Consider the following 236384-nt stretch of genomic DNA (forward strand, 5'->3'; position numbering starts at 1 on the left):
GCAAGGTTCAGTAGAAGCATTAATAGCAAACTAAACTATTCATTTCAAAACCCTATTATTTAATTCAATTTATTTAATTTCAACTACATCCAGCAGCGAAAAATGGCAAATTATAGGATGCCTTAAAAATGTTTAGATATAAATATAATACATAAAAACACAGAAAATAGCTTTAAAAACTGTCCAAAAAAAAGTTTGGTTCCCGCCCCATTTGGTATCCTGAATACACATATAACGTTATACCTTGTCTGTGTATATAAACCTACTGACAGAGATATCTAGATGACTTGCGATAGTCGCTAGAGTTGAATCCAGTTTAACTCTAGCGATTTCGAAACGTTAAAAGGCAAGAACTGACCAATAATATTTGCGATACAGTACATGACGTCGCATCGCGGCATGGTCAAAGCTAGAAAAGACTATAACATAACATGATGATTCAGGAAAGTAAGCCTGGTGTTTGGTAGGGCTAAGTCTTCAACCTAGTCCAATATTCTATTTGGACTAAGCTAGGCCTACGAAGAATAAAGAACCATCAGTATAATAAAGAGATGGTAGATTAGCCCTAGGCTACGTCTCCTACAATTCTGTGAGCCTACTAGGAAGGGATTTCAACATCATATAAACAAAGGCTATGCTGCAAGATATATTTTACATTTTACCATTTTGTTTGTTAAATGTTTTTTGTTTATTTAAAATGTTGGCCTATAATTGGTAGAAGACCTCTCTAAAATAGTTTTTTTAACAAGTTTCAATAGGTATTTTTATCTGAGATCCAACAAAAGAAGTTATTTTTTCTCTTTCATCTGTTCGCATTACGACGACGTCGAGGAAGGAGACAGGCGAATTTCAACTTTAATGTTCAACACTAGAAATCAAATGTTTGTGCTATCGTTATTCGTATCCGGATATTCACCCCCTGGACATTTACCACCCGGAAAACTACCCCCCGGACAACCACCACCTGGACCACTACCCCCTTAGGACAACTACCCCTTTAGGACAACTACCCCCCGGACAAATACCCCCCGGACAACTACCCCCTTAGGACAACAACCCCCTTAGGACAACTACCCCCCGGACAACTACCCCCCGGACAATTACCCCCTAGGAACAATTACCCCCCGGACAATTACCTCCCGGACAATTACCCCCCGGACAATTACCCCCGGACAACTACCTCTGACACAATACTCCCCGTAGGACAACTACTTCCTGGACAATACTCCGAGGGCAAATAATCTTTTAGGACAACTACCTCCGTAGGACAACTAACCCCTGGACAACTAACCCCCGGACAATTACCCCCTAGGAACAATTACCCCCGGACAATTACCCCCTAGGAACAATTACCCCCTGACAACCCCCCCCCCCCCCCCGGGTAATTACCCCGCGGACAACTACCTCTGACACAATACTCCCCGTAGGACAACTACCTCCTGGACCTGGACAATACTCCGAGGGCAAATAATATTTTAGGACAACTACCTCCGTAGGACAACTAACCCCTGGACAACTACCACCCAGAAAACTATCCCTTTAGAACAACTACCCCCCCGGACGGACAACTACCACCCAGACCATTCAACAACCTGACTCTGCAACAGTGCATAATAGGAATTAATAACTATATTTTAATTCGTTACTTTGACGAATTACTATTCATTATTGTAAACAAAAGTAAAAGATTGAACATAAATATAGCCTGGTTTAAACTGAAGATTGTCACACATGATCATAGGATAGTCGAACGTATTATATAGTACTCCCTGTATTTACTGTAAAGACTGGGTTCGCTAATAATAATAATAATGTTTGCGTCAGGACAATGCTTCGATAACCACTGGTCTTAAAAGAATTAATTTTTGTCTCAAATTTGTCATATAGGCCTATGTATTTTTGTACACTTGAAGAATAATATCACTTTTGATATTTGACCTCAATGTTCACTCACCGAATAAACGGCGATCTTTAAATAAATTCCCCTCAAATAAACGGTGATCATGTCACTCCCATGAAACATCATATGGAATTAATAATCGGCGTCTATTTCCATTAGATTATACCCCCTCCCATTGAATAAACAACTTTCTTCCAATAAATGTCCACCTAAAAACCACCTAAACAATAAACAGCCCAGGCCGTTTTGTCAATAAATACGGTACTTTAAATCTAGCACATCTAGGGTCTAGCGTGCTGTTAAACAGAATAATCGGTTAAAAACGGGTGTTTCGAAACTAGAGACCCGAGACCCAATACGAAAAGGGAGACCTAAATATACGAAAAGAGAGACCCACGTACGAAAAGGGAGACCCCACTATACGAAAAGAGAGACCCTAATATACGAAAAGGGAGACCTAAATATACGAAAAGGGAGACCCAAATATACGAAAAGGGAGACCCCACTATACGAAAAGAGAGACCACACTATACGAAAAGGGAGACCCTAATATACGAAAAGGGAGACCCAAATATAGGTCTCCCTTTTCGTATTGGGTCTCGTGTCAGGTCTCTGGTCTCGGGTCTCTAGTTTCGAAACACCCGTTAAAAACAGATGATTTCATTTTTACAGAAACCGTTTGTCTACTTTTGGATTGGGGGGGGGGGGGGTAGTTGACCGGGGGTAGTTGACCGGGGGGTAGTTATCCGGGGGGTAGTTATCCTAAGGGGGTAGTTGTCCTAAGGGGGTAGTTGTCCGGGGGGTAGTTGTCCGGGGGGTTGTTGTCCTAAGGGGGTAGTTGTCCTAAGGGGGTAGTTGTCCGGGGGGTAGTTGTCCGGGGGGTAGTTGTCCTAAGGGGGTAGTTGTCCGGGTGGTAAATATCCGGGGGGTAACTGTCTAGGGGGTAGGTGTCCTAGAACCCAATTATTAACTTGATCATTTTCAAACGATCGTCGTTGAATTGTTAACGATCAATGACGATGCTGGACATTTTTAGAGATGGGTTATTCCATTTTCTTGTAATGGAATGTTCCTCTGCATTTCACATTTATGTTGATACAATACATGATTATGATTACGTTATTATTTTAAATCCAAATAAGGAGCAAATATGAAATTGGAGAAGTAACAAGTTTGCACTTTTAAAGAATATATTATATGCATATTAAAATATCTTAATTTTATATTTTCCAAAAAAAAGATATGTTGCTATTTGGATATGTTTCGGATTTAAAGATGTTCATTTTAGGACCCCATTGCGCATTTAAAAATAAAATGTAAAGCACAATACTTACCGGTCAAGTTCATATAGAATAATTGGAAAATTCTTCAAAAGCGAAAGTTCTATCGTCGTGACCACTTCAACAATAAATAAATATAAAAAATACGGTATTATTAAATTATAAATACAGTCATATTGTACATTTGATAATATTTGATAAATATCACAATAAGATAAATTTAATATAATAGAAATGCCTTGATTTGTAATCCTGTACCCGGGATGCATAAATACAGGCAAAAAATACCCGGGTAAGTATTATGCGGAATACATGTATAGCGTTAATATCGTACAGTATCCGAGAAGGACATGTCATCAGCTTCCATGACCTACCTTAGTATATGAGGGTTCCTGTGTTTATAATGATATCACTTGAATCAACAGGATAGATAGAAAATATAGATAAATATGACTACATCACGTGGTGCTGTGTTTATATTAAATTTAACTTTGGGAATTGAATGATAATACAACAATAATCAAGAATATATAATATAAAAAGTCATCAAACAATCAGTAAATATATCCAGGTGTGAATGTGCCATCTGAATGATGTTGTAAAATTAAGCTGTACAATCATTTAAATTGGACATGTTTTATCGACAGTTGAAGTGAAATAGATCGATACACACTCTCTTCTAAACGGTCAGTCGATCATTTCAATGACTTTTATTCAACATACTCAGAGTGTCAACAACATTAACACGATATGTTTGTTCATATCCTATGGCGTACACTTCAAGATTTCTTTAAAAATGTGTTACGTTGTGACAGAGTTCTCGGTAAAGTCTGGTTAACATTTCTTTTGAAACGTATACGATTTATAGGTTAACGAATGTAATTGATTGATTTATTGGCCAAGATTTTTTTATTTGAACTTTCTGTAAAAAGAATTACCTTAGACACAGATATGGAATATATTTTTAAACATGGATATGTGGCCTAAATCTGAAATATATGTAGTATTGTATACGCAAAAAAATATATTGTTGTACACACGAACGATTTTTGTTACTGTTTCAGAAGTAAGATTACCAATATAGGCCTATTTGGTAAGAAGAATCAATGAATATGCTTAAATTTCCTAGTTATCTGTTCACGAAAAAAACGACAGATTCCAACTTTGGTATTACTCAAAGAGGGTTTAAAAGAATAATAGTAAAAGTAGAGTGTGTTAAAATAATAAGAAGAACCAGTGCATGTTCTAAGAGTTTAAACATCGCATCAACGTGTTTAACCCATCATAACTGCTATTGATAAGGGTCCATAGATCATTATATCAACGTTGACAGATGATGTTAAGTTATGTTTCTACCACTTCAATAAAGATAACATCAGCTACAAAAAAGCGTGTTTTGTTTGGGCCTATCTATTATCAATCTTATGTATTATTCAGCGGTAAGAGCGTGACGACAACGATACAGTTTAAGCGGGTGGACTATAATGAAATACGACGACGAAGACACAATACTCACGCGCATTGGGATATTTGGCTGTATTATGCTAAGCCCGAGCCAGCATTGTAACTATATTTTCAGCTAATAGGACCAAATGCTCTGCTAATGTCTATTCGACCTTGTAACTGTCTGAACTTATATGATTAAATTGATTATTCGGAAAATGTAAAGCCAAATTCCCTAAGATTCGCGTTGTTTATTCTGAATAACAGCTAAAACATTAGATATGTTTCATGATGTCATCTGATTGGTCAAAGTCGGTGCTGAGTCGCGGCAGTTGATTCTTCATGCTCTTTGCAAATCTCCGCCAAGCTTTAATATTTCAGCAGACTGCCCCCATCGTCAGAACGACTGTTAGGCTTACCTAACTATCTTTGCTACTATCAACAAAATACATACTGCAATCACAAACAAGACAACAACGGAATGATTATACATATTAATTTTAAAATACTTGTTTATGTAAAACAATATACATTTTAAATCATGTCTGTTTGCAGATTTATTTGATGGTAGATTTTAAGGAAAGAAGAACACGTTTTAGGAGATAAAAGCTACAGTGTGTTTAAATAAACATTATTTATGATTAAACAAAGACCTCACGAATCAGAGTTTGTGAACCATCACTAACGGTAATACTTTAGACTGTACAATACGTTCGTAGATCAATTAAAATATTATCAAGAAATGTGTTTATAATAAACGTTCATTCTTATGGGACGCCGTTTGGTTATTGACATTATGATAGCAGATGGTTAAGTTGTATTATATAGAAAATCAACCAACAAAAAAAACCCGGTTGTAACGCTCGTAGCGTCGTACGTTAAACGGTATACAACAAAAAAAAACTTCCAAGGTTTTGCACTTCACAATTGATTTATTGTGGTTCAAACTGAAAATGCAACAAAATAATACAATAAAGAACTACAATGTATCCAAGTTAAATTAGCAAAATGTAGAAATGGTATTAAGCCTAAACTAAACTAAAGAGAGTAATCAAAGGAAGCAAATAACGAACTTACATCACTGGCCTGTCTGGTGTAATACAAAGGATTACCGCTCACGAAATGAAAAAGAACGACAACGACAAGCGCAGCACAGTAAAAGGGAATAATAGAAACAAAAGAACGGGAAATTTACATATTATGTCAGGTGCAGATTAACATAGCAGAAATAAAGCGTTGCGTCATTAACACCGGTTCTCTTTTTAAAGGGGGATTCTGGGTTTAAAATTGCTTTTAAATATCGTTTATTTATTAAATAAAAAATATTATAACAATATAGACATGTCAGAATGAAGAAGTAATAACGAGAAATTTAAAAAATTAAATTTCATATACATTTTAGGGTAAATTCATGGAAAGTCTGTTTTTCAGCAGCTTAGGGAAGCTCATTAATATTCATGAGATATTCACAAAATCACGTCATCAGTGGATTCCAAACTCGCGACGTCAAGCTTGTACGTTGTGTTCTCTCTCCCCTGTCAAACGACGACCACCCGATCATTGTGAAATACATTTTTTGTAGATTTTCTAAGCTAGGCCTAAAGTGTAATAATAACAGTAGTAGCATATATTTATTTGACATTTAATGAAATACAAAATTTAGTACAGATTACGGAGTCATAAATTATACTATTTTTATACCTCGAATAGTACAGATCGTATATCGGCTTCACGTACTAGGCTAGGCCTAGCCTAAATCATTTTATTCATGGGTGAGAGCCATTTCTGACTAGGGATTCCATGCCACGATGGCTACGTTAAAACATTGGGGCCATCATTCATGGGCCTAGCTAGCTAGCCTATTACTAAACGATTGGCCCATAAATAACAAAACTCAGTGGATTCCAAACCCATCCTATCAACCAAACTCCTAAACAATCTAAACCTAAAACGTTCTACAAAAATCGGCTGTAAATATTGAGGCAAAACAAGGTCCGATCGCCGTCCGCACGTATGGTGTCCCGATCGTCTAATAAGTAGGCCTAAAATAGGCCTAGTTTACTCTCCAAAAAAGCGGATACTACATCAAGCAAGTAGACCGGTAGTAGGAAGGAGACCTAGCCGATCCGGCCCAGTTAAAAATTGAGCTAGCTAGTGTAGTAGACCCTATGCGAATTGATACTACCAGGCCTTTTACTATAAGCTACACTAAAATTAGCAATACTTATGTTTACAAATATTCCAACTTTCTCTCATTCGAGCTATATTATCTATACCATTCCGGTAGGTCAAGTCGACCTTCAATCAAATACTGTACATCGTTCATGTTGTGATTATAGACGGGGTATACTCGACCCGACCAGTTTGGTATTGTATACTGTATCTGCTTATCACGTGACGATGCCAGGCATGGGCAGAGAGAGCACGTGTATCGTCGTCTCGCTCTCCTCGCTCAGCAGGAATGTATACGTTACGCTTCATTGATTTTGAAGGCTTTCCCTAAGTCAGTGCGAAAATCGGCAAACGTAAAGTGCAAACTTATACTGTTTTGATGGATTTTCATAGAAAATTGACTTTATAAATGGGAAGACCGACTAAAATTACATCAGATAAGTATAATTTTACAAAAGTAATTGATATGGTTAATGATAACGAGTCGTCGGAAGATTGACCATTTCACGAATTTCCTATTCTGTAACCACAGTGTGATTTTGCCGTAGCTGCACTTGTAATCTAGCCTCATTTCACAGCCTTCGTTCTGCTTCACTGGGCGCTTATATAAATTTAAACTTTTACCGTTCGAGAGACAAATATATTTTACATTTTTTACTATTCATTCCTTTAAAACGTGAATTAATCATTTTTCAAAGTTATGCGATAATATAGTTTATTTTGTATTTCTGTTTGTATTGTTTGAGGGTTCCTAATGATCAGCTTTAGCCTGGGTGCAGTACAAATTTTGCGGGAAAAAAGTATAGGAAAATTTTTTTCTTTTTTTTCTGATAGAGTATACCATATAGAATGTCAGAAAAAATCCCCATCTCAGGGTCTTGGGGAAAATTTTTTACGGCACTTTTAAATGTTTACACTTTTAAAACAAATGCCTATTAACACACACAAATACCTATATATAGGGGATAGGGAAAACCAATTCACGTTTTTTTTTACTTGGAGTTGTGTTATGATGATTAAAAGTTGCTGAGGCTTACTTTAATAACTACTTCTCATAGTAGTTGATAAATCGAGTCGATAACAATGACATCATCATACCAGAATCCAATATGGCGTCCAATTTGGCGGAAAAAACAGGGTATTGCTAAACGCCGCAAACCCTTGCAAACCTACTAGTAAAAAAAACCTAGCAAACCCCACCGAACCAACACAAAAGTGATTGAATCATGTAGTGTACGACCCACTGGGTATATCCATGTAAAAAAAATTAAATTTCTACTGTTAACTACTTATTTTTGGTGTAAAACATCATTTTTTGGTCAAAAATGATTGCTAAACCCTGCAAACCTCCAAAAAAACATAGCAAACCCCACCGAACCAACATAATAAAAGTGATTGAATCATGTAGTGTACAGTCAAAAAAATTAAATTTCTACTACTGTTAACTACTTATTTTTGGGGTAAAACATCATTTTTTGGTAAAAAATGATTGCTAATTTTTAATCAAAAAATGATGTTTTATCCCAAAAATAAGTAGTTAACAGTAGAAATTTTAATTTTTTTTTACATTGACATACCCAGTATAGTACACTACATGATTCAATCACTTTTATGTCGGTTCGGTGGGGTTTTCTATGGTTTTTTTTTAGGTTTCCAGGGGTTTGCAGGGGTTTAGCAATACCCTGTTTTTCCCGCCAAATTGGACGTCATATTGGATTCTGGCATGATGATGTCATCGTATCGACTTGATTCATCAACTACTATGAGAAGTAGTTATTAAAGTAAGTCTCTACTAATTTTAATCATTAAAACACAACTGCAAGTAACAAAAACTGTTAATTGATTTTCCCTATCCCCTATATATAGGTATTTGTGTATGTTAATAGGAATTTGTGTGTGTTATATAGGCCAAACTTTAAAAGTGCCATGAAAAATTTTCCCCAAGACCCTGGGAAGGGGATTTTTTTTCTGACATTCCATATGGTATACTCTATTAGAAAAACCAAAAAAACATTTTCCTATTCTTTTTTCCCGCAAATGTGTATAATAATTGTTCTGCACCCAGGCTACTTATGCTGGATGAATCACCCTCATAAAATATTGTTCAAATAAATAAATAAATACATATAAGGTAGGATATTTTTCCTGATAGTTATTTTAGTATACATGAACACACACCAAACCAAATAACTATTTAGGCCTACAATAGTTTACAATACAAAAGAAGGTTTAGATTATGTCTAAAGTATTACATTTTGTTCTCAAATGTAAAAATGGCCAAATTATCGATGCATTCGAAAATTTGAAAATTGGAAGAAAAACTTCCAAAATGTGGAATGTTAAGGCTAAAATTAAGAATTATGTATCTATAGAAATTCTGGTTAGATTTCACAGACCTCTAGGTCTTTCATGCTGCTCAAACAAACATATTCTATTAAATGCTGCTCTTTTGCTTTCATGATTACAGCCAACTAATAATATTATAACCAATAGTATTTATCTATGTTGTTGCTACAAATGTTAAATGTAACTGTTTGTAAATTCCAATCGTATGCAATTCTGCTGCTTGGCTCGCTTCTTTCTGTAGCAACATCGGTAACAAATTATGCCACTGTACTTGCTTAACTACATACACTACAGTACCTTAGTACTCTTCCAGTTCAGCAGCAATAATAAATATCATTTACTATATTTACTGCAGACCACTCTAGCAATTTGTCTAGTACTATCCCCTACTTACACTGCTAAAATGTAGCTACTATGTGGCCTACATTACTACTGCTATGGCATACCTACATAACATATTTTGGTAGGCCTACTACATACGTACAAGTTTAATGATAAAATACTGATTTATAAGACTGATCAATATACATACCAACATTCTCACAGCAAGAATACCAATTCCAAAGTTCAAAATTATTAGGGTCAATCAACACAAATGATAAGTTTATGACAATAATCTCTTTACGTTTTTAAGTTAAGTAGTTACTAAACAAATTAAGGCGAAACCACAAGATACCACTCTAGTATTGATGTCGCCCTAAATATATATATTACGCCATTACAGGTAAATATATTGTTATATACCCAACTTTAGCTCTGTGTCATAGATATATTCCTTCTTTACCCAGTCAACATCAATTTACTGGGTTATGTTTCTTTATAATTATGTCTTCTTTACACAGTCGTCATCAGCTGACATGGTTCTGCTTCTCTACTGTTATTTCTTGAACTGGTTCCGTTGCAGTTGTTTCATTTCTTTCTTTCGTTCTTAAGTAAGATAATACCTAATGACTGCTGACTGGGTTCATGTTCTATACTGAAAGTGTTGCTAGTTATTCTCTTGAATGAATGTGTGGATCAAAATAAAAAGATTTTCATTTCACTTACAATGTCAATTATTGGAGAATAATAACAATAATGTTTATGCATCGTTTCTTTATTTTTCAATAAGTAAACCTGTAGATGGCAGCATATAAAAGATTGCGGTAAAGTTTCCAATATTTTGAGTGATCAGTTTCTGTCGAATTACAAATGATCCGAATTATAAAAAGCTTTATAATAACTTGGAACGTGTTTTAAAATGTTTTTACATATTTCTATTTTTCTAATGTACCAAAAAATGTACTTTAAAAAAAAAAAAAAATCTACTTTAATTAGTTTTAATAATAATTAGTTTGTTGTTTCCTTTTCTTTAAACTTAAATTTAGTTAAAATAGTGTTATCTTTACAAATGATTTTATTTACTCTATTTATTTATTTATTAACTCCTTTCAAAGAGGGCCACCATCATCCACTTATTTGTTTTCTATTTTGTTGTATTAAGGCCAACTCAGACAGCGTCGTACGACGAGGCCCGACGGTTCGTCTCGTCGGGATTTAACTCAGACAGCACCGACGAGTCAAAACGTTTCGTCGGGCCTCGTCGTACGATGCTGTCTGAGTTGGCCTTTAGGCCTACAGTATTGCAGTTTCACAAAACAAAATGGAATTATAGCTGCATCCGGGTTCAAACAGTACATAATATGTCTATCGTACTAATTACCTCCGAAATTTAAGCACACTTTTCCGTCAAAAATTTAAACATGTTATAGTTTTTTTTACTAAGGCAGGTGAAATCGTTGCCAACAGAAAGTTTGAAAATTGGTGAGAAAGCACAGTTATTCATAACAAAAGTTAAATATATGTTTCGATTATATAGGCCTACAATAAAATGAATACAATGAAAACAATATAATTTTGTTAAATTAGAAGTAGCAAGTACCTTTTGTATTAAAAGACAAAAAAAAACTTACCTGATTTTAAGTTATGGAAGATACTGTTTATCAGCTTTAATTCTTTTCAAACATTCATTTTGTCATTGTCAAAATTAATTTTTTTAAATAGAGTTATTGTTTAAGAATGTTGCTTATGAGACAAATTTTACTGTAGTATGTAGGTGTAAACTTAGAAAAGGGAATGAAAAAAAAAGATAAGCAGACAATCAGAATATCTTTTACATGAAATGTTCACTTAAATAGTAAATAATGATTAGATGGAGGTCAATACTGTAGGTTATTCCACACCTTCAATCGAGAGAAAGAAACTAAACTAAGAATGATTGACAAACTACATTTGCATAGATCCGGCTTTGGGTTATAAGTGATTTCAACATTCACCATCAGTACAGTTCGTATTATTGATCCAGGCACCGCAGTTCTTAATCAAGATGTATTTGCTACTGCTTTTAGTAAGTGTCTTGTTCTACACTCCTTGTGCAATGAGTCAATCGAGTTCTTCTAGAGTATACTTCTCAGGTAAGTAATAATGTCCAAACTATGTTTCAACCATAATTTTGTAAGAGTTCTATTTATAATAACCGTACATATAGAATGCGTATCAGGCGTTTCATAGTATGTAATTGAACAGACAGCTTGCTCGTTTAAAGTTAAATAAATGATTATGTAAAAGTACAAGAAATAAAAGTGTATAAGGGCTGCAAAAAGAAGTTAAAAATTAGAATTTGTATATTGTCGGTATCTTTATTCAACAATTTTCATAAAAATATTTGTATACAAAATGTATATATTATCGGAAAATTACAAGGACGATAACAAAAATAACATAAACATATTATTAAGTCAGAAAAAATAAAATTCTACAAAATCATTATTTTAAAAATGAATTACCACATTTGTTTCATCAGATGGATTTTCCAGTTCTCATAAAGGGTATTTCAATTGTTTTACTTTTACGAAGTTTCATTTAATAATTTGAGTATTTTGGATTTTGTAATCCACCAGTGAAAAAAATGTGTTAGTAGTTCAATATTGTAGTATTGGTTTTATGAAAAAATAATAAAAAATAATAAAACATGTATCATAGGCCTACATGTATTTCTATGTTTAGATTCGTGTAGGGAAGACGAGTTATTGTGTAACTCCACTAGTGAATGTGTATCCTTAACATTGGTGTGTGATGGTAATGAAGATTGTTCTGATGGATCAGATGAGTTCAACTGTAGGCCCACAGAAGAACCAATTGTTACTGAAATTTCGAAATTTATTACTGAATGTAAGCAGTTATATGATTTTATGTTCAAATATATAATAATATAACATGTTGATGAATGTTAATAAACGTAATAAAAAGGAGAGTTTCGACTAATAATTTAAAAGTGAATTAACTGGTTCCTACGTTTTACCATATTTAAAGGGGTGCTCCGGGTTTAATTAATCAAATCTTGCCAGAAGCATGTGGTGCAGTCCGACACACATTAATGGTGGCGCTATACAGAAGCTTAGTTTCGGAGGTGCAATAACTCATTATCTATTTCCTATTACTACAGATGTTTCATGTGAGGAAAACGAGTTTAAGTGCAAGAACGTTTATGAATGTGTACATTCATCATTGGTGTGTGATGGTAAAGAAGATTGTTCTGATGGATCAGACGAATTTGATTGTACTAAATCCACTGAATTACCGAGACAATCAACATTTCCATGTAAGTTAGTTTTCGGAATTCACGATAATACATACAATAAGTATTTAAAAAGTATCAACATTTAAATGAAGTTGGTTTACGTCGATACTTTATTATCTGAAATTTCAATGAAATACAATCTTTAGCCTAATCTTAATACTAGAATAACTGTGAATATTATTGTTGAAATGGGAAAAAAATATGCACGACACTGGTTACATTTTCAAGCAACTGATACACTTCACAACGTTAATTTAGAGATTTCTTGAAATAAAATGTTACTCTAAATATTCTTATTAAATTTTAAGTTACTATTATTAGCGTTTCTATTTTTAGATGTAACAACACCTACGTGTAAGGAAAATGAGTTTACGTGTTTAATCACTCGTGATTGTATAAATTTATCATTGGTGTGTGATGGTTATTATGATTGTACGTATCGTACAGATGAATTCAACTGTATTAGATCCACAGTTACTGAAGCGACCAAACAGTACACCCCATGTAAGTATATAGTTACAGTACAGTGTGTTTTTCTATGTTATATTGAATTCATAGATATTTTTTTTATTGTATTAAATCCACTGAATTACCGAGACAGTCAACCATTCAATGTAAGTTAGTTTTCGAAATTCACGATAATACATGCAATAAGTATTTAAAAAGTATCAGCATTTAAATGTAGTTGGTTTACGTCGATACTTTATTATCTGAAATTTAAATTAAATACAATCTTTAGCCTAATCTTAATACTAAAATAACTGTAAATATTATTGTTGAAATGGGACAAAAATATGCACGGCACTGGTTACATTTTCAAGAAACTGATAGGCCTACACTTCACAATGTTAATTAATAGATGTCTTAAAATAAAATGTTACTCTAAGTGTTCTTATTAAATTCATAAGTTACTATTATTAGCGTTTCTATTTTTTAGATGTGACACCTACGTGTAAGGAAAATGAGTTTACGTGTTTATTCACTCGTGATTGTATAAATTTATCATTGGTGTGTGATGGTTATTATGATTGCACGTTTGGTTCAGATGAACACAACTGCATTAGACCCTCAGTTACTGAAGCGACCAAACAGTACACCCCGTGTAAGTATATAGTTACAGTACAGTGTGTTTTTCTATGTTATATTGAATTCATAGATATGTTTTATTGTATTAAATCCACTGAATGACCGAGACAGTCAACCATTTATAATAAGTTAGTTTTCGAAATTCACGACAATACATGCAATAAGTATTTAAAAAGTATCAGCATTTAAATGTAGTTGGTTTACGTCGATACTTTATTATCTGAAATTTAAATAAAATACAATCTTTAGCCTAACCTTAATACTAAAATAACTGAATATTATTGTTGAAATTGGAAAAAAAATATGCACGACACTGGTTACATTTTCAAGAAACTGATAGGCCTACACTTCACAATGTTAATTTATAGATGTCTTAAAATAAAATTTTACTCTAAGTGTTCTTATTAAATTCATAAGTTACTATTATTAGCGTTTCTATTTTTAGATGCGACACCTACGTGTAAGGAAAATGAGTTTACGTGTTTATTCACTCGTGATTGTATAAATTTATCATTGGTGTGTGATGGTTATTATGATTGCACGTTTGGTTCAGATGAACACAACTGTATTAGACCCACAGTTACTGAAGCGACCAAACAGTACACCCCGTGTAAGTATATAGTTACAGTACAGTATGTTTTCTATGTTATATTGAATTCATAGATATGTTGTTTTATTGTATTAAATCCACTGAATTACCGAGACAGTCAACCATTCAATGTAAGTTAGTTTTCGGAATTCACGACAACACATGCAATAAGTATTTAAAAAGTATTAACATTTAAATGAAGTTGGTTTACGTCGATACTTTATTATCTGAAATTTAAATTAAATACAATCTTTAGCCTAACCTTAATACTAAAATAACTGTAAATATTATTGTTGAAATTGGAAAAAATATGCACGAGACTGGTTATATTTTCAAGAAACTGATAGGCCTACACTTCACAAAGTTAATTTAGAGATATCTTAAAATAAAATGTTACTCTAAGTATTTTATTAAATTCTGAGTTACTATTACTAGATGGTACGCTCGCGTACCATCTAGGTCGTGTCCAAAGATGGTTCTCGAATACACAGTAATTTCAGCGTAAAAAAAACTGGTGATTTCAAATGTACGTACTGCAGCACTATAAATACATTTTCGTTTTCAGAAACGAATAAATAGACACGATGATTATGTAGTCAACTAAAATTAGCACCCTTGGAATTAGGCCTACTTCCGAAGGAGAAACATGTCTTAAAAAATGAGTACAAATTGTTTATTTGAACTCATTTAAACAAACCCAATTTGTGTTTTGTATATAACATTACAGTTGAGGGATAGGGAAAAGGATGGGAAGAACAATTTTTAAATATATTCTTTATCCACTCAGTAACGAAATATTGTTTTAAACCTATCAATAATATACAGTAAAACATTTACGATCTAATACTTTTTTAAAACTGTCCCTGTTATAGTCGATTAAAATAGTAAAGTACATGTAACGATACACTACTACGACGTTTATATTTTTTTTAATTCTTAATTAATACAAACGTTGAGAAGCAACTGTCAGTAATAAAGTTTTTATTTGTATATTATGTGTTTATATATCAAGCAGTAGAGCCTACCCACAGTCACAGTAATAACTGTTCTTTGTATGTGTTAATCTACAGTAACCACATTCACAGTAACAACATTTCAATTCAAATGGCGACCAAAAATTGATAATACGTACAGTATTTACAATATTGTCAAAGTATTGCAATAATATATCTCAGTTTTAAGTTCATTCTCCACGGGCCCATAAATTTACCTACTTGTGTTAAACCAAGGGCTCATAAATTTACCTACAAACTGGCAGTCTGACAGATTGGAATGTTCCATTCATCGCAAATCAATACATTTGTATAAACGTATATTAAATCTATCAAAATAGTATTTTATTTTAAAGAAAATCGGCCTGTCTTCAACATTATGATACAGTACTCGAGCTGTTCAACCGGTTTTCAGGTATTAAAATCAATTATCGTAGGAGGAGATAGGAAAATGCAAAGCATCTTCGTATTATTGTGTGCTGGTATTTTTCAAGAGGACATCCATTAGACAGTGTATACCACGATCGGAAAACACCCTATTTTGAGGCAAATCGTTGAACCTAAATTCGTTTTAATTGTCAATAACTAATTATCTAACTCAATTTAATTAGTAAACAGGGTTACATCAAGTGGTTAAAATCAGTACCGAGATTCTTACCAACTTTATATACCATCGAGTAAAAATTATAGAAATAACGCGCGATTTACTGAATTTTGCCATTACGTAAATTTATATATAGATTGGCGTTTCTATTTTTAGATGTAACGGTTACTGAAGCGACCAAACAGTACACCCAAAGTAAGTATAGGCTTACAGTACGTTTTTCTATGTTATATTGAATTCAGAGAAATGTTTTATTATAAACGTTACATTACGTATGGTTATACGTTTAATTCTAATATCTATTATAAGATACAATGCCTACGTGTGGGTTTATTTGTTCATTTACTGGTGATTGTATACCTGCATCATGGGTGTGTGACGGTTATGACGATTGTGCTTCTTGGTCAGATGAATTCAACTGTAGGATTACTGACTCTCCTCCGTATACACCACGTAAATAGTTCCCTCTGTTTTCATATTCTACGTGTTATCTGTCTGTTTTAACGTGTTCGTGATATCATCACAACGATTTGTGTTGCCCAATGTGATTTACGGTAATTAGTGAATAGTATACACTTACCTTGTAATTTCTTGAAAATGAATATACAATTATACAAATTGATAGGATTGTATATATTTCATTTTCTTCCATTATTGGAGCTTTACTTCTAGTGTACAAATAAAAATAAACAAAATTTCCTAACATTTTGTATAATGTCCGTAATATAGATAACTGCGCAAACGATCCGTTCCAATACGTATGTCCAGATGGAAAGTGCATCGACATTGAATCTGTATGTAATGGTGTCAGAGATTGCGACGATGGGTCTGATGAATTCAGTTGCCCAACACCCATCGGAGGCGATTATACTACTGGTCAGTATACATCTTCTTTTTTTTGTATGTAAAAGATTCGTAAAATATCATTACTTAGGCCTACTGATTTGTAATTTTGTTTAGGCCTAAATCTACTAAATACTTATTTCCAATTTGAATTTTTTACAATAAGTGCAACTAAAACAATATTATTTTATTGCATATTATTATTATTATATTATAAGACTATAATAAATTAAAAATGCTTTTGATTTTAACTTTGACTTCATAAAGTTACTTATCAATATCATGGGTAACTAGAAAGCCACTCCGAGAGTGCATACCTCCGCCTACTGTAAAATTCTATTTCTCCGGTAAAAGAAAAATATATATATATATATATTTGTGTGTGTCTTAATGCTGTTTGTGATTTAGGGTAATTTCACTACAAGCATGTGTATGCGAGTTGGGTGTAATGGTTATGTAACAAGCCTTTCAATTAACAATAGCTTCAGTTGACTAACAATAGAACAGCAACGCGAAAATCAAACGAGTGAATTTGAAAAGAAAATAGGTTTTTTAAACTACTGGCATCAAAATACGTGCACATTAAATCAAATTATGTTTTAAAATTACAAATCAAAAATTATAATTCTTGCCTCTTGTACAAAAATGAAGTTTTTTGGACTAGTAGTTCTCGAGAAAATGCAATTTCAGTATACTTGTTACTTTAAGACTGCTCGCCGGCTTTTGAAAAATTCTGTCCTATCTTTTAACACTAGCAGGTCTGAAAAGTATACTAAAAAGTGGTCCAGAATTGGGACAATGGTCCCAAAATTTAATGGAATGGTCCTTGACCACATATCTATCTGTATATTCATTTTGGTAAAGATCTTGTAATTACTTTTTGAGTAATCCTACTAACAAACAAACAAACAAACAAATGAAAGCACTCAGAAACTTAGTGAAGTACTTGGCAAAATATATCCACTGACTGGGAGCATGTTGAAAGATACTATTTTTGCTTTAGGTATTAGCTTTACATGGTTAAAATACTACTAAGGATAATAATTTGTTTAAATAATTTTTAACACAAACAATTCCGACATTGCAACAATGACCTTTCTAAAATCAAGATTGACCAGAATAATGGTCGAGGAGTGTCTTGAAGCTGTGCCGATTTGCGGCGCCTCTGCCTTAACCCATGTAGTAAGTTTAACCGCGTGACCAGTCGACTAATATTTTGGTCAATTCATTTTTGGAATGCGTGCTATTTAATATATCGTACGGAAGATAAGCTTTTGAGACATGACCAATATATCAGTTTTCCTGAAAATCAATAGGCATGTTCTGTAAGTATATACCTATGTACAGAATGAAATAAGGAAGGACACACGCCGGTACTAACAAAATTAATTATCAACTAACAATAGTTTATTTTGAATAACAATAGAACAGCAACGCCAAAACCAAACGGGTGAATTTGAAAAGAAACAGGTTTTTTAAAACTACTCCTATGAAAAAGCAGGTACATTAAACCAATTTTTGTTTTAAAATTACAAATCACAAATTATAACCCTTGCCTCTTGTCCAAAAATGAGGTTTTTTGGACTAGTAGTTCTCGAGAAAATGTAATTTCAGTTTACGTGTTACTTTAAGACTGCTCACCGGCTTTTGAAAATAGTCTCCTATCTTTTAACACTAGCCGGTCTGGAAAAACTAATTATCAACTAACACTAAATTAATTTGAATAACAATAGAACAGCAACGCGAAAAACAAACGGGTGAATTTGGAAAGAAATATATTTTTTGAAACTACTCGCATGAAAAAGTCGGTACAATGAATCAACTTTTGTTTTGAAATTACAAATCCCAAATTATAACCCTTTTGGACAAGTAGTTCTCGAGAAAATGTAATTTTAGTTTACGCGTTACTTTAAAACTGCTCCCGGCTTTTGAAAATTGTCTCCTATCTTTTAACACTAGCCGGTCTGAAAATAATATCATTTTTGTTATTTGTGAAGTTATTAATTAACCAATTTTGTTGATTTTCAATAGGCTTGGTCTGAAAGTACATACCTATCTACACCCAAAAATTCAGAACGATAACTTGAAAACTGTAGGCGCTATCGTGCTAACAAACAAACAAACATACATACAAACACACATACAAACATACACACATACATACAAACAAAGTGAATACTATACTTGGCAAAATTCTTTTTGCCAAGTAACAAACACACGCTACCGATTACATATACCTCCTTGGCGGGGGTAAATTATACATTTTGAAATATGAAATTGAGCAGTAAAGGGTCTTCTACACCTGTTCCGGCACGGTTCCGTTCCAGCGAATCGAACATTAATGTTTTGCTTTCACGATGCTCCACCCGGCTATGCGCCAATCAATATGCGTGTAGCCGCGTGAAAACGAAACATTGACGTTCGATTGGATTTTCCGGCGCCGGACCGGAACCGTGCCGGAACAGGTGTGAAAGACCATTAACCCAAATTCATTGCAGTGTGATTTCACTCCGGACAGTTTCAAGGAAGCCGCTCTTTATACCAATTACTTAATAATAAATTTACCATATTCATTTATTAGTTGAACCAGGTCCGTGCAACCCAGACCCATGTGGACTTTGGGGAGTCTGCAGCTCTAACTTTCTTATCCAACTCTTCCATGAGGACGAGTTTAAATGTGATTGTTACGGTGGACATAAAGGAAAGTTTTGTGAAATTGGTATGTCATTATTTTCGAATTCATTAAAAATAAAAAATCATAGAAAATAAACTTGTATTTCTATCAGCAAAGATAGAAACATAACCAATAACAACAATGAAACCTAATAAGTTTTAAAAAGGCAAAAACGAAAATGTAAAATTAAGTACAAAACCAAACTTTCATTAAAGAATCATTAAAAGAATGTCAATATTCCTTATCACTAATGAAAGGTATACACATTTTAGATATAACCATATCAATGTATTGTTACTCAACCGATATGAAATAAATAGGCATATATATAATAATTTCATTTACATTGCTTTTATTTGCATTTTGCATTAACTGTAGACTTTTGCCAGCTTGGTTGTCAAAATAATGGAGATTGCAAAGTGTCATTTTGGTCAAATAAACCTTACTGCGACTGCGTAGAAGGGTATGGCGGTGACCATTGTGAAAAGGGTAAGACATAATAGAAACTTATATTATAATACTAGGTCGAATATATTGCAATGGACAATTTAATGTCAAGAACATTCAGCTTCATAATACTGTAAACAAAAAGTAATTCTTGTCATTAATAGATTCAAACAATTGATTAAAATTATTTTCTATCATTACCAAACGCCTATTGGTAGTCGAGCGTAAACTGTTTCCCATATTGACCAATTCCACTGATAACTTCACAATCTTAGTGTCTAGACCCATGTTTCCATGGGTATTTTCCATCTGCCCTTCTCAATAAAGGTATACAGAACACAAACGCTTATTTCAGGAAATTATTCATTTTTCGCCAAAAGGAGGAATTTTATTTGGTTATTTAAATTGGTTTGTGGAGAAGTTCATTCCTCGTTCAAATAAATAAAAGAAGAAGTTCATTCATTCATATTCAAGATTTGATCACAAACAGCTTAGTACCTTCTATAAGTGTTCGCAATATTTGTGGCATTAACTAATGACTAAACACATTTTTGTTACATGACTAAGACCTATGTGACCAGTTCTGTTTCAATAGTGGAGAATGTCTAATAAGTTCGTGGACACACAAGCCTTACTGCAATTGCCAGTCTGGGTATGACGGTGACCGTTGTGATGAGGGTAAGATAATAATAAAACGTAATACAATGTGAATAGGGTATGATTTACAGAGAAAAACAGTATATTACCCATGTCTCACATGTCACGCCATTCAAATTGGGCTAACATGGCATATGAATAAAATGAATTGAACGAACAAAGGTAAATTATATTTCGTAAAATTGTAATATTGTCCGACATCGTTTAATTATCTTAATTGAACATCGTTTAATTATATTGACTGAAAAAAGTTTATTTATACCGTCCGTGTATACTGACTGAAAACCGTTTAAATTGCCTGAACTAGAACTCCGTTTAATTAAATTTAAAATCGTTTTCTACAACATAGATTTGTGTGATTGCAGTAACAATGGAGAATGTAAATTTGGATTATTTGGAGCTTCTTGCGATTGTGACACGGGTTATAGTGGTAAACACTGTGAAAATGGTAAGTGCAAATAGGGAAGAGTCCCTGGTTCAAGTCAAAGTAATACTGCCAATCATCTAATCTTGCATTGGTCATAAAAAATGTATCATTTTTGAAAAAAAATAATCGACGTATTCTTGGATGGGAGATGGGGAGAGGGATTTTGAGCAAATTTCTGGAACTCTTGAAGAATTTAATATAGGTTAGGCCTATAAAATCTCAGAATACTATGAGTATCATTATTCGGTAATATTGTAATGACTATTGTAATGTCTTTTTCGGTTATTTAACACCATCACACAGTGGCCTAGATCTTAATTATCCCAGATTGTCTGATATTTTGTTTTCAATTGAATAATTCACATTACCTACTGTTTTCACATGTTATATTTTGTTACGTTTTCATATTTAATTTATCTGACAGTTGGTCGAATTAACTTATAAATTTAAATATCACTTCTGATTTCACTTAATAGATCTGTGCGCTCATCTCAACTGCCAAAACAATGGAGAATGTAAATCGGGATTCTTGAACATATTGTACTGTGATTGCCCGAGAGGTTACTATGGAAAACGGTGCCAACATAGTAAGAATCGATATGCTAGATAAATTGAAATTTTAAATAATATTAAAGTGTAGACCTGATGTACTGAATTGTAATCATCTAAAGGCCCACAATTGTGATAGTAGTACTATTATTATACACTCGTACGCCTTTCTTCAGATTTAAAGAAGGTGTTCAACTGCACTGAACTGATTTTCAACATTTACCTATAGTTTTAAAATAATAGGAAACGCATTGAAATAACTATGTAACGTAGCCGCTCTTATAATACAACATATAGATTTAACTAACGACTAACTTATTTTTTTTCCTCACTGTTACCGTAGTGTTTTAAATGGGTTGAATCATCATTCCAAGTAAACAACAGATATTTTCCTTTTTTTTTCTTAGGACATATTGTCATCCACGGTTAAATACAGACTTACTAAAGAAAGGATTTGTTGTGCGAGCATGACGAATTCAGTGCTGGTTTAAAGCATTTATCACGCTCTATGGATAATTAATTGTTTTTTAATATTTAACACATTTGATTAGTGAATTTTCTTAAATTGTAGGCTATTGTTTTGCTTTTTATTCTAAGCATGGAATATGCGAAAGTTACCTGAGATAGTAAAATATTCTGGGTGGCACTTACAGGCTGTGTATATAGGCCTATAAACAAACCAATAAAAACTGTCACATTTAGTGTATCGCTAGATGTCTACATATATTGTATAGATTTCTAACGAAACATTTTCTTGTTTCTTAGTTTTTAAACTATGATGATAAGCTATAATATAATTAAGAAAGCTTTCCAATTGGTAAGCATTATTATTGTTGTTATTTTCCATATATGGACATGATGATGTCATATCACTACCATATTTAAGCATATCACTACCATATATAAGCACATCAAACTTTGTTGACAAATAAAGTTTAATAGTGTAGACAAGGCTTTAGATTTGTTATTACATTTTAGTCATATCGTCCTTTTGAAAATAAATAAATATTCTATCCAGTTCGGTGTTTTGATCGATATATTTTTTTAGTCATTGACTCAAAAGAAATTCTAAAGATATTCTAAAGAATTTCTAAAGATATTCTAAAGATATTTTTAAGAATTTCTAATGCTATTTCTAACGTTTTTTCTAAAGTTGTTTCTATACAAAATCTAATAGTAGAATATATAGAATTTGTATATAATTTCTATAGATTTTTTTTCTTACGGAAGTGAACAAGTATATAATGCCCTTTGTGCAATCTGAATGATATACTTATATGATAATACTAATGCAGGTTAATACCGCATTACTCATTGAATGACTACACTAGCTAGATAAGTCATTAAAATAAAATTCAACTGGAACACAATGCAATTTTAATTCTCTAATTGTTTAAAAAGTCGTTGTTTTACATGACAAAATATTGAAATAATAATATAGCTGAGCACAAGGCCATAAGCATAATAAATATATTAATATTATTTTTGGTACAAAACAAACAGTTTCGAGATTCAATTAAAATAACAATAATAAATAACTCGATTGAAATGTCTGTGGAGTTCAAAGCAGTAAAATCTCGCAATAATAATTAATAATATTAAATTAGTTAACAATAGCCAGTGGCCTTTTAACACTGACTTGTTCTGCTTCACCGTTTATAAAAAAAAGCGAAATCGCGACGGGTATATCCTATTTTAACGGACCCACCCTTTAATATTGATCATTCAACGGTATTTCTTACCAACAATCAATTCAGTGTCATCTATATATTATTATCAATATGTATTCAATGTTGTTTTTGGCGAGCGTTTTTGTTCTCATTCATCATTCAAGCTCTATTACTATTAGCCCTCCTTTTGGTAAGTATTGTTTGTTATTAATTTACATATTACGAATATTTAAATTGGGTGTATTTGCAAAAGGACAAAATAACATATATAAATACACATTTTGAATCCACAATCTTCAGATCTAGATCTAGAATAGAATCAAATAAAATGTGTGCAAAACTCAAATTCAAACACACAACCAATCCGTATTAATTAACCCTTATCATAGTGGCCGCTTTTTAAGCGCAGTACATGAAATCGGACGTTTTCAATTCAACTTCTTTTTCAGACAATTGTCCATATGGTATAATACATTACACACAAAAAAGATGAAGGAGAGACTTGAGGGACAAAATTGTCATCTATTAGATGACAACGAAAATAGTAATATAATATAAGTAATATAATAGTAATATAATAGTAAGTAATATAATAGTAATATAATAGTGTTACTGACAAAACAAAAGAATGTTATTAACAAATTAATTACAGAAAATATTGACATTTGTATACGCGGATGCGACAAATGTGTAATTATTGCTAAAAATCCTTGAAGTTAGCTTTGACTTTTCTATTTATAGGAGTTCCGTGTGAAGATCCTGATAATGTGTTCTGTTTGTCGATTATGGCATGTATACCATCTTCAGATACGTGCAATTTTATTCAACGTAGCAGTGGTGGGCATTTAAATCAAGATGAGAACGACAGCTCTCCTGGTGATGCGAATGTTTCTCCTTAATACTGAATCATGTATTACATTTGTAAGTTACTATATGCTCTATGTATACACTGATAATGGTGGGCCATGACATTACAGTAAAACAACATGTTCAAATAAAGTTAATAATTTTGTGAATGTGTATGTGGTGAATCGAATGGTGCACCAAGCTAGCAGAAAGGAGCCTTGAACTGTGCCGATTTTATTGCTATCGTTATCATTATAAAACTAAATTGAAGAAATATGCATATACATCTACATATCTATAATTGCATCATGTTTATATTTATTGTTTGAAAAGAATTGGATTATCACCTTAAAAATTCAAATAAACAACAAATGTTGTTTTCTTTTTAGAAAACATTCGGCTGGCAAGCTGTGGAATGAATACTAAGTGTGTTTGGATGTTATCTGATCAACAACATACCTGATCAACAAGCATGATGTGGTGTAGTGTTTCTTAAATACATGTATATAGGCCTATAATACGAGGCGACAGTCAATTATTATTTTTAAAAACCTAACTAGAAATATTCCAGCGTCTTAATTGTGATTAAGAATTGTGTTGTAAAGTTAAACTAAAATAAATTATTATCTGAATATTTGTTTATTTTCTGTTTGAATGTATTCGTTCATTATTTATATTTGTTTGCAAACTTTCAGCGGAGATTGCTTTCAGATAAATAGTTATTCTTTTTTACACAAATGTTGGTAATAGAATAGAAAGGCCTTAATAAAATGAACAAGGCCATATATATATATATATTTAGTACCAAAGAAAGTTGTTTAGTTTCATCTACTATTAGTGATAAAAAAACACATTATTTATGTTCCGAGTCCAATAACAAAATAAGTCCTGAAGAAAATGTTTCAGTTTCGTCAAATAGAAGTGATAAAGAAAATAACTATTTATGTTCTGATTCTGATTCAAGAAATGATGTTATATTGGAAGACCATAATAGTTTCAATGATACTACAAGTTGATCGAGTGATGATACAGAATATATCTTACGAGCCAATAAAAAGGACCTCAATAGTAAAAAGAAACTATATTGTGTGTATACAAATATAGATGGTCTAATCAACAAAAAAGCAGAACAAGAGAGCTACTTAAGCAGCAAAACTGATGCACCGGATATTCTAGCAATTACAGAAGTATTTCCTAAGCGACGAAGTAGTGATATCTATACAACAGTCCTTCAGCTAAATGGGTATGACATGTTTATAACAGACCAGCAGGGCAGAGGAGTTTGTATATATACAAATAAGGCGCTAAAAGCAACAAGTGTAAACTTCGACACACAAGTAAACAACTTTAATGAAAGTGTCTGGTGCGAGATCAGACTTGAAAATGAAGAAAATATATTAGTGGGATGCATATATAGAAGTCCAAACTCTTCAAAAGAGAATAATGATGCATTGTTAGATTTGATATCAACAGATAGACTGGACATCGTAGATTTCGAGAGCTAGTGAGAATCATGGTAGCAGCAAGCTTGTTGATTGTCTTCAGGACAACTTCCTTTACCAAGTATCTAACCGAAATACAAGATATAGAGATGGTAATAGACCAAGTCTGTTAGATTTAATCATTGTGAACGATGAACTACTAATTGATGAAGTATCTGAATACAGCCCACTTGGAAAAAGTGATCATGTAATTCTTGAATTTTATTTAAACTGTTATTGTAAGATTGATGATTATCAACCAAGTAGATTTAAATTTTGTAATGGAAACTATCACAATTTAAGAAATGATTTAAAGGAAGTCAACTGGACTGAAATGAATGATAAAGATGTAAACACAGCATGGAGTTTTTTTATAGATGCAATACATGAGGCAACTTCAGCAAATATTCCCAAAACTAAACCGAAAGATGGAATCAAAAACAAAAGAAAATCAGCAGTATGGATGAACACGGAAGCTCTAGCTAAAATAAAGAAAAAGTACCATGCATGGAAGCGTTATACTGCCACAAAGCACTACAAAGATTATGAGAAATATACAAAATTAAGAAATGCAGCTTCAAAGGAGTCAAAGAAAGCTAAACGGATCTTTGAGAAAAAATTTGCAAAAGAAGTTAAGACTAACCCAAAATGCTTTTGGAACTATGTAAGGTCTAAAACAAGGATAAAGTGTGGAATTAGCCACCTGACTAAACCTGATGGGTCTAAAACAAAAAATGATGAAGAAAAAGCTTTTATCTTGAATAATTTCTTTTGTAGCACGTTTACATGTGAAGACATATCCGATGTACCAGAACTTACAAATATATATAATGGTGTACCATTGAGCACATTAGCATTTTCAAGAGAGCAAGTCCTAAAGAAGCTGATGAGTCTAAACCCTTCAAAATCTCCGGGCCCAGACAGCATACATCCACGTGTACTAAACGAAGCAGCAGAACTAATCGCTGATCCACTAACAAACATATTTAATAAATCCATAAAGGAAGGTATCATTCCTGACGACTGGAAGGTAGCTCATGTTTCCGCTATATTTAAGAAGGGCAACCCTACTAATCCAGGCAACTATAGGCCCATCAGTTTGACATCAGTGATATGTAAAGTAATGGAATCCTTAATCAGAGATGATCTAATGATGTTTCTGGAAGGCAACGATCTTATAAGTAACCATCAATATGGATTTAGAGCAGGCAGATCATGTGTAACACAACTGATAATGGTACTTGATAAATGGACAGCTATGATTGATGAAGAAGGTGGTGTAGACGTAGCATACCTGGATTTTAGCAAGGCCTTCGATACTGTCCCACACCAACGACTACTGAAAAAAATACAAGCATATGGAATTAATGGTAATCTTTTAAAATGGATAGAATGTTTCTTACTTGAAAGGAAGCAGCGTGTTGCAATTAAAGAAACCTTATCGTCTTGGTCCCATGTTAGAAGCGGGATACCCCAAGGAAGTGTCCTCGGACCTATACTATTCTTGATCTACATAAACGATCTACCCGATATATTAGAAACCCACACAGAGATGTTTGCTGATGATACCAAACTGTTCAATCACATTAATAGTCGGGCTGACTGTGAAGCCCTCCAACGTGATATTGATGCTGCTAACGATTGGGCAAAAACTTGGCAGTTGAAGTTTAACGTCAATAAGTGCTGCATTATGCATCTTGGCAGGAACCTTGAATTGTACAATTATACGATGTCAGCGGAGGCTTTGCAGGCAAAAGAGGAAGAAAAAGACTTGGGCGTTATATTTGACCAGACCCTCAAGTTCAGCAAACACGTTGGAATCGTCAGTAATAGAGCCAATAGAGTTGTTGGTCTGATCAGACATACATTTAACTACCTTGATGAGGAAATGTTTGTTTCACTTTTTAAATCATTAGTGAGACCTCACCTTGAATATGCTAACTGTGTATGGTCTCCGTTTCTTCGTAAAGATATAACATGCATTGAAAAAGTTCAAAGGAGGGCAACAAAAGCAATTCCATCATTAAAAGACCTGGATTATACAGAACGCCTAAAACGACTAAATCTACCAACATTGGCCTTTAGAAGATTACGAGGAGATATGACTCAAGTTTTTAAAATGGTGACAGGCCTAAGTGGTAGTGGAATGCGTAACTTCTTCCCTATGAAAACATACGAGAGAAACCTAAGAAGACATAGATACACCATATATAAGCGACGACCTAAACTGGATATCCGCAAGTACAATTTTTCTTACAGAATTGTTAACCTATGGAATAGTCTACCAGAGGAAGCCGTTAACACCACCACAGTAAACGCCTTTAAAAATAAACTTGATAAATTCATTGAAAGAAAATACAACAAATTTACTTTTATGGGATAAAGTGTATTGCAGAAGAATTTAAATCAAGGAAACGAATGAAAAAAACAAAAACAAAAAAAAAACCATGCAGTGATGACTTGATGAAATTGGGAGGGCATGACATGTACCATACATAAATGTATGGTCTACTTACGAGCCCGACAAGACAGGTGATTACAGGTGATTATAGGATGGCTGCAGTCGCGTGCTAAAGTTAGTGTTTACCGACCGACCGTCAAACCGACCGACTAAACGACCAACATAGTGAGCTGTAGAGTCGCGTTCAACGCGACTAATAAACGGTGTGGCAATGATTTCTATGAGATGAATAAAGTAGATATAGGGAAAATTGTACATGTTTTGGTGGTATTTTTATTCAACTTGAAAAAATGTTATCGACCATATACCAACTACCTAGACTTGCCTCAAGTCTATATTATTGTCTTTTTTTGTTATGTTAGTCCACCAGTCGGCGTTTCGATTTTTGTCTAAAATACTTTTTACTAACATTTAGTCAAAACTCCGTCTGGAACCCAGAACAACCAACCACTCTATAGCAACCATCGTTTTTAAAAGTTTTCTATTTTCCATGTTGATGTTCCACCAGCTAATTATGGTAAAATCAGGTTTTTCGTCATAGTGTCTGTCTTTACACTAGATAAAGAGATAACAAGGATTACTCCATTAGAAGAACACAAACAGAGATAGGCAAAACATAATAACTCTTGTAAAAGCAGAAATATACTGGTTCCAATTTCAACATTTTATTTTCTTACCAACAATACTCCAGTGTCATCTAATCTAATAGAATGACTCTTAAGGCCAATTTACATAGACGAACGGTGACGATAAGTGGTAATGGTAAGCGGAAAACAAACATATAGAATCTATGTTATTTCTATAACCATTCACATGGTTAACGAGGAGAACGAACGAAAAATCCGCTCATGGTAGAAATATTCTATTTTGTCAACATTTTCGATTCTGGCCAATCAACGACTGATGTGACGTCATATATATCAACAACTTTTTTTTGTGCGTTCGTCGAGTCCAAGAGGATAATAAATACAAGTTCCGTAATTAGCCTAGTTTCGGAATTTTTATTATCTAGAAAAAAAATACTATGACGTGACTGATTGTATTGAAGTAAGGATAATGTAAAGAAAAGAAACATTTGGGATTTTATTAGGCAACAAGTGTTGATGACTAGTATACTGACCCGCTAAAACCAGGTATATGCCTGGTGTAGACTTCTGTACTAGTCTGGAGACATTCAAATGAAACACCTAATTTCCGCGTGCTGTGTAAATTGGACAAGCCAGTCGGTTTCCGCTTATGATTACCGCATACCCACCACCGTTACTGCTCGTCTGTGTAAATTGGCCCTTTGCAACTCTCGTTGATGACATTAACTAATTATACACATTATAAAATGATATTTTTAAAACGTTTACTAGATTTCTATACCATTACTTTTTTTTTGTGAACAAGTGAATACACTTTGTATAATACTGAAAGATATAATTATAAATACAAAGGCAGGTTAAAAAGCCTACCTAATGACTACACTAGCTAGAAAGGTTATTACAATAAAATTCAACTGGAACACAATGCCTTTTTAATTTATAATTGGTGTTTTACATGACAAATATATTAAAACAATAGGCCTAATGCCCGTTTTTCTGAGCTCAATGCTACAGTATACAAGCCATAATAGGCCCACATAAATTATTAATATTTTGAAATACAAAACAAACAGTTTCGTGATTCAATTAAAATAATAAGTAACTGTGGAGTTCAAAACAGTGAAATCTTGCATATATCTACACAATTATAATTAGCCAGTTTTATTTTACGCTGACTCAAATCATATGGCAACAGTTTGAAAAGCGACACAGTTCAGGACGCTCGCTCTGCTTCAGAATAACCGATATCGCAACAAGTTCATGCTATTTTATAATAATAGAAGGTATTTTATAAACGGACCAGAGTATTTCTTACAATTCAGTGTCATCTATATATTATTATCAATATGTATTCAATGTTGTTCTTGGTGAGCGTTTTGGTTGTCATTCATCCATCAAATTCTTTTAGGATAACACCTTGGCCTAGTAAGTATTGTTTGTTACTATTTTACAAATAATATAAATATAGGTTTGTGTAAAATTACAAATTAAAATCTGGAATAAAATCATCTCAATGGGGGAAAAACTCGCACATTCAAACACACAACCAATCTGGCATACCGTATTTTATTAATAGTGTAAAAAATAATAAGGTTATTAATTGACTCATAACAGCAAATACTGAATTATTCCTACACAATCTAGAAGCTTTGACTTTTGTTTTTATAGAAGTTCCATGTAAATATCCTGATCATGTTTTCTGTGAAATGCTTTACTCATGCGTACCATCTTCAATACAGTGCTTTGTAGACATGGAGATTGTGCCTTTAACTTATGTTGACAACGACAGATCTCATAGTGATACCAATGTTGATCCTTAATTAACTGCATCATGTGTATTGAACAAATGTTTAACTTGTAAGTTACTATTGTGCTCTATGTATACTCTGATTATGTTGGGTCATGACATTAATCCCATATTTAAAATAAGGTTAGTTATAATATTTGCGCATGTGTATGCGGTAAATCGAATGGTGCACCAAGCGCTGTTCAATATGTTCGCAATTTATACAGAACTAGTCCTCCAATTTTAGGAAATATTTATTGTTACCTAAACATAACTAGCAAAAAAGAATCTTGAAACAGTGCCGATGTTATGGCTATTGGTTATTAATATAAGTGTTTAGGCCTACTAACTAGTTCATATTGTTTGAAAAGAATTGGATTATCATCTTAAAATTTCAAATAAACAACGGATTCTGTTTTCTTTTTTAGTCTAGGACCTGGGTCAGATTTGTATGCAATTAATTTAGGAGAGATTATCTCAACTGTTATAGGATAATTTGACCCCAAGGAACGACATGGGATATGTGCCAAATTTGCTATCCGAGGCGAACATGCCCAAAACCGGGGTCAAAGGTTAAAAATGTGTGGTTCTTATATCTCGACAACCACTTGTCGTACAGATTTGGTTTTGGTGTCAAATTGTTCAAAATATAAATATTTATATTCGGTCTAACACAGCTTTTAGCGAGAAAATGACCGGAAATGCTTTTACTGACCTTTGACCCAAAAATGACCAAAAAACACATTTTCAGGTTAAATTATTCTTTAAAATGCCAATGGACAAACTGTATGATATCAAATGAAAGCATACATAATGTATTACCCACTGCTACCCAACTTGTATTGAAAATATTTAATTATGAAGCTAATTGTATGGAAAATGTGCATATTTTGATTACTTTTATAGAACAAATAAAAAAAATAATATTAAAATGGATGTTATCTGATCAACGATATAATGTTATCAACAAGCATGATGTGGTGTAGTGTTTCTTAAATCAATGTATATAGGCCTATAATAATGTGATTGTATTTTGTATTATTATTATAGATGTTTACTAATTAGTTTATATTGAACAATGTCTATAAAAGTACTTTGACAAGAATTGCATTATCTTACATTCAATTCAATTCAAATAAACAACGGAGTTTTTGTTTTCTTTTTAGGAAACATTCTTTGGACAACTTTGGAATAAAGATTAAATTTGTTTGGATGTTATCTGATCAACAACACACATGTACGTTATCAAAAATCATGATGTGGTGTAGTCTTTCTTAAATGTATTTTTTGTTATCCTATCTTATTAAGTTTCTTATTTATGTAGGCCTATAATAATGTGTATTTTGCTTGTATTATTTAAAAACCTAATCTAAAATATTAATTTTCCAACGTCTTAATCGTGATTAAGAATTATTGATGTATTGATCTGTGGAAGATGAAATGAATACTTGGTGATTAACGCCATAAAAGAGAAAACAAAATAATTAGCTTATAATAAATTATTATTGTTTATTTTGTGTTTGAATGTTTATTATATTATTTATATAATATTTATTTGAGAAACTTAACAAGCCATATCGTGGTATGGTCAAAAACTATTAAGTTGATAAAATGTCATCATAAATATCGTTTAGCATAATACTAATTAATTATTGTACGGTGTATTTCCCCCTCAAAACATCAAAATTAATCAGAATTCGAATTGTTATTCCATAGAAAACCCGAATAAAACTAACTTTTTCGGGAATTTTTTTTTTCCATTACATTTTTGGTCAAAGATAATAAATATTTGGAAATCAGTGTCATTGTTTTCGACAGTATACACATTATTTATACATGTATTGTCTTTTATCCGATATGAACAAAATATATTAATTTCGCTTGCATTATGCACTAACTGCATACTTTTGAAATAATAATATTATTATTTTGGTCAAAAAACCCTTACCTGCGATTGCGTAGATGGGTATTGACCTTAGTGAAAAGAGTAGACAAAATCTACATTGTAAAATATTAGGCCTGAATACTTTTTAAAATACAATAAACAATTTAAATTTTAAAATTGTTGTTTTACATGACAGTTATTAAAATAATTTATTGCCTACTTGTTGTTGCTTTGAACTATAAATTGTAAATCTATATATAAATTATGGTTAATTCTGACATAGGCGAGCACAATGCAAAAACTTCGGTACAAATCTCCGCCTTGGATACCTACCTTATCTATCCGAGATGTACCGCGAAACGTAGATTTGATAACATTAGTGTGCACGCCGACGCTATTGTTCCATATTTATATCTTAGGAAGATATTATAAAGAGTTTTTTAACAACATTTATGATTTCAACATTAGATTTTCCTCTCAATTTCAATTCTTCCCGGTCAAAGTAATTTCCGGGTTTAAGATAAGTTCACCTTGAAACGACCTGGTTTCAAATATTTTCTCTCTTTTAAACAAAAGGGAGCAGTTAAAATAATAGATTTGACCCTAAAGGTGACTGGAAACAGGCACTTTCCATCAATCAATACAGTGTCCCTTTGGAAGACGAAAAAAAATCAGATAGTAGGAGTCATAGCCATTTCAGTTTTTTGTTTATTTTAAAACACCACGCGTGTGTGAAGGTACAGTAGTTAAATTATACTGCAAATTAATAAAGATCAAATTAAATATACGTCATAAAGAATCAGAATATATTGTGGGGAATAGTATTATAAAATTACATAGGGAGATTTGATGATAAGACATTTTTCGAGTGAAATCCCGATAGCTGAGTTTTATTGAGAAGCTTGCAGGAATAACTGTAGGCTATCTTCCTGTGTCCCGTTAGGACCGAGATGTCTGCCCATGTTGCAAGCTGTAATGTCTTCTTTCTTGGGCCCACTCTGTTACGGCAGTTTCAAAAGATGATTAAATTAAATAATGTATTAATAATTATTAGGATGGTATTCATTTGAATAAACGCCTCTCCAATAAAACATCACTTTGAATAATTACCCCCCCCCCCCAACCCAACTATCCAATAAACGTCCATCCACATATTTATAATAACACAATTATACTATTTGTAGTAGAATTCACCGCACTGTTATCTACAAAATTTACCAAGCATTTGTTATTCTTTTTTACCACTTTTCATATCTACTGTATTAGAGGATTTCATTTGATTATAAATGTTACCATATTATTAAAACTAAAAAATTTAACATATATCCCTCGAATAAGCACCTCCCTCAAATGACCTCCGCCTCTCCAAAGGGCCCTACCAAACAATAAAAACTATACTTTAAAATGTTATTAATCATCTAAAACACTGTGAAACAAAGTAGTTTAGTTTTACGAATGTCAAGCATTTTCAATAATGGTAACCGACAGAAAATGTATAAGGAGAACATTATCATTCCGAGAACCATCGTCTACACTTCCTAGAGGGGGAGCGAGCGAAGCGAGCTCACCCTCTAGTAATATAAATAATAGAAAACATGCATACTAATTTTGAATAGGCCTTTAATCGTATAATCGCAACGTAAAATACAATTTTACATATGCCGTTTTTCTCTTTTTCATTCGATTCTGCAGCTGTCACACACTAAATAGATTCTAACTGACTTCTAAAAATAATCTAGAAATGAGTCTAGCTGTATTAAATAATATCCGTTGCCGTTTTTTTTTAGTGTTGCATCAAATATATTTAATCATACTCCCATAATCGGTATATAGTTTCCCCTTTTTCATATTTTTTTTATCATCTTTATATTTATTTATTATTTCATTTTTCACTTTCTTATCAGTGGGAGATTCTTTCCATTTTTTCCAAACCCTATGTCAATTAAAATGTTTTTAACACAAATATTAATGTTTTACGCAAAAAAAATACCTTGTTTAAACGTTGAGTTGTTACACTACATGATTCCATCGCTTTTAAGCGTGGTTCCCACTAGCGACGCAACACAAGGACGTAACGCAACGAAAGTGAATTGACCAATCACAAGCGATGGCTTATTCGCTTGTGATTGCTAACTGTCTATAACTTCGCTTGTCATTGGTTAAAATGCTTGCGTTGCGTTTACGTCCTTGCGTTACGTTCTAGTGGGAACCAAGCTTTACGGTGATTCAAGTTGTTATTATGGCGTTGTTATTGCGTTTTATTTATAATTGACGGAATTAACAAGACTTTTAACTCGTCCTGACGTGATGACATGACATCTCTTACCACTAGGACGTTGCGCAACCCAAGCGAGTTGACCAATGACAAGCGACAGATTATCCATTGATGGAAAGTGCATTGATCAAATCACTTGAATTCTGTTCCTAGGAATCTAGCAAATCCCTTAATTATTTATGTAAATATTATGCATTAAACAAAACAACATAAACAGCTGGAAAGAACGATAAAATTCGCAGTGTTAGCGTTTGTATTGCATATTTCTACGAAATAAACTATTGCAGTGCCTCTTAAACATGTAGCAGCAGTTTGAATAAGACATAGTTCACACTACGATCGTTGTTCTGCTTCACTGTTTTTAAAAATAACCGATATCGCAACAGGGTATGTTCTATTTTTATATTGAAAATCCAACAGCTTGTCTTCTCACCAACACTTCAGTGGCATCCACTAAATACCAATATGTATTCAATTTTGTTCCTGACGAGAATTGTAGTTCTCGTTCATCATTTAAGCTCTAGTGTAACTGGTAAGTTTTTTTGTGTGTTTTGTTTACAAATAATATGAAAATGTTATGGCAGCCCCTGCATCTGTACGTATTGGCCAAAGTGTGCACTGGACGAGACAATGTAATATAGGACCAATTGACATTTTCGTTCGCGACAATCGTCGGCCAGAAATAGCCATTACTCAAATTTTTTTTTTATTTATTTTTTTTTAAATTGATATCTGTATACTCTGATGCCATACAGAAGCTATTACATTTTCCTACAGACTCTAGAAGCTTACTTTGACGTTTCTATTTTAGCACTTCCATGTGAAGCTGACCAATTTAGCTGTAAAACAAGTGGTGAATGTATACCGTCTACGCGTGTTTGTGATTGGATCCAAGACTGCCGCGATAATTCAGATGAGATCAAGTGTTCCCCCGGTAGTGCAAATTTCCTTGGGTAATACTTTGAATCACCAGTAATATAACATTGTAAGTTCTGTAGTGCGGCTCTATTTTTGCTATTCTAAATGGAGATGAATAATTTGGTCTAACAGTCCGCTGGACTGAATTGCGCACGAATGTAGACGCATAATTATATCAATCTGCTCGTGTACAATAGCTACCAAGCGGCAATTAATGAACGGCAGGGCTGGACAATTATTGTCCTACTAGGTCTATTCTTTATATTTTTTTGTTGCTAAAGATAGTTACTGTAGCGTACTGTATGTATATAATCTTATTATGTACAAATAATGGATATTTATGAGCGTGATGGTACAAATATTGCAAGAGGTGAAAGATGAAAGATTATATGACCTTTCATCTTTCATCTGTTTTACCGACAACTGATGGTATTTCACGGAGCATGCGCAAGATTGATAAGGCATTTGTGTTTTATAGTGGGACACACAATGGTCCAACCAAATGACATGAATGTTTTTACTGTAGGCATAGGCCTATACTTTATTGTATCAACAAAATTGATTAATTATCTTAAGAATCCAAATAAATAATTCTTTTCTTCCATATTAGAAAATATTCGCCAAGTCATCAAGTCAAGTTTGGCGCCATCGATAAGCTTCATTTTGTGCATTGTTTCTTAATTCTATATGTAGGCAAATAATGTGTTTGTATATGCTTGTGTTAATCTTTTAACATATTTTAAAGTAATAATTTTCCAAAATCAATGTCTCAATATTTATTTAAAATCATTTAATAACTTAAAGTCAGTAACATACCGTGTTTTGGTCATTATAGCATCTAAATAAATAAACAAAAACACTCTTAAATGAATAAAATGCAATCATAAGTAAAAGACTGTGATCTATTGTTTAACATAATTTAATTATTTAAAATATCAAGAAAAAACTCAACTTTGGAATGTGTATTATTTGCATAAGCCACTGTCACCAGTATTTTTATTCACGAAGCGGGATCTTCGGATAGATACTTTTATATATATAAACAAAACAGGCATGAAAATTATTTCTAAACCGCCCGGTGATATACTGAAATGTAATTAATTGATTTGAAACGATAAGATGAGGAAATCTGTGAGAATGAGAAAAAGTTTCTCCAACCGAGATTCAAACCCGGACCTTCTGCTTAATATGCAGATGTCCTAACTATTCGACCACTGGAATAAGCGCGCATTCATGAATAGTTTTCATCAATGGATTGCCTGCGAATCTTTCATCATGTTTAAGTCACGGTTGCCTACGGCTACTACTAATATAACTTGAATTATACTAAAGAATATTCGATTTCACTTGCTGAAAACAAAAAGAATGTAATGAAAATGTATTACCTTGAGCGTTGCTTAGATTAAAAGATAATATATAATATACTATAATAATATAATATTATTAGAACGATTAAAGACGGGAAGGACACACAAAGGGATAGGCAAATAAATAATCTCGAAGTTACCGGTATTACTATGACCGGTTCGTAATATACAGGCGTGTATATAGATGACAGAATTTTAACACTTGCGGTATTGAATTCTTATTTGTACACAATTCAGTTCTTCCATAATAGCGTATTCATCAATATGTATACATTGTTATTTTTGAGTGTGTTTGTTCTCCTTCCTTCAAGTTCAAGCTCTGCATCTGGTGGTAAGTTTTTAACAAACATTAGGAATTTGATTTTGCACATTCCTAATGTATAAATACCCGTATATAATAATAATAGTAATAACACCACCACTAATAATAACAATAATAATCAGTAGGGCAATCATAACCTAGGTGAACAGAATAGGGTGGGTTCTTGAATTTAATTTTCTTTTTTTACAAACGTTTTATAACTCAAACTTCTTGGTGTACATTGTATATAACATTCATAAAATATATTATATAACACCTATATAAATTCCTGTCATTTGATTGGACGAATGTGGGTCACATGGCGTGCAATAGTACGCACTATTCAACGATCGTTAAATAGTACTTTTTGAAACATTTTTGTTTGTTATTTAGATGTTATATAAAACAAATAATGAATGTTTTGTATTCGTGTAATGGTACAAATAATGGCACTTGGTGAATGATGAAAGGTTATATCAACTCGGCTTTGCCTCGTTGATATAACCGTTCATCATTCACCTCGTGCCATTATTTGTACCATTGCACTCATAAACATTCATTATTTGTATACTATTATATTAGAAATTTGATTTCTGTTGATATTTAAAAGGTGAATTCAAATAAACGTGATGCTAAATTGATTACATCTATAGTAATGTATGGAATAACAATCTGTGATCTGATATATTTAATTTCAATGTGGCTAGATTTATTTAATTTAATGTAATAAATTGTTCATAACCATTCTTTATTTTGAACTTGACAAAAGAAATGTTTGGCATTTTATAAGTGGATGTTATCTATTTTTGTTTTTTTTGTTTTGCCAATAAGTGATGCATACGATATTACTCACAAGTCTGGGTAAAACACAATCTTTTTTTAAATAAAAAATCATATTTATTAATTTTTATTTCAAATAATACTGGCTTTTCTATTTTAGATGGTCTATGTGGGGAAAATGAGTTTACGTGTTTAACTAGTCGTGACTGTATAGACTCGTTATTCGTGTGTGATAAGGACGAAGATTGCGCTGATGGGTCAGATGAATACAACTGCATGACTACTGCACGTACGTGTAAATGTGTGTGATGTGCCCAAATATGGTATTGATATGCCCAAGTATGGTCCATATATGGACACATCGCAATTTTTTTGGTCACATAATGTTTGATAGCGTAGACCACCACGTAAGGCCACAACCGCTTTTCCACTCCACTTCCCTCATTCACTCTCTCTCGCCTATAAGTTCAATAGTAGCCCCTTTCTGCCTTCCCGAATGATATTAAAGCTCAGATACAGGCATGAATTTTAAATATAAACTCTGGTTAATTGTACATAATCAAATATTTGTAACAGAAATCTAGACGAAAAAACATGAATTTCCCTTAATATGGTCAAATATAAAATTTGGCAAAATTCTGCCATAAAAACCAGGAAGACTTTTTTCAATATTTGGTTAAACCTAATGTAATAACATGTCTGGTGACTCCCTAAAAGGTGAAAAAAGATGGTGGATATACAGTGGATAATTTTTGCTATAGCATGAAAATAAAAATCTGAAATTGAATAAAATTACCAGAAATGTAAAATTCAAGTTTTATTACTTATATTTAGTCATCTAATAACATTTTTTACTACACCGTTTATTTTTCATAGCTTTTTAAAATGCCTCTCTATTTACAAAATATGTGTACAAAAGAATAGAGATTTTATTGTGTAATTTGAACTATCCCCCCACTGATAAGAAAGTGCTTATTTTTAACAAGCTCGTGTAACACAAATAAAATTCCTAAAATTATGAAACATAGGGGAAACTATAGATCGATAATTATTGGAATGTATGATCAATAGAAATGTTTTGCCTGTACCTGGCCTTTAAAACTACACTCAATTGTAAATGATTGTATTTCTTCTTCATATTATAGTCATATTGTATTTTCTGTTTATGTGGATATTTGCATTTGAATTTAATTTAATTAAAAACAGTTATATCACAATAGATTTCGGTCAGCAGGTTGGAGACTTTTTCTTTACGACACCGCCCGCCGGAGGAGATTACTCTACAACTGGTTAGTACACGATCTTATTGTTTAAATGTAACACTCGTTTTAAAAAGGTAGGCCTACTATTTAGCTAGAGTATTTATGTAGGCCTATGATTAACCGCTAGAAAATATAACGTTTTTAACTTCACAAACGTTGTTGATAGCCATATCATTCATTGGCGCTATTAAGACTTACAATATTAACATTATGTTCATTTATTAATTGAACCAGATCCGTGCAACCCAAACCCTTGTGGACCGTTTGGAGAATGTAACACTAACTTTCTTATTCGTCTGTTACACGGGGAGTTCAAATGCGACTGTTTTAAAGGACATAAAGGACAGTTTTGTGATATCGGTATGTCACTTTTTTTCTAATTCATTATTATATTAATGAAAGTATACACATTTGCGACAATATAACCGTTCATTCCATATACGTAACAAAATACAAATATGCAGAAAAATTATGTAAATTAAAACTATAAATTTTCTATCTATTATTTTAATATACAAACGTGCAATATTGAACGATAATAATTTATCTACAATATAGATCTTTGTGACTGTGGTAAAAATGGAGAATGTAAATTTGGATTCTTTAGAACTTATTGCGAATGTGAAGATGGTTATAGTGGTAAAAACTGTGAAAACGGTAGGTAAAAGTTTTTTAATGTAATTTTGCTACCATACACTCAACAAACCTAACAAATTCGCCTGAAAATACTACTGTGATTACATGATATGGTAAACGTTGTGAAAATTAGGGAAAGGTTGAAATATGAAAAATCACAAAAATAGTGTACTTGTAGGCCTACTTCTGCTACTAATTTGAACTGACAGTGTTGAAAATTAATTATTAACTGCGCATGATCCGGAATTATTTAACCGAGCATCAGATCAGACACACCTCGTCATTACTCGTCTTCAATCACTCACATGTACAATCTTATTTATCCAGAGTAGAAGGGCATCATGGATAATACAGGCTACTGTAGAAATGGTACCACATGTTTGAGAAATTGCGTCGATGATAACTAGATAAATGTGTATTTGTTTACATTATATGCCTTTGATGGAAATAATGTTTCCACACGTCTCATGCTTAGTAAGCGCAATAATAGATACAAACGATTTTATTGTCCTTATTGATCATGACGCCATTTAACTAAATTTAATTGCAACGATTGCTGGAAAGTTTTAATTTTGTGAAAATATGTCCAAATAATTTCCACCTCTCATCCATAATTCCGGTATAAAGTGGTCGATCAAAATTATTTATTTTGAATATTGAAACATTTATTTTTATTTACTGTAGCATACTGTTTTAACGGGATTTAATCACTATCTCATTTGTTGTTTTTTTTAGGAAACGACCATCCAGACACACGATAGAATCAAAGTTGAAAATGAAAGTTAGTTGGTTGGGAAAACGGCCGATGAAAAATGACTTTTTCGTGCTGAAATACTTTTTCAATATAGTTATCATCAGCTTTATTTTGTTGTTTAAAGATGTATTGAAACATTAGTAAATCATACTGCGAATATGCAACTTTGTAATTTTAATAAAGTCATTAATTTCCAAAGAAAACACAGACAGTTATTTTCACTTAAAAAAGGAAAAAAAAACCTATTTGAAAAAAAACAAACTATATGTTTTGCTTGCAGTTAAGGTTTTACAGGGAAATAATTGTACGTTTACCTGTAATATGTTCCAATAAAGCAATAGTTATCTCTGCATTATTTGTGTTTTGTATATTTTATTTGAAATCTAATCAAATTACATTGCATGCGGTCGTAAAGATTTAACAATAATGTTACATCAGCAGCAAGTAAAAAGAGGTTTGTCAGCTGGTTTACTTGGCAAGCTAACATAATGTTTAAGTTTGAGCCAGTCTGCAAACTAAAGTTTGCTAGTGAAAATTAAGTAGCAAAATAGCATTAATGAATAGTTTCATCAATGAAAGCTCATATCAGTACGATTATTCAATTTTATTTTTAGATCATTATGTAATAACAATACATTAGAGTTTTAAAGTAGAATACATTTAAATAAGCCCAGAGAAATTTAAGGCTAGTTTCACCAGTAAATGAAATGACTATACATTTTGAAGTAGTGTATCACTGCCGCCAGTACTACTTCGAATATCACTCTTCAATTATAAACATTCTATTTGCTCAAACTAAAAGAAAGTGCATTACCTTGAACCTTCCCTGGATTAAGAGATTACAATTATGCTGTTTTTAATTTCATCAAAACGATTTAAGAAGGGAAGGATACAAAAAGGGATAGGCCAAGTAATGATAAAAAGGTATCAATGATACCGTTTCATTTATTTAAACATTTTCGGTCAACTAATTCAGTTCTGTAGGCCACAAATACATTCATCAATATGTATTCATTGATGTTCTTGACCAGTGTTTTTGTTCTCATTTCTCCTGTGAGAACGTCGACAAGTTCAAGCTCTTGGTATTCAGGTGGTAAGTTTGTTTAACAATGAGGAATGTAATTTTGGTACAAACTAAGGTATAAATACACTGTATATAATCACATTTACGCTTCAATCGACAGAGAATCATCTCTCGACCACGCGGGTACTCACAGACCCGATCTATAGGTAAAACGATGTTTCAAAAATGTTATATTATATTATTTATTGCTATTCTGGCTTTTCTATTTGAGATGGTCCTTGTGGAGAAAATGAGTTTACGTGTTTAACTAGTCGTGACTGTATAGACTCGTTATTCGTGTGTGATAAGGACGAAGATTGCGCTGATGGGTCAGATGAACGCAACTGTACAGAACGTACGTATGACTTTGTTTATAATATATTATTGTGATGTTCTATTGATTATAAGCTGTCAATATCTCGATTATACTGTAGGAAAACATATCTGAGTTGTGGTATTCTCTTTTACGTCACTGATGATTGATATAAATTGAAATGTATGTAGGCCTACCTATGATGAAGAAAGAAAATTATTCTGATATTACTGCTAATGTTATGATTCCCATTTGCTATGTCACTCATTGCTAACAGGTACAAACAATACCAATTATATTATGATAGATTATGGCACGCAGGTTGGAGAATTTTACTCTACGACACCTGAAGTGACAGTAGATGATGCGCCGGTCAGAATAATTTACTCTACGACTAGTAAGTACTATAGTTAGTGGGCCTACATGTGTCATAAATGTGACAAAATGTGTTTGTATACTAAAGTATACTCATACTATATTTCCACATTTTATTTTGTTGCTTAACACATTAATGAATCATATTTATGTATTAGTTGCACCAGGTCCGTGCCACCCAGATCCTTGTGGAAGGTTTGGAGTCTGCAACACTAACTTTTTTATCCAATTGGTGTACGAGGAGCAGTTTAAATGCGATTGTTACAACGGACACAAAGGAAAATTGTGTGACATCGGTATGTCATCAATTTATAATTAAGCAATTATTATTATTATTTATTTGTATTGCATGTCTTTAGGCACATGTGGCCAATGATTACCAATAGTAAATTAATCACTATCCCCTCAGTATTTATTGAACAAGTTCACCGGGTAATTCCCAGCTACTCGTATTGAATGATAAATTACAAGATTCTTCAAAGTGCACACCGATTGTAACTGTGCTTATTTATTATCAATAATACCGTATCATACAATTTATGAAGTATGAAATTATTTTTTTTTTGTATACTGCCTTATTTATTTACTTATTTGTGTATTTACTGCTTTTATGTTTATTGTAATTATTATTATTGTCTAAGGTTGCTTATTAGCTTAAAGATCATGCTCTGCACAGATCTTAAAATATGCATCCTCCATGTACTGGGTTGTAGTAGTTGTAATAATTGAATTGAAATTATAATTGAAAATTACACTGGAACAAGGCCATATACATATACAGTCGCATGCGCACATTTGAGTTAGTCTATATACTGACCGACCGACTAAAACGTAAAGTTAAAAAAAAAAGCATGTATGCTATAATAAGTGTTCATTAATTTCAGAATTTTGTAAGCTTAAATGTCAAAATTATGGAGATTGTAGACTTTCGTTATGGTCAAATGAGCAATATTGCGACTGCGAAGATGGGTATGACGGTGACCTTTGTGAAAATGGTAAGATAAATTATTAATTAAATATCAATTTAGCATGTTACTGAACATTACATTCGTTTTAAAGGCAGCTTTGGTGTAAATAAAACACTTTCTTTCTATTTTTTACATTCGGAAAAATCCATTACGCCATGTAACATTGTAACAAAGCAGTCATGTCGATTAATACGATATTGTGTTTTATTTTGAGTGACAAAGCTACAATCTATATTCATTAGGACTTCAAGAAATAGTTGGTTACTTCTTTTGTGTGACAGAAAGTCGTGATTTTTAAAACATTTTTTTATTTTTAACCAACACTTTATAACGTCTATAAAACAATTCATTTCAATTTAGACCTGTGCTATCGGTTCTGTAACAATAGTGGAGAATGTCTAATCAACTCTTGGACAAAAAAGCCTTACTGCCGATGCGCACCTGGGTATGCCGGGCCCCGCTGTGATGATGGTAAGATCAAGTCAATCTAACAAAAGGATATTGAGCTCGCCTTGCCCAGATTGGAACTCGTAGCAGTCCTTTGATTGTATGTCTGGCTTGGACAAATACCTGCTGTAACAGTACAGTGCTATATACAACTCCGCGACGCGTGGTGTCTGTTAAGCGCAATGGAATGACGTAAGCGCAACGTAAGTAACTTGATAAGCGATGACTTATCCGAACTATCGCTTGTCATTGGTCAACTCGTTTGCGATTACGTTGCGCTGCGCTTACGTCCCATGAGTTGCGTCCTAGTGGGAACCAAGCTTTAAGGACCGTGTCGCAGCCACATAATAATTATTTTGATCTCCGGAGCTCAGCATCCTGTTATTAGATTGCCTTGGTAAGATCCATGAATGGATATTACTGTAACTGTATTTGTACATTTCATAGATTGCATGAATTATTGTAACATAAATTTGGTAATTAAAAACCTTCACCAGAATAGGCCAGGATTTAACATACTCAACCTGTTTCTGTAATTTTACAATCTATATATTCATTTTAAATCTTCAAACTTGACTTTCATTGTATTAGAAGTAATTATTGTTATTATGGACTTAATTAAATTAACAATCAAAGCGAACTCACTACTCTTTAGTTATATAAACTTTATCAATTTCAACGAATGTTCAACATTTTTGCTCGATGGTTTATTTAATTATATCAACTTATCATTTATCTACTGTACGACGGATAGATCTGTGCGACTGTGGTAACAATGGACGCTGTGAATATGGAGTATTTATAGGATTTCATTGTGAATGCGAAACGGGTTATGGTGGCAAAAACTGTGAAAAGGGTAGGATTACATTGAAGTTACTTTTTTTTCTTTCTTTTTTATATACTGTAATTAAACGAACCTATAACTAGGTCACCTGAAAATGGTTTTATTAATTTTAAAACGGCTGTAAAATGTCCACATGGTTATATTAATTATAAAATAGCTGTAAACATTTCAACAGATTTCTTTTTCAGTCAAAATTTCTTTATATTTTAAGAAAAGAAAGAAATATAATTTCTAGCCAATCAGAAGATATGTGTTGTTGGTTACAATTTTAGAACTGTGTCTATCCTTCTTTCAGTTATACATACCAGATATAGTTATCGATGATTTCCAGATTATTTTTTTCTTCAATCCATCGTTTATCCAATCATTTCCAACTAATCTTACAATTTGTGTTTCCATGTTTTATTTAATCTCAACACGTTTTATGATATTTAGTCATAAGGGAATCATACCTTTGGTGGGTGTAAATTACAGTATAGATATGAATATACGTTTGATACTAGATCTTTGTGATGATCTCGACTGCCAGAACAATGGAGAATGTAAATTGCGATACGGAAACAAATACTACTGTGATTGCCCGGATGGTTACTATGGTAAACGTTGTGAAAAGGGTAAGGTTAAACATGTGTAAAACAATAACAAATATTGTACAATAACGTACTGTATGTACTATACAGTTTTAACAGGCTAATTTATAATCCCAATTTTTTTTTCATTTTTTTAGGAAACGGTCATCCAAACACAAAATAGTAGCATGAGAAGAACAATTTGTTAGGTAGCACAACTACTAATGTCACTGTATGCCGAAACATTACAAAGTTTCTTCAATTTATACAAATTTAGTAATAGGCATAATAATTGAATTTGCAATCATTAAACGATAGTTTTTAATACATTTATGAACAATTTAACTTTTCAAGTCATAATTCTTTCAAGTGCTAATAAAGTGAACGTAATCTGCATAATTTTGTGTTCTGTATTTTGTATTCGAATTTCTATATTCATATTTGTGGAGAGATCGGACATTCACTAATGCTTAAAGAGGTTCTAAAACAATCCAAGTCTTTACACATTAGAATGCTGGCATCATTGGACAGTTTGAAGTCGCTTCTAAAAACTCCATTTTTGGCATTTGAAACGATTGATTGATTAATTGATTTATTTAGCTACATGTTAGTGCGGTCATAAACCAATACGAAAAGAAAAGAAGTAAATTAATGTAGTTTTTCTTTGCATTGTTAATTGTTTGGATATGGAATGCTGTACTATTTATTTTATAGGGGCCTAAATGTAGAGTGACTGCTGATAGTTTCTCCCTTGTAAATATAATGACCAATTTTTTTTTTTGTGATAGAATAGGCCTATCTGCCTAAGAATTAAATTGAATTATTGTGAAAACAAATACGACGAAAAGTACAAAATAGTAGCAAAGAATAATGGTAACATACAAAATCATTATTTTGTTATATAAAGATGAAGATAAAATACTGAAAGGTCACTGAAACTATTAAAAAAACTCAACAGACTACCCTTCATACTTTCGTTCAGTTACTTTCACTATTTTATTAGTAATAACAGGCAGTACAGTACCACAAATTATTTGAATGGAGTTGAATGAATATATCAATTAATTAATTACAACAAAAGTTATAATTTTGTTTGGCGGGTATCCAACCGCATGCCAGGGGAATACGAACCACGAGCCACAGTACTACGCATTATGAACTATGTTCATTGTTTTCGATAATGTTGTCATAGTTTTGCAAACAGTAATTCACAGATATAACTGTAGGTGTGTTGTATGCTTTGATACCGTTATATAGTTCACTCATTATTTTATTTCAGATAAAATATTCATTATAATTATAAAGAAAGAACTGTTGCAAATACCTATCCATCTGAACGATATCAGAAAAAAGGGTTTATCCCAATGAATTCCTACTTTACTATATTAAAAAAAACATCAGGCTAATACAGCATAAATTCGTTTCATAAAGTTATGCATCGTATCGTATCGACTAATAAACACTCATAAAAGTTACAAAGCGTATATTATTGAAAATACCTTAATTGAAGTTACTCCAGACTTACTACATAGAACACAGCAAGACCTAATAAAAGAACTTTATACATTATTAACTTTTCTTTTTTTCACAGATGTTCTACTCTTAAATCATATTGAAGAAGAAGAATATTTAATACAAATATTACCTTGAACCTAAAAGATGGATCAAGTGGTTGTTTAATTATTAGAACGATTACAGATAGGAAGGACACAACGAGGGATTGGCAAAAAATAATAAATCCAGTTAATCCATTATTTTAGAGGATACCAGTTTTTATTTCAACATTTACAGTATCATTTAGTAGTCAGTGGCATCCACCAAATACTATTATCAGAATGTATTCAATTTTGTTCTTGGTGGGTGTTTTTGGTCACATTAATTATGTTACCTGTGTAGGTTCGTCTTCAAGTTCTAGTGTGTATTTTTCTGGTAAGTTGTATTATTATTTTTCACATTTAAAGTAAGTTTGATGATTCTTACGGTATTCAAATACACTACGCAGAGTAACAGTGTATTATGAGAATACATTAATAGCAAAGTTAATTTCATGTGGTGGTTTTTGAAATCTTAAACTTTAGATCACTAGCCTATATCATAACAATCTCTCGTTTGAGTTTTAGAAAAAACTTTAGTGGCATAGTCTACTGTATGAGAAATGCTACAAAAAAAATTAGTCTCGCCCTTAAACTTCAAATCACGAACCTATAAACCACTTCTCATTGTGAGTGTTAGAATTTGCATAGTGTATGAGAGTATTTATAACAGAAAATGTTAATCTCACAAGATGATTTTGGAACCCTTTAACTTGAGATCACTAGCGTAGCCATCTCTCCTTTTGAGTTTTAGAAAAACATCATTGTCATAGTGTATACTAGAATAAAACATATAACTGAAAAATTAATTTCACAAGGTGATTTTGGAAACCTTTAACTTCAGATCACGAGCGTGTAATTTCCAAATTTATGGATGAATAAAGCGATGTCTATATCTATACTAATCTCTCCTTTTAGGTTTTTGGATCGAAACATTAAACTTACGTTTACTGCCTATAACCATCTCATTGAGTTTAAAACAAATTTGTATACCTGATCCGGAAAACACAACTATACAAAATATTACCATATTAATTTTATATAAGCCTAGTTATAAAACAATATTTAAGCATATGCTATAACATAAAACCTTTCTTTTGGCTTAAGTACAACCCTGTATAGACCTAAACTGTTGAAACTTGGTTATATTTTCTAGAACTTTCATGTGATGCAGATGAATATACATGTAGGTACAGTGGAGAATGCATACCGTCTTTATGGGTTTGCGATAGAGATGCTGATTGCTACGATAGTTCAGATGAGACCGAATGTCCTTTAGATACGAGTGAAACGACCACTGAATTACCTATGTATTACTTCACGGAAGAAATATGTAAGTATATACACTATACTATTATATACTAACAGTTTTATAAAGCAAATAATGACTACGGTATTCTTAAAACATTACAAGTGCAGACAACTCTCTTCACATTAATTACCAAATCAGAATCTAGATAAAATTCCTTTTAATGGTGGTAAATAATAGAAAGGAACAATTAACCAAAGTACTGGAATGCATTATAGAATTGAGGAAGACCAGGAAACATCCATGCAAAACTAATTAATAACACTACTTTAATTCTATCTATCGAGGGGTGATACAGATTTTCATATGTGCATAGATATAGCCTATTAAATAGAAAAGAAAATAATTTTGTTTAAACAGAACATTATAAAAAATAATGTATGGACGGTTATTGTTTTTAATGTAAAGAAAAACAACATAGTACAGTATGAATGGTTTAAAAATGATTTGTTTGTGTTTGTAACAAATTTCTTTCTAATTTCTTTTGTTTTCTCTAATACTAACAATTTTTAAACTTTCTGTGTTATTTTTTTATACACCTCATTTTTTTTTAAATATTATGTGAATTTTGAAAATAGGTAAACGATATTTCACATACTTTATGTAAAATATAATTGTAGACAAAAATTGAACCTATAAGATAAGACCTATATTTCCGGATGAGATTACGTTTTTCGAAATATGAAGAAACACTCCCTAACCTTGGTGATTAAGTCTTTCAATCAAATTATTAGGCCCTAAGTAAAAGTTCATTGGGTGTGTAAAATAAAATTGTTATTTATCACTAATGCAAATTTCCATTTTTTTCACTAAATTGCCTTGAATCATCATTTTTTTTCATGTCATTAACGTTTTAAAGTTGTTATTTCATTTTTTTTAAATCTTTATATTAATCTATTGTTTGTTTTGTCAATGTGTATAGGGCGTTCTTGTGAACCTGGGGAATTTACGTGTGATAGTGGACAGTGCATACTCTCTGGGCAGGCTTGTAACTATTGGGAAGACTGCGATGACGGGTCAGATGAACGTAACTGCTATAGAGGAGACATCACACCTAACCCAACAGGTCAGTATATAAGAAGTTGAAGCAAAATAAAATCGTGTAGGCCTAAATGAATGAATTACATGCTACCTGTTTGTTAAAATGTTTACCTCTTCGATTGACAATTAATAATAGTTCTAGAGCACAGAACAATTCTTAATAACTATTTTGTTTGAAGGTTTGCACGATGAAAATAAATAAGTTGATATAAAGTTTATTTTCTTTTCAATACTGAGGGACCTTTTCAGTAAAAGACTGTTCTCCAAGAGGGCACAGTATACAGAACAAGGCCATATACATGGCTGCAGTCGCGTGCTCAAATTTGAGTTAGTGTTTACCAACCGACCAACCAACCGACAAACCGACTGACATTATAGTTAGCTGTAGATTCGCGACTAAAAACAAACAGTTACAAAGTTTGGGGTACATGATGATGATCTAAGCAAATTGATTGAAACGTCGAGAAACTCAACAGTGCTTTCAGAACTGGGTATCTTTATATCAATTCTAAATAACAAGACCTAGATTTTTAAAAAATACCTTGTTGCTGAGTTCTTGAACTATACGATAAGAAACTGGCTGCTTGTAGTATTTTCCACATTGGCATGTCCGGCGTTTCTGGCATTTTAGTGGCTCTTTTGTCCAGGCTTCGAGTATCATCTTGTATTCCAAATAAAAACGTATATTCCTGGACGGTGGAGTTCTTGTGGTATCTCGGAAGGTCCTTCGATTGTAAAAATAACAACGTCAATGTATAGACATGTTTTAAATAAAACATAACCTCATGGAAAATAGGTGTCAAAGGTTATTGCCCAACATTACTAATATTTCCAACATCAAAGCAAAGACAAAAATTAAATGAAATTATTTAAAATATACAAATTAAATGAAAAGGCCGTTTCGTAACAATTGCCAAGGTATTATTTTTAGACAATCCTTGCTTCTGTTTTTTTTTATAACAAACATTATGAATGTAAAGAATGCGGTACTGCACAAACTTTAAAGATGAATTGTTCCTTAAAACACAAAAAAATTGTGAAAATATTCTAAATTTAAATTGGCCATATCAAAGAAATATTACAGTTATTCACTTTAAGTCGAAAATTTGAACCAAAAACAACAAGTTTACGTAATTTACAGGTAAATTAATTTGATTACATTTTATCTGGAAAATCGTGAGCGAAAGTAAACAAAGATTTCAAACCACAAGTATGCATTATGCATGATGCTAATTAGGATTGTTTACAACTCGTCACGGTTGAGAAGGTGTTTCACACAGATCGCGAGGAAGTTTTATGATTATTCATACAGGAGTCTTCCCAATAAAAAATATATTAAAAAAAGAAACATCATTGATAAAATAATTAATGTTTACGCCTCTGTTATTTGCCTCAATTATTCATGATTCAAGAGATCGCGTATGTCATGAATAAGGTACTATCTCGCTATCAGTTGTATCTTATCATTCAACTGAACCGTCAAAATATGTATGTATGTTTTGAAATGTCATTCGTTGACAAATTATACATTATACCATTCCAACAGAGGCCTACCAGTGTGCAAACAATGAATACAAGTGTCAAAGTTGGCCTACACATTGTATCCCAAAACACTGGATTTGTGATATTTACATCGACTGTTTAGATGGATCTGATGAAGTCGGATGTCCTTCCCAACCCCCTATACAGTATGGTACGCCGGTCGGAGGAGACTATTTTACAACTAGTTAGTATACCATTGTCTTATTCATTGTCTTATCCATAGATCATTGTTAGAAAGATCATCAAGTCGTTATCATAGTGGTAACGACTTGGCTTCACAAACTAGTAATAATTAGCTTTAGATTTTGTGACAATCAGATATCAAAGCATCCGAGTCTTATAGTAAGACACTCGGGTTACTTTACGTGAATTCGATGCATTGTCGACGTGATTTTATCTCAAATGTTCCTTGCTCAATTGTAGGTACACTAAAAAACGAAAAGGTTTTTATTTATGCGAAGCAACAATATACACCAGTTATCAAAATAATTATATGGATCATTATTTATGAAAACTGTGACATTGTAATTCAAAATATTACAGTAGTTACAAGTTATTAATCAAACCGTAATTATTTATTATTAGTCGAGCCAGGTCCTTGTTACCCAGACCCTTGTGGACAATGGGGAATCTGCAAAACCAATTATTTTATTTCTGCGTATGCCGATAGTGGATTTAAATGTGACTGTTTCAAAGGGCACACTGGACAGTTTTGTGAAATTGGTAGGTAATTCATTTTACTGTTTAAAAAACTGATTTGAGTCCAAAACGTTTTTAAAAGAGTGCAAGCAGTAGTAGGCGTCATTATCTCTTGCTTATTTCATGCAATAGTAAAAATTACTTAGTATTATTTTTTGTTATTATCTTAGACCTATGTGATCAACTTCGATGTCGTAACAATGGGTTATGTAAAATCTCCTGGTGGACCGGTGATGCCTACTGCGATTGTCTAGATAGGTATAGTGGCGAACGTTGTGAAGAAGGTAAGATCACATTGCACATTGAAGAAAACATGTTATAAGAAATGTTTTAAAAATAACCTAACTCAGGTTTAATCAAATTTATTTAGTAAATGCATAAAACCATGAATGATATAATGTAATGTAATAAAAATGTAAATACAATCAAATAATGACGTCACCAGTCAATCAACTACCACATAATAAAACATCAAGATTAGGATTTCGCGTAACAAAATCAAGCGTGCAACTCTGAGATTCTCCCTAGCCTACTAGCTATCAATCATATAATAATACTAATAGAGAGGCCTAGACCTAACCTATGCTAGACGGCTGGCATCAAACTTTAATTTTAACAAATTAACATAAATTATCGATCTTAATAAAAATAATATCTGACCTGGTACTACATTACCAATATGTGTTATTATTAATTTATCAAGTGGACATTTGCAGAATGTTTGTGTGCAACAGAACATTTATTCAGCAGCAACAAAAGATACATTCAACAATACAAGCTTGTTTCATTAACAATAAACGTAACCAGGTAAACAAATGCACGTTTCCAATCTGTACACCATGCGCGCGGTTTCATTAACAATAAACGTAACCAGGTAAACAAATGCACGTTTCCAATCTGTACACCATGCGCGCGCTATCAACTATACTAATGCCGGTGGTTTCATCTAGACTAATTGTTTGCCTTGTTCATGGAAATAAATAAAGGAGGAATATTTTTACCTGCGACGTTTTAAATCTTGAACATAAAGGACTATAGATAGTCATTGGAAGTTATTCTATATAATTACTAATCAAGGCTAGGCTAGCCCCTAGGCCTACTACTTTTGAATTAAATATCAAAGATATATATTTTTAGCCTAGGCCTAGGCCCTCTAGGCCTAGCTCTAGTGCGTGCCACATATATTAAAAACAGAGCGCCACACATAACAACGTGCAAGCAGTTATTTGTTTCTGTTTGACTAGCCTAGGCCTAGCCTAGGCCTCCAAAACCAGTTTCAATTTACAAAAAAAAGGTTTTGAGCGAACCAAGTTGATCGCGTAACGAATGAGCGCGACGGGGTTTTTGCTTGAGCGCAGCAGCAATGCTCTCGTCGCTCCCCACCACACACCACCCACCGCCGTCGTGCGCGCTGGGCCCCGTGGACCTCATCGAGGCTAGAATCACACTTTTCTTTTAACGACAAAATACCGTTAATTATCGAATATATAAATAGTAGTGTCTGATCTGGAAAACAAAAATTGTGACTTGTATTGTAACTTACCACGTGAACGTGGAATCTTCAGAATCTTTAGAATGCATAATTTTAGAGGGATATACAATAACGCCGTGGTTAGGATTCCGGCACCGGAACTCAACTGCCCACCGTTAGGGAATCCGACACGCTATTGCGCATGCCCAGAGCTCTGGGAAGTGAATTATAGCTTGCACCAAAGTGCCACACCACGGCGTATTAATAAAGCTTGTTCATCAAATAAAACGACGAAAATAAAATGTGAAGGAGGAGCATACGCCGCGCACACAGTAAACATACCGTAACCAAGTAACCACGTACAATCTTGCGCGCCTTTTCATCAGCACATGGATGCGCACAAGCTAACTTTTATAAAGCGCGATTACGTAACTTCAACTATGGGTACGCATGACAACCTGAACTTGTTGAAATGAAATAATTATTATTTGTTTAAAAAAAGTATTATACTCTATCTATCAATAAATAAAAAAAATGAAAATTACTTTTCGTTTTAAGATGAAATGACGTCATGTAAAAAAAATAAGACTATCATAGATATTTTTTTCCCCAAACCAATAGAAATTATCCTGGTTTAGGCCCGTTGCCACCTGGCCTTTTGCCACCCAGCCCTGACTTTTTATCAATTGATATAAATTAAATTGTCATAAAAGGGCGTTATACAATTGTTGATGAAAAATGATGAGTAAATATCCATCATTTTAATAATTCTAGACCGATGTAATGACGTAAGTTGCCAAAACAATGGACAATGTAAAGTGGCATGGATTACTAAAAGGCCTTACTGTGATTGTTCTCCGGGCTACAGTGGAACATACTGTGAAACGGGTAAGGTGTAAATATTATGCAAATATTTTATTTATTTTAAACGATGACCTAGGGCCTATACACACCTTAACCCCGAGCACTATTGAGAAATAAATGTAGACAATGTGGATAATCATGTACTGTCTTGTAGCGTAACTTGGTTGAATTGCGCACGGTGTTGTTAGTAGACGACGAATATGTTCGTATCGCTAAAGGACCACTTTGTGTCGAGCAGCCACCAAACGGCGCACATTCGTCTGCCCACAAACTGACAGGGTCTATAGAACCATTGAATTGTTGGGGTTTTTTTTCGGTTTTTTTTTCCAAATTTATCAATTGTATTTAGCTTTAAGGTTAATTTGTTTCATGGTTTTTCACAAACGCCTTGAGCTCTTTAGTGGATATGTGCGCTGTATAAATCTTATTATTATTATTGAATTGCGCACCAGCCAGATTTGTACACTACACCTGCATCCAAGAAGATGTGTTCTTTCACCAGAAATGATCGGCGGAGAGAGCCTCGAACATGTGCCGATTGTATGGCTATTACCGCTCAGCCACCCAAATCAACTAGTCTAACATTTGTTGTAGGAATACATTTTTTTAATAGGCCTATTCCTCAATGTAGTATACTGATAATGTATATTTATTAAGAACATTTATTTCCGATAGACGCATGCGCTTCAGTTACCTGTCGCAATGGAGGAGAATGTAAAGTAGCATGGCCCTGGACAGACGAACCCTACTGTGATTGCTCAGAAGGCTATGGGGGTAAAGAATGCGAGAAAGGTATTTTGCTACTCGGAGACTGCGGCAATTAACAAACTCATAATTATTTTCATCTATTACTAAAAATAATGTTAATAATGTGTGTAACCCACCATTACGGCTGACTAAAATTGTATATTATTTGTTACAGAATTATGTACTAATTTGCAATGTCAGAACAATGGTAAATGTGAGATATCTTGGTGGAGTCGAAGACCGTATTGTGATTGTGAAGGCGGATACATTGGTAAACACTGTGAGATTGGTAAGCCTAAAAAATGTTAGCCTGCTAGTCTGCATTACAGTAGCAAACTTGACTGAACTGTTCAACTGTCACTACAACTAGAAAGGTTTGATCAAATTGACTAGTGGAGTCTACCAAAGTTTACCAAACATTGTCGAGTTTGCTACTTTTTATAGCTAAAACTACAGTCCATGTTCAAATGTTATGTTATCCACCTGTAGAATCACATGACTGTCAAAGACTTAACTTGATTAGATGAGTTGACAAATATCAGCAAACGAACTTCTGCAAATTAGTTTTTTGCAGTTTTTTCTTTTCTTCATCAGAGTTTACAAGCAGAAGAAAAAGCGTATGGTAATCAAATAATAAATACAATCTAAAAATTAAACTGTGTTTATCTTTTTCTCAACCTTAGATCTATGTAGCTCTATAAACTGTCAGAATAACGGATTATGTGAACTAACATGGTTGAGAAAAAAACCCTACTGCGACTGTACTGATGGATACAGCGGTGAATATTGTGAAATAGGTAAGAAGGAACAGTTCTGAGTTTTAGCATTGTGTCTCAACGATATTAGCCCTAAAGCTTGGTTCCAACTACTAGCGACGCAACGCAACGCAACGTAAAAAAATGCCCTTTCAATAAATGTATTTTCCCCCGCACCCTGCGTGAAATCAAATCAAACGATTTTTGCAGCACCGTTGCATCGTCGATTCCCATTGTGATTACGCAATACCTTTGCGTCAATACGTCGCTGTGTTGCGACCGTGGGAACCACGCTCAAGCTCTGTGTGTGGAATAGGGTATCAAGCTAATTAGGAGATTTGGTTTAGATCCATCTCATGAAAACAACTTGCTCTTTTTCCGTACGTATGTTACCGCTATTCGTTATGTTGATGTTGGTTTTATGGGAAAAAATCACTCCGTACAACATCCAACTATAGAATGTTGTTATATGAGGTAAAAAAATCAACAATTTTTATTTTGATTTTTAACAGAAAACTCGTGTGGATCTTTGAACTGTCAGAATAATGGTGTGTGTGAAGTATCTTGGTTGAATAACGCATACTGCGATTGCACGAAAGGATACTCTGGTGAAAACTGCGAAAAGGGTAAACTAAACTTGTTTCATAACATGAGCTATAAATGATATAAAGTGCAAGCATAAAAGCCTAGGTGAATATGTTTTAAACAGGGGTGGCGCCAGGATCTTCCCGACGCGGGGGCTACATTCCCCGACGAGGGGGCTATGCGAGCGAAGCGAGCATCACTAGGCTGGGGGCCAGGGGGCCGCCAAGGGCCCCCGGTGGGGGTCGAGGGGGCGAAGCCCCCGGAAGCAACGCGTTCTAGCGTCATTTGAGGACATTTGAATCAGATTTAGGGTAGCCATTTTTTCCAATTTTTATAATGCATAAATACAATACTGCGTGCAAAAAAACGATGCGCGATGACTGTTTTAATCCATATTTTTCAATTTAAAAAATAAAAGTTCAAAGAAAATTTAGAAAAATAGAGTTGGAGGTCCCGGAAATTGGACTTATTATACTTCAAAACATGAAACAAAATATATAAGTCCCTATCAAGGTTGTGACTGAGCTAAGAAATGTTTGAAAAATAGAGATGTTACGTCCCGGAAAATGCACTTCTTGTACTTCGAAATATGACCAGCTTTATTGTTGGGGCTGAACTAAGAAACTGTTTAAAACTAGAGCTAGCTGCAGGTCTTCAAAAAATTGCATTTTATACTTCGGAAACATCAGGCCTAGAGGCTTAAAAAACGCAAGCGTAGACCTTTTTAAGTCGGGGAAATAAGTTTATTCCTCCCAAGTGTATGCGTGCGTACCATCTGGACTTCCGAGTGGTGAGAAATTCATGACATACAGGACATTGAAAATGTAATAACTTAGCTATAATAAGATGTTGGCTAAGCGAAAATGGCATGTTTTTTTGTTTAGTAATGGATGAAAAATTTATTTTAGGTGCCCCACGGTACAGAATGTTACTTGTAAATTAAAAAAATAGGTGAACATACGAACAATTAACATAATTCGTTTTTGCTGTAGTGTTACGTGTAGCGTACGTCGACGCAGTACACGACGTAACCGTCAGTAAACTTCGCCTGGAAAATAACTACAGTACACATTTTGGTCCCTGGATGGAACTTGATATCACGCGTCTCGACCCACCCAACGTTGAACGATTCGTACAAAGGGATACCGCCAGACAAGTGCGAACCTAGCTATTGTTTAGTAGTAAGTTAGATCGCTGGCAATAATGAATGCATATAAAGTGCATAATATCACTCTGACGTACTCTCACGGTCAATGAAACGTCGCGGTTTTCTAGGCGCTGAAGCTAGCTACGAAGTGAACGCGAACGCTTTTTACTGTATATTATATTCCCCGACAAAAAGTACCCGTGTTCCCTTCGGTAACCGTCGGTAAACTTCGCCTGGAAAATAACTACATTACACATTTTGGTCCCTGGATGGAACTTGATATCACGCGTGTCGACCCAACGTTGAACGATTCGTACAAAGGGATACCGCCAGACAAGTGCGAACCTAGCTAATGTTTAGTAGTAAGTTAGATCGCTGGCAATAAATGAATGCATAAAAGTGCATAATAGCCCTCTGACGTACTCTCACGGTCAATGGAACGTCGTGGTTTTCTAGGCGCTGAAGCTATATGAAGTGAACGCGAACGTTTTTTACTGTATATTATATTCCCCGACAAAAAGTACCCGTGTTCCCCGACGGGGGGGCTAGGCTCCCCGACGAGGGGGCTAGAGCCCCCGTAGCCCCCCCGCTGGCGCCACCACTGGTTTTAAATTATGCGACTTCAACTTTCCTCCTCTTGGCTGTGCATGCTAAACAGCTCAGATTGGTTTCGCATGACAAACATTGTTTCATTTTTAGATTTCACAATACCACCATTTCTTTGATTATACTACTACAAGAAAAATTGTTTTTAAATTATTATGATTCATTTCGATTATCGATGATGTATCTTCATTCTATGTCAATTCATAATGATCGACATCAACATCGTCACTAACGTTTTTCAATCCTAACAAAATATTCATTTCGATCCTAACAAAATATTCTTTTCGATCCTAACACAATATTCTTTTCGATCCATAGACTTATGTGGCGATCTACAATGTTACAACAATGGTACATGTGAATTACCATGGTTAAGAAACACACCTTATTGCGACTGTTCCGACGGATATACCGGTGATAACTGTGAACATGGTACGTATTTTCGCTAAAGCGTGGTTCCCACTAGAACGCAACGTAGCAACGTATGTCGACGCAAAGTGTTGTATTGCGTAAACACAAGTGGGAACCGACGACGCAATAGTGCTGTAAGCATGTTTGATTCCACGCAGGCAAATACAATTATTAGAAGGGCATTTGATTACGTTGCGTAGATTGCGTTACATTGCGTCGCTAGTGGGAACCAAGCTTAATTGTAAATCTTCTCGGCTATGACAAAACCCAAGGACGTACCCGCAAAGCAAGCGAGTTGACCAATGACATGATCGTCCGTTGCGTCGCTAGTGGGAACCATGCATTTTAATTGGTTTAGAGCTCGTTTGTACGCAACTTATGGACGTAATAGCAAGTCATTTAACCAACTCACTTATGAAAATCATACCTTTGCTTTTGCTATAGCCTACAAAAAAATAATAATTTGGGTTTTTAATAGAAACAGAATGTGAATAAAGCTGGTGTTTCTTGGCAAAGATGCCTAACGATGTGTATTCCCGCGTGTCAATAAATCGGGTGGAGTGTATGACATTGTTGGGAACAGTGCATTCGTATTATTTTACTGCATCTTTCATGTGAATTATTACAATATAAAACGAGGACTCAAAAAGCCAAAACTCCCGTCGGGTATACTGTATTCTATTTTTATTCTTTCAGATTGCAGCACATCGTGGAAGCGTGGCTGTAAACTGTTGGGCTAAAAACAGCCAACAACTAATCCTAGATTTCATCTCTCATACTCACATTATTGCCATACAGATTATAAATGAAGACAAAAACAAAATATATGGTCTATTATAACATTAATATAGCGTGTAAATTTATAACGTGTTAAAAATCAATGGAATGGTGAGATTATATTATACTTTTTAGCTATCGCATAGATTATAGGCCAAGCATCCGTTATATAGGCCTACATGGTTTTTCTTATCAAACTTTACTTTATTTTTCAAGGTACTTTCTCTTTGTTTGATATTATATTTACTTGTATACTTATAGAGAAATAACAAATAAATGAAATGTTGATTTAACGTATCAATTGTAATAATATTTGTCAACTGATTTACATTTGTTCGGTAAGTAGGCCTACAGTACAATACGAGGCAATATCCTGTAGCCATTCAATAGAGTTCTGTATTTAACAAGTTATTACCATGCATTTCGTAAACCACTACCGCCCTTCCTAGATCATACATTATAACAAAACCGTGCTGACAACATATTACCGATAGTTAATAATAGAAAAATAAAAAGGAATAAGACAGAATTCAATAAATAATCCAGAATTCAATACATAATCGTAATTATAATAGGAAATTGTAGGAAAGATCAGAAATGTCTCTGGAATTATAGAGATAACAGGGAGGTTTCGCAACCTTACGAATACGAAAACAAAAACGAATACGTGTGCGTGACGTATCCGTTTTCGTTATCGTATTTGCAAGATTGAGAAACCTCTTTACTCTTTAATTATTATCGGTTATGTGGGCATTCCCAAACACGGCGACCGAAAAGAAAATATGAGCCTATAGCCTTATAGTAACCGACCATTGACCGATTCAAATTCCGGTTGTGTGTTTGTGAACATGATAAATAACATGGGAAGTCCCTTCCTAAATCATCAACAAACAAAAAAAAACATTGTGACAACAACAATCTGTGTAATTAAAATATAAAAATTAACCGATGTTGAATTTAATTATTTTTTTAGATTTCACAATACAATCATTTCTTTGATTATAATACGAAACAAAAAATATAAAAACTGTTTTAATACATATATTTGATTTATTAAATTACTCAACATAAAAATAAAGATACATTACTTAACATACAACATAATAATAATTGTCTGGCTATCATAATATTAAATAAATTTCATTTTTTTACACTTCAAATAGTATGATGATTAATGATTAATACAAAGATACAAATGTAAAGTTAACATAGGGATTTGAAACATGTTTTTGAAGACAATAACATAAAACAAATATGAACTGCTTATTCGTATACTATTAGTGGTGGCAGCTCGTAGACAAATGATGGCTGCAGCTCATAGACAACTTGTTTATGCAGCTCATAGACAAATGATGGCTGCAGCTCATAGACAACTGTGGTTTATGCAGCTCATAGACAAATGGTTGCTGTACCTTTTAACCATACAGGTGATTGCAGCTCATATATATTGGGTAGTTGCAGACTATACACATGTACATGGTGGTTGCAGCTTGAGAACAACTATGCGGTTGCAGCTTGTCCACCACTGTGTGATTGCAGCTTTTCCTCAACTGGGTGGTTAAATGCTTGTCCGCAACTGGGTGGTTAAATGCTTGTCCGCAACTGTGTGGTGACAGCTAGTTCACACTTGGGTGGTAACAGTTTGTACACTACTGTGTGGTTGCAGCTTGTCCACAACTGGGTGGTTAAATGCTTGTGCGCAACTGGGTGGTTAAATGCTTGTCCGCAACTGTGTGGTGGCAGCTAGTTCACACCTGGGTGGTAACAGCTTGTACACTACTGTGTGGTTGCAGCTTGTCCACAACTGTGGTTGCCGGTTGTCCACTACTGTGTGGTAATACAGCTTGTCCACAACTGTGTGGTTCCAGCTTGTCTACGCCTGGGTGGTTACAGCTTGTCCACGCCTGGGTGGTTACAGCTTGTCCACAACTGTGTGGTTCCAGCTTGTCCACAACTGTGTGGTTCTAGCTTGTTCAAAACTGTGTGGTTCCAACTTGTCCACCACTGTGTGGTTCCAGCTTGTCCACAACTGTGTGGTTCCAGATTGTCCACAACTGTGTGGTTCCAACTTGTCCACCACTGTGTGGTTCTAGCTTGTCCACAACTGTGTGGTTCCAGCTTGTCCACAACTGTGTGGTTCCAGCTTGTCCACGCCTGGGTGGTTACAGTTTGTTCAAAACTGAGTTATTGCAGCTTGTTCACAAATTGATGGTTGCAGCTTGTCCATAACTGTGCGGATGAAGGTTGTTCACAACTGTGCAGTTGCAGCTTGTCTAATACTGTGTGGTTGCAGTTCGTCCACTACTGTGTGGTTGTAGCTAAACACACAGGTGGTTGCAGCTTGTTTAACTACTGGGTAGTTGCATCTTGTCAACAACTTTGGGTTGTAGCTTTTCACAACTGGGTGATTTCAGCTTGTAAACTACTGGGTGGTTGCAGCTTGTCCACAACTGCACAACTAGGTGGTTGCAGTTCATAAAAGAAAGGGTTAAACATACAAAAGCCCATGTTATAATAGTATGGTAGACAATGATAATATGTAATGTATTAAATTATATCCTCCATCTTCAACAAAAAGAAAATTCAATCCCTTGGCATAGCATACAATCTCTTCTTAAAGCTTCAGTACCAATTCAATGATTTCATTGGTCAATTCTTTGATTCATTACAAGTCTTTACTGGTAACCTCTCTTATACCATGAACTAAAACCGTAGGTGGAAGTTGATCTGTTAGAATATCTAACAAGTGTAAATATTGTAAATGTTGTGCAGTATCAGCAGGGGGTAAGGGCAAATAACAGAACGTCATAGCTGTATTCTCAACTTCTTGTTTGATTAACTGATTGATTCCTTTAAGATAGTCTGTTGAAATGTCTGTGATATGTGTTACAGGTAACTCATCCTCATTTGACTCGGTTTCCGAATGTGTATTTAAACTTAACACGTGATCCCATTGTCGTGCATGAATGGTTGCTTTTATACGCAAATCTTCCAAGAATGATTTCAACTTTTTTTCCATCCTAATTTGCATTTCGATGTTTTGAGAATCAACACAAATAAATACACGCAATTCTGTGTGTTTATTCCACACAGGTACCATGTGGAGAACGCACGAAAGTTGAAGAAGGAAAATACATGCTGTGTCCAAATATCCTGCTGTTTCCGGTTTAAAGAAATTAATTGGCCAAACATCTATTGTTTTCTTTTCGTTCAAATGAAGAAGAGAATCACGATCAAAGTTTGCAATATGTCGGACGACACAAACACTCTTCTGTAACCGTATCGCGTCACTGATTATCATAACATATTCGCTGGCCGATAGCAGTTTGTTTTCGTTTTCTCTACGCAGAGGAGAGAATACTGGGCGGGCGTTTTCTTCTTCATCGGAGAAGTGAACTTTTTGAAAGTTCCCGAGTGCTAGACTATCCTCTTGTGGGTAATCGTCATAGAATCCAAGCACAATAGTGTTTACCTTCATTCCTACAGAAAAATTAGTTATCAATAACAATACTGAGTACTGATTATTTGAAAATTGCTAATAATATATTAGTTCAAAAACAAACAGAATATGTATAAATTATATCACTATTATTGCAATACTATGAAGGTAATGTTAACACTCAGCATAAATTGAACATTTAAAATCAGTTATGTTTTATGGGAGGATTAACCAAGATCATTTGGAGGAGGAAGAGGGATGTACGCCCCCTTAAAATCTGCCTTTAAAGCCATTGAGAGAAGACAGCCTTGAGTGATTGAAATCGTATGCTAATAGACTACAGGGACATTTATGATATACGATCAAGAGTGAGATACACAAATCAGATATCAAATTATTATGACCTCATTGATTCCGTTTCAATGACATTTTAAAAGCAATAATATAAACTTGTATATTACCTCCAAGTCCTGCAATTCGCATTAAGTGTTGTGCCCCTTCACGGATAGTCTGAGCCAGTGTAAGCTCAACGAAAGCCTTCACATGAAGACGATCTATCAACTCTAACCACTGCCTATCCTCTCTGGTCACTGGATCCTCTGGAAAGTCATCCATTTTACCAATTTTGACATGGCCGAGTACGTACAATCCACTTTTTTTCATGTCATTCACAAACCGAATCATATTACAACTAGATCGGGGGTTTGAGACTAGCAGTAACATTTGTGGTCGCCAATATTTGACATGCTCTTTGCGAATATCAAGACGGAGAAGATATTTCCTCACCTGTAATATAAATAAATAAACAACATTTTTTGATGAATGAGATTTTTAATTAATTAATTAATGCCTTGTTTTGTTTTAGATAAATTAAATAGTAATACTTACAAAGCTCTGTCTACACTATCATACTTTATGTAACAAAAAAAATGTGATGTGCCCATATATGGATAGGATGATGTCATATTATAACAACCATATTTAGGCACATCACTTTTTTTTTGTCAAGTGTAGAGAGAACTTTAGATATAAAGTATCATCCTTTACTGCAGAACAATTACTTAAGATACTAACTATACTAAAAAAAATATAATTTCATACTTGATGAAATATAAGAGCTTGACTGATGTAACCCCAGCTTGACTCGGACACTCTGAAGTGAATGTAAAGGAACAGGACAGCAAAGATGAGGATGCTCATCAGTGCCCAGACATAGTTAATAAAGAACATCATGACAATGGTGCCTAAGAAGCCAACCAATGCTGTGTGCCAGGAAAAATACTTGAAGGTTGGCCTGAATAAGATAAAAAAACTAACTTTAAGAATAAACAGTGGCATAATGCATGGAAAATATGGCCTCCCAATGGGTAGTTGCATTAAGGCTGCTCATGCACCTAGGTTTAACCACTTAACACTGTTTCTATTTAAAACAATTTAAAGTTATTGGGTAGAGAATTTTTTGCATGTAAAATGTTTTGTTCTATTAATTGCAGTAAAAGACGGAGAAGTATTTAAAAAAATGTTGTTTAGATTCTGAACTCGGAAGTTACCATGCTGGGCAGTCTTCGAAGTTTTCCATAGCCACTTATAGAATAATCAAAGATAACTTTATTATAAATAAACGATTTCTTATTAAAAAAATCACCTGAAGTTTGGAGCTGAAGCGATGTCCAGGGCCATGCATGCTAGGTTGGTACAAGCATAAACGAGCATGAAAAGAACAGAGACAATTGGTGCAATGGCATTCAACTCACCAATAAAAAGAACACACTAAAATGAAAAACAATAAATAAATACTGAATGTTAATATTCATATATATCTATGCAAAAATATTCAAATAATTCAATTGAATATTAGATGTCAACAACATTGGTGCAATAATAAAACCATTTCACTATTAAAAAAAAATATTTTTAGTATCATGGAGTATTGGCAACTTTGTTTTCTGATGTTGAAATAAAATAAAAAATAAACTAAAAAAAAGAAAAAAGATCATGTTATTTTTGTTCAATTTATAATGGAATACAGTGTAAAGGATCATATTACATGTATACAGTACAACATAAGCCTGGACTTGAATGGACTGGAAAATGGTAAATTTAAACAATGTCATTTTAAGCAAGTGTGTCGGCAAAATTTTCTGCACTTTGGTTGGTAAAATTAAGTGTTGGTCTCTGAGAGATTGTAATCAGCTTTCGGATTGAACTTTACTTGGTCAGTAGAGTCAGTATTCAGTAATATAGTCGATAAAATTGAATAAAACAAGGCTTTTGATGCCAAGTCTCTCAGCTTATCTTTCACTCTCTAATGCAACAAAGATTAAAAGTCTATGAAGACTAGACATTGTAAATAATAAAGTATTTTAAGAGCAATACAGAATTCCTGTATAATATGAACAGACAATAATCATGATGTTGTTTGCAATCAATTTAAGTGCTTTTTATAGGACATTCTCATGACTTTCACTTTTGCTGTTTTCTAATTAGTTCACAATGCCATTATGTATAAAGGTTAAACTAAACAATAAACTGAATCACTGTTACATTATATACAAATATTTTGCTTAATAAATTGAATTAAATTGAAATCAAAATTTGAGTTGATTTTTATGAGAGAGGTCATAACAACAATATGATACAATGTGGCAATAAACTTACAATTTACACTTGTTCTTCTTTCTTTTTAATTAACTTTATCACATAGGCTATGTTTCTAAAATGTATTTGTCTTGTATCTTACCTGAACAAGAAACCAAGACACGATAACTGCAACATATGGGTTATCATTGGCGGAAACACCAAGCTGAACTGGTTTCAAGATAATGCCTAAAATGAATTAATGGTTAAAATGATTACAATTACAAATTTATCATTAACAAAATTAAATGAAATATAAAACAATTTCGTTTACAATCTACAGTATCTACAGTATTTGAATGAATTTGGGTTAAACATAATGATTTAAAATAACAATGTTGCGCATTTTATTTGTTTAAAGAGTATTGTCCCCCAAAACATGAAAAAAACGAAGATTAATAAAATCAGATTTTGAATAGGCCATTTTGTAGTTTTAATAAAGTTAATCACTTCTGCAGAAAAAAAAATGTAAACAAATAATATTTTCCCTTATAGAAGGACAAAAAAAATGGTTAAATTCAACCATAAACCCTGAGTTTATTTTGGCAGCAAATTACAGTTTTTCAGGTAAATATTTTTTTTTTTTAATCCAATATTTTGTCAAAGTGAGTAACTAAAAATGTTTTTTCAAGGGGACAATATATATCTTTAAAACAAATGAAAATGTATTAAAAGTTACATTAATGAGCTGAAAGCATTTTTAAAAATAAAAGATGTGCTGAAAACATTGATTGAGTAAAGCCTGATAAAGATTCCACTGGGCATATATTCCACACTACAATCAACTGTCCACAAAACTAGACATTTTGTAATGTTCAAATCTATTTCAATGCATTTTTAAAATCCAGATTATTTGGAATCAGGCTTTTTAAGCAAGCAAAATATTGTTCGGTTTTGAAAAGTTGATTGCAAAAAAAAGTTTGAATTGAAATAGACACAAAATGGTAACATTGAAGCTTTGGAAAAAGATTATTTATTTTTTAAATATGATTAAAAACTCATGCACATGTACATACCAAAAATTTGATCCTTAGCTAGAGCCGATAAGATGCGTGAGCCACCGATTAACGTACTGAGAGCTGCGGACAGAGTAGCCGCAATTAGGCCGACAACGACCAAAGGCGGGAAGAAATTGATATTCTGCATAAATCCATAACTGAACAACAGCAATTCTCTGCAAATATCATTATAACCACTCAGGGTCAGAATACTCAACATTTTGTAAGAAAAGCATGCAAATCTACAACTATATTCGACCCAATAAATTTTTTCAAAAGAAACCGAAACTGACCCTTTAATTAGATTGGCATAATGGATTTCTTCCCTCCACTGACAGCTGCAGAGCTCAGAATCGCGATTTACGTTTCAATATTTGTACTATACTTTTGAGCATTTTCAGGTTTTCAAAAGTCTATTTGTATTTAGCAAATAATTTTGGACTTGTCTATGTGCATACAAGTTTTGTTTTTGTTTTTCTTGGTTGCTTTGTGATGATGATTATGACAATGATGCTGATTTTTATTTGGATGTTTTATGAAAGACAGATGTACTTGAAATGCTAGATGGCTGAATGTTGTTAAGCTTTCTTTTTTCTTTTTTCTTTCTATCTATTACAGTATATATATTATATAGTCTGTTTAAGAATACTGTATATATCACTGAATTAACATATCATTTAAATAAAACTTTTCTTTGAAACAGAAGTTGCTTGTTTTTTTTTAAATTAAAAGTTGCTGGGTTTTTTTTTATTTAAAAATATCAAAATACTTCCGAAAAATAAAACAATATTTCTTTCTAGTTGTACAGTAATACAAATTAAAGATATGTGAATCTTTATAAACAAACACATGATGGTTTAGCAAAGAAACAACAATTAAAATCACATTGTTTACAAAACAAATCAACAAGTGAACAACAAGACAAAGTTAAAAGTGTGATAGTTTCATTAGTTAATAGTTGGTTTTAAACACAGTGAAAAATTTTAGAAACAATCTTTAACTTTGAAAGGTAACAGCATGATTTAAGACATTGGTTTACATGTGTATACAGTTTTTTTTTTAACATGACATAAAACAAATTAATAATAAAAACAAGAACAACTACAAACATAGAAAATACATATGATTGCAACAACGGTTTGTGTGTTTTACAAGGGAGGAGTGAAATTACACTCTCCCCTGGTTTTACATTGTGCAGTGAATACTTTTAAAGGAAATACATATCTTGGTTATCAAACAAAGTATGTTGAGTTGAAAATGTTACTACTTCACATGTAATGCCATGGTATTAATGTTAGGAGATGGATTTAAAAACCATGGAGGAAATTTCCATTATGGCAAGACATACCAATCAGGTCATCTTTGGCGATAGCCTGGAGGATTCTAGAGGCACCAATTAAATTATTCATGGAAGCAGAGAGGGCTAGGACCATAGCCCCTACAGCTTCTAGTGGGGGGAAGATATTAATATCTTGTAGAAATCCAAAGTAATATTGAAGAAGTTCCCTATAAACAAAAGCATTTATAGACAATTTGCATTTACAGATTATTCTTAATTCTTATTCTAAATTGCAAATACAAAATAACAACAAAAACCCCACAAGTGGCATAGAAAACAAAAAAGAATAAATCCCCTGTGGTCCTGTGTCCCCTTACAAATTGTGAAGGGAGGTATTCATTTCCTGGGAAATAGGACAGTTTAAAAGCATTAAACAAAATAGAACATTGGAAATAATAATTATTTTATTGTGGAAAATAGCATCAATGTATTAAAGACAATTTCTATTTCTCTGTGTAAGGTTTATATTTCTCTTGTTTTTTTTATTTGTTACTGTAGAGACTGATTTTTCATTTTTTTTTTCATTAAAAGATATTCTAAATGATGAAAGTAAACATGGGCTGGGGGTCAGGCAAAGTTTTTAGGAAATGTTGGGGAGAAATGATGTGGGGACGAGGATGTTAATTTGTTATGAATTCAATTATCTTTCCCCATGGTGTCTATGGTATAATTGTAATTTAAATGATACATTACCTTGAGCATGTGGCACCAACAAAGAAAGACAACATGACATAGATGAGAAACGTGAATACACATGCAATGATGGTACCAACAGGAATAGATCGGCTAGGCTCCTTCAAATCTCCTGAATCAAAAAATAATAAGAAAACTTGTTAAAAAAGGCAGAGCAGCTCTTTTCTTCTCTTCTCCGGCTTAACAAAATTTAAAATTCTGCTGCCTGTGTGTGTTCACTTACGCCCACCATCATATCACTTTTGTTATTATCGACCTTCATTCGCTTCCAATTAAACAACATATTAACTTTCCCATCTATCTTCAGTATACCACTCAACTTGTTTCGCGATATACGCTCCATTTCGTCGTCTTTGCTCCTCTGAAAAATCATTGCTATCTCTTCCCTGTTTCCAGACTAAGACTTACGGTGGATGGTTTCTTTTGTTGCTTCTTTTCTTTGGAACGAACTCCCTCCTTTTGTAAAACTTTTACTCATTTAAGATTATTTTAAACTCAATTATTTAGCCAATTACAAAATACAATGCATGCAAGATCATCTTTTTTTAATTGACTCTAAATATGTTTGATTATTTACTTCCCAACTAACCACTTCCCCCCATACAATGAGAGCCTGTAATATCTCCATTATACTTTACCTGACATGTTAGCCCCTGCCATGATCCCTGTACAGCCGTTAAAGATGACAGCAAATACTGCAGCAAAAGATAGTTGCTTGCCTGTAGTGTAATCTGTTGTGTAGTTGGCTGTTATTAAAACAAACAAAACATATAATAGATAGAAATATATTCTTGATTTATAACAGATACTATGATAACATGTTCAAATCGACAAGATACAGATTATCAAGCATATGTGGCATCTGCAAGGGAAACCAGACATAAGTCGGAATTTTCAAAATTGAGATATAAATAAATACTGAAACTACATAATCCAAGATTTAAAATGCTGAAAAAATTATCTTGATACCATGTCTACTTCCAGAGATATCTCAGTCTAAAGTTTTGGTTGTTACAATCAGTGTTTTGAGAAAAATGCTTTTAAAGTTAAGTAACAGGAAATAAAAACAACAACAAAAGAAACAGGGCGTCTAAGATTACGCCTTAGCAAAAGGGTATTCTAATTGTTTTATTTCAATGAAACTTCGCACCTTCCTTAATTAACTATTGTTCTACTATTATGCAAAATTTCATTAAAATCAACTTTCAATTTAAGCATAAAACATGATAGGTTTTATGAAAATCATACATAATTTACACCATCTTTTTAACCAACATACTAAACAAAATGTTAAAATGTATCTATTTATTTGTTTTAAAATAGAAAAACACCAAGGTAATGTAAATAAATATTGTTTCAGCTATCATTTTCTGTAAATATAAAAAAATGTAATTTTTCAGACTTTTAATGTTTTTGGCTGTTTCTACAAATCTACAAATGATGTGCCACATATAATACTTTACTAGACGATCTACTGTAGTAATCTCTAAAGCCTTGTCTACACTATCATATTTTATGTGAAAAAAAATGTGATGTGCCCATATATGAACATGATGATGTCATATCACTACCATATATGGCAATATCACTTCCATTTTTAGGCATATCACACTTTTTTTGTCAAACTAGTTTGATAGTGTAGACAGAGCTTTTAATACTTTACCATCCAAATTTTCATTAAACGTCTGTGATGAAAACCCAGTATAATTTGCATATCTGGATTCATTGCCTGATTCGTTGCCTGGCAAGAGTATCAACTTTGGATCGACAATAAAAAAGCTTAGTATCACTGAAAACAGCGCTGCCATTACGATAACGAATATAAGAAAGGATGTACGTGCAAACATCTTTGCCCCGATGAGACATACAATGAGGCAGAACAAAAGAATTGACGTAGAATACAGGAAATTATACCACTTTGAACTTGGAAGACCACCCATTACTAGAGAGCCTGTAAATAAGAAAACGAATTTAAATAATGTACTTTGCAAAATATTGCCACAGAGGGCGCATGTTGATATTTAGGCTAATGTCACAAGAATACAGATTTTTCTTTTTTTCATTTGTGAAGTTATTAATGAACCGATTTTCTTGAATTTCAATAGGCATATTCTGTAAGTGTAAACCTATTTACACCAAAATTCAGAATGATAATTTGAAAATTGTAGGTTTGCTAACAAACAAACAAAGCAAGTACAGTACTATACTTTTGCGAAACTACTGGACAATGGATTTGTTTGCATTTTAAATAAAAATTACATAGGACTGAACTGTTGTTTTTTTATCAAAATTATTTTACATTTTAGTACCACAGGTTTATGATTATTTAACATGAAACCTATGAAGTTTTTTTAACCAGTCATTTTAAAAATGCAAATTAATGGATAATGTGCAGTTATTTTACTCCTTTTTCTAAATTCAGAAATAGCCTAACTATTCTTTTATGATAGCATGATGCTGATTAGGCCAGCCTTGTAATCTATGTACCAGGATCTATGTATCCATGGAGATATAAAATGTATCTAGGGCCTAAGTATAACCATGATTAGAGTGGCTTTAAAGAACACTTGACCTTGTGACCTCAAGATTAGCGAACAATCAACAACACTGTATTTTGTCTGTGCCTGTATTCTATTGTATCCCATGCTATTTTTCTTTATTGTAATGTGGTATTTTTTTTTGATAACTTGTTTTATGGTATCTGCAGTTGATGTATTGTATGAGGAGACCATCTGAAACATAATTTAAATGTTTCTCTCACCATTTTCTCCAAAATTATCAACAATCGCTTCAGTAAGCCCAATGCAATACAACGCACAGGAAAAGACATTAGCCACAAAGAAGAGAACGCCAATACTGCCTCCAAATTCCGGTCCTAAAGCTCTGCTAATCATGACTGGAGATAAATTAAGGTACAAAACAAGAAAATTCAAATTAATCACATTTGTTGTAAATAATAGGATTATTAATTAAAAAAAATTGGTTCCCAAAAGTGGTCTATAATTGGAGACCTGTAGCTAATAATTATGAGCCCTCATCAATACAAAAAAAATCTCAAATCTTGGGAAATGAAATTTGGCCTAATATGTAGGCCTACGTCTACAGTTAATCTTCACCGCGAAACCCCAAAATAGCTTTATTGTGAAAGAGATACTGTATCATTCAGAAAACACCATGGTTCAAATTGAAAAAAAAATACAATATAAACATAAGAAGAAGGATACAGTAAGCTCCGCCTCCTTCGATAGCTCCATTTGTTGAAATTGCACAGATGGACAGGACTGTGAGAAAGACAATGAAGTAACCAATCAGGAACATCAACAAGGTGTCAATCAAACCAGCTTGACCAACAGCAAAACCTTGAGGAGTAAATAAAATTTAATTAAAATTCAATGCAAAACAAAGACATAATTTGTGGCAGGGAGAGAAGCCATTCGATAATAATTTTTTGATTTAAAATAGACAATAGAATATTATATTTTTTGGATTACTGTATGTTTTTGAGTATTGTTGTATATTATCATTTGTGCTCAATAATGCTAAATATACTGTAGTTTTGTTTTTTTTTATATATATTTCTGTTTAATTTTAACGTTTAACTCTCTTGATATCGGTTCTGTATATGCATCAGCATGTGACAATGTGGTTTAAGAGGGACTTTCAAGGACAAATAAATAAGCATTATTTTACATTGATAAGAAATGTTACGGCAAACAGGTTTATATGCACAATGAGTAATTATGAAATATGAAGGTGCAAAGTGCAAAAGGGTACTTTTAAAGATGTATTTTCCCCCTGTAAAAAATATTTTTTTGTTGAATATTAAATTTTATTTTTATTATTATTTTAATTTTTATATTTCAAAAATTGGATCGAAAAAAAATGTATTTACCTGAAAAAAACTGTAATTTAAAGCAAAAAATTGTCAAATTGGCTGCCGGCCAATGGTTTTTGGTGAAATTTAACCATTTATTTTGTCATTTTATAAGTGAAAACATTATTTTTTTTTCATTTTTTTTTCTACGGTTCAAGTGATTCACTTTATTAAAACTACAAAATAACATGTTCAAAGTCTGATTTAATTAATCTTCGTTTTTCATGTTTTTGGGGGACAATACATCTTTAAAAACAAACTTGAATTGGGAGTTAATACAGATCTTTTAAAAGGGGTTTCATAGGCATTCTCCGGGTCTTGTACATGTAATAATTTATATAGCAATATAACATTAGTTGATAATTAACTGTTTAATAATTCTATTTAGTTCTAACAATAACATGCTACAGTGTATATAAACCCGTTATTTTACAATGTGTTGCAACCAAAGAATAAAGCTCTGTCTACACTTTAAAATTCAAACTTCATGTGACTAGAAATGTGATGTCATATCACTACCATATCTGGGCACATCACACTTTTTGTCAGCTTTAAAGAGATAATTTATTTCCTCAATGGTTTATTTAAACGGTATTATATTTCATAAACACATAACACAATAATAATTCCTGATTTAATAATATAATGATCTAAAGCCTCAATATGCTTTTACAGTTTCATTATTTATTTAGAGTTAGACAGAGGTAAACTTTCACATTTCTGATTTCAAAAGTAATTTATATACAATCTAGGATTTCTATAGAAATCTACACTATCAAATATTTATATAGTTGATCCCTTTTAATCCTGGCAAGTTAAACATGATTGAGGAAGTAAAAATGTTCTATTTTATGATCTTGGATACTATATTACACATGAGTCCTACTTATATCATTAGATTTGCACCAAGTCTGTAGTGAGCTCAAATATTATATGTATGAAACACCAATATGCACCAAAATAATATCTTTTTGCTATTAATTCAAAATACGGTCTAAAACCTAGACTACTATGTCATCATCTGTAACATTGAATGGATTCATCATGGTTTTAAAAGGAATGGGTTTTATACCAGAGTTGTCAACGTCTTCAATCTTAAAAAGTGTATTCCTTGAAAGAAAACTGAAAGCTTGTCTTGTCTTTTTTAGCACAAGGCTGGGAGGATTATTTACTATTATGAGGCCTTGAATTATGTAACTTAATAAAGTCATAAAAACCATATGTATTTTGCTTATTGTTTATTGCATGGGTCCTGTTTATGCTGTAAAAAAAAACCAATTAATAACCATGTGAAAATTACTCCAATTTCTTTGCAGCAGAAACAGGACAAATTGGATACCAATTACTGTATATTCAACAGTACTACTTGCTGAGGGTTTCTTTTTGACAGAATTTCCTCTGAATAAACCCAATTACCAGGTTATGTAAGTTTGCAGTGTGTTTTATATAATTTTATTTATTCTATATTTCAATTGAAAATCTGAGCAAACAGACATTTTTACGATGTTAACAACTGTTGGTTTTGTTTTTATGTCAATTTTAGTATAGGCCTATTGTTTTATATCTTTATCTCGGTTTTTTTTTTTGTACCTTTTGTAAACTCATAAGATTTTCAACTTTTGTTGCATTTTGAGTGTTAAATAAATAAAAATAAAATAAAAGAGTACTCTTTCAATAATGCATACAAAAATATCCAAATTGGGCTTTTCCTTCAAAAACCAGATAAACAACATATTTGTCATTGTGTCATAAACAAAAAACATTTTATTATTTTACAGAAGCTCTTCAGTTTGAAGACACCAACTAAATTCCTGTAGATTATTTTTCATTGACATAAAATCTGCCTCAGAAATGTCATGCTGTTATAGGCTACAAATTACTAACACCCGATCTTTAAATAAGCTAATTATTTTTAGTAATGTAACATATCCAGTCTATAATACTTCTTGACATTAAAGGCCGCTTTTCTGAATTGATAGCGACCTATTGTGTGACAAAAAGATACACAAACACCCATGCAGAGTTTTATTTATTTTCCGATAGACTAGGCTACACTAACATGTGCAATGGATTTTGACAAAGTTATGACTCAGGTATTAAATTATTGTATGAAAAAACTAAAAAATAAACTGATAATTAAATAATACTTACCAATTCGCAGGAATAAAATAACACTGAACATGGAAAGGACGCATGGTAGAAAAACACCGAAAAATGTTGATAATTTCTTATCATTTGGGTGACCAGCATCGGTGCTCAAGCTTCGACCAAGAAGCTGGTACCGCAACAGTGGAGACTTCTCATCTGGTTCATCCATGGCGGAATTCATTAACTACTGTATTTCAAGGCAAGTATTGACTTCAGTTCAATCAAGAATCTGCATGCCTCTCTCTGCAGTATGGATTGATGTAGGCCGGCCAAGACCTAAAAAAGGTAGTATAAATAAAATAAAATAATGCTGTCTGTATGTTGGTTGTTTACTTTACATTTACATCAGCATTCACTCCTTCCCACTCCTTTCCTATTCAGTCTGAGCATGGAGGTAAAAAATGGTCTGAGTCTAGGCCTAGTCTAGCCTCAGGCATGGCTCATGATGGTAACCTACCATACCACATGTACAACGTACCTAGCTAGGCCTCTCTATCTAGGAATACCGCTCTCTAGTACCTGCTGCTGGAATGGATGCCAAACTACTACTTTACAAGCCAGTCAGAGTTGAAGCGTCAAACCTTAGCCTAATTTTAAAAGTTTGATTCAGTGCTTTGCTATTTAATATAAATGAACAATCAATAACTTAACGGATCGGTTATCTGGATTAGGAGGAGTTGAATATCTAATATACCTATTTGACCTGATGTAACATCATTTGTTGTTTATCTTTGTGTCAGCTGACCGAGCAAAGTCCTAGGACACGTGACAACCTTGTAGCTTAAGATTCGTCCATTTCGTAGCAGGGTAGTCTATTTAAAACCAAAGTGTTACTTGATCTCAGTTCAATTGTGTTAATTTTTGAAACTATTTTATTAAATAATGATTAAAAGGTTTCTATGCTCTTGTAAAAACACTATCATTCAGTATATTCACATTTTAAAGAATCAGAATATATTAATTATATTGGAAGTTTGCAGTGTGTAAAATGAACAAAGTTTTGAAAGTTGAACTTAACTCAGTCAATTGTTCTAGACCTATTGTCTATTTTTATTAAATCTGTCTTTTAATTTCAATACAGGAATGTCCTCTGGCTCGTTTCACATAATAAAATCTATAATATTTCCGAATATAGGCACACGTACAGGTCATACACTCTAAACCAAGATTTAAGCGGCGGATTTATTTCTGCTGTTGTTTCTGGTTTTAAAAATAAAATTGTACAAATATAAGGACCATCATCATTTCATTCAGTGAATTTCCATCAAGCATGTTTAAGTCTCACGCTCCATGCAGCACCCATAATTTTCCGATTTTCATAAGGGTTAGGGTTACATTGACACATTAAACATGAGACAACAATCTCAATAAATAAAAACATAGTTGACAAAGTCAGGAGTATTGCACACAGCCATGTGGCTTTATTTTCAGTATTAAATACTTTTAAGCGTAAAAGTAATTGATTACTAAGAACGCTTACTACAGTAAACAATTAAATTTCAAAATTGTATTTTTAATTCCATAAATTGCAGAATGGAACATACCTAATGACAGACGACTAGCTAGAGAGATATAAATATGTGTAAACTGAGATTTGTCTACCTCCATATTTAAGTCTTTGTGAGTAATGGAGAGACATAATCTGGATAGCCTGAGACATAGTCTATGACAGCATCTACTCTGTATAATCTAACTTCAACTGTTTCTATTCACGGATTGAAATAAAGTGAAGCACATGTAACCAACTTAGAATTCAAGTAAATAAGGCATTATTTAAAATGTAAACTTTGGATATGTTTACATATAAACTATCATTAATTTACAGTACACAAATATTTCAGTTAATGTGGTAAATCAGTTCATAAAGTTTAAAAATTGTGTACATAGAGCAGTTTTACGTTACACAATTAGTATTAGTATTTTAACAATTTGGCAGAAAGCTAATATATTTTATTTAGCTACATGTATATAGCGCTACCATTAGTTTAGCGTCAGCTTATGTTTTATTACTTCATTTTTTTATCATTGAGTGAACATGCTTAAAACAAACATTATTATTAATGTACCCTGTAATTGATAAATACAGTTAAATACAATTATCAATGAATTCTGTTCAGAGATTCATCGGCTATATTGAATAGATAAGAAAGAGGGCCAACTCTACGAGCAATATTAAAAGCGGTCTCGTCAGCACCGTTACGTATCGACGGATCGATGTAACGATTCATTAACAAGAGTTCTAGAACTTCTTTTGCTTCTCTGTTTGATGCCGCTAGATGCAAAGCAGTTTGACCGCCATTTGTTTGGCTGTTAATAGACGCACCATTCTCTAATAAAATTCCAGCCACGGATGCCTGACCCCAGCGGCTAGCACAGTGTAGAGGTTCCCAGCCGTCTAAAGTTCTAGCTCGAACATTTGCATTGTATTTTAATAAATAATTAACCATTGAAAGATGACCATTGTAGCACGCCCTATGAAGTGGAGTATAACCATCTTCATCGCAACAGCTAATTAAAGAGACTTCATTATTTAATATTTCCTTAATTATGTCCAATTCGTTATTCTCGGCTGCCCAGAGGCACCGCTTGGTTGGGTCAGTCTCTACATCTTCACGGATGTCACTCTGGAGGTCATCGTCGCTCACACCGTACGACTGACGTAGAGACTTGCGTTTATTCTGATCTTCCATAACCTTTAGAAGTAACTCGGTCTGCTTTCGCATTTTCTCATTATGCTCTTCACTATCATAGCTACTACTAGGTTCTTCGTACTGGTCAGCAAGGTATTGTTCAACTGCCTCTGCATAGATCCCTCCTCTACTCTGTTCCTTTGTCTCATCGCTGCTGTCGTTTGTTTCTAGTGTTAATGTCGATGCTGTGATTGGCTTTATATTTTTCTGAACTGCGCTCTCATCATGAGACATCAGTTGTTCACGCATTTCCAACTGGTTTATGCTTTCAATGCTAACACTGATCTGGCTAATCCGGTCTGCATCTAAACAACTTGCCATGATGTGACTCAATGTTTACAATTCTCAATCTGAAACCAATGTGAATATTAGATTTTAAACACAGTATAAAAAAAGAAATAAATAACTCTGGAATAATAAGGAAATCAATGCTCATGCAATAATGTGGGACGAAACGACTTGAAGCACATTTATACCAACCACCTGAGCTGTTTCTGAACTGAGAGGTAGGTTTCTTGTCACCTGGCCTGGCTGGAGGCTGGAATTCGGTACAGATGTGTTTGGATGGCCTCAATGTATGTTTATCTGCCTACCAACAGCAAAATATACATGATGTAATTTAAGTTGTATATAAACTTACACAATTATGTAGGCCTACGGCTATTTTATAACAAACAATCTAGTAAAAAAGGCAGAGTGAGTCTTTCTTTCCTTTTTTCGAGCTCTCCCCTGTTTAATTGAATACACGGCGGCCCGGTAAACAGTAGTACTAGTATTGCCTGAATGATAGTAGAGAGCGCCACATGTCGGTTGTGGTGTGTCGGTAAAAAACGATATAGTACTAATAATAGTATAGTTGATTGTCAATTGTACAGTATACAAATAATTATTTACAAGTGCTATCAACATACATTTATGTTTGCATAAACTGTTACTATTTAATAATAAAATTGTGTTTGAATATTTTTAATCACTACCATCTACCGCAAGAGGGCGAAAAAGGATACTCTATTCTACAGTAGTCGTAAAAATAGTCAATCAATGATGGCTTCTTCTGGAACAACAAACCCGAACAGTAAGTTTATATTGTAGATAATCATGGGATACTGTAGCTATTTTTATAATTTTTAATTAAAAAATTATTCAAAGAATGTCAGTGATCTTTCTGTTGTTTATTGTATAAGTTTAAAGCCATGAATTAACGCATTATTCTTGCCTAAACTAGTCGCGGCTAGGCTAGGCTCATCGTGAGTTACTAGTTTGTGCAGTGGTACGTACCGCGGCGCCCGGCTCAGAGGAGAAGTTGAACGCGCTAATTTGCGTAGGCTAGATAAATGACAGTACCTAGGCCTAGCCTAAGCCGTAACGTGTTTGAAATAGTTTTACGCTAGATATTGTTTTATAAAAAACAAATTCTCATTGTGTTTTAATCTTTTTATAAATGTGTAATTTGTAAAAAAAAACACATGCTAAAACGGGCAGTTTTAATGTAGGCCTAGGCCTAGGTATTGTTTTTTTGTAGGACTACACAAGGTCTAGCTAGGCCCTCTATAGGCCCTATTAATTATATAGTGATATTATAAATATAATATCTAGGCCTAGACTATTTAGTTAGAATTAGGCTTGACCGCAGCTTGACCTCCTACAGTCAGAGCCATATATATAAAGAGTTACGACATTGGATTATAGTCACGTGATATGCAGATCAAAATTTGTCAAACTTGTCTCCATTAATGCATGTAAAGTATAGGAGCAACAAAATACTTTAAACTTTTTCTTGTATTAAAAAAAATGTAATTGCACATTTTACGATGAAATATCGATGTGCACAGCGTACAGAAGTACTTGCGCCAAAGAATATTGCGCGCGCGTGCGCTAGTACATTATATTACATAGCCTATGTAAATACGCTAACGTGATTGGTTGAAACTGCATCACATGACTACCGCTGCGAGGATCGTAAATCGTATATATCCTCGAGAACGATGATATTGACTGTGTAATTTTCGCGTAATTATCGTGTCCCCTGTCATTAAACATATAGATTCTCGAGTACGATGATATTGACTGTGTAATTTTCGTGTGCCAACACTCGCGTTGCCGATAAATAAACAAAAGTCATCAACTCGATCTTGAACTCAGGTGGAATTGTCACTCCATCGCAAGACAACGCTTCAACCGTTGCGCCACGGAAGTTGCTTGAAGAAATTAATCTTCTAAACTATTTAAACTATGCATACATAGCGCCCTCATTTGTTATAAGTCCACCCTAAATGTGATGAAACACCGTTTGTGATTGGGCAATACTCACGGTAGTAACCTAGTAACTAGTACGCGCTGAACATCCGGTGATTCGGCTCCTCGAAGATCGAGAAGAAGACGAATTGTTTATTCGGCCTACCTGATTATAATTATTATTATTTTTAATAGGCTTATTGATGGAAATTCTTCTGTTAATTTAAACGACCTAGGCCTAAGTGAATATTTTATTGCCAAGGAATCATTAATTAGTAATTATCTGTATATTATTCTTCGCAAGGTAAGGTGTCTAGGCAGGCTTGTTTAAATACAATACAAATACTATACTATAGGAGGCCTAGCCTAGCTTCACCCAACCCAGCAGACTTGTTCTTGGCTATATAATATAACAGATATTGCCTTTTATATCGGTTAAATATAAGATTTGACATCCCCGAGGGAATGATATTAAGTTCGAGGGAATATATATTTCCCGAGAACTTAATATCATTCCCTCGGGGATGTCAAATCTTATATTTAACCTATAAGTAGTCAATATCTGTATAATAACGTTCGATTGATGGATTTTGGAACAAAACATCTCATAACTACGTCCTATTAATAACAATTATGTAATATTTTCAATTCATAATGCATGCTTTGATGACTAAATAAAATAATAAAGTGTCGTGGATATATTGGTTAATATACTGAAAAGGGTATGAACAATATTTAAATAATAAAGGCAAATTATTACAAATGAAATGATGAACGAGTCTCTGAATGGTAATAACGTTGGCGGCGCAGTTTGTGTAAAAAACACACAGAAAGCCATATACTGCATAAAAAGAGAGGTGAATTTGTGTGTTTTTTGTATTGGTTCATTCTTTGATGTATCCTAACTTCCATAGGCCCTAGCATTTATTTTTTTGTTATTATAAAAAATATATATATATTTTAACAAATCAATACCATTAATGAAATTAATTACTAAATTAAAAACGGAATCTAAGCGTTATTTCATAGACAACAAAATCTAAAAATAGTGCATGAACTATAGGAAAACGCTATACAAAAGAGACGCGCGCGCCCTCAGCGTGTGAATTCTTTGACACAAAAATGGCTTCTAATTTTCAATGTCGTAACTCTTTATATATATGGCTCTGCCTACAGTATTCTATTTGGGGACTTTTCTCTTTTAAGTTTCATTAGGCAACAATGGATCAACATCTAACGCAACAAGTTCTTCTGCATCTGTGGCATCATCATCCAGCAATGGTGGAAACAAAGAGGCTGAGGTTGAGCCTGTTGGTGATTCCTTAGACACGTTCTTGACACAGATTGAAGACTACGCACCAACGGTTAGGAGCAATATTGCAATGAATGAATATTTACTCCTAAGACACATTGTATTGTAGGCTTTACTGTGTAACAATAACATAAACATCATGAATGAGATTATTTTAAATTTTAATTTCTTAACTACACTCACTAGTAAAACTGGAATTGTATTTCTGTACTTTAGATTTCATAAACATTAGTTTGTCATATTAGAAATTTAAGAAAAGGCCGATTACAAAAACCTGATTAATGTTATACTTCTACATATATTTACTGAACATCAATTAAAACATTGAAAATACACAATATAAACATTAATGACAATATGTATTATTATTTTTTTTATATTAATAAATATGTCCAGTACATTAGAAAGCATTAAACTCTGACATAAATGATTGTACTTGCAAGGTCAGTGATTATTATACTACGTACTTGGTAATATCAATTCTTTTTAAAAATGATTTTTTTTTCTTATATTTTAGATACCTGATGCTGTTACGGGGTTTTATCTGAATCGTGCTGGATTTGAAGCATCAGATCCTAGAGTGTGAGAATAATTACATTTTGTTCATATTATGTGTGTGTACAATTTAAAAAATGAAATAATAATGGAAAAATGTTTTCACCTATAAATAACATAATAACCAAAAATAACATAATCGACCAAAAATCCATTGGCTAGCAATCAATTTTACCATTTTTTTTGCTTTAAATTATTGTTTTTTTGTTTAGATCCAATATTTGGTCAAAGTGAATAACTATTATGTGACATTAAAATGGCATATTTAACAATAAAAAATATTTGTCAGGGGAACAATACATCTTTAACTCTTGTGATCAGTTTTCTATTATTGTTTTTTTGTTTGCAGAATGCGATTGATATCACTAGCAGCACAGAAGTTTGTGTCTGATGTTGTGAATGAATCATTACAACACTGCAAAATGAAAGGATCTGCACAATCATCAAAGAAATCAGGAAAGGTGAAGACATATTTAGTTATAACATTCTTGAGAAATTAATAAAGCCCTGGCAAAGATGCCTGTTAATAAATAAGGCCTGAAAATGTCAGGTGTCCTACACCCTCCAAGCATGGTCCTTTAAATTAGATTATTTTGTTGCAGTAAAGCTGTACATTTTTTTAGTTGAAATTACATGCATAAGTGAATTTTAGTTATAACATTCTTAAGAAAATAATAAAGCCTTAAAAATTGTTGTTTGCTATGCACTCAAATCCAAAATTGTATCAATCAAGAGCCAAAAAAGCTTTCGGGCTACTATTTTTTTTTCTTGTTGAAATGACATTCATGAGTGAATTTTCTATATAGCACCCTCTATTGTATATTTTTGCCCAGTTGTATTTTTTTGCAAGACTACTACATTATTATTACCCCACGACATTAAATCATAGACATATTTAGTTCACTATTATATCTCTATGATTAAATTCAGGTAATATAAACAAATAATGAATTTAAAATATAATTGTTTTTTTTTTAAAGGACAAAAGATATACACTTACCTTAGATGACCTCACACCTGCTCTACACGAACGTGGCATCAATGTCAAAAAGCCATACTATTTCACATAGCTAGAAGTTGAAAAGAAACAATGATAATAATGACAAAGGCATTGTACTATATTTAAAAAGATCATCATCATCATACGATTATATATAACAATATTGTGTGGTATGGGAAAAAATCATTTGGTAAACTTACTTTCAACTGTTGAGATGTATGTTTACCATAGATTGGAGTTAATATCTGAGCAAGAATGTTCTTCAAGCATATACATGCTACACTATGGACCCATAATTAGGTCTATTGTTACACAAAGAAACAGTATCAAAACGATTGTGGCACTTCAAGAAAAAGAAAAATGCTTTGTGTATTCGTGTATGGGGCTGAAAAGTCGTAAAGAACTTGTAACAGTCCTTTGATATTATGTCTGTCTGCGACAAATACCAACAGTAGTGTACTATGCACATATTCTCTATGGCGAGTGGTGCCTGTTAAGGGGCGTGGTACTGATCGTGTCGCATCCACAGATAACCCTTTGATCTCTGGAGCTCAGCATCCTGTTAGTAGATTGCCTTTCTTTTAAAACACCAACAAAATCAAATCGTGTGTGCCTTATTCGCACAGAAATACTACATAATACTATGAGAACGAGAAGGTTGCAGAGAGGTTGTAATGCTTTAAGCTCTGTCTACACTATTAAACTAGTTTGACAACAAATATGGTAGTGATATGCCCAAATATAGTAGTGATATGCCCAAATATAGTAGTGATATGACATCATCACATCTTTTGTCAAAGTTTGATAGTGTAGACAGAGTTTAAAAGCAACATCAACGTCACATTAAACTATCCATGTATTACATGATATAAGTTGATACTGTTTTCCTGGTTTTGCGTTATCACAATATAACATTTAAACAGGAAGCATTTTAAATTAACGTGTTAGGTGATGTAATATCTATAAATAGCACAATATTTATTCACTGATTTAATTGTCCAGTAAGCAAGAATAATACTGTACATATAGAACTAGTTTTAAAAATAAGGCACCAACGACTTATCAAAATATATTTCAAAATCGTTGGCATGTATTTTCTTTTGGAAAATAACGATAAATGAGAGTGGATTATTGGGTTATTAATGTAAATTAATTTAAAAGAAGAATCAGAAATAGATAAATTAAAGTTTTTTTATTATTAATATGAGTTTTTATGAATTAATAATTTGACTCTGAAGAATTAACAATAATACAATGTGGATGCGAACAATTTACGAACATGTTCCACGCAATGTACAATAACTGAAAGGCCTAAATGAACCAAAAAATACAATCCAGCATACACATTCAACTTAGGCACACGTTCTGATACTATGTACCATTCATACGTCGCGCGTAGCATAAGTTAAGCATAAAATACTATTAAAAAAATTAAAAAACTTAGGTCACGTACTACTAGAGTTTCAATTAAATTAGTACAATAACTGGATTAATATACCTCTATACATTCCAGCTTTTTTTCCATTGTTATCCCACACAATTACCTCTGGAATTCAAACGTGAGAAAAAAACTACTTCATCGGCAAATCGTTTGATTTTTCTCATAGTAACATTTCATTAGCAGCTGGTTTGGCTGTTGTAACATGGCGAACTTTTCCAATACCACCAAATCTCTAGAGCCTTATTCGCGCAGAAATACTCCTTTGAGAACGAGCAGGTGGTAGGGAGGTAGTAGCGGCTAAAAAAGAAGACGACAACGGGACATTACATATTCATTCATTACATGATAACTTGATGCTGTTTTCCTGGTTTTAACATGGTAATTAGGTCTACGATAATATTTCCTGTTCAGATCAAATATTATTTGATCTGAACAGGAAATATTTAACGCTAATTAAGTAGGTGACGTAATATCTGTCTATCTGTAATATACGTTTCTTCATTGCTGATGTGTGTCTATATAAATATATCATTGTTTAGCCTAGGGTGGCCTAAACTATTTTAAAGCGAATTAATTACTACTAAAGTTAAGATTTGGCAAATGAAACGCCCATCTTATAAACAAACATAAATTCTGGAAATGAGATATGCATATCATTAGGCCTACTACTTCATAATGATGACTCAATAATTAATAGGATATATCAATCAAACAATTGGTTTGATGCAATAAAATCCTGTACTTTACCAATGAACTATTCTACGCAAAGTGCATTGTATATTGTCTTTGCTATTGAATCCTTCCTTCCTTTTAGGCTTTTATAAGGCTGATGGGGGTCGTAGTGTGTCAAAACTCACTTCCACCTTTTACCAAATTCTGGGTTACAAAACACGTCACTCGAAGACCGTCTATCGTCCGAATAACAAGCATGCGTCTTTTGATGGTGATGGTTGTTATGGCAGTTGCCATGACAATTACTGTGCAAGGATATCAACGAATATCTATAGTAAATATATTTTTGTAATTGTTTTATCTTAAATATTAGATTTTAATTGTTAGTGCTAGCAATATTAATATAACACGAAGTATGATGTTTAAACAAACTAGGGTTGTAACTATAATGTAGTTATTGTAAATATCTAGGAAACTGACTATGTTATGTAGACCTAGATTAGTGAAATGTCTGAACTGATAGCTTATCAAGTAACATTAAAGACATAACCAAGCTAGGTATAGGTTATACACTTGTTGCAAATTGAATATACGCTATATGTTGGTAAAGTTGGTTTAACTTACTAATACATTTAAGTGTTTGTTTTGACAGGAAATAACGCAAAAAAAGTTTATTAATTTATTCTCTTTCATTATTCGAGTGCTCTTTACCCTGATATTACCCATAAAAATAACTTTGATAAATAAATATTTCTAATATATAAAATAATAATAATGAATAAATAAATAAAATCTTGGAGATTGTGTGATAATGTATCCATAATAAAGCTTGTTTTCCACTATGCGAATCGAACATTCGTGAACTTTGGTTACGGCCACTAATGTGGTGAGACAGACTGCATTGTTTTCAATGACAACTTAAAGTTATAGCAACCGAGACTATCTGTTATCAAAGGTTCACTAATACATTGGTGATATGGTGGTATGTCGGTTTATTACATACAACATTTCCGTTTCTTCAGAACTTTGACATGTATTGCTACTAAACTTCTTTTTGCAAGATCCAGTGTAATGTCAACTATAAACAGCATAATTGTTGTATTATTATTTGGAAATTATTTACTAACATTAGGCATTGAGAAGAAACGAAATTTAGGCCCAAACATTAAACAAAAGATTTTCCAAAAGCTTAGAACGCTAATTGCATATAACAAAATAGTTATTGTATAAAGTATGAATTAAATCATATGTATGTTAATCTTCGATGTTACTCTCACAGATACGATCCAAACGTAAAGCAACAACACTAGAAGGAAGGAGGTGGCCAGATGGAATCATTCCGTTTACTATTGATAACTCATCAAGTAAGAAAATACAAGATTTCAATTAAAATTTTCAAAACAAAAATAAAAAAGAATATAGTCAGGAGAGATTAATTTAAGGGCGATACAGATAGGTTATAAATTATTAATTTCATATGAATTCAACATTTTCAACAATTTTAACAACATTTAATTTCGTCCAACCGACATCCAACAGTAAGAAAAAATAAAGATAGTATTGTACAAATATCATTTACGTTGACAGCAACAGAAGATAAATTTCATAATTATAAAAATATTGAATAAAGATTGCTATTATTAGGTATATGAATAATTTCAATAATATAACTAATAGGAACACGTTGACATTGATTTGGAAATTTGTGGTGATAATGACGAACATTGATAATCGAGGAGTTATTTTACATAATCACAAATCAGTATCAACATTGTATTTGTATCTATCTATCTATATTATTTAAAATATTGATTTACAGTACCAGATAGAGATGTAATCCTACAAGCAATGGAGGTTTGGGAAACAAACACATGTATAACATTCGTCGAGCTTACCGAGCCGGATGATATTGATGATGAAGACAAAACCAGGGTGGTCTTCTTTCGAGGAACTAGGTTAGTCTGAAATTTAGGTTTTTTAATATCATACAATTAGATAAAGGTGAACTCTGAAAACATATCTCCCGCCAGTGTTATGCAAACAAAACTGATCACTTTTAGGCCTAGGTATTGATGTAAAACTATAATCAATAGCTTACTATGTCGATCGGTTGGTCGGTTGGTCGGTAAACACTAACTGCAGCCATGTATATGGCCTTTTTGTAATTATGCAACAATTGCATTAACTTTATTACCAACTCTTCAGTATCTCTATTTGAAAATTATAAATACAGTTTGGTGTTTATGTTTTGTCAGTCAATTTATTTTATCATTGCTATACTTTTAACTCAAGATAAGATAAAGTAGATACTGAGAATGAAACAAAAATCCTCTTTTGTATTTATTTCTTTGTGATTATAAAGAAATTTAAAAACTAATAGGAACATCTTCTAATATAAGATGTACATAGAAAATCATAAATCATAACGAAATAATTGCGAGAATCAAATAGCTCTGGGAATGATCTATTTTGAAAAATAACGACAGCAAGTAAACTGGCTAGAGAGTTAACTTTGAAAGTCACCTAAGCTGATGTATCATATATTTATGTATTAGCACGTTGTCTGTTATTTTATTAGTTAGTATATTATTAGCTGTTATTTTATGTTTATTATTAAACATTTATTGGAGTTCGAATGACGTATTTGAGGATACTGTCACCATCAGGTAATAGCTTTCAATTCATGTCTGATATAAAGATGTATACTAGTGTGTGTATCATAATGTCTCTAAAGATGAAAAATATCGGTCTATATAATATTATATTTATTATTTTTAGCTGCTGGGCTGGCGTTGGAAAACATGGATATCCTGATCAGTATGTCTCACTTGGACAAGACTGTGATTTTGTAAGTTCTATAGTATAGTTTGTCATGCTTGAATTCTAATAGTGGAATAGTTAGTATGAACTGATATTTATACATATACACTTGTATTGTTCCAGTTTGCAGAGAATTTTGAAGGATCAACCACGCATATGTAATCTCAGCAAAAAAATAGAATCATTTATCTCTAGATTATCGAGCTTGCGTTTGATTAATTCGAGTCATGAAGAGTAAAAATCAATGTTTAATTCCAAAGTTTAAAATGTATTTTAAATGAATTAATTTTGATTAAGTTGTAGATTATCCTTGTCCATTCCTCTAAGGCAATTTTCTTATATCTTAAATCTTGAAATATTAAATTATCAGATACATGTAACATTCCTCTAAAATAACATTGATACAATTTTGTAACTTTCCACAAGGTTCATGTTGTACTACATGAAATAGGTCATGTGATTGGTTTTGAACATGAGCACAAGCGACCTGACCGAGATAAATATGTTCGTATTAATTGGCTAAACATCGACAAAGATGATGCGTACAACTATGAAAAACGCAAAACGCTGACATCTGTGCCCTATGACCTCTATTCAATAATGCACTATGCTCGTGAGGTAAAGTAATTGTTAATACAATATTTTATAATTCATTTTTTATACACACTCTTATATCATCGTTAATTGTTAATAACAGATACTCTCGTCTATTAAGCGAAGAAAGAGGCAACACATCTCGATTATTTTTTTACTGCATGAATTTCACAACATGCATAATTAATTTGTCCTCGCATTTCACACGAATAATACACGCATGTAATTCATTTCAGACTTTCAGCTCTAACGGTTTGCCAACAGTTCTGACCGTAGATCCGTTGAAACAGTATGATATAGGGAAGGTGTATGTGCTTAGTTTTTATGACATCAAGTTAGCTAATGAAATGTACAACTGTAATGGTAAGAATACTAATTTATTGTTTTTTACGTGTTATGTACTTGTTTGTTTGTTATCATTGTTATTAATAAAAAATGTTCGTGAAGTTAATTATTTGTAATATACAGTTTGTTTTCAATAGATCTGAATAATTGTTATGTATAATTGTTTATTATAAAATGATCTGTAAATTATCTAGAATTGTCATATGGCCTGTTGAACGTGCAGTATCAATACAATACGCGAGCGAGTGAGTGGCCGAGCGGTTAAGACAGTGGAACCGTAATTACGTAGCCATAACATCGGCAAGGGTTCGAGGCTCACTCGCTCCGTGGTTCTGGTGGTAGAACGAGTGAGTCTTCTCGGATAAGGACTATAAACCGTAGGTCCAGTGTACACATAGCTCATGCGCACTTTAAAGAACCTAGTACATCTTTCGAGACGAGTAGGGGGTTACCCCGGTGTACTAGTCCACACAAACACAGCCACTGTCACACACAACCACTGTGCAAATTGGGACTGGACCGTTTTAGAGGTGTTTACCACCTGTTGGTCCAGATCCTTCACTAACTGAGTTAGTGAGAAGTCGAATAAATAAAAAATAAAATAAAAACAATAATATTACATTATTTAAAAATGCTGACTTTCTTTCATCAGGAATGACATTACTTGTCTAACATACTTTCAACGTTAGTACCATGTCCGAAACTATAATAAAAATGTTTTTATAAAGCCAATATAAGTCGTCGTCTCGGATAATTTGCATACGGTTTATGTTGACATTCATAATAGTACTATATGAAAAATAAAAGCACAGAAAGAAATGGTTATTGTAGTTGAATCTATACATGAATAAGAAATAATTATAATCACATTTCTATCTTCTTCTTGTCTGCTAAAAATATTCACAGAAAACTGTATTCACAAAGACGTTTGTCAGAACGGTGGGTTTGTGGGACCGAGTCCAGACTGCCATTGTGTGTGTCCAAATGATTATTATGGTAATCGTTGTCACTTCGAAAAAGCTCCCGCCCCAAAAGGTATGTGTACTACCCAAATACACTAGAGCTAAAGCTCTGTCTACACTATCAAAAAAGTGTGATGTGCTCAAATGATATGCTTGGTAGTGATATAACATCATTATATTATAATGTGCACATCACATTATTTTGTCACATAAAGATTGATAGTGTAGACAGAGCTTAAGGAACGAAATATTACATACGGGGCCTATATGCACATCACATTATTTTGTCACATAAAGATTGATAGCGTAGACAGAGCTTAAGGAATGAAATAATATATAGGGGGCATATGTGCACATCACATTATTTTTTCACATAAAGTTATAATATAGACAGAGTTTAAGGAACAAAATAATTAAATAATAAATAACTAATCAACAAACGAAGGAACAAATGGAAATTAAAGACTCTATATGCAAACATATTAGTATGATGTATTCTGTTTATAATCGATTTCAATAATTTACACATTCATGTATACAAACCTAATGTGTTTTTATTTTCTATCAAAAGGTTGTCGTCATCGTATTCTGAAACCTGGTAAATTAACGTCGCCAAATTACCCTATGCCTTACAGTAGCAAATCGGACTGTATATGGTACATAAAGGTAATTATCGTGTATAGGCCCTGTGTAATATTTCTATGTAGGCCTGACTTCTAAACATCATCTAAATTATTATAATTAACAGGCTAAAAAAGATCAAACAATCAGATTGACTTTCACTGAATTTAATATCGAAGATTCACCACATTGTAATAGAGATTACCTAAACATACGCACGAAGAATATGTACCAAGATGAGGATAAATAGTAGGTACTTTTTATACAAATAGTTATACCTAATTGTGTGTTTTATTGCATTATGTGTTGTACCATAGAATCAGTTTGGTCATCATGCCAACATAATGGAATCTATCCAATTCATTGATAATTACAAATCATATTATTTCTAAAAATTATTTGTATATGTAAGACTTTTGTATTATTTCTATCAGCTATTGTGGCAACAGAATTCCAGAGACTATAAAAACAGAAGGAAACGAAATGATGTTGCTATTTATTACAGACTATGTAATAGAGTCTAAAGGTTTTTCAGCAGAACTCAAGTTTGAAAATAAAGATAAAATTAAAGGTAACAATCATTTTGTAAGGTTTCAGACGATAACGAAAACCACAAAAATGTCCTAAAATACAGAATATAATAAAAATGTGGTTTTTTTTTACCATGGAGCAGAACTATGGAACTATGTCTAATTTGAAAAGATTGATCTTATTTAAACTTTTTAGTATGTTTTGTTTAATTCTAACCTCTTTAAAGTTGTTAAATCCAGTAGTGTTAGTTATATTTGATATATTACTGTCGTTAATCATTTTGATTAAAGACAACTACATGATGTAGGCCTACCATAAAATTGCATAAATATACTGTTACAGTACTGATGATACATTTTTAGAAAAATATAACTCTAACTGTTTTGAGAGAAGTTGTTATCAATACTTGGGAAAACCGGCATCTTACACCGACGCTAAAAAACGTTGTGAAGATAAAGGAGCAACGTTATTGATGGTCAGTAGTGCAGGGGAAAATGAGTTCCTGAGGGTAAGCTTCGGAGAGTCTTTAATTGGTAGCAGTTACTGGATTGATTTTCCAACTGACGTCACTGAGAGAGAAACCGGATGGGAATGGTCAATAGGTATGTTGTTTGATAGTCATATTATTTGTATTCATCAACAGTAGTAATTCATATAAAATTTACGTATAGTGGGTGAGTGGTCGATTGGTTATGACAGTAGAACCGTAATCCGTAGCCACAACATATCGACAAGGGTTCGAGGCTCTCGCTCCATGGTTCTGGCGGTAGAACAAACCTTCTCGGATAAGAAAATTTTCACAAAAACAAGGCCATATACATGGCTGCAGTCGCGTGCTAAAGTTAATGTTTACCGACCAACCGACCGACCGACATAGTGAGCTGTAGAGTCGCACGCACGCGACTAAAAAGCGAAAACAAAAAAACTTCTAACCAATGTGGTTCACTTACCAAATTACATTTGGCCTACCTAAAATAAATAAAGTAAGTAAATATCTACTTAAACTTATACTTAATTTATTGTTGTACATTTTTTTTGTAGCGTGGTATGACTATTTAACTAGTTTGAATGGAACCGAATGTTGTATCAACCGTGTGTTCGATGACTGGATTGCCGAATACTGTGACGACACAGATCCGTACGTCATTTGTGAAACGAGAGTTTCAGAAGACGTCAAACGTAAGTTATGAAGAACAAAGAACAAGTGAATATGTTTCAGTGTATTATATTAGTGAGGGTGTTTGGCGCAGTGTGTTGGACTGGAGATCGTGGTTCGAATCCAACTCTCGCCGCATCCTTAGGCAAGATACTTTACTTACGTAGCCTCTCTCCACCCAGGTGTATAAAATGGGTACACGGTTAGATCAAGATCTTAGCGCTGGTTACTAGCTGCATTATGGGAGTATGTTTCCATACATGTTTGATGCAAAACAATGACCGGGGTAATAATGTTCAGCGCTTAGAGGTTTCACAACATTATAGGCGCTATATAAATTCAGGATATTATTATTATAATATATGACTTACCCAGTGGTCCTATAAATAAAATATAAAAAAATGCGTATTCTCATCCCATGTACTTTTAATTAGTAGCCTTCAAATAGTAACATTTCAAATGAAATAAAAAAAAAAGAACTTCAAATATGAAGTCTTCTTTAGGTCTATTTTTTACTTTAATTGGAGATTCTTAAGTTTGTGAATGTGTTGACTTACTTTGATTCCCCGAAGGATTTAATGATAGAAAATATATGACTGAACTAAAACCAAAACAATATAAACCAAAATGACATCATTTTAATCATATCCTTTATAATAGCCAAATGGCGCCAATGGTCTGAATGGAGTGGTTGCACAGCGACTTGTGGAGGCGGATTCAAAACGCGATATCGGCATTGTAGTTTGCCTGGTCTATGCAATGGAACGACTAACGACACGGCTGCATGTAATATAGCTGAATGCCCTGGATCTTTTGCTCAAGGCAAAGGGACCGACCAAAGCTCTTTGGAGGATGGAGATTCTTTTGAGTCATGGAATGCTATTGATTCGCTATATTGGCCTAAATCTTCAGATGGTAGCTGTAGTGTTACTAGTAATTTGAATTGTTTTATAATAAAATCAAACAAAAGAAAAATGTTACTTTTATCTTAGAAACAATAGGTCATATAACTAAATGGCCTTGCTAAAAGATAAACTTGAACGCATACCTACCAATAGGCAATATTAATATTATTAATATAATCAGCACTAATTATTATTATTATTATTATTATTTATTTTAAATTAAAATATAGAATTATCTTGAACCCATGATAGAAACAATATAATTCTTATAATATGTTTGTATTTTTTGTACAATTGCGTAAAATTATACTATGGTATTTTCTTTATTAGAATACGAATGGGAGCCATGGTGGGTAGTCGACCTTGGAACATCATACACTGTAGTAAAACTATTCGTTACGATTGATGCTCAAAGATGTAAGTTAAATTGATATGCAATTTTCTACCCTTCTTACATCTCAATTATATTATATTCAATCCCATTTAGAAATACTCTTTTACTTTTTGTTTGAAATTAAAGAAACTGAAATGTTAAAAGGTATACTGGATAGTCCTAGGTTTCCTGTGCTACAAAGCAATTATTTCAATTTGCTCACTAAAAACCATAAGATCAATTGTTTTACAATAGTACCAGGTATATTCGTTTCTCTGAACTGAATTATGCAATGAATGCACAACGAAATACAAGGCACTCACAACAATTTTGTTTACCCAGTTTCAATTCCTATAGATCAAACAATTATAATGCAATAAAATCTGGCCCAGTTACACTTCTATGACTCATGTACTCTTTTATTCATTAAAATGTAATAATGGCTATATGGTTATTGATAAAATCATGCTTTTATGAAGTATACAGAATGCGGGGGTATGTAATACGTGTTGGAGAGTCACTTCAATTACTCGATTCCAACCGACAGTGCAGGAGTGTCCTCTCCGACGCAGATATAAATGGACATTACCAAATTGAAATACAATGTTCTCCAACACCGACTGGACGCTATCTGAGCTTCCAAAAAGAAGGCCATTACGGAAGAATAACATTATGTGAAGTTGATGTCTTCGTATCTGGTTAGTTATGCAAACTGCTATAGATAAACATAGACTCTATTTTGTGTCAATGCACATACGTTTTTTATTGTATTGCTTCCTAGTCTATCGGCCTATGCGTTGCTGCGCAGTAGCCTACTTGCTGAAAGTATGTTATAAAGAAATGTTTGTGGTGCACACTCAACCGTTTCAATTTCAAACTGAAACTGTGCTGAAATGATTGTTAAAACCAACACATAATAGAACCCACGTATCTAGGTGACTTGCGATAGTCATTTAGACTCTATCTAATGACAGCTGGAGAATCTGATGTAGAACCAAAATTACTCAAATTAAAAACCTCCCAAATATATATTCTGTTATCTTTTCAGCTTTGCAATGTCCCTTTGTGGATACACACTTGGTATATGTCGATTCCTCATCTAGAGGTGCAGAAGTTACTTGGCCAGATCCTAAGTTCATTGACAGCTCATTTGGAGGAAAGATAAAGTGTTCTAGAAAATCAGGATCATTTTTTCCAATTGGTCAAACTACTGTCACGTGCACAGCAGAAAACACATTCTTTTCTTACCAGAACATGTGTTCATTTTCAGTTAATGTTCAAGGTATGAGTTGTTTCTATTAAATACTTTTAACATTTGTTTAAAAGATGTTACGCAATCCAGAATATCTATGTCATCGTCTACGATAATAAAGAGGGGTTGTGGTGGATTGTCCGTAAAGTGGTTTCCATATGATTTCATAATGAATGCCTTTTTATATAATTATATGTACTGTATCTCTACACATGGAATTATAGTCCAGTATTGCATGTGTATCACATGTGCCACCTGTATTGTATTATATTACACTATGCTAAGGTAAGGATTGTTTCACATAAACAAAAACATAATTGTTCCATGTATAAAGTTGGTTAATTCCTAATTTGGTTTTACCATCTGCCCATTTATTTATAGTTTGCACGCAGAAGTACAATTCGTTTTGTTATGCTGTAGTACACGAGAAGAAAACATACATTGAAGCTAGAGAAGCCTGTCTAAAGATGGGATTTGATTTGGTTAACATTGAGACGAAAGAAGAAAATGACTATGTTTGGCAGAAGTTGTTGCTTGGTTTGACCGATCAAAGGGATACCTATATTGCACCAAATGATAAAAATGACGAGGGTGTTTTTACTTTGCCAACAGGAGAAAATATCACTTTTTCAAGTAAGTCTAATTTTGTACCCAGTAATGTTTAGAAGCATAGTAGGGAATGGAATATGTGAATGTGGTGTGTGCAACCAGTAACAATAATAGAAATTACTTGTCAACCTTACTGACAATTACACAACCTTTAGCTAGGCCTATTGATTGTTTTCATTTTTTTTCATAATATAACTAGCCAAAACTGTTGCCTTTCTTCACCAAAGGAACCAGTGAAATCTATTTGACTTGATTCAATTTCGGTACAACACAAAATTACAGAATAATACAAAACAATACACATTAAACAAAATGCAAAGGATTGTCAGAAGCAAACTAAATCACTGTTTGCGTGATATAGTATTATGTAAATAAAAATTATATCCATTTAAAATTCATAATTATATATTTAAAGATTGGGATTTTGAACAACCAAATAATTACGGTAGCGGACAACACTGTACCGTCATGTACAAGTATGAAGGAGAATGGGGAGACGAGGATTGCGAGTTTCCTAGGATTTCAGTATGCAAGGCACCTTTACCAGGTAACAATATACCTTACTTTTCATCACGTTTTTACCAAATGGAAACAAACTACAATAGACGCAAAGTATTGCTACATGTCCTTCTTTTTTATTGAACTAAAATAATATAAAGCGTTCCATTAATAAATAAATGTAAAATCACATATAACACATTACAGTTGTTGGTAAAAAATCACCGGCTTCAACTAAAGTAGAAATCTGTTCCAGGTTTATCGAGCAAAAATAAATTATCTCAACTTTGTTTTAGGTTAATGATTTGGAATGATTCAGTTCTTCTAATAAACTAACAAATAATTGTTTATTATATTTCTTATATTTTCTCTAATAAAGAAAGGACACTGTAATAATACTTCAGTTATTGACTTAAGCACGTTTGTAACTATTTTCACTTAATAAAAAAATATTTGTGCCAGTAATCTAAAACATCTTCTTACACCCATGTTTATAATTATTTCGTCTTAGTTGGAGTTGTACCTGAAATAGATGTTCAATTAGTGTTACCAGGGAATGTTACCACACAAGATACATTTACTATTACCTGCCAAAGTGATAGTTCTGAAGTCCCACCAGTGCCAACAATTACACTGTATAAAGATGATTACAAGATACACTCTGAATTAGGATACCGTTTAACACATACAGTTATCTCTGCTTCACATGCCGATTCTGGAGTGTACACATGCGCAATAAATAATGACGAAGGCAGTAGAGACAGTGAAAGCAAAAACCTTTTTGTTAATGGTAAGTGCGTAATACTTTCCGGTACATACCAACATTTAATGATATATGTATGTTGATCGGTTGCGTAGTAGCTTAAATCAGTACTTTTTTTCGAATTACATAATCTTTATAAACGCTGATCTCAATTTCGTGTAAACAGGTCATATTACTATTATAAACTCATATCAAACCTAATATTGTTAGTGTAGAAAAAATTATTTTGAATATTACTTAGTAAGAGTGTTTATTTTGATCTACTGTTTGTTAGGTCCACCTGATCCAACACCTACAGTTGAAATTGAAACTTGTGATCATGAATACAAAGGAGTTTGCTATCTACCTATTGCAACTAGACAAAACTTTAAAGTTTCCAAAAGGATATGTAGAGCTCTAGGCGGACAACTTTTGACTATCAAAGATGCAGGTGTAAACAACTTTGTTCGTAAGCTGGTCAAACTAGAAGCGTACATTGGCTTAACTGACATGCAGAAGGAAGGAAACTGGAAATGGCTGGCAGGTGGAAAGCTACAGTTTAAGAGTAAGTTATATTAATATGTGTTTGTTTATGTTTTGCTAAAACACAGGGATGAATGAATAACTTCCCACAACCTAAAGGAATGTTTTAAACTTATATATTGAAGTACTTCAACCCTGTTGGTTATAAATGATGGAGGTTAAATACCAAGTGTTTAAGATTGCCATAATTTCATGTTACTATTAAAAGACTGCTCGAATCTGTTTATACTGACATAATTACATGTTTATTATAATATTGTTTTACATACGATTAAATTCCAATTAAAATATGTTGGTAACAGTATATTTTGGTAATTTTGATAAGTTTATAACTAAAAAGTAATGATAATGACCATTCACACAACAATTGTTTTCGGTAAATTCATCACATTATTTTTTAAACTTACTCCTTATTTGCATGTACATAATGTACTATAATTAATTTAGGATAACTAGACTATAGTTCATACCTACACAATTATTTATATCTTGTTTAGAATGGATGAAGAACCAACCAGACAACAAGGGAAAAGGGAAGGGTGAAGATTGTGTGGCAATAAAACCAAACGGATTGTGGAGAGATGTTTCTTGTAAACGTAAGATAAGAGCAGTATGTGAAATACGGACTCGCAATTAAAATGAAAATACTGTAGATCAATAATATCAAATTAGCCATACCATTACGGGTAAATAAATACTACGAAACTTATAGAAGAAAAGAGATATTTAACTCTTAAAAATACTAGTAAAAACCATCGATGGTGGATATTATTTCTATTTTTGGGGAAATTATCTCATTATTTTTTATTATTAATTTTAAAGACAAATAATGTTTAGTATAAGCTTGCTTTCGTTTTTAGCAATTTATTTTCGTTATAATATAACAAATTAGCTTTTACGTCAAACAGTATTTAACCGTTTTAAGATTAAATATGATTATAATTTTTTTTCTTGTTGATCATTAACTTTAAAAAAGATCATAGAAAACATCGGCTCACCATCTTTGCGGATATGAATAAAAACAGAAAATAATTATTTAATGTTTTTTATTTGTACTTATTCCGCTGATATATAAACTCTCTTTCTGTAATAAAACTTTGTGTATTTATACTAAGAAAGTGTATGTTCAATTTACTATTTATTTTTAACGAAATACTAAATATCTCGAGTCTGGTCATCACGGATTTCTGTCCGACGAAGTATATTTAGATGTATCCCACCGTGACAAAATAAGCCAAAATCGACCTAGTTTATTTTTTTACACCATATTTTAACTTAATCCTTATATAAATCTGACAGATTACATAGATTCCATAACTGCGGACCGTTAGTTAAAAGTTCACCTATAACATTATTGGTAATCAAAATTGTTATCAATGCTACTAATACTATCATCATTATTGTATTATCATTATAGATTACCTTAAATGATCGATAATACGGTTTATTATAATAATCATTATTTATTGCAAATATTGCTCACGAATATTCACATTAATATGCAATATCCTGAGCGATTACTGCGTCTTAGCATGTCTGGGTTATGACCGATTGTAACCGATCTTCCTTCCTGAACAAGAATACGACATAAGCTCTATTAGAAATCATGTCGACAATTACTGTACGTGCGCATCATAGTGAGACTGTTTACTTTCGCAACACACGCCTCATCTCCAGGGCTCTGTAGCCCACTTGAAAGATGAACTCGTTCAGTTTATTTTTACAAATATTATGCATCATTGTGTTATTACTACTTGGAAATGAACTGCAATCAAATGTTATAGTGAGTATTTCTTTTTGTTATTTTATTTATGTCTTCAGGTACATGTATATTATCTCTCTATTTCACCTCCTCTCTATCTCCTTCTCTTATCTACTTCTACCCTCTCTCCCCGCTTTCCCTCCCAAATATAACTACTGTTCTCATTAACCATTTGCTGTTGTGAAAGAACGTCTTTTTGCCTAATTTTAGAGCCCCCACACAGTATGTTTACCCTCCACACTAGCAGTATAACACAATAAAGTCACATTTTTTTAACTATATTATCATTTATAGCAATATTCTGATAGAACGAAGAGAAAAGCTACCCCTAATCAGAGCTTCCGATGGCCACAAGCAAGAATTCCTTATCTTATTCAAAACTCATCAGGTGATCTTAATAATGATAATATTAATTCTGGGAACCATCACAAACGCAGTCTACCAGTTGTTATTATTTAGATAAATAATATCGTAAATCGACCCAAGAATTTTTCACTTTTTCAAGTGTATGAAGTAAATATTATATAAATCAAATTAGGGCAAAAATATGACCAATCACGCAATCAACCCCTTAACATAAATCTACTAGTTAAATACAAATATCTATAGAAAGAAAACAGTGTGAAATTGTTGGCAATGGTTTTTATGACTATTGAATATTTATCTACTGTATCGCAATTTTATCTTTCTTTATCATTCTTATTGTTGTTAATTTACAGAACCAGATCTTCAAGTCATCAGGATTGCTATGCAAATCTGGGAACAAGATACATGCCTACGATTTATACCAATAACAAGCGAATATCAACTCCAAAGCACCAATGGAAATAGAGTTGTGTATTTTAAAGGTGAAAGGTAAGTTAATAGACGATTATCTTGCAATTGTATTCAATATAACAAGATAAAATATGCATTGAAAACGATTAGTATCATTAAATCCCTACTACTAGATCTAAGGCTAAATTATATCGATAGGATTGGTATACTATTATGCCACATCAAGCATCACAGTCTGCTAGGGATCCCATAGGACATCTATATTGATAATGTACCCTTTAAATGTTGACAACATGTCTTCTTTAGCATATGCCAAAATCTGTTTAATCTGTTCTTATTGCCTTTAAAGTAATAGTATTCGTTCTGGTACGTGTCAATTGCTTTACTTCTCATGATGTTTTAATGATATTAATTACCAGTAATTTTACACCCCCCTCCCCCAACCTCGAATCGATACACGTGTTTTGAGGTCTTTAAACAGAAACGCTGTAGACTAGCCTATATCTCCAATAAATATATGCTTACTATTTTGGCATAAGCTATAACTAAATAAAGACAAACATTATTATACACAATTAGATGCGCTACACAAACAACTTGAAAAAATCATAAAACAACATTTTAAATGTATTTTAGTTGCTGGGCAGACGTGGGTAGACATGGCTATCCAGAACAACATATTTCCATCGGACCTCGGTGTAACAGTGTAAGTGGCTATCAAACTGTTTATATTTGACTTAAGTGCTTGAGCTTTGTTTTGAAGCGCATCTCCTTATATATCTGATTAAGCCACATTCACACTTCTTCCGACGTTTTACGGAACGTTCAAGTCTCTATAATATGATTTTCCATTATTTAACAACACGGCGCCGTCTTCGATTTGGTAAAACGGTGCGAATTTAGGTATATTCACCCGATCAAATCAATTACATTTAGTTTGTTGAAACCAACTAAATTGTTTCATGTTTGATGATCATAACAATGTGTATGTTTGCAGCTTGCCATAGTTCTTCATGAGATTGGTCATACAATCGGCTTTGAGCATGAACATGAGCGACATGACAGAGATGATTACGTCACAATCAACTGGATAAACGTTGAGGCAGAAAATGCTGATGCATTTGAGAAAAAAGACACAATAATGACCGTGCCGTATGATATATACTCAATAATGCATTATGCTAGGGACGTAAGTAATCTGTACGATAGAATAACCAAACAAATCCATAATGAAACATCTGTAAAAGTGATAGATAGAAAAAAAGCGAGTCGTTGTACGGAATTCAGTTGCTATAATTGTATTTCTTAGGTGAACTAAAACCAACTTTTATCTTGATCTTTCTTTTCTAGTTAATTAATTTGACTATAAAATGTTGTATAATCTTAAGAATATTCTTAATTAATTTAATATAAGTTAATTGATATTTCTTTTTTTTGTCAGACGTTTACAATCAATGGTTCACCAACAATTTTAACAAATGATCCGTTACTGCAGTACGAGATTGGCAGTGCGCCTACTCCTACTTTTCTTGACAAGAAACTTGCCAACCAAATATATAATTGCAATGGTATGCAGGACTATAATAATTAATAAAATAGCAAGCAATATGACTGGAAATTGATACATATAGGCCTAAGAACATAACTATTAAACTCTGTCTACATTATCAAACATTATTTGACAAAAAGTACCCGTGGACACGATAACACTACCACATTGCACTTTTTTTGTCAAACGAATTTTATAGTGTAGACAGAGTTTTATACTCCATCGATGAGTTTGCTCTGTAAGTACTTTATTCTTATTAAGTTGAGTTAATCACGATGTGTTTAACTTACAGCTTATTGTGGGTATCGTCGGCCATGTCGGAACGGAGGCTATATCGGTCCTGAGTGCGCATGTCTGTGCCCACCGGGATTTTACGGCCAACAGTGTGAGTTGGGAGCTGCTCAGAAGATCGAAGGTAACTATATCAATACAATTTTAGAAGTTTGTTTATAAAATATCTATATAACTAGTTATGTATGTAAATTTATTATATATACTATTTTCTTTGAATTTGTAAATAATTTCGCCTATAGAGATCTATTTTCATGCTTCTTTTTCTTTTCAAACTTATTTTTCTTTTTTTATTTGCAATAAAAGTTGTAATATCCATGTCTTTGTATTAACAGGATGTCGATATCAGCTTACTGATCAAACAGGAATTATAGAATCATCGAATTTTCCGAATAACTACGGAAATTGGGAGGATTGTATATGGTATATAAAGGTAGGATATACCTTATAGGCCCTACGTGTTTTACTGTTTTATTTTCCTTCATAATAAAAACCATGTGCTTCAATTCAGTAAAGAAATCTTTCCATGACGATTGTTGTTCTACTGTATACTATTTTCAACCTCCTTTTTGCCATGTTTTTTTTTTCTACCAATGAATTAAAAATTAAAATATAAAGATTACAGATTTATGGAAATGAATACAAAAATACCTTAGCATAAAAACTCCCAACTGTAATAACTATTTGTTTGAATGATTAATACAACAGGCTCCAAGGGGACAAACAATAACCCTTACGTTCCTGGAATTTGATTTGGAAGATTCGCCATTTTGTCACCGTGATTACCTGGGAATACGAACAAAGAACATGTACAAGGATGAAGGCAATTGGTAAGATTTCATTTGCAGCTCTTTGCAGTACAAATCCAAAAAAATTATTCTTCGCCCTTCTACCAAATCAATGTGAAATATAAATCTGTTATTGTTAAAAAACAAATGTTTCTGATTGAGATTGTCAGTTAAGTTAAAATTGAGGCAAACCAATAACATTCAATATTTCAAACTTCATCTGTTCATATTCATAAATTATAAACCAGTGTCAAACGTGTGTAAAAGTGTGTGTTACGAATAGACTCTCACTACTCGCGAAGTTTACTGTCGGCCTATAGATGTTAGCCTGACGAAACTGTCTTGAAACATGTCAGCTTTACACTGATTTTATAATTCGATCTATTATTACTACATGGTAACTATTTCTTAATTATTTACTATGATTAACTATTTATATTGTAAGGTTTTGTGGAAAACGGATCCCATCATCAATTACAACGAAGAGTAACGAGTTAATGCTTCTTTTCATATCAGATTATATGATCAACTCAAAAGGCTTCAAAGCGAAATATCAAATCAACAATTACGTCTCTCAAACAAATGGTTAGCGCATACAAATAACATTGTATTGCTTATTTAAGAAAAATGTAATTATATATGGTAGCTATACTACTGTACAACTATAAGTAAAATAAATAGCTTGTGTTATTTTAAGAAATGTTTTAAACATGCATATAGTGCCTCCATAACATACCGATTACAAATGGAAAGGTTCAGTCAGTTTTTTTCAATATCAATACTGTTTTGTTAGCAGATTATTCCAACTGCTTTAAGAGAAGTTGCTATGAGTTTCTTGATCAACAAGTATCTCACTGGGAAGCCAAGCGGTTATGTCAGCTTCGAGGTTCAAAATTACTGATGGTCAGTAGTCCAGAAGAGAATGCATTTATACGGGAGAGATTTGCTGAGCTGGTTCTTGGAAGATCTTTCTGGATAGATTTTCCATACAATATCCATGACAGAGAACCCGGTTGGAAATGGGCAAACGGTACTTTTTTTTAATTTAATTGCAAAAAAAAACCGAGGTAATGTATAGTGTCAGGAAACTATATGGGTATAGATTATGCGGAACTAAGTTTGCACTCAGCAGACGAGAAGGTACCCGCGTTGTTTATTGTCGGTAGACCTGCTATGCTACTGTATGTGTATCTGGAACAATCATGCTTTCTATTCCACTGGAACTTTTACACACACACCACTTTCCAACATTAAGGATTCTAAACTAAATAATAGCGTACTAATTCTATAATGCTACCATTTTTACAAGCAATTACTACTTTTAAGTTGGCTTTTCGAGGTTACTCTATCTCCCGATATGTATTAAAATATGAGGATACCTTTCTTTTGTTTTTTTGTTGTTAGATTGGTATACTTACATTGGGGATTCTAGCACCAAGTGTTGCAGTTACCTCATCTACGATGATTGGAAGCGAACACATTGTTATACTCGTGTACCGAATGCTATATGTGAAAAGACGATACAGTATGCGCGACGTAAGTTTTAACAGATAAACGTTTAGAATCAGATACTCCGTTTCCAAAATAATATACATGTATAAGAAATGTTATTATGTACATATCAAGAACGTATGTAAATAAATTATTGGTATATGAATGAAAGTAGAAATATTCAAACTAAATAATTATTTTCTACTGTTTTTAGGCTATATATAAACAATCATTCGTTATAGCTTGCTAAATTATTGATTATATTTTTATTGTTGTTATTGTTAAAATTAGCCTAATGTATTTTTGTATTTTACTGTACGTATACTGTTTATTTCTTAATTACCTGTTCCTTTCTTAGCAAAATGGAATAAATGGTCAGAATGGAGCGTGTGTTCAAGAACTTGTGGGGGTGGTACCAGGATCCGAACCAGAACATGTACGCTACCAGGTTTATGTAGAGGAATGAATAACGGAACTAAACCATGTAACAAAGCACTGTGCTCAGGCTCATTCGCACAAGGCAAATGGACCAATCAAAGCAGCACACAGGCTGCTTCTATAAACGCTGTTGATTTAAAATATTGGCCGAGAGAATTGGACGGTAGTTGTAGTTTGACAGGTAGAGAAACATTGTGTTTTTACTTTAGAATACTTCCTTTAAATCTGTTAAGTGTATATGTAAAACTAAGTTCACTTTAAGTAGGCTTATTAAACCATAACTGTTGACACAAATCTACGGTACATCGCAAACTTTACCAACATTTGTTTGTAAAGTAAAGAGTTTGTAGTTATAATTCCTGTTACTGGAGGCTTTAATTGTGTCCTCCAGCATAATCACATGACTTCAACCAATGTAATTTGGTATTTTGCAAACTAGTTTTCAGTTTGCCAAAGTTTCTTAATTGATTTACGCCCGACAATCTTAGAAGAATTCAGCGTTAGCAAGTTAGCAAACTAAAATTTACAGTAACTGCACATCTACAACATCTTTTTGTTCATTTTGTTTTAATTATTATATGTGGGAATTAATCAGTCAAAATAAACGTTTAAGTTAAACTATTTGCATACATGTAAGACTATAACTTGAAGAATTTTAAATCTTTCTTGTGCTCATTTACTACAAAAGTCAAATGTTGTATTTAATTTTAGAATATGAATGGGAGCCGTGGTGGGTTGTAGATCTAGGACAATCGGAGACAGTAGTGAAGATAGTGATAACGATCGATGCCCAACGATGTGAGTAAAGTATGATACATCTCCTCTGCATCTCGGCTTTATCCTTTGTCTGATGTATAGCCCTCCTCAAGCCTTTGTCAATCGTTTCTGTTCAGTGCTGTCCTAGCCCAAGTTGTACCTAAATAAGATTACCTTGTCCCTTATATCTTTGACTTTAGTGAATGTTTCTTATTACAGTCTGTTTAATGTTTTCCCTTAGTGTGACCCCAAACATTTGTCTTTCAATTGCTCTTTGTGCAGTGATGAGCTTTTGTTCTACAAACTTAGTAGTCCAGAATTCACAGCCGTAGATTAGCATATAGTCATGAATATAAAATAATTTGAAATGTTCTTTATTATTTTATCTTTATTTTTAAAAATATGTCAATGATTAACACCTCTAACAATTATTTCCGTAAGTGTATAGACTTGACGATACAGTGATTCGTGTTGGTGACATTTTAACGGAACCAACATCTAACAACCAGTGTAGAGATTCCATAACGGAGAAAGATATACAAAGCTACCGTGTGAATATAGAATGTAGCCCGACACCTAGAGGACGCTATCTTAGCTTGCAGAAAGAGAATAAATATGGCGTTATAAATATATGTGAAATTGACGTTTTTGTATCAGGTAATCATTTTAAACAAGAATAAAACAAGCATGATGTATCATGGAAACGGTTAATTGCTTGGTTAAAAAAAAAAAGTATCTTAAGCCTAACGCACTGTTAAAACAATGAATTAATGAGATTACAATCTCACTAATTTCTCTGCTTAAAATATAAAAATTCAGTCTTGGGTCAAAGCTACTGAAACCTGCTGTACACCAGACAATGACAAATTATGTTACATTGTGTTCATATTAGCTTACTGTACACATAGAGGTCATTGTTACTTAATTCTCTTTTCAGCACTAAAATGTCCTTTTCAAGAACCTTACTTAGCATATAGTTTACCCGCAGCAACAGGAATTCCAGTTTCTTGGAAAAATCCAACTGTCGTCATTAAAGAAAAGCTTGGAAAGATTTCTTGCTCACACACATCTGGATCAGTGTTTCCAATTGGACAAACAGAGGTCACGTGTATATCTCAAAGAACATCCACCACATACTCCAATACCTGTTCTTTTTTAGTAAACGTTGAAGGTAAGTATCATCTTTTGGTATAGATAGCTATAAACTATAAACTTCCAACATTGGCATTGCGAGTAATATTCGAGATGTAGGCCCTATGTTTAAATAGCAGGTAGATCAAATGTATGTTGTACTTTTTTAATGTAGGATGTACTTCAAATGCCTTTATTATCTTAGATTACTGTACAAATGAGTTTGTTTAAATTCCAGTGTGCAAGAACACATTTCACTCCAAGTGTTACAAGATATTTTCTAAAAAACAAACATACCTGAATTCAGTGGAAACATGTCGTCGAGCTGGATATCAGTTAGCTACTGTTAGATCTTCAGAAGAGAATGCGTATATTAAAGGAATGATGACGAAGACACTTGGAAATGATAGTTACGCCTTCCTGAAAAGAGATTTAATATTCCATGAAGATATTTTTAAAGATAAGAACAATTCAACAACATTTTCCAGTAAGATATCTTGCCTAAATTGTCTCTAATATAAAGTAGTATTCATTTTAATGCACTGTAGGAAAGTTCAATACACAAAGTGTGGTTAACGCTTATGATTAGTCCAATGTCATATATTTCAAAAGTTATTTCTAGAGAGAAATAGAAGAGAAAACTGAACTACCAATCTTTATTTTAAATAAATTGATAATTTCAGCAATAATCGATTAGTCAATTACAGAAAAACAAAACCGATTACATTATTTTTTCACTGTAAGTATTTTACTGTATGATGCACTATGGAACACTATACGTTAGTTTAAAGTAATGCAAGAATAATTTTCTTACCACACTAGGCAAAAAGTCATTCCATTAAAAGTAATTATTGGCTGTTTCTCTGTTTTATAGTGAATCAGATACTTTTAAAATGTACATACATATTGATACTTTCAGATTGGTCAGCAGATGAGAGGTCAGATGATTATAACATGGTCGGTCAGCAGCAGTGTGCTGTAATTGAAGCAGAGTCTGGAAAATGGACGAAAGATGAGTGCAAACATCAGAAAACGTCCGTGTGTGAGACTACATTAACCAGTATGTATTCCATTCTATTTGAACCCACAGTATATTTATATGGCATTATTATTATCATCCAATCATTTATTTATAGAAATGCCGATCAAAAAAAAAATTCTCTTTTATTTGAAAGCACTGTAGAGTGCCTTGTTTCTTTAGTCAATCTGTTTTAGACAAGGGCATTTCTGTTGGCAACGTGTAAATGTTGATAATTAATTACGGTACTGCTAAAAATGTAGAATAGTCGTGCAAGGCACTGTTTGTACTATGCGCTTTGTGTTACTGGCAGTGCACTTTCATGCATTCAAACAAAAGCGATTCATTATACTTTACCATATTTTTCTTCTAAGATTGCCAACATTCATTTAACAATGGTTGCTACTTCGTTATACAAACAAAGCAAGGATATGAACGTTCTAAGGAACTTTGTAAAAACATTGGCGGTGAGCCGGTAACCATACCAAATTCAACTGTAAATAAATATATAAAATCGTTGGTGAAGAACGAGGTGTTTATTGGACTTACACTTTTAGGACCAAAGGCGACATGGGAATGGAATGACGGTACAAAATTAACTTTTACAAGTAGGTTGTTTTAATTACAAACTATATTTTGTATTGTTTCTTAACTGATCTCATGTTTCTAAATTGTCAAAAATAAATACACAGAACAGTATTAAGGGCGCACATTAAATATGTCAGAAGCCATTTTAACAAACGCTTGCACGTTTATTACTTGCGTTCAATAGTGCAAAATAATTAATGGCACGTGATGCGTAATTAACCAATCAAATGACTAGAAGTGTGTGTTAATGTGTAATGTGTAGTGTGTTTTAATAGATCCTTCTCCAGCTTCTTTTACTTAATAACGTGCAGTGTCCATGGGGAATTAATTATTGTTAGTATTGGACATTTTTAAATTGTAATTGCATGTGTTTAGAATGGCTTAAAGGCTACCCGAAGAAAAACGGAAAGGATAGAGGATGTGTTGTAATGAAGAAAAGTGGTAGATGGAAGAATGTTTCCTGCAACCAACGCTCTCCAGCTGTTTGCAAGACCAGTCTTATATAATGTTTAGACATCGTAAACTCCATGGGGAATTCATTATAAGATTGGAAATTCTTAATATTGTAAATGCATGTGTTTAGAATGGCTTAAAAGCTACCCGAAGAAAAACGGAAAGGATAGAGAATGTGTTGTAATGGTGGTGGATTGAAGAATGTTTCCTGCAATCAACGCTCTCCAGCTGTTTGTAAGACCAGTCTTATATAATGTTTAGACATCGTAAACTCTTGTGATAAACTGATGTTTGTGTAAGTGAAGAAATATTAAATAGTTTAAAGTGTCAATTGTTAAAATAGGTTATTTTCGGTAATGATTAATATTAAAACTGAAAAAATATATTTTTATCTTGCGCGTAATCTACTGTACACAATCAATATCATCTGGTTCAACACATTGTTATGTATTATTCAAATGTTTTGAGTTAATAAAGTATATACTTTTCTTTATTTCACATATTTTACGTATATCCGTGTCCACGTTATACAGTTATATTAGGTGAAAATGACAAGGCAATGAATATCCTCCAGTTGTTTCGACGAACATAGTATAATCAGTGGGAAACTCTTTAATAAAAGTATGATATAAAATACAACAGATGAATAAAACAGGGCCCTCTACATTTGTTAGACATAAACTTTATGTAGCGTGATATATAGACTTATTAAGTTAGTTATAATAAGTTTATATTAGCGGCATTGTTTACATGTCAATGACGATGCATTAGATCCTACCGGATTTTAATTAAGGTCAATTGTATTATGCCAGTTTATAGCGCAATACAATATGGATTGTTTGTTTTTTTTTACTTTTGCAAATTAACATCTAATATGAAAATATATTGTGGTTAGTAAACTACAACTCTGCGGCCCACCATTTCATCAAAATATGTTTTCATTTAATCAATATGTTTAACTGTCTTGATGAAGACGTTTGATGAATGAAAGTATGACTGAGCACATTTTATGTAACGCAAGAAAGTGCATTAGTATATTTTGCAGAATATTGAATGTGGCTATCACAATAGAAGAAGGAAAATAGAACATTTTCATTGGAAGATAAAATAAATTTATCATATAAATGTAGATGATCAGATAATAAGCAACTTTAAGACCGCCACATACTGCAACAGCTGGCCGCGCCTGCGTCGTGGATAAGGCGTGAAGCATTGCCACTCACCATATGACTACCTAAGTATGTTACTGTCGTCTACCTGGATAATTCAATACTATGTTAAGATTACCTGGATACATTGTTTAAACACATTAGTATATCTTGGTATACATTTAACAATACCGGACTTTCTGTAAAATGGAAACTCTCACAAAATCAGACTATTAAGGTACAATTACGGTCCGATGTTCATTTTTATAGTTAAAAACACATTCTGAATACCAGACTTTGGGGATTTGACTGTATTATAAATAATAAATATAAAGTTACATGAGTAGGACATACACGGTATGCCTTAATTGATTTAATTGACTTCGTGTATTTCCTGACAACGGAACTTGTCAATATCATGATCCAACTCTATATATCAGAACCCATTCGTACTCAAATTTGGGTTCATGGGAAACTCTTAATTGTTTCACAACCTGGACTATAACTTGAGTGTTTTACGTCACCAACTGCTGAAGCAAATCATGTTACGGGCAAGATAGAGCAAAAATAAATACCATTGACATTAGGAAGGAAGCTGGACTGGACTTGGTGAATGACGAGATTCAATTCATTACATGTAGGTAGACACTTCTTTTGTTTTTTTACTATTGACACGCCTTGGACGTTGTCAAGCATTTCATGCAATCCACAGTGTAGGTGTGCCGTTTCCGAAGGAATTTGAAGGATAATTCTCGATCACAGGTGTGGTACCTGATGTTCCATAACAAAATAGCTGGTCCTAAATTCCATTTAAAAATCCATTTGTAAGTTAAGAATAATACTGTATGCAAAAATAAACCAATGGTCTTCTTTCATCAATCAATTAGTCAACGTATATACAGTATAACATTTATGACGTAAGTAAGCTACTATTCCTTCATGATTTAGCTTGGATTAGGAACAGAAGTGCATTATTATCCCATGTGTTGTCTGGGTTGTTGTACTATTATACGCAGATACATAATTGTTAAAACAGTACAATTTGTATTAAATATTTTTACGATTGGCCTACTAAGTAGCTTGCGAATGAATAACGTGGGAATTCTGACAGCATGAACCTATATGTGTCCTAAAACTCATACGACGATGGATACAGTTTTTATGAATGCTAATGCCGTTACCTCAAACTCAATCGTAGTAATGATTTAATAGACAACAAAACGTAATCTTAAAGTTTAGTTGTTTTAAAATTACGTATAGTTTTATTATTGTCAGGAAAATAATAAAACGTTGTGAAAAAAGTATAACTAGTCTTATACATGATAGAAGCGTTACTAGGTCAAATGTTAGCGAAGCGAGATGACAGAGGATTAGGTTCAGAAACAAGTGCCCATTAGGGAGAGGATTTAACGTTATAAACAAAACGTGTTCCTTATCATTTGTATTACAGTATACTATATTATGGACCAACTTCCCGTTGGTCATTTTCCTGAGCATACTAATTATCTATATATAAATTTACGTAAGGGCAAAATTCGGTAAATCACGCCTTACTTTTAGACTTTTTACTCGATGGTATATAAAGTTGGTTCGTACTTTCGGTACTGATTTTAACCACCTGATGTAACCCTGTTTACTAATTAAATTAAGTTAGATAATTAGTTATTGACGATTAAAACGAATTTAGGTTCAACGATTTGCCCCAAATAGGGGTGTTTTCCGATCGTGGTATACACTGTCTAATGGATGTCCATCTTGAAAAATACCCGCCACAAAAATGCGAGGAGGCTTCGCATTTTCCTATCTCCTCCTACGATAATTGTTTTTAATAGCTGAAAACCGGTTGAACAGTTCGCGTACAGTATCATAATGTTGAAGACAGGCCGATTTTCTTTAAAAAATACTATTTTGATAGATTTAATATAGGCCTACATTTATGCAAATGTATTGATTTGAAATGAATGGAACATTCCAATCTCTGTTCCACAAGTGTCTATTCCCTCAGGCGTCGTAAAGGCAAGTTCTGTATACTCATAACAGAAATTCTATCCATTTTTTTTTCAATCTGTGCTGCAGAGGTTGGATATAGATTTTTTTTAACGGATAATGAGCTAGCGTTTTCAGTCGCCGTATATTATGTACAAATCTTTATTATTGCAGTTAAACCACCCACGTGACATCATCACCCTTCCCTCACTGGCATGAGTAGCGTTGTAAAGCCAGGATAGGCCTACGGTGCATCCTTCTTCTTCTCTTCTTCTTCGTATTAGGAGCCAACTTCATATGTGAAGACTCTGCTCCTCCAACTCTGTTTTGCTAGCTCTACTGTATTTGGTTGCGATGTAATACTTTGTTGAAACCATCACCGTCCTAGTCGATTGAAATAGTATATATTTCAATTCAATTCTTTTTGTTTATGTCATATCATATTTCCAATAAACGCAGAACAACTTTGGTGGGTATGGTTAGGAACCAACTTAAGTATGAATTGGCTCTAAGAAACAATTGAAAACCATTAGGCCTACTAATTAAGTTGAGTTAGATAATTTAATATTTATTGACGATTAAATCGAATTTATGATTTGCCACGAATAGGGGTGGTTTTCACAAATTGTTTTACATTATATAAATATATTATACACGTCGTAGTGATGTATCGTTACATGTACTATACTATTTCAATCGACTAGGACGGTGATGGTTTCTGTGTTTAGTGGTATATTATTTGTAAAACATGAAAACTATTAATATTTCGTTACTACATGGATAAAGAATATATTTAAAAATTGTTCCTCTTTGCACCCATCCTCTTTCCCATCCCTCAACCCTAATGTTACATACAAAACACAAATTAAGTTTGTTTAAATTTGACTTAAACAATTGGTCTCATTTTGTGACAAGTTTCTCTTTCGGAAGTAATTCCCAGGGTGCTAATTTTAGTTCAGTACATAAATCACAGTGTATTTATTCGTTCCTGTAAACGACATGTATTATTGTCCTGCGGTACGTACATTTGAAGTCGCCAGTTTTTTAACGCTGAAATTATTATGTATTCGAGAACCATCTGTGGGCACGACCTAGATGGTACGCGAGCGAAGCGAGCGTACCATCTAGTACTACCAATAAACTCTAACTTGAAAAAACACATGCATGTTTATTGCTTGTTTTTTACTCACCTCGATATCGTGTGTTGGTTTTCTTACAAATACCAAAACTCTATCTATATTATAGTACAGGCGAGTGCCCAATATTTACTCCATCTTTGGAATACATGGGTGACACCAGTCATTTCAACAGGAAATGTATATAGGTCTGTTTTGGCTGTTTGATTTCTGATACAATTTATTTAGATTTTGAAACAAAAAATTAATTTCCTTCCTGTTTTTAAAAATTCAATTCTTTTTGTTTATGTCATATCATATTTCCAATTTATTCCATATTTGTGTATTCATTTTATATAATGTTTCGATATACTTTCTTGTCAATTTGGACACTAATGTTGATATTCTATATTAAATCGTTCTAAAATGTACAGACATATTACGTGATATTATGTGTAGTGTCTACATTAACCATTCACACGTATTTGATGTTTCGAAATTGACTGGACGATAGATTATATTTCATACTAGTACAGTTCCGCAATTCGGTTCATTAGCTGAAATGTTTATTTTTAAATATAAATACACCTATATGATAATTATCGTAATTGTCTGTAAATATAAAAACTGATCAGATAGTATTGGTCGGAAGATTGTGATAATTTGTAAAAGCGTTTTCTGTAGTGAGGGCCGATACATATTTTTTCCCTTTTTTTCAGTTGAAAAGTTTGCGTGGAAATATAAAGTCAACTGTATCACCATTGCACTGATGCGTCTTTCCTAACTGAAGGCTTAAACTACTTTTTAGTTGTTTCTATAACTAAAAGCGTTTTGTGCCTTGAGCGACATCGGTGGAAATGATGCATTTAAAATATGTATGATGGATTAGGAAAATTTAGGATAAATTAGGTCCAATTTGACTTCAAGCGATATTGTAGTTTATGTGCATTTTTTTAAATAGTTCATTCGTAAAGTTGTTGTGTTTGAGAATGTCGATAAAATGTAGGTCAAAGGAACCATTTTAAAATTTAAGGTCACATAAACCGGAAGTCAAAAACTATCGTGTATCCTAATTCAGTATAATTTTTGTTAAAGGAAATTGTATAGTCGTTAACACGTCGACTTTTCCAGCTATATTGGCCCAAACATATTACAGGGTTATTTATCCTTGACATGTGAACTTTGCTGGACGAGATTTGACAAATAGGTTATATTTTGGGTAGATAGCATATAATAGGTAATATTAATTCATTAAAGTATTTTCCTGTTAGGATAAATATTGTCTTGGCATAACTCCTATTTATATATAGATATTATCCAGGTTTGATAACTTTCCATTTTGTTGGTAGTGGGTCAAAATGTCACATATTTAGATTAAGTTTTCGACAGCAGGTTATATAAGGCTATATCATCATGAATGTGGCAAACACATCATTTACATAATGGATGTGCTTGTGTAGGCTTAGATACTATACCTACCAACAGACTGTTTAGTCTAGTTGATAGTTACTTTACTGAGAAATAATAACGAAGGTGTTTGCTGAAATATAATATTTAACTCTTATCCGTAACTTATATAATATTCCTAACTGTCCTTTAACATGTAAAGTATAATATTTAGATTGTGATATGCCATTTCAATTGTTCCGAGAAACTGTATGTTTTGTATGGAAATATAAAAAACGGTGAGTTTAAAATAAAGAAGAACAAGTTCAAACACGCCCGTTATAAAGACCTTCAACGACTAAAAGCTAACTTGAACCAAAGATAGTGCTTTGCACTCATGTCAATCCTGAGGGTGCTGCACCGCTGTCTTCTTGTTGTTATGTACAGTATTGTTGTTCCTGAAAATTGAATAAAATAAAATAAATAAAATAAGAGTAAAAATGTAGACATTAACAAATAACAAAGCATCCTGCAGCTTTAAACAGAAGTGGAAACAAATCGTGGAAAGTGTAAATGTCTGATGAGTTTTAGGCCTAAGTTGCAGGCCTTACATATTATACGTTTTCCAATCTATCCATTTTAGTTCTCCTTAGAAAACATCTACAGTCCAGTTTTTATCACAATATCGATGAGAACGTAGATTACTTTTTGCACGGTACATCCCAATAAGCCTAATGGTCATTATTTATTCTAAACACTGTTTGCTCAATTCCTGTCAATCTTGGATCGCTTGTGAACTTTCAGGTGTAATCTGTTTACGAGCACATTATGATAAAAGATAGATTTATTAAATAAAGTACATAATATATACAGAGCAGTGCTACCATTCAAAGGTCGCAGGCACATGCTCTAGTTAAGTTACCTGTATTTTAACTCTACACTAGCGTACTCAGTTTGTCAGTTTTTATAAACGACGAAGGTAAGATTTTATCAATTGTAACTTAATTTCAGGAGAAAATTAAGATTTTCAATTTATGTTTAAAACGTTTTTATCTGTTATTTTCCAAATAAAACGTAACTTAACGAAGCTGAACACAATTAGGGAAACCAAGCGGTTCTTTTGAAGCTTGAGGAATCAATTTTTTTAATTGATTACTACAATTAAAGCTGTCAGATTTAAAGACATTGTAAATAGAAATTTACAGTTAGATTAAATGAATGATCATAAGCGGAATGGTAAGGACAAGAAAAAAATATAACCAATCCTAAAGCTCTGCCTATACTATCAAACTTGTGACAACAAAATGTGATGTGCCCATATATGGACTTAATGATGTCATATCACTACCATATTTGGGCACATCGCATATTTTTGTCAAATTAGTTTGATAGAGTGGACAGAGCTTAATTAAGAAGCAAGTATTGCCAATGATGACTTGATGAAACTGTCTTAAGAAACAGTCTACGAAGAATATTAAGGTACCAAGGGAAGAAAACCGATCAGAAATCATCAAGGAAAAATTACTCTGAAAAGAGGACAATTTTAAAATGGCAATGATGAAGTGTGGAATGTTTTGCATAATATAAAATTGTATGCCTAAAGGTCTATAGGTCTTATATATAATAATGTGGCAAATATTGGTAGTTACAGCTAGTACAGCATTTTCAGATATAAATTATGCAGTGTCAGTCGCTTCTTATCATTTATAGCAATGGCCTGATGGTAGACAAATACAAAAACACTTCATAATTGATATAATCAAAGAACTTATAACACAAGAATCTCCTGTTCGTCCGAAGCGCGTAACAATTTCGAAAGGCATTGTGGGATAGAATAGAGCTATGGGTGGCGCCATTGTGAGCCATGGAGTAGGGCGCCCGCATCAAATTAGAAAGTCAAAATCATAGAGGGGATCTGCTAATGCTCTAGGGGGATAGAGTAATTGACTGAGGAGTAGGGCGCCCGCATCAAATTAGAAAGTCAAAATCATAGAGGGTATCTGCTAATACTCTAGGGGGATCTGCTAATACTCTAGGGGGTAGAGTAATTGACTTCCTAGTTTGGAGGGGGCGCTGCTCCATGCTGTGAAATGGCGTCGCCCAGTTTGACCTTTTAACCCTGTACTTCCGATACTGTGTTTTGAATGCAAATTGAAGAACAGGAGATTCTTGTGTTATAAGTTCTTTGGCCTACACTGTATTAAATAAGATTGTATGCAAACAACTGTTTAGTAGGCCAATTGACTATCTATCTATCGTGGTAAGATTATCCTTTACGATGTATAGTGTATAATTATATATACATAAAAGTACACATACTCAAGTCTTGGATTAGTATTGTAAACCTATAACTCTTCAAAATGTACCAGCAAAAATTCAAAACAAGAAGTATCACTTCACTCTGCATAATATTCTGTCTTTTATTAACATTATATGCATACGTCGTTATCTACAAGTTATATATAGGAGAATTTATCTATGGTGAAGGGTGTGTTGTGTAGTTAGTAGATCGTAGATCGTACATCTTTTGTGTTTGTCATTTGCTTACCATGACGTATTTGAGAAAGATACAACCGTGAAATAATATCAGTACATTGAACTCATATTCACGTATCAACAATTGTATGTACTTTTGACTCATATCTTTATAATGTATAACGTATTCAAAAATGGTTATTATGTCAGTTATTTGCGATTTATTTTTTCCACTGGTTTGTAAAGAAAGTTGAATTTAATGTAATCACCATCAAAACATTGGAGAGTTGAGGTATATTTTACGATGGGCAGAGAACCAATAAGTTACTGTTGAAACTGCATGAATGAATTACATTGGAAATTATGTTGTCAAAAAACGCGAATTTTCAACCAATTACTATACTTATGTTTGCAATTTCCGGAATAAATCTATGGGCACGCCAGGCACCTCTGTTTCGTCAGACGACATTAAGTTTGAATCAGAACTGTTTACAGTGACATGCGTTTAATATTAGACCTATATGTGTAAAGTAGTTGCGTTATACTGTTTTTGTTTGGGAAAGGAAATGGTTCGAAATTCAATAATCTGCTTTTATTCAGGTCGTACACCATGGGTATAGATAAATTAATAACATTTGTAGAGAACAAACCATGCGTGTGTGTGGAGAACAGTTGTCATAACGATTGCTATTATACCCATGGGTAAAATCTACACACATTTTCGGGTGGGTGCCAGATTTAATGCTTGGTATGAAATTATAAATATTGTCTAAACCATTCGACTACATAAAGCGTTTGCATTAGAGAATTGTAATCAGGTGACACCTTGTCCTCATGCATGTGACTAATGAATTATTCATGTTATTTTTTACGTTTCAAGAGGGGTCCTCGTATGTATGACAACAAATATCCAGTCTCGAGCGTATTGTATTTCTCACTTGATTAGGCAGAATTAAGTAATAATGCATATTGTATTGAGTATTCATTATTTTTCACACAAAATTCATAACCATATGTATTAAAAGAAGTAAAAAGTACAATAAAAGTGTGAAAAACAGGATAACCACAAGCAAGCAAAAGCTTTTGATCTGTTGTACCCTTGTAAATATAAATTTACAAATAAATTACAAAAATGTTTTCATTTTTAGTAAATTATAAATTATTCTTGAGGAAAATGCTTTGCTGTTTGATTGGTCCAAATCATCTGCGTTGCGCTTACGTTCTTGCGTTGCGTTCCAGTTCTTAAATTTCCCACTTTTCACTTCCACCCACACTATATAAAAGTATAATATAACTTACTAAGGTTTTGATGTATTTACTGGTTATTTTTAAAGGATTGTAAAAAATGTTCGTTAAGATTTCATGTTTCTATCTAATAACATTCTACTTCAAGCATGTAGTTATTATTAAAATTTATTATTATTATTATTTTTTTTTTGGAATGGTCCGTAATACTAACAGACAAGATAGCACTAAAAAACTATTACGTAACTACTACGTAACATCGCATGACTTGTTAAAAATCTTTAAATTGTCAATTTTGTTGTTGACAGGAGTAAACAGTTGTGTTGGACATGATTATAAGGTCACGATGACGTCACAATTCACACACACTAACAGTAAATCGGAGCTTGTTATGGAAGAGACGAAAAAAACTAACCGCGGAATGGAGCGAGTATTTCTTGTAACAACCGTGTGTTTGGTGTTCGTTGTTATCGGACTTATAATAACTACAGGTATGTTCTGTTTTTTAAACTATATTACTTAATATATTTCATTTATATAACTCTGAAGTACTGGAATTATTTGGCCTCGGAAACACCTTGACAATTATAGGAGAATGAATGGATACTTTCAACGTGTGTTTAATAAGCCAATCATTCTATTATTAGTAACAACGTTATATAAATTCTTTAGAAAGTATAATTATTATAATTATATAAACATTTTGTCTTTTTTAAATATTTATTCAAAAGCATATTTATACAGAAAAAACAAGGTATAGATACAGTTTTACATATGACCCTGTTGATATTTTATCTGTTACATTTGCATAATTGAAATAATATTTTATTTTATTTAAATTGCTGCCATAACATTAGGAAAAATAATAATAAAACATTTATAACCATACAACATTTCAGGAAGGTCTAAACAGCAAAATTATTAATATCTACTTTTTTTTTTGTTAATATGAGTGTATTTCCTTGTTAGTCTTAGTTTTAATTTAAAAATAATTAGATATCGGTATTTTTTGGTTAAGAATATGATTGTTACCTCCATTGTCAAGTATATATTAAGAGTATTACGACTTGGCTTATATCTGCTAATGCTAAGTTCGTTATTGTACCAGGCCTGACATTAATATGAAAATACAACTGGATTGAATGTATTACAGTAACTTTGACAGTCGATCATTTTGTTGATATTCTTGAGAGTAACGGTTTTAAAAGAGTATTTTACCTTAAGTTAAAATTTCTTGATTGATTTAATATCCTAGTTTAACTAAGCCAAAAATATCCTATTTTTAACATTCGTGTTAACTTTTAGTAGCCAGGTTTTTTTATACAGAGAAAGGAAAACACAACCATTATTGTACAGAATATGTCATCATTATGTTAATCAATGTATGCGTCAGAGAACGTTTTAATTGAATTTCCTGCTTGAAACTCAACTTTAGACGAATTTCTGGGACAGTAAGATCACGTGTATTTTGGAAGAAAGTTTAAACATATGCTACTGTAGATGCTTAATTCAAATCAAATAGATAACACGTGCACAAATAATAAACTCATATATACGAGTATTTAAAATTTGTTTTATAGAGCAAATTAAAGAAATGTATTTTTAAAAGTAAGGAATGTGTGTATTAATAATGATGGCATATACATGATTTCTACTTATTTTCGAAAGAGGAAATTATTAGTCATTTTATAATAGTACTATTGTAATTGTGTAAGGCTTACTGATTACCGGTTCTGTTTTATTTGGCCCAATCAGTATCGGGACAAAATAGGAAGAACCCCTAGGTTTTAACGTGTCTGAATTTCCTTGAATGCGATTGATGGGCCTCGACTTAACACAGTATTATTTTAACTGAATCTTACAAGAAATAGTTTTCGTAGCTATAGGATAGTTCCACATGATACACTTTGTGTCCATCACATGCTATAAGGAATGGTTAAGGTTAGGGTCTAAACAATTTGCTTTGTAACTTGGATAACATTGTAGTGCTGGTAACATATTTGCAACGAAGAGAATACTATATTACGAGTATATGTACGAAAATGCGTTCACTGTAGTAAATGTAAATGGGAGAATAACTTGTGACTTACAGCCTACTTTTCTGAATTGCGCACAGGTATGTGGACGACACCTACCAGTGCTACCACAACAACACACAACTTTCTACTCCCCCAAGGGTAACCCGTTACTCTTCCAAAAGATGTACTGGGTTTTTTTAAATTTCACACGAGCCAGATGTGTACACTGGACCTCCAGTTTTAAGTCCTTATCCGAGAAGACTTCTACCACCATAACAATATTCAAGGAGTGACTTGAACCTGTGCTTATTATATAGCTATGGTTTGCGGAGCGCCCCTACCTTAACCGCTCGGCCACTCCTCTGGCCCATCCAGAACGTAACCGGGCCCAACGATGCTTAACTTCGGTGATCTGACGAGAACCGGTGTTTCAACGCAGTATATGCCGTAGTTAAACAGTCCTACATTTGTTTGTATCAACCCTGTTAGTGGCGGTAATTATCGCGAATAACGATACGTTAATGGTTTTTTAGGTAACACTTTGTGGTATCTTATTCTCTAAGTCTCTTTACTAAGGAGAACATTTTTAGTATAATTTTCGTTCGTTCTAATTATTGTGTCTTTTTATGAATAAAGTGTTTAAACATCCAAGCAATTACTGGTAATCATAAAAACCATTATTTTATTTTTCCATGGAGATATAACTTATAATCATTCAGAAGAATGTATTTCTAAGTGCTAATGTTTATTTTATGATGACGTTACAAAAGCAGTACACTTGTTTAATGTTTCACTTGTTTAAATTCATATTTGTACAATATTTGTTCCGACATCATTTCATTTTCTGTTTTACAATTTCCTGTTTTGTCTTTTTTGGCAACCTGTTTGCAAAAATCATCATCCATTTGGTCATCTTTTCATTCCGATGGTGTGCAACAAAAAATCACTCCAACGTTCACTGCCAAACGATGCTTCTACAACTTCATTGTATTTATGATTCGTCCTTCATTGTTATGGTAATCCACGATCGTCATTGCAAATGGTCATCATCACATCTCCACGTCGTATTTGGCACGTGACTTACGATCTCAGCCGTTATAGGTACAGATCGGAATAACTTGAAGCGGGAAGTCAACGCACTAAAAGATGAACCTGAAGTATGCACTACAGATCACTGTGTCAAGATGGGTAAGATTGTTCTCATACTACTGTACTTATATATTGACGTACCATAGCATGTCTAGCGGCAATACACTCCCTGCCAGTGCAATATCGTGTCAGACTGCAGGACCATACAATATCACCTAATTTCTAAATATCAAACTAATCTAACCTCTAGAAATAAAATCCCACTATAAATATGTGATAAAAATGTTCTGTAATAAGACATCATACTGCAGGATGTGTATTGCAAAAGATGATATACCGCACGTGTATATAGACAAATAATTTTTTTTGTTACGCCTATAATTTAGATAGGTCTTATTATACCAGTAATATTTGCCATATTTTTAAATAATTGTAACATTAATTTCATAATTGTTTCTACTTAGCTGGCAATCTCATTACAAATATGGACACTAGTGTTGACCCCTGTGACAATTTCTTCCAATTCTCATGTGGAGGTTGGGAGAAGCGTTACGCTATTCCAGAAAACGAATACTACTATTCGGCATTTAGTGTCCTGAGAGAAGACGTACAGCTTGTACTACGTGGTAAGAATAGACACCGTTTTTGGACTAGTGTTTAAAGTATTATTAATTGTTTTCTTTATTTCTACTTTAAATTATACATAAGTGTTTGTAAACATTGGCTCTGACGCTTCACCTACAGCTATCTAGCTTCGTTTTGAACTGCAACTGAATCAAGGCACTAATGTAGTGAAGACATGTTGCGAATGTACTGTTAAGGAATTCAGTTGAATTGTTCATTCAGTTTAATTTGAATAATTCGAATAACCCTTTTAATACGCCAATGGCAATTCATAGAAGTCCCGATAGAAGTATCTTGTTTTTTTCAATTCTGCAATTTTTTACTTACGAATAATTCATGATTTTTGTTCATTGACCTATAAATAAATAGTACAATTTATTCATTTGTATGTTGTTACAAACTTTGAACAATTTATAACATGTGACCCACATACCTACCTTGCAATCTTTTTTCAAAATGTCAATATGTTGACAGATAAATAGGTTCAACGCGAACTATTCACTCGGAGTGTTACATTCAAATCAATCTAACAATTTACATTGTTACATTACTGATAATTACCTACATAAAGTAAATACACGATAATGAGCTATGTTTGTTTGGGAACAGATCTGTTGTCAGAAGATAGTACGCCTAATGATGAAAGTTCTAGCAGTAGTCGTGAACCGGATACTTTCAGAAAATCAAGAGATTTTTACAAAGCGTGTATGGATGAAGGTACGTAACATGTTTATGCTTTATTATACATGCCATGTATGGGTTAAAGATTCATTCACAGACAATTTTTAATTTAAACGAATTCTCACAAAGTGCCAGTTTAAATTGTTATAAGTAAATTAAATGAATAAAAAATGATATAGTTTTATTAAAACTGTTATTATTTGAACTATTAGGTATTGTATAAATGTAATATGTATCTGTTTCATAGAACTGTATACATAACTCACTTATATTGTCGAATGTATTAGCATGTAAAAGACGTACACAAAAGAGTTTTCGTTATTTTGAGAAGAGTGAATGGAATCGATTCATTATTCAAAACTGTGACAAGAATGTTTTAATGTTATTATCATGATCATTAGTTTAGTAGGTTAATTCCTCCGTGGTTTATACAAATCCGAATTAGCATACCCATCAATCAAAAGACTAAGAGGTTCGGACCCGACCTCCATATGTTGATTAAAACTTTCGTCGTCAAAAGGATTCTTTAAAACGGTGCCTCGTATCACATATAATCGCAATGTGTTCTTTGCTATTAACTTCTGTGTAGCCAACATGTCAAATAGTTAGGCATTAATCTTATAAATATTCACCAGTGAGTCTTTAGAATGATACAGCTTTAAGGCGAATTTACACAGATGAGCGGTAACGGTAAGCGAAAACGCGCGAGCTTGTCCACCCGCCGTAAAACCTTCTTTTGTTCAACTGCGTTTTGTGTAAATGGTAATATCATGGAACTATAATTATAGTTCCATGGTAATATGAAATAACATAGATTCTATATCATTTTGTTTACCGCTTACTGTTTACCGCGCACCGTTACCACCCGTCTGTGTAAATTGCCCATTAGTATTGTATCCGATCTTTGTAGTGTAAAATGCAAAAGTGTACGCAGTCACCAGCAGTTTCTATTCCAATGATGAACCTTAATGAATAGGTTATTCTCTATGCTTCATATAAGAAAATCGTATTCAAGATAAATTATAATTATTTTTTAGACACCATCGATAAATTGGACGGTGAACCCTTGATTGACCTACTGGAGTACCTCGGAGGATGGCCTGTGCTTGGACCGAGCCCAGGTGGTATGTGGTCACAACGAGGATACAAATTTGAGACACTCTGGGCAACACTGTCTGGCGAATTTAATAATCGTCATATTATTCATTCATACGTAGATTATGACGATAAAAATTCATCCAGGTATATTTTGAAGGTAAGTTCTTTTGCATTTTTAAACTAGGTGGTTTTCCAAAAATTAGTCTATTACGTAATGTATGACGGTTCATTCAGTAAGTAAATGTTGCCCAAGTATTGGTTGTAGGCCTACATACGGATTTTTTGTAAGGACATTTAGGATTTACGAGGCCGTATGAAGGTAGACCTACTATATTCGCATGTACTGGGTTTGGCATTGTTGTCACTACTCTGACTGACTGAACAGTCGATATCCCTATGAATATCTTCAATTATGTTATCACATCTGTAACAAATCGTCGAAAACGAATCGACTTTACAGAGCTGGACGACGAATTGGACACATGACGTAATGAATAATTTGCATTCTATTTAATCAGATCATTTTAGAAATGTGTATTAATGTCAACATACAATTTATGCTTATCTTACCTGTGTCTTGTTAAGAAATATATTTATTTTTTGTTTAGATTGACCAACCAAGTTTAGGAATGTCGAGTCGGGAATATTATTTGTCTAGCGAATATGCAGAGGTGAGTATCAATACAGTGAGAAGTCATACGTCAGTTGAAATGCCTTTGACAATAATGATGATTACCAAGAAAGCGTCATTGTGCAAGACTGAGGATGATGTTCGTATCATGGAATTCACAAATTTTATATTCAAGATCAAACTTACTTACGTTTTAAACTTGTGATGTTAAAACTGCAAAATGGTTTTATCAAAGTCTGCTTTTAGTATGTCTTTTGGTATGTTTTTTAATAACAACAATCAGTAAACATGTAGAAGCTATTATGTTTTAAACAATAAATGATTATGTTTATCTTTTTACTTACATCCAGACAAAAGAAGCTTATTTGAAATATATGACGGATATAGCACTTTTGCTTAATGGTAGTCCTATTACTGTGAAAAGCGAAATGGAGGAAGTATTAGAGTTTGAAACCAAATTAGCTAACGTAAGTTCAGATATTTATTAGTTTATTACCGATAGAAATCAATAATGAATTCACTATGATTTATTCATTAATTAACCAAGACACCGTAAAAGCTCACTAAATACCGTTTCAATCAATCAATTATATTAAATGTTATATTATGGATTTTATAAACAAAACTACTTTAGTGTTAATTATGTCAACAAACGACTAAACAATCCTAGGCCTAGCAAGGCTAAAACGCCTGGGCTAGGCCTAGCGTAATCCTAACAGGCCTAGCTTAGTAGTTACTAGTAGAAGTAGTAATGTACTAGCTTGGCTGAAAGGCAAAACTTCGACAGAAAATTGGAACTTATCTAGGCTAATTATGGTTTTTCCAACAATTCCACGTCTTGTAGGGATGTCCCCATTAATTGATCAAAATCCTAAAACGATCTAAAGCTAATTTAAATGCCTTTTTGAATGAAATTAGTATATATATATCCAAATCGTACACAAAAATCTGCTGCTGTTGCAATATCTCGCGGTGTGGTATTTACAACAAACAGAGGCAGGACGACAGGTGGCGCTGTTGTATTTCACTGTAATTTTTGTACTGTATAGGGGATTTTTTTTCATCCGCGAAACGTTTTTTTTTTCGTACACAAAAACGTTTAAAAAAGTACTATTAAACGATCGTTTAATAGTGCGTACTATTGCATGCCATGTGACTCACAATCGTCCAATCAAATGATAGGAATGTATTTAGGTGTTATATAATAGACCTTATACAATAATAATAATCAATAGGTAGGCCCTACAAAGCCGGAGTGGCGGGTCATTGATATTTAAATAGAATAAAGTACTGATCTTAACGAAATGATCATTCCATTCTTTCCTTCAATGTGTTTAGTATATACATTAAACAGAAGCATTTCCTTCAATGTGTATTTCCTTCTATGTGTTTTGTATACACATTGAAGAGAAGCAAATTAGCAAAATATTCTATCGTATATCTAGTTAACAACGCCTGACGAAGATCTGAGAGACAATGAAGCACTGTATAATTTGATGACGTTGGAGGAACTATCTGCGGATGTACCGCTGGTAAGGAAACCATATTATTATTCAAAATAGACTAATAAAACTATGTTTTATATAATTTTTCGTTTTATATCACTCTTTGACCAGATTTATCTTGGCCATTCCAGTAACAGTTTGTATTTTTAACCACTTTGTTTCCAATTATAGGCTTACTAATAATACTTCTTTGTGTATACGTCATTTTTCTCCATAGATAGACTGGCGCTATTACTTCAATACGGTTACTCCAAAAAGTGTGCAACCAATCACAGATTCGGAACCAATTGTTAACCGTAACCCAACATACATGAAAGAAATTTCTCAGTTGGTTGTGGTCGACACGCACCCAAGGTTTGTTCAAAATCGATTGAGGGCGTACTGTATGTCTATGTTCCTTAAAGATGTATTGCCCCCTGAAAAAAAAAATTTTTTAGCCATTTTAATGTCATATAATAATTATCCACTCTGATTAAAACTGTATTTTAAAGGAAATTTTAAGTCAAATTGGCTGCCAGCCAATGGATTTTTAGTTTAATTTAATCATTTATTTTGTCATTTTATAAATGAAAACATTATTTTGTCCGTTTTTTCTACGGAAGTGATTAACTTTATTATTTATCATGTTATATATTAATATTAAAATCTTAAATCCACGCCTGTAGCCAAGATTTAGGTAGTACATGGCATAGATTTATGGCATACAAAATGAGTTAAAGTTAACTAAACTAATGTAGCAACAATACTACGCAACAATATTGGTTAATATAATCCTATTGACACAATTAATATAGGCCTAAAACAACGACTATCAGCTAAATTCATTCGTACTTTTATTTACAAATCTCTGGCTTGTTTTACATAGTGTTCACAGAGCTCAGCCGTATTCGTAACCAACCCAGTTTTCTCTCAATTTATGCCCGTCGTTTATGTATTAATTACGTCATTCATTAATATTATTCAAGCATGACGGATTGTAACACGCCATCACAGAACCAAGATTAAATTATATTTATCATTTTTTTGTGAATGTAGTGTTGTTGTTAATTATTTGATGTGGAGAATTATTATGAATCGAGTTAGTAATCTGGGAGAACGATTCCGCCATGTTAGGCAACAGTATTATAAGGTACGTTTATCATTGATTGTTTTAAACAAATTTTAAAAAAACGTGTAGGCTTATTATTAGAGGCCATAAATAGATATAGTTAAATAATTAGACATACTGTGATTTCTTAATAAGTATAACCAATGTTCTTAATATTAAATGATAAGCTGTAGCTTGATTGGTTAACAACTTTGCCTTCCAAGGGTCAAGGTTCAATCATACCAATGTTGTAACTCAGGAATCTTTCTACTCAACCCACAGGTTTTATATGGTGCAAGTGCAGAGGGCGCTCGATTCAGAACATGTTCAGACTACATTAATGGAATTTTAGACTTTGCTGTCGGCAGGATGTATGTTGATAAAACCTTTACAGGGGACAGTAAAGAAAATGTAAGCGCGAACCATTGCTCATTCATTTCTTCTTTCATGTATTCATCAACACATTCACTCAATATTTCATTCATCCAAAGCCTACCTTTATTTTGTTGTTAGTTTAATGAATTTATTTCGACAAACTGATCAAATAGAAAAAAAATTAAGGCAAATTAAATCTAAACATAATACTGAAAAGTGGCAGGAAAAATGTGAATAATAAATTAACACAACAATGTATTACCCTTTCCTGCAAAAAGGAAATACTTGTAACACCTGCTCATTTGCATAAATGGTGGCGGTTGGCGCTTCGTAAGCAATCATCAGTTATAACGTTTTCGTGTACGTAGAACTAACTGGAAATGAGAATCATTCTCACTTATGTGATGATATGCACTTTTTAGCATTTCTTTAATATAGCTTGTATGTTTATCTATTCATTTTAATTAATATAACATTTGATTTAATATTCCGTAGATGGTAGACATGATAGGTCGATTGCGTAAATCGTTTATAGATATGTTAAAGGACAATGAATGGATGGACGAACCTACAAAACTAGTTGCAGCCGAAAAGGTAATTCGTTGTAAAGACAACGTTTTTTTATATATTGTATTTTCAAAAAATATTCATTATTTAATAATGAATATTTCATTTTACAAGTTAAATGGAAAAATTGTTTCCATGAGTTTAACGATGCGGAACCAAGTTAAATAAACTCGGTTTACTAATTTGCAAATTATTTTGTTTGCAGTATATACAATATGATGTTTCCACTGTTCTAAATCACTTTAGAATTACTTCTCTTTTCTGGTTGAATGTTCTCATTAATAAAAACAAAAATCATTTACCAAGATAGTTGATTTTATATTTTACAGTGCAACGCTATGTACGACCAAGTTGGCTACCCTGATTGGATAAAAGACGATGCACTTCTTGATAAAGAATATATTAACGTAGGTAACCTTAGTAACTTCAATCAAGCCAATCATTTATTAGTATTCATTTGACTTGATTTGCCTCTTCTAAAATGAGCCTATATTTCATTCATTCAAATTTTTCTCGGCAATTTATTGTATGCCCTTACACAAATAGCAAGTAAAGCTTGGTTCCTACAACGCAAGGCAAATGGGAGACACAATACAATACAATACAGTACAATAGTTTTCCAATCGCAATCAGACAGTTCGGAGTGTCCATCACTGTGATTGGTCAAATCACAGTGATCACTGCGCCTAAGTCCTTACGTCCAAGTGGGACCCAAGATTTAAAAAACCCCAAATTAGATTTACAAGGTAGTAAGAAAGTATATTGGTAATCATTTACAATTCTTTCTCTAATTTACTTAGATTGACTTTGATGATATGAACTACTTTACAAATGTTTTGTCATACCTAAATTGGACTTCCCAAGAAACGTATGGATACCTGCGGAAAGAAGTCGACAAAAATGAGTAAGTAGTTAGCATTGCTATTAACTTCAAATCACTTTAACTTAGTAACTACTAACATTTATTTAAATTAATTACAAAATGATTTCAGAAAAATAAAATCTCACTCATGGCAGTGAGTATTAAAATTATTTCGGAATTATAAAAACGAACGCTGATCAGTTTAAGTTAAGATTACGTTACACAAAACAATACAAAACAATTAATGATTATTGTGTATGGGTTGAATGGTGAGAATATACAATTTAACAACGATTTGGTTCGTAACGATCAAATATCTTTATTCGTTGCTGTTTTCGTTGATGATTTCAAAATCAATACCTTATAGCATATTCATTAATTTTTTTTTTCATCAGATGGAGTATAGGCCCTGCGGTGGTTAATGCATTCTACAACTCCCAAAGGAACAAAATCGGTAAATTTTTGTATGATGATGTTGGAAATAAAATATTAAATATTAAAATATTGTTATTATTGTGTTGTTCTATTAATATTGTTTTTTTCATTATTATTATTATTGTTTGTTTGTTATTGTAGTTTTTCCAGCTGGTATTCTCCAACCACCATTTTATAACAACAAATCGCCATGGTATGTAACATGTTGGGTTTTTTTATCTAACCCTATTTATCACTTTATAAAATTGCTCTTTTCTGTTGTCAGATATTTGCTCGAGCATTATATTCTCATAATTTATATAATATTTATTTCGATTTCTTACAAGTTCTCTATATTACACAAAGTTGGATAGGTATTTTTAGTTGTGAAGCTACGAAATATTACAATAAAATAATCTTTATTTGAATTTTGAATATTCATTATTTTTATACAATTCAAGGTATCTGAACTACGGTGGTATTGGTGCAGTTATTGGTCATGAAATTACTCATGGATTTGACGACAGAGGTAAGAATTTATTTCTCGTAATTAAAAATTAAGAAATGTCTACAAATGTGCTAAATTATTATTATTATTACTAGATGGTACGCTCGCTTCGCTCGCGTACCATCTAGGTCGTGCCCACAGATGGTTCTCGAATACACAGTAATTTCAGCGTAACAAAACTGGCGATTTCAAATGTACGTACCGCAGGACTATAGGCCTATACATTGTCGTTTACAGAAACGAATAAATAGACACGATGATTTATGTAGTCAACTAAAATTAGCACCCTGGGAATTACTTCCGAAGGAGAAACTTATCACAAAATGAGTCCAAGTTTTTGATTTGGACTCATTTAAAGAAACCCAATTTGTGTTTTGTATGTAACATTAGGGTTGAGGGATGGGAAAGCGGATAGGTACAAAGAGGAACAATTTTTAAATATATTCTTTATCCACTCAGTAACGAAATATTTTTTTCATGTTTTATAGGCCTATAAATAATATACCTCTAAATACAGTAAAACATTTGCGATTTAATACTTTTTTTATTTTATTTATTTATTTATTTCTTTTAAATATTCATTGTACACTAATTTTCCCCGTGTATGGCAAGAGATTCCTAATTATATTAAAGAACATTCTTTATTTAGTTTAGTTAAAACTGTCCCTGTCATAATCGATTGAAATATTAAAGTACCATGTCACGATACACCACTACGACGTTTATATTTGGTAATTATTAATTAATACAAACGTTGAGAAAGAACTGTCAGTATAAAGTTTATTTGTATATAATAATGTGTTTATATATCTAACAGTAGAGCCTATCCACAATCTCGCAAGTTTATTCTCAAAGGGCCCATATATTTACCTACCGTATGTGTTAAACCAAGGGCTCATAAATTTACCTACAGTACTTGTGTTAAACCAAACTCTGGCAGACTGAGAGATTGGGATGACTGTTCCATTCATCGCAAATCAATAGATTTGTATAATCGTATATTAAATCTATCAAAATAGTATTTTTTAAAGAAAATCGGCCTGTCTTCAACATTATGATGGTGTACTCTAGCTGTTCAACCGGTTTTCAGCTATTAAAAACAATTATCGTAGGAGGAGATAGGAAAATGCGAAGCCTCCTCGCATTTTTGTGGCGGGTATTTTTCAAGATGGACATCCATTATACAGTGTATACCACGGTCGGAAAACACCCCTATTTGGGGCAAATCTTGGAACCTAAATTCGTTTTAACCGTCAATAACTTATTATCTAACTTAATTTAATTAGTAAACAGGGTTACATCAGGTGGTTAAAATCAGTACCGAAAGTACGAACCAACTTTATATACCATCGAGTAAAAATTATAGAAGTAAGGCGCGATTTACCGAATTTTGCCCTTACGTAAATTTATATATAGATTACATTTTACAGAATATACTAAAATAATGTTGGCATATGTTTGATCCAAGGTAAAAGCATTGCTTTGGATTTGTTCTGTTGTGAAAAGAAAACGATTCAATTCAATTCAATTTAACATCAACATTTTATTTCTTCCACAATAAAATAACAACAAATATCCAATAAAAATTATAAAATGAAGGAAGAGGGCAAAACTAAAAAAGTAACACCAGAAAAACAGAAATTCGATTAATCAAAAGACCTTGTGGCGAGCAAGCCCTAAATGAATGATATAAATAAAAATTACAAATTCATTAACGTACACAAACACACAGACAGGACAGGGAAAGAAAAAATCCCCCAAAAAAGGAACAAACGATCATGTGATATAAAAGCTGAGGATGGTATAAAAACATTTTATAAATCATATTTTGACAAAATAAATTGTTTGGCTTTACGAGCTAAAGGTTCAACCTGAACAAATTACTGTATATACTTGCTAAAATACTGACCGTAGACCCACATTTCTGGCATAATTCTCAATAATAATAATAAAACAATTACCGTACTGTAACGCACAAGAAGGCTCTCAATGCACTGTAGTTATATTGTACATCAGAAACATGTAAAACGTCGAGTACAGTAATAGTGATACCAATTAAAAACTCACTTGTCTTTAAATATTTCTTCTGTAGGTCGCCAATATGATAAAGAAGGTAACCTGGTGCAGTGGTGGACAGATAATTCCATTGAAAAGTTTACAGAAAAAAAGCAATGCATAGTTGATCAATATGATAATTACGTCATGCCAGAAAACGACATGAATGTAGGTAACAATATTTTATTAGGACAAGTTAATAAGGAAAATCATTATTCGCTCATTAGGTTTAAACAATGCAGATACAGTGGCTTCTAAATATATTAGTACAATTAATTTTGTTTGCTTATTTTTAGTTAAATGGTATACAGACCCAAGGAGAAAATATCGCAGACAATGGCGGATTAGTTGAATCATACAAGGTAAGTTATAAAATGCCTTTTACCTCCAATGATAACGTTTGTCAAAAGTGAGACGATGGAGTGTGTCTACCTTCTGTCGATGTTACGGGCAAACAGCCTACATATGGTGTTTTAATGGAACGTTCATAACTCGCCACCAGCTCTCTCCACAATCAGTATAGTGTACTTAGGCCTACTTACTTGGATACCTGGTAACTGACCATTCATCCCTTAGGATGTAGAGTCTTTATCTTTTCTTTAGTTCACAATAGGTACTGAGATGATACTCTTAATATCAAGCAAATTTCAAATCCACGTTGTAAATACAAATATATAAAGAAAGGCCCAATAAGACTTTATATATTTTGTTTCTTCAGGCTTACAGAAGTTTTGTTGATAGTCGAGAAAAAGCAGAACCTCTACTACCTGGTCTCAACTATACACAGGATCAACTATTCTTTATTAACTATGCACAAGTAAGTTCGAATAAATCTTATCTTGGAATTAGTGAAAACCCCAAAAGCAGAAATAGCACCGAAGACTCATTTCATTCCTACTTCCTACAATATTCAACATCTGCAATACAATTTTAAAATAAAATCTGATGTAAAATAATAAAGAGAACAAAGAGATAATATGAAAAAGTGTATTTTTTTTTTTTTTTTTTTTTGTAGTTTTTTTCATTTATAGTATTTTTTATACCGCCCTGTTCCTTTTATTTTGCATGTGTTTTAATACGTATCTATTTGTGGTTTTTTATGTGTATTTGTATTTAATTATTTGTTTATTTGTATTTTATATGCATTAAACAGCGTCCAATTACAGAATTTATTTTTTTTTTATTTGTTTTGTTATATTTTTTATATAAATGTGTACCTTCTTCTTTTTAGGTATGGTGTAGTGCTTTCCGACCGGAAGGTGCTACTGCTCAAATTCTTACTGGACCTCATAGTCCTGGGCGATTCAGGTATGTTTAAACTATTCCAAGTTTTACCTCAGCCGTTTACTTTTGTGTTGTATAAACGTTCGAAGTATACACATTTCTAAAACAAAGCAAATCATCATTAAGTAACAGACAATTGAAATACTACAATGTTGCTATTTCATACATTTATGTACATTTATTTTTATATTTAGAGCAATTGGTGCAACTCGCAACAGTGAAGGTTTTGCCAAAGCGTTCAACTGTCCAAAGCCCACTGGTTCTGAAAAGCGGTGTAAAGTTTGGTAAAGTACATGGCATACCTAAACAAATGAAATTGTTTTAGGAAGCCATGTAAAAAACAACAAATATCAATAAACATGACTTGATTTCAAATTTAAATCATTTTGTCACAAGTTTTAAAAGAAATGTGTAAATAGCAATGTCTGTGAATTATTCAGTTTGGTACTGTTTAATTTAGTCTTGAGGATATGATGTATCAATAGGATTGGACAAAATTGCAGTAACAGTATACCCCTATAATGGACATATTTCACCATAATTGGTAGTAGCAGTCTGGCCAGCTTGATTCTAGTGTGACTATTGTTATAAACTTTTTTCAGCAATTTGCCTATTGATTTATAGATATCAATCACTATAAAGTAGTTATAACCATCGTGTTATAATCAGAATATGCAGAAAATGGCACTGTTTCCACAATGTGACGCAAACAATCACATTGCAATCAAATCAATTAGCAATAACAGTGATATTTGAAATGTATTAAACGAATAAGTACAGTACCTACAATTTCAATACAACTTTACAAAGGTTGGAAGATTTTTTAACCAATCGAACCAAACTAAAACTATTAGTAGGCCTATCATAAAATTGATTGTGTTTAGGGCATAAAAACTGCAACATTTAATATTATTAAATAATGTTGGTGCTAAACGTTTAAATGGTAGGCCTACCTTAGGTATTTAATTTGCTATTTTACAGAAATATTAATATTATTTTTCAAACTACATTCTGAATCATAATAGCATACCTGATTTTCAATGTTCAGAGAGAAAGTTGTTACCAGGCCTATGATAATGGATAGAGATAGATTCGTCTTTTTTGCTTGGGTTTCATCGTCGTGCTTCAAGTTGAACTTTGACCGGATGTGATTTCATTTCGTACTACGGTACTCTACAACTGTTACAGTGACGTGCTTGGTCATACAAACAAGACTGATTGAAAACGACACTAAAATAGACTAATTTAAAACTTTGTATGGATGATTTTTCTGCAACAGTTAAATTCCAACTAGTTGTAGCATTGAAAAACGTTTTAAAAGTAGCATTAGAAAATGTGTAACCATAATGTATATATTTATAAATGAAATGTTTGTAAAATTTTAAACAAAACACTATGATAATAGGCTTATCTGCATGAATTACTTTTTAACAATTACTATACCAATATTAATGTTTTCTTGATATTTACGTATATAAATTAAATATTGATGTAAGGAAAGTGTTTTAAATAATGATTTCATATAATACAGAATATCTCCGACAAACAACATTTTGGCAATGTCACTGTGTTAAAAGATAACTTGTTGTGTGTTGGTACAGCGCGCGCACGGAAATATCCACGATTTTAGATTTTAGTGTGTTGGTACAGCGCGCGCACGGAAATATCCACGATTTTAGATTTTAGAATTGGCATGTTTCCTTATTAGATGTACGAGTACACTATATTGCTATATAGACCTAGTATCAACTGTGTATGTATTTTTACCATTCTTTAAATTAACTTTTAAACTTTTCTACATAGCAATGCTGTTTCCGGTTGATAATAGAATGTTAGAACTACTACAATCTATAATATGCACTTTTTAGTTACAAATTTTGGGCAAAACTTATTCCGTTATTCCATACGCCAAAAAGTCTTCTCAATCGATTGAGGGCGCGCCTTTATTGCTGATGACTTTATTATGGCGTTTGTGGAATTAATTTGATCTGTAGTTATTTGAAGGTAAGTGTTTTAATTTCATAGTTGTATTCTTTTTTTATACCAAACTTTATAATAGAAATGCCGGGTACTCCAGTTTGGTAAAGGTGATCATTTTAGGTTAGAGAGATAGACAGCATATTTACAGGTTTTATTTAGTTGCGGCAATGCTAATCGTAAGACCGTATAAGCTACTTGTGAACGAGGTTTGCCTGAGAAGTAGAGATAGAGTATATATTACATACTGTATGTTGTATCTTTAAAATTTTCAATTTACCAGGGATAGTGTTACAATCTTCTATTCGTTGTTTTTTCATGGACGATTCGATTGAACTTATTTATTTCATTAGAAATCCAGAAGTAGATCCTATTAGTAAAATACCATGTACACGTCCTTTGTAGATTGTTGTTTTACAGGTGATATTGGAATGTGTTTTTCTATTGAATTTGAACAATAGTGTACACTAGACAAATTATAAGACATTTCTCTGGCTATCCATAGATTGTATGTTTAGTACGGACTCTATAAATTATTATAAAAGATTTTAAAAAATTTATTTGTTAAGATTGATAATCTTAATATCCACAAAAATATAGACAACGCAAAAAGTAACTCCTTGAGAAAACTTTATTTCCTAATAATATTATCTTACATTATTTGATCAAGATAGTGTCAGTCATAAAACCATTGTATCAGTCAATAAGCACTGTAGACGCTATGATATTAATACAAGTAAGACCTATAGTTATGTTAACTTACATTATGATTACTTTTTTTCTAAAATTTGTTTCGTCATCATTTACATTTCCGTTGCTTATAAATTTCTAATACATTTATGATAATGTATAATATACATAAATTATGTTTTGTTTTTTAATGTCAAATTTAAAATAATGAAATCTAACCTACATACAATATTTATTATTTACATTTACTACGGAAGCACTATATTACAATTATTTGTTTTAAGCCTCTCTGAATGTGTAGGCCTACATACACAGTGATGCTATAAATGCGGATGTTAATGCTATAACTGTTGTGGATGATTAGGCCTACAATGATGAAAACCTCTAATAACGAACCAATGGTACAATATATCACTATATATTACACAGAATGTAGAATGTTAAAAATACAAATAAGGAAGTAGAGTAAACAAGATATTTCTCAATGATATTTTTTTGTAAAAATTATGACCATATTTTATAAAAAGATTAGTGTTGAAACGATATTTGAATGGAAAAATGTTGTATATACATAATTTGTACAAACCTCTGTGCAAATCTTTCATACGAAATCAAATGCAAACTACTCTTTGTATGAGATTGACGCTCACAAATACATACGGTTGAGAAATAGACCTAATTATAGTACAAAAAATAAATTACAAAATAAATACAATAGTTATAAATATTTTTAATAATAACTGAAAATTATACAGTGATAAACTCACAATAGTAAAGAACTATACATATCTCTCTCATATTTGAAATAAATGTAATGTTAAAACGTGTATATATAATTATGTCATCAGTATATCATGCGTTTAAATTAAAATACTGTAAAAATATTAGTTTATCGAATAATTATAAAGTAGTAGAAAATCGATTAGATAAAACGATATTATCAAGTTTACATAAATCTTACATAAATATTTAACTGTTTTTATTTTAGAAATTGTTTTTAAATTAAGTTAAGCATACAGGCAAGAAATCTCAACAGTTGGCCACCGCGGTCAACATCTTTCCAATTACAATCTACACATGAGTTGAGAGTAGACTCTCACACATCATCTTGAATATAAGAATATCAGACTATTTTGAAATGCGATAGACATACACTTCACATATTCTACTTCAGTTATGTCATTGTTTCAACAACTAACCACCCCTCAAAATAAAAGTGGAACCATCCAGGCGTACAATTGTAGTTGTAGTCAAATCAAAGAGTTAAATCTTCGAAACCGTGTCAAAACCTTCATTTATATAATTATATACAGTCGAATTACTTTAATCATTTCTTGTTGTTTACTTTCTAACTAGATCAAAGGTGACAATAATTAAAACTATTCCAAAAAGAGATCAGATCGTTGATAGTAGGCCTAAGAATGTTTTGGACATCTTTGTTTATTTGGTTCTCTCTAAAGAAAATCTCTATTAAATTTTAGCAAAGTCTTTATTTCATCACTTGCATTTGTGAATTTCTATTGTCTTTGTGCACTGTTTGCATTCAACGTAACAACACCAATGAAATTTACAACTGCAGCGTTCTGTGATGGTTTCTTGGTATGTATCAAAGCCCCTTCCACAACACATGAGATCACAGCCATCCATTGCTTTTGATGTCCTATTGCATTCTCTAAAAAAATGAAAAATATTACTTTTTTAATATATCAAGATTAAAAAATATATCAACTAACATAGTTTCGCATTAAGAACAACCTTTGACCTTGTATAGCTGATTCCATTCAAAGAAACTAGGCTTCCTATTCTCGGGATGTTCCACTTTTTCATTTTCTGGTGTGATGCCCCAGCATGATAACATCACAGTAGTTTAAAAGTCCAATTACCGTTGACACACATTGGAATGCATCAAGACCACGATCAAGCAATTATTATGGAAAATTTAGTAATAATTTTAACTTTTTAATTGAATATAGTGATTGAGAGAGTGGACATAAATCAATTATTTTTAAAATAAGGACCTCCTTAACAAACATTGAATACACATACCTTCCTTTTGTTCCCAATGATCCAGTAGAATAATCAGGGTTACAAAAATCTGGAGATGGCACAAGGTAAATCAAATCAGTATGAGTGTACGGTTTAAAATTCTTGTCTGCTGGTCTAAGATCTTTCCTTTTTTTGTCCCTTACTTCAACTACTTCAGTTGCACCATCGAATTTTTCCTTTAGTTTCTCGCCGACGGAACGGAACGTTGGCATGGCTCTCCAGCATGTCTTCATCTCGCATGAGCCCGATACTCCATGACATTTGCACTCAGTTCGCATGTTCTCTTCTATTACCTGAAAGCAAATAAAGTATAAAATCAGTTTAGTACAAAGTTGTTACCTTCGATGAGATGACATAGCGCCCTCTATAACTACACTGTTGTGGCCATAGTTAATAACGATGATGGCGTGTTCTTCCACTTGAGGGCGTGATTCGCGTACAGTACCAACATTGGGAATAAGGAGGAAGAGGAAGAGGATTTTAGACTAAACTTTACATTGAAAAAAATGGAATTAAGTTTACGTTCCTAAAAAGTATTAATACATATTGTCTTATTGTGGTTATACTAAAACAAGATGCTTTTTTGTGACATTCATTATTATATATTATAGTACTTTCTATCACGATAGCAGCGTGTAGGCTTTAGAATTAGAATTGTCAGAATTAAAGTTTAACAAAACAAAAACGTATCATAAAATATAACAGATATTTTCTTGTACATAAGGCTACATACGACCTCTCTAGTAGTTTTGATTCCTAAAAATAGGGTGGCGGTCTACACATATCTTACAATCAGTTCATGATCAACCAATAATTTTGTCAAGAGAAGCATTCAATTTCTTGGAAACAATTTACCACAACTGTAAATGTTTCTCTTAAAACCGTACAATCAAAGTTTTATTGGACTATGTACTGTTATCTTATTTATTTCGTACATTTTTTCTTTTAACGTACGTGATCAATATAATGTAATAGAGGTGTTCAAAGTTTTTGCTCGAATGCTATAAATTTATTTAGGTGCTTGGTGATTGTTTTGAAATCGTAAATCTAACTTGGTTTTTTCTGCCTTGAGTATAAAATAATACCTATACGGTACGGTACTACTCCTTATACAATACGTCTAAAGACCCTTATATGATTATGGAAGTCTAATGTACGGTACTTATTTTATGCGTGGACGTCCAATGCACACTATTGTATCCCTGGCATGTGTATACGTCTAATATACCCCTTATATGCGTGGACGTCCTATGTACACTACTGTATCCTTGGCATGTGTAGACGTCTACCCCTTTTTTGCGTGGACGTCCAATGTACACCACTGTATCCCTGGCATGAGTGGACGTCTAATATACCCCTTATATGCGTGGACGTCCTATGTACACTACTGTATCCTTGGCATGTGTAGACGTCTACCCCTTTTTTGCGTGGACGTCCAATGTACACCACTGTATCCCTGGCATGAGTGGACGTCTAATATACCCCTTATATGCGTGGACGTCCTATGTACACTACTGTATCCTTGGCATGGGTGGACGTCTACCCTTTATATGCGTGGACGTCCAATGTACTCTCTGTATCACTGGAATGTGTGGACGTCTAATATACCCTTATAATAATATGTGTGGACGTCCAATGTACACTATTGTATCCCTGGCATGTGTGGACGTCTAATATACCCTTTATATGCGTTGACGTTCATTGTACACTGTATCCCTGGCATGCGTGGACGTCTAATATACCCCTTATATGCGTGGACGTCCAATGTACACTACTGTGTCCCTGGCATGTGTAATAACTCTTGTATGTGTGGACGTCTAAGGTACCAATTATATGCGTGAATATATTTATATGTACCCTTTATACGTGTGGACGTCTAATGCATTCCTTGTGTGTGTACATTTTTTATATAGCGCATAATGTTGTGAAACGCGCTGAACATTATTACCCCAGTCATTTTTGTTATCAAAGACGTATGGAAACATGATGCAGCTAGTAATCAGCGCAAAGTTGTGTCTTGTTGTTGCCTATAGTATCCAATATTTTTTTTAAAGGGGGAGGAGGGAATATCATGTATATAAATCAATGCTATTCCTTGGTGGGCCACGATTTGATACTACATACGGAAAAGATAATAGTCTCGCCAAAATCTGTCAACACTTTTATATTGTCAATTGCGATAATTGTTATATATGCGTTATTAATCATCTTTCTACATGTTTGGTAATTGTAATTGAATTAATAATAGTAAATAAAGTTAACAATATTAACGTGATCTTTTAATTAATGAATTAATTTGGATAATTATATCCACTTTAGTTATAATACATTTTCAAAATTGAATATAGATAGGCCTAATCTCTTTTTCAACTTATTTTGAGAAAAAAAGTAATATAAACAAAAGTCTTTTAAATGTTCCTAAAAATAGTAAGTTTTATCATGTAATAGTTAATGATACCATAAAATTATTCATGTAGGCCCCTACAGCCGGGCATTTTATTTTATCAAGATCACTGCACTGGTTTACCATATTTTTTATTTGATACAAACTTAAATTAAAAATTGGAGGCTTAATAAAAACACGTAGTGACATTAATGATTGATGAGGCCCAGACTACGGTGCTGACAGACAATATATTAAACTAACTTTGTGGTATTCGCTGATTATATTATTTCTGTATTCGTTTGGGGTAGCCTGTGGCCGCTACATTGATTCTGGTTCAGCAAACTTTGATATGCAACTTCCTTTTTAGAACGTATCTGTCACTTCTGCAACTGTTTTATCAGTAAGTTTAGCCATAAATTACAGTCCATGTATGTATTAATCGTCGTGGTAGGTATATTACTATAGTTCAATATAACATTATTTAATTTTATCCCTCATTTGGCAAATATAAATGTCTTATTACTTATGACTTCTGTGGTTTGGCATTGATGGGGAAAAGTTGTTTTTTCTTTTGAAAATGTGTTCATCATACAATGTTGCTACAACGAGAGGAAATATCTTATAAGTACTACTCAGTGTGTGTCATATTTGTAGATGAATTGAGACTAGATTGTTGTTTATAAATAATATTAGTTAGAAGATGAATTTATTCGTATAATATTGTAACATAAAAAAAACGTCTCGTACTTCTTTTACATTAAACACTGGGAATACTGTACGCTATACTAGAAGAAACACCGGTGTATCCGGAATTTTTTCTAGACGATGTGAAAGAGAATTAAAACCTTTCTGGCATTTTAACTTACCCGTCTACCTGCGTCGTTATTATGAATATTCATAAGGTAACGATCAAACTTCATTTTGTTCTTTTTCTCTCTTGAATCTACAAAAGATTGTGAGAAGACAATTCCGTAGTCTACGTTGTCCGAGCATCCAGACCACGTGAAACCTTCGTCACTGGTGCCGCTTATGGTTCTGTCGCAGCCGCATTTCAGTAAGCCTCCACTACTGCATGCGCGCGTGACAGAATGCGCAACCGCTGCAGACGATATTGCATGGACAAACGCAGCTTCACGTGTACCTAAAAGATAACAAAAAAATACATTCTTTAATTAAATTTAAATGGTAATCCTACTCAACAAATAGTGTAACAAGGCCATATACATGGCTGCAGGGCGTGCTCAAATTTGAGTTAGTTTTTACCGACTGAACAGTCGACCGACCAACTGACCAACCGACCGACATAGTGAGCTGTAGAGACTTGTCCGCAGTGGCTATCATTTAGTCTAGTTTAGAAAATAGTCTTAAATATATAGGCACAATTGTCTGTTACTTTAAAAGTTTTCTTATGACGAATTATTTTCTAGGAAAAAAATCGGTTAAATGATTCCTGGGGCTATTATATGACCAATAAGAGTCATCGTGTGCGGTACTGGGGCAAAGACCTGATGAAGTCACCTAAAGTTATCGAGCCATATCAATTTTGGCATAAATTCACGGATGCAGGATAGTGTTCAAGTAACCATGATATTCAATTATAACGAGCTTTAGAAAACACCAACATTAGGCCTAACAATTTATAAAGAATGAATTCGATAATGTCGAAAGTACTGCGGGCAATTTTTATTTATTTTAATCGGGTATAATTCATATCGGTCCTCCAAATCTTTACGGAACCCCTAATTAGAGAACAAATAACTTCAGTACCCAACAAATAATAATAATAACTGTAAACAATATCCCCATTGTTATTTTTTTTAACGAGAAAGTGTCTAAATATTGGTTTCCATTAGGATACAACGCAAGGACATAAGCCGCAACGCAATCTAGTTGACTAATCAAAAGCGATAGAATATTCAAACCGTCGTCGTACTTGTAGTTGGTCAATTCGCTTACGTTGGCGGCTTAAGTCATTGCGTTGCGTACAACTGGAAACCAATAATTGTGTGTGTCCTAAAGCGTGGTTCCCACTAGCGACGCAACGCAAGGACGTAACGCAACGCAAGTGAATTGACCAATAACAAGCGATGGCTTATTCGCTTGTGATTGCTAACTGTCTATAACTTCGCTTGTCATTGGTCAACGCGCTTACGTTGCGTTTACGTCCTTCCGTTACGTTCTAGTGGGAACCAAGCTTTAAGGAGGGGTCTACTGCATACTGAATGTCAGTTTCGTGGGTATTATCTATTAAGATTATATAATGAAGTCGTTGTGTTGTGAAAACATTGTTTCATCTATAAAGCTCTGTCTACACTATCAAACTTTATGTGACAACATGCGATGTTCCCATATATGGACATGTCATATCACTAGCATATTTGGGCATATCACTACCACATTGGGCATATCACTACCATATTCGGGCGTATCACCACCATATTTGGGCACATCATACGTTTTGTCAAACTAGTTTGATATAGTGGCTAGATGCAACCACAATGTCACGTGTGCGTTCGTTGGTTGTCTATCGTATATTTTATTTGTGTGTGTTCACGTAAAACACGTTTGTTTTATAAGTCCGTGTTTAAACTGTTACTTCGATACAATTTATCCCAATAGGTCTAATGATTTATCGACAACCTTTTCAGACAGTCGTAATATAAAAGTAATATTTAGAAACAATAAAGATAAAAGAAAAGTTTTTGATTAAATATGTTGCACGACACTTGCTTACTGGGGCCAGATATATTGTAAACATTTAAAAAGAAAATATTTGAGGAAACCATCAATAAATCAACAATCAGTATAATAATGGATGATTTATTAGGTTGGCCTGGTATGTGATCACCTTTGATGACGTAATGACTCCTAATGAAATAAACCATATCTTAGTAGTAAGGATTAAAATAGCCACTCTAGGCTGGAGCTGAAACACGGACCTTACTGTATATTTTATGATATTTCGAAATTAATTTAAAAGTTGATTGTGAATCCAGACAAGATCGGTGCACTTTTCTCACCAACACTTGGTCGTCATTCGGTCTGCATATCTGTCAACGTGTGTGAACTTGATCCTAAAGCTAATAATTTAATAAGTGAAACTTATAAAAAGAAATTGGAATGGAATTTTGTGACCAACATTCGACCTATATGTAACACCATATGATATTTAGTTCACTATTAATATCACTATCTTTTTACTATGTTATAATGAAGGGTATTTTTAAAACGAAAAAATAGACATTTAAAAGAAAAAATATAGGCCTACAGTAATATAAATAATCATGCGCGTGTTAAAAAATACGCTCTTTAAAATCAATGTGAGCACAAATTTAGGCTACAATGCCTATGTTACGGGTCTGTAGTGAAAGTAATATTTTTTAAAGATCAAGTGTTAATGCATGACAGCTGATACTAAACATCTAGATATTTATCGATTACGATACTTCTGGGCCTTGTGAAGAAAATTCAATCAACAGCAATGAAACTATGTAGTGAACGCCCTCAGTAAACCTACCCTGATTTCAGGCGTTAAAATAGAGACGAGTTTTTGCCACAGACCAGTGTTTACTCTTCAAGAAGAAGATTCGACTTTTGGCACATATGGCGTTTTATACGTATACAATACTTTAGCTATTAGACATACAGGCTATATACTACTTTACTGCGTAATAGTATAGGAATATCAAACAACAACTTTGCGCCAGTCTCTGTATATAGAGTAGGTACAGTAGGTGTAGATGTGCATTCACAGTGCTCGTAAATAACACAATTTCCCAGTTGGTAAACCAACAACATACCTTGCGAAATATGTATGCGTAATTTAACTCATTCTAAAATTGTTAACGACAAGAAGTGGTATGCAACGTTACGACGACTGGGACAAAAACATAATATAACATTTGGTGAGGTTATCATGGGTTATTAAAACAGTACAAAACAAGGCCAACAGCCATAAGTCGCGTGCTAAAACGCATAGTGATACCAGACCGACAGACAGACCGACAGACCGACAGACAGACCGACCGACCGACATAGTGAACCATAGAGTCGCGTCCACGCAACTAACAAAATACTGAATGCTGAAAACTTCTGAACAAGTAAAAATAATTATAGTAACTTATAACATAGCTTTGGCCAAGTCTAATGCACACGAAACGAACGCGAAGTGAACCATTCCGATATCGATCCATCCTTTACGTACCACCAACGATATAGCCTCCTAATAAATAATTTGAGATAGCCTACAGTATATTCATATTGACTTTATGTGGCAACCATAAATAACATTGAGACCATTAGAAAGTTAATCACAACAAACATGTAATATTGTCAGTGGAGATGTTTAATGTTACAACATACAAATGTCACAGAATAAATACGACAGCAGTCTCATTTCTGAATATGAAAGTCGTAAATTTTAGTAGACGTAGATGATTATTGAGCAACGTGGGTAATTATAGAGCAAGTCGTGTATAGTTTGATTTGACTCTCATAGGCCTAATCACATACACATATAGAGTAGCACATTACGATTTTTAATCAATCATATCTGATTCTGGGAAGTCTGTCTGATGATGGTGTAATAATCCCCAGGATCTGATGTAATATTTGAATCATCGTCTGTTGTTTTAACACATAAAAATGAATAAACCTGAATTGACAATTAAAGAACGATTTACATTTCATACGATCAAAATTTCTCGAAATAACTATATTACAGTTACTGTACTTTTGTTTAATATACGGTACTAAATAAATAAGTAGACGCAATCATTTTGATTCAGTCTGAAATTTACAATGTTCCAACAATAATGGTTGGATTCACTCAGAAAAATATATTACACTTAAGCAGTCTATACACTACATATTGATACCAAGAAAATGCAAATCTGTTCATTATATCCCGAGTTATTAGCAAAAGTGTTACCCCCTACCCCAAAATGTTGTGTTGCATATTTTCCATATGCGGTGTTAAATGACTATTAAGCTGTACAATTGGCATTGCTATCGTGGATTTCTGAAAAGTAGACATATTAAGCTTTCCACAAATATATGGTAACATTTGCCACCAATTTGATACCGAAAAAATGTCTGGCCCATGGACTAACTGTAGTGAAAACATCCCTCCAAATTCTGACATTGTGATCGGTTGGATAATTTACTTTAATTTTTTTATTTTGCAATCTCATTCATTTAAAAACTCTGAACTGAATTTCCGTAAGATTTGTATATATTAAATCTCCGAAGCCGAAGCTTTTTTTCCATGAACCTGTAAACACCAGATTGGAGAATTGTAAACTTATTCAAATAAAGATAAGTTCAGCTTGATCAACTGCAGATGTTTAGTACTAACGTTTTAAATACATAATATTGTTACTTTTTTAACATGTTGCGATATTTTAGACAAGTAAAGTAATTAATGAGTTGACGACGCGATAGGTCACACAAACTATTTGATTGGTCAATTATTTGCGTTGCGTTTTAAGTGGGAACCAAGCTTTAGTCGTTTTTGCGTGGATGAACCAAACGCTTCATACTCCACTATACGTGATCAGCACGACTGGGATAATAATCCTCCGGTTGATACGTTCTTGTATTATCCTATAGGAAATCATCAGATATACTAATTGTAAAGCCGTCATAGAAACGTTGATTAAACAACTCAATAAGTTGTTCAGCGGATATTAGACTAAATTAAATGTTCGTGTGAGACCTAAATGGCAGATTTCAAGGAAAGTTCAGTTTATGATAGTGTTGCCTTTATAGCTGTGAATAACCATAAACAAACACATTAATTATAAGGACGGTAAGGGGCTTAAAACGAGATCCACTATACTTATTCGCCACCTCTTGTGGTAATTTCAACTAGAGGCCTAGTAGTAGTATACAATATAGGTGAACTATTTCCATTAAGTCCACTAGTCTTTTAAGATGTGTTAAATAAAAAGATGTTAAGCTAACTCAAACACTCACTCATGAAACTGTTCATATATTCATTTTCAATATGAGAAATGTATACATAACTATGTTTACCATCGTTTAGACAAAGTCTACTCTAGAGTGAATTTGAAAAGAGTGATTGTAACTGATTTAGAAAGCATTAAAACAAAATGGCCTATAACTTTCCCAACATATTAACAGTATTGCATTTATAACGATAATTACATTCAAGACCGAATTGGGTGTGCCGTCTTTATTTTAAAAAGTTTAAATTTTGTTCCATTTTTTTCAGGAAATATCATTTAAAACTATTTTAGTTGAAGGACGAACCGTTGATACACTTTGATAAATATTAAGTTTGATAAACTGTCAGAAAGCTTTCAATATTATTGTTTTTACTTTCTTGAATTAGGCTCCCATTGGACATAATTCTTGTTTTCTGTTTGTAAAAGTTGTTTAATATAGGTCTTCGTCTAAACACACAGGAGAGTGTGGGACATGTAATATAGGGGATTATAATCTATGACATTGTTTTAGTAGATGCGGTAATTCCAAGCCGATCGACTGTAGGCCTACTAAATTTAGGCCTACATTAATCAAAACCAAAATATTGTAATAACGTAAATCGGAAGCACGACGATATGGATCTCCCGAACTTACGGTTAAGCTTGGTTCCCACTACACAACCCAGGACGTAACGCAACGCAAGCGAGTTGACCAATCACAAGCGATGAATTATTCGAACAGTCGCTTGTCATTGGTCAACTCGCATCTACGTCCTCGCGTTGCGTCCTAGTGAGAACCAAGGTGTATGGTTGTTGCGTCGTTACGTAATTGCAAATTGGTCATCCATCGCGTGGTGATTGTTCAACAACCTGCGGTGCGATTGCGTCTTGCGTTGCGTCCAAGTTGAAACCATTTTAACATAAATCACTTAAATATGTTAGGGCAATAATTGTCATAACATGTTGTTTGTTTATTATTAATTCTAAATAACTTTATTCTACAACTTGATATAAAACATGACAGGGATAGTGATGAATTTCATCCGGTGTGAATTATTTCATTTAATTGCAGAAACTGCGGAACTCATAACAAAAATGGGTCATATAGGGCTATATGTTTCATTGTAGACCTACAGAATAGTAAATGTGTCATCTATGCTGATCTGTTAAAGAGTTGGTTGCTATGGAACGCCAAGAGGGAAATTAAAGTAAAGTTAAATACATGTTAACCAGGTGAAGGTTGTTCATCGCATTGTTAAAACAATTTCCCTGACAGTTTTTACAGAATCACTGTGATGATATTAATGACAAATAAAGTATTTACGACTTGTTTCTTGTTGAAATTCGTTTACCTAAACAAATGATTCGAATGACAGTTACTATCACACATGGCCACTTTCCTTGTCAAATCCTGACTTTTATTGTGGATCACTTTCTCAGTGAGAAGTTTACAGCCTACAATAAAATTGTCTTGGCAATGGTTAAAACTTTAATAAGATGACAATTAACAACCCAATTCTAGGCTCACTGTCTCTGTACTATAAACTTGTTAAGAGATAATTATCGACATATCCCTCATAACATGTCATAATAAAAAACACATTGGTCATGTTCTTTAAATTTATTGTGTTAACATTAATAAATTAATTCCGAATAATTGACTTTTATTCACTAAATTTGGTCACTTCTTTTTACATGAAGATATTTCTCAATAACGATTAAACTTAGAACTATGTACAAAGATAAATAACGGTATCCATGGAAAATACTGCACTGTAATTGATCAATGGTTTCTTCCCGGGTTCAAATGTCCAAAACGCCGAACCTTTCATTAGAAATTAGTAATTTTAGTAAAGTAGAGAACAGATTCACTGTATAAGCCCAATATTGTAGATATAGATTTATAAAATTGTACCATAGACCCAACAAAAACTACAGTTATATATTGCGTTTACTTATTGGATTGCTCGTCGGACGGAATCTATAATATTATTTGTTTTTATCTATTTTATTTAATCGAAACCGACAGCGATAATTACCGCCACTAACAGGTTTGATGCAAACAAAGCCAGGACTGTTTAAAGCACCTTGATTGGTCCTAACATTGATCAAGGGCTTCTCTCGTCAAGTGTCCACCTTGACCAGAGGAAAGGCATTGGCTAATACGTCTGATGCAGATACCAGATGCAGGGGTGCAGCCATAAAAGTCAGCAATGCTGATTTCAAATGCCTAATGGGACCCCAGCTCCATATACAGCACCCGATATTCCCAGATGGTCTCCCATCCAAGCACTAACCAGACCCAACGTTGCTTAACTTGATCTGACGAGAATCGGTGTTTCAACGTGGTAATATAGTTGGTTATATAGTTCTCAGGTGTTGATGTATTGAGTTCTTGGAATCTTGTTGAGTTATTAAACATGCTATGAATTTATCTGCTTCATTGGACCTCTTTCGTGTGTAGGTCATGCGATTTCCTGAGAGAAATGTGCGATCAACAAGACGCGGTCTGTCATTAACTTTAATGCCTTTAATATTTCTGCTCCTCAACCAAAATAGTCCAAGCATGGACCTAGGAAGGTCTTATCTATGGTCCGAGTACTGTAGGCCTTGGTACAAACGTTTTACGTATGGATGCCTCTTCGACATCCAATTCAAGATGGAAGCAGCGCGGTGTGTGTTGATGACAGAGATAAATGATTTTTTTTATAATAACGGTTAATTTTAGGACGTAATAATTTTGCATTCGTTGCATATAAAATATTTTCCACATACAACATTGCCTAAAACTAGGCCCTATAATTTGACAGTAGTTGTTATTATAATATAATATTCTATATTATTGCTTCTATAAACTAGGCCTAACTTGTCAATATAATTATAAACTTTTCTCCACCCAGTCTGACAGAATTAAATATTAATATCCTTTGATGCATTTTAAGAGCGATACCATGACTCCTTTTATGAGGTTAAAATGACACTTCCACACCGTGTTCGTTATTTTTAATTAACCTTCAAGTTTATCAAACACGGAAAGTACAGACTTGATTTGATGTACAAGACATTGGGTACTGTCACTAATACTTAACACTAATTAAAGTATAAGAAATCAGTTCAATTATCTTTGATAGATAAGGCCCTCTTGTTGTTACAATAACTTGTGCATGTGACCTGTGTCATCGTTTCCATGAAAACAGCCTTAGAAATTCTCGCTACTCTATATTCAGGAAACTCTGTCACATGGGACACATGTGTGAGCATAATCTCTTTATAATCTTAGCATAATATAGGCACCACGTGTGACACTATGCGACCCTGTTTTATAGAAGTTTCCTATGCCGCCGTAATAAAGATATTATACGGATGCCCAATGTGCAGAGTGTGTATTTTTTAATATTTCGTTATGTTTTGTGATAATAGTGGTAAACAGTCCATTGTATTAAACCAAAATTATGAAACACTCTGTAATATTAAAATGAAAGCTATAAATCTCAAGACGGGAAACGTTTTCAACGACTGATTAGTCCGGTAAACCTTGACTTTACATTAATAAACCGACTTTAATAACTGATTAACGATATTAACTTACGTTATGGCTGGTAGGCGATAATGTTCTCCTGTGGTGGCCTGAACGAATTGGCCTATTTATTACGCAGTCTTATTCCAGCCTACTTTAGTGGTGGTTAATCGTTTATAGAAAATTCAACACTTTCAATTTGAGGTTTTAGAGAATTAAATAAGTTTGCCTTAAAGCATTTGTTTTAATATTTTCGGTATATAAATAAGCACAGAAATAAATAAATAAATAAATATTTTTGTTATTTTTAAAACTAGCAACGAGTTGCTAGTAGATTAAAAAGTAAATGTAGGCCTATATGGTAGCTTTGATATAGGCCTAGAATTTCTTAATAATTTGCACACTATATATATGCCGGTACAATTATACGTATTTTGTGTTTATTCTTATAACAATTCATTGATCTAATGTGAGTTTAAAATGCGTTAACGAAAGAACATCAAAGCCAACTTTTACTAAACCTGGATAACATCATGGCTGTATTATTTAAACGTAATTGGAGGATACACGACGCTAGAAAACCTCCGAAATGCGCTGATAATGTCTCGTAAGTGTACCAATCAAGGAAATGGCTAAGGAAAGACTGTCTCTGCCACTTAACGCTTCATTTAAGTTCTGTAAATTCTGGGTTTATAAAGGAGGAACGGAAGATAATTAGTTGTGCCCAAAATCAATTTACCTTCAGTAAGTTAATAACTGTGCTTTAGATCCAAAGGCAAATTACTGACAACATGACAATGCTGTGTGTATCAGTGGCTGGATCTCAATGGTATGGAACGCCGTTTACGCAACATTTCGATGATATGAATTTTATGACGCGATATGTGAATGAAATGCATCGATATGAATTAAATGGTGCGATATATGAATGAAATGTTTTGAATTGAATGCTTTGAATTGAATATTTTGAATGAAATGTTTTGAATGAAATGTTTTGAATGAAATGTTTTGAATGAAATGTTTTGAATGAAATGTTTTGAATGAAATGTTTTGAATGAAATGTTTTGAATGAAATGTTTGAATTGAATTGAAAAGTCAAACTATTGGTGGCGTATGTCATTCTCGCTCGCGATTATTTTCTCAACCTCTTAGGCCTAAGCCTGGGTACCCTCATCTCCTTTCTTCCACGCTGCCTTTACAGAGAATCCTAACAGACCTGGGTTCGGAAATATGTATTCCAATGTTTCAGGTCTGTTAGGGAGTCTCTGTAAAGGATTCATATTGATGACAGCGTTGAAAGGAGATGAGGGTACCCATGCTTAGGCCTAATAAGAGGTTGAAAAAAAATCGCGAGCGGGAATGACATACGCCGCCAATAGTTTGACTTTTCAATTCAATTCAAACATTTCATTCAAAACATTTAATTCAAAACATTTCATTCAAAACATTTCATTCAAAACATTTTATTCAAAACATTCAATTCAAAACATTTCATTCAAAACATTTCATTCAAAACATTCAATTCAAAGCATTCAATTCAAAACATTTCATTCATATATCACGCCATTCAATTCATATCGATGCATTTCATTCACATATCGCGTCATAAAATTCATATCATCGAAATGTTGCGTAAACGGCGTTCCATACAATGGAGATACAAAAAGAAAAGCGAAAAGCTAAATCAAAACGATAAAGTAAAACAGCAAGAAAAGTTAGCAGAGCTTTCGGGCAACACTAGCCCTTCATCAGTGCAAGAAATGCGTGACAGATATATCTAATTCTGTCCATCTAGATGGTAGATTGTATTTATATTTTTCTGGTCATTTATTTTTATATTTTCCGTTGGCTAAAGGCATCGAGAATTAAATTCATGTAGCCTGAAACATAGATGTAGGCCTGTACAGTTTGGTTACAATAAGTAGTGGTACTGGTGCAATACAGTTGTGAGATGAATGAGTGACAGAATGTACAGTACTTTAAACATATTAAAAATAGGCCTACCACCAATTTGAACAAGTTTGGGCCTATTCGAGAAGTCAAAAGACAGTGCGCTTAGATTTTTTTTCAACAAAAATCTTAAATTAATCTAAAACTGAATAACTGATCGATATATCAATATACTGCTTACAACTGCAATACAAAACATCCGATAATACTAACTATCTTAATATATAAGAATTATTTCCACTTGTTTTGTCTTATTGTATTGTTCAATTATAACAATTTTCAATTTTCTTTTCTCTATTTCTGGAGGCATGTTTGAATATTATATTTTGAATAAATATAAATAGGCCTAAATAAATTAATTCGAAAAAGGGAAAATAATAGGCTTTCATCAATCAATTCTCTTTAATTAATTTATTTCAACTTGGGCATCTTAACCTTTTTTTACATGTGTAAATTATTCCATTTTTACGCGAAACTGTTACAAATGAATGACATCGTGCAAGAAAATAATTCTTTTATAACGTAACAACATACACATCATATCATTATGACAGAAATAGCAATTTATAACACGTGGTTGACAGTCTCTTGTGCTACTAGACTGTATCACCTGCAATCGTCTTATGTAATCTGTTAGCTCAATGGATCAAATAAATAGAACATCCGCAATTCTAATACGGTCAATTTTCAATCCAACTACAAACAAATATTGTAATATACTCTTTAAAATATCCGTTACCATGCATTTATTATTACATGTAGCTATATACAAACAAAGCATCAAAATCATTCTTCCCTGATCCTTCACGCATGCGCATATCGTCAATTAGGACATAAACTTTGACACTCGTCTTCCAGAGTATTACTGCTGTTTTTCTACGGGCGCATTAAAAATTTAAATACGTGATTTACGATCTGTAACATTAAATACAGTAACATAGACAATATTATAGCGCACTCGAAGTTGTATTATTATTTTGTACCCAATTAAACTGTAGACTTAGGCTATATTGTGAGTGTTTCATGAATGTGATCGTTTAAATTAGGTAAAACAAGGTGTAGCGTCCTCTATTTTTATGAAAGGTCTTTTGATACGAAGTTAGGTGTAAATGCCTTCAGAAATCTTTCTAGTTTTGTAGACATCTAAAGCCCTTTCTGCACTATCATACTTTATGTGATAAATTGTGATGTGCCCATATATGGATGATGTCATATCACTACCATAATTGGCCATATCACAACCATATTTGGACACATCACACTTTTTTGTCAAACTTAGTTTGATAGTGTAAACAAATCTTTTTTTTTAAATGCAGAAAAGAGAAGAGAGATAACTGAATGATTAACTGCAAACAGTAGTTTAAAGTAGTTGTTCATCTCCATTCACTAGTTATACATTGCTATTATTCTTACACTAATGTTGTTAATAATATTATGGTACCAGTCAATACTCGTGGGGAAAGGGTGTTCAAAAATAAATTAATAAGTCATTGCATTAACAGCTTGCCATAATATTGTAAGTATAGTAAAATTCTCTTGAGGGGTTAAAGCTTAATGTTCACACTACGAACATGCTTTATGTTAAATTAGAATTTCTGAAGTCTGAAATAGGTCTACTTGTGTTTTCTATTATTAATTATTATCCACTGTAGCACACTGAACTATCATTTTAATTGTTGCCTGGCCTGGCTTAATGTTCATGCTAACATAGCCAACAATGTTTGTAACTATTAGCAAATAGTATAGACTATTAAAGCATTAACTACGGTATGTGAAAATATATTTATAAAAGGGGGAAATTAAGAAAAATTTGAAATTAAGAAAATATGAAATTAAGAAATTAAGAAAATATAAAAGGGGAAATTAAAGAATACAGTAAATAATATGACGAGAAAATAATTGTTGTTTTTATTAATTTTGAGAAATAAAAGATAAATTGTTTATAGACCTATTTGTCATCTCTTCGACTAGAATTCGTTTTCAAACAATGTTGAGCTTCTGTCTATAGAATCTTATTTTAAACAATTAAATAGTGTTTTTTTTGTGGTGGAACTTATAGCAACTTTTGTCTTCAATTTCGTCTGTAAATCATGTTATAGTTGAATAAATTGAATTGAATCCTTTACAAATGAGAGGATACAGCAACCCAGATAATATACGATTTCAATGTTTTTCCAAATTGCAGGATACAGTGTTATTGGTAACAAGCTGTTTGAAACAAGCAATTCGGATTATTTTTTTCCAATCTAAAACTATTTTTATTAAATTAGCCGTGTCCTTCAAAAGGTCACCGATTGGGTTAATTCGGTACGCACTAAACAGAAGAATCTTTAAATAAAACAAATTTAAAAACTGAGACACAATTGTTGTATTTAGCGTGAATACCAGCTATTTTGAATTTACGCCAATAAAAAATGTTACATAGAATTTAACCCCCTGGGTAAAAATACTAATACTGTAACCTGGACCACCAAAGCTGCAAGGGTAACCCGGTGCTCGTAAACATGTAACAAGACAAGCATTTATGGGGTTTTACATGTTTTTCTATAGTTTAATTTGTAAATGTATTATTTGCAATTGGCACTTGGCAGTTTGTTGAACTTTGGCAAATAAACCATCACAATTATGATGGTTCACTCTAGAATTAGGCCTAATCTATATTTTTCCAGTTCGTCAGTGGCTTTTGGACATTTCAATATTGGTTATGTCGAATTAAAACATTAAAAAAACATAAAATTAAATATTTAAATGTATTAATAGGCCTACAGTGCTTAGTAATGGCAATAAGGGATTTGTTTTAAAATGTGTAAATATTCAAAATGGTTATTAATTTTACGAAAGTGATTATAGTATGGGCCTGTATTTATAGGTCTATGTTATAGTGATTGAAGCACTAGAATGGAAATTTGAAGAATATGCCTTATACTTTTCTGGTTTGGAATAACTATGTAGGCCTATCAGATTGATAAACATTGGCAGCAACAAGGTAGGCCTATTTTATTTTATCTAGGCATACAGAAGAACAGAATAATACTGTAGCTGCCTTAAAATCTTTGAAATATCCGCCTATTGTATGTCGTTTGGTAGTACTATTTCTCCCTTGGACAACTAAGGGCAGACGTATCGAATAAGGTCAAACAGTAGGGATCTGATAATATATAATCAAAACTTGCAACTGCTTTTGACAATATGAATTGTATTTCTGTATAAATTATTATTGAAATGTAAATGAAACAGGTTAAAAGGATTAAATAACATCATATCAACATCTTCAGCTAATGAAAAGAAGTCAAGGTTAATTATTAAAAACATCAGTAAATTGGTTCCAACTGCTAGGCCAGTGGTGGCGAAGTACTGTATATTATGTACGGGGCCCGACCGCCTGCGTTCAGTGATGAGGCGGCTTGTTCGACCGCCTACCAATATGTGTGATCTCGACTTCACATGAAACGCGATTCGGCCTTTCAGTGGATAGATAAACAGTTCTGTTTCAATTAACATCAACTTATCTTTAAAGCATAATTGCAAAACTAGAAACTTAAACTTAAAAACAGGGTGTAAAGCATGTTGTGAAAAACATAAAATAGCACAAAATGTTAGCACAGAAAGGTTATCGTGGATTACCGATCAAGTTAGCTAGCTTCACTTAAACTCGACAGGACGCCACCAAAAACAAGGAAAGTTTTACAGTACAGTAGAGTAATATATTGCCTATTAAAGTGTTCAATGATTGGGGAGGTGTGATTTATTAACACTTATATTATCCTGTGTTTTTATTTTATATTTTGCTATATTGCCTCATCGAATCAATATTGTCTTTTTTTAACGTTCGCGTTTCCTGCTATGAAAATGTTACTGTACTTATTTTCACAGTGCTCATGCCTACGGCGTTGAATTAGTGCCAACAGTGATACTAAAAATGGTATACACCATGGAGGTTAAAGTTATACCGCCTGTACTGAAAACAGGACAAAATGTCTCTTTTCGATTATCTGATTATTAAGAATACGGTAACTAAATAAAATCACCAGTCTACTCATTTGTATCGAGAATATCAGTGAAATAGTCAGAATTAAATTGCCGCATGGTATAACGACAACTGTGTCAGTTTTTAGCACCATGACTTTTAAAAATGCAGGTTAGCTGTATTGACAAAGCATAGTTAAAGCAAGGCAACAATCAAAATAGTATTATTAATAAATAAAATAACATCAAGTAATACAATGAGTAGATTAAAACGACAATCAATTGTTTCTCAACATAGGATTGAAAACAAAATTGTTAAAACTAAATTTATCTATATTTGGAATTTCAGCTGTCACTGACTTTCTTCCACTGAGAAATGACCCACCCCCAGGCCACGTGATCTCTCGGACCGAAGACGCCATTCAAACACCCACCCTGAAGTTCAAAAAATTACCTCACGTACGAAAATCCCAGCGGACAATAAATGTCGTAACCCAGTCCGTCGATGGATAATATTTTGCTTTTCATACTATTATAAAGTGAGCTTATTAAGGTTTTAACCACAGAACACCTTCACTTGAACTTAAGTCTTAAAGTTTACGAAGACTACAAGCTCGGACGATGAAGGTGGTATGACAGACTTGCTTCCCTGCTTAGACAATCAACACTGGTGAGTATCATCCACTGACCTGTCACCGCCACCTGGCCAGTTGTTACATCACGGTGTGGACACAAATACTGACCGCTGCAATTATTCAACAACTGGTCAAAATAGATTACAGTAATATTTTGCCGTCGCAAATGAAATACATCAATTTGATTTATACTAGATTACATCTCGCATTGAAACTATCATTTCGATCCACCAGCGGATTTCCATTTCATAAGTAAGAAACACATTAACCGATTTGTCTGAAAAATATCGAACAAAATCTTCTAATAAAACAACGCAAATGTTGATTAGGCCTATAACTGTAACATTAAAGCGGTTCCGTCATAGAATTTACTGACTCGCCCAGGTTGAGATTTCGTTGAAATTGAGTAAAGATTTATATGCACAACAAGTCCATCTAAACAGATCTAGGCCTAAATCAATCAAATGTATCCGGTAAAAGATCAACGTGTTAAGACATCGTTTCATTTTCACTTTTTGGGACGTACCCGTTTAACAGGTAATATAATATATGATGCTCACGGTATAATAATAATTATACCAGACCAGAATTTTGAGCATGCAATTCCAAATGCGTCACTTGTATTTAATATAATATCGTATGCGCAAAGCAATAAAACAGTAATTTATCAGAATTACTGCAAAATAATATACACGTAGGCCCATACTTAGTACGCACGCGCGCGTCTATTTACAAAAAACCTGCTTAAATCACGTACATTTTAAACATATACCCGAGCAAGCAAGTGTAATTAACACGTTGAATCAAAAAGTATGGATAGGTTGCTTTAATACATAACATTTTGTTCGGATAGCATGACACATTTCCAGTTTTAATGTGTCTTTGACTAGACTAATAGCCACTAGTTTTACCTAACGGAAAACATGACCAGACCTTATACGAGAAATTTACCGACATTTGAACGAAATAATTTCATCGACAATGAAACATAAATTGATGTCGCGTATTGAATACTAATGAACAGTTTTTTCCACAATTATTTTAAAGAAATGATGTAATTCTTTTGACACGACAGATGGTCAATGGTGATTTTATTTCTCTTCTTTTGTTCGAATTAATAATAATTTACATTTGATTTCATTGTTTTTATTTTAACACACCTTTTCTTGTTACCGACTAAAGCTCTGTCTCCACTATCAAACTAGTTTGATAACGCCTGGGGAAAAGTATCATCTTCACAGGACCGCTATGAGGATTCGAACCGGGTCTTTATTTTATATGAATGTGTTTGATACCTTTGAATATACATTTAGTAATCTAAGTGTATAATATCCATTTTGTGGTTGTTAAGCCTTTTTTTCTACACTATCAAATGTTATGTGACAAAAAGAATGTGATGTGCCCATATAATAAAGGACATGATGATGTCATAACACTACCATGTTTAAACATATCACTACCATATTTGGGTACATCACACGTTTTTGTCACATAAAGTTTTACAGTGTAGACAAAGCTTCAGTTTTCATTTGTTTGGTATTCTTTCATCATTATCAGCGGTCTGTTGCGATACAGATATATAACTGAATTAAGATCATTTGTCTAGTACTTACAAATTATTGCCTTATCTTTAGTAGGCCTACCTAACGATAATGACAAATCGAATCCTCGTCAAGTTTACAAAAAATGATATATATTTAGTTCATAGCAATTCTGCTTCTTTGTTTTTGAAATAGCCTCTCGTTTCAGACATTAAGGTGAGAAAACCGTATGTGACGTCATTGAAACTTTTCTAAAGGGAACGTCCAAGCTGTAAGTGTGGAATTCATATCTCTAGCGTGTGTACATGTGAAGAGTGATCGTATTACACATTTCCTCTCCAACGTAACGATATTTACGTGCGTTTCACACTCAGGAAGTGTACACGCGAAAACAAAACTCAAATCATTGTCTGATTATTATTCCATGTATGATTGAAGCATCGGACGTGTGTACATTGTTTTTAAACTGTTCTATAAATGTTATTTTTGTTATCTTGTTTTAAGATATAGAAAACAAGGCAAAATTGCTGACGAACAAAATTGAGTCGGATTTTTTTTAAATAACAGAAACACAGTAAGCCTATGATGATGATAATGAAATACGTGTGACAAGTCTCGATCGAAAAGTTTAATGTTGATAAAGTAGGGGCCTACCTATATTACGTGAATAATTAAATTGATTCTCAATCTGAGTCATATAACTCCACAAATATGACAATATTTGTCCATAATAATTGTCCGTAATATGATGTATTTGATATGTGACGACACTAGTATCATGGTTATGTTTGCGATACAGGCTTTTTGTGTGTTTCCACATGAAAATGCTGACATGTAGGCCTATTACAGATTTTTCCTTTTATACTGGACACATTGTTTACAGATAAATAATTTCTTTTTCACATTTTAATTCAATGTAATATTGGATGGTAAACCATGTAAATTAAAATACATGAATTAAATATCAATTCAAATTCATTATTTATTGATACTTCTATTGCCGCAAACACAAAGTCCGATAATTCAATGTACAGTACGGTATGCTAATTTTCGAACAGTTCGCTAATTTTTTCTTTGAATTTTTAGTTTAATTCAATATTGTTGGTGGTTAGACCTATTCAACCGAAGAGTAACTGAACTAGGATTGGAAGAGTGGTGTAAAGCCTTACAGTTTATTATTCAGTCCTGGGAAAAACTAACAATCTCATGGTACATATTTACATATTTTCTTTATTTTTCAGTAAAAACATTAATTACAAAAAAATAAAAAGTGTAATTGGTATATGTTACCATCTTACCATCATCCACAAAATTGGATGAAAATTTAGTAGGTCATTACCGTATATAAGTTGATTGTTTTTATCTTTTTTCTCTGTAATATAATACTTAATTTGTTATTCCTTTATTCAATTTGCATTGACTTCATTATTAATCAAAATAATTCAAATGTCTATAGTTATAAATATACAACGTGTTTCATTCCTAAAATGAAGTCTTTCACTACAGCACTTAGCTTTTAGGCTCTTAATCATTCCCTCAACCCTCCTTCATGACATTGTTGACCAAACAAAGTATTGTTGGACAGAATATCGAAATTGAATGTTGACGGACATTGGACAGGGGTTTCCTACAGTATGTTGATTGGTTATTAACCTTATGTCTGGTATACAGAAAGGTGACTAACAATGAGTAATTAATTACAGTGCATCATGTTTATCGGATAATTTATTAATATTAGTTTTCCAGTTTTAGATCTTCAGTTATTATTTTGATTTATTATTATTATATTATGTTATCGTACTATAATCTATAATATAGAATACGGGACACAGGCCTAATACCGGTAATGTATTAACATGACAAAATGTACAGTTTTACATAAATAATAAGATAAATTATCCCTGCCTCGCGTGTTAGTAGACGCGTGTAATCAAAGCTTGGTTCCCACTAGGACGCAACGCAAGGACGTAAACCGTAACCTTAAGAAAATTGATCAATCACAAGCGATAGATTATTCGAATTGCCGACAGTGATTGGTCAATTCGTTTGCGTAGCGAAAATCGATGTAATGCAGCAAAAGTTTATATTTCTCTCGAAATTTGTATGTGACCATTAAACGTTTGTAATATTATTTCCAAGTTTGTTTTAACTGCAAGTTCAGTAACTTACATTTAATATTTCTTAAGAAAATATATGATTGATGCTTACTTAGCTATTGCTCAGCACTTCTTAAGTGTTCCTTCCATTACAACCCCCGACGTATGACCCGGTTACAACGACCAAGTACGGACCAAAGAGTCGCATACAGCAAAGTTAACGTGAAGTAGGGGAAATGTATTCGTCACCCTTCCCATCAAAGTGAATCTCACCGTCTGTCAATCATTCACTTGACAGTTGGTACACGTGAGCGAACTCCAACACGGTCATAGAATATAACCAATGTCCCTGTAAAGGATCCAGAATTAAACCAGGCCGGTGCGTTCTTCCCCCGGGAGAAGGAATCCGTAGGGAGCTTAACCCACACCTTTGCATAGCCTACAATATTCTTATTAAGGACCCACGGTTTTAGAAAGCCAGAGCGTTTGTCTCATGAATTATGTCCTATGGGATCATCCAACACATTCACGTGGCTAATGATAGTGACCAACTGGGAGAAGTCCGAACTTAAACCAGGCCGGTGCATCCGTTCCGGGCGAAAGTATCTGAAATGTATATAAGGCGGGATGCAGTGCAAAAGAAGATACACCCGGTATACTAATCGTATTCAGTTATTCTTTTTCTGTAGAGATAATTTACATACAATGAATAATGTGAGTTACCAGCATGGGAAGAGTGCAATCTTCTCTGGACTTTGAACTTTCCTATGAATAGATCATACATTTGTACAATTAATGTTCAATACTGTAATAATGACATCAACATTAACTTCTGAACCACTGTACACAAATACAGCGTCTACTAATGTTATAATGAGGAAATTATGGCTATTCTTTCAATCGTCACTCCCCCTCAATCTTTATTGGACGGGGATGTTGTGGGTTTAATACGGTAATTTATTCAAAATGCTGTCTGGGGAGTTCGCTCTATGAAAATGAATGACCTCAATTCATAGATTTTTAGTTTTTTAACATGGCATCATAGAATATACATTTTCAGTCTCAGACAGTACCAAATTTGCAGTACTGTAGTTATTGTCTTTTTATGTTTAGATTTCCAGTAGTATCTGGAAACTACTAGATTTCCAGCTCTATACTATAAGTATGAAACGCCATGTGTGCCAAAAAAAATCTCAAACTTTTCTGTGTTCACACGCAGATTCAAATTGTACCGTTATCCGAAGTATAACCACTGACACGACTCCTTTGATCGTATGCTCTTATACATACGTTAACTCCGATATAACTCCAATGTATACCTCATATCTCCGATAGTTGTTAAATCCGATAGAAAATAAATCGTGTATATATACCGTTATTCTTGTCACTGTATGTTATTTATAACTGTATTACTATTTACGCATTTTTTATCATTGACAAAATGTTTAGTTACTGTACCAATGCATTACCGTCTATTTAAAGCAGATACATATTATAAAATAACTGTTTCTTCTTGAAGCATCTTGTTTCTGTTTCCGTATGCAATTGATCTAACTCATAACTGACAGTGATAGATAGAAAACATTTACTGATTTCCCTTAACTCATTAGGAGATAGAGAAACAAAATGTTTTCTTCGAGATTACATTAATAGTATCAAATTCAATTGTAATAGGGTAAGCACACTTTCTATTAATTACCATGTATTTATTATATTATATTAGGCTACTTGTATTTATATAAACAAACAAAATAAAGGTAAAGTTATTTTACAGTACTCTACTCTGTAACAGCATACCTCAAATTTAAAATAAGATAATGCAATTTATTATCGATTGTTGTATGATGTCACAACTCTGAAACTACCCGATTCTCATGGCTGTATCTCCACATATATTTGTTAATACAGCATCTCATTTGTATCACATGTATCCGTGTAAGTTTAGGTTTAGGGCTAGGTTATGGATATTATACCGTACTACTAGAGGACACATGTGATGTTGTAGGCCCACTACCAAATATTCCTATGATAATATTGGAGAAATACAGATACAGCACTGAGCAATGGTACGGACACTGTATATGAAGGATGAATACAAAAACATTCTCTTTTATTTTTAATATAGTTATTAAATATTAAAATAAACACACTAATAAATTTGGATTCGCGTTGTAATAAAATTTTGGAAGCACTTAAAAACTCAAAAACGAATAGCAAGAACGATATCACGAGATTGCCTTCGGAAACTGTACATTCATAATGAATTAACTTCAGCACACTATTTAAGTTATCTGGCACATTTATCAGAAACAAATATTCCCCTTGTATATCAAGCGAGCGTCCTGATTAAACGAACGTATTTATCAGGTTCAATAGACAATTAAGGTATAAACTTATTAATTAATGTGATAAGGATATTAATGGATTTATATCGTTCGTTTTTTCATTGGAAACGGTGGCCGGGTGTATAGGACAGCTGGTCAGTTTTCATTATTCTCAGAAAAAACTGTCGATCAGGTTATGGAACTATACATTATCTGTCTGAGATTATATTCGATGAAAGATATCCGTCGCCAAACTTATTACTCAATTATCTTATTTTCCAACCAAAATTCAGCTTGTAAATCAGGACAAAAAATCCGTGTGGTTTATGATATTAATGCAAATTGTTTGTTTTGCCAAGTTCCAATATGCTCTAACAATCACTTGTACCACAGGCATTGCAATTGAAATTAATTTTTGGAATGCTGTAATTGTTTTTACTTGTACCTCTTGACTTCCCAAGTCAAAGGGAAAGTAACAGACGAAATTGGGTATATATAACATTATTTTGTTCAAACGATAAAAATTCAACCACTTCTCGAATTTCTGAACTATAAAGTATTACTAATTTCAATCGGAAGGACATGTCGTTCTCCTACCTGTCGTGTAGCAGCGCACCTTCTACGTAAATTTTAAATTACATAATAATAATAATAATAATACCACATTTATATAGCGCCCTTTCATGAGTAATCATACTCAAAGGCGCTTTACAAGGATTATTACCCCAGTATTTTTTGGGATCAAACACGTATGGAAACATACTCCCATAATGCAGCCGGTAACCAGCGCAAAGTTGTGTCTAGATCTAACTGGGTACCCATTTATACACCTGGGTGGAGAGAGGCAACGTAAGTAAAGTATCTTGCCTACGGATACAAGCAATGCGGCGAGAGTTGGATTCGAACCTAGGTGGTAAAAGCACATGAATTATGCCTTAAATCAACTTACATTATGTAGGGGGAAAATGAAAAAAAAAATCATATAATCCATTCAGGTCTTTAGTTTAGTTCATAAACTTGTTTAAAGTGTGATACCATTATGACAAAATGTTTTAGTTAATGACAAATCAATATTACTGTGAATAACTAGCGCAAAAGTATTTTTTTTAATGGTGATACATAATATAGATCTAAAGACTATTTGAATCTTTTTGAATTTACCTATCATAGCCTTAATTATCCACAGTTTCAAATAATACATTCATAAAGCATCACTGGAATTTATGTGGTTTGATCTGTGAGGAATGTCTTATTTTTTACATTTCCCTGGTTTGAGTTTTACCATTCACCGAAATATTTTGAAATCAGTCCCGAAGAGTAACATCCTCGTCGGTGTGTCATCAAGACTTGTACCCATCTGATAGGCCTACGTGGAGGAGCGTGTCGATGAACTAGGCTATAGTTCAATCGAGTTGTCGTGAGTAATCTTCTGATTTTCTTTCCTTCTTGGAATGGCTACCCCAAAAGTCTACAAGCCCAGCTTCGAATATTCTAAGCCGAACGTGTTGTGAGGCTTTTACGTTAGGCATGCTCTGGAATAATTTTACTTACCTGGGATAAAAAGATTTAAGGCCTACATGATTTTTTAAATATTGAAAATTCTTTGCTTTGTGGCTGTCATTTGTGTTTTTTAAGATATAGAATTATATAAATAAACTACACAGTAAGTAGGCCTGTTATCAGTGAATCGTGACCGTCTTGAACCAAAGACCTTCAATAGGAAGGTAAGCATATTAACGACCAATCCTAAAATGTCATCACTTTTACTATATCAGCATTGAGTGATAAACGCAGACATTTAAACGGTGTACTTCTTGACATTTCCGATCAGTTCCTTCGACGACTGATATGGTCAAGCCTACTCCCCGATCAAACCACGATAAGCTCTAATTTAGGAAAAGCGCAGACTTTAGCGTGTAGTGTCCAGTGGACCGGGGGTCAAGTATGTACTTTTTTCGGACACACCTGGTCAAAATCGACAGATCTATTAAGGATACATTAATAATTAAGTGACCAAAAACGCTCGTTTAAATTAGCCTTGATCTGTGTACAATGCAATTTGTAACCGTAAAGAAAGTAAAACAAGTTCCGAAAGAAACCTCGAATTCTCCAAATTTATCAATCCGTAATATCATATTCATATGATACTTATGCATTACAAAAAAATGCATGTTCCATATTTTATATATAACCAACTGGAGCGCTCGCATATACTAACAATAATCCAATAATCAAAATATTAAGGTGTTTTAAGGAATTGAAATAGCGCATTGGGCCTAAGTAATTCTATTTTAAAGTTATAAACACTTGTTGCTATCTTCAAAGAAACTACATCTACTACTTTGACAGTGTGATGAGCCCAAATATGGTAGTGCTAGTGCTATGGCATCATTTTTGTTTGTCATATAAAGTTTGATCATGGAGGTAAAAATTAGATTTTATACCTCCATAGTTTGATAGTGTAGACAGAGCTTAAGAGCGAAAGTTTGAAGATAAAAAATCAATAATTAGGTCAAAATGAATAAAACAGCAGCAAAATATAATACCAGTTGATAACATAATAGACTTACCGTTTTCTAAAACGTTTCCAAAAACTGCGTTGTTGTGTGCATCAATAGTTGAACAGTTCCAGCGCCTATTGGCGAATTGAAATTGACACTCGTGTATCGCGTTTACCGCTCCACCGCTGACGCTTTTCATAACCTCCGCGTTACGCTTACATATCTGTACCTGTTTGTTTATCAAGCCTGGTAAATTATCACAGTCCGATGTTTTTATTGAAGATATACCCGAGGCGTGGATTGCTGACAAAGCCCTATAATTTAAACATGATAATAGATTAATTATAAAAGAAACCTCAACCTTGCTTTCATCAGTACTTTTCCTGATCGATCTTTTTTCGTTCATTACTCTTCCCTCTTTCTCACATTTTACATTTCAAAAACATTATTAATTTAAAAACTAATGGCATAATCATAAAAACACAATAAAACTTTGATTGAAACATTTATACTTCTACAATATACAAAGTTTCTTGTCTCGTGCTAAAAAATAAATTGGCCTAAAATTTGGAAAAAAAAAATTTTTTTTAAATGCAGTACTTTACACATTTTGCAATTTTGTTGCATAATCAAATTTTTAATTAATTAAAAATTATAAATTTTAAGGTAAAATTGATTTATCATTTATTGTGATTAAGTATATTCTATTTTCGTGGACCTGTAACAAATAAAATGTTTAGTTATTTTAACTAAATTTATTTCTCTACAAACAATGTATAAATCCTATCTTTCTCGCACAAAGTAAACCAACACCTATCTCACTATATTTTCTTTTAGTTTAAGCCAAATTTAATGTTTTAAAAATAGATCTGTAGTTTTCTATCCATCTTCGTCTTTACGTTCACGTAAATACGATAAAGTAATACATTTCTACATTGATGTTCTAATACAATTATGTCAACTTATGAAATATATGTGTCATAATGCAATACAATATTGTACACATATATAACCAATTAAACGCTCTAGATTCATAAATTTCTTGAAGACTAATATATTGATTTGTGTGACTAGTTTCGAAGGGAAATAAATATACACGAATTATACAGTGTATTCCAAATAAGCATAGCGTTGGCATAACACTACACGTGGTATATGACACTTATTTGGCATTGTTTTACATTGTTTACAAGAATAAAAATAGTTTATCCAACCCAAGAGGATAGTAAATGGTCTTTACATGTAAACAAGTTTATTTGTTTGACCCTATAAAGTTGTTAACAAATTACGTCCGTTTGGTCAATGTGGTTAAAGGAAAGTTGTAGGTGACATTAATCTGGACTCATAAAACTATAAAATACGTCAATGTGTGTAGACTTCACATTCCACGTCTTCCTAACATGAGAATGACAATTATTACAATATAAAGACAGAGCAGACTGATGAAATTCATCTACCAAAATGTTACGTAATAATGTCGATTCGGTCAAAAAAAGAAAGAATGAGAGAAATTAATTATTTTCAAAATGAGGGAGGTCAAAACAGTTAGTAATCTCTCACTATTTGCTATTTTACATTTTTAAGAAATAATTGTGTTCATCATTCGTTATACCATCGTATTCGTAATTGGATGACCGCAATCGCTACCGTAAATTATACATTGTCGATATGACCCAAGAAACAGCTAACAATAAAGTCACTTCATAAAACAAAATAAATTCCGGATTTCATTCCATTTTTTTTTCTATTTGGCCTAAAATCAAAAAGACGATGGTTATTTCTGGATGTAAATATACCTTACAAACGTTTTAGACATTTGATAACGGATTAGGGTGGTACAAAAGAGGAAGTATATGTGGAGAGATGTATAGGATAAATGCCACTCAATCACCACTCCTGACTGCGCTAATTGGGTTGCTTTGGTTTGTTTTCACGACAGTTATACCATTCATCACGGTAAATACTAAAAGAGTACAGTAAACACTGACAATTGCACGTTTACGTTAAAACAACTTAAAACAATCAATATTACAACGAAATAATTAGTTTAGCTTTAAACGAGGTCTCTGACAACCAATTTATTTTAAGACGGTCTATACTTGCGCAATATTAAAGAAACTATAAACGGCTCATGGGAATTAAACAAACAACATTGCTGTATCGTCTCTGGACTGGCATGTTGCATAATGTTATTTTTAATGTAGGCCTACAATAGAATAGAGTATCAACTGCGGCATGAATCCGGGACCGATTTCAGAAATGCATAGTTTAGTCGCGGTGTGGTATCGACACACTTTGGAGAACTAATTCGCTCAGATATAGTGCGTTCCGTTGCTTCGTTTTGTGGTGGTACCTTGTCAGTTGTATTATCGGAATTGTTAAGAGGCATCAACAAGTCATTACTAGGACATATCCGCACTGAGCGTTTTTACCACGATCATTCCGGTCATTTTGATATCCCATGTAGCCTTATACTGTATGGACACTGCAAAACTGTGTTTATAACAAACACTCTCTATTAAAATATAGATAATCTATAGGCCTACTAATTGAAATACATAATATTCATTCCATGTTTAGATATAATTTTTTTTAAAGGAAAGTGGAAATAAGAAAATACAACATCAAATACAAAACTATTGTTTTCTTTTAAGCCATAACGAACTACTATTTAAGTTGAAGATTAGTGTAAATTATGAGTACAGGTTGTGGGGTTACCGCTGGCATCCATATAGCATTTTAAATCAGTTAGTTAGCGTCTGATTCTGCTTGTACTAAATCTTATTCTGATTGTTTTGCTAAATAACTATAGAGTACAGTGCTGCTCGAATCTGTTTATAGTTACTTTCAAGTTCCGGTAGTTAATCGCGATGAAATTCTACTTAACAAAGATATTAATGTCAAAAGCGTGGGGGTGTGCATGGTATGGTAGAAGAAAAATCACGATTAGTACCTTTTAGGTTAAATGAGCGATTTTACACAACGGTATGTTAACCCAAATAAAATCCATGTTAATTTCACCACTGGGACTCAAATGTTCTCAGTGGGAATAGATGTAAAGAGTTATTTCTTGTTTGTACTTAAAACTTATTGTCAATTATCGATAGGCTAACACTTAGACCCTGTTCAGACCCATGGCGTTAGACCGTTTTAGCGTACAACGTTACTATCAAGGTCACGTTACAAACCGCAGAGAAAAAAACGAGGTGTTCAGACCCATAGCGTACGATTATCGTTACAACGGAAGTACGTCATCCAGGTTGTTTCTAGTTGCATATTCATGTACTCTTACCCACGTGTTTTCATCATTATTTCCACTGTATATAGGCCTAGATCTCAGCCCTACAATTATGACAAAATTTGCCGTAAATAAAACATACCTCAGCATTTATTTAAGAAAAATATAGTAAAGCCAAATTTCTGTTTCTATTGTTTTTATTTTGTTTGTAGTAAAAAACATTTTCCCCAGGCTCTTGTGTTACGAAAATAAAGCAGGCCTCGTAATGATGAAGAAAAAAATGATTGTGATTAGTCTATCCAGTCCAGTCAAAGATATATATTCTTTGGTCCAGTCGGTTCAAAATAACCCTTAACTTGCTAATAAAAGGGACAGCTCCCCTTGTTTGTTTACTGATTTTTTTAGGAGTTAGGGGGTTTTCAGCATTAAACTTGTCCAGTCTAGTCTGCCTTGTATGAATGAGTGACTTGATGTCCCAGGCTAGTTTTTAGCTTGAATGAAATGCGTGAATGGCTCTAGGCCTAGCTAGGCCTAAAAGTGGATGGGATCGTAGTCCCTATGTTTAAATACAAGGTGCATGTATTTATGTCATTTGTTAGAAAATATAATGGTAATCAGTTGATAGTAGTTTGTAGCCTTTGTAACAGTTGTATTTGTAGTTTAGTTAGGCCTTATTTATTCTGGCCTTTTTGTTATTGAAATCCATCTCACACATTGACGATACAAAAGATGTCAGCCTAGGTCAAACCTTGTTTCGCGTCATAACAGGAAACGTTCTGATTGGATACAACGTTGACTTACAGTAGCGTCGTACGCTAAAACGGTACTATCAACCGTTTTCCACTACAACGCTACAACCGTTGTACGACGCGTTGTACGCTAATCCCCAACTGTTCAGACACACATTCTTTTAGCGTCGTACGCTAAAACGGTCTAACGCCATGGGTCTGAACAGGGCCTTAGGGTTTTTTTATTGGGTGATCTGAACTCAGAAAGGTTTTTGGGGCAAAAGTTTAATCATGTTTACACATTATTTGCGTAACTACTTCTTTACTATCTACATCAAGAGAATTTATGTTAGAAATGGTGACATATTAGATACATTGGTGACATTAGTGACATTGTTAAGTGGTCACAGTAGGCATTTTTATGTTGTGTGTACGACAAATATAAATCGAACATTGTAAGGATTTCATAAGGTGAAAAAGTGATGAATTCATATAAATTACTACCTGTGACCTATGTATGGGAAACACAGTGAATGTTTTAATACCCTACACAGTTTCGTTTTGGAAACTATTTTTAGACAATACACATATATATACCGATACTGTTACACTTGTAAAAACCTAACTTTTTAAACTTTTTCCAAACTTTGAGGGCGCCTTCTGTAGGAAAAACACCGCCTCATGACATAGTCTAATGTAATCAGTCGTAAACTGTACGCACTATTAAATCCATGTTGTTTTAATGTGACTAGCAATTATTTAATTTCGGACGAAACTTTGTCCAAGGACCTTAGTGTAACAATGTATTCGTTTGGATGAAACTAGCTCATGAATTTGTCCTTGTGACAATTTAACCTGCCCAAACCATGATGCACCTACTGTCATTACTTATATTTTAGACGTAAGTAGGCTATAATCATGAAAAACACATCAACACTAAGTAATGTGTATTTTTCAAACTATAAATAGAGGCCTTACCCTAATATTCATGAATTAAAACAATTTGTTGTTGTTTCTGCAAAAAATTAATGAGTTTCCTCTTTTTCGAAAGACCAGACTGGTAAACAGGAGGCAGCCGCCAAACAGGTACTTCTCTTAATAATCAATTAATTTATCGCATACCGCTCATTTTGTATAAAAATCACAAGACATTCGGGCGTGGACTGTGTTGAGATCCACTTTAACATATGTCTAATTATTATGAATACCTTCAAATAATATTCTTATACTTATGCATACGCGCTAGATGTGATTAATTTAAAGTGAGCATTTGTCACGAACTTGTACTTAACCTTATGTTTTAAACATTAATTATTATATACCGGTACCACTACGGAACGACACGATCACAATCTCCAGTCTGTTTCGCAAATATTCGAAAATACCAACACATTATAAGCTAATTTTGTTCAAGCTGTAATCTCCATTTTGGAATTAGTTTGAAAACAATGTATACTTTTTATAAGTGGTACGTACATATTAATATTGACAGTCGATCAGTGAAAAATACGACCATAAATTGCATAAATTCCACCTACAAGCGACCGTGGCACTCAGACATGGTGTGGGGTCGGTTAAAACAAACCATTCACACTAAATTTCAAACGTTACAGCTATTTATTAAAACAGACATTTTAATTACCAGGGTCAATGGTAAAATCATATAAATTCTTGTTTCATTAGCCTCGCTGTCATCGCGTGCAGTGCGCTTTGATACAGTTGCGTTCCAAGTTATGCAGGCCAACTGACCAATCAGATGGTTAAAGTATCTGCTTCCAACATTACAATTATACCGTTTATAAGTGAAGTCTATATTGGTACGATATTGTATTGCTAGTGTTTGTGTCTGTTTCACAAATACAAATGAAATTACAATAAATTGAAATTGTAAGATACGATATAAGAACGTTGGTGATGAAATATATTTTCAAAGGACAAACATGAACAAATATATGAGCCTATCACCCGGAATTTATAATGTGTTTTACTGTAACAGCAATGCTGTAGTAAATATGTTTTTAAATATATTCTTAACATAATTTATACGGTTTACGTTAGCACCAAGCAGACTGTGTTTATTAAAAGTGTACAGGCTTACTAAAATGTTACAAATTTTGTATCAATTGAGTTAGCATGGTCTAATTTCTCTCCTTTAATATTTTAACCTCTTTCTTTGCTTTATTCATACTTTAATAGATACCATGTGTTAGGTGAAATAAAATCTAGAAAAATATTATTTCACTACTTCACGCACCAATTTCCGAACCGGATGCACGAGTCAAAATGTTGAAGAATCCAACGAGCACTAATTATTTAGTACGTTTATTGGGCCTTCTTTTCGATTTATGTTAGCTTAGAAAAGCAATCACTTGTACCACAAGTATATCAATAAACCTAGGCTTATTAAACCATCAATACTCTATGATTAATGAATGGTCAGACGCGTGAAATACGTCCTATGGGGAGTACCATTATATCGTGCAATGACCCCTAATATTATTTCAAAATAAAACAGGCTACCCTAGATAACAAACGAAAGTATAAAAAACTGAAGTTTTGGACTCTCAAGTGGGCATCCCCGAAGAGTTTAATATACGTGGAAGTAACACGTAACTATTAGTAACTTATGGTAGTTTTCTCACAAATTAAATACAGAAAATACATATGATGTTGGTCAGAGGCGGTGCTATTATTTATGTATTTCGGAAGAGTGATTGTTCTCACAGTACAGTTTATGGAATAATATCCAATGTAAGTAGCCATGCGAATTGATTCATAGCCACCGTCATTTTTTCCTTGACTTCCCTTGGATATATTAACATAATTCAAATCATGTGAACTATAAGTAGGGCCTGAATGTGTCCATATCTCTGTGACCGACTGCACTGGTTCTGATAATACTATTACAATCGAAATGAAATAGTCAGATTAATCGTTCAGAGGCTTTATTCAGAACATAATTTGGCTGAATTTATCGACAGGTTGTGTTTTATCTGCTAATGAGGAAAACAACAATAAGTCGGAAATTTGCAATATCATTTTGATTATGACGAAGATGAAATGATGACAACGAAGATGCTATATGATGATGAATAATGTCGATGAGAAAGATTTGATGTCAATGAAGAAGATGATGTTTTTTTAAGAAGATGATGCCACTGAACTGGTGATGTCAATGAAAACTAATGATGATGTCAATGAAGACGGTGATTAAGAAGAGAATGGGATTGCATCGAAGAAGATTATGTCTTCTTAAGAAGAAGATGATGCCAATAAAGACTATTGATGATGTCAATGCAGAGGATTATGTCAAAGATGACGATGTCGATTAAGAGAAGAGGATGACATGGCATTGAAGAAGATGATGTCTTTTTAAGAAGAAGATGATGTCACTGAAGAAGATTATATCAAAGATGACGATGTTGATTAAGAGAAGAGGATGGCATGGCATTGAAGAAGATGATGTCTTTTTAAGAAGAAGATGATGTCACTGAAGAAGATTATATCAAAGATGACGATGTCGATTAGGAAGAGGATAGGATGGCATTGAAGAACATGATGTCTTTTTAACATGATGATGCCAATGAAGAATAATGATGATGTCAATGAAGGAGATGCCACCGATAACGATGTCGATTAAGAAGAGTGGTCTTGGCATTGAGGAAGGTGAGTTCAATGAAGAAGATAATCTGATGTCATTGAAGAGGATGTGATGGCATTAAAGAAGATGTCTTTTAAAGAAGATGATGTCAATGAAAAATAATGATGAAGTCGATGAAGAAGATGATGTTGCGGGCGTGCCAATAGAGAAGATGTTGGTGATATTGACGACGCAAATGATGATGATTATGATGTTTCTGAAGAAGAAGATAATCAAGATATCAGTAATGAAAATAAGGACGTCACGTCAAGATAGAAAGATGGCACGAAGGAGGAAAAGATGACCAATGACGGACATGAGTTGGAGGACTACAGTACGACGGTATAACGAAGGCGACGACGGCGTGACGTTGAAAGTAATACGTGGCTATATTCAAACCTGATTCAAACGATATAATAATACTAGCGGAACTTTTAAAGTTCAATTCAATTAAGCAAATCCAGTTGCATAATTAACACAAATAGCAGGACTATATAAATACCTAAATACCATTCCGACCCGATTACTTGAGTATTAAAAATACATAGTTGAGCCGCATTGGCGTTTCTTCAAACAGTTACAACAAATTAATTTTAAATCAATAAGTGTATACGTGCACTTGTTACAAGTAAAATACGGGCTGCTGCGTTCGGGCAATAAATAGACATAAATCATAAAACATAAACTCAATTATACAAACATATGTACATTGCAATTTATCTAGCTGTGTCGGAATCTATATGGATCTAACGAAGTTACGCTCCTGCTATGCGTTTTGAGAAATCAAATGTATTGTATCTATAAATAGAGAAAGTTTATATTAATAACAAGTAGGCCTACATGTCTATAATCTGTTTTTTTTTTACTCCTGTGTGAATCCCGGTGTGAATCCGTGTTTTCAGGCGATGTTACTATCTAGAGTAGGCCTACTATCAACAATTTGTATGAATAAAGGTTTCACATTATTCAAATTGCCAGAATGTGTGTAGTGTTGTTGCAGTTTAGCTACCTTCTTCGCTCTAATTTCGATTGAGCATGATACAACGCATGGTGAAGTTACTATAATACCAGTATAATAACTAAAGCATGGTCTAGAATAACTACTGTATAATGTTGGTTTAAACTAAACAAATTAACTTAATATTCCCTGTACCTTATTTTCTTAAGTAGGTTAGTTGTATAGCAATAGCCAACTGTACTCATCATATCATATTGTATGCTATTAAATTGTGTGTAGCCATTTGCCGTATTGTTTATCACATGGATAATCTATGGATTTCTAAACCATACATAGGTTTAGTAAAATGTCTACCCACACGGATACGTAACAAAACCTAGGCTAATCAAACGATTATTTAGTTATTGGGACGTACTGTAATATCAGACGTATAGTTATCTGGGCCTAAGTTTTTGTAGATAGGCGATGACAACTAACTTAGGTCTGACTTCTTAACCTTCGGAAACGTTATAAAACTAGCTATGCATTCCGGTGATATGGGCTATACCTATAAATTGTATTCACAACATAATTTACCCTTCAAAACACTAACACAAAAACATAGTAATATATGATCGTTTTATGATACATCAGGGTCGTATGTACAAACCACTGTCATCAATTTACACTGTACCGTAAATACGGTATTATTATTATAAACTGACGACGGCATGAAAAGTAAATCAAAACAGGGGTTACGTTTATTTATGCATTTAGTTTTCACGTGGACATAAAACTGTTATATTTTATGGATTTTCTCCATTTACCAATTTTAGATCGGTGTTTTAACTTCTTTGGGGTCTTAAAAAGGATTGTTTTAAATTGTAAAGACCTTATATGAAAAGACTCACTCACAGAAGTTGATAATACGTCAAAACAAACAAAACAAAACAAAACATAAAAATAATAAAGTTCGGTATATATATAAAAGGGTCCCAATTCAATTAGAGTCTGCTGAAGAGACCTCTCTTGATAATAGAAATAAAAGCTGGAACATTAAATTACAGAAAGAAGTGATGTATTTTAGAATGATAATAAGCAATAAAAACTACTTACAACCAGGCACTTGCATTACATCCAACAAGTAGGTAGACGAGTGCAAAAATCCAAAGAAAATATTGTGGTGTAGGCCTATAATATTTCCACTGCATGATGTTTTTAAAAGTTCCAAAGTATATTTACCATAAAAAAAAGCACGAATGCTCTGACGGTTTGTCAGCTGTACACCACCAAAGTGAAGGTACATATAATATATGCGAGTCTGAAGCAAACCCCTTTCCCCCTTACAATACACACCGGCAAAGTTCCAACTTTCTGTACCGCGATGAATAAAATAAAAATTCCTCGCGTAAATCAACTAAAGCGATTGCTTTTTAAAACATCTCCTTTTCCGAAGTAAATAATCCTCAAATATGTAGATTTTTCAGTAGTTTATGTATTTTTTTCTTTGAAGATACAATTCACGCTTTTATTATAAACTTGTCCTGCTGCTTATTAATATTAGGCTGAAACTATCAATTGTGGTGACGTGTGTGTGCGAACTCGTTCTCGCTTCTGTTTGGATTTAAGTACAGTTCTACAATATCCACTGCGCAATGCATCATGGGATCTCGTAAAAGGGAATTTATAACCGGTTTAGGCAGTAAAAGAACAACTCGGATTCCAGTAGAATACCTCCCGGAAGGCCCTATCGTTTGCTTTGATGCGCCAATCAATTTACTTAAAAGTACAATATCTGAGATAATAAGTTTTTTATTGAGCGAGGTTTAATATTCTTAAGCGGACTTATTTTCTGAATCCAGCACACAAAGCATCTGATAACTACTACATTGTCTACTGATACATAAAAGATTACAAATTGATCGTGAATTGGTGTCTGTTCTATGCCGTGTCTTCTTTCATGATTCGGCGACTTAAAAGGGATTATGATTGTTCACGCTAAACAATACTTCGCCCAGGTAACATACCTTACGATGGTATCATTAAACCATAAGTCACTTACGAGCCACGCCTTTTGATTGGATTAAGCCTATAATAGTAATTGTTCTGTGAGCTTAAAAGGATTCTATTCGTAGGACAAAAGTATCAGACAATGTCCGAAGAAAAATAGCGGTTTAATTGTCAGTTGATAACCTGCTTTACGTCCATCTAACGATCGAAGGTCCTAAAAGAATAAAAGAAACGGGATCGATGTCAGAAAATCAATTAAAGTGTTACAGCTATTCAACAAATCGGAAATGGATTAAAAACATTAAAACATGTGAAAAGGCGCATGAAGAATTAATTAAATAATACAACTGGGACATCGGCGTTTGGGTATCAAAGGGCCATTGAATTGAACAATTTAATGAAAACAGTTCTAGGCTACTTATTATTCGCGTAAAACTATTGTTTTATAGGTTGTTGACTTATGACCTTATACCTACTAGGCCGTATCTATTATTTAAATATTATTTAAAACAGTAAAAAAAATAATAAATGAATAATTAATGAAATTCATTTCGTTAATAAAATCACAAAAAATGATGATGATGATGATGGTTGGTACCCAATCAAATTAAATGGTGCTTATTTTGATTATGTAATAACGGTTTTTTCTCGTAAAGCGTATACTTGGTTCCCACAGAACGCAACGCGTAAAGCGTATACTTGGTTCCCACAGAACGCAACGCGTAAATCCTGTCTATTGTATAAAGACCTAATATTGCTTGGGATCTAATGAGCGACCAAGTTTATAGGCCTACTTTTAAATTTGTTATTTTAAATATTTATTTTGTTTGTTTTTTTTTTTAATTTTTTTGGTTGATTAAATATTAGGAAACAAAGTACTGATATTAATTCTAAATAGTTACACAACATTAAGCTGACATTTTCACAGATTACCATAACCAATCCAAACGAAAGGATATCAGACCGATAGATGTAGGGCTATGGATAATAGTCTATTAATAGTTATATCGTTATAAATAACAATATACTTATTTCGAAAGTCATGTTGGTTAAGAAAATATTTTTCGTTTACGCCATAACACTTCAATAATACAAAAAGCAAAACACAGTTGAAATTAAATTGATTCCAAGTCATCCGTATAAATCACTTAATTAATTTATTGAAACGCATTTACAACTTTTCAATCGTAAAAGAAGTGAAAATTCCGTTTCTTCTTCACCTCATTTGAAAAGATTTGATATTTTATATATAATTAACGGCGCCTTTGATGTTCGTTGACCACAAAATTCGGGTATTTCACACATAAGCTATTCTGTATAGTATTGAACGATAAAAACAGACATGTGTGCAAACAAGTGTATGTATAAGTAGGCTTAACCTTTTGGGTTTTTTCTGGCTCTATCTAATGCTTGGTCCCCACTAGAGACGCAAGGACGTAGACGCAACTCAAACGAGTTGACCAATGCGAGCGACAGTTCAAATAATCCATCGCTTGTGATTAGTCAAATCACTTACATTGCGTTACATCCTTGTGTTGCGTCTTTAGTGGGAACCGAGCATAAAGCTTGTTCCCACTTGGACGAAGCGTGAGTGAGTGAACTTGAAAGTTTACTTGGTAGAAAAGAGACACTGGTGGAAACTGGTGGCCTGGAGATTTTGAGAATATTTTCCATGGCTTGGTGCAAACAGAAAATTTTACTGCTTTGTGACGAGTGTAGCTATGATGCGCATTGAAAAACAACTTTCATTCTACCAGCGTACGTACACTTTCTGTATAAAACCCAAAACAATACTAAACACATGCCTATTGATCGAAAAGTTCAAACACGTTTTAGAGGCCCACGGTTTGCTTGTTTCACTGTGTAGCACATTGACGTTTTTTGGTAAATCAAAATAGCAAAACATCACGTAAATTCAGCAGCAGGGTTAAACGTCATGTATAGCAGAATCTTATTCATTTTAAGCCTTTAATGCATTATATATTGACCAACGAAAATGTTTCACCAGCGCACCGGAATTATGGGTAATTAAGTTGGTAAATTCAAGCTATTAGAAGAGGAAACATTTAGGCGCCCCTAAACCGCTCGACCAGTCAATAAAATCAATTATAGAAGATAGTAATTATTATGTATAAAATAATGTCTACACTTTAAAACAAACAAAATGTGATGTGACAATAATTATGGACATAATGATGTCATATCACTACCAAAATTGTGGGCAAATCACTAACATATTTAGGCACATCACACTTTTTTGTCAAGCTAGTTTTTTGTACAGTTTAATAGACAGAGTTTTATAAAATGTATTTGTTACACGCATAATATAAACTACTTTAAATATACGAACCTGACTATATTCGAGGGTAGGCCTACTATGTTTTGGAGGAATATGGATAATAGTTTCTGTCCAAAAAAAAAAGATAATAGTAAATAAGCAAATAGAATAAAGAAAAGAAAGTTCATCTTGAAATAAAAAAAACAAGATTATAATACTGCTTAGGCCTATATCAATTAAAAATCAATTCAATTACTCCAACATGGTTTTTAAAAAAGTTTTAGAAACATTGCAAAACAGAGGGCGCGTTTCAATTTTCTTATTTAGATTCAACCATTAAACTCAACACGGCTCACTTTTATATCTCTATATTTAAGCAATTTGAAAAGAACATGGCCTATAATATTTCTCCAAAATGTATGCGTTTCTTCAACAAAGTTTGGTTACTTTTATTATCGATTAAAGTTTAACACAAGGTTCATCACATCGATTAAATAAAACTTGCGGCAACAAAACATGTAATTGAAACAGAGGGCGTATGATACATTTTCGTATGTCTGTAGAGACGATAAGTAAAGCACGTTTGTAATAAATTCGAAAACAACAACAATAAGAAAAGTTAAAGTAAGTGAACTAAAAGTAGTATGGAAATTACTCCATTGTATAATATCAATTTACATTAGTTTCAATGCAATCGTTTAGCATTAATTGTATAAAGATCTGTAATTTTACAGACTTATTTTTAAATACTTTTCTCAAGATCTCTAAAATATAGAACTAAATCAAATGTAACAGATTAAACAATACCATATACCTATAGTTATGACAAGGGTTTTTTTTCTATTTAATTGTTTCACTAATCATTTGCATTAACGGTTAAGGGAATCAAATTAAAATAGAACAAGAGTCAACTATATATTAAACTTATGCTATATCTTATGAGATACAAACACGAAGCTACGTGCAGAATTAGTTTTAAATAAACCAACATTCCATACAATTAGTATAATTTAAATTTTCTAACAAAATAATTGATGTTCTTGCATTTCTGCTATATACTCCGTTTTGATAACACATTTTGGTTACACATAAAGGTATGGATTTTAGCAGTCTGCGGTACATCTTCTGACTACACCTAGACTCGTATACCGATGACTGCCAATGGTCAGTTAAGGTATACCTAGAGACAGCTACAAGGATCGGATAATTGGTCATATATTAATGGAATGGATTTTAGCTGTATCGGGTATGTTGGAGATGCTGACAGTTATTGTATCGATACGCGTCACGTATGTGTATTGTACTATACCTAGACTCGTAGAAGATGACTGTCAATGGTCAGTTAAGGTATATCTAGAGACGGCTACAGAATTGGATAAACGATTAATTTGAGTGGGTTTTTTGAATAAATATAAACATTGGTATCATATTATTCCCCATTGTTTGTGGAAGTGATAAGCACCTACTGTTTAACGCATAAACACCGTTATTATTATCTTTTAAGTAAACATATCTTGATGACTCTATTATTTAAAACAAACACTTATACTATCAGGGTGTTTTCTGATATTGTTTCATGATGAAATAATTTTAATTATGCAAATAGCATGTGACTAGACCTAATTCCAGAAGATCCACGAACTAATGTTTGAGGGTAAACATTAGACCTGTTGAATAGTTTATGTTGTTGTTGAGAAATAATTACAAAATAATCTGTTGTCTCCTGGGATTCCACAGGCAACTCGCCATGCATTCATTCTTTTTCCAAAAGTACGCCAAGTCCCTTCAGGGGGTTCGCAGGGTTCGAAATAACCCGCTTTTCTTGAAGTGCCCATTTCAAACAGAGACCATCAGTGAAAGTGCTAGTATAGGCCTAACTAATGGCTATTTTGTGAAATCCTTATGGCTAGCCAGCAGATAAATCACTGTCATCTACTAGACTATTGGCTTACGCTGGTACTTGCTCCTGTTTGAGGAAAAAGGTGTATTGTAAAAATCCTGACTACCGATGTGTAGGCCTAATGATGGACAATTGAGATCTCTTTCGATACGCAGAGTTTAATTGGATGCTTTTGTTCATTTCATTATTTATTTGGTCCTTTTTAGTATTTACACAACAAAACAACATGGAATTTGGTAAGACCAGTGTAAACCTAAGTGAACTAAAATCACTAGCTGATCCGGAGTCACCCAAACACTATTTCAGTTTGTACCTTAAAACATCACAACATAATGTAAAATGAAATGTTACAGTGAGTCCAAATAAATAAACTTCGCGGAAATAAATTTGCCTAGTGGAAAACAGTGAAACGTAAATCATGGAGGAATAATGTTGTACAGTACCTCCATGTATCAACAACATATAAAATAGACTTGTTATACGATACCATAATGTATTCACTGATAAGAAATTCACAAATAATAATAATCTGAAATAAAACCACTAAAAACTAAAATAAATTCATCATAGAAATGGTATGCCGTGATTCTTCCCGATACTATTGTACTGTATAATTATCATGACCATAATGAAAATGTGACGAGGATCGGAGCCTCCTATTTGGCTGTATACCCGTCAATGCAGTTAGAATTTGTTCAATGTATGGAATAGGACAAAGTAAACTTGCAATTTTTACTGTAATCGTATTAAGTTTGGTACATTTACGTCACAGAAGCATGATAATTGCACCTCTAAAGGAAAATGTGAGTTTTTAATTGTATTACGTTTATGAATTGTATTGATAATTAAGATAAGTAGGCCTTATATTAGCAGTAACACTAACAGTGGGTATAAATTACGGTAGTACAAAGTATTAGGCCTACTGTACTGAATTTGCCATCCGACAACCTGTCTCGATCAACATGTTTCTTGTGTTTTATCTATTACCCCGTGCCATATTCTATACTCTACTTCAATAGTACTCACCTGTGTTATTTTTAGTACGGTATTCTCCTCCTGTCATATCGGTCCACATTCGCAATCAGGTAGCAAGACAACCGATGGTTTTACGTACTCTTTTCATTCGTCCATCTTACTACTACTTTCACCAATTCTATTTCTGGAACAAAATTTCCTTCTCCACAGATTGATAGCCCACAATCGGATCTGCCAATCCAAATTAACTTGATGACATTTTGATAAGGTGTGTTTGCTACTTGTCATAAGTGGTCTTTTAATTGATAACCTTAACTAAGTTATGTGTAATTTTGCTGCCTCTGGGTCGGGTACGTGTTGGCCACGATATAGTTTGTCACTTTGATAAAGTATAGGCCTATAATACTCGTCATCATGTCTATCTTGGTGCGTCTCTATTACAACTGGATCTAACAAACAACACTTACATGATTATTTCTTTATCGATTTGTACCATCATATTTTCTTGGTTTAATATTGTATTCTACTTTTTATTATTAAGTTTCATGTTATGGTTCGGAAGTATTGGGGAGCAGCGTGGTAGGTAGGCTTGTTCGTAATCGGCAAGGTAGACCTACTCCGTCTACTCACATATCATCATTTCATAATTAGGCCTATTGCTACTGTGCCTAGAAATTGGAAACATATACAATGAAATTAAAACAATTGTAAACAATGTTGTTGGCCTCTGTGTCAGGATGTCTCGTCTCATTTATTTTCATTCATTTATTCATAGTCAAACACAGTAAAATATGTACATGGTTTAAATTTTTTTTTTTTGTTCAAAGTTAACAATTCACATACAAATACAAAATCAGTTAAAAAGGTTACATTTTTGTAAAATACAAATAAAACACTTCATTTAAAATACAGATAAAATACATAGTTTAAAATACAAAATACAAGCAAGATTGGTGTGTGTAAGGGTATAGCATAAAATGATCAACATCCATAAAATGTCTCACATCCTAAACTCTAAAAAAATTGGGATGACCTTACCAAACCGTATGCATTTTACGCATATGGGTCCGCATGTTTCCTTCAAATTAACAATCTCTTCGTCGGGGGTGGTGTGCTTGTGAAATGTCGTATGTTCGACAAATAGGAAACCTTTTATAACTCAAGTCAAAGAATGTGACGATAGTCTCATCAACTTTTAATTATTATGTTTTAATAATTATTTTTATAATTATATATTAATTAACTATTTCACTTTATAATTATTATGTACTTTTGATATTAATTAATTTTTACATGATTGGCTTGATATCTCGTGGTAAAAGAATTGGAAGTTAGTGCTTGATAGGCAAGCCTTTTCTCTCCTTCCTTTTCTTATCCATATTTCACTCTATGATATTGATGTTTTTATGCTTTTTACTATATTTTTTTATGGGTGAATAAATGAAACTTTAATATGAATTATTAAATAACGGAATTACGTGTGTATTGCTTACAATGTACCGTAAATCTTCTAATTGTAACCATGGAGTATTATTCTTTGAGTATAGATTACTATTAGAAGGGGGGGGGGGGGTTACTATTAGAAGGGGGGGGGGGGTTACTATTAGAAGGGGGGGGGGGTTACTATTAGAAGGGGGGGGTTACTATTAGAAGGGGGGGGGGGGTTACTATTAGAAGGGGGGTTACTATTAGAAGGGGGGGTTACTATTAGAAGGGGGGGGGGGTTACTATTAGAAGGGGGGGGGGGGTTACTATTAGAAGGGGGGGGGGGTTACTATTAGAAGGGGGGGGGGGTACTATTAGAAGGGGGGGGGTTACTATTAGAAGGGGGGGGTTACTATTAGAAGGGGGGGGGGGTTACTATTAGAAGGGGGGGGTTACTATTAGAAGGGGGGGGTTACTATTAGAAGGGGGGGGGTTACTATTAGAAGGGGGGGTTACTATTAGAAGGGGGGTTACTATTAGAAGGGGGGAGGGGGTTACTATTAGAAGGGGGGGGGTTACTATTAGAAGGGGGGGTTACTATTAGAAGGGGGGGGGGGTTACTATTAGAAGGGGGGGGGTTACTATTAGAAAGGGGGGGTTACTATTAGAAGGGGGGTTACTATTAGAAGGGGGGGTTACTATTAGAAGGGGGGGGTTACTATTAGAAGGGGGGTTACTATTAGAAGGGGGGGGGTTACTATTAGAAGGGGGGGGGGTACTATTAGAAGGGGGGTTACTATTAGAAGGGGGGGTTACTATTAGAAAGGGGGGGGGGGTTACTATTAGAAGGGGGGGGGTACTATTAGAAGGGGGGGGGTACTATTAGAAGGGGGGGGGGGGGGTTACTATTAGAAGGGGGGAGGTTACTATTAGAAGGGGGGGGGGGGTTACTATTAGAAGGGGGTTACTATTAGAAGGGGGGGTTACTATTAGAAGGGGGGGTTACTATTAGAAGGGGGGTTACTATTAGAAGGGGGGGGTTACTATTAGAAGGGGGGGGGGTACTATTAGAAGGGGGGGGTTACTATTAGAAGGGGGGGTTACTATTAGAAAGGGGGGGGGTTACTATTAGAAGGGGGGTTACTATTAGAAGGGGGGTTACTATTAGAAGGGGGGTTACTATTAGAAGGGGGGGGGTTACTATTAGAAGGGGGGGGGGGTTACTATTAGAAGGGGGGGGGTTACTATTAGAAGGGGGGTTACTATTAGAAGGGGGGGTTACTATTAGAAGGGGGGTTACTATTAGAAGGGGGGTTACTATTAGAAGGGGGTTACTATTAGAAGGGGGGGGGGGTTACTATTAGAAGGGGGGTTACTATTAGAAGGGGGGGGGGGGTTACTATTAGAAGGGGGGGTACTATTAGAAGGGGGGGGTTACTATTAGAAGGGGGGGTTACTATTAGAAGGGGGGGGGGGTTACTATTAGAAGGGGGGGTTACTATTAGAAGGGGGGGGGTTACTATTAGAAGGGGGGGGGGGTTACTATTAGAAGGGGGGGGTTACTATTAGAAGGGGGGTTACTATTAGAAGGGGGTTACTATTAGAAGGGGGGGGTTACTATTAGAAGGGGGGGTTACTATTAGAAGGGGGAGGGGTTACTATTAGAAGGGGGGGTTACTATTAGAAGGGGGGGGTTACTATTAGAAGGGGGGGGGGTACTATTAGAAGGGGGGGGGGGTTACTATTAGAAGGGGGGGTTACTATTAGAAAGGGGGGGGTTACTATTAGAAGGGGGGTTACTATTAGAAGGGGGGGGTTACTATTAGAAGGGGGGTTACTATTAGAATGGGGGGGGGGTTACTATTAGAAGGGGGGTTACTATTAGAAGGGGGAGGGGGGTTACTATTAGAAGGGGGGGGGGTAACTATTAGAAGGGGGGGTTACTATTAGAAGGGGGGGGTTACTATTAGAAGGGGGGTTACTATTAGAAGGGGGGTTACTATTAGAAGGGGGGGGGGGGTTACTATTAGAAGGGGGGTTACTATTAGAAGGGGGGGGGGTTACTATTAGAAGGGGGGTACTATTAGAAGGGGGGGGGTTACTATTAGAAGGGGGGGTTACTATTAGAAGGGGGGGGTTACTATTAGAAGGGGGGGTTACTATTAGAAGGGGGGGGGTTACTATTAGAAGGGGGGGGGGTTACTATTAGAAGGGGGGTTACTATTAGAAGGGGGGGTTACTATTAGAAGGGGGGTTACTATTAGAAGGGGGGGGGTTACTATTAGAAGGGGGGGTTACTATTAGAAGGGGGAGGGGTTACTATTAGAAGGGGGGGGTTACTATTAGAAGGGGGGGGGTTACTATTAGAAGGGGGGTTACTATTAGAAGGGGGGGTTACTATTAGAAGGGGGGGTTACTATTAGAAGGGGGGGTTACTATTAGAAGGGGGGGTTACTATTAGAAGGGGGGAGGGTTACTATTAGAAGGGGGGGGGTTACTATTAGAAGGGGGGGTTACTATTAGAAGGGGGGGGGGTTACTATTAGAAGGGGGGGTTACTATTAGAAGGGGGGGGTTACTATTAGAAGGGGGTTACTATTAGAGTAGTGGGTTGCTATTACTAATCTTAAATTAGGCACCTAAAAATAGTAGGCCTAACCCACTCCAACTTTTCCGGTCAGCTACTCTCATAGCAAAATAATAAAACAGTACGAATAAACAAATTTGGTTGAACTCTAACTTTATTTTATAAACTCAAAAACACTCAATCCTCCCCACTTCCGAGATTAGCATGCATTAATTATCTCCTTTTTTTTCAAAATACGGCTGCATCATAAATCACCAGTCTTCATAATGTCATTTTTGTCAATAGTTTTTGTGTTTGTGACTCTAATAGTATTCCCCTTAGAATAGTGGGTTATTTTTATAGATTGACTTGTAAGGTGTGTTACTATTAGAAGGGGGTTTACTATTAGAGTGTGGGTTACTATTAGAAGATTTACGGTATATCTTCGCATTTCCGTTATATAAAAGAAAGTTATAGTGGGAGATTTTGCCAGTTCGGACTCATTTACCTGGTTAAGTTGGTTTCATGGGATTATTATCACTATAGAACTTTGGTGCGTAGGAACCACTGCACGTCACTAAAAAACTATTTCCTGATCCGACTGTTTTTGTGGTATACCCCCTCTATTAATAATGTACTAAAACAATACGAAATCCCTCTCAAAGTAATGGTTGATTCCGTTATCTTCTTTCGATCGTCGCTCTGTGTACTGTGTGTGTGAAAAGAAACCTCAACACTGCACACACACCACCATCACAACAACAACCAGCGCCAAGAAAGTACAAAGTAAACATACCTATTTTATCAGATACAAACTTGCAAATGTTTAATCATAATTTTGCTGTGGAATACCCTCGGATCCATGACTTGATTATAGTTAAGCAGGATTCTATTAAACATGACGGATAAGGTTAAGGTTATATACTTTACTGTGGATGGGAAACCAGAGCAGGCAGAGTTTCGTTCCGACTTCCCTGCAGATGATGTGAAAGGTACGTGGTTAGGCCTACTAAATTACCTAATCTCTGGCTCTGCTACCATTGCCTTGGCCTACTTTTTAAGTCAAGGGTAGCAACAAACAAAAGCATTAATGACTGACTACAAATCATGATGTATGTACAGTTTAGGCCTAGCTAGCTAGGCTAGTAGGTTTGTTTACCACCTCCATATAATGATGTTGGATGATGGGATCTTTGAGGCCCTACTTAATTAAAAGGCCTAAAGGCTAGGCTAGGCCTACACAGTCACATGTCCACTACTACTGGGTAGGCCTATGGTTGGTTGGTTACTGGCGGTTTCATTTTGTAGGCTAGGCCTAACTAGGTCCTCTGGTGGGGTTCTCCTACGTAGCTCTGCCTTTTCGAGTTAGTAAGCCCACGCGTAGTTAGTGTTTTCAGTTTCTCCATTGAGAAGGTCTTATTTAGTAGTTGATAGTTTATTAGCCTAATTTGAATAGGCCATTTTTATGTTTTAAATAATAAAGTTATCCACTTATAATTCTATACTGTAGAAAAAACAAACAAAAATAATTATTTCACTTATAAAATACAAATAAATGGTTTAATAAACCAAAAACCATTGTCTGACAGACAATTAGAATTTGTTCAGCTAATAATATTTGTTGTGGTCAATTTCAACAACTACATTATGACATTGAAATGGCATAATTAAACCCAAAATTGGTTTTTTTTCAGAGGAAACAATACACTTTAAGATGTAACCATGGTATTATGAATTATTGTTGATCTTTTTCAAGTACTGTTGTAAGAACTCTATTTGATTGCAATCTGAAGTGTCATTTTACCAAACATACTTTGCTATTGTTTAGATTATAAAGTGTGTAAACTTCTTTAGGAATCTGAGAGCATCTTATTACAATAGAGTCAATGATAATTAATCCATAACTGATGATATGTGATATTGAGTACCAATAAAAATAAAATCTACTGTTTACTAATATTTATATAGTGTTTCAGCTTCTATTAAAAAACACCCCAACATCCATTTCATTGGTTTCAACAACTACACAATTTTGCTAAGGGTCTATGTAGTATTTCTGCCAACAGCGCCGAATATTTCTATCACGTATACCGCTGAATAAAGTAATGGTGGAAGACGTCTCCACATATGCTTAACTTTTGTCTGGCATCCCTCTTGAATGCCGCAACTCCATGTCGTAAGTTTGCTTCAGTCATCCTGATAAATTTAAGGATTTTTTAAAAAGCACTGAGTACTGGAATAATATGCAAATACCTATAAACCTCATCATACCTTTATAAGTGAAATACTCTGTACTGTACAGTATGTCCAAGTCTACTGTATGTCTGTTACACTTGGGTTTCATGAATACTCAGGACATAGTGTTTACCAATTTTGATTTCAGTAAAATTTGATACAAAACTACTATTCTATACTGTGGTTGGCAGTTTCGTTGATTTCCAACCTTTATTCTATAATGTGGTATTAGGCATTTCAGTTGATTTCTGACCATTCAAATGCACTTTTGACTATAAAATAAAATTTGATACAGGACTACTATTCTATGCTGTGGTACTGTAGGCATTTTCGTTTATTTCTGACCATTCAAATGCACATTTTATTAAATGAGATTTTATACAGAACTACTGTACTAGCTGTATTCCTTGCTGTAGGCATTTTCGTTGATTTCTGATCATTCAAATGCACTTTCGACTATGAAAGTTGATAATAAGCTCGTTTGTTTTTTAAGTACAGTATTTACAAAGGTCAGTGCGAACAACATAGGAAGCTGAGGATTTACAAGTAGTTTTCAATTAATGGTGATTATTGATGATGGCTTTGTGTGAAAACTGAAAGAGACAGGCTAACAATGTTTGAAAATAATATGCAAATACAGTACTGTAATTAATTGTTCAATGTTTTTGAACATTTTCAAGTAAAAAATAAATGGAATGGAAAATTAAGTCCGGCAAAAAAAAGTACTGTAGGCCTACCAAACATGAATTTGCATTAAAATTGTTTTGTGAGATTAGAATGAACTTAAATAATGATTCAATTTCTTATGTTTCTGAGTCTGTGTCAATTTAAAAGTGATAGACCTACCTGGAAATCAATGCATGTCGATGACCAAATAAAAATTTGCTTTTTGAGAGAGGAACAAATAAAGAAAATAAAATTAAAAATCTGCCCTCCCATCAGAGGTGATGCTTAAAACAAATATATTTTATGGCCTAATAATAGAAAACTCAAAATTATTTAAATGAAAAAACTATAATTCAAGTCAAGTCAAATTGTTTTTGGTTGAATTTATTCCGTTTAATGTTTTTTTACAAAATGTGTACCATTATTTTTTAGTTTATTTTTTCTACGGACAAGTGATTAACTTGATTAAAACTGCGTAATAACCTATTATTATTAGTCTTTTTTTATTAATTAATATTTATTTTTCATGTTTTGTTTTGTTTTGTTGCGGAGGGACAGTACATCTTTAATTACTTGCCATGTTTTGCACATAGTAAATGGAAATTATTATGATTATGAATGAATTAGGTCTGTATAAGGAATCAATATTTTCTTATTTATTTCTTTATAGAGCTTTTGTTACACTAACAGTAAGTGACATGTTTTGAGTTTTAATCAATAACATTTATAATATTTTTATTATGCCTTCCAATGACGTCATATTAATATTATACACAAAAATATGTTACAATCAAATTTACGTCGGATCCTAGAGCCACTGTTGTTACCAAGGCAATGCAGAAATACGAGACTAAATTAACGCATCAGACTAGGTTGCTGTTTTTGTCGTAACGCATCTAATCCGTGACATCGAATACCACTCTCTAATGATCAGCGTACAACCATAATTTTAATGGAACTTATACTGGACAACTGACTGCAAATAACAATTATGCCATGTTTCGTGTGTTGCTATCACCTGTGAATGCCAGGTAGCATAAATTAGTTAGCTGTGGCTTATCTTAAGCCATGTTATCAAGATAGCTATTTTGCATGACGTAGAGAAGATTACACTCTCCAGGGTGTACTTAACGCAATTGTCAGCATCAAACTCAAACAGAACAAATCTCAAAGAAAATTGCAGATCATTCCTTGTGCCCACTCATACTAAACAGAGACAACAGATTTTATGTTTTTTAATTATAATTTACAGTACTATGTGTATTATCATTACTGTAGATATTAATTATTATAGTTACTATTATTACAGTACATAATTTGTATTACCATAATCTGTATGGTAATTAATCAATTTAAGTTCGTACTAATTTGATTTGTTCAATATTGTCTGTTGATTCTGCCATAATAAAAATAAAATGCATGCAACCAGGATAGATGCACTGATTATGTTTAAATCTAACTCCAAATAACAAGAGGGAAGTCATGATTCGATGTAGCCTACAGTATTTTTATCTTTATTTGATCATCATTTGGTTTTTTTCAATCAAATCAATCGCTGTATTCATCTCATCAGAAAAACAATACACAACAAAAAGGAGTAAAACAAATTTAAAGAAGATGGAAGGGACCTTCAGGAAACCCCAAGGGGCTTGTGATAGGAGGCCCACTAAGAAGTAGTTGCATTATATACTTACTATACTGTAAATAAATAAATTTTAAAAAAGCCTGTATATACGAATCAACAGTGGATGTGCATTGTTATGGAATACCATTGCGAACAATGACCAACCACTATAAATTAAGCGGTTATTTAGGAGCAGGGATTTAGTAGCAGAAATTTAATCAGTTTAAAAATTATTTTTAAAAAAAATTATTTATTCGGCACTATGCAACAAAGGCCTTTATATTGATGCAGTACCCGCTGGTTCTTTGGACTGAGGTGCTACTCTAAACATATATTATAATTTTACTTAACGTTTATCATAATAATTGATTGATGTTGATCTGACTTTTTTATTATAAACATTGTTTAAAGGCCAGGTGCGGGCAAAAAATTTCTATTGATCATACAGTACATTCCAATAATTATCGATCTATAATTTCCCCCATGTTTCATAATTTTTGGGATTTATTTGTGTTACAGGAGCTTGTTGAAAATTAGCACTTTCATATCAGTAGGGGGATAGTTCAAATTACACAGTAAAATCTCTATTCTTTTGTACACAAATTTTGAAAGTAGAGAGGCATTTTAAAATGCTATGAAAAATAAACGGTGTGGTAAAAAATGTTATCAGATGACTAAATATAGGTAATATAACTTGAATTTTACATTTCTTGTATTTTTATTCAACTTCAGAATTTTATTTTCATGCTATAGCAAAAATTATCCACCGTATATCCACCATCTTTTTTCACCTTCTAGGGAGTCACCAGACATGTTATTACATATGTTACCTACCTAACTACTGAAAAAAAGTCTTCCTTGTTTTTTTGGCAGAATTTTGCCAAATTTTGCATTTGACCATATTAGGGGAAATTCATGGTTTTTTGTCTTGATTTCTGTTACAAATATTTGATTTATGTACAATTAACCAGATATTATATTTAAAATTCATGCCTGTATCTGAGCTTTAATGGAAATATGAAAGTGAACAAATAAAGTCAACACATTAAATCATAATGGCTTGCCTCACTTTTTGTCAGAGTTAGTTATTGTTAAAATCATTATTAGCATAATAAAGTAATCAATTATTAGGAGTTCTTAAATACATAATTTGTTTAATGTTTGATTGTGTTGATTATTATTCATATATTGATCTTATAATTTGAACTGAATACTGAAAAGCTTTATTTGTCTATTATAATAAAATAACAATAGAAATTCTTCTTAAAGATTGAAAAATATTTACGATAAAAAACAGATATATAAAATATAAACAAAAAATTAAAATATAGAATACACACACACATTATTGCATGAAAACTTAAAAGTTAAATGTTAAAATACGATAAAATGCATAAAACGCTTAAAAATTCATTGTACAGTAGTGTTTAAAAGTTTCATTTTCATATTCTTCATTAAAATACAGTATTTTGGTGATGTGAGTTAATAATGAATGGCAAACAAAGGTTTGTTCTAGATATAACATACATTACACGAACAATCTACAAAGATGCGCTGTATACAGTCCCTCAATACGTGCAGCAATTGTTGTTTTCATCAGTTTCCAATGTAATTATATTCCGATCTAATTAAATTTTCATTACAATGTTGTACGACAGTCGGATCAACATCAAAGTCTCTCAATACTTTAAGAGCCATACTTCTAGAAATATATTAATAGTCGTAAGACATTTGGCCTTTATCACGATACTCTGAAGATATTTAACATTTTTATTGCTGAACATAAAACAGTTTTTGACAATGCTAAATGTTTTGGGTCATGTCTTTCAGTCGATTATGAAAGTATTCAAAGGTCTTATCAAATATTCCATGTCAAAAAGTGTACAACCTATAAAAGTTATGTTAAACTATTGATTACTGTAGTGTACAGAGTATTAATTTAATAAACAGTTCTTATATTACTTTTTTTATTTCATTTTATTGGGTTAAATCTTGAATGCATCATAGGTTTCATAGATTTTAAGCTGCATTAAAAAATTTCTGGATGGATGAAACATTGGGGAAAATTGGTGTGTGGATAGATTCCGTTCACACGAACGCATTCCAGTTTTTGTACAAAACATAGTGTGTAATAAGATGTACAGTATTAACATAGCCCAGAGTTTTCTCCAGCCACCTGACTGAATATAGGCTCATCATGAACGCAACTTTAATATCTGAGACAGTACTGTACCTTTATAATTTTGTAACATTGTTACCTCACAACATTAAAGAAGACTGCATATCATTTGTATATTTTGGGAGGTGTACAGTAATAATAGTGCTTAATATTCTGTGCAAAATAATTATTTAATGTATGAAAATTATGTCAATTAATACAGGTAATAATTATCTAATAATAACAAATAATTTTAATCAATTCCATCTTTTTTTTCGGAATATCTGGTCTATAGAAATACAGAATTTCGTATTGAATTAACAAATTTACCAAACCTTGCAAATGACATGTATCCAAGCTGGATCGGATCATGATCGAGTGTTATGGTATGTTCAGATCCATGGAGTTTCAAACTGAATTGTCACCGATTTGGGTGAACATCTGGTATGCAGGAGTAAATTTCAATGGTTAGAGGTCAAAACTGTTGATATATGACTTTCGTATCATAAGCGGAGTTCACTAATCCTGTACCTTGAGCTGTTGTAACTAACGAAAGATCAGTGTCGTACGAGGTGGCTTCCACTAATTTTTTTTCTGTACGCCGTGTACAATACGAAAGCATAACTCTGTAGGTCTCAACAGGCCCTCTAGATAGCTTTCATGGTAATACTGAAGTTTGATCCATTCATTAATTTTTGTGGTAGCCAGCTAAATCTATCTTTCAACAAGATAATCTATTATTTATAAATCAAATATGAAATTGTTAGAGATTAGAATAATTTGTATGAACCTTTATTTAATTTATAAGAAGATGGATAGCTATGTTGTTTTTATTTGTCTTCCTTTGTAATGTCTTATGATGAAAATGAAAAGAAAAATGAAATGATGCTTTTATTAATATTTCATTTTTTCAGATTGTTTCAGGTCAGCATCAGAAGCGGGTCCTAATGATATTTTAAAACTTTACAACCAAAAAGGAAGTATAATAAACATTTCACCCAAATTAGAAGAGAATGGACCTGATTCACGGTATCGTCTTGAGGTTGTGGCAACAAACTGCGACAGTAAGTTAATTTAAGATGTATTGTCCCCCAAAAAAATTAAGATGAAAAAAATCAGTTATTCACTTCCATAAAAAAAAAATTAGTCCACTTTATAAAAAGAAATACTGTAGTATGGTTATGGTTAAACAGATTCAAAAGGCAAATAAAGCAAAAAGATTGATAAGACTGCAATAACCAAAGCAAACAAGTTGGTGTGGCATTGGAGGTGGGTGGGGGGTTAGTTAATGTGTACAAAGTGTACAGTAATTCTAAAAAAATCAGACTTTCAAGCAGATCAAACTAGTCCAATATTGGGAGGGTATGTACTAACAGTTGACTAGCAATATTAAATCCTTAATAAATTCATGCTACTATACTGCCAACAGTAAATATTATAGTGCCAGTAAAAACATAATTTATTATACCTCTTATAGCTGCTATTGCCAAACGTCTCGGAGTTGACATGAGCGGATTGGAGGCTAGGTAAGTTACAATTAAAAGCAACATTTTAAAGCATGCATATTCCCAAGACACAAGAACCAGGTTGTTGAGAAATAGTATATCATATTTTGAAGTTTCTTTTCTTTTCAATACCAACAAAGCAAATCAATATTAAAACCTGTGCATTTTTTTTTCTTTTGGTATGTTTCTATTGTATATCTTAGAACACAGGGAAACTATTAAGTGGTATTTGGTGGATATTCGTTAAAGCGTGGTTCCCACTAGAACGCAATGGAACACAGTGACGTATCGATGCAAAATGCTATATTTCGTAATTACAAATGGGAGCCGACGACGCAACAGTGTTGCAAGCATCGCTACGGGCAATTAAATCATTTGGATTTCACGCAACGCCACGGGAAAACATAGTACAGCCAAGTAAGCGGGGTGAACCAGGTCAAAGTTTTCAAAAACTAACATTGATGCGCAATAAAGCAGTTAATTTCACGCAGGCGAGGAAAAACAATTGTTGGAAGAGAATTTTCTTACGTTGCATAGGTTGCGTCACGTTGTGTCACTAGTGGGAACCACGCTTAAGGAAAGACAGATTAGTGTTTTGGTACCAATAATTTCAGTCAACACAGTATTTATATTATTCTTATCATTTAGACTACAGGAACTAGAAACGAAGGTCAAAGTTGAAAATGGGGACACACCTTCAATGGTATACGATCTCAGAAACAAAGTAGAAAGTTTTCGAGAGAAGTTAGAGGTAAGAACAAATTTGAATTTGATAATGTAATGTAGAAAGAAAAAGAAAAAAGTAGGCCTACTTCTAAATATTATGGACCCCGTTTCATAATATAATAGGCTCAATTGTTTACATTTTTTAATAATAAATAGACTATTTGTTTATGTTTAATCAATCTGTAATAAACCTAATATTATTTTATTTCAAATAACAAATTTACTATCAATAGGGGCAGTGGGCCTGTTAAAATGAAATGTAAAATTAAAAATCTTTCTTTTTTAAATTAACAATTAGTGATACACATGCATGTCATTAAATGGCTTTTGATTGTGGTTTCGTAAATCCTCAATAGATCTTTGCCTTTTATGATGAAAGTTGAGTTTTAAGGTGAATAATTTCCACAAAATTTACTCAAAATTTTAAGAAGAAGAAGAAAAAGGAACCAAAGGTTAATTGAAATTTGCACTTACTATTCTTTTTCTTTCAGGGAGTAGAGCACTTAAGTTGGTTGGGTTTGTTTAAAGACCTTGTGAGGTATAAAGGTTCAAAACACTTCTATCAGAATGGAACATACCTAAAGGCTTCAGAGGCAGATCTGAAACGTGTCTGGGAGAAATTCAAGAAAATGAGGTAATTTAGAAAGATGTAGTGACTGTCCAGTAGGTTGGCGGTTAATGCCATATTCATGGTTTTATTCCTGACCTAGTGACAGGGTTTAATCATGACCTAGTGCCAGGATTGTAACTCTGGGCTGTACTCTCCAGGTCTGAAATGAGATTTGGTAATTGGCATGTTACTTGTAGGGTTGTCTGTTAAGGCTCAACTTTGGCAACATGGAACATGATGATGTGGCTGTCTGCAATTAAGACAACAATTAAGACAAATAATTATTCCAGTTTGAAGCCATGCCTCCTGCTTTTTGCCCAGAAAACCTCGAAGAAGCATACTGTATCTGTGAATGTACAAAATTTAAAACAGAACAACAACCATCTTCCATGACTATGTTTCACCTCTATTGTTTATACTAGTATCTCTATGGTTTCAATACAGACACGTCCATCCAATACAAATCTTAACCTCACTATAATTATAATGTAAAATAGTAATAAAATTATATTCAAAGTATGGGAATCCATGACATGCAATTTCACTAAACTGTATAATAATAATTAATTAATTGTGACACTGTGTTGTATGTCTGTGGTGATATTATTGTATTTCCAACATAGGAAATGGACACCTTGTTCCTGTTGTTTGTAGACAGATGGTAGTATGATAATATCTATTGTACTACTGTACCATAATAATTGTCAACATGCTACCACAGTTCTATTCTCTGTACGGCATTGCAGAGTCATTTCTTAGATTTTTTTTATTTTATGCCCGTCCAACAGTGAGAAACTAAACAAGATGGATGAAATATAGTTTATCATGCTTATATACTAAGGCTTTAAGGGCTAGAATGAGTCAAACCTGACGCTACTGTAGGTCAGGATTGAACCCCGGACCTTGGGATTCGAAGGCAAGTACTGTATATTAACCACCAAGCTACAGCGCCATACTACTAAATTTAAAAACATAACACAAATTTTAATTGTAACTATAATACTAATATAGCTGTGTAGCCCTATTCAAATAGAGATTTGTGTGACACTGACACAAACAGTCACTATTGTGATAATTCAGCTGATGCGTGACAAGGTCTAAACAAAAACTATGGACTCTTGTGGGCCTAGTAAAATTCTAATATTTCTGTAGGCTTGAACCTGAACCTGATTGCACATCATTAAATTTAACTATTGATTTTAAGTCTTCAAATTTGTATGCATTTATTTCAATTATAGTAAATGGTGAAATAGTGGCTGTGTTTATGTTTGTTAATGGTAACTTGTTCTAATCATAGTACGGCAATGTACCTTCTATATATATCACAAAGCCTATAACTAAACGTGGACATTGATCACAGTTGATCTAATGGCCATTTGCCAATGATAATATTAGGCTGCTCTGTATTTATTTGTATAATGATACTTTGACACTCTTTCTAAATTGACGACATTTTTGTAATTAGCCTTCCTATTTTTGTATTATAACATTAACCTAGATACCATAACTTTAAAAATGTCTTATTTAAGAATGTTTATTTATTCCACAAACCATCCTCTCTATTTTTTAAAACCTGTCTGTCATATTAATAGTCCCGATAGTCTTACTTACACACAGTAATTGGCTCGATACTATAGGCCTAGTCTTAAGATTTTGGGCCTGATAGCCAACAAGAGTATCGTTTGTAAATCTGTTATAGTTAAGTAATATAATTGAGTTCTCGTCATACTGTCACACATACATACTGAGTGGATGAAGTGAACTAATGTGTTGTTACAGTAACCATAGATTAATGAATATTCATTAATCCATGAATTTTTATACTGTAGGTGTATGCTGTACAATACATTACAGTATACCTGAGTATTACTATTACAGTATACTTCAGTAGGCTAAAAAAGAACATTTTGCACATGAAATTGCACATACTAATATTAAGGGATCACAATTATTCTATGCAGTTTACTGCAGCAATTATATTTTTTACTGCATAAACATGATTTTTTTATAGATTTTGTTAAGAAACCATTTCCAACCTGACTTGATCTAAACATCCATATCCATAGAAAAATCTATATTGTATGTATTTGTATTTGTATTTGGCTAGCAGATAGATTTGATATCATTAGTTTATGATAGATAGTTTTATAGCATACTGTAGATTACGAGCATTTTACACGGTTTTTTACGATGTCATGACAAGCTTCTGTGTGTGGTGTACTCATCAAGATATTATAGATTGGCTAGAGGGCGGAGTACTGCCTGGGAAGTGATTCCAAAAGGACGAGAACCATAAATATAACCGCTGTAAATTTGTAAAAATATTGCTCAGTATATAAAATAATAAATATAATTAACATTAACACATTTAAATTAATAAACATACTTATTCTTGTTAGAGAATAATAGAAGGTTTTATAAAATTATATAAAGAAGTGCACACAGTGTAGGTCCTTATCTGAATCGGGGCTTTTTTTTTATCATAATTGTTTTTCTACAAAAAAAACATGTTTTTTTTTCGGGTGACTATCTTTAACTGTACCAATTTACAGTAATTAAAATGAGGTGCTATTATTGGGTATACAGTAGGATTTTTAATATTAAAGCTTTAGTTTATGACTTTAAATCTACTATAATTATAAACAGAAGCATATTATATTAAGATGTTTTAATAACAAACAGATGCATTAATAAAGAAGTGTTTGGTCAGTTTGTTTATTGATTGGTATAATTAGTTTTTGTTATAATTAGTTTTGTTGTTGATTTAGTATAGCACTTTATAATGACAAGGGCATGTGATACCTAAAGTAATTACATATAAATCGCTTGCCTAAAAGACTTTGTGCAATCACAAAACATTACCTCATTTAAAAAAAGACTTATTTATTTAATTTGCCATAGTTATCACAGTATTAACTCATTTAAGATATTTTGAGATGGTTCAGCATTTATGTCTCATGTGCAATGGTGCAAATCATCATGTGTTTTTAAGACTGTTTTCAGTTGTATATATTTTTGTATTTTTTTATTGTGTAATTTTTAAATTGGTGGTATTGATTGTTTTAGATTAAGCTGATGTTTATGTTATTTTTATGTACAGCGCTTAGAGTTTATTTCTGTCATTTTGAAGCGCTTTATAAATTTAATGTATTATTATTATTATTATTACATAGATTGTGATAATGTTTTAATCAATGAATCCCACCAATATAATTGGTTTACTGCCAAGCTAGCTCTGTCTATCAAAGTTTGTGTGACAAAAAAAATGTAATTTGCCCATACATGGACATGATGGTCATATCAGTATCAAATTTAGGCACATCACACTTGTTTGTCAAAGTATAGTTTGGTATTGTAGACAGAGCTTTAGAAATAAATTTGTAGGTAGGTGACTGCTATTGAGCAAAAGATCAGGTGATCTCTGACGTTATCTGCTTATGGCTACTGTACCTTGTCCGTCTAAGGGAAGAAAACTAAAAAATCGTGTTGACTATGTTGCAAGAGATTTCCTCCAATTCCTACATGACCTGAATCTGATCTCAAAATATTGTGGCATATCACTGTGTTCTTCTTGGAATAGAATTTTGAAATGTCAACAAACTATTGTCTATTTTGTGCCTAGCTGATCTGGATAAACCGACAATAGCCCTTGCTCTCCAGAAGGAGGACTTGGATACAACAACAAAATATCCCTGTACCAAAATGAACTGGTTCGCAACCACCCCCTTATATATCACCATTTTATTTATTTTATTTACAGTAATGTACAGTTAACAACTGAAGTACGGGAGTATCTTAGGCAGCCTAGCTTTGACAACTGGCAATGGGAAGATGCTGAGATGCTAGTCTTGCTTCAACAAATGTACATTGACTTGGATTTTGTCTCCAAGTTTCACATTGAGGTGAGTCAATCCTTAAATTTTTAAAGTATGCTCGAGTTGAGTGACCGAGCGGTTAAGGTGCAAACCGCAGAATACAATTGACACATGTTCAAGGCTTGAGCATAGTTCTGGTGGTAAAACAAGTCTTCTCAGAGGTACAGTGTACACGTCTGGCTTTTGTGCAATTTAAATAACCCAGACTGGTACTGGTCCATCTTAGCCCTGTTTGTGGTTGGCGCTGCACTATGGCTGCCTTTTCTCAATTGATCAGGAGGAATATGAATACAAATATATACTGTAGAGTACGTTGGCTTTCTGTCACAATCTTGTCCTTCGTATTGGGTATATAATAAAAAAACTATTGAATATTGTGTGATATACTGCATATGCAGCAGAGAACCTATTCTGCATGTCATTTACAATAAAAACAATGCCAGTAAAAATGCCAGGGATTTTAAATTGTACAAATTAAGTATGATGAGTATTGTGGGTAAAAATACAATTTTTCAACTCATAACATATTCTCCCCATTTAACTCATATACATTCATTGTTTTGTATAATATTTCATACCTTATTTTGGTTCACATCTACCCATTGTATTAATTGTACTTTAGCTTTCATAAACTAATTGTATAAACTGGTAATATTTGCACTGATTAGACAATTGTCTCCTTTAAACTAGATTATTTATTAGCTGAAAGGTTTGAATATTGAAAATCAATGTTGGTGCTGTGTGCATAATGTAAATTGACATCTTGTGGACATTAAAAGCAGACTACAGCTCGACGAACGTTGATAGGAAAATTAAACATGCGTATCTAAATTAGAACAGTTCAAACTGGTTTTTTTTAGTAGAATAGCACAAAACGTACATTTTGTAGAGCTTAATATTGGTAGCAATATTGAAACAAGTATTTAAACAATAAACATGTATCTGATAAGATAGTATGCCCATGTCCAATTTCTTTTTAAATTAGTTCTAAGCAAGTGTTTTTCAACTGATTTGTGTAATATGGGGTCTATATATCCACCAAAAAAAAAATGTTCCAGTTCATATCTCAGCTTCTATGTCATAGAGATGATGATGAGAAATCTTAAATCGTATGCGTTTATATAATATGAAGAGAAAGACATCGTTATGCTACTAATATAATGTATCGCTACTTTATATACTCTTTAACTTGTTATTGATAAAAGTGTATTAATATAATAATAACAAACTTGTACCATTATCTTCTTTTTCTTGAATTGCTATGCATGAGTGAGTATGAATGATCGCATTCTATCTGTCTCTTGAACTGAGCCTATGAGACTGCCTCAACCATTCTTTCTCCTTTGATATCTCTGAACTGATGAAAATAAAATCCAACCTCAACTGGCTAAATTTCTTTTTCTGTCAGTTTATACACTATGAGGCTGTATTCTTAACTGGCTCAACCAATTCTTTCTTCCTGATGTCCATAACTGCTGTGACACAACCTTATCTGGATTATCCATTTTTCCATTTGTTCTCTCTTAATTAGTTAGGGTGTGTGGCGCAGTGTGTTGGACGTCGGATTACTGATCGTGAGATCATGGTTTGAATCCAACTCTTGTCACATTGCTTGTATCCTTAGGCAAGCCATTTTACTTACATTTGCCTCTCTCCACCCAAGTGTATGAAATGGGTACCGGTTAGATCAAGACACAACTTTGCGCTGATTACTAGATGCATCATTATGGGAGTATGTTTGACCAAAAAAATTACCAGGTTAATAATGTGTAGCGCATTGAGATCTTGCTATGCGCTATTAAGAATGAACTATTATTATTATTAATGCCATGTTTGAGAGACATCCATTGCTTCTATGCCTGTTTGAGAGACATCCATTGCATCCAGCTGCCTTCAGATGTTGCCCATCAGTGTCTATGCAGTAGGCTTTCACCAGCCATCCTCTACTTCAATCAACATCATTAACCTAGTGATAATTGCTTTTCTACTTGACCATCTATTAAATCGGTTTTTACATTGAAATTATTGATATTGATATTGATTCTTATTTCTGCAAATTTTCAATCAAAATGTCATCCATGATGGCCAGTATAATGATATAACCTTTATAACATTGTTGTTTTAATTGTGAATACTTTATAATTTATCATCATATAATGTAATACAATGTACAGTTTGTAATAAATTAATCACAAATTATTATTCCTAGAATAATTGGATGATATTGATCCACTTATTATAGTATAGTAGTATACATACATTTTGTTATCTTTAATGACTTTTTCTCCTTATATTGTTTTATAATAAATGTTATTCATTTTTTTATATTAGAAAATACTAATTGCTGTTAGTTTTAATTTCTTTTTTATTATGTCTTCACCCCATAAAATTCATTCATATACATTTGTTAATTGACCACTAACAACCTCTCCTTTACTGCCACCCCCCCCCCCCCCAGAAAAAAATTCTCCAAATGATTTTTTCTTATTTTAAACTATAAATATGTTTCTTTTTTAGATCCCAGTGCTGCAGACATTTCTGTTCGAAGTTTACAAGCACTACAACAATGTACCTTTTCACAATTTCAAGCATTGTTTCTGCGTGTGCCAAATGGTAAGTAAATACTTAGTAATAGCTGGTTTAAATAACATGTTTAAAAATGACATTTAAATACAACAAGGCCGGTTTATTTAAATGGCTTTTAAAAAAAGTTAAGTTAAAATTACAGTTAAAATGTCATGTCAGTTTTTGTTGCAGTGCTATTAAGTACCGGTAACTGGTATACATGTCCAATGTTGACCTTTAGGTCAATTGTCTTAGTATTAATTATTGTCCATTAATTAAGCATTAACCAGAAAAAAAAACAATTAATAATTTATGGATGCTATATAATGTCAAATATTTTCACTTGACTCGCACTTGTGTACAGCGAAAGTGAAATATTTTAATTTCAGAACATTACATGCTATGTAAATTTACATTTTAAATACTACAGTAACCCCACACTAATTAAGGTTTTCCAGCACAAATTCAGCACAAAAGCAGCCTTTTAAGCTCCATCTACCGTACGCTATCATACTTTATGTGAAAACAAAATGTGATATACCCATATGGACATGATTATGTCATATCACTACCATATTTGGGCATGTCACTACCATATTTTTTGTCAAAATAGTTTGATAGTGTAGACAGAGCTTGCTAAATTGTATCTTTATTTTCGGTCAGTCTCCATAATACAGCAGAAGCTGGCTGGCATGTCACAATTCCATGCATTCACATCACAAAGAGAAATATACTTCTGTGATTCAATGGTTTGATTATTTTTACAAACATGGTAATTTATCTTCTTACAACAAATAAATTTCTCTGTATTCACTGCATGTCAACATGAAAATTAATGATGATAGAGTACCATTTATAGAGAGTTTATGCCAAAGGATTGCAAAAATAACTATATGTTGGGGGCCGTGAGATGCATAAAGGGAGATTACTCTATAGTAGGTTACATGCAATTTGTTTTTAGATAGGGACAAATATTCCACCAATTGGAAGATAGTAGGTATTTATATGGTCAACACCAAGAGGCAGTAGATTTCACCAAATACAAAGCAATCTCCATTTCGTCAGTGACGCCACAAAATGACACTAATGTGACTACAGACACTACTCAAGTGAAATGGATTTTGCATTTTCACACTTAACATACTATTAGTATTACTAGGGAAGCTCTCTACTAAACCGCGTTTTTGTGAAACGCATTGTTATGTCAAATGACTACGTGGTTAGTGTCTATTTGTGGTGTCACTGACAACTTGTGTTACCTTAATATACAGTATACAAGTTAGAAGACCTTAATCGCTGTCATCACTAACTGTAAAAGTCTCAATAACCCTTCTTTGTCCATTAAACTCAAAGCCACCTTCCTCGCCAGCCAATGTTTGTAAACGTTTGTTCCCTTAACCATGTAAGTGTAACCAGGGAGTGTAAGTAGCAGTGGATGTACACAATATTGCCATTACCGCTTCATGTGTCAAAAATCTGTACGAAATGCGACTTGTTAGACTACAAGAGTAAAATGTTAATTCAATTCAATTCAACCCTACAGTGGAAGTCATTTGATTAAACCCATTGGTTTCCTTGGAGGAAAGTTTCTTGGATTGGACTTCTAATAGTACGTAGTATAGTATTCTAACTAAACAGCATTCAATATGGTGTATGTAAACATGCCTTGCAAAGCAATTAAGTAGATAGATATTAAAGACAAGATAAGTGAAGATGAGCTACAACACATTTAATTATACCAAATGATGGGGACAGATGTAATCATGAAATTGTGAGTGTCTTGCAGATAAGGCAGCTTTTGATTACATTGCACAGGCACCATGACTGCAAACGCAATCGATCGTAATATACCGTACATCATATTATATTACTCCCTATTGATTTCTAATCTAGGTTCTTCATAGTGCAAACGGCTGCCATACATTTGAAAAAGTTAACATGAAAGTTAAGTTTCCTGACAGATAAAAATGTAATAAACAAAAGATGGAAACGGCCCAAGAAAATCGATGATTCGTTATTACCATGATAAAATTAATACACATGCTTGTATTATCCAATAATAAACAATTTTAATGCCGTACTATTACTAATGCTGTAAAGAACATCGTAGAAATGAAGAATTCTAGCAAATTCTGTTGTGAAATATTGGTGCATACACTAGGTAGTGCATAAAGTTCTCTGAAATACAAAGAGTTCACAAATTGACTCGATTACGCTGCTAAATCTGCAATACATCGTGTAGAGCATATCAGCATGAGAACGCATTCTATATGATCACAAAATTTCTAGATGTTAATTGCCCAGGAATGTTTATTCATTTCATTGCGATAAAAACAATATAATTATTTTTGTAAAAACTTTACTGCACTGCTTTAACAAAAAATGTGTTCTTATATCATTTTAGATTTTTCTTTATATCTGAATAATATTTGAACTATGGCAGCAATTTTGACTACTCCCCTTTAAAACGTGCTTTTCACTAGCTATGCAACGTAACTGACGTTTGATTGCGTCAACGTTCATTGCCGTCACCCTGTATACTTGTCTATGCGGTTTACTATGTTTCTCTGGTGCATTTACCATTGTTATTGTCTGAAATTAAATTTCCCATCTGCAATGTTTGCAGCACTATTTTATGTTGTCCACTTGTGATTATGCAATACGGTGGGCACTGTCATGAACCCCGCTTTGCTGTTGTAGTCAATTTTCAAAGTTTACAATCTGGTATTATTATAGTAAATTATCTATTCTGAAATACAATGCATTTTCTCATGGTAATTATTAAAAAAGTGATTGACATGTTTAGTATTTGCCTTTGCTTATAATATATATACAGTTTGAAAATAATCAACAACATTATACTTGACATATCAGTTTGTTTATTTGAATGTGTATCATCTTTTGTTTCTGTTTAAAACACAACTCTAGCGTCATCACCAAATTAAGAAAACAATACTGTATTAATGAATAATGTACTATAAACAATGCATTTCAGATTTTATTATTAGCTGCCACTTTTCATGCTACAAAACTTTCATGGGTTATTTTAATACCCCAATTAAAGTATCTCACTGATATCAAATTATTATGAACTTTTTGATTTGCACTTTGTCAACTGATACCAGATGATGTCATTTTATGATGTGCGCATCAGTAAGTCGTCACTGACACGTAAAAAATGAGAACGTGTTTGGTGGCAGTTTGCCGTTCTGTCTCTGGCATGAGTACTAGTGGATGTACAGTATGATGTCCTAATACTGCAACATTTTACAAAAATCATTCCTCTCATTCTCAGTTAATTTATATAATTTACAAACTGTGAATTATTAATTTATGTATTCCATTGTATTACATTTCTGGAGATTTTAATTCTAATCCTATTACGAATCCAACCTTTGATATAATACCTCTTTTGAATTTTGACATCTCTAAGATAGTACGTCTCTTGGTAAAAGCAGGGAGTTGGTAAAAGTAAAAGATATGGATGTTATTTTACCAATGTTTGTTTTAATCATTTATGCTATGCTGATGATTTGGTTGTGTTAGCTCCCTCTGCCTCAGGCCTTCAAAAACTGGTTAACACGTGTGTGGCTTTTGCATCTGAGCATGATATTATATATAAAAATAAAAAGTCTTTTACTGTATGCTGTTTTGTCCCACTATTCGTAGAGTCAATGGGGCTCCTAAAACAGTATTAGGTGATTAGGCGCTGGAGTATTTAATTTCATTTCATTTATTTCGTCTCACATAATTATAATAAAAAATAACAAACAATAAAGAGAGACAGGATTCCCAAAAGCGAACTAAATCAAACTATCAAGTGGGTCTCCTAAGTATGTTGATCATTTTATGTACTTAGGCCATATTTTAACTTCGAATCTAAGAGATGAGGCAGATATAAAACGCCAATATAGATCTCTATGTATTTAAGAGGTAATGTTTTATGTAGGAAATTTTCATACTGCTCCAAATCAATTGTCTGAAATAAAAGTTGAATTGAATTGAATTAATAGCCGCATTAGATTGCGCACATTTTTATCATCCCCATCTTAAGGTGTTAATGAACAAGTACAGAATTTCACTGCTGCTACTACTACGACTTCATACATAAACACTGATAAAACAGTTGTGTATAATTGATATGTCGAAGAAACGTGCCTACGTCTCGCTCACTCTTACTTAATCTTCCAATCTGTCATTTGCCAATGAACTTTTCTTGTAAATCTGTGCCCTTGTTTGTTATGACCTTTCAAATTTAAAATTACAAAATTGTAAACTATAACGAATTTAGAGCATATTAAAAGTAATAAACAATGTGGTATTATTAAATCAATATTTGTTATGTCCCGCTGATTTTTCTTTATAAATTATATTTATTATTCGTTAGTATCAGACTGGTTTTCTTTCAATATTTAAACCTGACGTAAGGCCCATGCTTTTATTGTAATTTGTGTATGATTTTGTTATGCATGTTTAATAATTGATTTGATTTTATTAAATGTATTTGGAAATTATAAATAATACATACAAACAAAGAGATAACATTCTATTAACTGACAATACAGGGAAAATATTTGACAGACTTGGCATACATAATAGTAAATGGATAGTGGAGCTGTATCTTGGTGGTTAATGTGCTTGCCTTCCTATCCCAAGGTCCAGGGTTCAATCCTGACCTAGTCCTAGTGCCAGGGTTGTAACTCAAGACTCTTTCAACTCAACTTCTCAAAGACTTTATATTTTATAAAGCACTTCGATCAATTATAAAATAGTTTATCCATTCTGTAATTGGCGCTTGCTGGCTTGTCGATGCATTTTAAATAAAAGAAAAAGAAGTAAACATCTTATAATTCAAACGAATTCAGTGAAATTTTTACTTTTCAAATATTAAAATCTAAAGAAAAATTAGACCATAAATTTGCACAGAGTAAAAAGATTAATGTCTATAGTGGAATTGTGTGAATTCACTAGCAAACTGTTTCCTGTAATTTGCATATCACCTGCCCACACATCTTCCAACAATTTGTTTTCTTGTACAGTATTATAATATATTCTAAACATAAAAACACAGAGAGATATATATATTATACTTGCATTGATGAAGGGCTGCCGCTAGTGTTGCCCGACAGCTCTGCTATATTTTCTGACTGTTTTACTTTATTGTTTTGGTTTATCTTTTTGCTTATATTATTTTGCTCTCCATTGATATCCAGCCACTGATACCCACAGCATTGTCATTTTGCTCTCCATTGATATCCAGCCACTGATACCCACAGCATTGTCATTTTGCTCTCCATTGATATCCAGCCACTGATAGTGATACCCACAGCGTTGTCATTTTGCTCTCCATTGATATCCAGCCACTGATACCCACAGCATTGTCATTTTGCTCTCCATTGATATACAGCCACTGATACCCACAGCATTGTCATTTTGCTCTCCATTGATATACAGCCACTGATACCCACAGCATTGTCATTTTTTTAGTAATTTGCCTTTGGATTTATATACAGTATATAAAAAATAAATGTTCACGTCTACAAAAGAAATGCATGTCATTAGTAGTATGTAAAATCCCTGTTTTAAAATGATCTATTTTTTCTATTGTTGCAGGTATTTTCTGCAAGTGTTTTTCTTTCTGTCCAAGTAGATATAACATTTTATTTTAATATTTTTATTTATGGTGGTATTCTAAGAAAAGAAAATTACAAATTTATAAATGTGACGTTTTTGATGGAAAAGCTTTGATATGGTTACTGATTAACAATAGACCAAAACTATCCATCTCATGTAGTTCTATCAATAACAAGCCACTCCATCATATGCTGCAAGTGCATTGCCAATTACTGTAGCCCCATGGTGCTCGTAAATCGTCCTCGAGTTGATAAACTTGAACATTACCAACAAACAAATGCTGGAGCTTTGGTTTAGATGCATAATGTTGTGTACTCCTACATTGAGATGATTCTTAAAGAAATATTTGAAACTGAGTCCGAAAGCTATGTTGGTTTGTTTGGATAAATTAGGTAGCCATTTAAATAAACCCATGGGAAATTTCTTACCATTCTACTGCTGTCAGTTTATTGTAAAAGCCTGAGTAAAAGTGCTCAGTAAAGATGTTATGTCAGGATTTTATTTTGTAGCTATAGGGGAAATGTTAACTTTGGTTTATAATAAAGTATGTTTTTTTTAATTTGGTTTGTGGCTGTTGAAAGATTCTTCTCTATTTCAAAATACACTATGTTTTTCCTATCTCAAGTGTCATCAAATGTGCTCAGATATTAACAGGCAGCTGCATATGTCAGGTAGAAGAGTATTGTGTTGTTTATCTTTACACTGGTTTAGGCTTACTACCTAAGCAAACTTTTAATTTAATCGTACAAACATGAAGGAATAAAAAAAAAAAAACTACTATTAATCGAAATAATTATTCTCATACACATAATAAATGTTTATTATTATTATTAATATAAATTTTTCGGTAACAAAAAGATAATGACTGCAAAACAAGCAATGAAACCTATCTGGCTAAGAAAGGGAAAAACACTATTTTTATAAAATCATAAAAAATTGGGTCTAGTTTGATTGGTGAGCTTCCACAATGAAGTTTGTGTTTTTAAATTGAGAACATACTATTTTCATAAACCTGCCCAACAATTTCAACAGTTTTTTTCTTTCTAGCAGAAACGAACTCTAGTGTCATACACTATAGATAATCATACCAGTCGATTTTGTTTTTTTGTCCGGTTTGAAAAAACTTCAAATTTATAAAATTGGGCTAAATCGCATTGTCTATAAGAAAATAAATCTACTTTCAAATGCAACTTGTAGGTGTACTAGTTTTCCGAGATATGTCAAATAACCTAACACACAGTGAAAATGCCTACCACTATTAATTTCAATTTTACATTTAATACAGGTAGGCATTAAATTAGGTCAATCATACATTTAGTGAGTATGTTGACAGATTTCCCAATCATTAGAGATCATTGGCAGTGGTCCAAGAATTATAGACAGGCCGCACGTACAAATGTAGGCTTTTGATTATTACTTTGCGGTTGGGGTCAACCTTTCTTTGCATGTGTTACAGATGTTTAGCACCTCCCAGCACTTGACATTTAAAACGTTTACAGTCTCTATTTGAAAGTAATAGGGCCCAGTTCCTTTAAACCTGGCTCAAATTACAAATAAATTGAACACATATTCTATCAACACTCAAACGACTTCCCCTCGCTAACCGCCTGTCAGTGCTGCGGTCACTTAGCGTGCATGTGTTGCGTTACCACACACATGCAACTGGTTAATATCGTAGTTTCACTTGCTAGATCCTGCTGTTTGATCAAGTGTGTGCTGAATGCATTGTTTAGGAAGAAAATGATAGTAAAGACAATTAGTTTTGTTTTTGAATGAAAGTCATACCTTAATTCATTTGGTGTCTTAACAAACAAAAAAACTGGAACAGATGCTTTTCTGGAAAAGTCCATTTTGTGAAGTATAGAAGCCAGTTTAATTAGTTAATCATAGAGTTATTAATAATTGTTATCTATCTCAGATGGTAATTCAATAGGGTTAACATCACCAGTTAATCAAATCTCAAGAAGTGAGCCGCCATGGCTTCAGTGCGGATACGCCAGTCTGAACCTTTGTTTCGTACACGTGTTAAAACAATCCTCGTTATTATGCAAACAATAAATCTAGAGTTCATTTTACAAAATCTTTACAGAATTTAATTTTTTTTAAATGATGCGAGTCATGATATATATTCGGTATATAATATATATATTTTGCACTGATGAAGGGCTAGTGTTGCCTGAAAGCTCTGCTAACTTTTCTGGCTGTTTTACTTATCGTTTTGATTTAGCTTTTCGCTTTTTTTGTTGTATCTCCATTGAGATCCAGCCACTGATAGTACCCACAGCATTGTCATTTTTTCAGTAATTTGCCTTTGGATTTATATATATATTCACATAATATTAACTTTATTTTTGTGTACATGTGGCACTGCCCATGTTCGAGAGTTCCCTGACTCCCCTGATTGCGTCACGTTGATGTCACCTAGTTTACCCTCTAGGGAATTATACAGTATAAACTCTTTTGTAGTCGATTAACTTCATGTTTTATGTTTCCTATGCAGACTTAAATAAGGCATCATTAAAATATCCAAACAACGCATAGTTTATTTGTGTAACTTGTATTGTATAGGTTATAGCGTATTATTATTGTTGTAACTTGTATGTAGGTTATTGCGTGTTAATTACATGTCTGTTTATTGTTTGTAACTCATCAATATAGCCTACGCTTATTTCATTTATTCGCAGTAAAATTAAATTCTTTTGTTGAACCATGAGATATTAAAAGGTTATGATAGTTTTACCTTTTGTATGGCGTAAAGCTCATCCCTTTCCTGTCTAGATTTGTCTTCTATCTACGAAAGAAACTGATTATTGGGGAGAGTAGGGAAGGTCATTGAAGCGGGATAGGAAGGTCATTGAAGTGGGATCGAGAGGTCATCTTAGTTGGAGGTGGTAAATAATAAAATAATAATAAAATGGTACTCAGTCTTAGTGCCTAATACAATGTTTCTAAGCGCTTTACACACAAAAATGATCTATAAAATATCCTAAGATAACTAAAAAGTAAAGAAGTAGATGAACCATTTACATCGCTTCTTCAACCAACCCCCCTCCCTGCCCCCCCCCCCCCTCAAGCACTTTGAAGCTCCCATATAAGAGCTCGTCAGAGCACAATTCATAGGAAATCGAGTAAATGGGTTAAATATGGGGTTGAGATTTTCCCATCTATACAAAAGACAATGTAGCTAGCAGCTAATGTTCTACCATGGAGGAAATACATATTGAAATATATATTACAATAATTTGGGCCATGGAAGAAAGCATTTTAAAAATGGAGGTTGTTGGAAAATTGTTCATGATGTTGAAGTAATTATGCTGGTTTTAAAACAACATTTTTATGAAATATTCCTAATTAAACAATTTATATAACAACTTTATTGTATTTCAAAATAATTGTCTTTCCTTTGACTATAACTGTGCTTGAATCTTCTATCATTTCAAAGAATACAATATGTAATTATATTACTTTTAGCATCAGAAAGCTACTGTATGATTTAAAACAATTTACAAGTATTTATGATAAAAAGTGAATGACTGACTGTAAACGTGATCTGGCGTTAATTGAGATTTGCGGGGCTACAGCAAATCTTGTCTGTTTCGTTTCCATCAGATCATAAACACTGAGTTAAAGATACATGTGTGTTGCATTAATGCTGTAAAGATGAAAGTAAAAGAAATCATCTACTGTAGGTGAATTCAAAGCCACTGAGAGCATTTTAAATACTCTTAATCAAGGCTATGATTTTTTTTTAAATAACACCTACAGTAATAGTTAATACATACATACCATCGGTCATCAAAATTTTAGGCATTGAGGTGTAAACATCCACTGAACTAAAAACCTATTGTAGATAAATAAAAAAAGGCAGTGACTGAAAGCGAGTTATCAGAGGATGTCCATAGAACTAACGCCTGTATTCTTAAACCGGACTTTAGTTGTAGTTCGAAGTTCGACTTGAAAAAGTCGTAGTTCGAGATATTACTTCAATTTCGATTCAAAAACGAAGTAGCCGAAGTTTACAGTTCGACTTATGAAGTCGAGCTTTTAGTCGAGTTGCACACGTCTGGGTAACAAAGGCTATACATTGGCCAATGACAAGAGAGTATTTAAGGAGCAGACGAAATTTTGCGCATTGATATCACTTTCCAATTTTTACGCATCAGGACTATATACATGAAAAATAATTTTAATCGTTAATTATTAGAACAAGATCAGTATTAATTTAACAGTGAAGTACTTTTGATTATAACAACAAACAAAATCTTCAAAATATATTTAGGAACCATGGCGGTACGGTAACTTTTATATTTTCTAGGCCCCCAACAAAGTATGATCGCGACGAACCATGCACTTCATAGCGTGACAAGAAAGCGCTAGGCCCCCTAAACATTCCATCGCGTGGAGAATTTCCGCATCTGCCATTGTCGCTATGGCGTGACGTAGTTCAAGTCGGACTTGCGCGAAGAAAATAATGTAATTTGTTTACGGTTGTAAATAAAGATGATTTTCATTATTATAACTTATACCAATGTATATTTAATTAAGCTAATATAAAAATAGATATTCCATTCTTCAATATCTGGCCAATATAACAAACAACTCAATGACTGTTACGTTTTTCATAAACATTGTTTAAAAACCATTTAGTCGACCATTTAGCCTGCCCCCTCCAGGACTAAAAAAATCGATCAAAATCTGTCTCGATTGAGTCGAGGTTGGCCTGATTTAGTCGGTGATTTAGTCGGAGTTCGGTTTATGAATTAAAATGACGTCATTTTTTAGTTTTAGCTCGAACTACTGTACGACTAAAGTCCGGTTTAAGAATACGGGCGTTAAAGTTTTGTACGATAATGCCAAATATTGTGAATATTATTCATAATGACTGTTGAGATTTGAGCCAAATCTGTGTGAATGATATTGGTGAACAAAATGTTAGGAAACCTATTATCATAGTTTGATCTCTTCTCTGTGTCTCTATCAAGGTGTTACCCACGTACAATTTCTATTATTTCAAACAACATTGTGGTTAGCAATTAGCATTAATGATGTGAATTTACCTGGGCAGTCGGCGCATCACGTTGATCGTGCTGTTAATTTGACGTCATTGTGTGCAGCTTCATGGATTTTTACAATAAATTATAGTGGTCATTACCTATTATCTAGGCTTATGTAACCCTTGCATCCAGATTTTAAAACAATACAAACTGGCAATTGATAGAGACCTGTAGAAAAATTTGCATGATTAATTTGATATCAGCATTCGACGTATGTAACTCTGATATGATTAGATTAGATCACCTTAACTCTGTTCTATGCATGCTGAAACTGTAATGTGAACACATATGTGTGCAGCTATAGTATACAGTCAACTCTCCCAATACCGGACACCTTTATGCTGACCAAATATGTCTGGTTCTTTGGAAAGTCTGGTATTTGGAATGTGTTTTAATAATGGTAAAAATGAATTCGGAACTGTTTGGTATTGTGAGAGTTTCCGATTTTTCAGAGAGCCTGGTATTGAGAGAATTGACTGCACCAAGTTTTTTTGCTAGCTATAACAATTGATACTGATTTATATTTACAGATGTATGGTATCTCATGGTTGACCGACCTGTGCAGCCTGATTGGAGACATAGATGTGATGATTATGATCACAGCGACGATTTGTCATGATCTTGACCATCCAGGATACAATAACGCCTACCAGGTAAGTGGACAAAATGATAATAATAATAACTAATGTTAATAATATTTGCTATGTTCTGCACTGCTATTTTTCATTCCATGATACAGTATGGACATGTGATGCACACTGTATCACAGAATACCGTAAATCTTCTAAAACCCACACTCTAATAGTAACCCCACTTCTAATAATAACCCACTACTCTAATAGTAACCCCCTTCTAATGGTAACTGTTACTGCAGAGTGCATGTATTTATTTTATATTACTTTAGTTCCTATTATAATAAGTTTCTGCCCTATGAATATTCATTTATTCTGTTACTTTCTTATTTGCATTCTCATTTACATATTATTTGCCAAGTGTGCACACAGTGTGCTGTTTCTCCTTTCTACCATTATTATATATGTTACTGCAGAGTGCATGTATTTATTTTATATTACTTTAGTTCCTATTATAATAGAAGTTTCTGCCCTATGAATATTCATTTATTCTGTTACTTTCTTATTTGCATTCTCATTTACATATTATTATTTTTCTTTTACCAGCTCTAACTGTACAGTTTTAAACTATTATTTACACTTTATTTCTATTTGATATTTCTTGGATTTTACTTTGTTTTGGAAAACTTTGCAAATGTTGACATTAATCTTTTAATTTCTGTATGTTGTGAGAGCTGTGTACATTAAAACAAGGAATCAACAGCAGCTTACCTAATTGGTAGATCCAAATTAAAGTAATCCACCCTAAAAACAATCAAAGAATAATAACCCAGGGTTACAATTAGAAGATTCACGGTATGCATGATACTGCACAAATCACACGGTAAACAGAAGAATTGATTTTATACCAACTACTGTACAAATAATCCATTTTTTTCTGTGACATTTCAACAGTAAACGTTGTGTTTTAATGAGTCTACGTACACCTGCTTATATCATTACATTCATCTTCGTCTTTAAATATTTCAAATAGAAAAGCTTCAGTCTTCTTCTATTCTTCATTAACTTAAGCCCCTTTTTCCTATTTCTGATTTCAATTCTCAATCTCATACAAAAAATTATGATATTCATTATTAAGAATAATCATTTAATGCTATCAGACTGTTTTTCTCTAAAGTATTTTTATTTATTTTATAATGAGTATAGAGATGGCAACAGCTTATCAATTTTTTTTATGATTCAATTTTCAAAATTACATCGTAATCCGATATATTTTATTCAATTAATTTTTACTTGATGCCTTTTCGTAGATAATTACATCCCATCATGTTCAAAATATCATCATGTATTTCAATATGCTTTCACCTAATCTGTCTTTAATATCTAATTCCTACTTTAAGAGAATGCCAGATAGAGATCATCAGCTAATTGGTTTTCACCTTTTAATTATGATAAACATCACACACAGATGGCAAAAATATTGAATTATACTTCAGGTGTTATATAATATTATTTAAAAATAAATCTATATTATTAAATAAACCTATTATTCTTTTTTCATTATTAAAATATTTTTATTCTATAGTCACAGATCATCATTTAAAGGAATAAGAGGAGAGCACTCAGTTTGTTTTTACCATTTTGTTTTTTAAAAAAAAAGTTTTTGTATCTAGGACTATTATTTGGACGGGCCATTGTTTGTAATTTTATCCCTAAAAAATTGTGTTGATTCTAGTGTAGGCCTAGCTAGGAACAGATAATATAATAATGTGTATGATGTCTATGACATATCAGAGAGGGCGCTATAACCTTTTTTATACTGCTCTTCTATAAAATAACCAATATCATCATTTATCTTTGAGGAAGATAATTTATCAAGCTAATCTGTCTTGTATTGTTTTGTATTGTTTTTTATGTCATGATTAAAAAATATTTGGTTTGATTCTGATTTTTACCATAAGGAACAATTGAAATTTTCTAGCAATAACTTAAATTATTCCAAAAAAATGTCTTAAGTTTTAATATAAAAATGTTTTATCATAAAATTATTTTGCCCAAATGAACAAAGCTATATAAATTCAAATGTATCTGTTAAGTATTTTGACACGCACATGTACTGTATACGCGAGTTTGCCGAAGAAATATAAATATTAATAGTCTGCCAAAAATATATATCAAAAAGTAGTTCATATTTTTGTTTTAGCTGTCAAAGGGGCGGGAGGGTGTAGGAGCGCGCATCCCAAGTGCAACCCACATGGATCCGCCCCTGAATAGTATAGGGTGCCATGTTTAATGAAGATGAAACACAAGTGGCAGAAATCTGAATAAAAAATTATAATAAACATTGACAATGCAAAATATCATCCTTCTTCAAATTTCGGAAAAAAATGCGGGGATTTTTTTTAATTAGGCATTCCGTATTGAACAAAGCTTTTTGCGTAGGTCCATTAAGCATTTCTTGTGATTATTTTCCCATCACTGTATATGGATTTTGTCTTTGACGTAATTAATATGTCAGGATGAACGTTTGCAATCATATGTCAGTGTCGTTCACAATCACATGTTTTATATTAATATTTCTTAACTTGCATTAAAAATTACTGTTGAAATATATATTTTGCATTGTTATGGAACGCATTTTATTTATTAATTTATAAGATTAAAGAATCTCAGCTTAATTAAAAATAATCCTTGAAAGGTTTTTGTTGAATATGCTATTTCAACATAACATACCATACTGCCAAAACACAAAAAAAAAAAAAAATTTTTAAGAAAAAAAATTATCAGAAGCATTTCTTTTTGGTTAGATTAGATTTATTTTGTCTTTTATTAAGTGAAATTATTTATGCGAAAAGTGGAAAAAAACAATACAAAATGGCGTATTTTAATTTTGTTTACCTTTACTTTCTACCCTTTTAGTACTGTAGGTGAATATCAATTTTAAAATACCAGCTTGTAGATAATTTGATACAGATTTGACAAGAAATTAAAATACTTAATACTGTAGACCATGTTGCTAGACTGTAAACAATGGGGCCAATTTGTTATGTCATTCTAATGTTTATGGTTTTATACAATCATATTTATGTGATGTTTATATAGTTCAGGTCACTGGAATGGCATTGGAAGTGGTTTTTTAGGCGCCAAGCAATTTCCTTCTCTTCTGTAAATATCAACCGCATTTATGTCAATATCAGGCATTCCTTATTAAAATATGTTGATTTTGTTAATGAATAAAGATTTTTTTTTATTTGTCCGTTTTTGTGAGTGCATTTAGCTGTTTCTTTCAACAAATTAAAAGTTGCGATATTTAATTCACAGTGTTCAATATTTTTTAAAAAAACAACTACAGTACTGTATGTTAAATTTTTATTTCATTTAACAATAAACATCCTACAGTAGCTTTAATACTATTAGGCTAGGCCAAATAGGCTAAAATAATTTTTCTAGCAATTTACCAACCAACAATTTACCAGACTGGACTTTTGTATTTGTCACATGGGTTCTGTTTATAAAATTCTGACTTAAAGTTATTTTCAGTTTCTTCTGTTATTTCCATAAAAGGAAATATTTCGAGCTATAAATATTTAAGAATTAACTCAATTTATAACGGAGACAACTTAATTAATGGGTTGAAGTTATTGGAAATTAAATGAAGCATTTGTTTGTATAACAATAATTTGTAATTATTGGCAGCGTTTTACCTTCTCAGAAATGATTTCAACTGTTATGATTCAGGAGTTGACAAACACTTTATTATTTAGAGAGTCCAGCATTGTTTATAGTGCAAGTTCTTTTCCAATTAAATTAAAGATAAGTAGTTTATTTGAGAGTATGGCTATTATGACTCTTGGCATTTTAAAAGTAAATACTCTGACTATTTTAACCGATTCTCGGTATTTGTGTCTTAACAAGTATCATTCATAGACAACAGAATGATGGTGATCCTTCCATCCATCACATGTGTGAATCTCATATCATGTGTGTGACTAAATTCATACCAAAACTGGTTATGTATGTGTGTATGTCGCACATGTGCAAGAGAAATCAAACATAAGTTGCATGTGTTGATTTGTAGAGACAGGCAAAAACAATAAAAGGCTGAATAAAATTACCTTTTTTTTTCATTTTTCTCAAAACACAGATTGTAATAGCCAAAATGTAGACTTTAGATATCTCTAGAAGTAGATATGGTATCAAGATATTTTTTCAGAATTTTAAATCTTGGATTATGTAGTTTCAGTATTTGTAAAAATCTCAATTTTTGAAAATTCTGACTTGTGTCTGATTTCCCTTGCATGTGCCACATATGCGACACCACACTGATACTATGGTTATGGATCACTCTGTGATTAGAAATCTGTAAGACATACAATAGGAAAGGATTTTTTTTCTTTTCTATTCCAGCAAAGCTTGTTAGAGCTTATAGAGTTTAAAGTCATTTAAACATTTGCAAACTTAACGCATGTACTGATTGACTTCGTTACATTGTTTTTATCTTTGTCTTTTGTAGCAGTTGGTGACAATAAATCATGTCATCCAATACATTTGAGACAATTTGTGTTTTCTTTGAATAAATTAAGTGACAATCTGGGTACTTTAAAATGTGGCAATATGTAATTACAAAGTGACAATCTGTACTTGAAACTTTATAAGTGGCAGTTACATGATGCTACACAGTAGCAAGTAACACATTAATAGAATTCTCTAAAGAGACTGGCAATAGTATACAACCTGTTTGTGTGTTTCCTCAAGGGTAATTTGCTACTAATTCAATCATATTGCCTTCCCAGTCAATAATATTGTAGTGAAAATCCAACTGAAAAATTGTAAATAGCAATGTTTATTATGCAACGTGAGTAGTCTCATGACCTAAAACATGAAAAAAAAACCTATCCTGACGCAAAAATACTTGAATACAACAAAATGGTGCTGGTTTTTTGTGTGCAAATCTGAAGGCTTGAACAAAAATTTTACTGTATCAATCACAAATCTGGTGGCTATACTCAAGATTAGAATATTTCAATTATTACTATCATATGTTAGTTTGCGGTACACCACATGTATAGTTCTGAAAAGAACTGTTGAGTTTCTCAATACATATACTCGTTCATCCTCAGGAGTGAACAATTATGATTACATCAAACTACTACGACTATTAAGCTTGGTTCCCACTAGAACGTAACGCAAGGACGTAAACGCAACGCAAGCGTTTTAACCAATGACAAGCAAAGTTATAGACCAGGCCCGTATCCAGGGGGGGTGCGTTGGGTGCAGACGCACCCCCCCAAGTCCCAAAAGGTCCACTATTTCCTCGGTTGGTATTTTTTATTGTCTTGTTTAACTAAAGACAATATCATTATATATATACAAAATTTACATTATCAATGGTATACAAACAAAAATATGCTAATATAAAATGAAAAAATACCGGTAATTAAATTACGGAATCTGAACTGACTACAAACTCGATGTAAAACATGCGCAGTCGATCATGTGACGACAAGCAATAGCTTAGCGCTTCATGTACGCGGTACGCGGTAAAGTGTTTGCTGGAGAAATACAGACAACTTAACGTCGGGGAACACGGGTACTTTTTGTCGGGGAATATAATATACAGTAAAAAACGTTCGCGTTCGCAAACCACGACGTTCCATTGACCGTGAGAGTACGTCAGAGGGCTAATATGCACTTTTATGCATTCATTATTGCCAGCGATCTAACTTACTAATAAACATTAGCTAGGTACGCACTTGTCTGGCGGTATCCCTTTGTACGAATCGTTCAACGTTGGGTCGAGACGCGTGATATCAAGTTTCATCCAGGGACCAAAATGTGTAATGTAGTTATTTTCCAGGCGAAGTTTACCGACGGTTACCGAAGGGAACACGTGTACTTTTTGTCGGGGAATATAATATACAGTAAAAAGCGTTCGCGTTCACTTCGTAGCTAGCTTCAGCGCCTAGAAAACCGCGACGTTTCATTGACCGTGAGAGTACGTCAGAGTGATATTATGCACTTTATATGCATTCATTATTGCCAGCGATCTAACTTACTACTAAACAATAGCTAAGTACGCACTTGTCTGGCGGTATCCCTTTGTACGAATCGTTCAACGTTGGGTCGAGACGCGTGATATCAAGTTTCATCCAGGGACCAAAATGTGTAATGTGTTATTTTCCAGGCGAAGTTTACCGACGGTTACGTCGTGTACTGCGTCGACGTACGCTACACTACAGCAAAAACGAATTATGTTAATTGTTCGTTTGTTCACCAATTTTTTAATTTACAAGTAACCTTCTGTACCGTGGGGCACCTAAAATAAATTTTTCATCTATTACTAAACAAAAAAAACATGCCATTTTCGCTTAGCCAACATTATAGCTATAGTTATTACATTTTCAATATCCTGTATGTCATGAATTTCTCACCACTCGGAAGTCCAGATGGTACGCATGCATACACCTGGGAGGAATAAACTTTTTTCCCCGACTGAAAAAGGTCTACGCTTGCGTTTTTTAAGCCTCTAGGCCTGATGTTTCCAAAGTATAAAATGCAATTTTTTGAAGACCTGCAGCTCTAGTTTTAAACATTTTCTTAGCTCAGCCCCAACAATAAAGCTGATCATATTTCGAAGAACAAGAAGTACATTTTCCGGGACCTAACATCTCTATTTTTCAAACATTTCAGTCACAACCCATGATAGGGACTTATATATTTTTTTTCATGTTTTGAAGTATAATAAGTCCAATTTCCGGGACCTCCAACTCTATTTTTCTAAATTTTCTTTGAACTTTTATTTTTTAAATTGAAAAATATGGATTGAAACAGTCATCGCGCATCGTTTTTTTGCACGCAGTATTTTATTTATGCATTATAAAAAATGGAAAAAATGGCTACCCTAAATCTGATTAAAAAGACCTCAAATGACGCTAGAACGCGTTGCTTCCGGGGGCTTCGCCCCCTGGACCCCACCGGGGGCTCTTGGCGGCCCCTGGCCCTCAGCCTAGTGATGCGCGCTTCGCTCGCATAGAACCCTCGTCGGGGAATGTAGCCCCCGCGTCGGGAAGATCCTGGCGCCACCCCTGCTGAGTTGGCCTCATCATGAAAGCGTTAAGTTCTGGTGTCCATCGTTCAACTAGCCCAAGCCACAACAGAGAGTCTTACATCAGTCTTTAGAACGTCAAATAACGCAAATTTTTCCAGGGCCTTCGGCCCCTGGACCCTGACCGGGGGCCCTTGGCGGCCCCCTGGCCCCCAGCCATTGTTGCTCGCTTCGCTCGCACCCCCCCATTATAAATGCTGCATACGGGCCTGTAGACAGTTAGCAATCACAAGCGAATAAGCCATCGCTTGTGATTGGTCAATTCACTTGCGTTGCGTTACGTCCTTGCGTTGCGTCGCTAGTGGGAACCACGCTTTAGATGGCTTCAACACACCAAACTTGCCCAGAGAAGATGAAGTCATAGTACAGCAAATATTGTGCATTGCCATGATTGATTTGCAGTGCATTATTACCTGTCAATAAATCAAATTAATTTTATTTCTTTGTAGACATTTTTTATTTATGATGCTTCATTAGACCAGTTGTAAAATTTGTGTCTACTTTGTTTGGGTACAGTATAGTGCATTGCTCTTTGTAATGTACTATTTTTCTTACCACACTCATTAGCCAAACCATAGGTTCTCATGTCGGTTCTCATGTCTTGAATATTTTCATAATAAAAAGTTGATCATGTTCAACAATGTTTGTTTGGTCCTGTTTCTGCTGCGAAAAAATAACCGGTTATTAATCCTGTGAATAAATTAACCCCAATTATTTGGCAGCAGAAACAAGACAAATAGACAGTAAATGACACTCAATTCAGTGTTAGAATGCCATTTAACTGGTTATTACTTTGCAACTTTTAGCTGCAAAGCAAAGTAACGGTTATTTGATTAACAGCTACGGACCTTGAGTCAACTGCACTGCAGTAACTGTTGTTAAAGAGCCCATTTCATTTTCGGAAATGGTACTGCTTTAAATGGTCATTTAGGAGCAAAAACCGAGCATAAATGCAGTCGATATAAAAATTATGTTGTTGAAATAAATAATTTATTGCTACGGTATGTAGCAGAAACAGACCTTTAGTTGGGCTACTGTATTTACCCGATATTTCCTGTATCCCATTTATAGTCCATGTGCCGTAACTACAGTAGTTGTAGTATACCCTTTTTTCTTTTCATCTTCCACATTTTGTAATTCATGATTTAAAAGAAAATCGAAAATTAATAATTGATTGCATAATAAAAGTATAAGTTTACTCTTTTCTTTATCCTATTTATAATCCTGGGTGTATCAGTATATAAATGTATTTATCCCTCATAGAGCAATTAACAAAAGAACATCTTTCAATAAAAAATTACAAATTACAACATCAAATATAAATATAAAATATTATTAAAACACTTAAGAATTATAAAAAGTAGAAATTATATTACAAGTATTCTTACTGAAAGCAGTTCACCATAGTTTATACTGTAAACACTTTTTATCAACTTCCACATTTTTAATTCAAGATTAAAAGGAAATAGAAAATTAATAATTGATTACATAGGAAATGTTCACAATGATATTAAAACCACATATTCACTGAGTCGACACGCAATCCGCTGATTACAGCTGAATTTTAATGGTCATTTTGGAACTAATTCATTTTAAATAGTTCACAAATGTAGACAAAATAGTAATTAAAAATCAAAATAATGTATTTTTAAAATCAAATAATTTTCTTAATGAAGATGAATTTAGATAAGAACTTTCTCCCACACACGACCTAAAAGATAGTTAAATGTTAAAAATAAATAGTAATTTTCAAAGCTTTTCAAAGATATTATGGTAAATGTTCTCTATGTCTTCTATGTCAGTAGCTTAAAACAATAAATAAAGCTTGACAATTTTGAAAATTAAAGTTTATAGTTTTGGTGGGAAAGGATCAACCAAAATGTACAAAGTTTTTGTTACTTTTTCTTATTACACTCATTCATACTGTACTCATTTTTTGGAACCTCTCAACTCTTATTCCTATCAAGAATAATCAGGTCGGTCAAAATCTAATTTGTCGGTCTTTGTACCTCCTTGAAATGAATTTTTTAAATCAAATCATAGTACTTCAGAAAAGATACCGCACTTAATAACTCATTGTACTTTGACTGTCTTGAAGAAGGAAAATAACAGAAGATTGAATTTTCACATTACAATACACTAGAAAAATTTCTTATCTGCATGGTATATTTTATAATTCTAAAAAAAAAAAAATTGGAACATAGTAGTACATTTTTTTTTCTACCTATTAAGGTTGAAAATCAAAATTAATATAGTAGAAATGAATGCTACTTTGGGATATTATTAGTCCATTATTAACCAAAAGATTCTTAGTTAATAATGGATAACCACCATTCTATCTTATGAATCTTCGAAAAGTCTACCAGAGTACCGGTTGAGGTTCGCCATTTTCCAGCTGTAAAATGAAGCTTGGTGCCTTGGTGTAGAGCTCTTTTACTTGAGATCTCCATTTCTTTTTTTTAGTAGATCGGCAGCAGTGAAATATGATATATCATAATGTAAAATTTCTGGCTATCTAGCGCAGAACAATCTTAGAAGTGTATGAGAGAAAACAGGCAATGATATGCCTTGGCCTACCATTATACTTTTGCCATCACAGTGGGCCTGTTTGATTGTTGGGCTGGGGGGGTCAACAGTACTGCCTTGTAATTTAGAAACTATTGTTGTTTGCATAGTAACAGTCGACTTTAATTTCTTTTCTTCTTTGGCAGAATTAAACGATATTTCTTCGTAAAGCTCACCGTTATTAGATTCTTGGCCGTTTAAAATAGATTCATTTTTTTTTTAAAGAATTTCAACGATAGCTGGTCTTTGTTTTTTTTTAAATCAGCGGGCTTTGTATTTGCACGTGTGGATTGTGACATGGCTATGGACATGGTAGAAAAAATTGATATGTGATTTAAATGCGTTTCAGAAGCTTGTTGTATAAGCGTCTTACTCCGACCGAATCATTGAATAGTAATCTCTTATTCAGTGGACGACATTCCTATTTAGGAAATTTAGTTGGATCTTTAAATACCTTATTTATTCAACGTTTTCTATTCACAAATTCAAAATAATCGGTTTAATCCTTTTTTTTTTTTTGTATTTCAATAATTGAATTAGTGATAGATTAAAAAACAGTAAATCCCAGGTTATAATGATCATAATGAACTCTTATAGTTAATTATGTACCCGATCTAATTGATCTTATCTTTCAATTATACTATAAATATACATTTTAGGATGTAATTTATAAGCGTATTATTTATAAGAAGAACATATTTAAACCCCATGGGCAGTTATTCTAGCCGCGGGAATGCCCTTTTGGACTTCTACAGGAAGAACACACTAGCCTACTAGAACTTGGAGACCTCGCCAGGGTGTATTTTTGGACCTGTCATATTCAATTTGTAGCCTCCTGTGATGTGTACCCCCATTAATTACTTTTAATACATATTTGGATAAACATGGTCAGGAAATGTTGATATTTCATAAGGAACTCTCTTGGTAATTGATACTCCTAAAAATGTGTGCTAAGTGCCTTTCGATATGAAGTGTTCAAAATCAACAACAATTTATTATTGTTTTGTCTTAATGAAATAGAGCCAAACTTTTTCATGTTTTAGTATGGCAATACTAAAATGACTACAATCACTTGGTTTCATGCAGTATTCCAAGATTTTGTTAAAGTATTATTTAAATAGTTTATCTTAATCTTACAAATTGTTTTGTATTATTAACATTAAAGTGGTTTTGTGTTTGGGGCAATAAGGTGTACAGTAGTACTTTAATAAATTAATAACTTTTTTTTTTCATGTAATAAGAGCAACATGGTCTACTTCAATACTTTACATTTGTTGATACTTTACTTTTGATTACTTTCGTACACGAAAAAAAGTACTATTACACGATCGGTTAATAGTACGTACTATTGCACGCCACCCACAATCATCCAATCAAATAACAGGAATTTTATAATACCTATTATTTAGTATTATCTATTTATTAGCATTTATTTCTTTTTAAACTGTAATCCAATACATTTTTTTTTTTACAATAGAGAGGTTTCGCAATCTTACGAATACGATAACGAAAACGGATACGTATTCGTTTTCGTAAGCCATGAAAAAATCTGTTTCGCATGGCAACGAAATATTGAGGCGCGTCCAAAATATGACTGCGGTAAATTTGAGCGAAGCGCAGGTACGTGTTGCTTGGTGCTTGGCTGCCTAGGCCTAGCGTAACATCAAAGCGAGTGAGGACTTTAAAAACTGCTATTTATCAAAATTGACTTGGCATTTTAGTAAATTACTTTAGTAAATTACTTTCAATAAATCTATAATTATATTATGCAAAATGTGCAAAATAGATCAAAAACTATACTCGTTTTGTAGTTACGAATATGACTGGTGATATTCGTCAACACGAATACGCTTTACGAATATGAAATGGGGATCAGCTCAAAAGTTTCACAAATGTATGACGTATCCGTTTTCGTTATCGTATTCGTAAGGTTGCGAAACCTCCCTATTAAACATGACAATGCCAACAAAATGAGAGTTGAAGGTAATGAAAAATATTTTTTTATATTGGCATGTCATGATATCACAACATCCAAAGCCAAAAATGTACATGAATTAATTCTTGCAACGCAGTTTTAGATATACAGTAGTTTTTTCGTTTTTGTTTCTTTCTCCAATACTTTACTTTTATTTTAATTCCATTACAACTTTTACAATCTAAAACTTGATTTGATAACATTGACTTCATAACATTACTAGGTTCCGAGTAAAGTTTTAAATAATAGGGGGACAACATTCTTTCTAAAGGTCACAAACAGGCTTATTTGCCTTTATGGTTTAATTTTGAGCATACAATTTTGTTTACTTGTCATTGTTTCACAAAACTTAAGTCAGGTGTTTTTATTTTAGATTGTTTTTATGTTTTATTTTTATGTTTTGTTTCTAAAATATACAGTAGATTCAAAATATAAACATTACTGAAAAGACTAGTTTAATTTCATACTGTAGTTTAATTTCCACATTCAACAATCACTAAATAATTTTCATTAATGTTAATAATTATGTACATGGATTGTAACAGCTTGACTACATTCTTGACACATTAAAGTCAAGTTAACTTAAATCATTTTATTAAACTTTAATCGTTTTGTTTTTAAGAAAGACATTATGTGGTTGTGGGCATGTGTAATTAATAACTGCATTTGATTTGTTGTTGATAGACCGACTGAAGCTGCTATTTTAATGTGTTTACTTAGTTTTATTATGTGAATGTATTTTTCTCATTTTTTCTTAACAATCAGTTGAGGATTCAAATATTGAAAATCCATTAGCAGAAGACCTGAGTTTTTTATGTGGCTAGGTTTGGCAGGCATCTTCCAACTCTCTCGGGTTACCCGGAAAATCTCTCTGATTGCCTGAGAATCTCGCAGATTTCTGAAATACCTAATCTTGGATTAACCAAAATAGAAAGAAAATGTTATTTAGTAATTTTTCTGTTATTGTATGGAACACTTTGTGGTATATTCAGAAGCTAATTATAGTTTCTTTGTGTTTTTTTTTAATTATTTTTTTGTACTAAATTACATATTATTTCTTTCAATGAGATATTCCACCCTAGTTTTCACCAACTGAGTCTAGACTACCCTTTGGGACTTTGCACCACTGGTAGCTAGTCCTGGATAGCTCACATTTTACTGACAAAAAGTCTAAATCTTATGCTCTTTTACCAACTAAGATCTTTTCATAATTGTATTTTCAGGGAAAAAACTCTCAAATCTAATTTATGGTTAAAATAATTTCCACATTTTTTTGGCTTGATTCCCATGTTTATAAACTTGAACTGGTTAGCACCCGCTTGTCTTCATATTATTTTTGTTACTATTTTTAGATTTTTTCCTTACCCCCACAACAATATTAATTTGTTACTTATTTTTAGAATTTCACCACACGGAATATTAATTTTTTACTATTTTTAGACTTCCTCCACACAAACTGATAACTTGAATGTTACTATTTTTAGACTTTCACAACTTTGATCTTTAGTATAGTTTTTCGTCACAGCTGTCTTATATACAATCTTCATAAATGTCGCTCATAGCAATTAAGTGTTGATTTAGGAAATAGAAAAACTTTGTATGTGCTAATTAAAAATGAGCTTTTTAGATATAGATATTAGGAAATGGGTTGTTCTCTAATAAAGTAAGTTTTTGAAAGCTTACCAATAACATTTTTTCTAAAGCTCTGTCTACACTATCAAACTAGTTTGAAAAAATGATGTGATATGCCCAAATATGGTAGTGATATGCTTAAATATGGTAGTGATGTGATGTCATCATCATCATCCATATATGGGCACATTAAAGTTTTTTGTCACATAAAGTTTGATAGTGCAGACATAACTTTAGCCAGGTTAAGTTGCTAGTTATGTTCTGAAAAGTTTTTTTGTTCAAAATTAAACCTGAGAGTAAGATTTATGCTCAATGTCAGATTTTCTTTCTTGGCAAGACTTTTACTGTACAATTTAAGAAATCAAAAGAAGGTAACATTTTATATAGGCATCAAATATAGTGTCTTTTCTCAAGCATAATTTACAGCATAGGAATCTTTAACTTTTAATTGAACTTTGATATTAGCTAAAGATCATTGCATTTTGGAAAACTATGCTACGTATACGTATTTGGTGACAGTGTCTGCTAATTAAGCCAAGAGAATACAGTTTTAAGACCTTGAAATAACAGTATTTTCCAGCCAACAGAAATGGGTCAGGCTTTGAAAAAACACAATCTTAAATAAGGTTTTCAAAACCCCAATTGATTCCAGTCATAATTGTCAAAACCAGTTTCTGCGGAATAATCGTGTCTCAACTTTAAGGCTTTTAATTTGAGTTAAAATTAGGCTGCAACATGATTTTTGTTAACAGATCACTAAAAACCAGTTTCCAATAAAACCGTTTTTGGGGGATTTTTTCTATAGAAATAAATGCCCTATGTTTTTTTTTCTTATCTTCTTTTTTTTGTTTTAATATATGTAAATTATCTTATCTTACTTAATTGAAGTAATAATAATAATTCTATAACAAATTATTTTTAATTTTGTTGCAGGTTAATGCCAAAACCGAACTTGCGTTACGATACAATGACATCTCTCCACTAGAAAATCACCATTGTGCTGTTGCATTTGAGATCCTTGAGAAGCCACATTGCAACATATTTAAGAACATTGGTCCTGAACGCTACAAACGTGTACGCGAAGGCATGATCAAGACGATACTGGCAACCGACATGGCGCGCCACAATGAAATACTCAGCGAGTTCAAGTCCATAAGAGACAACATTGATTATTCAAATAAAAAGCACAAAGATCTTGTAAGTCAAAGTGTAACCTTAATAGAGGTTTCAGATGTTTCCCCTGAATAGTGGTGTCCCCCTGAATAGTGGGCTACCCTGAATACTGGTGTCCCCCTGAATAGTGGTGTCCCCCTGAATAGTAGTGTCCCCCTGAATAGTGGTGTCCCCCTGAATTGTGATTCCCCCTGAATTGTGTTGTCCCCCTGAATAGTGGTGTCCCCCTGAATAGTGGTGTCCTCCTGAATAGTGGTGTCCCCCTGAATAGTGGTGTCCCCCTGAATAGTTATGTCCCCCTGAATAGTTGTGTCCCCCTGAATAGTTGTGTCCCTCTGAATAGTGGTGTCCCCCTGAATAGTGGTGTCCTCCTGAATAGTGGTGTCCCCCTGAATAGTGGTGTCCCCCTGAATAGTTGTGTCCCCCTGAATAGTTGTGTCCCCCTGATTAATGGTGTCCCCCTGATTAATGGTGTCCCCTTGAATAGTGGTGTTCCCTTGAATAGTGGTGTTCCCCTTGAATAGTGGTGTTCCCCCTGAATAGTGGTGTTCCCCCTGAATAGTGGCGTCCCCCTGAATAGTGGCGTCCTCCTGAATAGTGGCGTCCTCCTGAATAGTGGCGTCCTCCTGAATAGTGGTGTTCCTTTGAATAGTGGTGTTCCTTTGAATAGTGGTGTCCTCCTGAATAGTGGTGTCCTCCTGAATAGTGGTGTCCTCCTGAATAGTGGTGTCCTCCTGAATAGTGGTGTCCTCCTGAATAGTGGTGTTCCCCTGAATAGTGTGTTCCCCTGAATAGTGGTGTTCCCCTGAATAGTGGTGTTCCCCTGAATAGTGGCCCCCCCTGAATAGAGGTATCCACCTATAAAGTCAATTTGATGCCGTTTAGGTTATGTTCAGGCCATATAATCACACTACCGTAGAACACCTATTATTATACCCAACAAAGTGAACCTATAAGAGAGGTGTGTCCCCAGGTGTTGGTTGTAGTGTTAAAAACATATATTGCCGCTCTTAATAATGGTTGGATGCGGTGTTAAAATATATATTGCTACTCGTTAGTTGAACATAAAAGTTTTCCCTTAATAGGTGTTTTCCTTGAATAGGGGTGTTCTTTGAATAGGGGTGTTCCTTAAATAGGGATGTTCCAAAGGAAAGGTTTCAGTCAGTACTAACTTTGTATTATAAGAGAGGGTACATTTTAATTAGCATCGTAATAGCAAGTATTACAATGCATTTTCGGATGTGTCCCAATCGGGATGAAATTTTGTTTTTGTTTTTTATTTATTTTTGACTGGTCAAAATCGGTACCTTAAGGCCTTGTATTAGTAAGTAGGCCATTTTGATCATCACAAAATGTTTTTTTTTTTTTATTTGTTTATTCATTTATTTCTTCTCGAATTGCATGAGTTTAAAACAAACAAAAACAAAAGCTATTTATAGTCAATTTACAAAAAAAAACAGACTTTATACATAATAAGAAAAATCTAAAATTTCATTCAAAAGTTGCACTATCATCATGTTTATAAACGTCAATGAAACAGCTTTAATAAAAGTGTAAACACACAAAAAAAGTATTATATAATTCATTACTAAAGTTCAATGATGTTTTTCACTCATAATTCAATAACAAACTTTTGACATTTTAGCCTCTAAATGTGTTTATTAAAATATGATGTTTTCAATCATAAATCCAATACTGACTGATGCAATAAATGTAGAAATGTTATTGAAAACTAAGCAATTATGAATTTCTCTTGCATCTCTTAAGCTTCCTTCTTCCTGCTTGTAACCTGCCTAGGATCATTTGATCTCCTCATTTCACAACAAATCAATCAACTATGTGTTATGTAAGGCTACAATATTACATAACGGTTTTATTTATCCAGTTGAATCTCCATCAGGGGATAATACAGTATGATTATACAGCCTTATACTTTTCAAATGCGTAAAACCCCTCATTAATATTGTTCCGTGTGACCTGTGAAATTGATGCACAATCACATTTTTTTAAAGTATTTTTGTAAGTCTGAAAAAAGGCTCAGAAAGATTGTTCATACCTGATTTTATATTCCCTGGATTTGATGTAGATATAAAATTACTGATGACATCGTCATTTGTTTGTAATACATTATTTTTTGGATATTTTTCATTTATTTTGTACGTTTCTAGGCTTAGCTTTAGTGAAGGTAAACAAACATTCTTAGCTGTGTATCATATCATGATGAGTACAACTACTAATTTCCCTATATGAAAGAACTAATGCACTGTATCTCATCTACTATGCCCCTATGATCCTCTAGGTCATGGGACAACCAGAACTAGTAACTTTATAGCTATAGGATTTACATGTTGGGGAAGTCAAACTTTGATTTTAAAGAACTTTTGGTCTCATACCATATATTAGGCATCTAAAGTATTTTGGAAACGAATGAACAATATTTATAAAAGGTATCTGAAATATTTGTTCTGTGTTTTTTTAATTGTACAGTTAATGATGATATGCATCAAGGTGTCTGACATCTCAAATGAAGCACGACCGATGGATGTCTCTGACCCGTGGATAGATTGCTTACTAACGGAATTCTTCAACCAGGTGCTGTACTGCATGATATTCAATCAATACTAGTTATAAATTATTCTTGGCATCTCTATTGTATCACTGCACATTTATTGTATTTTACAACATAGATGCATTAGAAAACGAGAAAATAAACTCTTTACAAAAATAATCAGATGAGTGGGTGAGGAGGGGGTGGTTTAATCGTTTAATGATACAAATTAAACAAAAATTAAATCTAATTGCTAAGGTATTTTTCCCTATATGTTTGTGTTAAGAAAATAGGCAATTCTAAACAGAGTATTCTGCCTTTGCATTATGTAATAAGCAATTTAAAATTATTCTACTGCCAGTGGCTATTTGTTTATTCTAAATCTAAATTATACAATTAGATATTTGGGGTAAATTACAGTGACTGGTTCTAACATTGGTAAAACAAACTAAAATCATACATTAATGAGGAGAAACATAGTCACTGCAGTAGAATGATTTTGCCATGATTTCCAAATCCTTATTTGTATTCTTTTTATTCTGAATACAGTAAATGATTATTTTCAATATTTTGCTGTTTACAATAGGGAGACATTGAGAAACTTCAAGGGCTACCAGTTGCCCCATTTATGGATCGTGAGAAAACAACGAAGCCCTCGTCACAAGTCGGGTTTATTGGATTTGTATTGTTACCCCTTTTTGAAACTTTAGCAGCTCTATTTCCGGTGCTTGATGTAAGTAAATAATATGTTTCTTTTTTTTAACCTTTAAAGATGTATTGCCCTAAAAAAAAAAAAAAATGAGGATTTAAAAAAAAAACTTTTAATAGGCCATTTTGCAGTTTCAATCAAGTTATTCACTTCTGTAAAAAAATAATAATTATTTCACTTATTTTTTTCTTTAATTTACATTTTTTCATGTAAATCATTTTTTTTTTTTTCGATCCAGCTTTTGCTGCAAGTATATGTGACATTAAAATGAAAACAAATTAAAAAAAAAACAAATATTTTTCATGGGGACAATATATCTTTAAATAGTGGTGTTGCTATAGCTTCTTTTCATCCAATATCAAACATAATTTTTATCACTAGTGATGTAGTTCATTGACACATGGTTTGATTTGATTTTATTTCCTTGAACCAATGATCTTAAATTCTGAGGTGATTTCAAAATGCCTACCATCTGAAATTCATATTAATGAAAACCAACTTTGCAACTTGTGGCCAGGTTATGTATGCAGACCATTTATCAAACAAATCATAAATGCCTGAGGTTGTAGGTAGTGTACTCTTAGTTTCAGAGACATTTTAATTTGATAAATTCTTATTAATGATGAATTTGTTTTTCAATTTAAGGAACACATTGTTGAACCAGTAAGGAAAGCACTGAAATATTACACTGACATGGTGAAAGCATTAGAAGAAGAGAAGAAACGGAAGGAGGAACGACAAGAAAATGGAGAAAACATGGTAAAAAATGGAGAAACTACAAAAATGAGAAAACTTTCACAGACCAACGGTTCAGTAGCGAGCCAAGTAGAAGCTAAATAAGAAAGTGCAAAAACAATCACGCATAGAGGGCAGTATTTGAATATTTCCTCTGACATTCAAAACTCGAGGCCATCTAGAAACGTATATAAATTTGTATATATACTGTATATATAGTATAAAGTAAAGCTGTTTTAAGTATAAATAGATTTAAGAAGAATAATACCAAATATCAAGATTTGTGTACACACTGTTGATGGTACAAATGTGTACATATGTATCTTGTTTACATGTGTCCAATTCAACACCATGTTAATTTCAGTTCAGTGAACCTCCCTGTGTGAACACCTATCTAAGTAAACTCTTTTCTTAACACTAAAGCACTGTCTTCACTATCAAACATTATGTGACAACAAAATGTAATGTGCCGATATAAGGAGATGATGATGTCATATCACTACCATTTTTAGGCATATCACACTTTTGTTGTCAAGCTAGTTTGATAGTGTAGCTTAACATGCACTCGAATTGATTATAGCAGAGAACACTTTTGACTTTGTTTAGTTTTGTTAAATGTTTTGTCAATGAATACAATTTCTATAAATAACTGAAAATAATATAACTGGACCAACTGAACTTCTAGAATCTGCAATTAAATTTAGAAAAAACATAGTGAATAGAAAATTGAGGGGCACTCTGTGGAAGACTTAACATTGGCCCGAGAAATATCTGACATTGGCATGATAAAACATTCCTTTATCTTGTCCGAAAGGTTTCTGCTTACTGGTGGTTGAAAAATATGAACAACAACAAAAGGTTTCAAGGTTGAATCACCTAGAGTATATTTCCAACCAATTTGTTATTCTTAATTCTGTCTTCTGAGATTCATGGTGACATATTATTTCATATTAACTTAAATAAAAGTTTATTTTATTTATGTATTTTTTGTACATTTTATATAAAATGTACAAATAAATTAATTTTTATTGATGACTATCAAAATTGGCAGACAATAAATATGTCAATATTTTAGGTTTAGTATTCAATCAAGGAAGATGTCAAATGTGTTTAGCTCACATAATGTAAATAATATAAGTAGGGACACTTTAGTAAAGGTTAAACAGTTAAGTTTGCTTGAGGTGCTATATAAATGAGAAAACAGTTGTACTTTGTCATAAAGTATGCTTTACTTTTAATGGAAACAATATTATATTCAAATCTTTTATTATTTCTCAGGTTATGTTTTCTGTGTAAATATATGTTTAGATTTGATCAGACAAGAATATTTAGGTTTACCTTACATTTTTTAAACAAGGGTTTTATTATTTTAAAATTTATATATAATTCAAAGATATTGTATTTAATAGTTTCAGCAACAAAGTAGTACCAGGCTGTTACAGCAAGAAATATTTCAAGATATTGTATTTCATAACAGTTTCAGCAAGAAAGTAGTTTCAGTTTCAGCAAGAAAAATCTAGATATTTCAGCAATAAATTAGTACCACTTTCAGCAAAAAAGATTTTAAGATATTGAATTTCATAACAGTTAGAGCAAGAAAATAATACCAGTTTTAGCATAGAGATATTATAGTGAACTATAATATCTATGGTTACAGCAAGAAAGGTTCCAAGGTATGCTATCTGTTATGACTTATTGGGAAATATATCCTACCTAGGATTTAAATTATATTCTCAGATGTCATTAGACATGGTTCAGTTTTCTTTTTCTGTAATATTGCACTTTTGTTTTACTTGGTATCAAACAAAAACAAACATTAGTCAGCAAGAAAGTACTAAAATCAGACTTGACAAGAAGACACATTTCAGCAAGAACGGTTCCAAGAACACCAATTTCAGCAAGAATGGTTCCAAGAAGACCAATTTCAGCAAGAAAGGTTCCAAGAAGACCAATTTCAGCAAGAAAGGTTCCAAGAAAAAGCAATTTCAGCAAGAAAATTCAAAGAAGACCAATTTCAGCAAGAAAGGTTCCAAGGATACCAATTTCAGCAAGAAATGTTCCAATGAGACAAATTTCAGCAAGAAAATTCCAAGAAGACCAATTTCAGCAAGAAAGGTTCCAAGGAGACCAATTTCAGCAAGAAAGGTTACAAAAAGACCAATTTCAGCAAGAAAGGTTCCAAGATAACAATTCAGTAAGAATGATCCCAAACGCACCTAATTATGGCTGTGAGTCGGTGCATTATTCAATAAAGTTTTATTTATGACACTAAAAATTGTTGACCATTTTCACATACATGGGTATTTTTTAATGATATATTAAATAACACATGTTGCTCTTTTATACGTGAAATCAGGTATTGAGAGTAGTCATCACATTCTAGTTTTTATCATGAATATTCAATAAATACGTCATTGCAAATACTATTAATATTGTTTTATGTTGCAATAAGTAAATCAAATAAACAGTTAGTACAGCTAATGTTAATAATGTATTGTTAATATAAAGATGTTGCTACGTGAAGTTGTGGCTTGGTGGTTATGATGCTTGGCTACCACTCCAAGGGTCCTGGGTTCAAGTCCCGTCACATGTCAGGATTTTTTCTAATGACAAAATTACAACTCCACTCCCAAAGACTTGTAATAAGACTTTGTTTATGTAGAGCATCTTGTATATGTTTGTCTTGTGAACCTCTGAGGGTCCCTAATGGTCAGCAATTGCTTGATGGATCACCCTCTTTAAATATGGTTTTTAAAAAAATAAATAAATAAAAGGGTGTACATTTGTGTTTAAGGGTCAATTTGTCAAAACTATTTTTTAGTGTACCACCGATGTATGTAATAATGAATGAAGAAATGACCTCTATGACAATAAATCTACAAATTATGTTGTAATGTATGGATGATTAGAAATAATAATATATTTCTATATGAATCGTGTTTTTTTTTTTCGATATGGGCATTTAACAAGATGCGCTTTTTAAACGTTTATAAACTTGAACTTATGTACATTTTTACTCATTTTTTCTCTCATTTTTTTTAACTTTACTTTGCTGACTGTAGAATTAACCAGCAACAATGCCAAGTTTTCTTAAATGAATATTTGTCATAATTATCTAAGAATATTTATGGTTCTTTTTTCATTCATAGTCATATGAAACCTTGTGTGTCAATTTGGACTATTGTGCCAAAATGAACATTTTTTTAACTCACTGATATGGTCAGAAAATATCTGAAATTTGAGATATTTCAAATACGTTTTGAATTAGATTTCACATTTTTTAAATGGTGTTATCGAAATCGGATTTTTACGTTCGTATTTCGCATTTAAATCTTGGATGTGCAAACAAATTTTACTCTTTTTTATATACAACTCAAGGAAACAAGTAATGAATATTTATGAGTACAATGGAAAATGAAATTTTGTAATATTTTTACTTGGCTTCGCCTCGAAAAAATATATCATAATTTCATCTTCCACCTCATGACATTATTGTTCTATTGCACGAATATATATATTATTTGTTTTTTATTAAACGTTTATCAACGATTTCTATGAATATTTTAGGAATGAATTTAAAGAAAGATTCTAGTTTATAAAAAGTATAGATTTGATGAGTGTTTTTGTAGAATAAATTCAAAATGATTGAAATAAGTGTTCCTGTAAAAATTATTGTAAGTTAATTATTAACTGTACATATTTTAATATGGTGGTATAGCTGCATACATTTTATTTTACAATTTACGTTTGTAATTATAATTGCTTGTTTAATATTGTGAACAAGATATACTTCTCGTTCATGCCGTATTTTAACAATTGTAGAGTGTTATAACTTATTTTATTTTATAAAATCAATGGAAATTATTATAAATATAAGTGCAAAGGTATATTTTGGTATATACTATTTTATTTTATATCAAACGGCAAACAACATCGTCTGATTCTGTATGTCTTATAGTTAAAGATAGGGGTTCCTTTTCCGCCAACCTGTCCGCTACAGCATTCCTTGAACCCAACCCTGTTTGCCAAAATCACAGAATGATAACTTTACGGTATTTATTTGTGACCGTTTGTTAAAATAATAATTTATTAATACTGTGTACCCATTTATAAACCGTTTATTAACTAGTGCTGCAAATTGTGTGGTTTTTTCAGGGAAGATTTTTCAATTTTTTAATATTTACGTTAGCTTATACTAATAGCAAACGATATTTTAGTTAAACTGTTGTATCTATATACAATATTCGGGTTTAATTTAATTTTTTTTTATATGATCAAGTTTCATGGTGCTCTGGTTTTATTTAAATCATGAGCAATATAAGAAATATAGAACTATTTAATTGATTATTGGTACAGGATTCAGGATAATACTGTGTTTCGCGGCCAAGGGTTAACTAAATCATTTTCAATTTATTTAACATATAAGTAACGTTAATTATCCAAAATAGTGATACAGACGGAACGATCGCACTACGCAGCAGCAGTAGTACCAAAGATAAAGCTTGGTTCCCACTAGGACGCAACGCAAGGACGTAAGCGTAAGCGTATTTACCAATGACAAACGACAGTTCAAATAATCCATCGCTTGTAATGTCAAATCACTTATGTTGCGTCAACGTTGTTATTTTGAGTCCTAGTGGGAACCAAGCTTTTAATGATAATGCTTAATGTTTGCGTGCGGTGTGATACCACTCGCATCAACCCCATTTGACTTAATTACGGAATTGCAATTCACTATTGTATTCGTGCTCGCTTTCATTCATGTGTAAGGTTGTACAATAACCAGGGAGGTATAAACATAATTATCTTTATACCTCCGTACCGTTTTAAGCATTTACACCTTGTTTTGTAGCAACCGTTCGCCGAACATTCTTATGTTTACAAACCCACCGTCAATAATTCCCCGCCCTCGCACTAGTGTAATTTAAGAAGACAGATGTTGTATTAAGTTATTAGAAAATAAAACTTTATTATTTTACATGCTATGTTGTGTTTGGTTATATCTGCAGTAACAGAGATGTTTTCACTGGTTGTACGTGACATGCACTAAGAAACACTGTTAGAGATTTACAAACATTTGTTGGAATAACTTCGGAATTTCACGCGAAGATCTTCACAAGAAGAATTAAAAACTCTCTTCGTTTGTGTTCAGAAGAGAATTTATATGCCATCGTATGTGTACGACATGGTTTGGTATGTCATGCGTCGTTATGCAAATCGGGTTATGCAGGACTGTGCAGTGGGAAGTTTTGTCAGTCGTTGGCCAGATTAAACATGATATAATATATTTCAAACAAATATTATTATTATGATGCCTATATGGGATTGTGGACAAAGGAGATTCCACCTACTGTGTACAAATTGATCCCATTTATTATTTGGCCTACTGCTGTACATTTAGGCGGTGTTTCCCGATGGCAAATGTTTCGTTTAGAGGCCTGTGTTGCCTAATCAAAAATATAGCTGGGGTATTGAAGATGTAAGGAAATGGATGTGTGTTAACAAGCTAAAATTAAATGACTCTAAAACTGAATTAGTAATCTTATGTCCATCGAGGTGTAAGTTTGATAGGACAAATATTGAAATTAAGGTGGGTGAACTCATTATAAATTCCAACAAATCTGCTCGCAATCTCGGGGTTGTATTTGATGAAGGACTACTTAACATGACTGCCCATGTTAGTTCAATCTGCCGTAGTGTTAACAACTGTCTTCGAGGACTAGGGAAAATTCGCAAATACATTGATGTGAATACATGTGCTCATTCTGTCCGTTCTCTTGTATTGACCAGGCTTGACTATTTTTGAATTCTCTCCTTGGCGGCGTCACTAAAGATAACATTAATCGTTTACAGAAACTTCTGAATCGTTCGGCAAGATTGGTTTACAGTGTACCACGGCGTACTCATACTAGCCCGTTTCTGAAAGAATTGCATTGGTTGCCAGCCAGTTGAACAAAGGGTTAAGTTTAAAATTTTAGTTCAAGTTTATAATTGCGTAAATGGTCAAGCACCGGTTTACATGTGTGACTTAATTAGTAGGTACAAGTGTCAAAGAGCAGGTTTAAGGTCAGAACACGATCCGACTGAACTCAATGTTTCTCGTGTTCACCGATCATCTGGTGAACATTCATTTTCAAAGCTAGGCTAGGCCCAGACCTTTGGAATAACCTTTCAAGCACAATTCGTGACTCATCTTCAATTATAATTTTCAAAAAACTCTAAATTGAAATGTTATGTTATGTATGCGGAATGAGATGGGGCGGGGTGCTGGGCCTAAATTTTAACATTCTAACTTAACCTAATCTTTTGCATGGCAGTTTTTTTGGAAATCTGCCTCTATGCAAGACTAGGCTTGTCCTACATTAAACATCTTGAGAAATACCGCGACGCCATTATTACAGTTATAAGTGACGAGGGGTAGTCACAGATAAGTCAAATATCTAGTAAATATAGAGTTAGTATCGAGTACGTACAGTGCACTAGATGTGATATAAGAATTACGACGAAGAGCTTCGTCTCCTCCGCATCTGATCCTCTCATCATTAATAATTTCAAATTTCCCGCTATTTGGTCGGTGACCGTTTTTCATACGGTGAGACTAAATAGTGTAGGCCACTATGTAATTTCGTGTCATTTTTTTGTTAAAAGCAAAATTCCAGCTCATTTAGTGTCTTTACGATGTAAAGTAATGAAAAAAATATGTTGCCATTTTTTTTAAAAAGCTTAACGGTGTCAAATCCAAGATGGCCGCCAATACGTAAAATATCCAATAAATGTACCATATTGGACAAAGTAACACCCATTATGAAAAATATTTTAAGTTCATATGGGTTCTCTGCTATATAAGAATTATTATAAACCTATATTCATTAGTATTCTGACATTTTGAATTTCAAAATGGCCGCCATTTTTTAAAAATGGATTAAATTTCTTATTAAAACATGTGCAAGTTATGACGTTGATTGAAATCACATAAAATGATAGGCCTATGACAACAACATTGGTGATTAACACAAAATGGCGGCCATTTTGAATTTTAAAATGGCCGCCATTTTTAAAAAATGGGTTAAATTTCTTATTAAAACTTGTATAAGTTAAATAAAATTAGATTGAAATATACAAAATGATATGCTTATGACAACAACATGGTGATTAACACAAAATGTTGACCATCAGGAGATCTACAGTACTGACAGAACACTTCTTCATATTAAAACATCTCATAAACTTCTTCAGTTAAATTACAACTACTGCCAAAGTCCTTCAATGAAATATTTCTAATCTTGAATGCGATACAGTAAGTTTACCTTCCTTCGTTCTCTACTACTGTATCCATCGAACTTCCACAGACTGATCTGCATTCCCAACAACCTTGTTCAGAAACAAATTGGCAAAATAACTGAAATACCTCATTTCACCGGCAAATAATCTCTATATGAGTCTTCTTTTACTTTGATAAGTGTGTCACCTGTATTCACCGTCATATATATTTTTTGCCAATATTTTTCTTTTTCTTAGGATTCCATATAGACAGTTTTCCTTCTACAAGACTTTTACCAATGCCTCAAACATTTTCTGTCCAATTTCATCATGCCATGGCCAACAAACACCTTTGTGCGAATTGCAGCATTCTTCATTAATCGGGATATCATCTCTCTTTAAATGTTAACTAGATTTGACAGCTCTGATGAAATCATTAATTTGTGTTATTCCAATGATACCACGCTCAATGACCCTGATCAATTGATGTAAATCCAGCAAGTCCCACACATACATGCCCTCTCATATACATATATAGGGATATAGTTTAACCACATCATTTAGATTTTGTCGACTCTCTGTATTCAAGTTATTATCTTTATGATCAGCCTCTTTCAAACAAAATGATACTTAACTTAGAATCTCTTTCTCTGTCTGCATTTGTAGAAGCAAGTTGTAGAGAGAAAGCAGAATTAGTGTGCTTTTGTCCTTTAGAGATGTTTTCCATTTAAGATATTTGTGTCACTGGTTGTATAGGTAATACAAGTTCACAAAAGCACTTGCCTCAACACTATTTTCACAATGCTACATGTCCAAAAGCCATATAGTTCACCGGGTCGACATAATAATTGCTTTTTGATGTCATCTCTGTCCACCTCCACTCATCTCTGGCAGGAGTCATCACCAGGGATTCTTGTCTTTCCCTAGTACATGAGTTTTTATACCACAACCATGTGCACTCATCAAACCAGTGTATAATGCTGGTCTGTCTGTAGGGGGTTCATATCTAATGAAATTGGTTGAGATTGTAGAAGATGAGAAGTAGGAGTTCATTCATTTACAAGGTTATTTATAGGCAGAGCTGTATCTGTATTTTCTTCAAGCTTCTGCCAAAAGTTGACAGGTTGAAAACTTACCAACCATACTGGTGACTATGGCCCTGAAGGTTCAGATATTGAATTACATAGCAATAACGCATTATTATTTACCATATTTATACAGGATTTCACAATAAGGTATAAATG

The 236384-nt window shown here is 33.1% G+C and overlaps 13 protein-coding genes and 2 long non-coding RNA genes across 17 annotated transcripts; 11 read left to right on the plus strand and 4 right to left on the minus strand.

Annotated features, from left to right (window-relative positions):
* The first annotated feature begins 9810 nt into the window (after positions 1-9810).
* LOC140043542 (uncharacterized) lies at positions 9811-22656 on the plus strand. Of its 2 annotated transcripts, XM_072088067.1 has the most exons (16): positions 9811-9865; positions 10907-10944; positions 11421-11594; positions 12187-12351; positions 12626-12781; positions 13097-13264; positions 13698-13862; positions 14292-14456; positions 16188-16226; positions 16761-16907; positions 19456-19593; positions 19927-20037; positions 20563-20673; positions 21002-21100; positions 21556-21666; positions 22036-22656. In XM_072088067.1, the coding sequence occupies exons 3-16, from the start codon at positions 11507-11509 to the stop codon at positions 22056-22058; spliced, it is 1686 nt and encodes a 561-aa protein (XP_071944168.1). In that variant the 5' UTR covers positions 9811-9865; positions 10907-10944; positions 11421-11506; the 3' UTR covers positions 22059-22656. The 2 variants fall into 2 exon arrangements, with proteins under 2 accessions (XP_071944168.1, XP_071944169.1); XM_072088068.1 differs by lacking the exons at positions 13698-13862; positions 14292-14456.
* Positions 22657-28416: 5760 nt separating this feature from the next.
* LOC140044837 (uncharacterized) lies at positions 28417-53114 on the minus strand. The gene is made up of 3 exons (XR_011844496.1): positions 52943-53114; positions 49700-49883; positions 28417-28641 (listed from the first exon to the last, which is right to left on the minus strand). It is a non-coding gene; the product is annotated as an uncharacterized lncRNA (long non-coding RNA).
* Positions 34764-36231, plus strand: LOC140043543 (uncharacterized). Its single transcript, XR_011844311.1, has 3 exons — positions 34764-35151; positions 35431-35604; positions 36148-36231. It is a non-coding gene; the product is annotated as an uncharacterized lncRNA (long non-coding RNA).
* LOC140043544 (uncharacterized) lies at positions 37047-40982 on the plus strand. Its single transcript, XM_072088069.1, has 6 exons — positions 37047-37235; positions 38146-38274; positions 39206-39274; positions 39482-39607; positions 39806-39904; positions 40619-40982. Exons 1-6 carry the CDS (start codon positions 37169-37171, stop codon positions 40642-40644), a joined length of 516 nt encoding a protein of 171 aa, XP_071944170.1. The 5' UTR covers positions 37047-37168; the 3' UTR covers positions 40645-40982.
* Positions 41502-45615, plus strand: LOC140043545 (uncharacterized). The gene is made up of 9 exons (XM_072088070.1): positions 41502-41730; positions 41933-42055; positions 42321-42410; positions 42547-42684; positions 43273-43383; positions 43717-43827; positions 44558-44659; positions 45151-45261; positions 45375-45615. Exons 1-9 carry the CDS (start codon positions 41643-41645, stop codon positions 45398-45400), a joined length of 900 nt encoding a protein of 299 aa, XP_071944171.1. The 5' UTR covers positions 41502-41642; the 3' UTR covers positions 45401-45615.
* LOC140044836 (uncharacterized) lies at positions 46949-58978 on the plus strand. Its single transcript, XM_072089517.1, has 13 exons — positions 46949-47145; positions 47965-48141; positions 49040-49183; positions 50705-50884; positions 51286-51423; positions 51570-51683; positions 53645-53758; positions 54410-54526; positions 54657-54770; positions 55165-55278; positions 55749-55862; positions 57893-58006; positions 58682-58978. Exons 1-13 carry the CDS (start codon positions 47052-47054, stop codon positions 58723-58725), a joined length of 1578 nt encoding a protein of 525 aa, XP_071945618.1. The 5' UTR covers positions 46949-47051; the 3' UTR covers positions 58726-58978.
* An 814-nt stretch (positions 58979-59792) lies between these two features.
* LOC140044835 (solute carrier family 12 member 9-like) lies at positions 59793-74152 on the minus strand. The gene is made up of 12 exons (XM_072089516.1): positions 73894-74152; positions 71093-71227; positions 70630-70764; positions 69532-69819; positions 68507-68614; positions 67869-67980; positions 65855-66012; positions 64942-65027; positions 63847-63971; positions 63303-63495; positions 62663-62987; positions 59793-62242 (listed from the first exon to the last, which is right to left on the minus strand). Exons 1-12 carry the CDS (start codon positions 74069-74071, stop codon positions 61428-61430), a joined length of 2658 nt encoding a protein of 885 aa, XP_071945617.1. The 5' UTR covers positions 74072-74152; the 3' UTR covers positions 59793-61427.
* Positions 74153-75307: 1155 nt separating this feature from the next.
* LOC140043547 (ankyrin repeat domain-containing protein 49-like) lies at positions 75308-77459 on the minus strand. The gene is made up of 2 exons (XM_072088072.1): positions 77221-77459; positions 75308-76930 (listed from the first exon to the last, which is right to left on the minus strand). The coding sequence occupies exon 2, from the start codon at positions 76899-76901 to the stop codon at positions 75990-75992; it is 912 nt and encodes a 303-aa protein (XP_071944173.1). The 5' UTR covers positions 76902-76930; positions 77221-77459; the 3' UTR covers positions 75308-75989.
* Positions 77460-77623: 164 nt separating this feature from the next.
* On the plus strand, positions 77624-82854 carry LOC140043548 (transcription initiation factor TFIID subunit 10-like). Its single transcript, XM_072088073.1, has 5 exons — positions 77624-77655; positions 80022-80179; positions 80645-80709; positions 81032-81143; positions 81663-82854. The coding sequence occupies exons 1-5, from the start codon at positions 77625-77627 to the stop codon at positions 81750-81752; spliced, it is 456 nt and encodes a 151-aa protein (XP_071944174.1). The 5' UTR covers position 77624; the 3' UTR covers positions 81753-82854.
* A 353-nt stretch (positions 82855-83207) lies between these two features.
* Positions 83208-96830, plus strand: LOC140044019 (uncharacterized). The gene is made up of 22 exons (XM_072088501.1): positions 83208-83501; positions 83938-84129; positions 85075-85159; positions 85615-85750; positions 86574-86643; positions 87042-87233; positions 87446-87572; positions 88407-88589; positions 89088-89182; positions 89265-89386; positions 89572-89708; positions 90031-90270; positions 90710-90847; positions 91485-91757; positions 92060-92146; positions 92582-92800; positions 93151-93384; positions 93736-93987; positions 94379-94510; positions 94973-95251; positions 95499-95768; positions 96244-96830. Exons 1-22 carry the CDS (start codon positions 83499-83501, stop codon positions 96381-96383), a joined length of 3606 nt encoding a protein of 1201 aa, XP_071944602.1. The 5' UTR covers positions 83208-83498; the 3' UTR covers positions 96384-96830.
* Positions 96831-99125: 2295 nt separating this feature from the next.
* LOC140044020 (blastula protease 10-like) lies at positions 99126-101503 on the plus strand. The gene is made up of 7 exons (XM_072088502.1): positions 99126-99176; positions 99283-99474; positions 99727-99853; positions 100127-100249; positions 100461-100558; positions 100834-100955; positions 101359-101503. Exons 1-7 carry the CDS (start codon positions 99126-99128, stop codon positions 101501-101503), a joined length of 858 nt encoding a protein of 285 aa, XP_071944603.1.
* A 1323-nt stretch (positions 101504-102826) lies between these two features.
* LOC140043549 (uncharacterized) lies at positions 102827-107134 on the plus strand. Its single transcript, XM_072088074.1, has 8 exons — positions 102827-103023; positions 103554-103640; positions 104040-104255; positions 104536-104769; positions 104968-105216; positions 105649-105789; positions 106122-106355; positions 106711-107134. The coding sequence occupies exons 1-8, from the start codon at positions 102867-102869 to the stop codon at positions 106839-106841; spliced, it is 1449 nt and encodes a 482-aa protein (XP_071944175.1). The 5' UTR covers positions 102827-102866; the 3' UTR covers positions 106842-107134.
* Positions 107135-108291: 1157 nt separating this feature from the next.
* LOC140044839 (membrane metallo-endopeptidase-like 1) lies at positions 108292-132532 on the plus strand. Of its 2 annotated transcripts, none has more exons than XM_072089518.1 (23): positions 108292-108573; positions 116452-116634; positions 119254-119349; positions 119715-119876; positions 120484-120591; positions 121593-121810; positions 122262-122324; positions 122635-122751; positions 123730-123816; positions 124007-124143; positions 124825-124918; positions 125159-125287; positions 125747-125845; positions 126148-126225; positions 126619-126722; positions 127076-127134; positions 127257-127308; positions 127556-127623; positions 129695-129825; positions 129954-130019; positions 130376-130474; positions 130889-130965; positions 131136-132532. In XM_072089518.1, exons 2-23 carry the CDS (start codon positions 116490-116492, stop codon positions 131227-131229), a joined length of 2283 nt encoding a protein of 760 aa, XP_071945619.1. In that variant the 5' UTR covers positions 108292-108573; positions 116452-116489; the 3' UTR covers positions 131230-132532. The 2 variants fall into 2 exon arrangements, with proteins under 2 accessions (XP_071945619.1, XP_071945620.1); XM_072089519.1 differs by lacking the exon at positions 108292-108573 and adding an exon at positions 114899-115045.
* Positions 132533-133515: 983 nt separating this feature from the next.
* On the minus strand, positions 133516-172786 carry LOC140044840 (protein Wnt-4-like). Its single transcript, XM_072089520.1, has 5 exons — positions 172178-172786; positions 162588-162832; positions 138907-139181; positions 135655-135947; positions 133516-135280 (listed from the first exon to the last, which is right to left on the minus strand). Exons 1-5 carry the CDS (start codon positions 172270-172272, stop codon positions 135106-135108), a joined length of 1083 nt encoding a protein of 360 aa, XP_071945621.1. The 5' UTR covers positions 172273-172786; the 3' UTR covers positions 133516-135105.
* Positions 172787-182840: 10054 nt separating this feature from the next.
* On the plus strand, positions 182841-228859 carry LOC140044841 (high affinity cGMP-specific 3',5'-cyclic phosphodiesterase 9A-like). The gene is made up of 12 exons (XM_072089521.1): positions 182841-183206; positions 189812-189961; positions 190375-190423; positions 191051-191153; positions 191620-191762; positions 195499-195640; positions 198131-198226; positions 209397-209519; positions 223649-223912; positions 226376-226480; positions 227023-227169; positions 227791-228859. Exons 1-12 carry the CDS (start codon positions 183113-183115, stop codon positions 227983-227985), a joined length of 1611 nt encoding a protein of 536 aa, XP_071945622.1. The 5' UTR covers positions 182841-183112; the 3' UTR covers positions 227986-228859.
* The last annotated feature ends 7525 nt before the right edge of the window (positions 228860-236384 follow it).

The sequence above is a fragment of the Antedon mediterranea genome, chromosome 3 (assembly GCF_964355755.1).
Source record: "Antedon mediterranea chromosome 3, ecAntMedi1.1, whole genome shotgun sequence".
NCBI lineage: Eukaryota > Metazoa > Echinodermata > Crinoidea > Comatulida > Antedonidae > Antedon > Antedon mediterranea.

Coding starts and splice junctions, on each gene's coding strand:
- LOC140043542 (XM_072088067.1), top strand. CDS start 11,507: ATGTATTTGCTACTGCTTTTAGTAAGTGTCTTGTTCTACACTCCTTGT. Junction 12,352..12,625: donor TTCGAAATTTATTACTGAAT/GTAAGCAGTTAT, acceptor CTATTACTACAG/ATGTTTCATGTGAGGAAAAC. Junction 13,863..14,291: donor GACCAAACAGTACACCCCGT/GTAAGTATATAG, acceptor TTCTATTTTTAG/ATGCGACACCTACGTGTAAG.
- LOC140043544 (XM_072088069.1), top strand. CDS start 37,169: ATGTATACATTGTTATTTTTGAGTGTGTTTGTTCTCCTTCCTTCAAGT. Junction 38,275..39,205: donor CAACTGCATGACTACTGCAC/GTACGTGTAAAT, acceptor ATATCACAATAG/ATTTCGGTCAGCAGGTTGGA. Junction 39,275..39,481: donor AGGAGATTACTCTACAACTG/GTTAGTACACGA, acceptor TAATTGAACCAG/ATCCGTGCAACCCAAACCCT.
- LOC140043548 (XM_072088073.1), top strand. CDS start 77,625: ATGGCTTCTTCTGGAACAACAAACCCGAACA. Junction 80,180..80,644: donor TTGAAGACTACGCACCAACG/GTTAGGAGCAAT, acceptor CTTATATTTTAG/ATACCTGATGCTGTTACGGG. Junction 80,710..81,031: donor GAAGCATCAGATCCTAGAGT/GTGAGAATAATT, acceptor TTTTGTTTGCAG/AATGCGATTGATATCACTAG.
- LOC140044841 (XM_072089521.1), top strand. CDS start 183,113: ATGACGGATAAGGTTAAGGTTATATACTTTACTGTGGATGGGAAACCA. Junction 183,207..189,811: donor CCCTGCAGATGATGTGAAAG/GTACGTGGTTAG, acceptor TCATTTTTTCAG/ATTGTTTCAGGTCAGCATCA. Junction 191,763..195,498: donor GAGAAATTCAAGAAAATGAG/GTAATTTAGAAA, acceptor TTTTATTTACAG/TAATGTACAGTTAACAACTG.
- LOC140044836 (XM_072089517.1), top strand. CDS start 47,052: ATGTATTCAATTTTGTTCTTGGTGGGTGTTTTTGGTCACATTAATTAT. Junction 48,142..49,039: donor TTACTTCACGGAAGAAATAT/GTAAGTATATAC, acceptor CAATGTGTATAG/GGCGTTCTTGTGAACCTGGG. Junction 51,684..53,644: donor TGGCGAACGTTGTGAAGAAG/GTAAGATCACAT, acceptor TAATAATTCTAG/ACCGATGTAATGACGTAAGT.
- LOC140043545 (XM_072088070.1), top strand. CDS start 41,643: ATGTATTCATTGATGTTCTTGACCAGTGTTTTTGTTCTCATTTCTCCT. Junction 42,056..42,320: donor TGAACGCAACTGTACAGAAC/GTACGTATGACT, acceptor ATATTATGATAG/ATTATGGCACGCAGGTTGGA. Junction 42,411..42,546: donor AATAATTTACTCTACGACTA/GTAAGTACTATA, acceptor TTTATGTATTAG/TTGCACCAGGTCCGTGCCAC.
- LOC140044840 (XM_072089520.1), bottom strand. CDS start 172,272: ATGCAGTGGAAATATTATAGGCCTACACCACAATATTTTCTTTGGATT. Junction 162,833..172,177: donor TGTAATGCAAGTGCCTGGTT/GTAAGTAGTTTT, acceptor TTTAAATTATAG/GGCTTTGTCAGCAATCCACG. Junction 139,182..162,587: donor TGGAAACGTTTTAGAAAACG/GTAAGTCTATTA, acceptor GTTATCTTTTAG/GTACACGTGAAGCTGCGTTT.
- LOC140044020 (XM_072088502.1), top strand. CDS start 99,126: ATGATTTTCCATTATTTAACAACACGGCGCCGTCTTCGATTTGGTAAA. Junction 99,475..99,726: donor TAATGCATTATGCTAGGGAC/GTAAGTAATCTG, acceptor TTTTTTTGTCAG/ACGTTTACAATCAATGGTTC. Junction 100,956..101,358: donor TACAAGGATGAAGGCAATTG/GTAAGATTTCAT, acceptor TTATATTGTAAG/GTTTTGTGGAAAACGGATCC.
- LOC140044835 (XM_072089516.1), bottom strand. CDS start 74,071: ATGAATTCCGCCATGGATGAACCAGATGAGAAGTCTCCACTGTTGCGG. Junction 71,228..73,893: donor TATTTTATTCCTGCGAATTG/GTAAGTATTATT, acceptor TTACTCCTCAAG/GTTTTGCTGTTGGTCAAGCT. Junction 69,820..70,629: donor TGATAATTTTGGAGAAAATG/GTGAGAGAAACA, acceptor TCTTATTTACAG/GCTCTCTAGTAATGGGTGGT.
- LOC140044839 (XM_072089518.1), top strand. CDS start 116,490: ATGACGTCACAATTCACACACACTAACAGTAAATCGGAGCTTGTTATG. Junction 123,817..124,006: donor TATCTGCGGATGTACCGCTG/GTAAGGAAACCA, acceptor TTTTCTCCATAG/ATAGACTGGCGCTATTACTT. Junction 130,020..130,375: donor GATTAGTTGAATCATACAAG/GTAAGTTATAAA, acceptor TTGTTTCTTCAG/GCTTACAGAAGTTTTGTTGA.
- LOC140043547 (XM_072088072.1), bottom strand. CDS start 76,901: ATGGCAAGTTGTTTAGATGCAGACCGGATTAGCCAGATCAGTGTTAGC.
- LOC140043549 (XM_072088074.1), top strand. CDS start 102,867: ATGAATAACGGAACTAAACCATGTAACAAAGCACTGTGCTCAGGCTCA. Junction 103,641..104,039: donor AACGATCGATGCCCAACGAT/GTGAGTAAAGTA, acceptor TATTTCCGTAAG/TGTATAGACTTGACGATACA. Junction 105,217..105,648: donor CAATTCAACAACATTTTCCA/GTAAGATATCTT, acceptor TGATACTTTCAG/ATTGGTCAGCAGATGAGAGG.
- LOC140044019 (XM_072088501.1), top strand. Junction 89,709..90,030: donor AAATAAAGATAAAATTAAAG/GTAACAATCATT, acceptor ATACATTTTTAG/AAAAATATAACTCTAACTGT. Junction 93,385..93,735: donor ATTTTCAGTTAATGTTCAAG/GTATGAGTTGTT, acceptor ATTTATTTATAG/TTTGCACGCAGAAGTACAAT.